The 260,000-nt window shown below is 46.5% G+C and overlaps 4 protein-coding genes, 1 long non-coding RNA gene and 2 pseudogenes across 12 annotated transcripts; 3 read left to right on the forward strand and 4 right to left on the reverse strand.

Annotated features, from left to right (window-relative positions):
- Window positions 1-127: 127 nt before the first annotated feature.
- On the forward strand, window positions 128-72,940 carry LOC144112546 (conserved oligomeric Golgi complex subunit 4-like; the record flags this gene model as incomplete). Its single annotated transcript, XM_077645349.1, is given in 18 exon segments — window positions 128-197; window positions 21,175-21,331; window positions 21,623-21,729; window positions 22,194-22,240; window positions 22,313-22,409; window positions 25,049-25,091; window positions 26,498-26,616; window positions 26,784-26,869; window positions 30,401-30,629; window positions 42,148-42,210; window positions 42,325-42,358; window positions 42,361-42,380; window positions 54,369-54,515; window positions 54,579-54,671; window positions 58,655-58,756; window positions 68,363-68,491; window positions 71,409-71,500; window positions 72,683-72,940. Coding segments are annotated over 18 exon segments (1,678 nt in total), but the record flags the coding sequence as incomplete, so codon positions are not given.
- A 10,562-nt stretch (window positions 72,941-83,502) lies between these two features.
- Window positions 83,503-102,421, reverse strand: LOC144112547 (aurora kinase A-like). Of its 4 annotated transcripts, none has more exons than XR_013310305.1 (5): window positions 92,395-92,564; window positions 87,239-87,459; window positions 84,731-84,798; window positions 83,899-84,046; window positions 83,503-83,601 (listed from the first exon to the last, which is right to left on the reverse strand). XR_013310305.1 is itself a non-coding variant. In XM_077645350.1 (4 exons), exons 1-4 carry the CDS (start codon window positions 102,319-102,321, stop codon window positions 87,370-87,372), a joined length of 768 nt encoding a protein of 255 aa, XP_077501476.1. In that variant the 5' UTR covers window positions 102,322-102,421; the 3' UTR covers window positions 87,241-87,369. The 4 variants fall into 4 exon arrangements, 1 of the variants encoding a protein (XP_077501476.1); XR_013310304.1 differs by lacking the exons at window positions 83,503-83,601; window positions 83,899-84,046; window positions 84,731-84,798 and adding exons at window positions 88,180-88,247; window positions 98,128-98,276; window positions 102,025-102,416 and having other exon boundaries at window positions 87,321-87,459; window positions 92,395-92,626; XM_077645350.1 differs by lacking the exons at window positions 83,503-83,601; window positions 83,899-84,046; window positions 84,731-84,798 and adding exons at window positions 98,128-98,276; window positions 102,025-102,421 and having other exon boundaries at window positions 87,241-87,459; window positions 92,395-92,626.
- Window positions 102,422-104,094: 1,673 nt separating this feature from the next.
- On the reverse strand, window positions 104,095-128,881 carry LOC144112548 (uncharacterized). Of its 3 annotated transcripts, XR_013310306.1 has the most exons (5): window positions 128,764-128,878; window positions 128,392-128,583; window positions 115,947-116,257; window positions 115,648-115,827; window positions 104,095-104,230 (listed from the first exon to the last, which is right to left on the reverse strand). XR_013310306.1 is itself a non-coding variant. In XM_077645352.1 (2 exons), the coding sequence occupies exons 1-2, from the start codon at window positions 114,092-114,094 to the stop codon at window positions 104,177-104,179; spliced, it is 960 nt and encodes a 319-aa protein (XP_077501478.1). In that variant the 5' UTR covers window positions 114,095-115,601; the 3' UTR covers window positions 104,097-104,176. The 3 variants fall into 3 exon arrangements, 1 of the variants encoding a protein (XP_077501478.1); XR_013310307.1 differs by lacking the exons at window positions 115,648-115,827; window positions 115,947-116,257 and having other exon boundaries at window positions 104,100-104,230; window positions 128,764-128,881; XM_077645352.1 differs by lacking the exons at window positions 115,648-115,827; window positions 115,947-116,257; window positions 128,392-128,583; window positions 128,764-128,878 and adding an exon at window positions 113,189-115,601 and having other exon boundaries at window positions 104,097-104,230.
- On the forward strand, window positions 123,491-126,315 carry LOC144112550 (uncharacterized). The gene is made up of 3 exons (XR_013310309.1): window positions 123,491-123,858; window positions 124,917-125,038; window positions 125,411-126,315. It is a non-coding gene; the product is annotated as an uncharacterized LOC144112550 (long non-coding RNA).
- Window positions 128,882-129,519: 638 nt separating the features above from the next.
- Window positions 129,520-192,790, forward strand: LOC144112543 (conserved oligomeric Golgi complex subunit 4-like; annotated as a pseudogene). Its single transcript, XR_013310302.1, has 18 exons — window positions 129,520-129,972; window positions 130,543-130,577; window positions 133,996-134,110; window positions 143,807-143,908; window positions 144,003-144,078; window positions 144,887-145,061; window positions 156,245-156,402; window positions 156,693-156,799; window positions 157,264-157,310; window positions 157,384-157,480; window positions 164,054-164,116; window positions 164,230-164,286; window positions 171,490-171,636; window positions 171,700-171,792; window positions 175,835-175,934; window positions 182,793-182,921; window positions 191,254-191,345; window positions 192,536-192,790. The product of XR_013310302.1 is annotated as a conserved oligomeric Golgi complex subunit 4-like (transcript).
- A 3,887-nt stretch (window positions 192,791-196,677) lies between these two features.
- On the reverse strand, window positions 196,678-215,329 carry LOC144112544 (uncharacterized). The gene is made up of 2 exons (XM_077645348.1): window positions 215,003-215,329; window positions 196,678-197,105 (listed from the first exon to the last, which is right to left on the reverse strand). Exons 1-2 carry the CDS (start codon window positions 215,327-215,329, stop codon window positions 196,911-196,913), a joined length of 522 nt encoding a protein of 173 aa, XP_077501474.1. The 3' UTR covers window positions 196,678-196,910.
- Window positions 215,330-220,273: 4,944 nt separating this feature from the next.
- LOC144112549 (uncharacterized) lies at window positions 220,274-254,973 on the reverse strand (annotated as a pseudogene). Its single transcript, XR_013310308.1, has 5 exons — window positions 254,927-254,973; window positions 235,099-235,178; window positions 224,128-224,195; window positions 222,424-222,916; window positions 220,274-221,463 (listed from the first exon to the last, which is right to left on the reverse strand). The product of XR_013310308.1 is annotated as an uncharacterized LOC144112549 (transcript).
- Between the last annotated feature and the right edge of the window lie 5,027 nt (window positions 254,974-260,000).

The raw sequence follows: 260,000 nt of genomic DNA on the forward strand, positions 1-260,000 counted from the left end.
TTTCTTTTTTTTCTTTTCCAGGTAGCAGCTTGGAAGAGGCATTTTCGTCACTCCGTGCAGCTGAAAAACAGGCTTCGTGTGATAGTGATGAAAACGTTTAAATAGGCGGTCAATGTAGGAGATATCATAAAATTTTTCCTCTTCTCAACGAGCATGATGAAGGGCTTCACAAGTTCTCCCTTTACCTGAGTTCACAGGTGAAAAAAAGCATCTTTCCTTCTTTCTTGTTTGGTGCCGAGTGGCTTTTTTCTTTGCTGAGCAAGCTGAATTTAAAGAGACCCTGAAACACCTCTTCGGCAACCACGAGAAATGCCTTGTGAATTTGTTGGGCACCTAGCAAGTGATGTCATCAAAGAAAATTTTCTTAAACATAGCTCACCATGCTTAATGCATAATTCAGGGCCCCTTTGAAGAACGAGTTTCTTGGTCATACCACTCAAGGCTAAATTTATGATGTCACATGTGACAGAGTGAGATCTTTGGTTCATGGTTGCAAGGCATAGCAGTGCAGTTGGCGTTTTGGCTGGGGTTTGTTAACTGGGAGCTCGCACTCGCTCACCGAGCGAATGTGAAAGGTGAAGTGTTAATTTTGAAAAACAAAAAAAAACTTGCATTTGGGAGTATGGTTTACACAACCCAAATAACAGCAGGAAAAGCAAGGTGGGTTCAGATGCACCTGAGCTATTCATATTTTAACTACTAGACGGGACCCCAACCTTCATGTGTGTATGTGACATCTTTTAATCACTTCGCTGGCAGGGGATTGGTTTGGTCCCTTTTTAGGCACAAGTTTCAGGAAGTATTTATTTATTTATTTATACAAATACCTCACAGGTTCCACACTTGGAACATTGTGTGAGGGGAGGGGTTACAATATTTAGCAGACAAAAGATGGTACAAAGTGGAAAGAACCAAAAATAAACAATATTAAATACATTGGACTGCAAACAATGATTACACCGTACATGAAAAAAAAAACCGTAATATACTGACACAGAGGAAAAACAGCAAACAAATAGTGGCACTGCATGGATTTGACAACACATACGAAAACAATTTATGTACAATATCATGGATGCATGAAGGTGGTCAATTCGTTTTTGAAGATTAATGGGTCACGTATGGTAGCAATGCAATCCGGAAGGCCATTCCAACACTTGATAGCACGTGGCAAAGCAGAAGAATTAAACGCGAGTGTTCGGCCGAATAGACGTTGGAAGCTAAGATTATTATGTAGGCGACGTGAAGTGCGCATTGGACGTGTAAGGGGCAGTGTGGACGCGTGACGACTGTATATTAGTTTCTGTAGTAAGCAAAGAAGTGCGATATCCCTACGTGTCTGTAAACTTATTAGCGATAAAGATAACTTGATGCTTGTTACGCTGGAATGACGGTTGTAGTCGTGAGAAATAAAACGCGCTGCACGGTTCTGAATTGCTTCGAGTGAATGAATTAAATAAGCCTGATGTGGTGACCAGATGGCTGATGCATATTCGAGTTGGGGACGGACAAATGTTAAGTATGCTAGCTTGCGGGTAGAAACAGGTGCGCTATGAAGATTTCTTATCAGGTAGCCAAGCGTGCGCGATGCTTTAGCAGTTATGCATTGAATATGTTCCGCCCAAGAAAGATTTGAAGTCAGATAAACGCCAAGGTATTTATAGGAAGACGTGCGGGATAGTGTGACACTGTTAAGGGAATAAGTGAATAGCGAGTTTGAATGCTTCCGGCTAACTGTCATGATTTTACATTTGTCAGTATTAAGTGTCATTTGCCATGATGTGCACCAGTTAGTTACACATTCAAGGTCCTGCTGAAGAATTGCATGGTCAGTGGTTGAGCGGATTTGGCGATAAATTATGCAGTCATCGGCGAACAGTCGGACCGATGATGTAAGATGCGATGGCAGGTCATTTATGAAAATTGAAAATAATAAGGGACCGAGAACACTTCCCTGAGGGACGCCAGAAGTGACGTCACTAAGGGGTGATGAAAAGTTGTTTGTTACCGTGAACTGCTTACGAAAAGATATGAAGTTCCGGATCCAGGAGACAGTTAGCGAGTCTAAATTAAGCGACGATATTTTAGCTATAAGGCGACAATGGGCAACACGGTCAAACGCTCTGGAAAAGTCAATGAATATGCAGTCAGTCTGGTAGTTTTCATCCATGTTCTTGAATAAATCACTGGTAAGTTCAATTAGTTGTGTATCACAGGAAAACCCTTTTCTGAATCCGTGCTGGCGTGGGAAAAAGAAATCATTGTTCTCAAGATGGCGCGCGACGTTAGATGCAACGATGTGTTCAAGTAACTTACATGGAATACTCGTTAGTGATATGGGGCGGTAGTTACTAACTGTGTTTTTGTCGCCAGATTTGTAAACAGGGATTATTTTGCCAATCTTCCAGTCATAAGGAATTTCGCCGGTTGCTAAAGATTGCCTGAAAATATGACACAGAATGATACTAGAGGAATGTATGGTGTGTTTGAGAATTTTTGTATTTATTCCGTCTACCCCTGAGGAAGTTGATACCTTAAGACTGTTAATTAGAGACGCTACGCCTTCTGCTGTTATATCTATTGTAGTCATGAATGGGTAATTGAGTTCTTGGGGTTGAGGTAGGTTGGAATAGTCTTCGGTAGTGAATACTGATGTGAAGTAGTCATTAAACGTGACTGGACAGTTCTCTTGGGGTATTGGACATTTGTTTTCATCAAGCAATGAAATGGTGTCCGACGTGCGTGACGGGGAAATTGTTTTCCAAAATTTTGCGGGGTTATTTTTTATGAGCGATTGAAGGTCCTGTGATAAAAATTTATGTTTGGCCTTCCGGATGGCATGGCAGTATGATGCTTCACACAGTCTGTGCTCAGCATGCGCAGAATCAGTGCGCATTCGTTTCGCGGCTCTGAAAAGACGTTTTTTCTTGTTTTTCAATGCTCGTAAGGAATTGTTATACCAAGGTTTAGATATGTTGACCCGTAATGTTATTCTCGGTATGTGTTTACGCACCAGTTTCGCTATTTTTTCTTTGAACAAAGTCCAGTTTTCGTTAACAGACCGGGATGAAAAATCACGCACAAGAATTTCGGAGAAATGCTCGAGACAACGATTAATAGCGTCAAAGTCAGCCTTCCTGTAATTTAGAATCTGTTTTGGTTGGGTGCGGCGTGAGTAATAAGGGGCATAGGCAGATCTTTTGTTGCAGTACCATTCAGCCATGTGTACTGCCCACGTGGTCAGTGCATAATAGAAAAATAACAATGGACTTCTCACTTTTGATATTGCTCAGGTAGAAGTTCATATGTGGTGAGGAAAGGTTTGAATACCAATGAAGTGTTCAAGAAAATAGCATTAAAACTAGTTCCTTCATTGATGATAACAAACACATGCTATACACACACACAAAAAAAAAGAGATTGGTGCCATCTTTCAAGCATTTCATGTCATGATGCCCTAGTCCAAGGACATCGCAAATGTGCCTACGTTGCTTGATTGAGAAAAGGATTCATTGTGGAATCTATTCAATTGCAAGGTAGAAAAGGAAAAAAAAAGTGTTGCTGCTTGAGAAGTGGAGTGGTTTGTGCATTCAGCCAGCCTTACAGGTACTTTTCATACCTCAGTTTTTTCCAATGGAGGCAGCGCTGTCACTCTTCATGTACATGAGCTGATCACGCATATGTCAAACAGAAAAAAAAAGGCTGAGAGAGATGGTGATGGAAGCTAGGAGGTGTGGCCACATTGAATCTCCTTTGGAATCAGCGTTTAGCTTATCAGTTTCAGCCTCTTGTTAACACGCCATGTTTACTCGTGTAATGTGTGTGCTTTTTTTTTATTAAATTAAGACTTCAAAAGGGGTGTGCGCAAATGACAGATTTCACTGACACATCCTAAAAGATAACTACAAAGGTCATAATGCGAAATATATGCTGTATATTTCCACCTGTATGTAGCATTATGCAGCATATATATATATATATCTTGCACCCCTCACTGGCCGAAAAAATGGTACAGTCGCAATGCCAGCAGTCGGGGGCTAATGGAGATAAACGGAGCTGAAATGACGCTCTTGAATATGGCCGGGCTGACTCGCAGCAGATCGAACAGCAAGCAGTTCGGAGTTTCAGACTTCGCCACGCACTGGTGGTTGCCGGCAGGTCATAACTCTTCGTCCGGGAAAGGGACTGCCGGCACGAGGAAGCCGGGTAAACAGCACGTAATACAAATTTTTTGAGGCGGCCATGGGGGCGTCCCCTTGCCGCTCACACTTTTCTTAGCCACACATGGCAAAACGGCCATGCCGATCTTCCCAGGCCTCCCTTGTGCACATTCACATGCATGCTGATGGTTTGGCACTGCAAGGAGCATAAAATTTGCAAGTAAAAGATAGATACAGAGAGGGGAGAAAGGCAGGGATGTTAACCAGAAAGGTTTCCGGTTGGCTACCCTGCACTGGGGAAGGAAATGAGGGGATTAAAGAGAGAAGAGAGAAGGAACGGGAAACACAGTCACAATGTGTCGATCAAGGCAGTCTCTCGCAAAAAACAAAACAGCACCTGATGGCAGTCGACTGTTGGGGCCACGGACCAAGGATCTTGGCCTCTGTGAAAGGGCGAGGATCAAGGCGGTCCAGAGCACAACACAGCTTACGTCTTTCGTTCACAAAGACAGGGCACTCACACAGGAGATGACCGATTGTCTCTTCACACAGTTTACACAAGACAGTTTAACAAGAAGGGCCATCGGCCATCGTGATCCGGAAAGCATATTCATTTGTGAAGGCAACGCCAAGCCATGGACAGCACAGTAATGTTGCTTTGCGACGCGCTATATCACATGGAAGATGGATGTGCAGTCCAGAGTTCAATGCCCTGATTGCAAGTAAAAGTTTTTTTATAAACCCAGGCAATAAATAAGTGGGGTGCAAATTAGACGAGGCCGCAAGTTACGCATGTAAATATGGTAAATCATGCTCCGTACGTAACACCTAGCTAAGGTGCCCTGATGCTTATAGTAGTTTTACAGACAGCATAACACAGTGGTTAGTTATTCTCGATGAGAAATAACAGGAAAAGACCAACGATTTGCTGTAACATGTCACTCCAGGTGCTGGTGATGACAAAGAACTGGAAGAAACATAACTGTTTGATAACCCGTGCATCACACCTATTGCACATTTTGATGACCTACCTGAGCCTTCATTGCAGCCTGAAGCAAAACATATCGTACATTAGGCACGATGCTCACAATTGCAATAGTTAGTCTGGGAGTAACAATGCAGAATGCAGTGAAGTTAAAAAATGTGAAACCTGATCATTTGCACCACATGTCTGTAGCGGCACTTTGTAAAGCTTATGTGGTCATTATTACTCTTGTGTCTCTTGAAAATATGTTATCCTTTTTCTTCAAGCAGCTTACAAACCATATTGAATTTATTTGCCTTGAGTTTTGTTACTTTCCTTTGTGCGCAAAACTACCTGGTGCATCAACACCTGCACTGGATGTTTGCATAGTTTCCATGCCTAACAAAGGTATTCTTGAAAGTGAAAGACAGTCAAGTCCGCTTACAACGAACCTGAAGGTGACACGAAGTGCATTCGTTGTATCCGAGGATCGTAGTAAGTGGACTTCTCATTTCACAGCCAAAAATGCCAAATCCAATCCAATGAAACTGGCATTTATTTGTAACAAAAATTATGTATGTTGGCTCCTTCAATTAAAGGAGACCATATGACTGCGCTTTCCTAGGCTTCAAGAGCAGTCATGGTTAATGTACCTCGCCAAGGCCCTAAGCTGCCAAAAATCAAGCTACTTTAAGAACAGGATATAACTCGCGGTTAAACTGTTCACGCAGGGGTGGAAGTCCTACGCCAATTGCACCATGCTGTGCCAATTTGATCTGCTGCGCCTAAACGGCAATTTACGCCCACTGCAAGTATACACGGCCAAATTTAGCCATGTGTTATTGTCGGCTGAGCAACTCTGGGTACATATATTGTGAAGAAGGGCATCATCCTATATTTACTGAGGAAAAGAAGAAGAAGAAGAGGTAGCCGCACTGCCATCGCTCAGACCGAGCACCTGCTGACCTGAACAGACGAGAGACTCGGTCGCCGCTGTGGTTTCGCTGCCGCCTCAGCATTAACCTAAGCCCCCGTTACATTTGGTGGAGGTTCGGTTTAGCATCCTCGTACCTCCCTGGACCTGCGCAACCACACGCTACCGACCCCCGCTATGCCTGAAGCCGCCCACCACCAAGCCGTGCAGGTTGGCTCACCAATCCTCTGTTCCGGCTCCCTCTGGCAGCGGGACCCGGCACTCTTCAGCGGTACTGACGATCATGACGCTGAAGACTGGCTCACATCATACGAGCGGGTGAGCACATATAACAAGTGGGACGATACCACCGAGCTGAACAATGTCATCTTTTATTTGACCAGCGTTGCCAACCTGTGGTTTCGAAACCACGAAGCAGACTTCTCCACGTGGACTGCTTTTAAGGCGAACCTCATTGAAGTGTTCGGCCGTCCTGCTGTGCGCAAGCTACGCGCCAAACACCGCTTGTGCGAGCGCGCTCAGCAGTCGGGTGAGACGTTCACCAGCTACATTGAAGATGTGGACAACCTATGCTCGCGCGTCAACGCCCAGATGTCCGAGGCGGACAAGATCGAGCATATTCTGAAAGGCATCGAGGATGACGCCTTTCAGATGCTGCTGTCGCGAGATCTCCGCACCGTTTCCGAAGTCGTCAGTCTCTGCCGGAGCTACGACGAGCTGCGCAAGCAGAGGCTCATCACTCGCCAGCACGCAGCAGCGCCTGTCGAGTCGCTTGCCGGCCTGTCGGCTGCACCCGACCACTCGCAACTGTTGGCGCACATCAAAGATTTTGTGCGTGAAGAAGTTGCACGTCAGCTGTCGCTTCTGCCATCCCCCTTCGTGCAATCTCCATTCCTGGCGCCCGACCTTCGCACTGCCATCAGCGAACAAGTGGCTGAGGCCCTTCCACCGGTCCCTTCGCCCTCACCAGCACAGCCGCCCGCACCTGTCGCTGCACCCCTGACCTATGCTGTCGCCGTCGCACGGCCGCGGCCGCCTAACTAACGCCCAACCTACGCTCCACCTCAAGCGTCTGTGCCTCAAGTTCCTCACGCTCCGACGCCTTTTTTGCGACCGCTTCGACAATTCGGCAATCCCTTGCGTACCAGTGACAATCGGCCTATTTGTTACTCTTGCGGACTGCCTGGTCAAGTGGCCCGGCTTTGCCATCGTCGTGCGCCAATCTCCCCAGTTGCCGGTTACTGGCCTCCTCCCAGTGACTACTCACCGCCAGCCGAGCCGCCACAGAGTCGCCCGCCTTCCCCTGATCGCACCACCTTCTCCACCTGGTGCTCACCTTCTCCTCATCGCCGCTCCCTTTCTCCCATGCGTCGGCACCCGAATCTTTCGCAAGAGAAAAACTAGACGCCGCAGTTCTTGAGGCAAGAACTGCGCCACCAGCGAAATGTCCCGCCAATCTGATCGCTGTTTCCGTAGAGGGTGTTTCTGTTCTGGCGCTTGTCGACACCGGTGCTGCTGTTTCTGCCATGGCCACCTCCTTTTGCCGCTCCTTGCGAAAAGTGATGACCCCACTTTCTGGATTCTCGCTGCGCACCGCAAGCGCGCAGGCTATTGCGCCGTTAGCGGCGTGTACGGCTCGCGTCATTATTCAGGAAATCCTCTACGTGATTGAATTCGTCATTTTACCAACCTGTTCTCATAAGATCATCTTGGGTTGGGACTTCCTGTCGCGCCATAATGCAGTCATCGATTGTGCTCGTGCTGAACTTGAGTTCTTTGCGCTCAGCGGTTCCTCGCCGCCCGATGCCCCTTCTGCTGCTCCTGCCAAAGCCATCGTTGCCGAAGACACTGAACTGCCTGCCTGTTCTTCTGTTCTTGTGCCCCTCACTTCTGACCTTGTTCGCGACGGCAAAATACTTTTTACCCCATCGCCCCTTGCCGCAGGTACCTGTCCATACCTTACGCCGTCCTCACTCTGTCAGCTGGCCTTAGCGCATTGTTTGTGACCAATCCGTTTACATATGCTTCCACTGTGCATCGCGGTGTGTGCCTTGGTACCGTGCAAATCATTGACATCATTCTCTACTGCGATGAAAATGACGATTCCCCGTCCCTTGACGTCGATGCCTTCAGCCTGCCGGTTCCTGCACCCAACACTTCGTCTCCAGACGTTTTCCTTCCCTCCATCGACGCCTCTCTTCCTGCACCTCAACGAACTCAACTTCTCGCTCTGCTTCATCAATTTCGTTCCTCCTTCGATTCACACCAACCCGCTTTGACCCGCACGTCGACTGTCGCCCACCATATCGACACTGGTGACCATGCCCCTCTGCGTCAGTGCCCATATCGTGTCTCAGCTAGTGAGCGCCAAGTTATTCAAGACCAAGTTGACACCATGCTTCAGAGCGGCGTGATCCAGGCCTCACACAGTCCCTGGGCTTTGCCCGTGGTCCTCGTGAAAAAGAAAGATGGTTCTATTCATTTCTGCGTTGATTATCATCGCCTGAATAAGGTCACACGAAAGGATGTTTACCCTCTTCCGCGCATTGATGATGCTCTGGACTGCTTTCAAGGAGCGGAACTCTTCTCTTCTCTCGACTTACGCTCTGGGTACTGGCAGGTCCCCATGGCAGCCGACGACCGCCCTAAAACCGCATTTGTGACCCCTGAAGGCCTGTATGAATTTACCGTCATGCCTTTTGGCCTCTGTAATGCTCCGGCTACTTTTGAGCACATGATGGACAGTATTCTGCGTGGCCTGAAATGGAAGTCGTGCCTGTGTTATCTCGACGATATCGTGATATATTTTCGCCCGGCTTTGCCACTCATCTATCCCGGCTGAAGCACATCTTAACATGCCTTACGGATGCCGGCCTTCATCTGAACTTAAGAAAGTGTCGATTTGCTGCTCGTGAGCTGACAATTTTAAGCCACGTTGTGTCAAAAGAGGGCATCCGCACCGACACCGCCAGACTTCGTGCTGTGACTGTGTTTCCAAAACCTACTTGCATTAAGGAACTGCGCAGCTTCCTAGGCCTCTGTTCCTATTTTCGACGTTTTATTCGCAACTTTGCGGCCATTGCTGCCCCTTTACCTCAGCTTCTCGGCAGCAATGTGGATTTTTCGAGTTGGTCGCCCGCCTGCGACGACGCCTACAACACCTTGCGCAGTCTCCTCACGGCACCACCCATCTTGTGTCACTTCGACCCTCAAGCCCCAACTGAAGTACACATGGACGCCAGTGGCATTGGCCTCAGGGCTGTGCTCGCCCAACGCAAGTCTGGATTCGAGGAATATGTGGTTGCTTACGCCAGGCGCACCCTCACGAAATCTGAATTGAACTACTCCGTGACGGAAAAAGAGTGCTTGGCCATTGTCTGGGCCCTTGGAAAGTTTCGACCTTATCTCTATGGCCGTCCGTTTGACGTGGTCACCGACCACCATGCACTATGTTGGCTTTCTTCGCTCAAAGATCCCTCCGGTCGTCTGGCTCGATGGGCTCTCCGTCTCCAAGAGTATAACATACGTGTCTTATATTGGTAGGGCCGCAAGCATCAGGACGCTGATGCCCTGTCCCGCTCCCCGATACCGGCCGAGCTTGCCAGCCTCTCTGCCCTCGAATCCTCTGCGCCTTCGCTCACCACATGCGACATGTCTTCTGAGCAGCGTAAAGATGAATGGATTGCCTCTCTTCTTTACTTTCTCTCCGACCCGTCTAAGCCTCCAGCATACCGCGCCCTTCGTCGCCAAGCTTCACATTTTACAATTCGCGATGATCTACTCTATCGGCGCGACTATAACTCTGGCGGGCGGAAATGGCTTCTCGTCATCCCCCGACATCTCTGGTCCCAAATCTGTACCTGATTCCACGCTGACCCGCAATGCGACCACGCTGGAGTCTTCAAGACGTACAATCGCATCCGTTTCCGGTACTACTAGCGAGGCATGTATAATTTCATCCTCAAGTACGTCCGCTCCTGCCCGTATTGCCAACGCCGTAAGCAACTGCCTCATCACTCTGCTGGACAGTTTCAGCCACTGCAGTGTCCTCCTCGTGCCTTCGACCGTGTTGGCATCGATATATACGGCCCTCTGCCATACACCGCTGCTGGCAACTGCTGGGTCATTGTTGCCATTGACCACCTGACCCGGTATGCAGAAACCGCCGCGCTCCCAGCTGCTACAGCTCGTGAAGTGGCGTCCTTCATATTGCAGCGCTTTATACTTTGCCACGGTGCTCCTCGTGAATTCCTCTGTGACAGAGGACACGTATTCTTGTCTGATGTTAAATCTCTACTCACCGAGTGGAATATCATTCATCGGACTTGTACAGCCTATCATCCGCAAACAAACGGTCTAACTGAACGATTTAATTGCACTCTGAGTGACATGCTGGCGATGTACGTTGCTGCCAACCACACGAACTGGGACCTCATTCTACCCTATATTACGTAAGCCTACAACACTGCTACTCAGTCCACCACCGGTTTCTCCCCATTTTTTCTGCTCTACGGCCGACATCCATCCGCTCCCATCAACACAGTTCTTCCGTACCGCCCTGCCTCATCTGAGTGTACAACTATTTCTGAAGCTGCCCAGCACGCCGAAGACTGCTGCCAGATTGCATGGTCGCTCACGGCAGACACTCAGGGGCACCAGAAACACCACCATGACTACGGTCAGCTTGATCTGGATTTCCCACCTGGTTCACTTGTCTGTCTGTGGATTCATTCTACTGCTCCTGGCCTCTCAAAGAAACTTCTTTCGCAATACCATGGCCCCTACCACGTCCTGGAGCGCACATCCTCCGTGAATTACCTTATTGAGCCCCTCACACCGTCTTCCGATCTTCGCCGACGTGTTCGCCGACGTGGTCGGCGAAGATTGTGGGGGTTAGAAGATTGGTGGGGGAAATCAATGGAGGGGTGAATTTGGAGAGGAAAAAGATAGTCCAACTAGATATTTTAAAAGCGAAATAGAAGGAACAGGAAAAAAAATTAACAATGGAGGAATTATAGGCTAGGTGGCGGAAGCTGCCGCCCAATACAAAGGGTAAAGCCATTATCATCCGTCCGTCCGTCCGTGCATCGATCGATCCATCAATCGGACGCAATCGTGTACAGGGGCCCTATTCTCGACACGCATGGCCGCCGTTCGCCGCCATATTGTCTCTCTGATTGGCTTATTGGGCGATCACGTGCAAGTCACGAGTTTTAAATTTGTGGCGCGAAACTATCAGGCTTCGAAATAGCTTTCTGCCGTGACGTCAAAATGACGTGTACTTGAAGACTGATTTTTAGCACAGTTATATTTTGTGCCGGGTCGGTAAATTTAAATGTCTGTGGAGGAAAAACGAAGCTACAGCTGGCATGGAAGAAAACACTTGGCTCGTTTTAGCAATTTTGAGAAAAAAAAGTTCGTACTGTGAGGGTTGCTTCCTAGAATGTGATTGGCTGGAGGAATGTCACGTGATACGCAAGCATAATTCAGTGAGGTCAAAATGACGTTTAGTGACGCAAAGGAAATGCTGCCATTGCTGAAAAATGCCCCATTTGGCCGCCATAATTTGAGACGGCCGCAAGATGGTCGAATTATGGTGGACATAGTCGAATTATGACCACACTGATTTATACGGCTGTTAGCTCACCGTAGTTTGGTAGGCGCTTATTTGAAGTAATAAACTGTTCAGAAACATGGTTGTTTTGAATGTAGAAGCATTGAAACGGCGTTATAATGGTACCTCTTAATTAAGCAGCCTTTTAGAGCCTTAATTACCAGAGCGTAATTTCACACCCGTATGAGGACTCTAGCTGCGCTCCCGTTTCAAACGCTTCTCTCATGCTAAGAAATTATCGGTCCGCGCGGTCGCGGTTGCTACAGCGAGGATATGGCGGCGTCCGTAGCTGCCGTTTGTTGTCACGGGCTGCGAAAAGCGAAGCATTCGTGAGTGCGCCTCAGTGTTTTCGAAGGACTGCCCGGTTCGTGAATGTGACTGCCTGGCCAGCGATATATGGTGTGGTGGCTGTGCAAGAAGATTTGCGGCAAGGGGCAGCGCGTGAGCACACTGGTCTGCCTTAAACATGGTATTGTAGGTGCTCCGGCCGTTACACTGATCCTGTGTTTCAAGGCGCGATCGGTAGCTGTGAACGTCTGGACACCAATTAGTTCAGTGTTTGCCTCTATTTACACGCTGTCGCTGACCTGATATTCAACTGCGTGAGTTTAGAGAGGGTGGCACAAAGGGTTGTCTGCCGGCTGAGCAATATGCTTCCAGAATGTGTTCGGCTTGTCGGCGGGACTGCTCATCAGTGCATCATCTGTGTGCATCAGTGTCTGTGTGCATAAGGGCAGTTTCTGAAAACAGCGGTGTCAGCAAGGCAGCGTACATGTGCCGGGTACATCGTCTCGAGCATCGATGAGGTAAGGGAAACAGCAACGAAAAATTGCTGTTGACTTTCTTCAGATGGCTGCTTGCAAGGTTATTCATATTGATGGCTGGTGGCTTTCTTCGGGTGTGTAATAACAAGTCCCTTATGTTCCTATTCTTTTTTGGTCGCATGCAAACAGCTATGAATCTCATGGCACATTTATTTGTAGCCTATTAAGCGAGGAAGCCTTGCGCAAATAAAAACAGCATTTCAAAATAGTCTTGTCTGTAAAGTAAAACGCACAACGAGTTTTCAGATTACTACAGTATGCGGATGTGGGTGACTCGTAGGGCGTCTGCATGTCTATGGTTTTCTTTCATTGCACACAAACACAATGGCTTGGCATCTGCATTTTGATAAATGCAGTTGCAAAAGCATTCGTGTAGTGAGATTTTAGTGCAGTTCAATATTCTGAGGTAAAGTTAACCTTGGACTTCCCCTACAATGTGCCTTGTAGCAGTTGCCTTCCCTTCAACACAATAAAAATAAATATGTAATAATTATGTATACCCATCAGTCTGGCTGTAGTCAAGCTGTTTTCACAGTTTTGTTTTGCTTCCTCCATCATTTTGATAGAGATGACCAATAAAATATAACTGTTACAAAAGCAGTTTATTTGAGTAGTAGTTACGGTCATACATGAAACTTTAGTTTAATAATTACAGCCCTGTGATGCCTCGCATTTGAAAGTCTTTTCTCTTGTGTGTATGAAACTTGCATTGCACTCAAGCTCACGCACTAAAGACAGTGTTGATTGCCTTCCAGGTGACATGTGTATAATGTGCCTCTTCGATGCATCACTGCTATCCTAAGAAGTCATGTGCTGAGGAATGCTGCTGCAAGGTTCAACATCGTTCACCTCTCAGCTAGAGTGCTTCTCAAGCAAAGAATCATTCTTTGGAAGGGTTGCATTGGATGTCTTCACAGGTGTCAAGTGCTGTACATATGGAACAGGATTCTTTTCAAAGGCGATCACAACTTGCACTGTGCAACCCATTGCATGCATCCGCACTTAGCTGCAGGACTCACTGCCATAGTTTTCACCTGTAGTCATGCTATGATCAGTCTATGTAAACATTTTTTGTGCTTCAAGTTTCATTGCACACAGCAAGAAAGCTGTTCAAGTCTGATTTTTGTGTTGCTCTTTAAACAGGACCAAATTTTGCTTTCAGTTTGTCACTAGAGTGTGTAATGACAGGTGTGTTTGATGTGTAGGCTAGGCTTTTCTCTAATGCTGCAGTTCTTCACGTGACAGGAAGCGCAGAAGAAACTTTAATCCTACCATCTGCAAATTGGCCGGATGTGTGCTTAAACACATGCTTTAACGCTACTGAACAGTTGCTAATTCTTAATGTACTGCAATGCTGTGTGCTCTCTTTATGCAGAATGTGCATGTTGGTGCTTTAGTGCAGTGAAACAGAGGAAGTCACCAAAATGTTTTTCTCCTGCCAGCAGAGCTTTTAACCAGTACTTCTCTTTGATTCCTGTTAAAGGTTTGTGCTCCAGGACGTGATTACTGCTTCACTGAAATTTCTTGACATGCACGAAACATAGGGATGTGTATGCAGTCATTTATCACATCTTGCTCAGGGCGCAGTCTGATTTTGTAGGCAACTGTTCGTCCGATAGAAGGTCCCTAATGTGTTATCTGTGTGCTCACAGAGCAAAGCAAGCTTTGTCTCCTTACATTTCTTTGCCTCTGTGCCTGTTTTCTACTGTTGCTTTTAAATGCTATGTGTAGTGATACAGCAATCCACTAGTTTTCCTCTGAGCAAAAAGTGAGGCAACTCTTTCATGTTTGCCATCTGCCAAGCTTGTATGAATGAAAGACAAGGCAGCTGTCTGCTAGTTCGACCAGTTTCGCTGTGTAACGCCCCGCTTTTACCAACCTTGTTGCTGGCACTTTGCTTCTTGGCTGCTGCTAATGCTGTTAGGCAAATTTGACAAAAATTCCAGACAATCTGTTCAACCTATGTTTCTTTGGTAAAACTGGGGCATCAATGGACGCATTGCTATTTTTTGATTCAACACAGGAATCTACTGGATTTGGCACTTCATGAAATGGGCATTATCAATGTGCACATATACCGCATCACACTTCTTTCACACATTGCAACTTGTCTTGTTACCGGAGAAATCTGCCTCTGTGACCCTGATGTGTGCGGGATTTTACCACTTGTGCTGTGTGGCAGCAGCAATCGGCTCATTACTGTCATTGCCATCACATGTCCTGCAGCAGTCATGAAATTTTCTTCTGTATCAATAACAAATGTGTTTGTTGTGATACTTTGCAGAAAGGAAGTTTGTTCCTTGCTCCGAAATTTTGCTTGAGCTTCAAAAGAAAATTGGAAGCAAAGCAATTGATTTTTTTAAAACAAGCTAATATATCAGGGGGCTCAAATTTTGTGCAATATATCTTCCAGTGCACTCAATTTCCACTAACATATTGCAGTTTTCTCTGCCTTTGTATCACAGCTGATTTGTTTAGTCAATAAAATGCACCAGTTTCGCTTACATCTATCCTGATCACCAGTTTATTGTCTACTTTACCCAGTACTCAGGCCTTCCCTTCCGATTAACTGTGTCAGTGCCACCAATGTCTAATCCCACCTCTATGTAAAATTATCTATGCATGCGTGGCTGTGCTGATGTTCGGCAAAAAAAAGGTGCAAATGACTAAATGCATGAGAAAATTGCATTCAACCCTTTAGGGCACTTTGTACACAACTGCGTACATTGCGAAATAATTTTTCTCGTGGTTTGCTTTAGTTGTCACTGATTTATTCATTTCAATCCCATTTAGCATCCATCATCCTCTAAATAGGGTGCTTTTTATGGTTGCAGCACATATTTTTCTGGCAGAATACAACAGCATAGCAACTGCTCCAGTATGTATGTTTGTAAACAATGCCTAGATCAAAAATTGGAATGCTTGTTCTGCTTTGTATTTGACATTTCTGTTTTGGTTTTTAATGGTGCGCCAGCTGTCTTCAATTGTAATGAATTGCAGGGTTGTAGTCAAGTCTTCAGGCCACATGGTCTGCTTTTGATCCCCGAAGTGCAAAACTCAGTGTTCTTGAAGCTTAAAGGGCCTTGAAAGGCTAAAACAAGGGTTTTCCTCACCTTGCAGAAGTTTATAGCATGATGGGTGCCTTGAATACTCCACTACACAGCTAAAAAGTGAACCCTGTGGCGTGAAGTCTTCACGTAGGGATCTACATGCACCGTATCGGTGCAATTCCTACTGCTGACTTCTCCTTTTAGCTGTGTATTGTATGGTGCTGTGAGGATAATTTATTTCGTGTTGAACAATCTCCTGTGGTTTATTAATTATTATGAATGCATCCTATGTGGTGCACACATTAAAAAACCTACCGAAAGCCAGTGGCTACCGTCGCTGGCTAGATTGCTTTTTGTGCATCCTGGAGACTTATCTTAATAGTACCCTAACCAGAACACTACCGCTGTCTGTATTGGTGCCTCCCATATGTTGTCCTGAGGGCGACATCAACATTGAATGTCTTGCCTATTTTCTGTCTAATCTTACGCTTTTGTTTTTCCTGCCATGTTCCTGCCTCTATTGCTGCAATATTTGGCTGTATTAAATTAAAAAAAGCGGTTACCAATTTTATGTGTTCCCCCACTCTTCTTTGTATACTTTCAGGCCTTCAGAGTATGGAAATAAAATAATTTCCTCCTTGTCTGTAGTGCTCCTAAGTTTACTGTCATGTTATTGTTCTCCTTCAGCTCTTCGGCTCATGGTGCCGCTTAGTTGTCTCTTTAAATACTGCGTGCAAGACCAACTGGAATGCTTGGCCCCAAAACACATGTTCGGGCTTTGTGTGACGTGTACTAGGCAATGAGTGTGCATACATGAACATTAAATTAAGTTTCTTGCATCACACAAATAAACCTGCCGCGGTGGCTCAGTGCTTATGGTGGTTGGCTGCTGACCCGAAAGACGCAGGTTCAATCCCGGCCACAGCGGTAGAGGCCCATGTACTGTGGTGGTAGTGGTTTATTTAAAATAACATAAAAGGAAGGTAAAAGATTTTTGCTAGCCCCGGCATCTGCCATCACATGCGGCGGCACCTGAGCTGGGGCAGCGGAATTAAAGGATAGCAGGCAGGTGGGAGAAATGAAATAAAAGTGGTGAGGGGACAGAAGAAAGACATGGGGGGAGGTAAATAGTACACTACATAAAATAGATATACCCTGCATAAAAACATTAAAAGTAAACACTATAAATGCAAAATAAATATACTATATACATTATTTGCACAAACAGTCAAAAAGGCCCATGTACTGTGCGATGCCAGTTCATGGCAAAGAACCAGAGGGGGTCGAAATTATCGAGAGCTCTCTACTACAGCATCTCTCATAGCTTGAGTCGCTTTGGGATCATAAACCCCATAAAACAAAGCAAATAAAGCAAGTATCTTGCACATTGCATGTGTCTTACTGTAATATGGTGTCGTCACCGATATTTACTCTCTACCTCTATGTTCCTCCCCTGCCCCTTTGTGGAATAACAGGTGAAGGAACTTTTCCTTATCCCTCTCCACCTTTTCTGGCATATATCTTTCTCTCTTACTTGGAAGCTTGCTGTACTGTACTTGATCAGGCATCTAAAGGAGCTGCTTGATTTTATGGTAGGTGCATAACTGTTATTCTACAACGAAGAAACTTCAAGACGCTGCCTGACTCGTGTTGCTTGTACGGACAGCAAGGGAGGTGAGGCGGCCTGTAAGTGCTCAAGAAAATAATTTTGCCCCACCTCACAGAATGTTGTGCTTACTTGCATCGCACATATAGTGTAGTTGCTTCTGTGTGGTGGTCGTGAGTGTTACGCATTCACTTGAACAAGTAGAAAAAATTTATGCCTTTCTAGGAAGGGAAAAACAAGCAGAATTGCTGACAGCATTTCTAATTTTTATGAAGTAATATATGTGCCACTTACATCACAAAAGTGCATGCGTGCAAGCTTGCGAAGCAAAATATGAGTACATCACTGAATTTTGTGAGGATACGCTCTATTCAAATTATGTTGTGTGTGTGTGGGGGGGGGGGGGGGGGGGAGTTTTCGCTTTGTTTTATGTTGTTTGTTATTAATGCCAGAAAAAAAATCTTTTTTCCCCGGCTTTGCACATTTAAGTTGACAATAAGGGATGCGCACTCGGTGTGTTCTCCTTGACGAGATTTACTCCGATATTCCGCGCTTTGCAGTTTCGTTTCGTGCGCGGGTGCATGCAAACATGACTAACAACAGAGTCTGGTGCAACGCGTTGCCTAAAACGTGCACATCGGCTTGCCTTGCCAAGCATGCATTTCAGCACTAAACACATCTTGGAGGCCTTCCAAGCGCACACAGATACAACTCCGCTGCACCCCGCTCTCTGTTAAAGCCGATACGTAGCGATTAAAGGCTTTAGCACCTTTGCTGACCTGACGGTAGCTGACGCGGCGCCTAGGAAACAGTGGGTTTCCGCAGAGTTTACAACGCTAAGTATGCGAGCGTTGTCCTCAGACAGGGACTGCTGGCCTGCGCGTATTTAGGCGCCGTTTTCAGCAGTGGCGGCACCACTCTAAAAATATAGCTCCCGTTGCTTCCTTTCCTGGCCCGGCCGAGATGACTTTTCCCCCAGAAAACTGCCTTAGTCTCAGTTCCTGCATTCAACTGTGGCTGGTAAGCAAATGTGCGAAGCTGTCGTCGATCGTTATAAGGAGCAATGCCACAAAGGCATCATGCCGGCCAAAGCTTTCACTTTCCGCTCCCATTCGGCACGTACGCCATTACGAATACCCTGGCCCCGTTCCTGATGTTCGCCAGCTTCTCTGGGCAACAGTACGCATGCGTGTGGCGCCGCTCGTGACTCGCGGGTACGCCATCAGTTCACCTCGACTGAAAAGTCGTCTAGGCTGCGCCCTGGCTCGCACCGCGGCATCGAACTCGATGAATCCTTTGACAACCGACGTGCGAGTCTTTCGCACTGAGTAGCCTAAGTCGGTCTGCCCTTAGCTGCTGCCGGACATCCGACATGATACTCAAGAGGCCGCAACATATTTCACTCCTTCGCACTGCCCCTCGACGCGTATGCACCGAAGATTGCAACGCAGAGGCTCAGCGCAAGCTCCCGAAGCGGCGTTCTGTTCCGTACTTGGCGCCAATAGTAGCAGACGACGGTATTTATTTTTAGATCAGTTTTTACTTTTTTCTCTCTCTTCACGTAATCAGATTCTGTGGATACGTAACCTGGCACCGCCTTGATGGTTACGTCACGCCAACGTCACAATTTGAACAAAATGGCGAAATGTCGAGAATAGGGCCCCAGGTCGACGCAATCCTCGTCCCCGCGGGATGGTATGATGCTGCGTGTGCAGCTCTAAGCGCAACGATACAATCGCAGAGCCAGCAGTCAGGAGCCAGTGGAGATAAACGAGAGTGCAGGTCCTTTTTTCTTCATAGTTTTCACTATAGTGATGCAATTAAGTGGATTTAGAGGGACAGATTTTGGTATCAAACGTAATATAACCAACAGCTATTGTATAATGTAAGCAACAGCTAATGTATTGTTACTACTGTTTGTACTAGTAGCTGCCACATGTCTAGTTTTTTTTTCATGAACTCAAGCAAAAATCTTGTGAGCAATTGCAGTCCTTTTAATTAATTATGGCCTGTGGGATCTGCAATCAATATTTATGCAGTTTTTGGACAAGTTGCGAACAAAATTGCTCTCAGTCGCATTTAATGTTGCCAGCCTGCTCCAAAAGTGCTCCGAAATGCCTATAAATGGCTCCAAGCCTGCTCCGAAATAGGACTTTTGCTGCTCAAAAACTGCTGCTCCAAAATAAGACTTTTGCTGCTCCAGTTCCTGCTCCAAAATGCTGGAGCTTGGTTCCACCCCTGTTCACGGTAACTAGTGGCAGGTTGGCCTCCTTGTCATCGTTACGTGATTCTCGGCAGTCGGGCCGTGCTCATGTTTCGCAGTTTCGTCAGTCTATGACTTTGCTATGCCCGGCGTCATAATCCACAACAACTAAGTCGCCTCAGGCGAAATCATATCTGGTCAACTGTGCATCAACAATGCGTTGCTACAAATCCACATGCATCTAATCACGTAGATGTTCAACAGTGTTCTCAGTCGTTCATTGGCCCATAACACATGCTTACGGAAGCAATTCCTGATGCGCTCCACAGTCAGTCCCATGCACACGGCCTTAATCATTTTCACAGTAGCATACAAAGATATTCGAACCAGATCATCGCCACGTGGTGTGTGAATTGCTATCAGCATCAGTTGACTGATGTACCATGATAGGGCATCTTAAGCGCAGGAATGATGCCCTTGTCCAGTGGCTGAATCTTGCACTCGAAATTTGATAGTGAGAAGAACGTTGTCACCACAGCCAAGGAGGGTATCACGTGGCGCATTACAAATTTATCAAGCACGAATAGGAGCTTGTATTTTTGAACTCAACAAGTCACTCAGTGAGCAAATTGTGCGCAATACCACGCCGTTGGAACTTATGCTGGTTGTACGCTCGTTGCTTGAGAACGGAATGTCACACTTATTTAGGCCTTTGTGTTCGTCCTGTGGCGTACGTAAACATAGCTCCTGAAAGATACCAGTGCGCGAGACTTGCCAATAGCAAAGGGTCTCCGCCAGTCGCTGCCATTCCTCCTCATGCACAGTACGATGTGAACTCAAAAGCTTGCCCTAGTATTTCACCAGTGTGGGTATTGCCTTTCAAGGCATGCGCGTTTTCAATGGCAGCATTTGGGGAAACTGTGCCGCTTTGTCAGCAGTGTCTTGCCCTTTTCTTTTGCGTTTTTGGGTCCCAAAGTTCTTTTCGGGAGAGAGTGTCATGGGCACCTAGAGGCCTGGAGACGAGCCTCTTCCATCTCCACCCATGCTGGAAGCGCTAGTTTATCGACTGAGGGGACGAGTTTACGGCGCATCCTCATTCATTCTAACTGAGTTATGCCACCACAGTTGTTCGTTGTACCTGAGATGCAGTCCCATTGCCGTACTCCATATTTTGACGGTAGCACCGCCCTCGTTCGTAATAAGCAAGTGTTCGTTATAACTGTGCCCATTATATGTGGGCTCGACTGTATATATGTTACCTAAAATGTTGTCATTGAATCTACGTATACTTAATTTTAATATCGCAGGCCTTTTTGGTTATGGCTGTGTTGTTGTCAAAAGAGCCTATTTTAACTCTGAAAACCTCTGCCGTGGTGGCTGAGTGGCTTTGGTATGCAGCTGCTGAGCCCATGAAGGTCACAAAATAGAATCCCAGCCGCCGCGGTCACATTTTCGATGGAGGTGATATGTACACAATAACACCCGTTTGCCGTGTGATGTCAGTGCATGTTAAAAAGCCTCAGGTAGTTGAAATTAACCCCAGCCCTTGTAGCCTGTGTGCAGCTTCAGAAAATTTAACACCACATATCACGTATAACTCTGAAAGTGCATTGTTTAAAGCTTAGCTCAAACTGTTGACTCCTAATTACCTGCTAACAAAATTTATTTTCCCATACAGTGCATTAGTATGGTATTTTTGTAGTTGCTTCGGCTGTCGATGCTTCGGCTGTCGATGCTTTGTGCACATTCACTATTTCCATTTGTTAGTGGTAAGTGTTCATGTGCCTGCAAATGATTATTTTTTCCACACTTCCTGCAGATCTCTGAAACGGCGCACAAAAACCTAAAGCAAGCTCAAGCAGCAAGTTCCACAGACAAGCGGGGAAATGTTATTTATGCCGATACAGTGACTCTTCTATTTGAGGGAATTGCCAGGACTGTTGAGATTCATCAGCCCCTGGTAGAAACTTACTATGGTAATATTTTTGTGAAAGTTAATTTGAATTATGAATGATTAATTATGATTGTGAAGTCTCTAATTACTTCTGCTACTGTTGAATGATGTGCTGCCTGTAATTTCTGGAGAGATGAAAAATCACAAATTAAAAGCTGGCTTTTGTAGTTGCAGTGCAACATTCTTAATGCTTTGCTTTTTAGATCCAGCTTTGTATCTGTTGTGAGATGGCCTTTTTTCTTAGTTTTGGCTCCTTAAGTCCATTAAACCACTCTTGTAATTCAAAAGTAACCTTATTTTTATTCTCCTGCAGGTCATGGGAGGCTCCACACTGTTGTAGAATTGTTACAAAAGGAATGTGACTGCCAAGTGAAGAAAATACTGGAAGACTTCAAGAAAAATAGGCAGTTCAAGAAAAAGGTAAGTTTTCTGAGGTTAATGTTTTACTCAAAAGTTATGACTTAATATTAAAGAACCATTTGTGATGGCATTGAGTTCAGTGATCATTCAGATGGGGATAGCACTAAGGGGGCTTTCTTGTGATGTGATTAGTTGGATTCAGAAATAAATGTGTGTGGATATGGGAATCATTTGCTACAAGACATTGTGATGGGTGCTGTAAAAAATCTTACCAATATCTCTTTTTCCCAGTTCATTCAGAAGACTTAAACTGAACTTTGTTTACTTACAGTGTACAACGTTCATTCGTTTTTTGCTCTAGCATGCATAAAAGATTCTGAATGCTTGAGACATATTTTCTGGAAGCACTGTTTACTTTTATTTTACCCCACCCGAAAGTGTGTTGTGTTCTTGCGGTGTGGTGTGCTTGTCTCAGAACATTCTTTTTTGTGTAAGTTTTGGAGTTAAGGTCACTGTTTATCCAGGCGCAGCAAGTGCAAATGCTCCTTCGAAGTTCTAAACAGATGGACAAGTAAGTGTCTTTTCTGTGTTAATTATGGCCACTTTTTATTCTCTCTTGCAAGCATTGAATTTTTTCTTCTAGGTTAGATCCGCGTGATTTGGATGTCCTGCTTGCTGAAGTGGCACTTTTGAACAGCCGTGCTGAACTCTACCTTCGGTTCATTCGGAGGAGAGTATCGGTGGGTTTAATGTTATTACTAGGCCTCTTAATTTTTGCACATGCTCTTTGTGTATCACAGTTCCTATATAACACCTGAAAAGAACCAGTTTTCATTTTTAAATGTAGTTTCTGTAATTAAGCTGCATAGTCACGCACTAGTCAGCAGAATGCATGTTAAATGTCTTATTGCAATATGTGTGCAGTTGTTCATACCAGAGACCTCACAGTCAGTGCACTGGCTACCAATGTCACCTGCACTAGAACTAAGTAATGCTGCAACAGTGGCGTCACAAGTTGTAAGCGGGGTCTCTAGTTAAAAATTGAGAAAGTTGAATTACTTGGGTAACTTACCCCAGTTACTCCATTACCCTAGTTACTAGCTTACTTGGGCTACTCGGGTAGGAGCGTCACAATTAGTTTTTACTGTAATTGTTAGAGAGACAATAAAAGCATTTTGCACAGTCAGGACACCAGTAGTGTTGACTGTCCGTAGTGGAAATGCTGGCAGCAGTGTATATGTAGACTTGCAGGGTGATCCACCCTTAGGGTGAACACACCAGTGTGTAGCCACACTCTCTAGAATGCCCGTTTGTTCTGCACGGCCACACATTGAATCAAAGTGGTGTAGGTGCAAAAGGACCTGGAGTTGATGCTTCGCACCATCTGCCAGTTCCTTTTGATGCATGGCTGGAATGGGTGCACTGGCACTTTAAAAGCGCGGCCACATACTCACGTGTTCACCTTAAGAGTGGCTCACGTCACCTTGTACAGCAGCTTTCGGGTCAGCAGCCGAGCGCCATAACCACTGAGCCACCGCGGCGGCAAGTTTACCTTAAGAGTGGCTCATCTTGTGCAGCAGCAAATTGGTGTTTGTAGAGTACGTAAGGCAGTATTGCTGCTAAGTACAGATTTGTACGTGGCATTAGGAGTTTTTGCAGTGGTTCATGGCAGGAAATTTTTTCTGTATGGAAACAGTGCTTTTATTTTTAAAAGAGTGCAACTGCTACAAGAATTCCATCTTTATTCTGTATAATTACTGCTCAGCAAACAAAGGGGCAGGAGACCATCTTATCTGTTAGTTTAGTAAAATTGGTTAACTTTTCAATCCCTAGCTCTGAGGCCCACTTTGCAACAGTAGTATGGAAGGCAGTTGATGTAGCAGGGTAAAAAAATTTGCACATTAAAGAAGTTGTTCCTATTTTTGAGATTTTTGATGAGTTTTTTTTCTTTCTCCACTGCAATTTTAAACTTAGTGCACAAACTGTGTTGGAAGTGCTTCTCGTGTGATGCTTGTAAAAAACATGTTTTCATGTTGCCAAAATTCTGACCGTCTAACCTGCCACCTTAGCCCTTCAGCTGTGTCACTGCAGCCCTGTGTAAGTGCTTATTTCCCTGCACAAGTGCCGATATGTCTAATCCATTATTGCATCTGGTGTTTTCAAGCGAATGTCTGTTTTGATGTGCAACAGAGAGACTGATCCATTGTGAAGATCTCTGCCAAGTTGCTAGTCCTACACAGCACATAGCATGTCATGATGTAACAATGCAGCAAGTGTTGGGTCAGTATCCGCCACGGCCTTAGTAAGGGGGTGATGCTTGTGGAGGCACAAGCTGAGGGAAGACAGAGGAGAAAACCTCTGGGGGAAGTGGCTAAAACTAAATGTGACATTTAGTTCTTCCTCTCCGGTTGCAGATTAAGGAAAAACTTTTTTGGATAATGTTGCTTTTATCGCATCTTGTAGTCTCCATGGTACTTCTCTTGATTGGCAAGGCAAGGTTTGGGGTCATTTTAATGTAGCACTGAGGACAACTCCGTCCAGTTTTTAAGCGCAGCTCTTATGTGCCTGTTCCTGGCTTCCATGTTGTAGTCGTCAGCGGTGTTGGTGTAGTCGTTGGCGTAACCAGTTGTCCAAGTAGAAGAGAGAAAGCCTGGAAGGTGGCTTTCATGGGACAATCCCGCAGGGTGACAAGCAGTGTGACACGCCACCTGACAACTGTGGCAGGTAGTAGCAAGGCAAAATGCCACCTGCCACAACGAAAGTGGAGAAATGGGCAGCTCACAGGTGGCTGCCACGGCAAGGTCCCGAAGGGCGGCAAAACTAAAATACGTGAAGAGCTGCGCTCAGACTTCACATTACTTGCTGTTGTAATCGTCTGTATTACAATTTTTTTTTTTTTATGGCGGTTTAGTATAGCGTCGGGTATCTGCATATATAAACTGTTTGGTGGTAGCCAGAAGTTGCTTGCAAAAACGGCTGATGTTAGGAGTACCAATATTTACTTTTTTATCGTTTCTATGTAATAGTCATTAATGCTCCATTTTGATTGAAAGTAGCCTCTTTAATCTTAAAATGCAGTCATCCTTCAGCACAAGCAAACTTCAGTTTGTCCTTTGTGTCCCATTAAGATAGGTGCAGGCATGAGGGAAGAATGTCCACCAGCGTAAAGAAGCTAAGAACTGCTTCTTACAGAATCACTTGAAAGCCCCAAGTGTAATGATGAACTAAATGCATTGCACTCTGGGCCATGCAGTTAGCTGGTTATTAATGACTGTGATAAAAAGTTGTGTTCGTATTTATATGTGGTTTAAGTTTTTATTGCATGATTTTATGAGGGCACACATTCCCATTAACCTCCTGCCTTTCTTCATATTTGTAGAGTGATTTTGATGTTGCATATCAAGACCCAGCAATAAGGTCAGGTATGTGGCCATTTATGCGATTTATAGAAACTGCACTTAGCTGTCTGCTTTTTGTTGTTGTTGTTGTTGTTGTTGTTGTTGTTGTTGTTTTGGCAATGCTGCAAGCAAGTCATTTCTGAGACTGACTCTCATAGCACTCCCTCACACCATGGTTGACTATGGCATTTTACAGGCCCAAGTATCTAGTACCATTGTACCAGGCATAGTTTTAAATGACGGTAAAATGTGATACCCTTTGTGCCGCAAAATTAAACTTTCTTGTAATCTGGCAGAGACAACACTGCACCTTTCCGTTACTAGCTATCAGGGACTCCGGAACATTTTTTTTTGGGGGGGGGGGGGCAAGACTTCTAGCTTATTTTGTTATTTATTTATTTATTTAATGCTCATTTACGTAATAAATTATATATATATATATATATTATTTTTTTCCAAAGTTCAAAACGTGATGACAACTGTCACATTGTGATGATGACATTCCAGCAGTCAGGAAGAGAACAAAAAGGCTTCCAAAATTCGGTATTTAAGGGGTTGACTCGCGCCCACTAAGAGCTGAATTACGCCGGCGGCGGCGATAGCCTCAAGCGTGCTCGGCATTCATCGAACTAAATGCCATGCAGTTCTTGGTTGTGCTCAGTTTAAAGCTGGCAAGGAACCTTCGAGATAAAGAACCAAAAGTAACTAAAAGAATCCGGAAAAATGTAGAATCATTTGCACGTGGCAACGATCAATGGATATAAGTCTGGTCACATCTCGCATTACAAAACAAAATGATAAATCCGCGTGCGTGCTAATCATGATCATGTACACGAGTCAGACAGTCGACTTCTGTTGGGACATGACAGGTTTAGGTTACTGATGTACGAAATGCTTTACAACTGGCTATGAGGCCAAGCAGCTCAGCCCCACTGTGCTTTGAATTAAGAGTCCTAGAACTAATGTGTTTCAATTGTCAGAAATCTGATCCAAGTACAAGCAGTTCGATATTGGGGGGGGTGCTGCCCCCTCTGTAAAAACGTTGGGGGGGCCGACCGCCCCCCTTGCCCCCCCCCCGTTCCGGGGTCCCTGCTAGCTATTAAAAACTTCTGTTGCCATGAACAAAAATGAAAAAGAAAAAAAAAAAAACTCCAAGTCGGCTTCTGTGCATAGCACAGACCGCTTCACCATAGTGGCACGGCCTACATTTGATCATAAGCTATGTTCAGTGCTTGGATATTGTATGGGGAACATGTACGTGTCAGCTGCAGATTTTTGTATCCAGGGCACGGTGTGCTGTGTCAGGTAACTAAAACTGGTGTGTAACTATGTAACATGGCCTGGAGCCTACTTGTGCAAAAAGGCTGCATTTTATTCAGCCTGTATTGCCACTTAAGCAGTTTGTTGAGTTCTTTTGTGCCTGCTTTCAGATAAAGTCCAGCAGTTTGACAGAAAAATAAAGGAAAGTGATCTGTGCAAGTCCATGCAAGAAATTGTGAGCACATACATCATAATGGAAGAGTATTTTCTCATTGAATCTGTTAGAAAGGTGAGAACATAGAAGAGTGCATTTTTTTAAATCTCTATAGCTAAATTTTTTCATGTGCAGATGTCTTCTTGTGAACGCTCATTTGTAATGCTTCAGTCATACCTTTTTCTTTTCATTCCTTCACAACAAGGCATGACCGCTTTTTTTTTTTTTGTTCTGTTCACAAGGCTATTGAGGTTGACACTATTGAGGAGAATTCCCAGTGCTCCAGCATGCTCGACGACATCTTCTTCATCCTGAAAAAATGTCTGAAGTAAGTCCTGCTTTTTCTCTTGATTCATTTTTTGCATGCTGAAGTTCTCTTGATGAACCTTTAGCAGGAGTTGTAAGTGACATCTATTTGGCCAAATATTCTTTCCCCTTGATTGAACAGTTGGGTTGTGTGTCTTAAAAAAGATTTTTCCCGTAAGTCTGAAATATTACACTCCTGCCGTCTGAGCAGTAGCTCGGAACCTAGGAGAGGAAGCCATAGAACCGATAAATTCTGAATTAAAAAATGTGATCAGGAAACACAGGAGGCCTCCTTTTGCGCCTTTCATTTTACTGTCGGGATTATTTGTAAACTCATAGTGTGAATAGCTACATGATGATAGTCGCCGCACTAATGTGCACAAAGTTGCGAGTAACCAAACAGTGGGTTGAAGTGGGCCTGCGGGTGCCGTTTTGCTTGCTAGTTTATATTTTGTAGTTGTTACATGTGCTCACGTATGAGTGGCTTTTTTCTGGGTTTTTTTCAATGGAAATAAAGTGCAGAGTTATTAGCAAGAAGACTTTTTTATTAATTTGTTTGTTCTGATAAGTGAACTTTCATACTTAAAACAGCAGGAACGACGGGACAAGGAGAAGCAGATACCATGAGAACTGTATTGTGTCCTGTCATTGTGTCCCATCTTTTGTGATGTTTGAAGTATGAATGTTTACCCACAAGGCCAGTTCACTACACTTGGATGAATGAACTGTTTATAACAAGGATATGCTTACCTCATTTCATATATTACAACCTTGAAGGCAAAAGGGGCTACATACTTTTATTGACATTGACAGGGAAACAGAGTTAATGCAGCATAGTTATCAGGAAAGGGCAATTTCATTTAGTAAGGTTGTACATAATATAGACGGAAAAGGAAATGGATGCGGCAGAAAAATATAGCAAGATGTGACCTGATGAAGTTTAAATGTCTTGTATTAGGTCAAAGAATAGTTTTGCTAGATTGGGTGAGCTGTTCTAAAACACAGAAAGTAAAGCTAGTTTATGGTGGGCTTCTTTACTTAATGTAATATGTGCTTGCTACTCACATTGGCTGTTGCACTTTTGCTATCACATCTAGCTGGCCATAGGTGCCTATAGTAGTGGTAAAAATAATGTTAACAGCTTTTAGACATGCAGCCTTGTGTAAGGGCTAGGCCTGTGTGAATATTCGATAATTTCGAATATTCAGTCGAATAGTAAAGTATTTGATATTCGATTCGAACCAAATGTTTGGCATTCGGAAATGTTCGGAAGTATTCATCCCGAGCGAATAACGTTTCTGGAATTCTTGAAGTGCTCCAGGATCGCAACGCGGCGTGCTCGCAAACAAACCCCGACTTAGTGCTGCGTGCTTGTGCTCCCGTGCATATACTGAAGCCGGTCTGTGCATGCTCGTGGCAGCAGACGCGAGCAGGCCGAACCGCAGTGCCCAGGTCAACATCTTCTAGGTGTCTGCAGCCGTGCTACCCGCGGTGCGCACGCGCCGCAACTGGCACGGCAGCATGCATCAGTAGAGAGATTTAGCATTGCATGATTCGATTTCGCGCACCGCTAGTGCACACGCACTGATTGGTCCCAACAGGGCAGGTGTGCAAACAGCTGGCTGGCGCCTGGCGCATTGTGGTGTCCTCAGAGCGATCTGCACATGCACAGTGGCTCCCAGTGCAATTGGTTCACTATAGCAGCTATGCTATGCTATGCTCGATTTCACTATGTTAGATTTCTCTAATCGGAGGACACGTGGTTCTCTTGATTTCCACGGAACAAAAATGAACAGACTGCAGGTGCAGCAGTCTCTCTTCTCCACATGAAATCGTGAATCAAGCGCGACGAAGTGGGCACGCGAGGAAGCTGGCAGGAGGCACGTCATGACAGGTGCCCCCTTCCAACGCTTGACGTGGGGTGGCGCTGGGATCGCGGTGCGTACTCCAAGCAGGTGCTTATGGAGTCGCAATCTCAATTGAGACCAGCACTCAGTGTCAGCTCTGCATGTAGGCGAACTCCCCAATTACCGATGACCACTTTTGCAGAACATCGACACAGCCTCAATAATTGCGGTAAAGTTCAATGCATTCTCTCTTGTTGTCATGTAATGGCCCTGTGTGCTTGAAAAATACATAATTTTTAAAATGCCCATTGTGCCATTAAACTTTTTTTTGTGTGCTAGAAGTATTCGAAATATTTGCTTCGAACCAAAAAACCACTATCACCCATGCCTAGTAAGGGTGGATAAAGATTTTTTTATTGTCCACTTTGGCATCCATTTATTGTTTGGAAAGTATATATGCGTAAGTGAATAACTTCTCAATGAAATTCTATCGCCGTAGACAGGAGGGCAGTAAAGGTGAAAAAACAAAAATTCACAAATTTGCATTACTTTTATTATTATATGATGGCACTGCCATTCTTTGAGGCCTGAAAAACCCACCAAATTGGAGCTCGTCCCTATTCTCTTGGCCTTGTTGCAGTCGATTTTTGGTTTATTCGTAAAGTTAAAGTGCCTTTTGGGGGAAAATTTCTTAAAACAGTAATGTCATAGCAATCTAGAAATAGCAGGGTACACTGAAAAAAAAAAAAGTTTTTACTTTTTCTGCAAACCTGCTATCTAAAGGGTTGTGCCGACATTGATAACAGTTGTGTTGAAAAGTGTTCAAAGGCTAAGCATTTAGATCGGAAAGAAATGAAACTTATGCATAAATTTATTCTGAGGAACATAACATTTTGGAGGTCCCTTCATATTTGCTGCTTGCATCTAGCCCTGGGCATTCGCAATCGAAAGCTCTTTGTGCAACTGCAGCTTTGGATACTCCCAAGCCAACTGCATTGTAATTAATACAGTGGCATCGATTCACTTGGTTGTGAATGTGTAGGAAGGCCACTTCACTATTGCATGAAGGAGGAGAGCTGTGCTTCCAGCTTCACACATCACTCTCTGCTCTGTTTTTCTTTTGAGGAGCATATGGACTGAAAAAAATATATAGAAGTGCGATGTTATTCTGATTTTTTGCACATCACATAGTAACTTTGTTCAGCTTAGGGAAATGGCAGTGGAACAGCCTGTTCAAAATGCTCATATTCTTTGTTGAAAGCTTGAGCAAGATGCTTTTTGTTGAAAGTACAGAAGCAGAGGCACTTGATGGATTGATGGAATAAACTTTAATGTCCAACGAATAAGGTGGCCTACCCACCCCCACGACACGCAGGTCAGGGGGCGGGTGCCACCGCCTCAGATACAGGCTGAAAATATTTTGTATCAGGGCTGATCTTTTAGCAGCAAGGCATGACTTTAACAAAAGAGTTACTCCCTGGGCAAGAAATACAGCATGGTGTGGGATACTCAACTCCTGGAGAAACCCCATCAATGTCATTGTCATGTTTGTGACTATTGTCATTTGGCTGTTTTGTGAGTGAAGTAGGAGCACTTTTCACACTTTCCTTTAGGCTTGTATATGCCCTATTACCTTATTAATAATGCTAGTAATCGTTTGATTTTCATTGCTTAGGAGTAATATGGTGTACACTTTTTTTTTTCAGGCGAGCCTTTTCAAGTGCTAGCGTGGATCGGGCATGTGCCATGCTGAATCATAGTTGTTCACTCTTGGAGACGGACTTCGCCGATGAGCTTTCGGAGCGCTTGAAGCTGGGGTTCCCACCATCAGGGATCTTGGATCTGAGTCAGGCCTACTCCATGATCCAGAGTAGCTTTCAGCAAGGAAGAATCCAGCCAGCAGAAACTGTGGAAAAAGCCAGAGCTGTTTTTGTGGTAAGCATAAGTAACACTTGTCAAAGTTGTGTTCCGTTAAAGCAGCCAAGTAAAGCTTTACAAAAATTCTCAAGTTTAGTTGGCTTTGCTTTCGTAGCGAGAGCTACACTACGCTAGCACTTCGAGCCTTCAGCGTGGCACCCCTTGAGTTTTGTGGTGGCACCGTGGCTGGTCGCTTGGTTGGTCACGTGGTGCGGAGCAACTGCTGCTGCCGGTAGCGCGGTGCGCCGGCGAAACCAAGTAGGGGGGGGGGGGGGTGAGTGAGTGGAGTGGAGAGGGGGAGAGAGTGAATCCATGTCTAGGGACGAAGATGAAGGAACGCCGAGCGAAACGGAGCTCCGAAAGACTGACTTAGCAATTCGACTGAGTGAGTTCCACTCGGCCAGATGTAGCTGCCTGCCACGTTGACTCAGTAGCTATGGCATTTGGCTGCTGAGCTGGAGTTCACGGGTTTGTGTGTTGTATGTTGTGTTGTGTTTCATGGCACATAGGCAGCTAAGGCCATCATGTGCCAAGCACAAGGTATATACGAAAAGTTTTTTTGCTGAAATTCATAAAACTGTGAAAAGTCATCAGTGGCGTAGAGGGCCTAAAATGTTAGTACTACCAAGTGGTCACATAGAAAAGAAATTTTAGACACGGCTATTAGTAGAAGCTTTAAAGAGGGTTGGGTAACCTGGACAGTTATTTTTGGCTGGGCAAGCTTCTCGAGGCTCCCAACGAACCAAATAAATACCTCAGCCTTCTTCTGAGGGATGAGAAAGAGGCTGAGTTCTACCAAAAAAATTAGCAAAGCAGTTGGCCAGAAAGTTCACGGGTTTGATCCTGACCACAGCAGCTATATTTTGATGGAAACAAAATGTAAAAATGATTTTGTACCGAGTTTTCACTGTGCATTGAAGAATTGCAGGAATTCAGAATCGATTGAGAGCTCTCTACTACCCTGTACCCACTGGTGGTACAGTGGGTGCAAGCTTTCCCCTGGCCTGGTGCTCGGCTTCATTGGGGTGAAATTCTTGGGAAATGGGTCTTTGAGCCTACCTTGAGTAGATGAAAGCACCTTATGCCATGGCACTCTGCTCACAGATGCCCTTGCACCATAAGAAAAAAAAATCATCCACTGCCCCGTAGCACACAGTGTTGCTTTCGCACAAAAATCTATCACTACTGTAGACTCCCTTTCAGATGAATACAGCTGGGCCTTGTAAATATGGTCAGCTTATTTGAGATTCAACTTAACACTCATGCCCAAAATAAAATGTGTGCAAGTACATGGGAACAGTTTGTAAGCCATGAAAGAGGCAAGCATTAATGATCCGGAGTTCGCTAGGAAACGTTCGTAAAATACTCGAAAGAAATGTCAGGTTAGCAATCTCAGAGAGCATTTGCATTCAACCATTCATTTTTTTTGCAACATTGGCTCTTTTGTCAAGTAGGAAGAAATGGACCATGTTTGCTAATAGTGCTCACATCCCTCCTGCTTCAAAAAAAATAGTGTGCCTGAAGAGCAGATTGTGCTTAATTATGTGCTGCATGAAAAGTCACCCACTGTTTTACCACCCACCACAGTGGCTCGGGGGTTGTGGCATTCAGTTGCTGAGCCCAAGATCATGGGATCAAATACCAGCCATAGCAGTCGCATTTCAATAGAGGCAAAATACAAACATGCCCGTGTACTGTAATGTCGGTAAACAGTTGTAGACCCAGGTTGACCATCAGTACAGAATGCCCAAAGTGAATTTTGTGTGGTGCGTCGATGTAAGTTTACACTCTATACATGTAGTGTTCACTGCATGCATGGCCGTGAAGGTAGAAGGATAGGTTTTTTCTGTTATCCAGTTGAGCTTGGAAGAGGAAAGGGTTGTGAATGAAGAGGGAGACAGCCTCCATAGGGACGGCATGGGCATCTGTTGTAGCCCCAGTGAGAATACCCATGACCCTCTGCTGAGCAGCTCAACACAGTAGTCACTGAGCACGTCTAGATGGAAGCAGGAGTAAGAGGACGTTATGAGCAGAAGACATGTGCATACAATCCTGTAGTTGCATTCAGCATGTGGCGATGTAGCTGCGAAATGTTTTTGGTGCCTGCTCACTTATGCTCATGGAGCACTGCAGGATATTGTGTTAATGAATGTGCACAAATTGAGTGGTTCACATTTTAATCAGGTTCATTTTTGTATATTGCCAATTAAGCAACAGTTCCTAATCTAGATGTAAGAATTCTGCTTTTCGAAGTTTGTTTTAATGTTTTTATTGGTATCTTCACCACTGCCCTTCACTGTGGATTGCTCTTCTCTTCAAACATTGACCAATATTATGTTGTTCAAAGCCTGTCCTGAGATGCCAAAATTGTGGCATATGCATTTGCTACTCTGTGCAGCTCTATCTTTTAATACCTTTTCGGTCATGGCTAAAGAGCTAATGAGCATCGTAGAGAAGTTTTGTGATGAATGAAGTAATCAGTTACTAGCATGTTTTGTTTAATTATTTTTAAAGGGAGTTGAAAACACCCTCATTTAGAGGCTACAGTGACTGTAATTAACGTCGGTGATTACTGTACTGTAAAAATGATTTCCGTGACGACTTGCCTTCTTGTAAACTGGTGGGTTTCTTGCAACACTAACTCCTGTATATTGTGAACAATTTATAGATGAATCTTGAACTAAATGTTGAATAGCTGCTGATATAGGTGGAGTTGTCTAAACATCAGCGTTTGAAAACTGCCACTGATTGCGCATGCTTAGTATTCTAGCATGACTGAGCAGACTTGGCTACTTGACACAAGCACTTAGCACACTGGCATTGTTCCAGCTAAAAGACATTTGGAATAAATTTCTTTAGATGGCATTTTAATGACCCTGTACAAAGGCAGATTCATAGAGTATCTAACTTGAGAGGGATAGAATACAAGTTTATTGTGGGCACTTTTATGTTGTCTGTGCCACATTGGCAACAATATTGAGTAAATGCATGCCAGAATGGAAGGCTTCAGATCAGTTTCAATCGTTTGAGGTTCTTTAATCTGCGCCAGTGTTTGAATGTGCCCACTTTTGCATTTTGCCTCTGTTAAATGTGGTAACTGCAGCCAGTGTTGTTATTATTTATTTATTTCCATACCTTCAAGGCCCCTGGAGGCATTACAGAAGGGAGTGGAATGCATGAAAAATGTATGTAATTATAACACAGGAACTGCGGCACTGCAGAGGGAAAATAAGAACAACAGTGTGAGGGGAAAAGGCCCCCAGCAGGTTCGAGCGTCCTCCGAGGTGGGGCCCCGGAGGATCCAGAAAAGTCGTCCCAGACCGTGCACGTCCGTAGATGTAACAAAAATGGTTTACTTAATATAGGAGAGCAGTCACTGATGAGTATGGAGCTGTGCGGCCGAGGGTCGAGGAGTGGCTCCGGTGTGAGGTTCCGCGGCCCGTCGCCGGAAAGGCGCCGGGGCCAGGTACCTCCGCAGGGTTGTTCTTCCTGCGGCCGGAAGCCGGGCGCGGAGCACCAGCACTGGTGGCGCTGACGACGCACCAGAAAGGTGACGGCCGCCCAGGTCTGAGCACCCGGGCACGGCCAGGAAGGCACCCTTTCACGGCAGGGGGTCCCAGCCACGGGACGGCAGGCACGATCCCACAGCAAGGCCGGCAGGATCTCCGGGCAGGCAGCACCTACCTGTTCCCGGCACGGCGCCCGCACTCCGAGGCAGCGAGCGACAGGCAGGAGACACGAGACAGCAGGCTCCTGGTTGAGCAGAACTGGGCGAGGACGGCTTCCCCAGGCCTGGTCACCCGGGTTCAGGAAGCCGTTCAGCCGTGACCTCGCCTGCTCCGTTGCTCGAGCTCGTCTCCTCGTGCCGTTCGCGCCGCGCCCCGCGTCTCACTTCCTTTTCTTCACCTTGCTTCTTCCGCCTGAGCGAGCGTCAGGCCGCCGCTAGAGCTGAGGGCGCTGGTGGCGCATCACAAATATGCCCCCCCTTTGAGAAGTTTTTTTTTTCCGGAAAAAAAAAAAAAACTTGCACCAAGCACTGGTCGGCGGACTGCACCACACCACACTGAACACTTTCCCACGCGCACCACCGTTCACTGGCTGTCATGTTGCACACACACAAAACACACAACAAAAATGTAACTACACAGGCACCACCAAAGGAAGTTCACACAAAAAGATTGGTTACCCGACCAGTCAATAGAATGTCACAGCGATAGAGTTCTCACAGGGTCGTGACCGGCTTAAATAATCTGCACCAACGTTATCAGAGCCTTTAATATGTTCAACCCGGAAAGTATATTCCTGTAGCACCAGACTCCATCGTAGCACACGGCTATTTAAATGCTTCGCCTGCGCCTCAACATGTCTGCTACCTCCTTCTCGACAACCTCACGCAAAGCAAATGGTAATGGATACTGCGGGGTGTTGACAGGCGCACTCGTCGTTAATTCCAAGTGGCACTCAATTAAATTAGTATGGCCCGGAACCTCTGAAAAAAATGTCGCGGTGAGCCTCCAGCAATCTATCTAGTGCGGCTAACTGCGTCTCATTCAAAGTTTGAGCTCGCTTGATAGCTCCAATCCCAGGACCAGGATTCGCACTGAAGGTTGGCACTGGAGTTTCTGCCTCCACTTCCTCAACGACCACGAACGATGACGCTTGGAGGGCATTCACTGGCTGGCGTTCTTCATAGCGTTTCAACATGTTTATGTGAAACAACTTTTTGCTGGGGCCCACGTTAAGCCAGTAATCGACTTCGTTCTTTTTGCCGGTGACCGCAAAAGGGCCTTTCCAATGCATGATGAGCTTGTTATGAGAAGCGGGTAGAAGGATTAGCGCTCGATCACCAACCTTCAGTTTCCTATTAGAGGCGCGCCTATCGTGGTACATCTTCTGTGACCTCTGCGCCCTCATTAAATTTTGGTGTGCGAGCTGCAGCGTGCCTTCTAGACGCTCCCTCAGATCTAGCACATAACCATACGTTGTCCTGACAGTGTCAGACAGGTTTCCGGCTGTCCAGAGCTCTTTTAGAATGGTAACTGGCCCTCGGACTTGGCGACCGTAGATGAGCTCAAATGGGGAAAACCCCAGGCTAGCTTGCGGTGCTTCTCTGTAGGCGAAGAGCAGTGGAGCAAGATAACGGTCCCATGCCTTGGGGTGTTCTTGGCACAACTTCTGTAGCATGCTCTTCAAGGTCCCATTAAACCGCTCCACAAGCCCGTTGCACATAGGATGGTATGGTGTCGAACTTAAATGTTTTATAGCTAGCAAATCGTTCACTTCTCGCATAAGTGCAGATGTGAAACACGAAGCCCGATCACAAAGGACCTCCAGTGGGAATCCAATACGGGAGAACATCTCGAGAAGGCCTTCCGCCACAGTGGCTGAATCGATGGCAGGAAGGGCTACCGCATCGGGATACCTGGTGGCAAAATCCACCAACGTGAGGATGTATCGGTTCCCTCTAGATGAGGTTGGAGTCAAAGGTCCAATGATGTCCACCGCCACCCGCTCAAAAGGTGTGGAAATAATAGGCATACGTCCTAATGGAGCGTTGCCCAGCTTTCCTTTCGGCACAGTCCGCTGACAGGCGTTGCATGACTTCACAAACCTTTTGATGTCGGCTTGTACCCCTGGCCAGTAGAAGTCACCCAGTACTCTCGCCGTAGTTTTCTTTACACCCTGATGACCGGCAAGAGCACTCTCATGCGCCTGCACAAGGACCTGATGGCGCAAGCTCTTCGGAACCACCGCCTGTTCAATCGTTTTGCCAGGGCACACTTGATACGTCCGGAACAATACGCCGTCAACCAGATGGAAGGTGTGGGAGGACTCGGCTTTGCCGGGAAAGGTTGTCCCCAGTTTCTTCCGACACAGGTCTAAGCTAGTGTCCTCTTCTTGTTTCTTGCGGAACGCCAGGCGAGACACGTGGACCGTGCTCTGAGAGAGATCCAAGATAGTCTCCGAAGCTTTCGCCGCCACAGCTGTGCAAGGAGCGTTGGCCTGCGTAGCCGGTGCAGAATTGGTCCCCTGGTCCGCCGAGACTGATGAACAATTATTTGAGTTCTCCAAGAAAGGAACACGTGCACCCGGGACATTGCCAATTAACACGTCGTACAAAGGCGTCGGTAAGCACCTTGCAATAGCCTTGCCCGTAAAGTACGGTGATGTGACGATCACCTCCGCCTCAGGAGCTTCTATGGTGGAACCATCCGCCAAAAGCAATGTCGCTCTTTTCCCAGTATAAGCTGCCTCGGGCACGAGGGCCTGGCGTACGACGATGCTGTTACTTCCAGTGTCCCGTAGCACTGACACTCTTTGTCCAAACACTTCCCCGTGCACCACCGGCATGCTGGCAATCGGTGGAGAGGGTCTGTGAACAGGAGCTGCCGCTTGGACATCTAAACGCTCTCTTCCCGGCTGTGAATCAGGGCAAGAACCTTGGGGTGACATGAAACATGCGGATGTCTCCCGGTCACTTGAACTGCAGCGCCGGCAGGATTGTAAGTCGTGTCCAGACTTGCGGCAGAATGTGCAATATGGGGCCTTCGGCTTCGAACGGCAATCGGAAGACCTGTGTCCGACCTTCTCGCAGATGAAACATCGAATTTGTGACTTGGGATTAGGAACCGTGATTGTAGGCCTCACTGAACTCTGCTCACTCCGGTCTTTGAAAGTTGCAAGGTTATTCTGTCTCTGAGCCTCCAGGAAATGGTCGGCGGCCTCAACAATCCTTTCAACCTTTTTACAATCCCTTTCTCGTAGAAACAATACTAAACGATTGTGGCAGTTGCTTATAAACTGCTCAGCAACAATCATATCGCGCACCACCTCAAAGGTGCGGCCTTCTCCCCGCATTTCTACCCAGCGGTCAAAGAAACTGAAAAGCCTCGTGGCGTACTGGGAGGCTGTCTCGTCATCGTGAGGCTTGCTCTGCCGAAATCTCTCCCTATAGCCTTCAGCGGTAAAACGAAATCTTCGTAGCAGGGCAAGTTTCGCTTTCTCATAATCCATGGAGTCCTCTGGAGATAGCCGACCAAAGACTCTAAGAGCTTCCCCGCCGAGACAGAGGCTCAAAGCCGTGGCCCACTTCTCCTTCGGCCACCCTTGCCCTGTGGCGACATGTTCAAAACGCTTCAAATACGCGTCCAAATCATCTCGTGCCTCATTAAACGTTGGTATCAGGCCATGTGGGCTAATGGGAAAAACGGTTGAAGCACTACGCTCCGCACTTTCAGCGTTTGGATTAGGAGGAGGATTTTCTCTTTCTGATAGTTTAACTCGAAGCTGTAAATTCTGCGCTTCTCGCTCTAAGTTCTGTGCTTCGAGCTCCAAACGCCGCTTTGTGGCTTCCCGATCCGCAGCTCTCTCCTCTCGTGCCTTGCTCAATTCCTCCTCTACCCACTCGCGCAACTCGCGTCCCTGCAAACCCAGGCGCTCTCCTACCGCGAGAAAATCTGCAGCACTCATTCTGTCTTATGAACTCTGTTAACTGGTAAACGCTGCTCGGCCTGGTCCTGTCGCGGACGCCAAATTTGTGAGGGGAAAAGGCCCCCAGCAGGTTCGAGCGTCCTCCGAGGTGGGGCCCCGGAGGATCCAGAAAAGTCGTCCCAGACCGTGCACGTCCGTAGATGTAACAAAAATGGTTTACTTAATATAGGAGAGCAGTCACTGATGAGTATGGAGCTGTGCGGCCGAGGGTCGAGGAGTGGCTCCGGTGTGAGGTTCCGCGGCCCGTCGCCGGAAAGGCGCCGGGGCCAGGTACCTCCGCAGGGTTGTTCTTCCTGCGGCCGGAAGCCGGGCGCGGAGCACCAGCACCGGTGGCGCTGACGACGCACCAGAAAGGTGACGGCCGCCCAGGTCTGAGCACCCGGGCACGGCCAGGAAGGCACCCTTTCACGGCAGGGGGTCCCAGCCACGGGACGGCAGGCACGATCCCACAGCAAGGCCGGCAGGATCTCCGGGCAGGCAGCACCTACCTGTTCCCGGCACGGCGCCCGCACTCCGAGGCAGCGAGCGACAGGCAGGAGACACGAGACAGCAGGCTCCTGGTTGAGCAGAACTGGGCGAGGACGGCTTCCCCAGGCCTGGTCACCCGGGTTCAGGAAGCCGTTCAGCCGTGACCTCGCCTGCTCCGTTGCTCGAGCTCGTCTCCTCGTGCCGTTCGCGCCGCGCCCCGCGTCTCACTTCCTTTTCTTCACCTTGCTTCTTCCGCCTGAGCGAGCGTCAGGCCGCCGCTAGAGCTGAGGGCGCTGGTGGCGCATCACAAACAGCAAATAATGCGGTAAAATGCAGATTAGTGGGAGTAAACATATTCTTCGAGAGCAGATTTGGACAGAACAGAGTCAGTAATTGTGGCAATTGAGGTGGGCAGGTGGTTCCATTCATTGCTTGTCTTTGGAATAAATGAGTGGAAATATGCGTTCGTGCGACAAAAGGGGATGCCAACTTTATGAGGGTGATCTCTACGGGATGAAATGTACATAGGTTCAGAGAGAAGTACTTCTTTAAGATGGCGATTGTGATGATAAATTTTATGAAAGAGAGATAAGCGAGGCACTTTTCTTCATAAGGAAAGAAGTGGAAGGTTCAGAGTAGCTTCCATGTTTGATACACTTGATAGACGAGAGTAGCTGTGAAGTATGAATCTTGCACAGTGATATTGCACAGACTCCAACATTTGAGTATGACATTCGAGACCAGGATCCCACACTGAGCATGCATATTCGAGTTTTGGTCAAACGAGTGATTTATAGAGTAGAGGTTTTAAAGAGGACGATGCCATAGTAAAATTTCGCCTTAAATATCCAAGCTTGAAATTGGCATTGCTGCAAATCAAGTTTATATGTGTTTGCCAGGACAGATTGTTAGTTAATTAAGTAAACACCCAGGTATGTATTTGTAAGACGTTACGGGTTCTAGGGAAAGGCCATCAGTCTGGTAGTCAAAAAGGTCAGTGTTACTGCACTACATATGTTATACTTCATCTTACAAATTGATTGCAGCAATGTGAAAGGTAGAGCTCTTTCATCTGATCAGGGCCAAGAAAGAGAAGAAATAGTCCCTCAAATATTTGAGCAGTGTTGTGACTATTTCTCTAACAATTATTGCAGTAATTGAAAAGGTACCGTAAGAACAGGACTATAGGTCGGACCGGAATATAGGTCGACCCCCTAACTAACAGATTCTAATAATGAAAAAAATATTTTGCAATGGAAAAACTACCGAAAGACACCCTTACCTTGAAAAAAATGTGACTCGACAGGTTGCACAATGGTGACAGTATTTATTTTCATTTAAATGCTGCTCGTATGTACACCCGGCCAATTTTTTAACAGTATCGCGCACCCATCGACCCGCGTGTTTGTTTCTGGCACACGCAAATACGGCGCCATAGAGAAAGCCCTTCCTCTTCATGAATCGCTGCACCCAAGATGGCGAGTTTTTGAATTGAGCCCTCATGAGTCTAGAGGCACGCGTGATCTCTACCGCTTTCACGCAGATGCATTCGGCAGTCACAGGTAGCGATATTGCATGCAGCGCAACCTTTTCTTGCAATTTTGAATACGCTGCGGTCCGCCCACGAAATTTTTTCTTCTGGTTGCTGCAAGTTGTAATACGCAGCTTCTGCCTCCGCCAGTACTGAATGCTCTTTTCGGATACTCCAAATTCGAGCTGTGCCGCCAGGTTGCCGTGAGCTTCGGCGTGCTCAGTAGTGTTTTTCTTGAAGGCGACGGTAAATTGCTGTTGGCGTCCGCTTTGCACCTACGGAAACACAAAATGGCGGCACTGCTGCTGATGGCGATGGAGGCTGTTTACTTCAGCCGCCGATTGTTGCAAGACTTCCGTAGCTTTTCTGCCAATGACCGGTATATAAGACGGGGGTCGACTTTTCACCATGGTGTTTTGAAAAAAGTTCGACCTATATTCCGGCTTTTACGGTAGTTCAGGATGCTGTTTTTAAAGTACAGCGACCATTTTGTTTGCTGGTTAAATTAGCAGAGGAAGTCCACACGAACACAGTACTGTGGAGTCCTGCTGCGAAGTGTAGTGACGCAATTCGTTAACATGGAGCTGCCGAGTCAGCCAAGTCTCCTGCGTGCAGCAGTTGGGCAGGGCTGTTCTTTCCTTCCCAGGGTTGGAGCCACCAGTCATAAGGCTAGGGGAATGGAGGAACACGTTTTGATAGCATACACTGTTCTGATTGGCTCAGTTCGCCGCAGCGTTCACAACGCTGCAAACGACTTGTGAGACAAAATTTAGCCAATAGTAGTCAACTTTAATAATTTAGTTCTAATGGTAACTTTGCAGTCATCTTTTGGCAGCATATAGTTTGGGATCCTTTATTAAGGAAAAGTGCCCACGTCTTTTTGCAGTCACGGGTTCTCAAACTGGGTTCTGTGGGTTGCTTTCGTGGGTGTCGTGAGCATTCACAGTGGCAAGTCCCCCCTTTCCAGTAAACTTCTGGTGGGCATGTGCAAAGCAGACGCAGTACCTGGTTTGTTAAAGCTGATTTCAGAACGTTAGCTCTTCTTAGCTCGTTTCTCAGTTTCATGCTGTCGGCGTCAGTGCCATCCTCAGCACAGACCTTGACAGCACACAAAGATGTTGTGCACCAATAACAGAGCCACATGTTTGTTTTGACAGGAGCGCCAGCAGCAGTGGCTCACCCAGTGAACTTGGAAGCGTGCCAAGATACTGCTGCGCCAATACACATATGTTTAGAATGCCAGTAACATGTTGTGGAAGGGGCATGGCGCACAAGGCGGCGCAGCGCATAGCGACTGAAAGTGTGGGCCATGTCGCCGAGCTAGCCAAGGCCAGCCAAGACAAAAAAAAAACTGTGCGCGTCTCATCGGGCGTTTTACTGGGTGATTCAATGGCGTCAGTGGCACTGGGGTGAGGTTTTGCTGCCGGCAAGCCCATTTTCCCCGAAAAGCCAGTATCTTTCAAAATTAGGGAGAAAAAAAAACAGAAGTCGCATTGATGCCGGAGTGAGGAGCAGCAGATAGGCAATGAAAGCTGGATGAGGCGACACGTGATTCTGTGCGCAGCGCAGCCAGTTGAGTGTGTGAATGTGGGGGAACGTTTGTCTTGTTACTGTTGTGTTATGAGTTCTTGCCTTGGGATTGGAGGGGTGAGCACATGGGCATTGAATAAAAAAAGTGATGGCTGAAAGTACGAAAACTATCAGATACTTACAAAAATGAACGAAATGAAAAAAAAAAGTTCTCCATTCATAAGCAACACCGCCAGATTGTGACACTTATGCCCGATTGTGACGAGAGGGGGTGGGGGTTCCTTGAAACGTTGAAAGCTGTTGGGGCCTCCTTGAGGCAAAAAAGTTTGAGAACCCCTGGCAGGCTGTTTTATAAAAAGCGACTGATAGCTTGAATCAGCTACTGTTAACTTTGATATTTGCTGATATGCATACTTTTACGCTGGAGGATCTTTTTTACCTACATTGTATGCCAAAGCATCTGTTGTGTGCTTGTGTATTTGACCTCAGTTTGAGTGAATTATTCTTTTTTGGCAGACGACATTGAACAATGTGGAAATGGCACGGGAATACACTAAAACACTTGCCAGCTCTCTTCAGGTGAGCAGGGTTTCTGAAATTAAGACATACGTTCTATAATTTCAATTTATGCTTTATTACATTGTTATTCATATGAATTGCCAGTTTGATCTAATTTTCTGTTTGTTTTCACAGGAAGACCTTTCCAAATCCTTTTCTTCAGCCACTGAGAAGAGACAGCTAAACTGGAGGCGAGTTTTGAGTTTGGTTTCTCGTGTCTGTTCCTATATTGGTTGGCTGGCTTTTTTATTTACCATAACAAATGATGAGGAAGCAAGTTTATTTATTTCATATTTACAAATTTGGTCTCAAGCTTGCCGTCAAGCATTCAAATTCTTTACAGAGTAGAAACGCACAATTTTGATTCTGTATTGTTTTGTTGTAGTGGTACGCAGGACATTAGTAAGCATAATTCTGCATGTGGAACTTGTCCATGTCTCATAAATAATTTATAATTGAATTTCTTCTCACACATTATTTCAGTTTCAGTTCAAACAGCTAAATGATGACTGTGTTGTCAAAGTTCAGTTCAGGTCACATGAGGCATATGAAAACACCGATATTATAGCTGCTTCTTCATTTGTTGCCATTCCGGCTTTTGGGGCAGGCTAGCATAAGAGTTTTAGTGGATTAAAATGACAAAGCAGTGTTTTCCTATTGTAACCTTAATTGAAATTCGATTTCATAGCCACCGTGTCGCTGTTGAAATCAAAATAATGTGAGAGATAAATTCAGTTATAAATTATTTACTTGTCACAGGCAATTTCCATGTGGTGACTCATGTTTGCTGTCTTGCGCATCATTACAGAGAATAAAATATGTAACCACAAAATCGGTGTTCATACTCTTTTAGGTTTTATTTAGTGACATTGAACACTGTGTCGTGCAAAAAGTTTTCAAATCTGTGATTCATTTTCACTGAGGTGTTGTGACAAGTTTCTTTCTGTTGCTCATATGGGTTGGTGTGAGTTATGCTGCTGTATTTTTCATTCTTCGTATACTATATATATCTGTAAGCCACTCCTGCTTGAGCACTTAGCCTGCAGTATCTTGTAAATAAAAAATAAATAAAAGCACTGATGAATTAGGTGATGCACTGCTTTTTTTTTTTTTTGAAGTATGAACTCGTAAGCGGCTAGAAGTGTATGCAGAAAGTGTGTTAGAAAACTGTATGCAAGACTAGCAGAAAATGAGAAACTAGCACTTCTTTGTTGAAGCTGGTCCAGAAGCATGCTCCATTCGCACATCATTTTATGACCTCTTCTTTATACCATCACACGTGCATGCTTGTTTGTGTATACGTAATGAAAGAAAACAAACAACTTTCTTCAAATTCTAGTGCTTGCTCCTCTCCCTTCCACACACTCTCTTGTTTTTGTCCATGGAACAATCTAGATTTGTTCCAACTGATTTTGGCTTGGTTTAGTTAAGTTTTGATGCATTTCCTAGAGAGTGCAGCCAGGAAGCCAAGTATAATAAACGGTTGGTAGATTTCTGCAGGTGCCATCGCTAGGAATATTTTTGGCCACAGTCCCGCTAGGGCACTTGAGTCTCAAGGTGATGGTGCCTGGCGCCACCACCGACCCTTAGCTTCCATACTGAAGCTGTAATCTGCACCGTGGCGATACAATGTAAGGCGAAGGGCAGAAACCATGAACGGTGACGGTCGGGGGCCATGGTCAAGCCCCGGCCAACGGGCTCCCCATCTCTATACCAGGTGGGGAGCTCCGGGACCTTCTTGTGTCTATAAGGGTGAAGCACAAGTGACAGAATAGGAACCCTTAATCCATACATGCTGCATGGATTCTCAATTCCCCCCCCCCTAAAAAAAAAAAAGATTGGAACCGGAAACAGTACCACTTCGAAGGAATGAAAGTGAACTTCTAAATCTCCTGAAAATTTCCCCAGTTCCTGATAGTGCATGCTGTTGAGCAAAATGCTCCAGTGGCCGCGCAATCAGTGTTCATAATACAAAAATGTCTAGAGACCAACATAGGCGAGGAATATGAAGCAAAAAAAGCTCTCCTCCAGAGATCTGCTTCTGCATGTGAAATCGAAGAAGCAGAGTGATATATTACTCACACAACAGAAACTGTGTGGCCTTGACATTAGTGTAACATCTCACAGAAGCCTCAGCAGCATTCAGGGAGTAATTTCTGAGTGGTTGCTAATGGCGGAGGATGACAACGAGGTCCTCGAGAATTTGGTAGACCAAGGTGGTAACATCCCTTCGCTGCAACACTGTAAGGCACAAAGGTGAAGAAATAACACCGCACATCGTTCTAACGTTCGGCAGCACTCACTTGCCCGCGTCTGTCCGGGTTGCATTCATCAGGTGCCCAGTGCGCCCATACATTCCTAACCCTAGGTGGTGTTTCAAATGCCAAAGGTATGGCCATAGCAGCAAGACATGAGGGGCCGAAACTGAAATGTGCCGATACTGATCATGATACAGACAACTGCCAAGCAACTGAAACAAAATGCGCAAATTGTCAAGGTCCACACGCAACCTACTCGCAAACCTGTGAAGTCTTTAAAAAAGAAAAGCAAATAATCAATCTGAAGTACGTGAAAATATATCCTACCCTGAGACACGAAAAAAGTTCAGTGAACAGACATATAGGTGATATGTTGACGCTATGCGCGTGGGGGGGGCCAACGGCGTGTGGTGACAGTGGGCACACAGTACACCAATGTTGATGTTTGCCTGCCCCGTCCCCCACCCGGACGGCACTCCGGTATCGGCACCATTGACATCCCAGAGGTGCACCTGACAGCGACCTCTGGGACAACCAATTTTAGTGGGAGTGATAATACACCACTCCAAATTTAGGCCCCTGCCCAGGCAGGGCCATCTATCCACATCTCTGACAGGGGCAGCCAAGGCTGCCCTGCCATTTCAAAAAAAAGGTTCGCTGGCCCCTGAACCGGCAGGCTGCATGGCTTCCCCCCATCGAGAAAAGCCGCAAATTTGAAATTTGTACCCCCACGGGTTCCCCACGGAAATCTATTGCGTCCTGCGAGGCGACAGATACAAACAGTAGCCCGCCTCCGCAGCAGCGACGGCGCAACTCCCTTGAACACAGAAAGGGAGGGAAAATTTCAATAAAGGGCCCCACAACACCGAGAGCATAAGCTTTTAAATACATCCCAAAAAGGCATCAGATGTGGTGTTCCTAATTCACAGGAACTGTTGAGGCATGTTAAAAAACTACTGTGATGTAAAAGATATTCTAACTTTATATTCCCCGGTTGTTTTACGTCTCCAGGAGACAAACCTAGAATCAAAACATAAAAATATTTTAAGTAACTATAAATTTTTTCGCCACGACTGAGAGCAAGCAAATAGGCTCTCTGGAGGTACCGCCATAGCCGTCCAAAGTAGTGTGGCCGCGCACGAAGTGAAGCTTCAGACTGCATTTGAAGCTGTTGCAGTAACTGTTGTACATTTTAAAACAATAATATGTTTCGTATGTCTCCAACCACACCTGACAGTAAGACTCCTTGACTTAAAGAACATTTAAAATAATTACCAGAGCCATATCTGTTAGTCGGGGATTTAAATGCTCTCTCCAATTTGTGGGAAAGCGAACAAACGGACACTAGAGGCCGTATTTTAGATTTCATTCTGTGCAGTAATATATGCCTATTCAACACAGGCAGACGCACATACTGCTCTCCGAGCTCTCGAAAATGGAGTTTTGTATATTTGTCTCTTACATCACCTTCTGTTTTTACTGATTTTAAATGGGATGTCTTGGACAACCCGTATGGCAGCGATCACCTACCCGTTCTTATCAACCTAACATCGTCTCCGGAAATAATTCTAGCAAAACCATGGCGTTGGAAGCTGCATTTTTGCCCTACTGGGCGCTGTTTCAAGAAAATGCCAGCCTAGAAAAAATAGACCCAGATAACTTAAGTGTAGCTTAATGAAATTTTCACAAACTGCATTATTTCCACTGCCCACCTGGCTATACCTCAATCTTCTGGAGTGGTGAAACAAAACCACAAAACCTAGTGTACAAAAGAATGTAGAGTAGCAGAAAAGAAACAAAACAAAGCTTGGGGAACCTTTCCCAGATACCCCACGCAGAAAAACCTTATAAACATTAAAAAGGCAAGAGCATAAGCCCGATCAATATATCCGCCGTAATGCCGAAAAAACTTCGTGTCTGAGTTACGTGACATCCAACCACATCAAAAGAAATGTGGGAGAAGGTACGAAAGCTGAATGGTAAATACTACTCCCCATTCACACTTCCGCGTCTAAAAGCCCCTGGTATACAGACAAACATCGAAGAACAGGCAGACATTTTAGGTGAATATTTTTCAGCAGTTTCCAGCTGATCACACTACACACAATCATTTCTAAAGTACAAAAACACAACTGAGAAACAGACTCCCTACAAGTGGATGTACAAATGAACCATATAATAATTTATTTACAGTTGAAGAAATCGGCACAGTCTTGTCTGCTGGTAAACAGACTACGCCTGGCCCTGACAGAATTACACTATCAAAGGCTATATCACCTCTCTGAACATGCTGTTGGTGCACTTTTAAGTTTTTTTAATAAGGTTTGGGTATTGGGTAAACTACCCAAAGCCTGGAAGAAGGCAATCATCGTTCCATTTTTAAAACCCGAAAAACCACCAACCTCTCCCAGTAGTTATAGGCCCATAGCCCTCACCAGCTGCCTTGCAAAATCATTTGAAAGTATCGTGAATATTAGATTAATCTTCGTGCTAGAAGCCCGTGAGCTTCTCGGATGTCCATCAGTGCGGTTTCAAAAAGGCATGCTCCACAACAGACCACCTAGTTTGCCTTGAAAATACTGTCCGTGAGGCCTTCATACACAAACAACAATGTCTTGCTGTTTTTTTCGATTTAGAGAAAGCATATGACACAACCCGGAGGTACGGAATTCATCACGACTTGGCTGAACTTGGCATTCGTGGCAGGATGTTGAACTGCCTGAAAGACTTCCTGTCAAACCGTACATTCCATGTACGCTTCGGTTCAACCCTCTCAAGAATTTTCACTCAGGAAAATGGAATGCTTCAAGGGTGTATTTTAAGCACAAGCCTTTTTTTTTGTTAAAATGAACTCTATTAGTTAAATAGTTCTAAGGTCCATTATGTATTCAGTCTATGTCGACAATCTTCAGATAGCTTGCACGTCCTCAAACATATCAACATGCGAAAGACAAGTGCAGTTTACAATAAATAAACTTACAGCATTTGCTGACTGAAATGGTTTCTGGTTCTCCCCAGAGAAAACAGTGGCCGTTCTTTTCTCACTCAAACGTGATCTACAGACAGATCCTAGCCTACACCTGAATGAAACCGAATTACCAGTAAAGAGTGACCACAAATTTCTGGGCATAACTTTTGACAAAAAACTGGCCTTCTTACCCCACATAAAGAACCTGAAGAAGAAAGCTTCTCAATAATTAAATATTTTAAAGGTGCTTTCACGCAAACGCCGGGGGTCTGATAGGGCCTGCCTTTTACAAATCTACCGCAGCATAGTTCGCTCTTGCCTAGATTATGGGTGCATAGTGTGCAGTTCAACTCGGCAGTCCTACTTGAAGCATTTAGATCCAGTACATAACTCAGGTCTGCGCCTTGCAAGTGGGTCATACAGGACATCGCCAATCAACAGTCTATAAGTAGAATGTAATGAACCACACCTTGCAGATAGAAGAGCCATGCTCACATGTGCATACGCCCTGAAAACTCGTTCACTACCAAAACATCTTCGCTACTCCAGTTGCAAAGTGCCCGTCAAAGCAGCTTTTTATTTACAAACCCAATGCTGCAAAACCTCTCATCCTCCGTTTTGAAGAAATTTCCCAGAAATTAGGTATTCTGGACACACTACCTGATGTTGCCCAGAGACCCGAACCACTGCCACCTTGGTACACCTTTCCCGCTGTAGGCAACTACGCACCGACACAATTTCACAAAAGGCAAACTCCATGTGTACACATATTATAATAATTTTTGGCACTAGGCGAAAAATACAAAGAATACAGAGCATTTTATACAGACTGTTATAAAACAGCATTTTACGTCGGAAGTGCTGTAGTACAAAATAAATGGGAAAAGGTAGTCAGGTTGCCTTGGTGTGCATCAATTTTCTCAGCCGAATGTTATGCCATTTCCGTGGCTGTTGCAAAAAAACTCAAAAAGAACATTCAAAACAGCATCACCTACACAGACTCGCTCAGTGCAATCACAGCACTGCATGCCAGGAATGTAAGAAAACCTTTAATAGGAGATATAATACATAACATAATAGCTGCTAAAATACAAGGATATGAAATTAAGTTCTGCTGGGTACCAAGCCATCTTGGAATTAGTGGCAACGAGAGAGCTGACGCGTGCACTGCTCAAGCTCACCATAAGGAAGTCAGGACTGTAAATACTATACCCTATCCAGATTGCGTAAAGTTAGTAAAAATAAACGAAGAAAAATGGCAGTCTATATCGAATAGTGAAGAAAATAACAAACTATGTTTAGTAAAACCCATCATGGGAGAAAGGAGATCATGCAAGCACCAGGAACGTTTTATAGAGATAATTTTATGCTGCATGCATAACGGACACACACGCCTGACACATAACTTTCTACTGACAAAACAAGACATACCTCTTTGTGAGAAATGTGGAGGTGAGCTCACAGTAAATCACATTTTATTTTTGTGTACAGGGCTCGAACGGCTAAGGAAAAAAATATTTTACTGTATTTTACAATGAACACATTCCTTTCCACCCCAGTTTACTTTTAGGAGATAATCCACTTGTAGATATTTCATCTGCTTTTTAGTTTCCTGAAAGAAGCGGTGATCTTAAACTATAATAACACAAAGACTATAAATTCTAAAAATTCTTACCCTGTGCTTTCACGCACTTCTTGATGCACCTTATCCATTTTCTCAGGCCTGAGAAGAAGGCTGAAATCTTTATTTGATTTGTTGGGCTCCTCGGAGTCCTTGTCCGGATAAGGACTTTCGCTGAGGACGCCCAATTTGTAAAAGCAATTATACCATGTGTTTGGCACATGAGTCGGTGTCGTTGGCATATTCTCTCGTGGATTACGTTTGCATCGAAATCCAACTTAATCGTCGACTTACGTCAATGGAAGCGATGGACGTAGCGGGTCTACCTTGATCTTCGGAAGCAGCAGCCACTCGCTGTCTGCATCGAGGCCCCGCCGAAGGATTATGCGAAGTGCTGCGTCGTCTTCCGACTGCAAATTGTCCGTGGATCCGCCCCTGCTACGAGGGGATTCCTGCAGGTGTCCATCTGCACATGCGCAGCCAGCCAGCTCTACCCATCAAAAAGCGGAGCACTCTCGGTCGCCGGTCACTTGGCAGCAGCGGCAGCAAGCTGTGAACATCGTTTGAGAAACTGCTCTTTTTGCAGGCTGCCCTACTCCTTGGCTCATCGCTACCTTGTTTGGCATCGGACGTGGTCTTCACCTGCCCAGTTGAGAACGCGAATCAACCCGCGGATTGGATGCAACAGCCTTGCCTACAGATCCATCTGGAAGGAAACCTGTTCTTCGGCTGGCAACCGCGGTCATTCATCACCAGCGATACCACTATCAGCGCCGGCCACACGGAATATAAGCTGCTGCCCGTGAACGCCCCTCTGGGGCACGACGCCGTATTGGCAATGGAGCGCTTACCTTGCACTCTGTTCCAGGCTGCCCTACTCCTTGGCTCATCGCTACCTTGTTTGGCATCGGACGTGGTCTTCACCTGCCCAGTTGAGAACGCGAATCAACCCGCGGATTGGACGCAACAGCCTTGCCTACAGATCCATCTGGAAGGAAACCTGTTCTTCGGCTGGCTACCGCGGTTGTTCATCACCAGCGATACCACTATCAGCGCCGGCCACACGGAATATAAGCTGCTGCCCGTGAACGCCCCTCTGGGGCACGACGCCGTATTGGCAATGGAGCGCTTACCTTGCACTCTGTTCCAGGTGAGTTACCTTGATCATTGCACTTGCCTAAAAAGCAAGAATCGCTGCTTGGTTTTGGTGTCGTGCCCCAGAGAGTGGTTATTTGCCCTAGAAGCATGCGAGGAAACTGTGCAACATTGCTTAAGTAGTTTATTCTTAATTCTTTCCGGGGATGTGGAAACAAACCCCGGACCTGATTCTAATGACATCCTGGCTACTGTGCTGGAGACTGTACAAAGGATCGAATCCGGCCAAGATGGAATTCGAAGTGATTTGAGAGAGTTGAAGCAGTGGCAAGCGTCAGTAGACATTGAACTGAAGCAGTTGTCTTCTAGACTTCGCAGTGTTGAAGTGGACGTTTCAGATCTAAAAAACAATCCCGCTGCGTCTTCGGCTGATTCTCCTGGTGCAGTTTCCAGCGTCATCTCTGACCAGCTCAGAATTATTGAATCGCGTTGTAATGACGCGGAAAACAGGCTGAGATGCTGCAACTTGCTTTTTTTCGGCCTTTCCGATGACATATCTGAGACATGGCCAAGTGCTGAAACAAAAGTGATTGACCTGTGCAAGAAGGAATTGGACATTACAGTAGATTCATCGCAAATAGAACGGGCACACCGCATTGGTAAATACGACCCGGAAAAGTGCAGGCCAGTGATGGTAAAATTCACATTGTTTAAGGACAAACAACAGATCATTGGGAACGGCATCAAGCTGAAAGGAACTAACTGTGCTGTGCGCGAAGATTTTTCCTTTCAGACACGACTGGCTAGAAAAAAGTTGATCGAATTTGCCAAACCACAAAAAGTTCCGTACAAGCTAAATGTCGATAAGCTGAGAATAAACGATAGTGTTTACGTGTACGACGCCGCTACTGACACCGTAAAACTATCTTCCGCATAGGTAAGGTGTTGCTCGGCTACACGTGTCATCAAGAAAGAACAAACATCTTACCGCAATAACACCGCGCAATCGCAGCTCTCCTTACTTTTCACTAACATACGCAGCATTCTTCCTAAGCGCATCGAACTTTGTTCATACCTTGACAATTGTGAATGCGACATTTTAATACTAACCGAAACGTGGCTCCATAAAGATATTAGGAACGATGAAGTCTTGCCTGATATGGACAGTTTCACTATCTACAGAAACGATAGGAGCGACAGAAGGGGAGGAGGGGTGTTGATTGCTGCTAAAAAGCATATAACTTCTTTTCCCGTTGATATTCCTAGTAAATTAGAAATTTTGTGGGTTTGCATCACATCGCTATCTTCCAAGCATCTTCTTGGAGTTTGTTACAGACCACCAGATAGTCCGCAATCATTCGTCTCTGATCTACATGATAACCTAACTGAAGCAAAAGCTAAATTTCCAAAAGCAAGTATTTGTCTACTTGGTGACTTCAACTTTCCCGAAATTGACTGGCCGAGCTTAAGTTCGAGAACACGTGATGGCACTAATTTTGTTCAACTAACTCTCGATTTCTCTTTGGTCCAATTAGTCGAAAAACCTACCCGAGGAAACAATAAGCTTGACCTCGTCTTCTCGTCAGTCCCAGACAATATAAGCCCTATCTCTTATTCTGATGGCTTCAGTGACCACGAACTGCTTAATTTCACGATTTCCATGCCTTCATGCGCACGTGCACAAACACATAAACGTATTTTTGATTATAACCGCGCTGACTACAATGCCATTAATATCGGGTTACAATCCTTTTGTGACACATATCTTCCGACTTTTTCTCAGCGTTCGGCCAACGATAACTGGGTTTTGTTCAAAAATAGTTTACTGGAATTAGTACACCGTCATATACCACTGCTCACCCTCCGCACGAACGCGTCTAAACCATGGTTCAACAGGATGTTACATGCATTAAAAAACAAGAAAAAGCGACTATTCAAAGCTGCCAAACGCCTTGGCACACCGGCTTCATGGCAGAAACACAAAACCGCCGAAAAAACATAGTGTAGTGCCATCCGCAAAGCAAAGCTTAAATATTATTCCCATGACCTTCAATCCCTTATGACACACAACCCTAAAAAATTTTGGAAAACGATATCACCTATTGACACTCCGGTTCTTGTTTCATTGTTGGATAACACTGGTGCTCCAGTTATAGAAGAAGAATGCCCACTTATATTTAATAATTATTTTTCTTCAGTGTTCACACAGGAAGACCATTCCACTACTCCACCATTAGTAGATGCCGATTACCAGTACATGAGTCCCATAGAAATAAGTGTCTCCGGTATTGCAGCATTAATAAACAATCTTAAGATTTCGACTTCTGCTGGCATTGACGATATTAATACAAAAATTCTCAAAAGCACAGTGATCCATTCAAGCAATATTCTCTTCCATATATTTCGTCAGTCGCTATCAACTGGTGAAATTCCAAGGGATTGGAAAATTGGTAAAATTATCCCCATCTTCAAATCAGGTGATAAAACGAACGCGCAAAATTATCACCCCATATCATTGACATCTGTCCCATGTAAGATCCTCGAACACATCATCGTATCAGCAGTGGCGCAGCATCTAGATAGTAATAATTTCTTTTTTTCTAACCAGCATGGGTTCAGGAAAAGCTTCTCTTGTGAGACTCAACTACTGGAATTTACTAACGAGCTACTACACAACATGGACGAGAACTTCCAAACAGACTGCATATTCTTAGATTTCTCAAAAGCATTCGACCGCGTTGCGCACTCACGCTTAATAGGTAAAATTACTTCCCTCAACCTAGACTCACTAACAACCTCATGGCTAAGGAATTTCTTGTCTTTTCGTAAACAGTTCACGGTTGTTAACGGCCACTCATCTCCGTTTAGCGATGTTCTATCTGGTGTTCCTCAAGGAAGCGTCCTGGGCCCGTTGCTGTTCCTGATTTACATTAATGATCTGCCATCTAACATTACATCAACCATTCGCTTGTTCGCAGATGACTGCATAATTTACCGCAAAATCCGATCACCTGCAGACCTTCTTGCACTTCAAAGGGACCTCGATCATGTAACCGCTTGGTGTTCATCATGGCAAATGTCACTTAACACTGAAAAATGCAAGTTAATGACATTCAGCCGCAAAAAATCATAACTCTTCGTTCAATTACATGCTCGATAACAGCTTAGTCTCTCAGGTGTCTTCTTACAAATACCTCGGTGTCCATTTTTCATGTAACTTGTCCTGGTCCACTCATATACAGAAAATAACAGCTAAAGCATCCTGGACCTTAGGATACCTAAAACGGAATCTTCATGGAACTCCTGCTACTACCCGTAAGCTCGCCTATCAAACATTTGTTCGTCCGCAACTCGAGTATGCATCATCCATTTGGTCACCTCACCAGGCTTATTTAATTAACTCCCTTGAATCAGTCCAAAATCGTGCTGCGCGTTTCATCTCCAGAAACTATGACCGTCACTCAAGCGTCACAAACATTAAATTATCGCTCTCTCTTTGTACCTTGCAATCACGAAGATTAATTGCCCTAATCTGCTTATTTCACAAGATAGTCTATAGCACTAATCTTTCGACTCTCCCTCTTGCCCAACCTCGCCGCACCTCGCGCCGTTTAAACAACCATCTCAGCTTCAAACGCCTTTCAGGTAAAACCGTTGCATTCAATTCATCCGCTTTGCCGCAGGCTATTGTTCACTGGAATGGTCTTCCGGAACACATCGTCAATATTCGTGATCCAGCTTCTTTTAGGACCGAAATAACAGCCATTTTTTCTAATTACTGACGCGTCAATAACTATTGTATAATGATGTTCTTACTGTTTAATGAGTACTAACAGTCAATCAGCATTATATAATCGTGTCATTCATGCTCCTGTTATTACCCCTATTTATGTAATCCCCCCCTCACACAATACTCCATGCTTGGAGCCTGTGAGGCAACGTGAATAAATAAATAATAAATAAATAAATAAAACCCAATACAGTACAATACAAACACAATTTTCGGCCACAGTGTCACAGTAGAAGCTTTTTCTCTTTTGACTTGGTCTTTATTGACAGTGTATGTGGTAGTAGCCGCAGGCCTTTAACGTGCTAGTTTTTATTAGGGCACCCACAGTGTTTACTGCTTGAAGGCATTTATCACATCATTACACATTGGTTTCTTCCATTGTGCTTGTAAGTTGTGATCAGTACTTTTTTAAAGTGACAGTAACTGTGCAGCTTTGCTGTCCTTTAGAGTTGCCTGACTGACCTGAACAACTCTTCACTGAAGTTTCAATCTCTTCTAAGCCATGGAGTGGCAGAGCTTTGCAATGCTGCAGTCAAGCCACACATCAAGTCATGGGCAGACACATTCCAGTCAACTGACCACACGTTGACAGAAGTGAGTACATGAAGCAAGGCAGTTTTTTTAAAGACGAATATAACTGTGTGCTCATTTTTGTAGGATGACTTCACTTCTTACGAAGCCAATGATGGAATCAGACCATTTTTACAAACATTCATTGTCACACTTGATGGAGCACTAAAAGCATTCAAGGTGAGTGCTATAAGTGCATCTTCTTTGCATTCATTATTGTAAGAAGTTGCATGCCAGTATTTTTTGTAATGACAGCATCGTTATACAATGGAACCCCACTGTACTAAACTCACATATAGTAAAAATACTAATGTAGTAAACTGAAACTGCAGCCTCATTTTGCTTTCCATCGATGACTGTACATTTTTTTTTTTTCACTTGTAGAAAATACTTAATATTTATTAAAAGCACAGTAAAGAGCGTTTGGTCAAGGCAACATACTTCCCACGGAGTGATGACATTATGACATCACTTAGTCTAAGAAATCTCAGAGCAATAGACGCGTAACAGCATAATCACAAGGCCAGCAGGTGGACACAAATAGATATCGGAAATGATAAAACGGCACTCTTTGAGACAGCTTAACCACCAGGCTCGTGAGCTGCGAGAAGCCAACTTTCCCAAGGTCTCGGCGCCGTGAGGCAAAGCGCACGTTGCACGTGAAACAAAGAAGAGAGAAAAGCTGGCGCTGAACATGGAAAGAACGCACATCAGGCTCATGAGTAAGGGAAGGGAAAAGGGGGATGAACAGTCATAGCACTGGCAGGGCAAATCAGTGGCAAGAAGCGCAGGCGTAACAGCACTGTGTGGGGGTTTTGCCGCACTTGATTGTCACACGCACTTCTCGGCTATTGCCTTTCAAATGACATTAAGACCACGGGAGACAGTGCCACGTTCACACAAAGTTAGCCTTTCAATGTGGACTCAAACTTCCCTCTCACATTATATTCATGGCCGCATTATATTCATGCAAATATGGTACTTCCACAAGACTTGGACGAAATCAAGAAAAGTGATAACATAAAATGTTATAACTAAAAAAAACAGTAGCATTAATGAGACTATTAGAGCAAGATGAAAGCTATTTCTAAACGTTTCTTTTCTAAACCAACTTTATTTTGTTTAGTAAATACCAAGTTATCAGACAGCTCCTCAGAGCGATGCCATCACCAACAACTGATATAGTAAAGACGCTCATATATCAATGATTTTTGCTGGTCCACGCGGCTTCACTATAGACGAGTTCTGTATATCAGTTTCCATCCCATGATTGCCTACTTCAGTGGCTACACTTCAGCTTGAGAGCTCCACTGATCTGTAGAAAGTAAATTATGCCAGCTTCAGTTACCATATTTACTCGCTTAATTTGCACACTTTCTTAAAATTAAGGCTTCATAAAAGGGGGTGCACAAATTGCGTGGAGATGTTGCGAACGCGATATAAAAAATTCCACTAAGGTCGTAGCACACAATGTATACGGTATATTGTTGTGTATTAGTCAACTCTGCAACTCTACCCCCCCGAGACCCACGTTATGTAGTTCTCCATGTGATGGCATGATAGCGCATACACAGCTCAAAGCAATAAACACGGAATTCTAGTCACAAAGCCAGCGGTCAGAGGAAAATGGAGATACAAGGCAATAAAATGGAACCCTCGCATATGGCCTGGCTGAGCAGCGACTAACAGAAGAGCCAACAGTTCGGTACTTCCTTCCAAATTCTGACACGACACATGCTCTGGAGGTTACCGGAAGTTTTCTGTTGAGCCGATCGTACAAAAGAGTGACCGCCGGTACAGTAAACAATGCGCAGTTGACTTTTCTTTACCGGAAGCAATTTACAAACGAATTACAGTTGAATCCCGCTTCAGTGAGCTACTGTGGAATCCTGCTTCAAGCGAAATTAACGGGACTCGCAAAAACTTCTGTTGAAGCAGAAGTTTCGTTGTGAAATTGAGCCAGAACATTGATAGATTGGACTGGATAGTTCATGAACATTTATTTTCCGAAAAATCTGCCAGCTTTAGTCTTTCACCATTTCGAAGTCAGCGCTGTGGTGTGATATTCTTGGTACTCCGGAAATCTCAGAATATGGACGTGTTCGGGTAACAAATGCACCCGCTACATTTGCTGTCAAAACTATCATTTTTTCCGCACGCATTTTAAAGCCGTCTCTATTTTCGTCTTATGAAATGCCCGGAGGCATTTCGGCATAGACTAGGCGCACATGCACCTGCATCACTGCGCGTTCAGTAGTGGTCCCGTGCGCCTTGAAATCGATTCTTTAGACAACATGCCAGAAATGGGGTTGCTGGGATTCTTCGAAGACGTTTTGCGACACACGGTATAAACAAGCCGGCGGAGTGTCGTTCTTTTGAGTCTCTGCATAGAACTGCTGTCACACGCAGTGCCTGTGTTAGGCTAGTGCCCAGGTACACCAGGAGGAAAAAAATATTGTGTTATCACAATGCTCGCCTGCGGCACAAAAGTGCAACTACAGTGCACCCTAGCCAGCGGTAGGCTTTTTGCAACATGCTGCCCATCAGCACACCAGGCAACAGCGGACCATTGCGCACCGCTTGCTCGTTGTCGCTAGGCCTAACGTGCTCCTCAATGAAGCTTCAGAAGAAGTGCTTTGGAGCTAGCCACCGCTTTTCACAAAACGTTTCACCGGTTTCCGTCAACACGGTAACTTCGCACTGAAATGAACGCTTCCGTTATGCCGTTGTCAATGGAGCAAGCAAAAAAAGCCAAAAGCCGCCTTGCACCAACGACCGCTGTTCGCAAGTGTGGAGTTCAAGCCGTCGGCAAAACTGTTGCAAGCAGTCATGTGTTGAATCGCTCTTTGTGCATACATGCCTGCACATTCGGTCGGAAACAGCATTCCAGTTGGAAACCGGTCTGAAATAGCATTCCAGGACCTCAAGGCGCCAGGATTCCTTATCGCCTGTGCACGTGTTTGTGGGGGCGGAGCGGTCACGGGGTTAGGGAAGAGACTATGAAGAGTGTGTCTGCCCATTGGACGCTTGATCAGCCACCGGTTTCCCTAGCTAGGTGCCTAGGGAATATCCACTGTATTTAAGCCGCGATTTGGCTGGTTTCAGCACTTCATCTCTGACTTTTGGTCTCCCTGCTTCTCTTGTAAATATGTAAAAAAACCTTCAAAAGTTTACCAACCCTCCTGAAGGCTTCCCTCCGTCATCTGCAGAGCTCATCGTCATGCGGTGAAGACCTCGGTCCCGATACCCAAGCATATCACCCCCCACCCCCCACCCCCCAAGAAAAAAAAATTGGCTGCTTACTCAGACAAATGTCGTTGAAGCTGAACCTTGCTCCAAAAACTGTTCATTGTGGGGTAATTAATTGCATTGCCTTGTATGGTTTGCTGGTGAGGAATGAGAAATGCTTTGTTGTGGCGGAAATTTCACTGTCGCGGCGCTGGCTGTAGCAGGGTTTGACTGTAGTACTGATTTTTTTTGACACCACCCACTCACCTTTCATAGTTGCATGCAGCGATGTGGCCACTCAGATCTTCCTAAGCCTTCCCTGCACACACCCACGTGCATGCTGGTGTGCTTGTGCAGTGCGGGTAATAAATTAGGGGGCGCACATTGTGCGAGTAAATACGGCACTTGCATGCAAGAGTTGTTACTTTGAGGCAGTGTCTTTGCTATGATGCGAGATAACTGCAGTGGTCTAAAAGTGCACGCATGTGCCACAAAAACATGTGTCCAAAGTTAAGTGTGTGCGTGCAACTTCCTCATGGCATGTCATCTCACCAGCAACAGTTTTTGCTACTTTTAGTGCTAATTCGCATGTGGACATGTGCGAAAAGCCGAGATTGGAAGGGGGGAAGAGGGCAGGAGAAGCAGTTGTTGGAGCTTAGCCATTTAAGTTACATAGCAGCTGTTAGGAAGCAAGTGTTTGCTTCTATATTTTTTCTAAGTAGCCCTGAATACTTTCATTGTTTGTCAATACATCTGGTCAGAAGTGTACTGATTGAGCATTCCAGTGCTTGTGCAAAACTGCTAGGCCAAAGTGTAGCACAATTTATTAGAGTTAATTTTAGATTTGCTATGTGTACAATTGATTCCCTTCCCTGTAGTTGGCTGCCATAAGTAAATGTAGTTCTTATTGTTATATTTTATTGTCTTTGTCCAAGGCTGACCTCATTCCTGCCAACTATGACAGCCTGGTGAATCTCACGGCTGCGGAGACCACGTTTCAACTTGAGAAAGCACTCTTCAAGTGTTCTTTCAATCGGGTGAGAGCAACTCCACATAACCTTAACATGTATGTAAGGCTCAATATTTTGGAAGGTACTTCAGCTATATTCCTGAGGGGTTGCAGTTATGTCATTGCAACCCTCATTTACAAGCACAAGCTTTTTCTGATAAACATGTCATTCACATATGTGCTGTGCATTTAGCTGGGAGGCCTGTGTTTTGTCCTTGCAACTTTGGGGGAAACGTGTAGCCTTCGGCATAGTGGGAATGACGAAAAAAGATGGAAGACCTTGAAGCACTGAGGACTAGGAAGTAATTTTTGATTACTTTTAACTCGGTGATGCAGATGAGATTTGAAAAATTTTTGCATTAGGTTACATCATGAGGGATGCACATATGCTGCACGCTACACATATTCTGAAACTTTGATATTGTCACGAAGTGGTGACTGATATCCGGAGAGCATAAATACACCGAAAATGGCGTCTAAACAAAATTTTTTATATTTGGGCTGACTTGCACCCACAATGGACTGAATCACTCGGCGGCGGCACAGCAGCATGCGGGCTCGGCAGTCGTCGAACAGAATGCCCCTTGCTTTTGGCCGTGCTCAATTTAAAGCTGATAGTGAACTTTGAGATAAAGCGTGCAAAGTTACTACAACATTCTACAACAACGTAGAATCGGCTCTCCTGGTCGTGCCTTGCATCGCAAACAAAGCGTTAAAGTGGCGTTCCGGCAGCTTTGAAGAATGAACAAACATACACTACAAAGATTCGTGGCATTACTCCCCTCTCAGATTCATTGACCCGTTGCTTTAAAACATAAGGTGACTAGAAACAGAATGGATTGTGCAGAATAAACACCGAGTGTGGAAACATAGCGTCCTTAACTTTTAGCACGCATAATAAGCTTTAGACAGACGACATGGACAACTTCTGGTCATACATGGCATCGCTGGGATGGAGTCATCTCGTCAGGGCGACTTAATGGTCCAGTCCACCTAACCGACGAAGAACCTTGTACAGGCCGAAATAGTGGCCCAAAAGCTTTTCCCTCAGTCCGCGGCGGCGGCGAATAGGCGTCCAAATTCAGACTCGGTCTCCTGGCTTGTATTTCAAGTTGCATCTTCATAGGTTGTAGCATCTAGCGTTGGTCCGCTGCTGGACTCTGATCCGTAATCGGGTGCATTGAAGTTAGGCGGCGACGTCGACGTTATCTTCTTCGGTAACGTTGGGCAGCATGGCGTCTAGCTTGTTCGTGGCCTCCTTGCCATGGACGAGCCTAAAAGGTGTCATCTGGGTGGGCTCCTGCACTGCAGTGTTTTAGGCGAAGACGACGTAATGAAAGATGGCATCCCGGGTCTTGTTGAATAAAGGAAAAGTAAAACCAATTGCTGGGCTAGTTGGTACATGCTGAATAAAAGAAAATTTGCACAGCGCTAAAAGAGACAAGCACACAGACGACAGGACAGGACAGGTCTTGTGTTCGGCATCGACATACATGGCAAGCATATCGGCGATGGTTTTGTTCAGGTGCTCGGTCAGTCCATTGATCTGCGGATGATATGTTGCCCTCCGGTGGTTTTGTTTGGCTGTAATACAGGATGGCTTGTGTCAGTTCTGCCATGAATGCTGTTCTTCTGTCCTTTATGAGCACATCGGGGGCGCCGTGTCGCAGAAGAATGCACTCCACGAAAAATTTCGCGGCTTCTGCTGCTGTTCCGTTCGGTAGGGCTTTTGCCTTGATGTAGTGATTCAGATAGTTGGTCGCTATGACGATCTGCTTATTTCCAGACGTTGACATCAGGAAAGGGCCAAGCAAGTCCATGCCGATCTGCTGAAAGGGCCTTGAGGGAGGTTCAATGGAGTTCAGAAATCCTGCCAGTCAGGTGGGAGGGGTCTTTCGTTGCTGACAGTCTCGGCACATTTTCACATAATGTGCGACATCAGCAGATAGTCAGGGCCAGTAATACTTGTCTTGAATGCGGCGGTGGGTGCGAGAAAACCCTAGATGTCCAGCTGTCAGCTCGTCGTGTGAAGCCTGAAGAATTTCTTGCGCAGTCTTGCAGGTACAAGAAGGTAGGCTGTTTTGTTCGCTGCGAAGTTCTTCATGAGGACATCATTCTGTGCTCAGAAAGATGGTGGGGGTGAAGAAACCTTGACTTCCAAGTACTTGATGAGGCGTTTTAGGTCGGGGTCCGAGCGTTGCTGCTGAGCAAGAGCTGGAGCTGATGGGTTCCAGGAAGGTGTCCTCATCGTCGTCCGGCAGCAGTGCATCTATAGGGGCTCCGGCAGGCATTTGGCATCAGAGTGCTTGCGTCCGGACTCGTAAATGCCGGTGATGTCAAACTGCTGGAAGCACAGGCTCCTCGTGCGAGGCGGCTGGAAGGGTCCTTCTAACTAGCTAACCAGCACATTGTGTGCTGATCACTGACCACCTAGAACAGTCATCCGTAAAGGTAGGTACGGAATTTCGACGTAGCCCAGATGATGGCAAGGCACTCCATCTCAGTTGTCGAATAGTTAGCCGCAGCCTTGGACACGGAACGGCTAGTGTATGCGATTACTTTCTCCAGTCCGTCAGTTTTTTGAATGGGGAAGGCGCCTAGGTCCACGCTGCTTGGGTCGGTATGAATTTCAGTCTTGCCGTTTTCATCAGAGTGTGCGAGGATCTGTGGGGACTGTAAACGACACTGAAGTTCCTTGAAGGCTTCCAGTTGTGGCATTTCCCATTGTGGCACATCTGCCTTTGTTAGGTGGGTCAGAGGCTCGGTGATGCGCGAAAAGTTCTTGGCAAATCGTCGGTAATACGCGCTCAGTCTGAGGAATCTGCGCACAGCTTTCTTATCAGCCGGTGGAGGAAACAGTGCGATAGCAGCTGTTTTCTGCTGGTCTGGGCGTAATCCCTCCTTCCTAACGATGTGGCCTAGAAACAGCAGCTCTTCATAGGCAAAGTAGCACTTCTCTGCTTTCAAGGTTAGTCCAATTGTGTCTAGTACTGTTCGAAGACTTTTTAGGTGCTCTTCAAAGTTCGAGACGACGATAACGACGTCGTCTGAATATACCAGAAAAATTTGCCACTTCAGGCCTGCCAGCACTGTATCGATTACGCATTGAAACGTCGTTGGTGCGGAATGGAGACCAAATGGCCTCACCTTGAACTTGGAAGTGGCCATCCGCAGTGATGAATGCGGTCTTCTTGCGATCTCTTTCATTGACCTCAATTTGCCAGTAGGCGCTCTTGAGGTCCATCGATGAGAAATAGTTGGCATTGCAGAGCCGGTCCAGTGTGTCGTAGATGCGAGAGAAGGGTAGACGTCCTTCTTTGTTATGTTGTTCAAGTGGTAGTAATCAATGCAGAATCGAAGTGCTCTGCCTTTCTTTCTCACTAGAACTACCGGTGCCGCCCAGGGGCACTTTGAATGCTGGATGACATCGTTGGGAAGCATTTCTTCCACTTGGTCCCAGATGGCTTGTCGTTATCGCGCCAACACATGGTAGGGGCTTTGGCGGAGAGGTCGGTCGTGCTGATTGGTTATAATGTCATGCTTGGCAGTCGGCGTTTGTCTGACCTTCAGGGATGTCGAAAAACACTCGCTGTAGCTTCAAAGCAGATTGCGGATCTGGTGTTGTCTGTTCCAGCACAGGGCTGGGTTGATGTAGAAAGTAGGCAAGTTCTCTTGGTCAGGCGACTCTTCTGCAGATTGGTTGGAGAGAGCAAAGGCGTCTCGTATGTCGGATGTTTCGTCTAAGAAAGCAGTCTTCATTCCTCTGTTAATGTGCCAGTATTCTTCACTGAAGTTAGTCAGCAGTACTTTGATTTTGCCATTGTGGAAATGTGCGGTGCCTCTTGTGATGCTGATTCCTCGGTTTAGAAGCAATTGCTTGTTCCCCTCGGTGATGGCTTCAGTGTTATTGGCTTTCGTGGTGCTTACGATGACGCTTGAGCGGGGTGGGATGCTAACTTGTTCCTCCAGGACACTCAGGGCAACGGGATTTTCCAAAGTTCTCATCGAAGGGATGGCCTCGTCCGTGGAAAGCGTGATCAGCTTGGATCACAGGTTGATGATCGCCTTATGCTCACTAAGGAAATCCATGTCCAAGATCACTTCACAGGAACATTGCGTAGCGCAGCGAAGGTCGCAGGATAGGTATGTCCCTTGACAGTCACTCGCGCTGTGCATCGTCCTGATGGCGTAATGACGAGGCCTCGAATTGGTGCGAATTTGTGGGCTGTCCCAAGCGGTCGTGACTTCCCTCAGCTGCGCAGCGAATGTTCCATTCATCACCGAGTAATCGGCTTCTGTGTCGGCTAGAGCGGTAACTTTCCGAGGTCAGAATGTCCTGGCTTTTGTGTTGCACATCGTCCGCGGCATCGGGTCTCGGCTTCGTCGGCTATGTGAATCATGGGTAGGGCGCGTCGTCGAAGCTTTTCTGTGTGGTGGCATCATTTTCAAGGCAGTACGGGTCGTGGTTGAGGTTGTCATTGTATGTGGCATCGGCCTGTCGGGGGCGGCGTCTGCATGTGGCATTGTCATTGGAGGATCTTTGGCATTTCGCTCGTGAGCAACCTCACCTCCAGAGGTTGCTGTCTTTAGTTTCTCCTACGGGGGCTGGGAGACCTTCTTCGTACCGTGGCTGCGTAGCTGTGGCGTGGCGACGCAAAACGCGAGGTTGACGGTGATGGTCAGCGCGAAAGGCAGTTTGGCGCATACTCTTCTCGACGCAGGCACTCGTCAATTTCTTGCGGACATTGGCCGAAGCGTGGACGTGGTGAGTCAGCGGCAAATCCGCGAAGATTGATACGTTGGTACAGGCAGTGACGAAAAATAGGGCCGGCCGCAGTGGAAGCACAACAGCTGATTGTCCGAAGTCCTCCAGGCGTTGCATTTCCTGGGACTTGAGCACTGCTCGTAGGCTGGGCAGGCGGGAGCTGGGAGGCTGCATTCTGAAACAAGTGGTTCATGTCAAAGAGGACGTAGGGGGTGTTGGTTTTGGGTTGAGGAGTGCATACTCCAGCGGCGTAGGTCATGGCCTGGGGTTCAGTGGCCGTCGGGGTGCCAAGTGCCTGTTGCACTTCTTCCCGTACCACATCCATGAGGGTCGCTGTTTGTGGCTGTGGGGATGGTGGCAGCAACCGTCGTAGCTCCTCGCGGACGATTTCGCAGATAGCTTCCTGCAAGCTGTCGCTGGGAGTGGTCATCGTGTCCGGACTCCGGACAAATTGCAAGAGACATAAGCAGGGCGGTTGTACTGCCGAGTCCAGACGTCAAGGGACTTCTTGATGGTGCAGGGTTCTTGCATGAACTTCTCAACGGTTTCTGGCGGCTGGCAGATGGGGCTGGCAAGCAGTTGTTCTTTGACGCTGCGCATTATAAACTGAACTTTCTTTTCCTCAGTCATATTGAGATCAGCGCGGTGAAAGAGGTGCTTCATTTCTTCGACGCAACCGCGTACGGGCTTGTTCGGAAGCTGGATCCTGGGCTCGAGGAGTCATTCGGCTCTTTTTTTCCTCACGGCACTGGTGAATGTCTTCAGAAGGTTTCTCTTGAATAGTCCCTATGTCGTTGGGGAAGACTCGTGGTTTTCATACCACGTGCGTGCTGAGCTCTCCGATGAGAAAAGGACGTGTCCTATTTTAGTCGCATCATCCCAACTGTTGAACGATGCAACGTGCTCAAATTGGTCTTGTCATTCTTCAGGGTCTTTGCCTGGAGAGCCATTGAATGTTGGCAGCATCTGCGGCTGTTGCAGGACGACTGGGGTCAACGTTTGTGACGAGGCCATGGTTGACATTGCAGCGTCTTTTCGTTGTCGGATGCAGTCCGGCAGGGTCCCGAACTCAGGCTGCTCTCCCTGGAGACGTCAGCTGGCTGAGAGAACTGGTGGCTCGTCGTCCGGTACAAAGCACAGAGGACTGGCATCACACCTTGAAGGGGGTGTCCAGTACATGGATGGACACCCAGCACCTCCACCAGATGTCACAGTGGTGACTGCAATCTGGAGAGCAGAAAGACAGTGAAAATGATATCACAAAACTTTATTTGGGCTGGCTTGTGCCCACAATGGGCTGAATCACTTTGCGACGGCATAGCAACAAGCATGCTCAGCGGTCATCAAACAGGATGCTCGCCACTCTCGGCCATGCTCAATTTAAAGGACTGTTGATACCAAATTTTTGCTTGTGTGTTTTCTTATTTCAAATGATGCGTTAGACATTCATATACATGGAGCACCCTGTGGTATTCAAGTATGACTGCTAAATAATTTATAATTGAATTTCTTCTTGACGCTGTTTTGGTTTCGGTTTTATCGACCGAACGACCGTGACGTCAAGTAGATGTTTCGGTCATGTGATTCACTAGAAAAACTGTAATATAATCTCTGACAGGTCATATTTTGTCATTCTAGGTCTTAGAAGAGGCTGGATTTAATGTCGTAATGAATTAAGACTACATATCAACGATTACATTAGTTTTTCTAGTGGATCACGTGACGAAAACAACTTGACGTCACAGTCATCGGTCAGTTGATAAAACCGAAACAGCACGAGAGAAAAAATTCAATTGTAAATTATTTAGCAGTTGTAGGCAAATACTACCCAGTAAGCCATGTGTTTTTAATGTCTGACGCATGTTGGACAGTAGAAAACGTGCAATAAAATTAGGTGTCTATAGTCCTTTAAATCTGATGGTGAACTTTCGAGATAAAGCGTGCAAAGTTACAACAGCATTCTCGAACAACATAGAATCGGCTCCGCCTGGATGCGATCAGTAGAGATCAATCTGGTCGCATCTTGCATTTTTAACAAAGTGATAAAGCGGCGTACCGGCAGCTTTGAAGAATGAACAAACACAACAAAGCATTGCGTGTAGCCTCCAGCATAGTGTGAATGATGAAAAAAGAGGGACGACCTTGAAGCACTCAGGACTAGGAAGTAATTTTTGATCACTGTTAACTCAGTGATGCAGGTGAGATTTGAAAAATTTTTGCATTAGGTTACACCATGAGGGATGCACATGTGCTGCATGCTACACATATTTTGAAACTTTGGTATAGTGTTGCAGCGCCCCTTTAAGATAAGCAGTCTTCATTGAATGTGCGCAATAATGCAAGTTAGTCTCCTTGGGCAGGTCCTGCACCATGGTATGGCATACCTGCTTCAGGAGACACTCCCTGCAGACATCTTGCAGCACCAAGTAAATCTGAGGCTACGCATCCCCTATGTTAACTGCTGTATGTGCAGTTGTATGCATCCAGTGCGTAGATATATTTAAAATGCGTGTTTGAGTGCAAAATTTTCAGTGTTGCTCTAAATATCTACTGCCAGCAGTGCTCAGTAAGTTTCCTTGCTGCTGTGACTATCAGCTGGCCTTTAATTGTTTCAAAAAAGTAATTTTAATGCAGGAGTGTGAAGGAGCTCGTTTCACTGAAAATCCGGTGTCGGCGTTGTTGACTGTGAGCGAAAATTCCTCCAAAATTTCCCAAAGAAGCTAGGAGGCAGGTGGGCCACCTAGGTCACATAAGAAGTAACCTTGTGGTGTCATCACAGCCTGCCCACTGGATTGTGAGCAAACTGAACACCGTGGCAGGTGGTAGTTAAATTAATTAATGGTTTGCTCTGGAAGAGGAGCCTAGGTTGTGCAAGCCCTACTAGTGATAGCACCTGCCATTGCAGGGTAGTAGCGCATTGCTTAACTGCTGCGCCACTGCGTCAGGAGTGGTATGAAGATTCCCATAGATCTCAAGGGAGAATGACGGATTCTAGGTATATCGGCATTAACCCATCAAAGTTTTCGTGTCATACCCTTAAAGGGGCTGTGAAGGGGGCTCTAATAAAGTTGCGGCATGCCAGGGATATTGAAGCACGCCGCTTCACGAATAGTGTCCAGCAAGGATTTTTTTAAATGTGCTTTGTAAAGCTGAGTTATCTGTAGTTAAAATTTGAATTTCGGCGTCTTCGCGCCTTTCCCTCTCCTCTCGTCACTTCTTGCACGCTGGAAGGTAGGCACTCCTTCGCCGACCCCCCTCTGGGAGCGGAGCTTCCCGATCCGCCGGAGATAAGCGGCTTATTGGCCGCGGTAGCTGCCTGACATCTGAAAGAATCTAACCGATGCCCACCTCTCACCTTGTCTACGCAGATGCGGGGGGCGGAGAAGGATGCGAGCATGAAAAAGTCACCGGGAAGGGCTCGCCAACTTTGACGCATGATTGTGGGTCGTCTGCTGCGTGTAGAAGAGTATTATTTGGCTCTGGTTTTCATGACAGCACAGTGCAGTGATTAAGGGAGTTAATGTGCTCTCCTCGGAAGGCGTTTCAGCGGCCCTTTAAGGCGGAGCTTAAGTGTCCCCTCCAATTTTCTTTTTCTTTTATATATTTGTGGCATTGTGCATTCTTTTAAGTTCTTCTGGTAGAAGTACCAATAGTCAGAGAAGCCAGAAATGCTAGAATATATTTGCAAGACTTTGTCATTTAGATTCTGGTGGCACAATTCTGGTGGCATATTGGACAAGTTGGTGTTGGAGCCCATATCTCATGATATTGCTCAGTGATGGTGTTGCATGTGAAAATATCTGTGATGGGTGAAATGCTTATGCTGCTAGCTACGCAGTTATAAAACTCGAACACAGTGCAACATCTACTCATTTACCGACGCTGCTAAGGCTGTGATGCAGACTGTTGCAATGCATGTTCATTTTTCCAGTCACTAGTGGAAATTACACTTGAAACAAAATAGAACAAGAAAGAGTTGCTTCAGTTGTAAAGCACAATTTATATGTCAATCAGTGGCAGGTCTTATGGCCCTAGGCTGGAAAGTAGGTAATATATGAACATATTCTGAAAAAGGGTAACATATTGCACAGTTGCTCACAAAGTCTCCAGCAGTTGCACACTGCAAATGTTAGCTTTGCAGATCCTCATTTTTCTTGCCATTACAGCCTTAAATGCACTGCACACTGCCATTAATTGGTATAGCTTTACAATACGCAATGACCTTTTCTTCATTCTAAAGAGACTTCCCCTATGCTCCTTGGTTTCAGTGACTGTTGGGTTCCATCATGCATGTCATAACAAGCACCTCTTTCCAGTCCCTTGTCTGCTGAATAATTCATTGGGGGCCTCTAATCTGGCAGTCTTGATGCTATAGGTAGCATAAGAGGGTTTCGCACAGCTTCCTCCCTCGCCATTCGACCACGTTCTTATGTGAGACTTGCGGCAATACAGGACGTACTACGTCCGTCACTATGGACGAGGGTCGCACTAGTGAACATTCTCAAGGTTCGCTTACAATACATATAAATACCCCCGAAAGCGCAAGATTGGACAGCTGCCGCAGTAGCTCAGTTGATAGAGCACTGGACGCAAAATTCGGAGGTTATGTGTTCAGGTGCCCCTGGCGGCATGTGGTTGTTTTTTCTTCTGCTTTTATTAATCTCCCATTAATAAAAACTACAAAGTTAATTTTTTAAAAAGACATCCCCTATGGTTCTTGGTTTTGGTGACAGTTGGCTTCCGTCATTTATGTCATAACGCGCACCTCTTTTCATTCCCCTGTCTGCTTTTGTTCATTCTGTATTTTTTTCTTGCATTATGTATTTTAGAAGAGCATTGTTGTGTCTTATTGTTGAAAATTACTTGCAGCTTGGGGGCCTCCAGTTTGACAAGGAACTACGGTACCTGATTAGCTACATGACATCTGTCACTACATGGTCAATTAGAGACAAATTTTCCAGGGTGTCACAGATTTCTACTCTCTTGAACATGGAAATGGTGAGTAGACTGCAAAAGTTTTTGTGTTGATTCACTCAGCTCACTTACCTTTGCAAATCTTTCATTTGGATTTTGTTTTGTCAGCTCTCTAACAATAGATTTTTACATGCCACATATACACTTGAGCTATGAGGCATGCCAGAGATGAGGGCTCTGGGTTAGCCTAAATCACATGGCGCTTTTTAACATGCACTGAAATATTAGTACAGGAGTGTTTTTATATTTCACCGCCATGAAAATACAGCTGCAACAGCTGGGATCGATTATGAAACCTCATGCGCAGGAGCAGAGTACCCACTGTAGCAGGCATTGATCAGCTTCCAACAGAACTTCTAGGCAGTACTTGCAGCATTATACTATAGCAGATTGTCACCTCACAGCAGCTATTATGCAATCACTCTGTTTTCTGTTTGCCACAATTTAGCTTTAAGTTTAGCTTTATTGTTCCTCCAAGCAAAAGTGTCTGTAAGGTCACTTCATTACAGCTTCTTTTTCGTCGCTCAAGCAAGAGGGTATAGCCGAAAGCCACTGCTAACATTGAATAATCTAAAAAAATTTTCCTGTTATTCTGTTTATCCAGTATCCGCGGTATGCCATCATTGAGCGATAGATAGAAATTGGCTGTTTAAATGTATCTGTGGCTGTTTAAATGTTTCTCTCTCAAGTTTTTATTAATTTTACATATTGATACAAAAGTTGCACAAGATTCTTTAGCAAGGAGGCTATCGTAAGCATGCAGAAAACATTCATGTCAGCCGCTGCGGTGGCTGAGTGGTTATGACGCTCGGGTGCTGGCCCAAAAAACGCGGGTTCGATCCCGGCCGCGGCAGTCGAATTTCGATGGAGGTGAAATTCTAGAGGCCCGTGTGCTGTGCGATGTCAGTGCACGTAAAAGAACCCCAGGTGGTCGAAATTTCCGGAGCCCTTCACTACGGCGTCCCTCATAGCCTGAGTCGCTTTGGGACGTTAAACCCCCATAAACCTAAACCTAAAACATTCATGTCGGAGTGTGAAGCCTACTGTCAGAAATGCAGCTCCCTATGCCACATTCAAAGGTTTCATTTGAAGACTGAATAACAAAGGAGATCTGCAGCCTCCTGTAAATGCTGCATAGGAGTGCTGCATTGCTTTATATGCTCAGTCGGTTACTGTTGCGCTGAGCAGAACATCTATTTTCGCTGGTTTTTTGTTAGTTTTTTTCAGAATCAAGCTAAGAGAGCTACTGTGGATCAGTGGCTGAGTATTTTCTTACTAAATACATAAGTGTGTTTAGTACCTGGCTGCTGCGACTGCGTTTTGATAGGAACAAAGCATAATAATGGGCATAGTGTGAGTCTCATTTTTGTTAGAGATCAGTGGATCAGTATATGAATTGAGCACTCTGTTATTGCACCACTCCTAGACTACTTGGTCATTTGAAAACTGAAAAAAGAAAAAGTGCACCTGTCATGTTACCCATTACAGTCACAGACTGTGTGTACATGGAATATTAGCAGAAATTGTAAAAACCTTGAATCAAAGCGATTGCATGAAGTATCAGCAGTCTGCATGGTGCAGTGCTAAGTGAAACACTTTTCCCATGTCTTTTTGCACCTTTCACTCGTTTCCTCATGTCTTACTACACTCCTGAAGAACATTTACAAAATTTTGAAGATTGTTGTTGGAAACTGGACTGTTTATTAAAAACTTCTCGACATAAGTGTTACACCATGAAGGCGTACTTTTTATGTATATACCGTATAAATGCGTGTAAGGGCCGCACTTTTTTTTTCTAGATTTGAGGGCCAATTTTCGGGGGTGCGGTCCATACACGCGATGTGCGAAAAAAAAAATTTAAAGAACACACCAATGAGGGATTAAGTAGCATTTATTCTACATTCAATCTTTACTTGCGGAGTATTCCGACTCTGAGCTGGTGCTGTGCTCTGGTGCACGCTCATCCCACAAGAAGTCACGCAGCATGTCCGCTGTCAACGTGTAGCCGTTGTTCCGCGCTTCCGTCACATAGCAGAGCAGCTCTTCTTCCAGTTCGGGAAACTTGCACGGCTTGCCTCGATAAGCCCGCTTTTTACAGCTTGTGTCCCTCAATGCATCCTTTTGGTTGCACCATCGTCGAACGCACTTCTCAACCACGTCAAATTTCCTGCCCGCCGCACGCTTGCCGTGTTTGACAGCAAACCCAACCGTGTAGCTATTAAGGTACTTGCCCACCATGCTAAAACTGCAGCGCTTGGTAGCAGCACGCGAAAACCACAACTCCCGTGCCTTTGACAACCACAAAAGGCTGGAGCTGGTGATACTGATGCCAATATGGATAGCGAGAGCTTGCGGCGGAGGAAGAAGCTGACGATGATGATGATGAGCCACGGCCTCGGGTGCCATTTGTGGGCGGCACCTGGAAGCTCCTGTGTGCATGCGTCGCCTCTGCGATCAAGCGCACCATTGCTCGCAGCCGGAGCTGGCACGTGCGTTTCGAAGGCTATTCCCGTCTGGGTCGTGGAAAGTTTAGGTGCGTCCCTTACATGGATATTATTTTTTTTGTAGCAAAAGCTACATTGGCCAGGAACTCGCAGTTTCTCCATGCTCGCATTCCCACTGTGGTCACACCGCACCACGTCACCAACCACGTGACTAGTCATGTGACCAACCGCATGGCAAATCACGTGACAACTAGCCAGACAACCTAGACTTGCAATCAAGATTAACCAAGGCTAACCAAGCTATGCCTTAGCTTTCGCTGCATGTATCATGGCATAGCTGAGCTAAGCCACTGCCAATTTTTTAAATATTTCCTTGGGGAAAACGGGCTGTGGCCCATACACACGTTTATAGGGTATGCATTCATCACATTCTGAAATCCTTACTTCAAACTTTCTACTAAAGGACACCCTCTTAAATATTCTGCTGTGAATTTCAGGTTTCTGAAATCCTGGATATTTGGGGAACCAATGCTGGACCAATGACTTGGAGGCTTACACCCACAGAAGTGAGACAGGTCTTGAGCCTGAGGTAAACTGGTACTACTCCTTATTGCATTATGAAACATCGTTTTATTCAGAACCAACTAGCCCAGCAGTCTATGCTTAGCACTCATTATTTCATTTTGATGAAACTGGTGCAGCATGTGAACAAAATTTTGATTCAGAAGAGCTGTCATGAGGATCCTAATTGAAAGTGTCACCATTACTACAGAAGTACCACATGTGCTCAGGCTGCTGCTGCTTGTTCCATACTGAAAACTTGCTCACTCATCCCTTAACTACACGAGTCTGTGGCATCCCATAACTACACGTCTGTGACGTTGAATAGGATGTCTTCTCAGAAAATGTCATGTGTGCCTCTGGCTGACTCAGACAAGAAACGACCGCCAACATATCGGCCTGCCGCTGCTTCGGGGCCGTCGAGTAAAGGCTGCAGACGATTTCGTTTGCTCAAACCACGCTTGAGAGCAGCACGATCATGGCGCGCAAGTGCGTTAGTCACCTGGTTTCTTTTGTATTTCGCGCTTTCTTTGGAGCTGGGAAAAAAAGACGCACGCGAGGATTTCCTTATCGTAAATGGTGGAATGGGTGTTTCGGAAGGTGCTCGACAACTCTTCAAATGCAATTTGTCATCTAAAGTCAATATTTATTAATTTAGATAATTAAACTTAATTAAATTATTATTTGCGGAACAGAAAATTGCCTGTGGTGCGCAAGATGGCTGCCACCAATATGCAACTGGTTTCTCTCGCCTGTCTCTAATAAGCGATTTTTTAACCCTTGGCTCAAATTAGTTGGGACACCCGGTATATTCTCCCTTAGTGGCAGCAGTACCATTGGAACAAGTTATAGAAAAATTCAGTTCATTGCTGTAACTGCTGTTATGCTGACACTGGCCTGGTGTTTGGCTTTTCCGGGATGAATTTCATGAAAAATTGGTCCAAAAACACATTTGCCATGATGCTCAATGCCGAAACTGCTTTTAGGCCATTCAATTCAAATTATCGTCGGCACACCTTATTAGCTCTCATCTTTCAGGTCACAACGCTCATATAATTGATGCAAAGCAAAAAGCCTGTTTTCCACTTTATTCCTCTATATTTTACTTACATAATTCATAGGTTTGGTTGCAATATGCCACTTGTACTTCATGTGCTTCTTTTACTGCCACTATGCAATAGTGAAGCACCTGTTTCATTTGCAATTACAGAAATGATTTCCGTCAAGAGGACATAAGAAGATTGAAGCTTTAGTTGTATCCAACACTGAGCCTATTGTTGTACTTCGTGTCATAAAAAGGAAAGGCTGGCATTGCTTTGGCCAGTGCAGGTGACATTTAATTTTTTGTGACAGATGGTGCATAGACCAAAGTCATGCAGTGTATGCACTTATTGTGCATGATATGGAAGGTGCTAAGTACTGCTTAACTTTATTTAAAAAGGAAATAAAAAGGCCACGTGGTATTCAACACGTCTCTTTTTATTTTGTCCTCTTACATTGCAGCAATTGTATGTAGTTGATTGAGGAGCAAAGAATGTGAATGAAAGCCCATGAGCAAACTTTTGAAAGGAGGTCAAATGCAATGAAATAATTACTCCATCCTCTTGGGGAGTCTGATGGCGAATTACGCTGGCAGAACAGGAGCAGAGGCAACGAGCAGTGAGGAGCAGAGCAGTAGCACAGCGAGAGTGCGACTTCTTGCTACTCAATTGGAATGTTCCATGCATTCCAAGAGCAGAGAAGAGGCGAAGGTGTATCACGGGGCATGCCTTCCCAGCATCCCTGCCACAGCTGGCTGAAACCACGCGAATTTGTGCAGAAAGTTTATTCCGCGTTTCTGTTTGGCATTGAACCGCTGCCATGGAAATCGAGGCCAAACAGATTCTGCTTTCACTAATTAGGTGCTTTAACAGATCATTCATGATCTTTCAGTCTTAGAATGTGGACTACTCACCTCTTCATCCGAATTGGCAGACACTGTTTTCTTGACATATGCCTCAACTTCGGGTCTTTTCTGCGGCAGTGAGAAGGGTTCTTCAAACATTTTAACCTACACTTCGATGTCTTCATCGCTGCTAGAGCTGCCCGAACTCGAGCCAAAGCAACTATCACTGCTGCCATCGTCCATTTCAACAAGTAAATCCACGATTTGACAACTCTTTGCTGCCGTCATTGCTGACGAAATGAAGAAAACACAACCAGAACAAAAGGATATGACGCATTTATATCTCGTGATTTCCTCCGCACTTCACTTCTCGTGCGGGAGCAGCTCGAACTGCTCTCTACTGCTCTCGGCGTAGCCAAACTGCTCCTGTTCCTGTTCGCCCATTGGAATGCAGCAACTTGAGAGAGCACTTTGAGCACAATTAGAAGTGTTCCTGTTCACCCAATGGAAACTGGTATAAGAAAGTGTGTTGTGCACCTGCTGCCTCTTGAAACACAAGGAAGCCTCACAGGAAACTGTAATGCTCTAATGCATTCAGTGAATAATACACGTATCTTTTCCAGTTCCAGCTTTCAGGAGCATCGAAATACATTTCATGAGTGTGGGTTGTCAGACCTGTTTAATGCAAAAATACGATTTTTCGCAATTTAAGTGTTTAAGTTGAGGACTCTTTAAAAGGAACGAATCCGCAAGAGACCAGGAAAATATGCGTCATTTATCAGGAAAGAGAACGAGCAGAATGGCGCACTATCACCATAAACTTCTTTGCAAAATTGTAGCAGTGGATGAAAATGTTTTTTACAGAGTACTGTAAATGAAAGAAAATAAAAGATTATCAATTTTACAATCATTCTTCCACCTGCAAATAAAATAGAAATGGCCACTTACAGTGAAGAATATTTTACGATTACTTTAGCTTTTTCAGCTATTTTTTTCTGAATGGTATCACCCAAACTTGAGAGACTGCACAAACAGTTGTGTGCCTTGCTTTTGCTGAAAGAATCTTTTTTGTAGGGGTGTGTGAATATTGAAATTCTCTAGTGAAAATAGAATATGAATATGAAGCAAAACTGCCTTCGAATGTCGAATATCTGTTCAGTATGAAAAAAATAATGTCAGATAAATTGACAAATGTTGGCCTCACTTCCTTCAAAGTAGTGTACACTCTTTGCAATAGAAATTAAATGAACTGGACTGACACAGTACCACGTATTAAAAAATTTAACTTCCGCAGAAATGTGTATTGCTTGATTAGACAGTATAGCAGTGTTCAACCTGTAATGTGATCATGTAAAATGATTGAAAAAATGAAATTTATCAATTAACACATGACTAGAAACTGAAAATAATGTGATTGGTAGTAACACTATATTAATTCTGACTTCAAGGGACTGGAAGAGATGCCTGAATTACTGGAAGATTGAAGTATCAAATGCACCCCCCCCCCCCCCCCCCCCCCCCCACTCCCCCGAAAAAAATATGTACTGCCGAAAATGTAGTGAAGTCTTGTCCGGAGGCTTCATCGCACAAGCAGTAACAACCGGTGACGAGGGCGCAGTTGCAGCATGTTAGAAAGGGGGAACGCACGTTGGCATCACAGCGAGATTGCCTGTAAAAAATTTAAAAAATCGCTGGCGATGCGCTCGTCTGCGTCCGAAAGTGGTGCGCAGCTCTGTTCGAACAGCTGGCTATTGTGTGGCCGATAGCCGCCATCGCCGCATACTGGCGACGAAACTATGCAGCCAGGCTATATTTTGGCCTGGAGACAGAGTCCCTTCTATCATCGTCACGCCTGCCGTTACAGGCATCTCAGATGTACATGGGCTACAATCCACCATGCAGTAGGCAGGATTTTTGACAGCCGAGACCCGATGAGCAGCGACAACCAGCAAACAACACGTCCGCTCTGCAGCTGTGCCTTCAACGTTCCACCTGGCGTGTGTCTGGCACCTCCTCCTCTTTTTCCAAAGTGCCAGTCCATGTGGTGGCACTACAACACAATCTTTGCTAGTCATACCTAGACTCAGTCTCTTTGGGAGCCCCTTGCGAAATTTTGCAAGTGGGCTTTCCCACATATCATTATGGTGGAGCTCACGCTTCCGAGTGGCAAAGATAACAGAGCAAGTGCCGTGGGTGTGGCCTTAAGTATACACAATACAGAATGATCCAACAAAAACTGCATGCTTTCGCGTTGTTTGTTCAAAGCGAGTGATCGACCATCTTGTTTTCAAGCGTGGTATGTAGGAAAGACCACTTTGCAAATTTCATGTGCGGGCGAAGCCAAGCAGCGCCTGAATGTGACTGATCCATGCGATAAACCAGGGAGAAGATAATGAAGAGAACACCTTTGTACTGCTTTTCCGGCACTGTAGACTGAAACTTCGGATAATTTTTCCACATATATTATGGTGTTACCACAGTCGGATTTATGAAAGTCGACAGTGTTTGGTTGGTGCTGGATATTTGGAAATTTTCGAATGCTCATTTTTGGAATTGAATATGACCTGAGTAAAAGATATATTCGATTCATATTCAAAATTCCAAATATTCATGCACCCCTACAGTCTTCACCATTGGGCTGCCTGTGCCTGCAGCAGAAATGGAAGCCAGAGAAGAACAAAACGGAACCAGAGAATAATGATATCTCTGACCGATAGCCCTGAGCTTGGCCAACTGGTTGCTGTTTCGGTTCTGTATCTGGTTCCTTTTACCCCCCTGGTGAGAAAATTTTTGTTCCAATTCGTTTTTTTTACAGTGCCCTACTAGAAATCCAGCTAACACAGGCTGGTGCTCCATTTAAGCAGTGGTTCTATTTAACAGATTTCCATTCGTTTATCGATATTCTGATCTATTTGTATTCAGTGTTAGAAAATTTTTGGCACACAGGGCTAGTATTTCATGGTCTCTGCTTGATATGTTTGTGTTAGCACGGTAGGGTCACGTGATTTCAGGAATGGAGGGCATGGAGATGCAATTAATGGCACTATAAGTTTAAAGAAACATTTTCTAGCACCTATGGTCCAAATGTTCTTTAAGTAGGACCATCCTTTAGTGGATGTGCAAGAGCTATTCATTGAAAGTACCGGGCTGAATGTTCCATGAATAGAGTTATAGCATAGCGCAATCCGCTTCTGCACGCTGCCAGTACATACACTCTGACTGTTTCAGACACAGCAGGTGTGCACGTAGCTGGCCAGCACCTGGCACCATCTGGCGCCCTCAGGACAATCTGCACATGTACAGTGGCGCCCCATGGAAGCTGATCACTGTAGTGAATCGGGCTATGCTATAACTCTCTAATATTGCAGTGAGGCCAAAACATATTGTGCTCTGGCTCCTATGAACACAAGTACAAGTAAACTATCAAACTTCTTTTATTATGTTAGCCATCAGGTGGACAATCTGGTTTTAGTATGTTAACGTAAAGGGGGGTGCCCCCCCCCCCCCCGCAGTTTTTTCTTTTAGCAGTGCTCTTGGGCTTGCATCGTACAGCACCCACTTCCATGCAAGAAATTACGTTGGGGGCCCTCCTGACAAAAAATTCTGGCTATGTGCCTGCTAACCATGCTGCAGTGTAGCTGCTACACTCAATTTATCGTAATTGGAATTCTGGTGTTCTCAAGGGACTCGTTGAGAGCCTTCTTGGCTTCTTCCTCCAGTTTCTGGCGCAATCTGTCAGCCTGGTCTTGCAGTATCAGGTTTATGATGGCAACTCCAAGCCAGTTGAATGGTGGCGTCACTCCTGTCAGCCGTGTAACTTGCACATTGCCAATGTTGCGGAACTGCGCCAGACAGAAAAAAGTATTGTTAACTGTAATGCTGTACCAAAAAAGTTTGGGAAACGATGGCATATCAACATTATAGGCTGTCAGGGTGCCTGATGCTGTAATGCATTTATGGTGTATCCTGAAGCAAGAAGGTATATAGATTGCAAACTTCGTTGTAAACTTAAAAATAAACATAGTTGCATTGCATATGTTGTAGAAAAGGATCAGACTTATCCCAGGCTGCACAAAGAAATTGAAAGCTGAGCCTGCAGTGAATACAGGGCATACTAGTGCTCCACCTGCTGTTGGTGTACTGGGGCAACAGAGTTCTAATACTGCTGTACATATTTCCAGCTTGTCTTGTTCAGATGAGAGTGGTAAGGGTGGTAATAGTTTTTGTTCTCAACTGATCATGTGTGGAAAGAATCACAAAGTGTATGTGCGAAGGAGTCAAGCCTTGCTTTCGGAATAAACTGTATGGTTGTGTTGCAAACTAGTATGTTTAATTTCATTTCATTTTATTTAGGCCATAAAGGTGGAAAGAACCAGAAAGTGTATGTGCAAAAGAGTCAAGCCTTGCTTTCGAAATAAACTGTATGGTTGTGTTGCAAACTAGTACGTTTAGTTTCGTTTCATTTTATTTAGACCATAAAGCTGTGGGTATGCCGCCCAAGCAAGAAAAGTTCTACATATTCATTCTTTATACGCTTTGTAGATGAATATAAATTAATTCTGTGAAAACTGTATTCAATCAACAAGAGGCAGGAAAGAAAAAAATGTATCAACTCTCCACTCCTATATTTAAAGAGTTATATAAGAAGCTCCATTTGATGTGACGCATTTTGCATTTTTACACTTGTACTATTGGGGACAAAAGTTTCCGGGACGCGAGATCGAGGAAAAACGTTTATTGCAGCTCCACCCAGCTCCCTGTCGCCTGATATTGTGAAGAGAGGAAGGAGCATTTAGGCCTTTAATGTCTTCATACAATATCAGGCGACTGGGTAGCGAGGTGGAGCTACAATAAACGTTTTCACTAGAACTCTCGCCCCGGAAACTTTTGACCCCAGTAGTACATTGCTGATAGATACGGTATTTAAAAGTCACGGCATAGTATTACACATCTAGCATGTGGGTTGAGTTCCACAGCTTGGAACGTGCCAAAATTGTTGATTTTGAAGTAGGTGACTGAAAAGCATTGACTTTTAAATTGCTAATGGCAAAAACAGATGGTAATTATCATAGTAACTTATCATACTTATTGTTCAGGGGCAGTGAGACTATTTTAAAAAAAACTTAAATTTTTAGATTTTACAACCTTCTGATAGAGCATTTCTTAGCTTCGAGAAAATGTAACACACTTAGGTAGTCAAGAATTCCAAATGCTTTTATGGTAGTTTTTCGTGATGACATCAAGTGCAAAAGTGAGTTTTTAGAGGCGCTATTTGAATTTTTCTCATCCCAGTTTGTTTTGCAAAAAAAAATTCTAGATTTGGCGACCTTCTGATAGAGCATTTCTTTAGCTTTCAGGTAATAAATTACACTTGGGCGTTTGCAATTTCAAAACTTTTTTTTGCGTTCATGGTCGTGTTGAGTGGAAAGGTTTGAGTTTTCAGAGGCCTTATCTGCATTTTTTGCAAAACAGCATTTCTGAAGGTTGATGGGTCTTTCTCAGGAACTGTCATTATCATCATCAGTCTGACTACACCCATTGCAGAACAAAGGCCTCTTGCATATCTCCCCAATTAACCCTGTCCTGTGCCAGCTGTGGCCACCCTGTTCCCATAAACTTCTTTATCTCATCCTCTCGCCTAACTTTCTGCCGCCTCCTGCTACGCTTCTCTCCCCTTGGAATCCAATCTTGTGATTATTAAGGACCATCGGTTACCTTGTTTTCGCATTACATGCCCTGCCCAAGCCCATTTCTTCCTCTTGATTACGTCTAGGATATCATTAACCCACCTTTGATCCCTGACCTACTATGCCCTCTTCCTATCTCTTAACGTTACACCTATAGTTTTTCTTTCCATAGTTCATTGCAGTATCCTTAAACGGAACCCTTTCCGTTAGCCTCCGCATTTGTGCCCCATAGTACCAGTAAGATACAGCTGTTATATACTTTTCTCTTGAGGGATATTGGTAAACTGCCATTCATGATCTGAGAGAACCTGCCAAATGCACTCCACCCCTTTCTTATTCTTATAGTTATTTTGCTCTCGTGATCTGGAGCTACGGTCACTACCTGCCTTAAGTAGATGTATTCTCTTACCACTTCCAGCAACTCACTACCAGTTGGAAACTGCTGTTCCCTTCTGTGACTGTTCAACATTACTTTGGTTTTCTTCATATTAAGTTTTAGGCCCATAGTACTGCTCTGCCTGTCTAACTCATTGATCATGTTTTGCGGTTCATCCCAGTGACTTAGCAGGGCAATGTCATCAGCGAATCGCAGATTACTAAGGTATTCTCTATTAAGTCTTGCCCCCAACTGTTCTCAATCTAGGCCTCTGAATACGATGTCAGTGCACCAAACCTAAATACCCCCTGTAAACATGCAGTGAATAGGATTGGCGAGATCGTGTCTCTCTGCCTTACACCCTTTCTTATCGTAATATTATATAGGGACTATAAGGCGTAAGAAAACAATTTTCCACAGATTCGAATCAATGCCTTTTGCATGACTTTAACTAGAATCAGTAGTGTTCAGAAGTTTGTGTTTTTATAAAAGAAACATTTGTGGGTGGTGATTTTACAGCAGTGAGAAAAGAAACTACATTTTGCTCAAAGCAAATAATTTGACCTGTTGTGCAACAAACATTTCTAATCCCATACAAAATTTCAGGATTCTGCATCCATTAGATTTTAGGAAAAAGGAATGCAAGCGGGAAAAAATTAATATAGGCAGAATTTTAATCTAGTTTCGCACTCTATGCAAGCTGCATTGCTAGCAAATTTCGTATCCATAGCTTTTATTACGGCTACTCTAGAGCCAGTCTTTGAAAACCATGTTCATAATCTCACCCCACCTTAAATCGACTTCTGTAATAAAGCACTTCACCGAGTAAACGAATTGTTCCACCCACGGATCTCCACTAGGTAGTTGGATGCCGCATTCCCGCTTTCCGAGGCGAGCGTGAGTGAAGCCACCGAAAGTTGGACAGCTTGTCCCAGAAGTGGGGTGTCTGCTGTGTATATCAGTGCAATAAGTTGCTTTGGTTGTCCTTCAATTCACTTTTTTTTGTTGTCGTGTATTATCTGCTGTTACATCAAAGAAATGCGCAAGCTGAACACGAGAAACGTGAAATTACAGGCTTCTCCAAACGATGCTCAGAGAAACCGAGGAAAATAGGCATGCAGGTTTCACCTTGGCGCGTTAAAGGGGTATGTACATAATACATTGCATTCTTATCTGGTTTTTGCCTTCCGAATAAAAAGAGCACGCTGGTGAAAAGATGAGGCTAGCGTCATCTTAAAAACTGAACTTTTGCATAGCAAAGAAGGAAACGATGGCTGAAATTTCGAGTTGCAAGCAGCCAATGTCTCGTCGCAGCGAAGGGGGGGAATGTGTTTATTGTTTTGGCATTATTTCCTACCGGGCATGCTTTTAACCCATCTACATAGCAAAGTCACGTTTGTACAGCGGCACCTAAGAAGCGTGCAAAATAATTTTCAGGCTATGGTCATTAGTATATATTTAGAGGCGCACAGCACGCGAGAGACGATCCACGAGAAAGACGAATGCTGCGGCGCGTGCTTTTTTAGATGCGCACAGCGCGACAGAAATAGCCAACGAGAAAGAACGGCGCTTATCCTTCCCCTAAGTCGACTGCAGCAAATATGACGAATAAAAGCCCATCAAAGGGGCTCTGAAACACCTTCCGAGGAGAGGACATCACCTTGCTCAATCACTGCATTGTGTTGTCATGAACACCTGAGCCAAATAATGCACTTCTACAGGCAGCAGAGGACCCACAATCACGAGCGAAAGTTGGCGAGCCCTTCCCGGCGACCTTTTCATGCAATATAGGAATCGAAAAAAACCGAGCTCTAACGCCTATAGAGGCGGAGGAGATTGCAATAGTCATTGCCATTGCATGACCAGGCGTGAAACACGTCGCGATAGCAAAGCGGCGGTTAGGAATTTTAGCAAGGGTAGAGTTAGCAATCATGCTGCCAAAATTCTGAAGGAGTCGAGTCTCGCCGGAAGCGTACCTACAATCTGAACCCCAGCACACGCCAGTCTCGCCGGCAACAAAGCTGCCCACATGCTCGCCCGCTCCTCACTACTTCGTGGTGCTGCGGACGCCTCCACAACAACATCTAAAAGCAAAGAAAGTATTGGCATGTTTATGGATCTAACCGACAATCTGAAGAAAGACAGGAGGATATATCCGCCACCGCATAGATCCCCGAGTAAAAAGGAATCCTACGACTGGAGAAGACTCCGAGCTGGACATTTCTCTCGCCCCTGTGGAGTTGGACGAGTGCGAGAGTGCGGAAGAGGGACGGTGCAGAAACCGGAATTTGTAAATTTTGCGGCCACGTGGCAACATTATTAGATCACATAATATGGAGATGCTTTCATGGCCCAGGGCGCAACGCGATTAAAACTAGCGATGAATGGGAGACTACGCTAAGAAGCTCCGACGAAAAACTCAGCGCTTCGCAGTCCGTCTGGCGGCCAAGGCTGAAGACCTCTTGTCCTAGACGGGATCGGATGTCCTCCGGCTGCAGTGTGACAGACTGCCTCCCCGGACGCCTGCGTGCGGACCCGGAGGTGGCTGCCGCGCCATATTCGGTGGAACTTATTCAAGTTATTTTCAAGTTATTGAAATATGCCTAATGAAGGTCTAATTTATTGAAACTAAATTCTGTGCTGTGCTAAACTTTTCCAGCTTTTGCCCTGGGGCACCTATCCAGGAATGACCGTAATGAACTTCACAGTGCCAAGGCTATTTTAAAATTCTCCAAGCCTGGAATAAGCGACCTTATGTGGACCACTTTGATATACTCCTGTAATTTGAGAACCAGTGCTCACAGCTACACGAAACTTGGTAGTTGTTCAAATGGTTGTGCTGTTAGCCTATCCTGAAAATTTCATTCAGATATCTCAAGGAACAAAAAAGTTGGTGTTCAAGGGTAGCCTCCCCCTATAACTACGTTAAAACCCTACCAGTTTTTTTCTTGGTTTGGAAAGGATAGTAACTTCAGCGTATGCACAAAACACAGCTGCTCCATAGCCGATTTCATGACCAATTGCACAGAAGAGGTTACCCAAATGAGTGGGACAACATTCTACATAAATAAAACTCGGACGACAGTTACAAGTGTGTACCGCAAATGTTTTAGCGTTAGCTGTGGCGTGAAAGCTAAGAATTTTTGTGATATTCTGGCCTAAACTACCAGGTTCTCCTCCGGTGCTCGAGTGCACGTACTCTGACACGCGCTACCTCACGCCCCATGTCTCTTCTTGACAAGTCTCGCCGGCTTTCTTGCACCACATACCCTGTCGGCAGCCGGCCACACCAGTGTCCTGGAACGCTGCCAAGACTGCCAAGTGAGCCATTGCCGCTGGCGCTCTCGTCAAAATATAAACACACCATGCTGTTACTGGCGCAGCATCCTGGCACATTGCCGTGGCCTGCACCACAGACGGCATCAACCCCGATGGTATTGGAGCTGAGGCACGAGCTAAGAAGAGCTATACTGTCGTTGGCACGTCTCCTTTTCCTCTGTATTATGTGAGCGCGTGCATGGCGGAACCTTTATATTTCCCATGCATTGGCAAAATAAAACCAATTTTGAGTGCACAGACTGTCCGTGTCGTGAGTGTTTTCCTTCCATTGTGTTAGTCTTTATTTCGCGCTGCAGTTATGTCGAACCTAATGCACTGAAAACATTGTATTTGAAGGGCCGATTTTCTGGTGGTGAAGAGACCACAATCACACGGTGCAGTTAAAGCAGGTCGGGCAGGAGCCACCAACGGGTGCAGACAGTTCAAGCAGGAAACTCCTGCCCGGCCAATCAATGGCAAAACAAAGGCAAAGCTTTGCAATTTTTCAAGTGCACCAAATAGTTTCGAACCTTCCAGCGACGCTCTCACGCAGTGATGGGCATGGAGGTTTTAGAAGGAAGCCAGCAGGAAACGGAGAATGTCACTACCTTCTTAATAAAGGAACGTTAGTCAGGGCCACCGAGAGCAAGAGTCAACCATGAGCCGAAAACATATTTCATCTCAAGCAACAAGCCACGCAATTTACATAACATATGATATATATAATAACATTTTTTTATTATTATTAGGAAAGGACCACCCACCTGACCCCGTAGTTGAACATTGTCATTTCTCAGGCGGTCCAGAGACTGCTCTCGTCGGGGTGCTCGACAGGGAGTATGGCTGGCTGCCATCTTGCCTCTCTGTAAATGTGCCAGCGCCGCAATACACAGCAGTCAAACAACCTTCAGAACTAGCCTTTCTTACGGAGGTCACGAGACACTTTTGAAATGGTCACAGGCATTCCACTGCTCTATTCTAGGTGTTACAACTCTGCATCAAAATGACACCAGGTCATCTTGTCACCAGCGTTCCAGTAGTTCACAGTAACATCACACCCCCTGCAGTCACCACTTGCCTTTTACATGACACACTGCACTTGCACCCCCTCTGGTGCATTCACAATCCACTGCTAGCGTGCACACAAAGGAAAGACTCACCCTTAGCAGACGTGATGGCGGCCGGCTTTCCGAGTGAGCGCGGCCACTGCCTTGCACTTCAGGCGAGGCGGAGGATTGCTCCGGAAATCGAGCAGTTGCCGAGAAGACAGCCCGTACTTCAGCCTGGCACCTCTTTTCTGGCTGGGTTCTGCACAAAAAGAGAGACAGTCTAGCTCGCAAGCGGCATGAGAAAGCTACAGCTAATGGCTAATGCTGCATGCCTTCCTCGTTTATCCGGCCATAAAAGACCAAAATTTATGCTCCGCTACACCTAAATAGGCCCGCATTAATTCTAACAAACCTCCAGCCCCCTTCAACTCAGATTTACATCCAGGACTGACTGTACTAAACCACGTGGCCGAAACCTAATGAGTGCGAGACATAACCCCTCCATAGCAGTGAGACAAAGTTTATAAGCAAAGGACAACAGAAATTTTACTTGGGGTTTACCCATTGGAATAGTCCTCTTGCACTAAGGAAAAAAAAAGTCTGCCTCCAAACAATGACGGCGAAAAACAACTTGTGCATCGACCCGAAGGAGTGGCCGCATTCATGCAGTAAACCTCACGCATTAGCAGCAGATGCGAGTGAATTTTATAACCAAGCAGATGAAAGTGAACATTTTGGCAATTGTTAGCATCACCACCATGTGTCAGGCCGAACGTCACTAAACAAGCAGCGAACATTAAATCAACATGCATACTGCCATTGCTGGATGGTAAGCTGTAATGCCATGAAGGAGTTCTTTAGTTCTACACCAAAGATATGTGGCACTGACGTCCCCAGTTCAGCGCTGTTTGCAAAGCACCAAAATTAAGAAAAGATGCCTTACCCAACCCAATCCTCCTGCTCTCTCCGAGGGCACAGTGCCTGTTGCCGATGTCAGCCTGCTAGATGCACCTAAACAAGTAAAGTAGGGAGAGGGCCAGGGCAGTGAGCATGGCATCAAATCTCAAACATGGTTTGCTACATTTCAATCATGCCAAGACAAAGCTAAAGCCCTTACGCGAACACTCTTGAGTGACTCATTGTTGCCCTCGATGCTGACCAAAGCATTAGCTTAGAAGAACTAGAAGCTCAAATTAGCAAAATTCGCATGTTAATTTTTGAAAGCCCATGTTTAGCGCATGTGGCACAGTGACCGCACACTGGCTGAAGCGGGACTGTCTTCACTACACTGGTGCCTGACCAACACTGCTCGGCATCCTCCAGCGCTTCACACTTAGCGGCATACAACGCTCGCAGTCTTTTCCACACACATTGTTTGGCTACACTGCCTGGCTGATATAATTTTCCTCGTGGCCCCATGAAAAACAGCGTAGCTCTACTGTATCATTTCACAACTTCCTAACTGAAAGAGCTCCTATGAGCCGGGCGAGTGGGCTGTTAAAGTAAAAAAAAAAAGTCCCTACAGGCCTTGTGCCTCTGCCAACACAGCCTTCATCCAATGCCCTCCAAAAGCATCTTGTTTCACGAATGTAGCAAAAACTGCAAGAAGCCATTAAACAGTTGCATGGCAAAGCAGCAGAACAAAAAGCAGGCAGATTTATGGACACAGTCACCAATATCCCGTGCTGCCACTGAGCTCCAAAAGTGCAAGCATTCATACAGAGTAGCCATAAGCATATGGAATAACCAGTTCTTGACAATTGAGAGCAAATACATCCTATTAGAGGGACAGTGAAAGAACTCTATCAATTTTTTTTTTGCTTAGCAAAATCATTGATAGTTCAGCATTTCATGGCTTGTTTGCCGCTCGTCTGGGAGCGAAAGATGCATTTATTTCAAAGAAGTTTTTCCCGTCCTCCGATTCAAACTGCACACTCATATGGCATCACAGGACGGAGCGACGTGAAACGTCACGTAAACGCAGACTCCGTCCAGGGAGCCAGTTATGCGCCCTTCCTTTCCTCAAAACCATCCGCATCTAGAACGTTGTCAACGCCAATGCCAATGAACACAATGAATCGTTGATATGTTCCCAGTTCATACGATCTCACTGTTAATACGCTCAAAATCGCGGACATTAAAAATGTCCCATAGCATTACGCCATATTTTTCCAGGTTAATACGTTTCCAGAAAACACAATTTCCCAACTACTACGTTTAAACTTTCGGAAAACTGTGCTCGTATAATAAATTTACTGACCAACCGCACATGTGCGAACATACAAGTGGGCAGAATGAGGGCATGCGACATGGGGGGGGGGGCAGAATAGTGGCACGCTGTCAAGGTTCGCACTGCCGATGGAGTGCAAAGTGGACCCCGCAACAAAAAGCTAAAGGCTGAAAAAAAAAGTATATTCTGGCCGATGAAAGTGGAGGGCGGGTTCATTATGACAGTGGGATCAATACGCGGGTATACACGGCACATGCTAGACTATATCCAATGACCGTCTAAGAAGCTGCCTAAGCAATTATATGCTTTTGGCTTCGGACTTTTCGGAACACAGCTTCTCCAAATTTTAATATGTAGCGCCCCAAAGGCACCAGTCGGCTACGACTGACACTTAGCGGATGGCTCGGGACTAGTTTCTACTAGTGGGAATTCTTCCAATGAGTGCCGACGTCACCCAGCCCAGGAACGTTTTTAATTTCAGTTATATTGAAATTTAGCCGACCTAGCCGCGATTCGGCCCCTCAATCACAGCAGCTATGCAAAGCATCAACATAGTGAGACAAAATTATGCCCCTTTGCTGCGAGGTACTTGTCCAGTAATTTCTTGCATACGAAAATTTATCCTACTCAGTGGCTACGAAATACTTTAGGAGTAGTTTTAGTGCACAAGCGCAGTGCCATATATGTAACCCGGCACACTCGCTAAAAGGACGAGACGCCGATATCAGCCGGCAACAGTGGCAGGCAAGATTAGGCAGGACAGGCACAGCATACATAAACTCATGAAACCAGTCAGCTTTGTTCACTTTTCCCATTTTGACACCAGCATTGCGTTGCAAATCATATTCTGATTGCAGCTGCATGTCAGCCTTGCTGCTGTGTGCACATTTTCTTTCAGCTCCTATGCTAGAAACAGTTGCAAGGCAAAGCTAATGACAAACAAAAAATTTGTTGCTTGTTCTATGTTACGCTTCCTTACATCCTCAATGATATATGCACGGAGTATCTACATTTGTGCATCAGCCCAGTGCACATTCATATATTCAGAGGAGTTGAGTAGAATTTTTTCTCATGTTTCATGGAGCTCACTCAAGCAGTAGTTCACAGTAACATCACACCACCTACAGTCACCACTTGCCTTTTACATGACACACTGCGCTTGCACCCCCCTCTGGTGCATTCACATTCCACGGCTAGCGTGCACACAAAGGAAAGACTCACCCTTAGCAGACGTGATGGCGGCCGGCTTCCCGAGTTGAATATAAGCAGGCGGCACTGCGTGTGGCTGCCTGGGAATCTGCAGTCCCTCCGCAGAGCCACCTGGCACCATGCCGCGGCCACTGCCTTGCACTTCAGGCAAGGCAGAGGATTGCTCCGGAAATTGAGCAGTTGCCGAGAAGACAGCCCATACTTCGGCCTGGCACCTCTTTTCTGGCTGGGTTCTGCACAAAAAGAGGGACAGTCTAGCTCGCAAGCGACATGAGAAAGCTACAGCCAATGGCTAATGCTGCATGCCTTCATCGTTTATCTGGCCATAAAAGACCAAAATTTAGCTCCACTACACTTAAATAGGCCCGCATTAATTCTAACTAACCTTCAGCCCCCTTCAACTCAGATTTACATCTAGGACTGACTGTACTAAACCACGTGGCCGAAACCTAATGAGTGCGAGACATAACCCCTCCATAGCAGTGAGGCAAAGTTTATAAGCAAAGGACAACAGAAATGTTCCTTGGGGTTTACCCATTGGAATAGTCCTCTTGCACTAAGGAAAAGAAAGTCTGCCTCCAAACAATGACAGCGAAAAACAACTTGTGCATCGACCTGAAGGAGTGGCAGCATTCATGCAGTAATCCTCACGCATTAGCAGCAGATGCGAGTGAATTTTAGAACCAAGCAGATGAAAGTGAACATTTTGGCAATTGTTAGCATAACCACCATGTGTCAGGCCTAACGTCACTAAACAAGCAGCGAACATTAAATCAACATGCATACTGCCACTGCTGGATGGTAAGCTGTAATGCCATGAAGGAGTTCTTTAGTTCTACACCAAAGATATGTGGCACTGACGTCCCCAGTTCAGCGCTGTTAAAATTTTAGATGAGAAAGTCTGTTTATTTTTGTTGTTTGCAAAGCACCAAAATTAAGAAAAGATGCCTCACCCAACCCAATCCTCCTGCTCTCTCCGAGGGCACAGTGCCTGTTGCCGATGTCAGCCTGCTAGATGCACCTAAACAAGTAAAGTAGGGAGAGGGCCAGGGCAGTGAGCATGGCATCAAATCTCAAACATGGTTTGCTACATTTCAATCATGCCAAGACAAAGCTAAAGCCCTTACGCGAACACTCTTGAGTGACTCATTGTTGCCCTCGATGCTGACCAAAGCATTAGCTTAGAAGAACTAGAAGCTCAAATTAGCAAAATCCGCATGTTAATTTTTGAAAGCCCATGTTTAGTGCACGTGGCACACTGACCGCACACTGGCTGAAGCGGGACTGTCTTCACTACACTGGTGCCTGACGAACACTGCTCGGCATCCTCCAGCGCTTCACACTTAGCGGCATACAACGCTCGCAGTCTTTTCCACACACATTGTTTGGCTACACTGCCTGGCTGATATAATTTTCCTCGTGGCCCCATGAAAAACAGAGTAGTTCTACTGTATCATTTCACAACTTCCTAACTGAAAGAGCTCCTATGAGCCAGGCGAGTGGGCTGTTAAAGTAAAAAAAAAAGTCCCTACAGGCCTTGTGCCTCTGCCAACACAGCCTTCATCCAATGCCCTCCAAAAGCATCTTGTTTCACGAATGTAGCAAAAACTGCAAGAAGCCATTAAACAGTTGCATGGCAAAGCAGCAGAACAATAAGCAGGCAGATCTATGGACCCAATCACCAATATCCCGTGCTGCCATTGAGCTCCAAAAGTGCAAGCATTCATACAGAGTAGCCATAAGCATATGAAATAACCAGTTCTTGACAACTGAGAGCAAATACATACTATTAGAGGGACAGCGAAAAAAGTCTATCAATGTTATTTTTGGTTAGCAAAATCATTGATAGTTCAGCATTTGATGGCTTGTTTGCCGCTCGTCTGGGAGCGAAAGATGCATTTCCTTTAAAGAAGTTTTTCCCGCCCTCCGATTCAAACTGCACACTCATATGGCATCACAGGACTGAGCGACGTGAAAGGTCATGTAAACGCAGACTCCGTCCAGGGAGCCAGTTATGCGCCCTTCCTTTCCTCAAAACCATCCGCATCTAGAACGTTGTCAACACCAATGCCAATGAACACAATGAATCGTTGATATGTTCCCAGTTCATACGATCTCACTGTTAATACGCTCAAAATCGCGGACATTAAAAATGTCCCATAGCATTACGCCATATTTTTCCAGGTTAATACGTTTCCAGAAAACACGATTTCCCAACTACTACGTTTAAACTTTCGGAAAACTGTGCTCGTATAATAAATTTATTGACCAACCGCACATGTGCAAACATACAAGTGGGCAGATTGAGGGCATGCGACATGGGGGAAGGGGCGGGGGGGGGGCACAGAATAGTGGCACGCTGCCAAGGTTCGCACTGCCGATGAGAGTGCAAAGTGGACCCGCAACAAAAAGCTAAAGGCTGAAAAAAAAAAGTAGATTCTGGCCGATGAAAGTGGAGGGAGGGTTCATTATGACAGTGGGATCATTACGCGGGTATACACGGCACATGCTAGACTATATCTAATGACCGTCTAAGAAGCTGCGTAAGCAATTATATGCTTTTGGCTTCGGACTTTTCGGAACCCAGCTTCTCCAAATTTTAATATGTAGCGCCCCAAAGGCACCAGCCGGCTACGACTGACACTAAGTGGATGGCTCGGGACTAGTTTCTACTACAGTCAAAACTCGATTTAACGAAACCCGATTTAACAAAAATCTCGATTTAACGAAGGTATCCTAATTCCCCCTCAGACGCCCATAGGATTCAATGCTTTGACTAACCCGAAATAACGAAACCGATTCCGTGATCTGTCCCGATTTAACGAACCTTTTTTCGAGAAATAAAGGTGAAAAAGTGTTAATTTTTGGTCTATTTTGTAGACAGCACCCCAAAATTTATTGATTGCGAGTCAGCGGTAACAGCACGGAGCATCTTCATCCCGTCGCTTTTTTCAAACTGCGCGGCGCAAAACGAGTTTTAATTTTGAGTCGAGCTCACGAGATGGCGCCAGCAGTAAAAAAGTTTCGTGCCACATTTCATGGATGGCGCTGTTGCAGTTCGCGTGTTTTTTTGTGTGCGTGTTTGTGTGTTGTGCTCTGTGTTCGCTCTTGTGCGGATTTCCCCGTGCCTTTGAACGCACGTCTTTGTCAAGCTCAGCTTGTTAGGCCTCCATCAGTCTAGCCTTGCTATCGTGAACGCGGACGTGGTGTGTGCGAGCAAGCGCGCCACTAACCCTCCTGACTAGCAGATGGAGCCCTGCAAGAAACGAAAAAGGCTTACCCTGGACGAGAAAGCGGACATAATTCGTGCTGTGACAAGTGGACAGAAGAAATGTGACAGAGTCCTCGTCGACAGAGTTCTCCTCAACCTGGAGCTGAAGCGCGAGACGAAAATAGATATTTTTATGGCGGTTGAGATGGTGGCGGCGGCTTGGAGAGCATTGAGGCCGTCGATAATTGTCAACTGCTTCAGGACTGCCGGTTTCGGTACACTAGGCCCTGAAACTGCCGAAGCTGGTCCGGACTGCGCGAGCGCCGTGCACGAGGATGAAGATGCCTGGGAACACCTTCGCTCAGTGGATGAAGTGCCCACAGGCATAAGTTTCTCAGACTACGTGAACGCCGACGCAAATGCAGTCACAACGGAAGTTTTGACTGATGCCGATATGTTGCGGCTTGTAGGAAGCGTGGAGGGAGTGACGGCTGAAGACGCTGCCGACGACCCTGCAGGTGCCGAAGCTCCCGTGCCGACACCAGGTCAGGTGATGGATGCTCTCGATCTGCTGCGACATTTTGCCGCGCACACGAGGGGACGGAAGACGCGCTGGACGCACTTCAGACCTACGAGAAATCGGTGCGGCCGTTGCTCACAAAGCGCACGCAGGCAAAGATCACCGACTTCTTTGGCGGAAAATAAATTTGTAGTCCCCTCGGGCCTTTCTTGTCGAGTAAGAATTTTTGTTGTTTCTTTTCATACGCGCTAGCGGCGCCGGTCGTGGTGTTGGCGCTACCCACTCGAAAGTAGCGCGGGGGGTCATGACGATGACCATACAGACCCCCAAAGATTGCGCTAATTGTATGATTACCAACTTTGGCGCCAATTTGTTATTGGCTGTGTGGCTTGCCGTCCCGTCGGCGGTATTTAGGGAAGATTGTTGCCCCTCTAGCCGAACCGTCCTTTGGGTCGGTGCTACCGGCGTGAATTCATCACGCGCGAGTGCGACGAAAAGTGAAAATGGTACGTGCTAACCGATATGACCGCGATAAGCTGGTACGTTTTATGCGGATGCAAAATGCATTATGTTCAATGGGTGCTCAGTCGGGGACTTGACTTTACTACTTTTAAAACGAAAGTACTGTTTAAGCGGGTACGTTTTAACGAGGTTTTACTGTAATCGAATGTACTGAATTATGTGCCCAAGAAATGCCTCATTCAATTTAACGAAGTTCTCGATTTAACGAAATAATTCACGGCTCCCCTCAACTTCGTTAAATCGAGTTTTAACTGTACTTTGTTTTTACTTTGTTTCTCTCTCTCTTTTTAACTATCTTTCCTACTGCAATAATCGATACTATATTGTATGCATGTGCACGTGCAAAACCTAAGTGTATTGTGTTCTCAGCGTATTTGAGTGTATAAGGACTTTGCATTCTTTATTTTTTGTTTTTCCTGTGAAGGATTCACAGGCCTGCATTAATTAGTTATAAAATATGGGTCAGCACATAAACTGACGAGACGTAATTCTTGGTTCTACCTGGAGTCTCACAAAATTGAGAGCAAAAATTGCTCTTTTTCTTTTTGTGTAAGGGTCACACCCCGTCAAAATCTAAAGAAAAGGAAGTGTGGCCCTTTCACAAGTGTATACAGAGTTCTTTTTTGCGTTCACATTTTTTGGCAACCGTGTTATTAGCTGTACACCTTCTCCCTAGGGACCCCCCATTTAATACCCAAATGGGCCCTTAAATAAATAAATGGTCTCAACAAGAAGGGGTGAAAGGTGTGGCAGGGTGCAAACCTGAAGGCAACAGAGTGGTTATTTGCAGAAGACACTCACACCATGGACAGCAAAGCCACACCAGACACCCTGAACGTCACATCTACCAGCGCAGCACGGCTGCAACCCTCAGCCACCGTCCTTACACAATTTAATGCCATCTCTGCCACCCACCTTTCCAATGAGGTCCCGTGCATCAGCACTGACATGGTCGGGGAACTGAACCTGGCCCTTCAGTATTTCCTCGCCGATTTTTTCCACAGTATCGGCGTTGAATGGCGGCTTCCCCACCAAGAATTCGTAGATGAGGATGCCTAGGCACCTGTGGTCGACCTTCTCATCATAAGCACACTGTTCGACCATCTCTGGCGGCAGGTAGACAGGTGTGCCACACAGTGTTACTCGTCTGCAAAGCGCATTGCAAGAAGCAACACAAGAATGTTTGCAACTCACACTTTGGACTACAATTAATGTGGCCAGCTATTGTTTGCCTCAGCTCTGCGGCCCCTTTTTGCAGCTGCAGACCCTTGAGTCCTATGATGATGGATAAAACTGAAGCTGGAATGTATTGGCTGACTATCGCATTCTAATGACAAAGAGGCCCACTTTCAGTGAAAATGGACTTTTTGCACGCTACACAAGAAAAAAAATGAGATACTGGTATCGCAGTTGGCAGTGATAGTGGTAATGGTGTTTCTGTGCAGGCAGGATTAGGACGCACAGTGTCTATCAGCCACTGGTACACTTGCTTTACTTACAAGAACAAAAAGGTTCAGTGTAGCACTCCCAACAGCTGTTTTCACATTCAAGCTGCAATGGCGTCCATACACACTTGGTAATGCAGATCTCTGAGGCAAGGCTATATTGCCACCCACTTCCAAACTGAAGGGAAATCACGGAGTCTTAGTTGGTCTCCACATCACGTGTTTAAATCGAGTGAACGGAAAAAATTCTCCATTTCTAAATCCAATTTTCTCAGCAATAAATGTGTCTTTTGCTGTGAAACAAACGATAGCCACAAAACAATTAACAATAGAATTTACTGAGAACAAAAATTGGATCACATTAGCCTCGCTGTTCCTTTAAATTTCATGCCTGACATATCTGATGTTTCCTAAATGAACAGCTGCGCACACTGAAAATATTCTGGAAGTTTGCCTCCCATAAGGCCAATAGCAACTGAGCCCAATCTGCTGACCAAAAATGGCTTACAGTCAAACCCAATTGTAACGAAACGAAACCGGGTAGGGCGAATTAAACTTTATGCCAAAAGCCCGAAGCAGTTCTATCATCATTCATGTGAAATAAACTTTCTACAACGAACTGCACATTGGACTTATCTAACTGAGTGCATACAATCAATCAACACACATGTGCACTAACGCACTGGCTGTGCTGGCTCACGGCTGCCATGCCTGGTAGCGCCGACCCGCAGGGCAGGTTGAGGGTGGTGGAGCAAGCAAAAGCAGCCATCTGAACTCCGCAACTTCGCCCCACTTTGTAATCCTATTCAGCAGCCACTCCCCGCATGATCAAATACTTGCAAGCATGCAGCTCGCCTGTCACACTTGAGGAATGACAGAAATGGACATTGGAATACAGAAGAGAAGAGAAGGAGCAGCAGCACACTGCCAGCTGCGCTATTATCCAGCATCCTGCAAGTAAAATGGCCACTGTGTCGTGTGGTTAAGATGACAAAGCAATGGTAAGCCCAGCTGCTTTCCAACAAAGTAGAGGTTATTTGCCACCCTCGATGCAGCAAAACGTTGTAGTGCACTTCAAGATTGCCAAAAGCATTCTCAGTTTTAAAAACAAGTGAGAATGCTCAAATACTGATGAGAGTTGCACCTGCAAGCCGGTGTTTTCAGCCAGCTGAAGTACCAATGTTCTATCTAAGCACTTTTTTTTTATTTTACAGCAAACTGCTTTTCGTTATGTACAAGCTGCAACCTACACGCTACAGCACTACAAGAATGGTATGAAGGAAGCAAAAATTCCATTTGAGCAACATGATCTCCATGCATGATGCAATACAAAGTGCGCAACTCAAAGCTCTGGTAATGCAAGTACGAAATAACCAGCTTTGAATCATCATGGCAGGCACATGCTACACTTGGAATAGGTTATTCAAAATATTATGTGGCACCATAATACTGTTGGTGCAATTAAAGCACAAAGGTGTTGTTTTCATCAAGATATATGCTTGCACTTTGAAAATCTTTCATCTGCAGATGAAGTCAGTTACCACAAGCTTTGCAGATTGACCAAAAAGTCGTGCCCACCTACCTTTACAGTACTGAAGCTAACTGAACTCAGCTAAGAGACTGGACATGAATGGATCCATTTTTACCGTGGCTTCAATATGCCATATGCACTGCTGAGTGGCAGAGAATCATGGTTTATGGTTTACGAGTGTTTAACGTCCCAAAGCGACTCAGGCTATGAGGGACGCCCAAGAGAATCATTGAAGTGAAGATACCTCTAATGCATGCTGTCCACTTGCCACTATGAAGAACACAACAAAAAATGCCCATGGCCCTGGTCAGTATTGTCTGTATTAGCTAAGCATGAGCACATGACAACACCGCCAAACAAAAATATTTCCATTTATCGAAATTCTTATTCTGCTGCTTATTATTCTGTTTCTGAATGAGTACAGAGTGAATCAGCAATTCTTCAAACACTATTTCATCATTCATTTGGATCAACAAAGTAATTCAGAAGGGCGTGCTGTTGGGCTAGTTGGTGTAGCATAATGTCAAGAAATTAGTGCAGAAATAGAGACGCATATCACGATTAACAAGTGGTTACTGCCCACCATTGTTGCACATGCTCCTTTTTTCCCTTGCATTCTCTGCTTTATACCTCAACAAAACAGTTCATAGTAGCACTTGTTAATCACGAGTGTCTCCTCCCTTCTCCTTTGTCTCCATCTCTGCACTGATTTCTTTACATTAAGCAAGTAATCATTCCTCAGAGCCCACCTAAGCACTGCCATGTGAACATAAGAAACGTTACACAGATGCCAGAATTCAGCGCAAAGCAACAAACATAAGTGAGCGGCTGGGACGTGTGCTAACAGACACTTCTTGGTGCAGAGCATTGGTTCTCAACCTGGGTTCTGCAAAATCCCTGGGTTCCTTGAAGTGCTTTTTTGGCTTTCTGAGTTCCCACTGTTGCGTGACTCAACCCCCCCCACCCCCCCTTCTTTACACATTTTATTTTGGGACTAACAATACTAATTGTTTGTGGCTGACAATTTCACTACAGAATTGCAGTTGGCTTTAAAAAACCCCGCAATATGCTATTGAACATAGTTGTGGTATATGCCTGCAATTTAAAGGACGCCGCTTCACGACTATCCTGCTGCAAATATACTTTGAAAGCTTTTTGTAAAAGTGGAGTTATCTGCGCTCAAAATTTGAATTTCGGTGTTTTCTTGCCTTTCCCTCTCTTGAAAATTTTTTCACGCTCAAAGGCAGGCGCTCGCAAGCCAGACCCTCCAACCCAGCCTCACCCCCATGCTTCCACTGCAAGCGGACCCCCTCCAGGAGGCAGAGCTTTCCGACCCATCGGCACGACGCAGCTGACTGGCTGAGGTCCTGGATGCTGCATGGCATCCAAGAGGATGTGACCACTGGCCATTCTTAACATATGCACATGCATATACAGACGAGGAAGAGGGTTGGAAAAATCGACAGGAGAGAGCTTGCCAACTTTGAAGCGGAATAGGGGTCACAGCCTGGGCCAGGGGGCGCTGCAGACGGCAGTGAACAGCGCCCTCTCCGAGCGGCTCCTCCTAGTTGATCGGCCAGGCCGACGAGCTTCGTCACTGACTTGTGTGCGCTTGCGGCACCCGCACGTGAAGGAAGCTAGTTTTGCGTGTGTGCGCTTGTTCTTTCTGGCTGACACTTCGGCGTCGTTGTGAGAGGGGCTTGCTTCGTGCACGCTATGTTCTCTTCGCTGTGAGAGAAGAGCGCGCCTGCTCGAGGGTAGTCCTCACGCTTTGACACTGCTGAGAGAATTTTTCGCGCGCTCTCGTGCTGAGCAGCTCGTGTGCGCGGCGTCAAGCAAATAGTCCAAAATGGCGCTGTTTTCGTCACGCCATAGTTTTGTACCCTGAGTGCATAACCACGTGGTGTACGAAGTGAAAACTGAAATTAGAGCCTACCTTCGAACGAAACTGCGGCACAAATGCGTTTCGCGTCTTTTTTTTCTTCGTCAGCTCGATCTGCTTGCTTCCGCTGTGCGTGCTGTTGACACATTTCTGCTACCTTTTCCTTTTCCCTTTCCACAGTGTTCCAATGGCTTTAGCGCGCTAAGCTGCTTATCCCAATGTCACAGGTCAAATCGTGCTGTGTTTAGATTTGTGCGAAATACGAGAGCGCATTTCACGATGTCGGTGCACATTACTGAATCCCATTCTGTTGAGGTTTGAGAGTTTTAGCATGGGTGTGCGGCTGATATGACCAATATGGTAACGCATTGCCATTCCTACCGGTGTCGGGTTTGCCTAACCATTTCTGCCGTATGGTCATATTTACAGCAGATGGCGTATTTACCATACAGATATCTAAAAATAATATCTGTTAATCAGGAGCCCTTCAAAAACGGCTTTGCGCACAATCTACGTACAGCCTTGGGACGTTAAACTCACAAACCACTGGCACGACTTAGTTCCGATGAGCATCGATGGGGCACGTAACACTATTGCGCGGCCGCCTGAGGTCTACAGTCCATGGTCTGTAATCTGCAGAGCCACACTGCTACTGCGTATGTACAACAGAGACACAAGGTTAGTTCACATGTGGAATCGTGTCTGCCTACTTCGCCTTCGCAGTTGCATGCGCTGCCAGTTTACATGGTGTTGGCCGAGTAAGTGCACATATATTAAGTGCCCGCCAGCGATCTCTCCTGTTGCCGCAGGTGATGGATCACTAGTACTATTTTTTAATCAATACTGCAGCGCCCGATACTGCACCGCTACTTCGCACTGAACGATTCCTGCCATCTGGGTAATTTCTGCTGGCATCACACACGGGAGTAAGCAAATGCGTCATTTCAGGGAAGCCCACAAGTCAAGCAAGACACTTCCCCGCCTTTAGGCAACCACGGTGCAGCGTGCCACTTCGATCACCACGTAAAAACTGCCCACCGATGGACATAATCGGCACACTGTGCAGTCATCAGGCTGTGCTCGCATCTGCCGCGCCCGCGAGGAGACGGCAGCGAGCAGCACACGAACATGGCCAGTCAGAGCACTGTTGCGCCATCATGCCCGATCGATGCTTCAGAATTCTGCCGCTACGGGAGGAGCACAACGCTGTCGTCGTGCGGCAAACTTTAGGTTGGGGCCCCTATTGTGGGTTCTCTGCTGCACATATTATTTCCAGTATCCATGACAACACAATTCAGTGATAGAGCAAGTTATTATAACACGCTCAAAAGTACTGCAGGGGCTCTTTAATGGAATTTGGGCAATTTTTGGGCGGCTGCTCATCTCCATGATCTTTTTTTTGCATCCAAGTTAAGCCCGAAGGGATAAAAGCCAAGACACGTGGGGTTCCTCAGCACCTTTCGTAAGGCAATGGGGCCGCTCGAGGCTTAAAACAGTTTGAGAACCTCTGGTGCAAAGAGTTGTCATGTTCCATCTACACATACATGGCATCTGTCTTGTGTTGCACTGAATTCCATAATGTGAAAATAAATTATGACCCAGTAAGCTTAGACCTAACTAATGCTAAGAAATCCATTCAGCTTTCTTACAATCTCCACAACCGATGAAAAATTCGTGCAAGAGCAGGGCTCAACCTCTGCGCATGCGGGCTACCATGAATGCCAAGTGAAAGCTCGCCAGTGCTGAGCTGTCTAAACAATAAAGATTTTTCAACTGAACTGTGCACCCACCTGGATGTGGGTGCATGCACCGACCAGCCAAAGTCAGCGAGCTTGATCTCTCCATTGAGGCCGAGCAGCAGGTTTTCCGGTTTTATATCTCGGTGGATCACCTTGAGGCTGTGGCAGCACTTGAGGGCCTGGCAGAGCTGGTAGACATACTGAACAAGGAGAGGGAAAACTACTGATTAAGCAGTTTTAACATGCAGGTGTGCTGCACCAAAAAGTAGCTGTTCTGCCTATCAGAAAGCTTTGGTTTTAATTTCATCTCATCTTTTTGTACTCAAAGACCCCTCAGGGGGTGGAGGGTTATACATAATGGTGAACCATGCCACATGTTTTTAAATATATAGGAGGTTATTTAAATTTTCAGCGAATGATGATGGGCAGGTGATGTCGACAATGTGCTGGAGAAGACCATTTCCAATCTTTAGCTGCACGTGGAAAAAAGGAGGCCAAAAAAGTAACGTCAGGGTGGAACCAGCGGAACACAGACGCAGGACAAGAAAAGGAGGTACACACACCACACCGCTGGACTTGCAACTGATTTATTTCGAAGAAAACCACCACATTTAAGGGATTCCCTGCGCAAGCGCACACTCTGGATGAAGGTAACAACTGTATTAAGATAAAAGAAAGTTATATTCTTTATCTGTGATAAAAACCGAGGGATCGCTGACACACTTTTCCTTGTTTTTCCTGATTAGAAACGCTTCAAGAATTTCACGCTCTCGTCTTGTTCTCCCCCGACCGATAATGCTCGTGCGGTGAAGCAGGGGTGGTATATTGCATCCCATTGTCCTGTGGGAAAACCTACATCGGGCAAACCGGAGGGTGCATCAATGAACGTCTGAGGCAGCACCGAACAACGTTCAATTCAGGCACTGGCAGCAATTTAGCCTTGCATGTTAAGGTATGCGAGTTATGTTCTCCTTTGCTTCACCGCACGAGCATTATCGGTTGGGGGAGAACAAGACGAGAGCGTGAAATTCTTGAAGCGTTTCTAATCAGGAAAAACAAGGAAAAGTGTGTCAGCGATCCCTCGGTTTTTATCACAGATAAAGAATATAACTTTCTTTTATCTTAATACAGTTGTTCCCTTCATCCATAGTGTGCGCTTGCGCAGGGAATCCCTTAAATGTGGTGGTTTTCTTCGAAATAAATCAGTTGCAAGTCCAGCGGTGTGGTGTGTGTACCTCCTTTTCTTGTCCTGCGTCTGTGTTCCGCTGGTTCCACCCTGACAACATTATGAACCAACTAGCCCAGCAATTTACGCTCCTGAAAAAAGTAACAGTTTGGGTACATGGATGGAAAACTTGAAGCAAGTGGCTGATGCAGTGAGATATGTACAACGCTGGCATAATGTAAGGTACATGATTAAGCAATAATTAATAGAACTCGTCATACAGTAATATGGTAGCTATGCGATGATGAACAGAAAAAGGTGATATGCAGATCTAGTTTTTAAGAGCTTAAATATCGACGTCATACAAATAAGAATGGATGAATCTTGCAACATGGTTTTGGACTGCTTCTATGTTGGTTATGAGCATAACATGGTGCAGCTTCGATATGGTGGATGCATATTCCAGCTCAGGTCGAACAAGTGACCTGTAAAAAGCAATTTCATGTGACATGGGGCGAGGCAAAGTTGATGTTTAAGATATCCCAGTGTTTTGCTAGCTGATGCTAATAAGCTGGAAACATTCACATGCCATGTTAGGTCATTAGATAAAGTGAAACCTAAGTATTTGAAAGATGATATGGATTCCATAGATTCATTACTGATTTTGTGCTGAATTTAAGACACGACTTTTGTGGCGACAAGCAATGAAAGAAACTTGCATTTGCTTGGGTTAAGGGTCGTAACCCAATTTTTCACACCACTTTTCTATGTGTTTAAGGTTTTGTTGAAGGGCCCCTTGGTCAGTAGTTCAATGCGAGTGACAAAATGAATGACAGCACCATCTGCCATTTAGTGCCATGAAGCACATAACTTCTATAAAACGTCCTCCAGCAACGTCTAACTCTAGATTGAAATGCTTAAGGGCACAGGGTAAGCCCTATAGTACTTCCCATGCATTTTAGGCCATGTTGAGGTACATGTTTCTCACTAACAGTAGCCTAATAATACATATATCATTGTTTGCCAAATTTTGTGGTCTTTTTACTGAACTAGAATATTTGAAATGTGTTGAAAATTCGATTTTTAATAAAATTTTTTCCGGTAGTACACAAATCTGGCCTTTCTTTGCGCATTTCAAAATTCATAACAGAATAACTGCTCAGTGAAATTGCTTAATTCTAGTTCAGTAGTTGGCAACACTTATGTAGATGATTGCAAAAAAAAATCAGCCGTCTGTCTTGAAAGGCATTGGAAATAATGGTACCTTTGTAAGAAAAAACACTGTTTTGAGATAATAGAGCGTAAAGAGAAAAAAGATGTGAAAAACCATTTTTTATTCGCAGAAACGCCTCCATAGTAATTGGTTTAATAGCCCCCTGCTTCGTAGTCACTGTCGCCGTCATTTTTTCGCTTTTCGGCTTGTCGTTTTGACTGTCGGGCCTCTTTTGTAAGCTGTCGTGTTGCTCGGTCCGCAAAGTACATGCGCTTATGGTCAGCTTCCCTCAGCCACTTGATGGTGTTGCTCCCTGGGTTCAATCCACACGCCTTCAAAACGTTGGCCCGTGCGATGCTACCATCATTAAATGAAAGAACAGCATCCAGTGTTGCCATCCGTAGGGTTCGAAGCCTAACAAACACATTCTTTGGCGCGCGTTCCCAAACAACATGGTTGAACGACTCATTTGCATTTTGAGTTCGCCCATGCAGGCACTTCTCTAGGAGCTCAGCCTTCGATAGCTCCCTATAAATGGGTTTGATAGCCTCCAAGACAGATGCAGGCAAACTCTCCTTGTGGAAAAATGGCTTGCCCTCTGACTGACTTCTGTTGAAGGCACACCACGTATCAGGTCCCTTTGGGCAAAGTCCATGGTATGGGTTATCGTCTGTGGCCGATAAGTGAAAGAAGGTTGCCCAAACGGCCTTTCGCATTTCATCCAGGTTTCCTACATTTCTTCTGATGGCCAAACCATAGTAGGTCTGGAGCTTGTCTATTACTGCATCAGTCAGTCGGCCTCGGCCCGAGAGGCTCTTTCCATCAGAGAGTTTTCCTGCTTTGTTTCCTTTTTTTAGCCTTCGTAACCTTGTGCCCATCCTTTTTTGCACGTGCCCTATGCACTCAACCTTGGATATTTCAACGGAATCACCATATGGCATTTGTGCCTTCACAGCCATAAAAGCCTTGCTGTCACCATCCCCAAGGTATTTGACGTATCGAAAGCCGTGAAGCTCCTCACTCCTGCCGAAAATTTTCAGTGCTCCTGCGACTTCCATTACACCGCTGGTGCCTTGGTAGTTGCTTTGGCACACCTCTCTATGAAGGGGGTCACTGTTTGTACCCTTGATGCTGCACTTTGGACAACGTTTAGACAAAACCTCCACATCCAGCACTTTCCCAGAGTCTACACTGGTCGTAGAGACTATGCCGTTATTGGAAGTATGGCCTCGCTTCTGCCAGCTTCCATCAAGAGCAACTGCAATGTCTTTATCCCCCTCATTCAGCTGCACAGCTTCGTCAGCTGCCATTTCATCGACTCCTGAGCAGCAGCTTCGATGTGACCTAGAAGCTCTTGATTGTATTTCGCAAACTTTGTCGGCGGCTTAGGAAGGTTTAGCATAGCACAGAGTATATTTCCTGCAGCCATTCCCTTACCAATGGACCTCAAGGCATACACTAACCTGAGGTTGGCTTCATAGAGGCCAGAAGTAGTTTTCTTCGACATCTCAAATCGTTGTGCGGCACTACACACTTCACAGTTCAAACTGTAAACGCTTGCAACACCTACCCGTTTTGTCACAATTTCGACGAGCTCAACACTTCCACCGCACTCTCTGCACACACAAATCTGTGTAATTGCGGCACAAATGCCGTCCATGTCCATTAAGGCATATTGGCTGCTGCTCTGTAGCACATCCTCTTCCTGGAAGCACAGAGAAAATCTTGAAAGCTTCGATGTCGAGGAGCTGGCGCGTTCGGCGTTCGGGATCTCATTCGGTCGTGGACATCCTTTTGCTTTTTCACGATGAGCGTAGCGGTTGCCGTGAAATTCACGCCTGACGAAGGCCTTCTTTGCCCTGGGCATCTCAACTTATCAGCAGCAACCAACACCGCCACAATTTACAATACTGATCGAAAGGGATAGCACTCGGACGCAGCTGCATGAAGGTTGCAGAAACGTGGAAAAAACGTGCAAAGCGTCTCAGGATTGTCTTGGCTAAAAAAGAGGAGCTGTACAATAGTTGCCAGACAATTTTTTATATGTCGCTGATTTTAGACAAGTTTTGAAATCAGGTGGTGGACTTTTTGGTTGAAAAAATTGACGTTAATCCTGAAAGGGGGCGTGGCCGCTCACTACTTGGTTTCGGAAAAAGCGTTTTTCAGCCGTAAATATGGCTTTCTGAGGAAAGTGCGATCATGGAACATGTGTAGAAAGAATTGAACTTCTAAAATTCCAAAAGAAAAAAAAACGATTTTTTTCTAATTTTACCTTACCCTGTGCCCTTAATACGTTTCCAGAAAACACGATTTCCCAACTACTACGTTTAAACTTTCGGAAAACTGTGCTCGTATAATAAATTTACTGACCAACCGCACATGTGCAAACATACAAGTGGGCAGAATGAGGGCATGCGACATGGGGGGGGGGGGGGGGGGGCACAGAATAGTGGCATGCTGCCAAGGTTCGCACTGCCGATGGAGTGCAAAGTGGACCCGCAACAAAAAGCTAAAGGCTGAAAAAAAAAAGTAGATTCTGGCCGATGAAAGTGGAAGGCGGGTTCATTATGACAGTGGGATCATTACGCGGGTATACACTGCACATGCTAGACTATATCCAATGACCGTCTAAGAAGCTGCCTAAGCAATTATATGCTTTTGGCTTCGGACTTTTCGGAACACAGCTTCTCCAAATTTTAATATGTAGCGCCCCAAAGGCACCAGTCGGCTACGACTGACACTTAGCGGATGGCTCGGGACTAGTTTCTACTAGTGGGAATTCTTCCAATGAGTGCCGACGTTACCCAGCCCAGGAACGTTTTTAATTTCAGTTATACTGAAATTTAGCCGACCTAGCCGCGATTCGGCCCCTCAATCACAGCAGCTATGCAAAGCATCAACATAGTGAGACAAAATTATGCCCCTTTGCTGCGAGGTACTTGTCCAGTAATTTCTTGCATACAAAAATTTATCCTACTCAATGGCTACGAAATACTTTAGGAGTAGTTTTAGTGCACAAGCGCAGTGCCATATATGTAACCCGGCCCACTCGCTAAAAGGACGAGACGCCGATATCAGCCGGCAACAGTGGCAGGCAAGATTAGGCAGGACAGGCACAGCATACATAAACTCATGAAACCAGTCAGCTTTGTTCACTTTTCCCATTTTGACGCCAGCATGGCGTTGCAAATCATATTCTGATTGCAGCTGCATGCCAGCCTTGCTGCTGTGTGCACATTTTCTTTCAGCTCCTATGCTAGAAACAGTTGCAAGGCAAAGCTAATGACAAACAAAAAATTTGTTGCTTGTTCTATGTTACGCTTGCTCGCATCCTCAATGATATATGCACGGTGTATCTACATTTGTGCATCAGCCCAGTGCACATTCATATATTCAGAGGAGTTGAGTAGAATTTTTTCTCATGTTTCATGGAGCTCACTCAAGCAGTAGTTCACAGTAACATCACACCACCTACAGTCACCACTTGCCTTTTACATGACACACTGCACTTGCACCCCCCTCTGGTGCATTCACATTCCACGGCTAGCGTGCACACAAAGAAAAGACTCACCCTTGGCAGACTTGCCGTCGCCCGGCTTCCCGAGTTGAATATAGGCAGGCGGCACTGCGTGTGGGTCCCACCGCGGAGCCACCTGGCACCATGCCGCGGCCACTGCCTTGCACTTCAGGCAAGGCAGAGGACTGCTCCGAAAATTGAGCAGTCAGCCGAGAAGACATCCCATAATTCGGCCTGGCACCTCTGTTCTGGCTGGGTTCTGCACAAAAAGTGGGACAGTCTATCTCGCATGCGGCATGAGAAAGCTACAGCTAATGGCTAATGCTGCATGCCTTCCTCGTTTATCCGGCCATAAAAGACCAAAATTTATGCTCCGCTACACTTAAATAGGCCCGCATTAATTCTAACAAACCTCCAGCCCCCTTCAACTCAGATTTGCATCCAGGACTGACTGTATTATTCCACGTGGCCGAAACCTAACGAGTGCGAGACATAACCTCTCCATAGCAGTGAGGCCAAGTTTATAAACACAGGACAAAAGAAATGTTGCTTGGGGTTTACCAATTGGAATAGTGCTCTTGCACTAGAGAAAAAAACTCCGCCTCCAAACAATGACAGCGAAAAACAACTTGTGCATCGACCTGAAGGAGTGGCAGCATTCATGCAGTAAACCTCGTCCATTAGCAGCAGATGAGAGGGAACATTTTGGCAATTGTTAGCATCACCACCATGTGTCAGGCCTAACATCACTACACAAGCAGCGAACATTAAATCAACATGCATACTGCCATTGCTGGATGGTAAGCTGTAATGCCATGAAGGAGTTCTTTAGTTCTACACCAAATATATGTGGCACTGACGTCCCCAGTTCAGCGCTGTTAAAATTTTAGATTAGAAAGTCGGTTTATTTTCGCAGTCTGCCAAGCACCAAAATTAAGAAAAGATGCCAAGCCAATCCTCCTGCTCTCTCCAAGGGTACAGTGCCTGTTGTCGATCTCGGCATGGTAGAAGCATCTAAACAAGTAAAGTTGGGAGAGGGCCAGCGCAGTGAACACAGCATCAAACCTCAAACATGGTCTCCTACATTTCAGTCATGTCAAGACAAAGCTAAAGCCCTTCTGTGAACACTCTTGAGCGACTCATTGTTGCCCTCGATGCTGACCAAACCATTAGCTTAGAAGAACTAGTAGCTCAAATTAGCTAAAGCCGCATGCCAATTGTTGAAAGCCCAAGTTTAGCGCATATGGCACAGTAACCGCACACAGGCCAAAGCGGGACTGTCTTCACTACACTGCTGCCTGACCAACACTGTTCGGCATCCTCCAGCGCTTCACGCTTAGCGGCATACAACACTCGCAATCTTTTCCACACACATTGTTTCGCTACATTGCCTGGCTGGTATAATTTTCCTCATGGCCCCATGAAAAGCAGCGTAGTTCTACTGTATCATTTCACAACTTCCTAACTGAAAGAGTTCCTATGAGCCGGGTGAGTGGGCTGTTCCAGTAAAAAAAAAAGTCCCTACAGGCCTTGTGCCTCTGTCAACACATCCTTCATCCAATGCCCTTGTTTCACGAATGTAGCAAAAGCTGCAAGAAGCCATTAAACAGTTGCATGGCAAAGCTGCAGAACAAAAAGCAGGCGGATTTTTGGACCCAATCATTAATATCCGGTGCTGCCAGTGAACTCCAAAAGTGCAACCACTGATACAGAGTTGCCATTATGAAAAACCTAACACTCGACAAGAAAAGGAAGAACAAGAGATTAAAAACAAATGCCGTTTTGGGGCCATTACGGGTCTCTTGTTCACATATGAAAACGAAAAATGGAACAGCTGTGTTCATACGATTTGCCATGAGCATATGGAATAACCAGTTCTTGACAACTGAGAGCAAATATATTCCATTAAAGGGACAGTGAGGAGAATTCTATCAAATTTTTTTTGTTAGCAAAATCCGATATTTCGGCATTTCATGGCTTTGTTGCCGCTTGCCCAGGAGCTAAAGATCCACTTATTTCAAAGAAATTTGGACTCGCAGTTGAGTTTTTCCCACCCTCCGATTCAAACTGAGCGCACTCTGATGACGTCACAGGACGGAGCGACGTGACACCTGACGTAAACGCAGACTCCGTCCAGGGAGCCAGTTATGCGACCTTCATTTCCTCAAAACCATCCGCATCTAGAACTTGTCAAAAATGAATGCAGACATCTTGCGCTTTGTATATCCTGGATTAACTGAGCTAATCCACATTCATTTTTTTCGCCATGTATAAAAGGATAGTTGCTCTGGGTGAATGTATGTTTTGCACGTACACGATGTGAGAGTTGTGGGGTTGAATTGGGGAGATAAATAGTTTCTCCCCGCTTAATCGCGGCAGACAGTTCAAAACCGCCAGACCCCACCCAGTGATAGCGTAGGCTACCGAGCGCACGCCAACTACGGCAGGCCTTGCTCTGAAGGAACAAATAAATGACACAATGGCTGACACAAGCAGGCATTTATTGCTACGTAGAGCAACATTGTATTGGGTTTTATGGCGCATAAGCAACTTAGGCTATCATGTGCCAAACACACGGTATAATTTATTTCAAAAATTGGGTGTCCTCGGCGAAAGTCCTTGTCTAGACAAGGACTCCGAGGAGCCCATCAAATGAAATGCAGACCTCAGCCTTCTTCTCAGGACTGAAAAAATGGATGAGGCGCGTCATAAAATGCGCGAAAGCATGAGATAAAAAATTTTTAGTATTAACAGTTCTGCGATATTTGATATCATATTTTGTTTAATATAGCCGCGTCTTTCAGAAAATTAAAAACAGATGAAGTTCTTACAAGTGGATTATCTCCTAAAAGTAAATTGGGGTGGAAGGGAATGCATTCATCGTAAAATACAGTAAAATAATTTTTTCTTAGCCGTTCAAGCTGTGTGCACGAGAATAAAATGTGATGAACTGTCAGCTCATCTCCACATTTCTCACATAAGGGTTTGTCTTGTTTTGTCAGTAGAAAGCTGTGTTTTAGGTGTGTGTGTCCGATGTGCAGGCGGCATAAAATTATTTCTATAAAACGCTCCTGATGCCTGCATGATCTCCATTCTCCCAGAATAGGTTTTACTAAATGTAGTTTGTTATTTTCTTCACTATTCCATGTACACTGCCATTTTTCTGTAAGTTTATTTTTTACTAACTTCATGCAATCTGCATAGGGTATATATACAGTCTGGAGTTCCTTACGGCGAGCTTGAGCAACGCACCTTGCAGCTCTCCCATTGCTACGAATTCCGAGATGGCTTGGTATCCAACAGAGCTTAATTTCATGTCCTTGTGTTTCAGCAGTTGTAATGTCATGTACTATATTTCCTATCAAAGGTTCCCTTACGTTTCTGGCTTTCAGTGCTGTGATTGCACTCAGCGAGTCCGTGTAGATAATGCTGTTTTGAATGTTCTTTTCGACTACTTTTGATACAGCCACCGAAATGGCATAGCATTTAGCTGAGCAAATTGACGCGCACTGAGGTGACTGAACTACCTTTTCCCATTTGTCTTGGACTACAGCACTTCCGACGTAATGTGATGTTTTAGAACAGTCTGTATAAAATACTGTGTATTCTTTGTACTTTTCCTCTAGTCCCAAAAATTCTTGTAGTATGTGTTTACGTGGAGTTCGCTTTTTCTGAAATTGTGTAGTCCCCTACTGCGGGAAAGGTGTACCAAGGTGGCAGTGGTTTGGATCTCTGGGCGACATCAGGTAGTGTGTCTAAAATAGCCAATTCCTGGCAAATTTCTTCAAAACGGAAGATAAGGGGTCTCGTTGCATTCGGTTTGTTACTCAAAAGCTGCTTAGACGGGCACTTCGTAACTATGGAGTAGCAGAGATGTTTTGGTAGTGAACGGGTTTTTAGGACGTATGCACATGTGAGCATGGCTCTTCTATCTGCAAGGTGTGGTTCGTTACATTCTACATATAGACTGTTTATTGGCGATGTCCTGTATGACCCACTTGCAAGGTGCAGACCTGAGTTAACTGCACTTGTCTTTCGCATGTTGATATGTTTGAGGACGTGCAAGGTATCTGCAGATCATCGACATAGATCGAATACATAAGACCTTGGAATTATTTTGCTAATAGAATTCATTTTAACAACAAAGAGAGTCGTGCTTAAGACACTTCCTTGAGGCACTCCATTTTTCTGAATGAAAATTCTCGAGAGGATTGAATCGAGGCATACATTGAATGAATGGTTTGACAGGAAATCTTTTAGGCAGTTCAACATCCTACCACGAATGCCAAGTTCAGCCAAGTCATGAAAAATTCCGTACATCCAGGTTGTGTCATATGCTTTCTCTAAATCGAGAAAAAACAGCAAGACATTGTTGTTTGTGTATGAAGGCTTCACGGACAGTATTTTCAAGGCAAACTAGGTGGTCTGTTGTGGAGCATGTCTTTTTGAAACCGCACTGATGAACACCGAGAATCTCACAGGCGTCTAGCACGAAGCTTAATCTAATATTCACAATACTTTCAAAGGATTTTGCAAGGCAGCTGGTGAGGGCTATGGGCCTTTAACTACTGGGAGAGGGTGGTTTTTCGGGTTTTAAAAATGGAACGATGATGGCCATGGCTTCTTCCAGGTTTCGGGTAGTTTACCCGACACCCAAACCTTATTAAAAAAAAATTAAAAGTGCCTTTACGGCAGGTTTGGAGAGGTGGGAACGCATTTGATAGTGTATTCCATCCGGGCCCAGTGCTGTCTGTTTATCAGCGGACAAAACTGTGCTGATTTCTTCAACTGTAAATAAATTATGATTCATTTGTATATCCACTTGTAGGGAGTCTGTTTCTCGGCTGTGTGTCCATCTATACTTAAGTTATTTTGATGTATTTTTTCTAAGCTGGCATTTTCTTGAAACAGTGCCCAGTTGGCCAAATGAAGTTTCCAACGTCGTGGTTTTGTAGGAATGATTTGCGGAGATGATGTTAGGCTTATAAGAACGGGTAGATGATCGCTACCATAGGGGTTGTCCAAGACATCCCATTTAAGAGCAGTAAAAACAGAAGGCGATGTAAGAGACAAATCTATGCAGCTCCATTTTCCGGAGCTTGGAGAACAGTGTGTGCTTGCCCCTGTTGAGCAGGATTATATTATGCACAGAATAATATCTTCTAAAATACGGCCTCTAGTGCCAGTTTGTTCGCTTCCCCACAAATTGGAGTGAGCATTAAAATCGCCGACTAACAGATATGGCTCTGGTAATTGTTTTAAAAGGTCTTCCAAGTCATGGAGTGTTACTGTCAGGTGTGGTTGGAGGTATACGGAACATACTGTGATTGTTTTAAAATGTACTACAGATACTGCAACGGCTTCAAATGTAGTTTGAAGCTTGACTTCACGAGTGGCCACGTTACTTTGAACGACTATGGCGGTACCTCCAGAGAGCCTATTTGGTTGCTCTCGGTCGCGACGAAAGACTCTATATTTACTTAAAACATTTTTGCTTTGATCCCAAGTTTGTCTCCTGGAGACACAAAACAACCGGGGAATATAAAGCAAGAATATGTTACGTCACTGTAGTTTCTTTAGTATGCCTCGACAGTTCCAGTGAATTAGGAACGCCATATCTAATAACTTTTATAGATATATTTAAAAACATATGCTCCCGGTTTTGTGGGGCCTGTTATTTGAGTTTTTGCTCCCTTTTAGTGTTCAGGGGAGTTCCGCCGCCGCTGCTGCGGAGGCGGGCTACTGCTTATACCCATCGCCTCATGCGAGGCGATCGATTTCCGCGGAGAACCCGCGGAGGTACGGATTTGTGGCTTCTCCCTACGGGGGGAAGCCGTGCGGCCTACCGGCTCAGGGGCCAGAACGACTGCGGCCATGTACCATCCTCCCCTGGGATGATGTGGGCCCGCAACGTCTACATAGAAAACGCTGTGTTTGGAGCCATAATGGCAGTGCAGGGCATTCGCCCGCACCTGACGCCGTCCATTATGGTTCTCTCTGTCCATTTTGGTAGGAAGGGGTCGAACACTAAGGGCGCCTCTCCATAGTTCTGGCACTCGTACCCTTTCCTTAATGTGATGGTCATGTTGCATATGTAGCCGGCCAATGAGGCGATGACCGGACACGGTCTGAGCAAGACGCATGTATTGATTAGTGAGGTGCGCCTGGCACAGCTCCCGATAGCCAGTGCAAGGAGCCTCGCATTGGAGGTAGAGATCGGGAGGTCGAGCGCCCTTTTGATCATCTTGTGGAGAGTAACCTCCAAGATGTTCTCGTCATGCTTGCGCAAGTGCACGTATGGAGTCAAATATAGGCTTACTCGTCACAAAAGCATGGGCGATTCGCATCGCATCCCTACTTCTGAGGCCCCCACACTAGTTGGAGACGCGGCGGACCATGCGGCACACTTGATCGCCAACCTCGCGAAGCTTGGCTATGGTTGTGTCAGCGCGACGGTTCTGGTGAATAAATAGTCCGAAGACTCTAATCTCAATGGCTTCGTGCATGGGTCCGCTAGCGAGAGAGAAGTATTGGGGTCTTGCATCTCTGTGAGTTGCAGAGATGTACGAATTCTGATTTTTGAGGAGAGCACTGGAGACCACAGTACATAGCATAGCGTTCCACTATGCCCGCCGCTGTTTGCAGGCGGTCCTCCAGTTGACCAATGTTGCCCTCTGTTGCCCAAATGGTGATGTCGTCGGCATACAGCGCATGCTGTACACCTTCAACCTCAGTCAGTTGGCAAGGGAGATGGAGCATTGCGAGAATAAAGGGTAGTGGGGACAGCACTGCGCCTTGTGATGTGCCCCGTGTACCCATACTGCAAGGTCCATGCTCCTTGTCCTGAATGCGGATAATGGCTTTGCGGACTGTTAGGACATGTTTAATGTAATTAAAAGTGTTGTGTCCACAGTGTGTCTCGCTGAGGTGAGAGAGAATGACGCTGTGTTTCACGTAGCCGAAGGCACCCTTCAAATCCAAGGCGAGAACCACCTCGTCATTGTGAGGGTGCTTAACAGGCGTGAGTACCTCGTGGCTGAGTTGAAGCAAAATGTCTTATGCAGACTTGTGAGGCCGGAATCCAAACATCATGTCTGCGAAAATGTTACGGGCCTCCAGATATTGAGAGAGGCTATCTCGAACCATGGCCTCCATAAGCTTGCCCACACAAGACATTAAAGAAATAGGTCAGAGATGATCGGTATTGATGGGCTTGTTTGCCTTTGGGATGAAGGTGACAAGAGCCGTTTTCCATTCTAGGGGGAGCGGTGTATCGTTTTTCCAGATTGCGTTGATGTATTCTAGCAGGGCCTCATACGCCGGCTCAGGAAGGTTGGCCAAAAGCTTGACCGTAAGCTTGTCCCTGCCCGACGCGGTACCCAGTCTCATTTTAGTAAGAGCCGCCCGCAGATCGTGGAGCTGGAACGGACGATCCAGATTATCTCTGCCTGCATAGAGATATTCCTGTCCAGAGGGGTCTTGGACTTGACAGATACTGATCCCGTAAAGTCTGTGCAAGTTGGTCCATATTACCTTTAAAATTGTGAATTGCACGTTGCAGATGTTTCTGCGCAGGTCTGAGTTGGATCTATGAGGCTGCGGAATAGCTTCAAAGTGTTGAGACTAGACATTTGTCTAGCAACAGAGTTACAATGATCCACCCAGTTGGAATCTGCGAGCTGGGCAGCATACTCAGACGCCTTCTAGGTGAGGTCGTGAATCCGAAAGCGAAGCTTCCTGTTATGTTTCTGACGACACCACCTCTTATTGAGGCTGCGCCGCGCTTCAGATGAAGGAGATGGTTGTCCACATCCGTCACCTTCTCTGTAAGTTGTATTTGCTTCTCGTGTTTGTGTAGCGTTTGGAGGGTGTGGGCCCAGGAAGAATAGTCGTTTTGGAGCAGACTGTACGGGGGCAAGGTTTGCCGGAAAGCCGTCCAGTCTGGCACGTGGGCCTGCACTATGGAGTGGTGTAAGGGGCGAGTGTAAATGACAGTGTTGATAATGCAGTGGTCATTGCCAAGGGCGTCCTCGGTGTTGACCCAGTCTGCGTGTCTTATGTTGCGGGTGAGGGTGAGATCGGGACAGGTGTCTCGAGTTACGGAGTTACTCACACGTGTTGGACAGACATGGTCAGTATGGAGAGTAATGCCAAGCGTGGAGATTAGTTCTGCAAGCTTTCTGCCACGCGAGAGCCCCACAACCGACTGGGAGCGTTGAAATCACCCACAATCAGAAGGGGGTTGCGACCTTCTATCTTTAGTGCTTTACAAAAGATGTCCAAGAACTTAATGTTCTTAAGTTTAGGGCAGTATATATTTAAGATGTGGACGGGTGGGTCAGTATGACGCAGGGGGAGGACTGTCACCATCACACACGAATAGGATAGATTTAGTCGGAGATTGACCTCCTGCGCGGTAAAGTCTTTGTGGACAAGAAGACAGGTGGACGGGCCCCGTTGGAAAGTGTTGTAACCCGTCAGCTTCTCCGCCGCCCCAGTTTCCTGGAGTGTGACTAATGCTGATGTATGCTCAAAAAAGTCGAGATATAATCACAAGTGGGCTCGTTTTTTATGGTTGTTGAAACTGCAGCAGTTCCATAGCACGACGGAGAAAGCCTGATGTTTTGGGGGGCGGGTGGGCCTAGTTCCCATTGCCATGTTGAATTTGGGGCTGAGCCGGGCTAGACTCCGCAGCTACGGCTCCCAGGCCCTAAACTGGGGGGACTGCACGGAATCTTCGGCAATTTCGCTCAGGTCAATACTCCTGGTAAATTTTGGTGGACGACTAACGTCCTTTAGTGGGCTAGGCCTGCGGCCAAGGCACGGGCCTGTCTCATTCATCCATGTTTTAATGTTACTGGTGACCGCAATGGTCACCTTTTGAGTGATGTCTTCCACTAGCTTACCAAAGTTAGAAAGCTGGCCTACCAATTTGGCTAGGGTGATTTTTACAGCCGTTAAAAGGCTGTTCATTGCCTTTTCCTGAGGGCTCTCGGACATAGGCTCAGATTCCTCAGGGAGCACCACTGGGACCGCCGGCGACGACGGCGGGGATGGTGACTCTGCCTGCGCACAGGGTAAAATTGTTCTCCGCAGCTAGCTGAGCTACCTGCGAGCGAAGGGCCGCCATTTCGCGGCGCATGTCAATGATTTCAAGGGGAAGGGAAGAAGGAGGGTTAGAGGCAGAAGGGGAGGCGACCCCAGCCCTGCTGCCTACCTTTTTCGATGACTTCTTGGAAGCCGCAGCCGTTGACGGGCCGCTGCCTCCGAGATCCGGGAACTCCCCGGCCTGGAAAGCCAGAGCAAGCACCCTGTTCATATGACGTCTTTGGTGTCGTCCTCGTTGACGGCTTCTTGGGGGAAAAATGTGGCATGTTCGGGTTGGCCGGCGTGCATTTGGTAACGCCGCGTTGTTGGTCGCCGTGCTGCCAGCCTTGCCGCCGGAAGCACCTCCTTGCACGATGCCCGGCGACTCTGAATGCCGTGTAGGTGGAAGCCCCTTGAGGCTCCGGGCAGCAGGGGTTCCCGGAGCTTGCTGGAGGCGGCGAAATTTTCCTTTGCAGGCCTGGGAGCCTGTGAGGTGGGCTTGCCCGCAGACCATGCAAGCCGGCTTGCACTCGTGAGGCGCCATGCCGAGGGCAGCCTTCCCCACATTTTGACCGCAATAGCTGCAGCGTTCCTCTACCGGGCAAGGGCAGACATCCACCCGGTGTCCGATCGTTCCGACACCGGTAACAAGCAGGGATGGTGCGCTTGTACTCTCGTACTGGCGTGACCGTTGAGTTATAGAGGACAAAGCGCGGCACCTTTCGGCCCTCGAAGGCGACCAGCGCAAGAGATGACTTTTCGAGCTTGCGGGCGAAGGCGATATCACCGTCACGCCAGATGATTTTGTCGCGGGTAGCAACCGAGGTCTACCGCTCGTGAACGGCGATGACTCTCCAGTACACCTCCCCGTTAAGTTTCGCATGACCAATGAGAGGAAGTTGACCCTCACCTGAGTTAAGGGTGAATTCCCAGGCCAGCTTGTTGGCCGTGGCGACGTCTTTGGTGGCGCAGAGAAATATGTTCTGATCCCAGAGAGGCCAGATAGTGAAGGTCTTGACTGCCTCAGCGCCAACATAGGAGGCAAGGGCTAAGCCTAGCTCACCGGGCCTGAAAGCTTGGCGGAAGTCGATGGTAGCTCGTGGCTTCACCACCACAACGATGTCTTCCTGCTCGAAGCGAGGCATCCTGCGTGGTCGCCACGATAGCTTCTGTGCCGGCGGATCTCGCGCGCCGACTTCTGTCGCAGGAGAAATTCGAGCTGCCCCATCAGTATCGGACGCGGCGGCGGCAGCCGTCTTAACGCATCGGCCACGCTTGAGCAGCGCGATTAACGTAAAGACGCTCTCGCCAGAAATAGCGTCCGACGATTCCGCAGTGTCTTGAGCGGCAGCAGGGACGGCTTCGGTCAACGACAGTGTAGACGGATCGTAGCCCCGAAGAGCTGAGGCCGCCATGTTGGCCGACGGCCGCGGGGAATCCCCGTCCAGGGCGGTATTGACGCTATCCTTCGTTAGGCTTAGCGGAGCTCCCACGAGGGGGAATCAGAGATTGGGCATAACATGCCCAAATATGGTCCCACCTTGGTGAATGGGGTGTCTTCTCCATCCAGACAACTTTAGAAGGATGATGCCAGCAAAGTTTTCGGGCTGCAGTAAAAATTTCCGGCCTTCCGGACGAAAATCACAGCAGCCGATGTGGAGCGCGTTCGCCGTCGTCGCGCGTCTCTGCGTCCCGCCGACGTGGTGCAGGCAGCTCCGAAAAGCCTCAGGCCTAACTACCGTGTCCGACGACCGTGAACACAACAAAGACCCGAAACGAGTTACGTGCGCGTAGCCGCGAGGAGACATCAGCTTTGTGGGGTGGTACTACTCCGCTCGCTGCACAAAGCAGCTTCTGAGCGGTCGGCGCTCACCGTATCGGACGGTGTCGCAGCACCCGGTGCCGAGCTGCTATACCAGCGAGCTCGTAGCGGCACCCGCGGCCCCAGGCCGCCTGGCTCCCGCAGCCGCGACCCCCACAGTCGAAAAAAAGACAGCAGAAAAAAATATACACAGAAAACTCGGACCACCCACGCGGCTTCCGTACTCAACTCGCTTCGATCGGGCTCGGCAACTCCGCGGGCGCTAGGCCTCGCGCTCCCTCGATGAGGACCAAGGACCAAGAAATTCCAGGAAAACTTGACGAAAAACGTGCGGAGAATGTCGAAAAGTTCAAACATATTGCAGCGCAATACACCTCGCCCTCAAGAAAGCATGCCGCAGAGCCTGGCGATCAAAATTCGCTCTAGGCTTAGCAGTTGTGAAGTGTGGACAAAGCATTCCTCGAACCGAACAGACAGTCGTCCAGTGTTCCAAGAGCGGGCCCCACGTTGGGCGCCAGATGTGGGGTTTAATTGGGGAGATAAACAGTTCCTCCCCGCTTAATCGCGGCTGACAGTTCAAAACCGCCAGACCCCACCCCGTGATCGCGTACGCTACCGAGCGCAAGCCAACCACGGCGGGCCTCGCTCTGAAGGAACAAAGGAACGACACAATGGCTGACACAAACAGGCATTTATTGCTACGTACAGCAACAATAACGCCATCTAGACGCAGAGATATGCTAATGAATCGAGGTCGTCCGACTCACCAGCAAGCTTCCGGTCGAATGTTTGCCCGCGCTAGGGCAAGGGATATACTCCGAGGCTGGACGGGACGAGATACGGCAGCCAGTCTTACCGCCGCTTCCACGCCCCGCTGGAAAAGAGCAGAGCCACGAGCAACACGTTCGCTCTCGCCGACGGCTTGGCCAACCACGGCGGGCCTCGCTCTGAAGGAACAAAGGAACGACACAATGGCTGACACAAACAGGCATTTATTGCTACGTACAGCAACAATAACGCCAGCTAGACGCAGGATATGCTAATGAATCGAGGTCGTCCGACTCACCAGCAAGCTTCCGGTCGAATGTTTGCCCGCGCTAGGGCAAGGGATATACTCCGAGGCTGGACGGGACGAGATACGGCAGCCAGTCTTACCGCCGCTTCCACGCCCCGCTGGCAAAGAGCAGAGCCACGAGCAACACGTTCGCTCTCGCCGACGGTCCAAGCCGAACCCCTTCTCGCTCTCCCGCGTGCGAGCAGTCTCTCGCGCTGCGACGCTGGCGCCCTCTCTCGTTAGTTAAGGTAACCAAGGGAATGGTGCTCTTCGAGGCGAGGCTGCTCCTGGACGGTGCATCGCGGGAAAGCCTACACAGGGAACTGCAGGGCAGATCCCCACAGAGTATATGCATTGCACTGCTGCCTGCATAGCTCTAATTTACAGCTATAGATATCCACATGAACTTTTCTTGAAAGGTATGTTTAAAATAGCCACTACTTTTCATTTACATATGATGACTGCAACCTTGCTGCTCGTCCACTTCAAAAAGTGCAAGATGGCAATTAATGTGTCATATAGGCAGTCGTCTGACCGCCTGCACATCTCTAAGATGTGGAACCACAAAAGAGAAAGCTGTACAACTGAAATATGGCAAAGATGAAGCATTGATTCAAATATTTATTATGATACAAAGAAAAGCTACAGAGACTTCTGCTTAACTTGAGCACGGGGCCTTAGATGCACAACTACAGCCAAAATCAATGTCCCAAATAAGTCCGAAATCAACGACTACATTTGATTACAAAACAAGAAAAAAAAACCTCAATACTGAGGCCTAAGCCACTGTCACACTTGACCACAAAAAAAAGAAGCACAGCTATAGTCACTATCATGAAGTCACAACTTCGGGAGTTCATTATAAACACAAAAAAATCCCTACGCACAAAAATACAGCCTAAGCCTCTCTTTAAAAAAAAAAGAAATGAAAGGCAACATGGTATAAACATACCTCGGCAAATTCACGAGTGCTCACTCAAGCTCACTCACAAAAGTTTGGTCAACCTACGGGCTCACTCAAACTCACACTCACAGAGGCCTGGGCTCACACAAACTCATGAACTCAAACTCACTAGCGTACCTCGGCAAAATCACGAGCGCTCTCAGGCTCACTCACAAAATTTGGTCAACCTACGGGCTCACTCAAACTCACACAGGCCTGGGCTCACTCGAGCTCACTCGAACTCACTCACATAGGCTCACAACTTGGGCTCACTCAAACTCACTAGTCCTCTGTGGTCAACCACTCATTACCACTCACTCAGACTCATCTGGGCTCACTCACTCATTTCAATTCGCGAATCATTTGGACTCACTCGCTCATTTCGACTCACGACTCTGCGGGGCTCTCATTTGTACTCACGACTCATCTCGGCTCACTTATTTTGACTCGCAACTCCGCTGAGTTCACTCATTTCGAATCACCTGGACTCATTTCGGCTCACGACTCATTTGGATTCACTCTATTTCGACTCGAGACTCATCTGGACTCATTCATTTCGACTCACGTAGACTTACTCACTCATTTCGACTCACTACTCATCTAGGCTCAATATTTTCATCTCACAAGCCACGACTCATCTTTGCTCATTCATTTGGGCTCCCTCGCCCATCTCATGACTCAGCCAGACTCTCCATGACTCACGACTGCTATAAGCTTACACATCAGACAGCTGAATATGTAGTACACCCAACGTCCCATGTCACACACTTAAAGGAGCATTTAAATGCAGGCTAAATTGAGAGGCCTCTACTTCTCGTACTTTTTTACAGTTTTGACTAATACTGTACAATTCACTAACGACTATGAGCAACCTTACAGATCACAGATAAACTCTTCTGTGGTTGTTTCAATACTTTTGCCCTATGGCCTTCTTTTGTTTCTATTCTGTCCTGCCCTTTGTCTAGAATAAGCGTTATCAAATTTTAGAATTGAGCTTTTTCAGCCTTTAAAACATCTGCTACACCCTTGATTTTGCACTATTCGGGTGGTTTGACCTCAGCAAAATCGTCTTTCGTGTGCGCAGCTGGCCTAGCTCAAGCACTCCGTTCCGCGGCACTATTAGTCTTCTACGTATCAAGAATTCATGTTTTCTGTATTTCTGTATTTTTGTTTAGCCACATTGTCAGGGTTGCATTTTATGCAGTTTTCTAATCTGGACTTCATGAACACGAGTAAAAATTGTAGCTTCCAATGTGTGATCAGCCACAAAAATGACTGGGGTCCAAGATTCAAGAAAGCTGAATGTTTTGGTTTATCACGGCCACACATACACACTTGTGCAGCGATACAGCCGCGTACAGCCTCCACAAGGAAAGAGAGGCTCACCTAAGAGAACAGGCGCTCTAGTTCACAACAGATATGTTTATTGCAGTATTCCTCTAGCGAAACAATCACCTTGCTTCATGGACGTTGAGCAAGCAAGGAGCCACGGCGCGCTCAAGATGACATGGACACACAACACTATAAAAGGCGGGTTCCCCTCAGCCGTGCTATCTCTTTTGCGGTGTCCACGGGGCCAGATTATACAGCGCGAGCAGGCAATCAAGGCACGGTACGCGTGCCAGACTCGAAGATCACTGGACCCGTACAGGCGAACCCGAGTATCCACTTGTCCTAATGGACCCCAGTTTCCGTTGTCAGAAGAGGAATGGACCTGGCACCCGAAAGCGCCCAGTCCCAGAATCACATGTAACCCATCAGCCCTCCATCACTCATAATACACCCGCGCCAACCCCCCCCCCCCCCCCTGGTTTAAGGGGGAACAGGGTACAGATTTTTGATACTGGGCGAAGGCGCTTTCCGGGCACGGGTGGCCGTCGTAAGGTTTGTCTGGCGAACAACAGGAAGCGTACGTATCTTCCGCTGTCAAGGAGGAATCTATCTGGGCATCCCTCTTGCACACGCCTCAAAAGCAGTGTCTGAAATTCCACCATAATGGTCCAGTAGAAATGGTTCACTGTGCTGTCGGGGCAGAGCTGCAGGCTGCAGCCCAGTGACGTGCTTAACCACTTGCGTGCTTAACCAAGTGCGTCGCGGTAGACTGGCGAGCGGTCGCAAAGGGCAGCGGTGGCATACTTGGAAAAATTACTCTTGGAAAGCAACTAAATTAAAAGGCTGGTTACTCTCCTAAAGTTTATACAAATGCAATAAAATTACATCACTAATTACAGCTCGCATAAAGTTATGCTACTGCAATATGGTATGATGTGGTATAGTATTGTATGTATTTCTAAAATATTGTATGGCACGGTATAGTATGATGTTGTATGATATGGTAATGGCGGTTCATTGTTCCTAAGCGACACACAGGCTGCAAGTAGGAATCGAAGAGTCTTCAGTCTAAATAAAAAAAACAAACACGATAAAAGTACGCCAACTGATGTTTTTTTTTATATCATTAACATTGATATGCATTACACGTCACAGCTAGCTGGCTATTGAGTACTAGAGACTTTGCCATTAGAGCAATAAAAAAAACTAAATGCACGAGCCAGCGGTTCGGTGAGATAGTAAGATCATAGGACTGAGTAGTGCAATTGTGCGTTTCGAGTGGTATTGAGTCCCTGCTCCGGGAACTCGAGCACAGCCCGCTTGGGCCGTTGCTTGGCTGTCTTCCCAACGTATTTAACGACACTGACGATATAATTAACTGTAACAAGTTGCCGTTAACGCTAAATGCGCAATCGTCACGAAAAATTGTCATTACCTGCGTTAGATTGCAAACAGCAGCCCTGCTATCCAGCCGTGAAATTTAAAAACAAAAGAAACTGAAAAGCGAAATGGACAGAAAACACGCCAGGTCTTTGGATGGTCGTCCTGAGACCGAAAAAGCGCATGGGGCACGCAGACAGAAATGGCGTTGATGATGGATTTCACATATTTGCTCCGCCGAAGTTTGAGGGCAGCACGTTATGTTTAGGCGTTCGCATTTTTGCTTTGCCTAAAAGGCGGTGGTGGCATTGTCGGAAAGTTTACTGACAACTGATGTTCGGGGTCTGTGAAACTGGTTATTTTTGTGCATGCCGACGAGTGAAGTGTGAGAGCAGTGCTCATGTTTGTAGCTTTTTGCCTTGCTTTGCCTTATTTCTGCTATCGCTAAGCTGTAAAAAAGGTGGGAAGGTCGACGATTGGCTCAAAAAGAATGGGAGAGGGGGCGGAGCGCCACCCAAATCTCCCCATTCAAGAGTGGCCCATACCACCCCTGTACAATCGTTTTCACTGTTGTGGAAAAATCTATGGGGTGCGTCAGTCCTCCCCAGGCCAACAAGCCGTGTAGTAAGAATTGTAATATCTGCAAACAAGAAAATCTCTGTACAGGGTAACAGCAGCACTATTCGCACCCCAGACAACCATAGTATATAACTTCCCAGTCGTCTTACGCTGAAAAGCAGACCATGCGCCCTGGTAACATTTTAAGAACTTTGTGCATAGTCTGAAAACAGTCTCAGTTCTGCTTCGGAACGCGTAGCCTGGTAAACGAGCTCTAGTGGAATAATCACCACTACACCCCTTGAAAGGCCTAACAACAACAGATTATATGTACAGTATAGCTCCCTGGCTCCTGTGAAAGTTTAGCGGCAGTTCTATCGAAGTCATCACATGATGTGCGGCCTTCTAGCTCCCTTTGAATGAGCAACTTGCAGAATTACAAGAAAGCTTATGGGAAGGTCTCTTCCAACTAAAAACCCTCGTTGATAGACCCGGTTTTCACTTCCTGCTCTGCTGACTGAAGCGCTTTGGCGCTGGAGTTGAGTCAGTCGCCCTCCACTGTATCCTTCATCGAAAAGGTTAGGGGGGCTGCCCCCAACGGTAACCACCAGCTTTCGAGAGAGATAGTAAAGGGATGTTGTTGAACGTTTACACAGATGCATTCCCTCGACAAGTACCTGTTTCGACCCGCTCCTCGTGTTAGCACCCCTGGTCAACAGTTTCCTTCCAACAGTTTCTCTCCCACACAGAAAAAGTGCCATCCCCCACTCCCTTTCTGAACAAGAATGAGGGATTGCTGTATAGTAGTAGTAGTAGTAGTAGTAGTAGTAGTAGTAGTAGTAGTAGTAGTAGTAGTAGTAGTAGTAGTAGTAGTAGTAGTGGTGGTGGTTTATTAAAAAAAAAAAACGAGGGATCTTGGTTGGAAAATTTTAGAGTGCGCTCGATATTCTGCAAGTTGTCCATTTTCTTTTCCTGTATTCCTAATCCTCCCTATGAAGCTTTTACTTTTTTCATAGTTGCTTCCTTGAATGGTGCATTGAGCAGTGGTTCTCCTGAAAAAAATTCACGTGGTTGCGATTTCCTGCGCGTGGCAGATGTGTATTAGTATAACTCGCCCCTAGTTTTCGGAAGCTTAGCATCCGTTTGATTCCACAAAGCGTTAAGGCTCCTATGCAGCGGAAAACTCTGCTTGTGCTGCACAATACCCACATAACGCGTGACGTCACATGCGTTTGTCTGGAATGCAAATTATTGAAGACTGGACTTGTATTGTGAATTAATGGTGGTCCCGCATGACTCCAACAGCTTGACTTTATGAAATAACTGATTTTATTTAACAAAAAAACTTTCTAAATTTTAGTCTTGATTTAGACACACAGCACTTGGGTCGCCAGTCAGGCACGCTACCGGGTAAGCCACGTGGGCACATTTTTTATTAAAGCAAGGTGTTGGAGCAATGTTGTTAAGCAGATAAATTTTTTTTAGAAGGTATAGTACGAGGTATCTCACTGCTGCGGGCAGAGGAACAAAGGCGCCCATTTCCTTCTATTTCCTTCCCACCCTCCACTGTAGTGCTAGAGAACATAGGCAGCAATCTTCCTTTCTATGCTGTACCACTGTACTCTTTCGACGGCTCTCTCGGAACCATCTTGAAGTAAACTGGCAACATTCCCGAGTTAACTCAGAAGAAGAAACTTTCCTCTTTTCATTTCCATAAGGAATGCGAGAGTGTCGTCTGGGAATGAGATTTTTTCGTTGGAAAGCATGCCTTGCGGAGAAGCTCACTTAAAGATTTCTGCAAATTGTGGATTCTGCTGAAATGTTTAGTTTTCTGACAAAAGTTCCCTCCACTACGCATTGTGGGCAAGGGTCGTTGTTAAAGGATTTGCCGTACAATAGGATCCCCTCGCTCGTGTGGGGGCGACGTGATGCGGTCAAAATAAAGTTGCGCGCCATGGTTGCCTGCATGGGCGTGACATACAAATGACGTGACTAGAACAAGTTTTACAGGAACGGCGGTGAAATGCTATAGTATTCGTAACTGGATAGCGCGTAATCGGAGGGGGGGGGGACTAAATTTTTGGGTTGATACCTTAAGTGCACTGGGCTTGTAAACATCAATGAGAGTTGGAGCCGATTGCAGGGAGTAAGATGTTCGAGTCACTTGTAAATTATTTGCAAATAAAATCGCCTTGATGGTATGACAGAATGATTTGCTTCTGATTTAGAAAGGTTAGACGTCCCAAAGCAACTCAGGCTATGAGGGACGCCGTAGTGAAGGGCTCCGTAAATGCCTTCAGCAGCACAAGTTGCCATTCAAGCACATTGAAGGCCGCCACACTGGAAATAACATAAGGGAAACTTTCGTCGAAGAGCTGACATCAAGGCGAATCCGCGAGTCACAGGTCGGCGCGGTCGTTTGTGACAACGCCTCTAGCATGAGGAAAGCTTTCGAAATGGCAGAAAACTTTCCAGATGATTGGGTTCACAGAGCGTCTGGCCAAGCCAACTGCGATGGGGAGAACTGGGCAGCTGGGGAGGAAACAGGCCCTGCAGAAAGTGCAGAAGCAGAAACGCTTCATTCCTTCAACAGGGTGAGGTGTGCAGTGCACACACTGCAACTTGCAGTGAATAAAGCACTGCGCGAAGAAGAGGCGGCAGACAGAACAGTCACACTGGTCAGCGCCATTGTGAACTTGTTCAGACGATCCTGTTTTTGGACTGAACGCCTGCGGAAGCAATGCCACAGAGACCTTGTTGCACTGACGGGCACACGCTGGAACTCGCTGGTGGCTGCGCTCAAGCGTCTATCCGAGGTAAGTAAACGCAATGGTGCCATGATTTCCAGCATGCTCTTGTAAATGACTTCCGGAAGCATACCGACAAGCTTGAAACACGATGGCCGCGATGATGGTACGCTTACAGTTGAAGGAACCTCTCAGTGAACATAGGCAACATGCATATAGGCTCCGAATTTTACTGAATATAGAACGTTCAGGAGCTATATTCAAGAAAACGCATAATACAATTTTTGTGCCTCGAGCAGTACTCATTTGCCTGGTTCCTTAATGTGTGCTAGATATTCGTTCAGTCATTCCGTCAGCTAATATCGATGGCTCTGAAGAATTGTAACTTTTCCCCATTAGGACTGCCTAAAAGAGAACTCACTAATTCCGGTGTTCAACATACGACATTACCACTTTACGGTAAGTTGGACAGAGTTGGAGATCTGGTTTTTTCTTTCAGTGAAAAAGTGATATTTCCAGACACCAGCTTGATACCTATCTTACAAAGAGGAGGTAAAAAGTACAAAAAGAGCTCCTGGAACCATACATCGGACATTAACTGACACCGGTAACGCTATTTTCAAATGGAAAAGCCAAGGTAGCTTAAGAGCTTCTCCTTGGTGCCATTTTTTTTATTTCTAGTTGAGAGCAGTTGACATGACGGACATGCATCGTTTTGTTTTCAGGATGAAGTCTTCAGTGCAGTTGTGCAGCTGATAAAGCAGCACAATGAGGATCATCCATCTCGTACCATAAACCTTGCGCCTCGAGAAATCTCTATCAGCTGAATTCAAAGCCTCCTGAAGCTGCTGAAACCATTGGCAGATGCCACGGACAGGCTTCAAGGCGATGGGCCCACGTCCGCTGAGCTGATTCTCACCATCTCCGGTTGCTACGCCCAGGTGGACAGCTACAGGGCTCCAGAGTAAGTAGAACAATTTTACTTTGTTCAGAATAAAATATAGCCATGCGCAACAGCCCATAAGCACGTAGTACGCTCTACCTTTCGGGCTACCACTTACACACATAAGAATATATCTGGTCATTTTTTTATATGTCTGTCCAGAAAATGGACACTTTCCCTTAACAGAAGCTATCTGCTACTACCATCGCTAGCGTGAAACATGTTTTGAGATTTCGGCCTTTCTGTCTTCAACTCAATTCATGCATAATTGCAGGGCTCCAAACATTCCTATTGTTATGCTGACCACTTTCGAAGTTTGCAGCAGGAAAGTAACTGGTTTAGTAACTGGACGTACGTTTATTTTGATCAACCCCTATTTGGTCCCCTGCATGCAGTGTTTGGAATTTAGCGCTTATTTTGGGACAAATTCGGCAGGTACTTTTGGCATCCTGCAAATTTCGAATTCGCAAATACTTCTCGTCTTGGGGATTCTTCAAACATTTACAGCAATTTTAAATTAGAAAAATATTTGGAAGCTTACTCGTCTGAAAAAGGCCTGAGCTCCCCTGTAAAATATTTCTGACGAACATGCCAAGAATTAGGAACATCAAGTGCGGCGAAATCTGCGGCAGAACGCAGCCTTGGTTCCTTGAACGTACCTTCAGACATCACTTGTCGACAAAAGGTCATAATTTACCCTTGTCAGGCTTTGTGAGCTGACAGTAAGAAAAAAATAAGAAATATTGTTCGTGCTGCCTGCCATTCTCCGTAAGCATAAACGGCGATTGGAGACTGCCAGTGAAATCAGCAAAAAAAAAAAAGAATACGCAACTGCTCTGCATTTCAATCAAGTGAGAATAAAACGACTTATGAAATGACCCACCTTAGGCCACCGGGCTCGCAAATTCCTAACGTGTCTGCCAGTAGTTTCAGCTACTCGTCAATAATCATGCACTGTTGTATGGTTGTAGTGCATCGGATTGTTTTATTTTTTAGGCTTATGGGCTTGAAGAGGAAGCTCCTGTAAGAAATCGATGAACGATTCAATGACATTCTTCGAAATAATTATTTTGTTGCAGCGAGCGTGCTCAACCCTCGCCAGAAACTGCGAGTTTTTCAGACGTCAGTGGCGGCAGGCCTAAGGAAACAGACACCAGAAGAGGCTACGGCCATCGTGGAGAGTCTGCTCGTTGAGGAACAGGTGCTACTCAAATTCCTTTCTACATACTGCTTGCAGGGCTTATCTTAATTTGGTCGGAGCACGGATAACGAGTGTTTACCGGTTCATCAGTTCGTCTAAATTGGCAGCCTGGTTGCTTGCACAGATTATGTAAGTGAAGCCCTTCATAAAATTTTGTTCGGCCTGCGAACACAGGACTATCGTTCAAGGATGACCGCTTTGCTAGCTGCTGTTACGACAGACGCTCAGGCCTTGCTATTTAACAACTTCTGAGAAAGGCAGGTGCTAAAGACCAATTCACTTCGAATAAAACGGACGTTCCACACCCCTCAACTTTCAGATGTAAAACGTCACTGAACGCTTCCACTTACGTGTCTCTTTTGTCTCTTTCAGAGCCAGCCCATTGTAACTATCGCCACGGCTCCTGGGAGTTCTCGCGACCAACCGGCTTGGGACGGACATGATCCGTACGCGTTTATAGATAGTATGAGCCCTTCGGGTGGCCCTGCAGAAAGCTCCAAGCTTGACACCTACTTGAGGTCTGCAAGCTCGCCTGAAGGATGCCTCTCATTTTGGGAAAAGAATGGGTTGGAACATCCCCGACTGTCCAGACTGGCCGCTATCTGTTTTGGTGTGCCAGCTTCATTGGGGTCAGTGGAGCGGCTCTTCTATTCTTCAGGAGCACTCCAAAGAGCCAGGAGAGCGTCCCTGCAGCCCAAAACTGTTGAACAGCTTGTCCTGGTTTCCGAACATACCGGTATACGGAAAAAAAGAGAAGCTGCGGAATCAGGAACAGGGAGTGTGAATGTATTGTCAGCTGACTGCATGTGCGAATTACAAGAATTATTTGTCACTCCTTGTCTCCTTGTCATCTTTCTTGCCTTCATTGTAGCTACCATCCTACACTTCCTGCGCTAATTTTCGTGTTTCCATTACTACGGTGTGGCGCGACATAATTAAGGAAAGGATAAATCCGCTCTTAGTATTTTTTGGACATTGCATGCATAAGAAAAGTAAAAAATACGGTGCTATGAATAACAAAAATTCCGAGTTCATATCAATGTGAAAATGTAAAACACTAATTGAGATGAGCTTGCTGGAAGGCCTAGAGGTCTGTAGCTGCCAGTTTAATCCCCCACCAATCTTCCGCGATACAGCAAGCCATGGCTAACTCCCAACGAGACCAAGTGCGGCAACTAATAAACATTTCTCGCAAATGCGACCGCCACAGAAATTAAATACTGAGATGAAATTGCTCTATGTCATTATCTCGACCAGAAGCGTATTCTGCACCCCAGATTCACTGCCTTACTCATCACGACTCAGATCGTGATACAAATAATAAATGTGAGCCCGGACTCACCACAACTCAGATCGCGATCTGAATGTGAGCCTGGACTCACCACGTCTAAGATTGCAACCTGAATGTGAGCCCGGACTCGCCACTACTCAGATCATGATCTGAATGTGAGCCCGGACTCACCACTACTCTGATCGTTATCGGAATGAGAGTCCGGACTTACTCACGACTCAGATCATGATCTGAAATGAGTGTGAGTGAGCCCGTGTGAGTCCACACATGAGTGAGTTCGCTAACCTATGGGTATAAGAGCTAGTAATGCTAAATGCTTCAAACACATGCGGCACATAGCTGCATCAAAGACAAAAACAGACTTGCACCGCTGGCAAAATCAAAAGGCATTTTTTCCAACCCCCGAAAAAAATAAAATGCCCAATTTTCTTGTCTCATTGCTTCATACACAAAACAAACAAAAATAGGACTTCACACCACAAAAAGTCTACAGCTTTCTCTTAACCAGTATGATAATATTCCAAAATTACACTGTTTCCAGGGCCATCATTCACTCCCCGCAGTACACTACTCCTACACATCCCAGAAGAAAAAAGTAACAAGCCCACAAGTGGTAAGAGTGAGCATGAAAGATGAAGCTACTTGGTATCACAACTCCTGCTCCAGAAAACTGAATTACAGTAAACCCTTGTTGATATATTCCCAGATCATACGATTTCCCGGTTGGTACGCTTAAAATCGCAGACATTAAAAATGTTCCATAGAGTTACGCCATATTTTTCCTGGTTAATACGTTCCCAGAAAACACGATTTCCCGGCTACTACGTTTAAAATTTCGACAAATTGTGCTCGTATAATACATTTACTGACCAACCGCACATGTGCAAACATACAAGTGGGCAGAATGATGGCATGCAACATGGGGGGGGGGGGCAGCATCTTGCTACGCTGCCAAGGTTTGCACTGCCTATTGAGCGAAAAGAGGACCCTGCTATGAAAAGCTAAAGGCTGAAAAAAAAAGTAGATTCTGGAAGATCAAAGTGGAGGGCGGGTTCATTATGAGAGTGGGTTCATTACGCGGGTATATACGGTACATGCTAGATTATATATCCAATGACCGTTAAGCAGCTGCATAAGCAATTATATGCTTTTGGCTTCGAACTTTTCGGAACACAGCTTCTCCAATTTTTAATTTGTAGCACCCCAAAGGCTCAAGTCAGCTACGAGGGACACTTAATGGACGGCTCGGGAATAGTTTCTACCAGTGGGAATTCTTCCAATGAGTGCCGATGTCACCCAGCTCAGGAATGTTTTTGCTTTCAGCTAAATTGAAATTTAGCCGACCTAGCTACGATTTGACCCCTCAATCACAGCAGCTATGCAAAGCATTAACATAGTGAGAAAAAATTATGCCCCTTTGCTGCGAGGTACTTGTCCAGTAATTTCTTGCATACGAAAATTTATCCTACTCAGTGGCTACGAAATACTTTAGGAGCAGTTTAGTAAACAAGCGCAATGCCATACATGTAGCTCGGCCCACTCGCTAAAAGGCCGAGACGCCGGTATCAGCCGGCAACAGTGGCAGGCAAGATTAGGCAGCACGGGCACAGCATATATTACCTTATGAAACCAGTCAGCTTTGGTCACTTTTGCCATTTTGATGCCAGCACTGCGTTGCAAATCATATTCTGATTGCAGCCGCATGTCAGCCTTGCTGCTGTGTACACATTTTCTTTCAGCTCCTATGCTAGAAACAGTTGCAAGGCAAAGCTAATGACAAACAAAAAATGTGTTGCTTGTTCTATGTTACACTTGCTTGCATCCTCAATGATATATGCACGGTGTATCTACATTTGTGCATCAGCTCAGTGCCCATTCATATATTGAGAGGAGTTGAGTGGCCTTTTTTTTTCATGTTTCATGGAGTTCACTCAAGCAGTAGTTCACAGAAACATCACACCACCTACAATCACCTCTTGCCTTTCACATGACGCACTGCGCTTGCACCCCCTCTGGTGCATTCACATTCCACGGCTAGCGTGCACACGAAGGAAAGACTCACCCTTGGCAGACTTGCCGTCGCCCGGCTTCCTGAGTCAGTGCGTGGCTGCCTAGGAATCTGCGGTCCCTCCGCGGAGCCACCTGGCACCAGGCCGCGGCCAATGCCTTGCACCAGAGGATTGCTCCGGAAATTGAGCAGTCAGCCGAGAGGACATCCCATACTTCGGCCTGGCACCTCTGTGCTGGCTGTATTCTGCACGAAAAGTGGGACAGTCTGGCTCGCAAGCGGCATGAGAAAGCTACAGGTAATGCTGCATGCCTTCCTCGTTTATCTGGCCATAAAACGCCAAAATTTAGCTCCGCTACACTTAAAAATACAGGCAAATATCGATGTTTGTTTAGATCTCAAACAACTTAGGCAATAATATTCTACCTTGTAAGCGGTGTTTGCTCTCAATTAGGCCAGTATTTTGCGAGCAGGAATTTTCTTTAAATCCGGCACATAAAATCGTAAGTCCCTGCGGAAGCGAAAGGAAATACAGGAAGAGAAAAATTTAATAAAGAAGAGAAAATTTAATGTCATTCTTCTCGAATGACATTAGCACCTAATGCCATTCGAAAATAATGTCATTTGAAAATGATGTCCTTCGAAAATGATGGCAGTGACGATCAGTGAAAAAGAATAGTACAATTGAAAGATATCAGCGCGCATAAAAGATGTTTGAAATTGTTATGTCGTATTTCAAAAGCGGGTGAGAACAATCCTGTACAATAATATACGCTTAAAATATTATCAAGCCTCAAGTGGGGATCACGACACTGAGAATTGTGTAGTCTGGCGACATTGGAATAGCAGACGACTGGTACGACTCACGAAATCCTACCGACACTGGTAGTGCTTTAACGAAAACTTTTTAAGGTAATTTCATTAAGTGTTTGAAAATATTAGAAATTATTGAAATTGGATGGAGGCGAAATGCTGGAAGCTGGTGTACTGTGCGACGGCAGTGCACGTAAAAGAACCTCGGGTGGCCGAAATTATCGGGTGCCATTCTACTACGACGTCCCTAATAGCCTGACTCGCTTTGAGATGTTAAACCCTAAAATACCCTCAAAACCCACAAGTATATATGCTCTTTGAGGCCAAAAGATGAATGTGCACATACCAGTGTCAGTGGTGGTGGTGGCGGACGTCAGGATGCAGGCGAGAAGTGAAAACGCTACGTTGCAACTCGCAACGGTGAAAAACAAAACGAGCGGCCGAAGAACGCACATCGCCAGTAGCGGACGCCTCCCACCTTCTTTTTTGCACCACTGACTGCTCCGCCGCTCGCTCCGTGCTCCAGCATGTTCCGCGTTGATTCGTGTGATGGGTGATTACGTGCTCATCGTTACAATATTTCATAAAAATTATAGTTGTCTAGTCTAAAGAGATGATGGTACACATTCTGAAAAGTCGTGCAAGCGATGTGCTACTTTTGACGCCATTTTACCTAAAGCTTTAGCAATATTGATTCAAACCTTGTCACGTGTCATTATGGCCCTTTCCGTGCACGGTTTAGGAATGAGTGGCGACCCAATTTACCATGTATCATCTGTGGAAGAAGCTGAAGCTATGTACAAACAGCTCTGCATAGAAGAGGTCAAGTATTGCATTTAATCTACAGGCACCTGCGGTTGCGAACGGAGACTGTTTCATATTGGTGCACGTATGCATGCACGGATGGGAAACGACGAAGTTTCGCATAATTTATTAATTTTTGTTTATAGTCTTTCTGCAACAGTGACAGCAGTTAATATACCCGTTTAGTTCTGAATTCGTTACGTAATCACAGCAGTTGTCATGCACTGCTTTTTGGACCGGGTGAATTTGTCTCCGTATGAGTGCACGCTCTGTGCTTCATTTTCTCCTTGGTGCTTTACTTTTCATGTTTGAGTTTTAACGGCGCAGAGGTTAAGCATCAGGAGAGGTCCCGCAAGGAGCATCATAAAAAAGAAAGGTCGAACTATATTGTAACGGACCCGTCAGCGTCAAATATGTCTCCACAAGTTTTAGGCAGCCCTGTATTCAAATATGAATTCGCCTACTTACCATTTAGTTGCTGGATATTTGATCTTGTGGTTGCTGTTGTGCTTGAAAAATCTTTTTTGCACGTTATTTTCTGTTTTAGGAATAGGCGACCAAGACTCTTGATGGCTTGGTCTCGCAGAGTTGGAGGCAAAGATCACCAACATTCACAAGATCTTGTAAGCTCAGTTGCTATGATCTTATGCCTACATTTACCTTACAAACATATGGTATACAATGCATGCAGCCTAGAGTCCAGTGCACCTTGTGAAATGTGGCGTTAGGGGAATGTATTGCTGGCTGTTATCTGACGTAACATTGTGTGCCCCGCCCCTCGGCAAGGCTTCCCTCTTACTTTTGTGAAACAAGCCTCTGATACATATTCTTATGTGTGCATGATGCATATGTACAAAGCCAGTCAGAGGTTAAAAAGAAGATGTAACAAATTAACTGAAAATTGTTTCATGCTGGAATGGGTTAGGAATGGTTGGACTGCGGCACTATACTGTGCCATTTCACATAGTATGCTATGTGTTGCTACAGGTTGAATATTCTTGGTGATATTGGGTGAGAGCTGTGCCTTAATACCTTTATAGAAATCCAACAACCAGAGAGTCGACCTGCGCCTAGTAACAAGCCTGCTGCAAAGGGCATGACTGGTGCGTAATTTGCTTTAAGTGATGAAGAGGGTGGCAAGGGTGATTGACAAAATCCAGTCCCACTTAGTTTTCATAAACTTTTTCACTTGCTCTTAGGAGAAGGCTGAGAAGGACTTTAATGGAACAGGATACTTACTCATTCAAATGGATACTTACTCACTTGCTCTTATTGTGCACAGTAACTGCGTGTGTGCATATTTTGCATTTTTTACTTGACAGCACAGCCACTGCTGCAGCCAATGTTGTCTTGTTCCCACACTCTGCAAATTCGTTGTCTACTGAGGGTGATAAGCCTTTTGGTTTTCATTGAAGAATCGAGGAGCAGTGTGAGGATGCATTTCCGTCATTTCAGCTGGTTTATAAATGGCATGAAGTTTAAAAGTGCAGCTTCAGCACGGACTGCTGCAACCTGCCTTGAATGCCCACACTCTTAACTATGCCTGGTGTTATTTGTCCTGTGGGTGCAATTGTCCATGAAAATTGGCAAAAAACTATCGACAAGGTGGTGCAGAGACTTTAAATTAGTCGTGGCTATGTGCATCAAATCATATGCAACAACTTACACTATCACAGTTTCCACTTGGTGGGCTCCAAAATACCGTACTTCTGAACTGAAGGAACACTGAATGGGCACCTCAGAGATGCTGTTGTGGTACTTCGAAGTTCAAGTGGGTGTTTTCCTATAGAGTAAATTTGAGCAGGTTAATGCTGGGCACATAACTTCTGGCCCGATAGTTGTGTGTCATGAAATCTGTTGTCCCTAAAACAGAAATTTCAAACAGCACTGTCGGCCAGCGCATTGACACTGTCATTACTCTGACTGTACAGGGACAATTGTGGAGTATTACATGCCCATGGGACTCACTATAGATAGGGATTCATACAGTGATCTGCTGAAGAATCACCTGAAACGTGAAACGTGCAGTGAAGTCAAAATGCCGCATCTTGCTGACTTGTGGTGCTATTACAGCATGATAATGTACTGCTACACACAGCTCGTGCAATTGAGGCGCCGCTGTGGCTCAGTAGTTATGATGGTCAGCTCCTGGCCCAAAAGACGCGGCTTCGATCCCGGCCATGGTGGTCTAATTTCAATGGAGGCAAAATGCTAGAGGCCTGTGTACTGCGCAATGGCAGTGCACGTTTTAGAACCCCAGGCGGTTGAAATTTGCCAGAGCCTCCACTATGGCATCATTGATAGCCTGAATAGCTTTGGCATCTTAAACCCAATAAACCAAACCATGAACCAAGCTGCTCGTGCAATTGTGGAGATCACAAATTGCCATCTGGGGTTCCTCCACAACCGGCATTTTCACCCGACCTGGCGCCTTGTGATTACCACAACTTTGGGACTCTTCAGCGAGTGCTCAGTGGCAAGTTCAGCGCGGATGATGTGAAAGAAATGCATTTGTAGCTGCACAGTGAACCTGAAGAACTTTTTTTCTTCCAGAATCAAGGCATTAATGGAGCGCTGGCTCAGGTGCATTGAACATGCTTGGGACTATTTTGGAAAATGATAAAATACTTTTCTGCCTAACTCATTCCTTTCAGATGGAAAAATATTAAGGTTACTCTTTGAGTGCTCCTTGTGTCTTTGGATTTTGGCATGTTTGCCACTGTTGTGCCACGTTCCCTTGTCAAGTGTGATACTAATGCTGGACACCCTTCACATTCTTTTGCACCACCCACATTTCACAGCTATTGTATAGCTCCTCTCTCTCCTCCCATCCTTTACCTGCTGTTGTCTCAAGGATTATTTGATGGACTTTTCGGCCTTTGAAACCACCTTGCATGCTTAGGTATGCCACACCTGAGGTGCTCGTCTCAGTCCGTGTAGCACCTCAAATCCCCCCTCCGTTGTATTCCTGGGCTTGTGGTCTATGAATAAATGTTTCTCATGTACAGACCTACCCACGTGCCAAGACAGTTCTGTGCCTTTGTCCCCTGTGGCCCTCTATCGTCATGGCCAGGCTCAGGTGGCTTGGACCCTGTCATGATCTTGTCAGTGCACTTTCTCTTCACTACTTCCTCTTCAGCCTTAATTTATGGTTACGCTATGGACATGAACATTACCACATGTAAAGAGTTTGCAACTAAGGTAGAATGGAAGTCCAGGAAGGTGCAGCTGATTCATTGAGGTATATGCAATGAGTTTAAATGCAGGTAATCAGTATTGACTGGAGAGACAGAATGGTTGCTAGTATCTCTCAGTGGTTGTGCAGAAGCGAAAGGAATGAATGTGGTGCTACTGCTTCATGCAGCCCATTTTTTTTTTGTCCATATTCTTACTTCCCGGGCAGTTTCTGCTGATGCCCTTAAGCTCTCCATTTCACATGTGTGCTTTGAAGTGTTCACTTCTCCTCAAGGCGCACCTTTATAATCTAGAGTATAAATTCCTATGCATTCTTTTATTTCTCTCCATCAGACTCCTGCTGCCAGATATAAAGAAGCTGCTCTAAATTTACTTTTCTACGCAGCCTGCTGCAAAGTGCTCGTTCCCAGCACTGGGTTTGTGAAGTTTTTATGCAAAACTGATTGTCCTGCATAAAAGTGGAGCACCCAGATTGTGCAGTTTATAAAACCATTGAGAAGTAGACCTTTTTTCGTTGTGTACACACAGTGAAAACATTTTAGATTTTTGTTTTTATGGCTTTGTAGTCGGGTAAACTCGACCAAACTTTCAATCTGTTCATCCCTATAGCAATCAGCAGCAGTAGATATGAGCTGCGGCTCTTGTTTAAACAGCTCCTACACACTGCAGTGGTGAAGTAATGCAACACTTACTGTTAGTGATTGTGTGTGCTGGAAGTAGCTTATCAGGCAGAATGTATGGTCCACTACGTCATTTGCCAGTGAGCATGTAAAGTGTGTGGGGGGGCATCAGTGTGCACACATATGCAAATAATGGCATGTCACTCAGTATATTTTTTATTTTCAGGCCAACGTTTCAGCTAGTCTATGGAGACGCGGAGCAACTTGCAAGCATGATATCGTTTACTTCTACACTTGCCGAGAACATTAGCAGCAAAGTTCGACAGTTGGACCTAGCAAAGGTGAAAAATTTGGCAGTATTTGTTGTAGTTCTGTAGTGCATTTTATCTTAGTGATTGTAGGATTTCTGTTGCTGCATCTGTGACACAAGAGTACTGGTGGAATAGTGTTAAACATTAGAAGAGATTTGTAAGATATCCATTAAGCACGAGGAATTTATTTTTTTATTGGAGTTGCAGATTGGCTCCAGCCATAATTTTTGTGATTCAGGTCACTTTTCCAAAGCCAGTCGTTTATCCGATATGCAGGTGCAAATGCTATTCTTTTCTCCACTAGCCATCTCTGCAAAGGTGTGTAGGATATCCTGTTCTGCTTGTCATGATGTTTATTTTAATGTATGGCTATTTGTAGCCTTTCCTTGCAGGTGCAGTGTACACTTGTAAATTTTCTTGCATTAGCAGGAACCTTCAGTTCATAGAACAGCACTTGTCTTGTCTCTACTTTTCTTTGCTGCTACAAAGTTGGCACTGATGACCAGCATGCTGTTGAGAGCAGAAGTGGTTTACACTATGCAAGCTTTGGTTTAACCAAGATTAGTACCGCCATATCATGGTGGCACCTGCTATGGACATAGCCGAAGGTGGACTGCGTTCATCTGCAGGCATGTCAGTTTCTTCATTCTTATCAGTCGTGCTCCTGCGTATTGAAAATGCTGATAACTTGGCGTTGCATTGCAATTAAATAACACCTTCCATTGTGCGCATCAGTTTTACTCCTGACTGTTCAACCCTGGACTCCATGTACGCGAAAACTCACGTGAAGGCGACGGCGGCAATCAACGAGTGACGCCGTCGCACGAAGCAAAATGCATGTGTCGCTTGCCGTGTCGCTCGGATCTGCACCCACAGAAAATTTCGCTCGTCGCCCGGAAGTCCACCATGCGACTGGCAAATCAGAGCCCCACAAAGCCGTTTCCGGTTTGTCCATGGTTTGTCACGAGTACATCTCACGAAACCTTACCAGCGCGCCGTCTTGGTCATTGCCACCGTCGAGAAAATATTTGGATTTGTAGCTGAGAGGCAGACTCGCATGATTTAAATAATTAAAACAATCCACTTGTTGGTTGCGGAGGGCTAACAGCATTTGGAGCGGGTGTACTGCAGGGAGAGATGCGTGTCGTGCCGCGGATACCGGCGCTCGATCCACCGTGCCGCTGCACTCCTACTGTATATGCGTGCAGAAACATTCGCGGCGCGCATTCTCACTGGTATATTATAGTTTACTCACTAACAATCAGATTGCGGTGACAGTTTATGGGAGTGTTTTTACTAAGCCGGAGTGCACAGGCACCGAACGAAAGCACACCTCCCCCGTGAATCCGCGATGTGACTTTGTCTCCACAAGCACGCCGTTGGTTATCTCCACTGCCGCTACACCGCTGCCATAGAGAAAATATTTTTTTTGGCCCTGACTGTGAGGCACACTCACAAAATTTTAAGAGGGAGAACAGGTTACGGGCGTGTTTCTAAGCTTGAGTGCGCAAAGCACGGAGTCCTCTGTGCACGTCGCGGGTGCGCGTCGCCTGCCGCCTTCGCTTGCATGGAGGTTGCCCACAAGCGACGGAGTGACCGTCGCCGTGCCACCTTGTCGCGTCGCTCGCTCTTTCGCACACATGGAGTCCAGGCTTCGTTCACTTTGGAATGAGCTTTGACACTGCCTATGAAGTGAATCACAGAAGCTAAAAGTATCGTCTTGATGGTCTTTTTTTTTTTTCGTCGTGTTATGAATAGCCTGGCCTAGGCAAGACTCTGCTGATGTTGTTTTACATTGTGGATCACCATTGCGATATTGATTGTTAATGCGATAGTGTTAAGGGTCACGTGTTGCAGAAAAGCCATCATCGGCGCCATTGGCCGCGAGCAAAATATCCACGAAAACTCTCCAGAGCAGCAATCTAGGTGGCAGGTGGGCCATTGGCCGCGCGCAAAAAATCCACGAAAACTCTCCAGAGAAGCAATCTAGGTGGCAGGCGGGCCATCTAGGTCACATGACCTTGTGACATCACAACCTTCCCATCGGATTGTGAGCTAACGGCCCGCCATGGCAGGTCGTATTTAAATTAATGATTGGGCACAAGACCTTGCTCGGGAAGAGCAACCTAGCTCTCATGAGCCCCACCGGTGGCAGCACTTACAATCGCAGAGCAGTGGCACATCACTTAACCACTGCACCGCTGCACCAGGAGTGGTATGAGGACTCCCAGGGATCCATGAATATAAAGTAGAGAATGACCAATTCCGCATATATGGGCATTGACCTATTAGTGCTATCAAGTCATACCCTTACGGCAGAGCTTAAGTGTCCCCTCCAGTTTTTTAACGCTTCCAGTGTACTTCAAAACAGCTGACTGCTTCTGCGGTGAATCTAAAGAGACAGAAACCTTGTATATATTTTCAGCGGATCAGCAATTCAGCCGTGTAAAAGCCCCTGAAATATATAGTTGCATAAGAGCTCAGAATGAAGAAGTGCAAAAAGAAAAATTTTAAAGATTCTTGTACACTCAGAAGAAAAAAGTTTATAGACAGATCTCTTAAAGCACTTGCTCAGAGCCATTCAGCTGTTGTAGATTTTAGTTTTTTTTATATTTGCCCCTCTTCTCATAACCCCTTCAGGCACCAATTAAAACTGCTGAAAGGAAAAATCTTTTTTGCATAAATCACAATCAGTCGACCAAGCAGAAGTAAGGTGTAAAAAATTACACAAGAATTTTCACATTTGAGCACATTTTATTCGCATCCACATATGTCGACATAGTGCCTCAAAGCTGCTACAAGAACCTAAACACTGTGTAATGTGAGGTTTATGCAGAGAAGCTTTTTAATGGGAGCAAGACCAACAGCAGTTGGTCAGCTAGTCCAGTCAGGAGTGTGCACCAGGCGATGGCCATGCGGCTCGCGCATATGCTCGTCGTCTTCCTTACAATGGCCCCCGGACAGAAGAGGAGCCATCCTGGCAACTTTAGGGGCGGACAAGATAACGGGGTAGTAGTATGTCTTGAGGCGCTGGATATGGACAGTCTCACGACCGCGGCGTCTGAGATCGGGTGACGACGTGAGGGGCTCAACAGTATAGTTGACGGGAGATGTTTGCTTCAAGATGCGATAGGGCCCTTGATATTTAACGAGCAGTTTCCGGGAGAGGCCCGGAGTACGGGGAGGTATCCACAGCAGGCAAGTGAGCTGGGCGAGAAATGCTGCGTAGGTTGATCTTCATCGTGGTGTTTTTTTGAAGGGACTGGGTAGCTGTCGTGAGCGACTGAACGATCTGGCGGCAATCTTCGGCGTGCCTGGCGGCTTCAGAAATGGTGGTGCACTCTGATGTGTCAGGGGGGTAGGGGACAACAGTATCAGTGGGAATGGAGGGATGTCGCCCATAAAGGAGGAAGAAAGGAGAAAATCCTGTTGTAGACTGCGTAGCAGTATTATACGCGAACATAATATACGCGAGAATAAGACCCCAGTGTGTGGGTTCGAACAGACGTACATAGCCAGCATGTCCTCCAGAATGCAGTTAAAGCGTTCAGTGAGGCCATTGGTCTGAGGGTGGTAAGCGGTGCAATTCTGGTGGATGACGTTGCACTCACAGAGCAGAGCTTTGATGACATCAGATAGGAGGATGCGGCCTTTGTCGCTGAGGAGTTCACGAGGGGCACCGTGTCGAAGGATGAACCGACGCAGAAGAAAGGATGCCACATCCTGTGCCGTGCCAGCAGAGAGCGCGGTGGTTTCAGCATACCTCGTGAGGGGATCAACGGCAACAATGACCCATCGTTTGGCAGAAGTAGTATACAGGAGGGGCCCATGTAATCAATGCCAACACGGTCGAAAGGGCGAGGCGGACAAGATAGCGGCTCCAACTCGCCAGCAGTACGGTTAGTGGGTGTCCTGCGGCGTTGGCAGTCAAGGCACGAGCGTACGTATTTCAAAACGAAATTGTACATGCCACGCCAGTAGTAGCGGAGGCAGAGGTGCGTGTAATTCTTGAAAAGGCCCGCATTGCCGCATTGTAAGTCAGCGTGAAAATATGATCAGATATTGGACCGGAGGTGGCGAGGAATGACAAGGAGCAATTTTCGTCCATCAGAATGATAATTACGGCGATAAAGCAGGTTATATCTGATCTCCAAATGTGAAGCTTGACTTCACGGCACGCGGTATGGTGTAACCACCGATGGGTTGGAAAGAAAGTCGTAAAGAGCACGAATCCAGGGATCCTTGCGCTGTTCAGAAGGCAGGTCAGTGATGGTGGGAGATGGCGCAGAGGCTGGCAAATTCGGCGGGGATCGAGACAAGGCGTCGGCGTCCTGATGCTTGCAGCCCGACTGGTAGATGACTCGGGTGTTATATTCTTGAAGACGCAGCGCCCATCGCGCCAGGCGGCCGGAAGGATCTTTTAGTGAAGAAAGCCAACAAAGGGCGTGATGATCTGTAACGACATTGAAAGGACGGCCGTACACGTAAGGGTGAAACTTGCCTAAGGCCCACACAATGGCAAGGCACTCTTTGTCAGTCACAGAGTAGTGAGACTCAGCCTTGGTAAGTGTGCGGCTGCCATAGGCAACGACATATTCGTCGAATCCATATTTGCGCTGGGCGAGCACTGCACCGAGACCAATACCATTGGCATCCGTGTGGACTTCAGTTGGGGCCGCCGGTTCGAAATGGCGCAAGATGGGTGGTGCCCTGAGGAGTCGACGCAAAGTGTTGTAGGCGTCGTTGCATGCGGATGACCAAGCCGAAAAATCGACATTAGTGCCGAACAGCTGAGCCAAAGGGGCAGCAATTGAGGCAAAGTTGCGAATGAAACGCCTAAAATAAGAGCAGGGCCCTAAGAAGCTGTGAAGTTCCTTGGGGGTGGAGGGTTTGGGAAACTCAGCCACGGCACGAAGTTTCGCAGTGTCAGGGCGTACACTGTCTTTCAACACAATGTGGCCTAAAATTGTCAGTTCACAGGCAGCAAAGGTGCATTTTTTTAAGTTCAGCTGCAGACCTGCGTTTGTGAGGCATGTCATGACGTGCTTCAGACGACATAGATGCGTTTGAAAGTCTGGTGAAAAGATAACTATATCATCTAGATAGCACAAGCATGTCTTCCACTTGAGGCCACGCGAAACGGTATCCATCATTCGCTTAAAAGTAGCAGGAGCGTTACAGGGGCCGAAAGGCGTGACGGTAAACCCGTAGAGGCCGTCAGGGGTCACAAACACGGTTTTGACATGATCTGCAGCTGCCATTGGGACCTGGCAATAACCAAAGCACAAATCAGGGGAAGAATAGACCTCAGAGCCTTGTAGACAGTCCAGAGCGTCATCAATACGAGGCAGAAGATACACATCTTTGCGTGTGATCTTATTAATGCGGTGTTAATCGACACAAAATCGAACGGAGCCATTCTTCTTGACAAGGACAACTGGGGAGGCCCAGGGGCTCCAGTGTCGACAAGCACCATTACAGATACGCCTTCTAGAAAAACTTCAAATAAATTAGCGGCAGACAAACGAGGCCTTTCAAATTTCGACGACTGCGCAATTCTCGCCTCAGGAGCTGCGGCACCTAGTTTTCCTTTTAAGTGGTCGAGGGATGCCGTCGCATCGGAGAGGTGAAGCGGCGACGCGGAGAAGGCAAACGGTGTCCAGAGAAGGCAGTGATGCGCTCAGGAGACAGAGAACGGCTTAAAGGCGGCTCAGCAGGAGGTGAGTATTGACGCTGGGACCAGTAACCGGAAACTTCAGGAGGTGGTCATGAGACGTGCATGCGTCATCGGCAAAGCCGCGCCACATGACCTGGCAAGCTGCAGAAGTAGCAGATTTGGTGGTTGTCAGGCGTGGGCCATAAGTTTCCCAGTTGAGCAGGCGGTCGAATATTATCAGGCGTGCCCCAGGAGGTTCGCAGATGAGCAGGCGGTGGAATAAAAGCAGCGGGCTCTCGAACGGGACCAGGAGGCGGCACATAGGTACGTGGGCAAGGTCGCGCAACAACGTCCGCATATGTCAGCGGGGCCGCGAGAGGTGTGGGCTGAGGGGCCTGCGGGAGAGCCACAGCGACCTGTTCTTATATGATATACCGCAGATTCGGAGTTATGTGTGATGATGGCTCTTGATGGCGTGAAAGCGAGAGCTGCCAAACAACTTCACGGATGAAGCTCTTGATGTGCGGCAAGAGCGATGACTGGTCTCTTGCATCGTTCAGGCCAGCAAGCGAGTCGACGTTCCTGGTGTGTTCACGTGTCAGAGCCCTCTGCTTGCGGAGTTCGTCGAAGCTCTGACATAGGGAGACGATTTTCGCGACGGTGCCCAGGTCTCGTGCCAACAACATCTGAAAGACGTCGTCATCAATGCCCCGTGAAAATATGCCTCATCTTGTCGGCTTCGGACATCTGTGCGTTCACCTGTGCATGCATAGATCGGCGACATCCTCGATGTAACTCGTGAAGTTCTTTCCTACATGCTGCGCTTGTCGCAGCAGGTAGGAGGAACAGCACAAGATCTGTTCGGCATGGAGTTTTCTGACATCTGGACGGCCGAATACCTCTGAGAAGTTTGCTTTGAAAAAGGACTATGATGTAATGTCCGCCTCGTGGTTCCGATACCACAGATTCGCCACGCCTGTCGGATAGAAAATCGCATTGTTCAGTTTGGTTTCCACGTCCCACTTGTTGCATGCGCTCACCCGCTCATATGATGTGAGCCAGTCCTCATCATCATGGTCGTCTGTGCTGCTGTAGATAGCGGGGTCTCGCTGGCGGAGAGAACCAGCACAGATGATGGCGGCCGGGCTCACTTGTACGGCTTGGTGGTTGGCTTCCGAAGGCATCACGGTAAGGGGTAGCATTCGGCTGCGGAGTTGCAGGGTGAGAGGATATTAGCCCGCACCTCCACCAAATGTAAGGTGGGGTTTATTCGGAGAAGCTTCTTAACTGGAGCAGGGCCAACAGCAGTTTGAGGTCAGCTAGTCCAGCCTGGAGCATGCACCAGGCGATGGCCACGTGGCTCGCTCACATGCCCGTCGTCTTCCTTACAACTGCAACATTTTCTTGCCTTTTCTAACTGATCGTTAGACATGTTTAGCTATGAGAGTATATGCTTCAGAGAGTTATTCTTTAGTTAATGACTATGAAAGAGATAAAAAACTCGGTTCTGTGACGACAGGCAAAGGAAAATTTCACATTTCCGGCACCGAATGCGGCGTTTGGAAGTATAGCCTTCATGTCTGCACTGTTGCGCATTTAAAGTGTTCAGAAGTTAAGGCCAATCGTTGCTTCCATCATAGCCTGTCAGGCTCTGTCGAAGGGGTCTCAGCGATTTGAGCACAGGTGGAGAGGGAGAGAGGAAGGGACTTCCGGCCTGTTTTACACATGGTTTTTACAAGGGGGAGAAATCATTTTTAAAGGTCATTCTTTGCTCAGTTTGTGTCAGAGACCTTAAAGGATCCCCACACTCTACCAGTGTGCTGATTGTTGTTGTGTAGCCTTGGAGCTGAGCGACGAGCTCTCGACTGACCCGTGGTGTGAGGGTACGGGTTTTCCTTTTTCATCCACCCCTTGTGTAGAGCCCCCCGCTTTGTATTTTTCTCTGTCTCGAGTTTTATAAAATATGTTAATGATTCTTGCTAAAGACCGCAGGGAAGTTATCAAAATGATAAGAATGATTTCAAAACAAGAAGAAATGTACCGACCACCACTGACAAGAAGCATAAAAAATGGTGGCTTCCTTTGGATTCATGCAGTATACATTCAGCCATGGGGGGTCTCAGATCCCTTTTCAATATTGGAGGGCATCTAATACACTCCGAGACCCCCCTGACTTTATGCACTGATCATAGCAGCTGTGTTTGTCGGCAATGGTTCAGTGTTGTGAGGGTTCCTTGTGACAAAATGTGGGCATTCATTGCTCGGCCGGCTGTCCGCGCTTCTTTGGAGGTACTTCTCCATCTGCTTTTTTCAGGAACAACGCTTCAGCACTGGAATCGTTCAATGTTCACCTTGTAGAAGAATGGCTTTTAACATCTGTGAGCAATAAGCCCACTTCGTACTAGACTTGGCCAAAAAAAGGAGCGCGTAGAGGCCAGGAAACGCCATTTTGATATTTTCAGCATCAAGATGCCATGTCCACGTTTGTGGACACGCCACTCTGAACATCTACCACACCACTTTTTCATCGTCTATGACAGTGAAAATTAGTGTGCCATTTCTACATCACGTTATTGACACATTCCGAATGGTAAATTGCATCATTCACGACCATTTGAAAAGAGAGCATGCAAAAATAAAAGCTATTTACTCATCCCGCCCAAAAAAAGTCCATCTTTACTTGTTGTTTATAGACACATTTCGCAGTAGCTGCAAGAGATGGCATCACCAACTTGATAGGGAGGACCTGAAATGTCAAGGGCACGGAATTCAAAGGTGGAAATTCACCTTGTATACGAAAATATGGGAATGCTTAGGTCGTGTCCACATATGTGGACACAGTGCCTGAAGGGGATATAGGATGGCAACTGATCAAGTAGTGCTAAACAGTGCTCTTTGCCCCCATGCTCTTGAAAAGTTATTGAGTTCATAGACCAGAATTTTAGGTTGGTGCTCTCCTCATTGGTTTTTTATGTTTTAATATGTCATGTGTCAGCTGCATAAATTGGTGCAATGAAATGCTAGTGAGCACAGCAGTGCAAAAGTTGTGTTCACCGATGGGTTTGAGTTGGCGTATGCTATCTTTTTTTTTTGTATTGCATCTATGGGGTACCATACACAGGTGCCCAAGTTGTCCAGCTTATGATGGGACTCATCTGAAGAATTCATCCTAAAATGCCCACTGTTCAAAAGGGGTTCAGTCCTTTACCGAACCGGTAGTCAGTAGACTCAAAGGCCACTTGAGCTCTGCTACATGAGCGGCTCTGATGGTCATCCAGTCAGTAGTCTATCGACTCAACGTAGCACTGTGGAACTCTATCAAAATCTCAAAGGCCTTCGAGAGGGGGTTGCGTGCACCCTTGGACATGGAGTGCACACAGCAACACTTTGGGGAATAAAATCACTGCTGTATCATCTTTGAAAAACATGGGACCTTAAATTATACAGCTTGTTTTGCTGAAAAAAAGGCAGGCCGAGCTACAAAACACTGCAGCAAGCTTAATACCAGTGTTGCCAGTGGTACAAAAACAGCCGACATCAGCTTCTTCAAAAGTTCAATAATGCTACTACAGCTTGTCAAAGACAACAAAGTTCATTTCAAAAGTGATTAATATTACCATAACGAATAAAAATTTTGTGATTAACCCTCTCAGGTTAAACTTGTAAGCTGATTGCTAGTCATTGCTAGCATGCCTGCAAAATTATTGGCGGCGACGGTGGCGCCACAACACCTTGGTGTGAGATGACGAAAACTCTCGACGGTGATAGTTTGCCGTGTAACAGCGGCAGAATTCCTTTGAGTTTCAATAATGATTGAGAATCTCGAAGGCTGTCGACACGATAGCCTTTGAAAGTGCCCGTGTGGCAGGGGTATTAGTCATGTTCTTAGTGCAGATGGTAATCCACGCTAGCAGTTCGTAACACCACATAAAATGCCGCATGTGGTTGCCAGCTGCATAAATTTGTTTTTTCGTGCTTAGCTATGACTGAATTTTGAATGAAAAATGTAAAAATGTTGCATACAGTTGGACATCTGTTTTGTCAGTTTAAACTAACCCCATTTTGCACAGAGCCGAGTGACTGAATGTGTCCAAAGGGTTGAAGATATCTTGGACCTGAAGTTCTGCACTGATGGTGTCCAGACTGCATTGCAGAATGAGGACTATGAACAGGTATTTTCTCTTTATCACTATTCACGATGAACAAAAGATTTTGGTGTGAAACTTCACGGTAATTTGTTTCATGTTTGATGTATGTGATGTGCAGGCAGCAGCACACATTCATAGATTTTTGAGCCTGGATGAGTCTGTCTTGAAAAGATCCACAGCTGATAATCAAGAAGGTCAGTGTACATTTTATTGAGCATAAGTGCTTAGTTCAGCACCTCGATATGAGGTGAGTGTGGTTATATAAAATACTATTGAAAGTTTTAAAGTGTCTAGTGCATCCTGAAACGTAACTTTCTAAGTGCAAGTAATATTTGGAACCTGTAAAAAAAAAGTAGCTTAGTGGCTATGATTTTCAGCTGCTGAGTCAATCCTCGGCCATGGCAGTGGTATTTCATTCAAGGCGATATCCAAAAGTGCCCATATGCTGTGTGATGTTAGTACACATTAGGGAACCCCATGTGGTTGAAATTAATCTGGAGCCCTTCACTATGCCATTTTCATAACCATATGTGGCTTTGGGACATTAAACTCTACATACTGTAGCAAAAAATGAGAACGTCAAGTAAGCACACTTCTTTAGCGCACTATCCTCGAAGAATATAATTTGTTAGAATTTATCACCATTTGTAGGTTTGGCAACGTTATATGTTCAAATAATCTCATTCTTAATTGCAAAGCATGGGCTATTATGTCAAACGTAATGTCTTTTCACATGCAGTGGGAAAGCATTACTAAATCATCACTAAATCAATTTGTTTTGCAAGAGATTTCTTTTTCTACCCGTCATGGCGGCTCAGTGACTTTGGCATTTGGTTGCTGATTCCAAGGTCACAAGTTCGGTAGCGGCCGCCTTGGCCGAATTTCAGTGGAGGTGAATTACAAAAACACCCATCTGCTGCGCGATGACAGCACATGCTTCAGGGCATTAAACCCCATAATTTACATTTTGCAATTGTCGGTTTCTTTTTTTTTCGTTTCCAGGTAGCAGCTTGGAAGAGGCATTTTCGTCACTCCGTGCAGCTGAAAAACAGGCTTCGTGTGATAGTGATGAAAACGTTTAAATAGGCAGTCAATGTAGGAGATATCATAAAATTCTTCCTCTTCTCAACGAGCATGATGAAGGGCTTCACAAGTTCTCTCTTTACCTGAGTTCACAGGTGAAAAAAAGCATCTTTCCTTCTTTCTTGTTTGGTGCCGAGTGGCTTTTTTCTTTGCTGAGCAAGCTGAATTTAAAGAGACCCTGAAACACCTCTTCGGCAACCACGAGAAATGCCTTGTGAATTTGTTGGGCACCTAGCAAGTGATGTCATCAAAGAAAATTTTCTTAAACATAGCTCACCATGCTTAATGCATAATTCAGGGCCCCTTTGAAGAACGAGTTTCTTGGTCATACCACTCAAGGCTAAATTTATGATGTCACATGTGACAGAGTGAGATCTTTGGTTCATGGTTGCAAGGCATAGCAGTGCAGTTGGCGTTTTGGCTGGGGTTTGTTAACTGGGAGCTCGCACTCGCTCACCGAGCGAATGTGAAAGGTGAAGTGTTAATTTTGAAAAACAAAAAAAAACTTGCATTTGGGAGTATGGTTTACACAACCCAAATAACAGCAGGAAAAGCAAGGTGGGTTCAGACGCACCTGAGCTATTCATAATTTACCTACTAGACGGGACCCCAACCTTCAATCACTTCGCTGGCAGGGGATTGGTTTGGTCCCTTTTTAGGCACAAGTTTCAGGAAGTAGTAGATAGGCTGATCTTTTGTTGCAGTACCATTCAGCCATGTGTACTGCCCACGTGGTCAGTGCATAATAGAAAAATAACAATGGACTTCTCACTTTTGATATTGCTCAGGTAGAAGTTCATATGTGGTGAGGAAAGGTTTGAATACCAATGAAGTGTTCAAGAAAATAGCATTAAAACTAGTTCCTTCATTGATGCTAACAAACACATGCTATACACACACACAAAAAAAAGAGATTGGTGCCATCTTTCAAGCATTTCATGTCATGATGCCCTAGTCCAAGGACATTGCAAACGTGCCTACGTTGCTTGATTGAGAAAAGGATTCATTGTGGAATCTATTCAATTGCAAGGTAAAAAAGGAAAAAAAAAGTGTTGCTGCTTGAGAAGTGGAGTGGTTTGTGCATTCAGCCAGCCTTACAGGTACTTTTCATACCTCAGATTTTTCCAATGGAGGCAGCGCTGTCATTCTTCATGTACATGAGCTGAACACGCATATGTCAAACAGAAAAAAAAAGGCTCAGAGAGATGGTGATGGAAGCTAGGAGGTGTAGCCACATTGAATCTCCTTTGGAATCAGCATTTAACTTATCAGTTTCAGCCTCTTGTTAACACGCCATGTTTACTCGTTTAATGTGTGTACTTTTTTTTATTAAATTAAGACTTCAAAAGGGGTTTGCGCAAATGACACAGATTTCACTGACACATCCTAAAAGATAACTACAAAGGTCATAATGCGAAATATATGCTGCATATTTCCACCTGTATGTGGCATTATGCAGCATATATATATATATCTTGCACCCCTCACTGGCCGAAAAAATGGTACAGTCGCAATGCCAGCAGTCGGGGGCTAATGGAGATAAAGGGAGCTGAAATAACGCTCTTGAATATGGCCGGGCTGACTCGCAGCAGATCGAACAGCAAGCAGTTCGGAGTTTCAGACTTCGCCACGCACTGGTGGTTTCCGGCAGGTCATAACTCTTCGTCCGGGAAAGGGACTGCAGGCACGAGGAAGCCGGGTAAACAGCACGTAATAGAAATTTTTTGAGGCGGCCATGGGGGCGTCCTCTTGCCGCTCACACTTTTCTTAGCTACACATGGCGACACGGCCATGCCGATCTTCCCAGGCCTCCCTTGTGCACATTCACATGCATGCTGATGGTTTGGCACTGCAAGGAGCATAAAATTTGCAAGTAAAAGATAGATACAGAGAGGGGAGAAAGGCAGGGATGTTAACCAGAAAGGTTTCCAGTTGGCTACCCTGCACTGGGGAAGGGAATGGGGGGATTAAAGAGGGAAGAGAGAAGGAACGGGAAACACAGTCACAATGTGTCGATCAAGGCAGTCTCTCGCAAAAAACAAAACAGCACCTGATGGCAGTCGACTGTTGGGGCCACGGACCAAGGATCTTGGCCTCTGTGAAAGGGCGAGGATCAAGGCGGTCCAGAGCACAACACAGCTTACGTCTTTCGTTCACAAAGACAGGGCACTCACACAGGAGATGACCGATTGTCTCTTCACACAGTTTACACAAGACAGTTTAACAAGAAGGGCCATCGGCCATCGTGATCCGGAAAGCATATTCATTTGTGAAGGCAACGCCAAGCCATGGACAGCACAGTAATGTTGCTTTGCGACGCGCTATATCACATGGAAGATGGAGGTGCAGTCCAGAGTTCAATGCCCTGATTGCAAGTAAAAGTTTTTTTATAAACCCAGGCAATAAATAAGTGGGGTGCAAATTAGACGAGGCCGCAAGTTACGCATGTAAATATGGTAAATCATGCTCCGTACGTAACACCTAGCTAAGGTGCCCTGATGCTTATAGTAGTTTTACAGACAGCATAACACAGTGGTTAGTTATTCTCGATGAGAAATGACAGGAAAATACCAACAATGTGCTGTAACATGTCACTCCAGGTGCTGGTGATGACAAAGAACTGGAAGAAACATAACTGTTTGATAACCCGTGCATCACACCTATTGCACATTTTGATGACCTACCTGAGCCTTCATTGCAGCCTGAAGCAAAACATATCGTACATTAGGCACGATGCTCACAATTGCAATAGTTTGTCTGGGAGTAACAATGCAGAATGCAGTGAAGTTAAAAAATGTGAAACCTGATCATTTGCACCACACGTCAGTAGCGGCACTTTGTAAAGCTTATGTGGTCATTATTACTCTTGTGTCTCTTGAAAATATGTTATCCTTTTTCTTCAAGCAGCTTACAAACCATATTGAATTTATTTGCCTTGAGTTTTGTTACTTTCCTTTGTGCGCAAAACTACCTGGTGCATCAACACCTGCACTGGATGCTTGCATAGTTTCCATGCCTAACAAAGGTATTCTTGAAAGTGAAAGACAGTCAAGTCCGCTTACAACGAACCTGAAGGTGACACGAAGTGCATTCGTTGTATCCGAGGATCGTAGTAAGTGGACTTCTCATTTCACAGCCAAAAATGCCAAATCCAATCCAACGAAACTGGCATTTATTTGTAACAAAAATTATGTATGTTGGCTCCTTCAATTAAAGGAGACCATATGACTGCGCTTTCCTAGGCTTCAAGAGCAGTCATGGTTAATGTACCTCGCCAAGGCCCTAAGCTGCCAAAAATCAAGCTACTTTAAGAACAGGATATAACTCGCGGTTAAACTGTTCACGCAGGGGTGGAAGTCCTACGCCAATTGCACCATGCTGTGCCAATTTGATCTGCTGCGCCTAAACGGCAATTTACGCCCATTGCAAGTATACACGGCCAAATTTAGCCATGTGTTATTGTCGGCTGAGCAACACTGGGTACATATATTGTGAAGAAGGGCATCATCCTATATTTACTGAGGAAAAGAAGAAGAAGAGGTAGCCGCACTGCCATCGCTCAGACCGAGCACCTGCTGACCTGAACAGACGAGAGACTCGGTCGCTGCTGTGGTTTCGCTGCCGCCTCAGCATTAACCTAAGCCCCCGTTACATTTGGTGGAGGTTTGGTTTAGCATCCTCGTACCTCCCTGGACCTGCGCAACCGCACGCTACCGACCCCCGCTATGCCTGAAGCCGCCCACCACCAAGCCGTGCAGGTTGGCTCACCAATCCTCTGTTCCGGCTCCCTCTGGCAGCGGGACCCGGCACTCTTCAGCGGTACTGACGATCATGACGCTGAAGACTGGCTCACATCATACGAGCGGGTGAGCACATATAACAAGTGGGACGATACCACCGAGCTGAACAATGTCATCTTTTATTTGACCAGCGTTGCCAACCTGTGGTTTCGAAACCACGAAGCAGACTTCTCCACGTGGACTGCTTTTAAGGCGAACCTCATTGAAGTGTTCGGCCGTCCTGCTGTGCGCAAGCTACGCGCCAAACACCGCTTGTGCGAGCGCGCTCAGCAGTCGGGTGAGACGTTCACCAGCTACATTGAAGATGTGGACAACCTATGCTCGCGCGTCAACGCCCAGATGTCCGAGGCGGACAAGATCGAGCATATTCTGAAAGGCATCGAGGATGACGCCTTTCAGATGCTGCTGTCGCGAGATCTCCGCACCGTTTCCGAAGTCGTCAGTCTCTGCCGGAGCTACGACGAGCTGCGCAAGCAGAGGCTCATCACTCGCCAGCACGCAGCAGCGCCTGTCGAGTCGCTTGCCGGCCTGTCGGCTGCACCCGACCACTCGCAACTGTTGGCGCACATCAAAGATTTTGTGCGTGAAGAAGTTGCACGTCAGCTGTCGCTTCTGCCATCCCCCTTCGTGCAATCTCCATTCCTGGCGCCCGACCTTCGCACTGCCATCAGCGAACAAGTGGCTGAGGCCCTTCCACCGGTCCCTCCGCCCTCACCAGCACAGCCGCCCCCACCTGTCGCTGCACCCCTGACCTATGCTGTCGCCGTCGCACGGCCGCGGCCGCCTAACTAACGTCCAACCTACACTCCACCTCAAGCGTCTGTGCCTCAAGTTCCTCACGCTCCGACGCCTTTTTTGCGACCACTTCGACAATTCGGCAATCCCTTGCGTACCAGTGACAATCGGCCTATTTGGTACTCTTGCGGACTGCCTGGTCAAGTGGCCCGGCTTTGCCATCGTCGTGCGCCAATCTCCCCAGTTGCCGGTTACTGGCCTCCTCCCAGTGACTACTCACCGCCAGCCGAGCCGCCACAGAGTCGCCCGCCTTCCCCTGATCGCACCACCTTCTTCACCTGGCGCTCACCTTCTCCTCATCGCCGCTCCCTTTCTCCCATGCGTCGGCACCCGAATCTTTCGCAAGAGAAAAACTAGACGCCGCAGTTCTTGAGGCGAGAACTGCGCCACCAGCGAAATGTCCAAGGCCTCAGTTATGTCCCGCCAATCTGATCGCTGTTTCTGTAGAGGGTGTTTCTGTTCTGGCGCTTGTCGACACCGGTGCTGCTGTTTCTGCCATGGCCACCTCCTTTTGCCGCTCCTTGCGAAAAGTGACGACCCCACTTTCTGGATTCTCGCTGCGCACCGCAAGCGCGCAGGCTATTGCGCCGTTAGCGGCGTGTACGGCTCGCGTCATTATTCAGGAAATCCTCTACGTGATTGAATTCGTCATTTTACCAACCTGTTCTCATAAGATCATCTTGGGTTGGGACTTCCTGTCGCGCCATAATGCAGTCATCGATTGTGCTCGTGCTGAACTTGAGTTCTTTGCGCTCAGCGGTTCCTCGCCGCCCGATGCCCCTTCTGCTGCTCCTGCCAAAGCCCCTGCCCCTCTGCGTCAGTGCCCATATCGTGTCTCAGCTAGTGAGCGCCAAGTTATTCAAGACCAAGTTGACACCATGCTTCAGAGCGGCATGATCCAGGCCTCACACAGTCCCTGGGCTTTGCCCGTGGTCCTCGTGAAAAAGAAAGATGGTTCTATTCATTTCTGCGTTGATTATCATCGCCTGAATAAGGTCACACGAAAGGATGTTTACCCTCTTCCGCACATTGATGATGCTCTGGACTGCTTTCAAGGAGCGGAACTCTTCTCTTCTCTCGACTTACGCTCTGGGTACTGGCAGGTCCCCATGGCAGCCGACGACCGCCCTAAAACCGCATTTGTGACCCCTGAAGGCCTGTATGAATTTACCGTCATGCCTTTTGGCCTCTGTAATGCTCCGGCTACTTTTGAGCACATGATGGACAGTATTCTGCGTGGCCTGAAATGGAAGTCGTGCCTGTGTTATCTCGACGATATCGTGATATATTTTCGCCCGGCTTTGCCACTCATCTATCCCGGCTGAAGCACATCTTAACATGCCTTACGGATGCCGGCCTTCGTCTGAACTTAAGAAAGTGTCGATTTGCTGCTCGTGAGCTGACAATTTTAAGCCACGTTGTGTCAAAAGAGGGCATCCGCACCGACACCGCCAGACTTCGTGCTGTGACTGTGTTTCCAAAACCTACTTGCATTAAGGAACTGCGCAGCTTCCTAGGCCTCTGTTCCTATTTTCGACGTTTTATTCGCAACTTTGCGGCCATTGCTGCCCCTTTACCTCAGCTTCTCGGCAGCAATGTGGATTTTTCGAGTTGGTCACCCACCTGTGACGACGCCTACAACACCTTGCGCAGTCTCCTCACGGCACCACCCATCTTGTGTCACTTCGACCCTCAAGCCCCAACTGAAGTACACACGGACGCCAGTGGCATTGGCCTCAGGGCTGTGCTCGCCCAACGCAAGTCTGGATTCGAGGAATATGTGGTTGTTTACGCCAGGCGCACCCTCACGAAATCTGAATTGAACTACTCCGTGACGGAAAAAGAGTGCTTGGCCATTGTCTGGGCCCTTGGAAAGTTTCGACCTTATCTCTATGGCGTCCATTTGACGTGGTCACCGACCACCATGCCCTATGTTGGCTTTCTTCGCTCAAATATCCCTCCGGTCGTCTGGCTCGATGGGCTCTCCGTCTCCAAGAGTATAACATACGTGTCTTATATTGGTAGGGCCGCAAGCATCAGGACGCTGATGCCCTGTCCCGCTCCCCGATACCGGCCGAGCTTGCCAGCCTCTCTGCCCTCGAATCCTCTGCGCCTTCGCTCACCACCTGCGACATGTCTTCTGAGCAGCGTAAAGATGAATGGATTGCCTCTCTTCTTTACTTTCTCTCCGACCCATCTAAGCCTCCAGCATACCGCGCCCTTCGTCGCCAAGCTTCACATTTTACAATTCGCGATGATCTACTCTATCGGTGCGACTATAACTCTGGCGGGCGGAAATGCCTTCTCGTCATCCCCCGACATCTCTGGTCCCAAATCTGTACCTGTTTCCACGCTGACCCGCAATGCGACCACGCTGGAGTCTTCAAGACGTACAATCGCATCCGTTTCCGGTACTACTAGCGAGGCATGTATAATTTCATCCTCAAGTACGTCCGCTCCTGCCCGTATTGCCAACGCCGTAAGCAACTGCCTCATCACTCTGCTGGACAGTTTCAGCCACTGCAGTGTCCTCCTCGTGCCTTCGACCGTGTTGGCATCGATATATACGGCCCTCTGCCATGCACCGCTGCTGCCAACCGCTGGGTCATTGTTGCCATTGACCACCTGACCCGGTATGCAGAAACCGCCGCGCTCCCAGCTGCTACAGCTCGTGAAGTGGCGTCCTTCATATTGCAACGCTTTATACTTCGCCACGGTGCTCCTCGTGAATTCCTCTGTGACAGAGGACGCGTATTCTTGTCTGATGTTGTTAAATCTCTCCTCGCCGAGTGCAATATCATTCATCGGACTTGTACAGCCTATCATCCGCAAACAAACGGTCTAACTGAACGATTTAATTGCACTCTGAGTGACATGCTGGCGATGTACGTTGCTGCCAACCACACGAACTGGGACCTCATTCTACCCTATATTACGTAAGCCTACAACACTGCTACTCAGTCCACCACCGGTTTCTCCCCATTTTTTCTGCTCTACGGCCGACATCCATCCGCTCCCATCAACACAGTTCTTCCGTACCGCCCTGCCTCATCTGAGTGTACAACTATTTCTGAAGCTGCCCAGCACGCCGAAGACTGCCGCCAGATTGCACGGTCGCTCACGGCAGACACACAGGGGCACCAGAAACACCACCATGACGACGGTCAGCTTGATCTGGATTTCCCACCTGGTTCACTTGTCTGTCTGTAGATTCCTTCTACTGCTCCTGGCCTCTCAAAGAAACTTCTTTCGCAATACCATGGCCCCTTCCACGTCCTGGAGCGCACATCCTCCGTGAATTACCTTATTGAGCCCCTCACACCGTCTTCCGATCTTCGCCGACGTGGTCGCGAGACTGTGCATGTCCAACGACTCAAGCCATACTATGACCCTCATTTCTCCCCAGGGCCATTGTGAAGAAGAAGAAGGGCATCATCCTATATTTACTGAGGAAAAGAAGAAGAGGTAGCCGCACTGCCATCGCTCAGACCGAGCACCTGCTGACCTGAACAGATGAGAGACTCGGTCGCCGCTGTGGTTTCGCCGCCATTTCAGCATTAACCTAAGCCCCGTTACAATATATATATATATATATATATATATATATATATATATATATATATATATATATATATATATATATATATATATATATATATATATATATATATGGCAACGCTGGGTATATATAGGACACAAAAACAGGACATCAAGAAAGAGCGGTTATTTGATAACTCGCGGGGCAGTTAATTGCTTTTCGAGGCTAGGACAGGGACTCTGAGAACAAAAACGCTTAGTTCTTAATTTGAAGCAGTGGATACTTTGTGCTCTGCCTGTAGAACTGAAACGGAGACCATAGAGCACTTAGGTGCGCTGAACTCCGCCCAGCCCTACCCGAAGGAACAGCAACAGACATAGAGAGAGCGCTGGGGTTTGCTGGGTAGGACTTGCGAGTGGATGAGAAAAGCGTGACATTGACAAAGGGGGGGGGGGGGTTAGAAGATTGGTGGGGGAAATCAATGGAGGGGTGAATTTGGAGAGGAAAAAGATAGTCCAACTAGATATTTTAAAAGCGAAATAGAAGGAACAGGAAAAAAAATTAACAATGGAGGAATTATAGGCTAGGTGGCGCAAGCTGCCGCCCGATACAAAGGGTAAAGCCATTATCATCCGTCCGTCTGTCCGTGCATCGATCGATCCATCAATCGGACGCAATCGTGTACAGGTCGACGCAATCCTCGTCCCCGCGGGATGGTATGATGCTGCGTGTGCAGCTCTAAGCAATAAACGCGCAACGATACAATCGCAGAGCCAGCAGTCAGGAGCCAGTGGAGATAAACGAGAGTCTGCTGTACACTTTTGGCGGTTTGGTTGTTGCTATTAAAAAGTTATGCAGAATTGAAAGGCTTTAAAGTGTTATGTGACAGAATCGGGAAAACAGTGCAGGTCCTTTTTTCTTCATAGTTTTCACTATAGTGATGCAATTAAGTGGATTTAGAGGGACAGATTTTGGTATCAAACGTAATATAAGCAACAGCTAATGTATAATGTATGCAACAGCTAATGTATTGTTACTACTGTTTGTAGTAGCTGCCACATGTCTATTTTTTTTTTCATGAACTCAAGCAAAAATCTTGTGAGCAATTGCAGTCCTTTTAATTAATTATGGCCTGTGGGATCTGCAATCAATATTTATGCAGTTTTTGGACAAGTTGCGAACAAAATTGCTCTCAGTCGCATTTAATGTTGCCAGCCTGCTCCAAAAGTGCTCCGAAATGCCTATAAATGGCTCCAAGCCTGCTCCGAAATAGGACTTTTGCTGCTCAAAAACTACTGCTCCAAAATAAGACTTTTGCTGCTCCAGTTCCTGCTCCAAAATGCTGGAGCTTGGTTCCACCCCTGTTCACGGTAACTAGTGGCAGGTTGGCCTCCTTGTCATCGTTACGTGATTCTCGGCAGTCGGGCCGTGCTCGTGTTTCGCAGTTTCGTCAGTCTATGACTTTGCTATGCCCGGCGTCATAATCCACAACAACTAAGTCGCCTCAGGCGAAATCATATCTGGTCAACTGTGCATCAACAATGCGTTGCTACAAATCCACATCCATCTAATCACGTAGATGTTCAACAGTGTTCTCAGTCGTTCATTGGCCCATAACACATGCTTACGGAAGCAATTCCTGATGCGCTCCACAGTCAGTCCCATGCACACGGCCTTAATCATTTTCACAGTAGCATACAAAGATATCCGAACCAGAACATCGCCACGTGGTGTGTGAATTGCTATCAGCATCAGTTGACTGATGTACCATGATAGGGCATCTTAAGCGCAGGAATGATGCCCTTGTCCAGTGGCTGAATCTTGCGCTCGAAATTTGATAGTGAGAAGAACGTTGTCACCACAGCCAAGGAGGGTATCACGTGGCGCATTACAAATTTATCAAGCAGGAATAGGAGCTTGTATTTTTGAACTCAACAAGTCACTCAGTGAGCAAATTGTGCGCAATACCACGCCGTTGGAACTTATGCTGGTTGTACGCTCGTTGCTTGAGAACGGAATGTCACACTTATTTAGGCCTTTGTGTTCATCCTGTGGCGTACGTAAACATAGCTCCTGAAAGATAGCAGTGCGCGAGACTTGCCAATAGCAAAGGGTCTCCGCCAGTCGCTGCCATTCCTCCTCATGCACAGTACGATGTTAACTCAAAAGCTTGCCCTAGTATTTCACCAGTGTGGGTATTGCCTTTCAAGGCATGCGCGTTTTCAATGGCAGCATTTGGGGAAACTGTGCCGCTTTGTCAGCAGTGTCTTGCCCTTTTCTTTTGCGTTTTTGGGTCCCAACGTTCTTTTCGGGAGAGAGTGTCATGGGCACCTAGAGGCCTGGAGACGAGCCTCTTCCATGTCCACCCATGCTGGAAGCGCTAGTTTATCGACTGAGGGGACGAGTTTACGGCGCATCCTCATTCATTCTAACTGAGTTATGCCACCACAGTTGTTCGTTGTACCTGAGATGCAGTCCCATTGCCGTACTCCATATTTTGAAGGTAGCACCGCCCTCGTTCGTAATAAGGAAGTGTTCGTTATAACTGTGCCCATTATATGTGGGCTCGACTGTATATATGTTACCTAAAATGTTGTCATTGAATCTACGTATACTTATTTTTAATATCGCAGGCCTTTTTGGTTATGGCTGTGTTGTTGTCGAAAGAGCCTATTTTAACTCTGAAAACCTCTGCCGTGGTGGCTGAGTGGCTTTGGTATGCAGCTGCTGAGCCCATGAAGGTCACAAAATAGAATCCCAGCCGCCGCGGTCACATTTTCGATGGAGGTGATATGTACACAATAACACCCGTTTGCCGTGTGATGTCAGTGCATGTTAAAAAGCCTCAGGTAGTTGAAATTAACCCCAGCCCTTGTAGCCTGTGTGCAGCTTCAGAACATTTAACACCACATATCACGTATAACTCTGAAAGTGCATTGTTTAAAGCTTAGCTCAAACTGTTGACTCCTAATTACCTGCTAACAAAATTTATTTTCCCATACAGTGCATTAGTATGGTATTTTTGTAGTTGCTTCGGCTGTCGATGCTTCGACTGTCGATGCTTTTTGCACATTCACTATTTCCATTTGTTAGTGGTAAGTGTTCATGTGACTGCAAATGATTATTTTTTCCACACTTCCTGCCGATCTCTGAAACGGCGCACAAAAACCTAAAGCAAGCTCAAGCAGCAAGTTCCACAGACAAGCGGGGAAATGTTATTTATGCCGATACAGTGACTCTTCTATTTGAGGGAATTGCCAGGACTGTTGAGATTCATCAGCCCCTGGTAGAAACTTACTATGGTAATATTTTTGTGAAAGTTAATTTGAATTATGAATGATTAATTATGATTGTGAAGTCTCTAATTGCTTCTGCTACTGTTGAATGATGTGCTGCCTGTAATTTCTGGAGAGATGAAAAATCACAAATTAAAGCTGGCTTTTGTAGTTGCAGTGCAACATTCTTAATGCTTTGCTTTTTAGATCCAGCTTTGTATCTGTTGTGAGATGGCCTTTTTTCTTAGTTTTGGCTCCTTAAGTCCATTAAACCACTCTTGTAATTCAAAAGTAACCTTATTTTTATTCTCCTGCAGGTCATGGGAGGCTCCACACTGTTGTAGAATTGTTACAAAAGGAATGTGACTGCCAAGTGAAGAAAATACTGGAAGACTTCAAGAAAAATAGGCAGTTCAAGAAAAAGGTAAGTTTTCTGAGGTTAATGTTTTACTCAAAAGTTATGACTTAATATTAAAGAACCATTTGTGATGGCATTGAGTTAAGTGATCATTCAGATGGGGATAGCACTAAGGGGGCTTTCTTGTGATGTGATTAGTTGGATTCAGAAATAAATGTGTGTGGATATGGGAATCATTTGCTACAAGACATTGTGATGGGTGCTGTAAAAAATCTTACCAATATCTCTTTTTCCCAGTTCATTCAGAAGACTTAAACTGAACTTTGTTTACTTACAGTGTACAACGTTCATTCGTTTTTTGCTCTAGCATGCATAAAAGATTCTGAATGCTTGAGACATATTTTCTGGAAGCACTGTTTACTTTTATTTTACCCCACCCGAAAGTGTGTTGTGTTCTTGCAGTGTGGTGTGCTTGTCTGAGAACATTCTTTTTTGTGTAAGTTTTGGAGTTAAGGTCACTGTTTATCCAGGCGCAGCAAGTGCAAATGGTCCTTCGAAGTTCTAAACAGATGGACAAGTAAGTGTCTTTTCTGCATTAATTATGGCCACTTTTTATTCTCTCTTGCAAGCATTGAATTTTTTTCTTCTAGGTTAGATCCGCGTGATTTGGATGTCCTGCTTGCTGAAGTGGCACTTTTGAACAGCCGTGCTGAACTCTACCTTCGGTTCATTCGGAGGAGAGTATCGGTGGGTTTAATGTTATTACTAGGCCTCTTAATTTTTGCACATGCTCTTTGTGTATCACAGTTCCTATATAACACCTGAAAAGAACCAGTTTTCATTTTTAAATGTAGTTTCTGTAATTCAGCTGCATAGTCACGCACTAGTCAGCAGAATGCATGTTAAATGTCTTATTGCAATATGTGTGCAGTTGTTCATACCAGACGCCTCACGGTCAGTGCACTGGCTACCAATGTCACCTGCACTAGAACTAAGTAATGCTGCAACAGTGGCGTCACAAGTTGTAAGCGGGGTCTGTAGTTAAAAATTGAGAAAGTTGAATTACTTGGGTAACTTACCCCAGTTACTCCATTACCCTAGTTACTAGCTTACTTGGGCTACTCGGGTAGGAGCGTCACAATTACAGTTTTTACTGTAATTGTTAGAGAGACAATAAAAGCATTTTGCACAGTCAGGACACCAGTAGTGTTGACTGTCCGTAGTGGAAATGCTGGCAGCAGTTTATATGTAGACTTGCAGGGTGATCCACCCTTAGGGTGAACACACCAGTGTGTAGCCACACTCTCTAGAATGCCCGTTTGTTCTGCACGGCCACACATTGAATCAAAGTGGTGTAGGTGCAAAAGGACCTGGAGTTGATGCTTCGCACCATCTGCCAGTTCCTTCTGATGCATGGCTGGAATGGGTGCACTGGCACTTTAAAAGCGCGGCCACATACTCACGTGTTCACCTTAAGAGTGGCTCACGTCACCTTGTACAGCAGCTTTCGGGTCAGCAGCCGAGCGCCATAACCACTGAGCCACTGCGGCGGCAAGTTTACCTTAAGAGTGGCTCATCTTGTGCAGCAGCAAATTGGTGTTTGTAGAGTACGTAATGCAGTATTGCTGCTAAGTACAGATTTGTACGTGGCATTAGGAGTTTTTGCAGTGGTTCATGGCAGGAAATTTTTTCTGTATGGAAACAGCACTTTTATTTTTAATAGAGTGCAACTGCTACAAGAATTCCATCTTTATTCTGTATAATTACTGCTCAGCAAACAAAGGGGCAGGAGACCATCTTATCTGTTAGTTTAGTAAAATTGGTTAACTTTTCAATCCCTAGCTCTGAGGCCCACTTTGCAACAGTAGTATGGAAGGCAGTTGATGTAGCAGGGTAAAAAAATTTGCACATTAAAGAAGTTGTTCCTATTTTTGAGATTTTTGATGAGTTTTTTTTCTTTCTCCACTGCAATTTTAAACTTGGTGCACAAACTGTGTTGGAAGTGCTTCTCGTGTGATGCTTGTAAAAAACATGTTTTCATGTTGCCAAAATCCTCACCGTCTAACCTGCCACCTTAGCCCTTCAGCTGTGTCACTGCAGCCCTGGGTAAGTGCTTATTTCCCTGCACAAGTGCCGATATGTCTAATCCATTATTGCATCTGGTGTTTTCAAGCGCAAGTCTGTTTTGATGTGCAACAGAGAGACTGATCCATTGTGAAGATCTCTGCCAAGTTGCTAGTCCTACACAGCACATAGCATGTCATGATGTAACAATGCAGCAAGTGTTGGGTCAGTATCCGCCACGGCCTTAGTAAGGGGGTGATGCTTGTGGAGGCACAAGCTGAGGGAAGACAGAGGAGAAAACCTCTGGGGGAAGTGGCTAAAACTAAATGTGACATTTAGTTTTTCCTCTCCGGTTGCAGATTAAGAAAAAACTTTTTTGGATAATGTTGCTTTTATCGCATCTTGTAGTCTCCATGGTACTTCTCTTGATTGGCAAGGCAAGGTTTGGGGTCATTTCAATGTAGCACTGAGGACAACTCCGTCCAGTTTTTAAGCGCAGCTCTTATGTGCCTGTTCCTGGCTTCCATGTTGTAGTCGTCAGCGTTGTTGGTGTAGTCGTTGGCGTAACCAGTTGTCCAAGTAGAAGAGAGAGAGCCTGGAAGGTGGCTTTCATGGGACAATCCCGCAGGGTGACAAGCAGTGTGACACGCCACCTGACAACTGTAGCAGGTAGTAGCAGGGCAAAACACCACCTGCCACAACGAAAGTGGAGAAATGGGCAGCTCAAAGGTGGCTGCCACGGCAAGGTCCCGAAGGGCGGCAAAACTAAAATACGTGAAGAGCTGCGCTCAGACTTCACATTACTTGGTCTTGTAGTCGTCTGTATTACAATTTTTTTTTTATGGCGGTTTAGTATAGCGTCGGGGATCTGCATATATAAACTGTTTGGTGTAGCCAGAGGTTGCTTGCAAAAAACTGCTTCTTACAGAATCACTTGAAAGCCCCAAGTGTAATGATGAACTAGATGCATTGCACTCTGGGCCATGCAGTGAGCTGGTTATTAATGACTGTGATAAAAAGTTGTGTTCATATTTTTTTGTTGTTTAAGTTTTTATTACATGGTTTTATGAGGGCACACATTCCCATTAACCTCCTGCCTTTCTTCATATTTGTAGAGTGATTTTGATGTTGCATATCAAGACCCAGCCATAAGGTCAGGTATGTGGCCATTTATGCGATTTATTGAAACCACTTAGCTGTCTGCTTTTCTGTTGTTGTTTTTGTTGTTTTGGCAATGCTGCAAGCAAGTCATTTCTGAGACTGACTCTCATAGCACTCGCTCACACCATGGTTGACTATGGCATTTTACAGGCCCAAGTATCTAGTACCATTGTACCAGGCATAGTTTTAAATGACGGTAAAATGTGATACCCTTTGTGCCGCAAAATTAAACTTTCTTGTAATCTGGCAGAGACAACACTGCACCTTTCCTTTACTAGCTATCAGGGACTCCGGAACATTTTTTTTTTGGGGGGGGGGGGCTTATTTTATTTATTTATTTAATGCTCATTTACGTAATAAATTATATATATATATATATCTTATTTTTTTCCAAAGTTCAAAACGTGATGAAAACTGTCACGTTGTGATGATGACATTCCAGTAGTCAGGAAGAGAACAAAAAGGCTTCCAAAATTCGGTATTTAAGGGGCTGACTCGCGCCCACTAAGAACTGAATTACGCCGGCAGCGGCGATAGCCTCAAGCGTGCTCAGCATTCATCGAACTGAATGCCATGCAATTCTTGGTTGTGCTCAATTTAAAGCTGGCAAGGAACCTTCGAGATAAAGAACCAAAAGTAACTCGAAGAATCTGGAAAAATGTATAAATCATTTGCACGTGGCAACGATCAATGGATATAAGTGTGGTCGCATCTTGCGTTACAAAACAAAATGATAAAACCGCGTGCCGGTGGTTGTGAGTGTGAACGAAGAAACGGTGCAGATTCATGGCAATATAAAATTAATTGAAATGGGGAGCTTTATAGGTTGGAAGCTTCATGCATGAGGAGTGATCAATTGCATTAAAAGAGTCTGTGCATAGTTTGTTCAAATTCTGCTAATCATGGTCATGTACACGAGTCAGACAGTCGACTTCTGTTGGGACGTGACAGGTTTAGGTTACTAATGTACGAAATGCTTTACAACTGGCTACGAGGGCAGCTCAGCCCCACTGTGCTTTGAATTAAGAGTCCTAGAACTAATTTGTTTCAATTGTCAGAAATCTGATCCAAGTACAAGCAATTCGATACTTGGGGCGGGGGGGGGGGGGAGGAGGTGCTGCCCCCTCTGTAAAAACGTTGGGGAGGTTCAAAGTAGGTTCCATGTTTGATACACTTGATAGACGAGAGTAGTTGTGAAGTATGAATCTTGCACAGCGATATTGCACAGACTCCAACATTTGAGTATGACATTCGAGACCAGGATCCCACACTGAGCATGCATATTCGAGTTTTGGTCGTACGAGTGATTTATAGAGTAGAGGTTTTAAAGAGGACGGTGCCATAGTAAAATTTCGCCTTAAATATCCAAGCATGCGATTGGCATTGCTGCAAATCAAGTTTATATGTGTTTGCCAGGACAGATTGTTAGTTAATTAAGTAAACACCAAGGTATGTATTTGTAAGACGTTACGGGTTCTAGGGAAAGGCCATCAGTCTGGTAGTCAAAAAGGTCAGTGTTACTGCACTACATATGTTATACTTCATCTTACAAATTGATTGCAGCAATGTGAAAGGTAGAGCTCTTTCATCTGATCAGGGCCAAGGAAGAGAAGAAATAGTCCCTCAAATATTTGAGCAGTGTTGTGACTATTTCTCTAACAATTATTGCAGTAATTGAAAAGGTACCGTAAAAACAGGACTATAGGTCGGACCGGAATATAGGTCGACCCCCTAACTAACAGATTCTAATAATGAAAAAAATATTTTGCAATGGAAAAACTACCGAAAGACACCCTTACCTTGAAACAAATGTGACTCGACAGGTTGCACAATGGTGACAGTATTTGTTTTCATTTAAATGCTGCTCGTATGCACACCCGGCCAATTTTTTAACAGTATCGCGCACCCATCGACCCGCTTGTTTGTTTCTGGCACACGCAAATACGGCGCCATAGAGAAAGCCCTTCCTCTTCATGAATCGCTGCACCCAAGATGGCGAGTTTTTGAATTGCGCCCTCATGAGTCTAGAGGCACGCGCGATCTCTACCGCTTTCACGCGGATGCATTCGGCAGTCACAGGCAGCGATATTGCATGCAGCGCAACCTTTTCTTGCAATTATGAATACGCTGCGGTCCGCCCACGAAATTATGTTTTCTTCTGGTTGCTGCAAGTTGTAATACGCAGCTTCTGCCTCCACCAGTACTGAATGCTCTTTTTGGATACTCCAAATTCGCGCTGTGCGGCCAGACTGCCGTGAGCTTCGGCGTGCTCAGTAGTGTTTTTCTTGAAGGCGACGGTAAATTGCTGTCAGCGTCCGCTTTGCACCTACGGAAACACAAAATGGTGGCACTGCTGCTTATGGCAATGGAGGCTGTTTACTTCAGCCACCCATTGTTGCAAGACTTCCGTAGTTTTTCTGCCAATGACCGGTATATAAGACGGGGGTCGGCTTTTCACCATGGTGTTTTGAAAAAAGTTCGACCTATATTCCGGTTTTTACGGTAGTTCAGGATGCTGTTTTTAAAGTACAGCGACCATTTTGTTTGCTGGTTATATTAGCAGAGGAAGTCCACACGAACACAGTACTGTGGAGTCCTGCTGCGAAGTGGTGTGACACAATTAGTTAACATTGAGCCGCCGAGTCTGCCAAGTCTCCTGCGTGCAGCAGTTGGGCAGTGCTGTTCTTTCCTTCCCAAGGGTTGGAGCCACCAGTCATAAGGCTAGGGGAATGGAGGAACACGTTTTGATAGCACACACTGTTCTGATTGGCTCAGTTCGCCGCAGCGTTCACAACGCTGCAACGACTTGCGAGACAAAATTTAGCCAATAGTAGTCAACTTTAATAATTTAGTTCTAATGGTAACTTTGCAGTCACCTTTTGGCAGCATATAGTTTGGGATCCTTTATTAAGGAAAAGTGCCCACGTCTTTTTGCAGTCACGGGTTCTCAAACTGGGTTCTGTGGGTTTGTTTCGTGGGTGTCATGAGCATTCACAGGGGCAAGTCCCCCCTTTCCAGTAAACTTCTGGTGGGCATGTGCAAAGCAGACGCAGTACCTGGTTTGTTAAAGCTGATTTCAGAACGTTAGCTCTTCTTAGCTCGTTTCTCAGTTTCATGCTGTCGGCCTCAGTGCCATCCTCAGCACAGACCTTGACAGCACACAAAGATGTTGTGCACCAATAACAGAGCCACATGTTTGTTTTGACTGGAGCGCCAGCAGCAGTGGCTCGCCCAGTGAACTTGGCAGCGTGCCAAGACACTGCTGCGCCAATACACATATGTTTAGAATGCCAGTAAGATGTTGTGGAAGGGGCATGGCGCACAAGGCGGCGCAGCGCGTAGCGACTGAAAGTGTGGGCCATGTCGCCGAGCTAGCCAAGGCCAGCCAAGACAAAAAAAAAACTGTGCGCGTCTCATCGGGCGTTTTACTGGGCGGTTCAATGGCGTCCGTGGCACTGGGGTGAAGTTTTGCTGCCGGCAAGCCCATTTTCCCCGAAAAGCCAGTATCTTTCAAAATTAGGGAGAAAAAAAAACACAGAAGTCGCATTGATGCCGGAGTGAGGAGCAGCAGATAGGCAATGAAAGCCGGATGAGGCGACACGTGATTCTGTGCGCAGCGCAGCCAGTTGAGTGTGAATGTGGGGGAACGTTTGTCTTGTTACTGTTGTTATAAGTTCTTGCCTTGGGCTTGGAGGGGTGAGCACATGGGCATTGAATAAAAAAAGTGATGGCTGAAAGTACGAAAACTATCAGATACTTACAAAAATGAACGAAATGAAAAAAAAAGTTCTCCATTCATAAGCAACACCGCCAGATTGTGACACTTATGCCCTATTGTGACGAGAGGGGGTTGGGGGTTCCTTGAAACGTTGAAAGCTGTTGGGGCCTCCTTGAGGCAAAAAAGTTTGAGAACCCCTGGCAGGCTGTTTTATAAAAAGCGACTGATAGCTTGAATCAGCTACTGTTAACTTCGATATTTGCTGATATGCATACTTTTACGCTGGAGGATCTTTTTTACCTGCATTGTATGCCAAAGCATCTGTTGTGTGCTTGTGTATTTGACCTCAATTTGAGTGAATTATTCTTTTTTGGCAGACGACATTGAACAATGTGGAAATGGCACGGGAATACACTAAAACACTTGCCAGCTCTCTTCAGGTGAGCAGGGTTTCTGAAATAAGACATACGTTCTATAATTTCAATTTATGCTTTATTACATTGTTATTGATATGAATTGCCAGTTTGATCTAATTTTCTCTTTGTTTTCACAGGAAGACCTTTCCAAATCCTTTTCTTCAGCCACTGAACAAGAGACAGCTAAACTGGAGGCGAGTTTTGAGTTTGGTTTCTCGTGTCTGTTCCTATATTGGTTGGCTGGCTTTTTTTATTTACCATAACAAATGATGAGGAAGCAAGTTTATTTATTTCATATTTACAAATTTGGTCTCAAGCTTGCCGTCAAGCATTCAAATTCTTTACAGAGTAGAGACGGAAAATTTTGATTCGGTATTGTTTTGTTGTAGTGGTACACAGGACATTAGTAAGCATAATTCTGCATGTGGAACTTGTCCATGTCTCGTAAATAATTTATATTTGAATTTCTTCTCACACATTATTTCAGTTTCAGTTCAAACAGCTAAATGATGACTGTGTTGTCAAATTTCAGTTCAGATCACATGAGGCATATGAAAACACCGATATTATAGCTGCTTCTTCATTTTTTGCCATTCCGGCTTTTGGGGCAGGCTAGCATAAGAGTTTTAGTGGATTAAAATGACAAAGCAGCGTTTTGCTCATGTAACCTTAATTGAAATTCGATTTCATAGCCACCGTATCGCTGTTGAAATTAAAATAATGTGAGAGATAAATTCAGCTATAAATTATTTACTTGTCACAGGCAATTTCCATGTGGTGACTCTTGTTTGCAGTCTTGCGCATCATTGCAGAGAATAAAATATGTAACCACAAAATCGGTGTTCATACTTTTTTAGGTTTTATTTAGTGACATTGAACACTGTGTCGTGCAAAAATTTTTCAAATCTGTGATACATTGTCACTGAGGTGTTATGACAAGTTTCTTTCTGTTGCTCATATGGGTTGGTGTGAGTTATGCTGCTGTATTTTTCAATCTTCGTATACTATATATATCTGTAAGCCACTCCTGCTTGAGCACTTAGCCTGCAGTATCCTGTAAATAAAAAATAAATAAAGGCACTGATGAATTAGGTGATGCACTGCTTTTTTTTTTTTGAAGTATGAACTCGTAAGCGGCTAGAAGTGTATGCAGAAAGTGTGTTATAAAACTGTATGCAAGACCAGCAGAAAATGAGAAACTAGCACTTCTTTGTTGAAGCTGGTCCAGAAAATAGAAAACATGCATCTAGGTGCATATGAAACATGCTCCATTTGCACATCATTTTATGACCTCTTCTTTATACCGTCACATGTGCATGCTTGATTGTGTATACTTAATGAAAGAAAACAAACAACTTTCTTCAAATTCTAGTGCTTGCTCCTCTCCCTTCCACACACTCTCTTGTTTTTGTCCATGGAACAATCTAGATTTCCATGGAACAATCTAGATTTGTACCAACTGATTTTGGCTTGGTTTAGTTAAGTTTTGATGCATTTCCTAGAGAGTGCATCCAGGAAGCTAAGTACTATAATAAACGGTTGGTAGATTTCTGCAGGTGCCATCGCTAGGAATATTTTTGGCCACAGTCCCGCTAGGGCACTTGAGTCTCAAGGTGATGGTGCCTGGCGCCACCATAGACACTTAGCTTCCATTCTGAAGCTGTAATCTTCACCGTGGCGATACGTTGTAATGTGAAGGGCAGAAGCCATGAACGGTGACGGTCGGGGGCCATGGTCAAGCCCCGGCCAACGGGCTCCCCATCTGTATACCAGGTGGGGAGCTCCGGGACCTTCTTGTGTCTATAAGGGTGAAGCACAAGTGACAGAATAGGAACCCTTAATCCATACATGCTGCATGGATTCTCAATTTCCCCCCCTAAAAAAAAAAAAGATTGGAACCGGAAACAGTACCACTTCGAAGGAATGAAAGTGTGAACTTCTAAATCTCCTGAAAATTTCCCCAGTTCCTGATAAAGCATGCTGTTGAGCAAAATGCTCCAGTGGCCGCGCAATCAGTGTTCATAATACAAAAATGTCTAGAGACCAACATAGGCGAGAATATGAAGCAAAAAAGCTCTCCTCCAGAGATCTGCTTCTGCAAGTGAAATCGAAGAAGCAGAGTGATATATTACTCACACAACAGAAACTGTGTGACCTTGACATTAGTGTAACATCTCACAGAAGCCTCAGCAGCATTCAGGGAGTAATTTCTGAGTGGTTGCTAATGGCGGAGGATGACAACGAGGTCCTCGAGGATTTGATAGACCGAGGTGGTAACATCCCTTCGCTGCAACACTGTAAGGCACAAAGGTGAAGAAATAACACCGCACATCGTTCTAACGTTCGGCAGCACTCACTTGCCCGCGTCTGTCCGGGTTGCATTCATCAGGTGCCCAGTGCGCCCATACATTCCTAACCCTAGGTGGTGTTTCAAATGCCAAAGGTATGGCCATAGCAGCAAGACATGAGGGGCCGAAACTGAAATGTGCCGATACTGAACATGATACAGACAACTGCCAAGCAACTGAAACAAAATGTGCAAATTGTCAAGGTCTACACGCAACCTACTCGCAAACCTGTGAGGTCTTCAAAAAAGAAAAGCAAATAATCAATCTGAAGCACGTGAAAATATATCCTACCCTGAGACACGAAAAAAGTTCGGTGAACAGACATATAGGTCATATGTTGACGCTATGCGCGTGGGGGGGGGGGGGGGGGGGGGGGCCAACGGCGTGTGGTGACAGTGGGCACACAGTACACCAATGTTGATGTTTGCCTGCCCCGTCCCCTACCCGGACGGCACTCTGGTGTCGGCACCATTGACATCCCAGAGGTGCACCTGACGGCGACCTCTGGGACAACCAATTTTAGTGGGAGTGGTAATACACCACTCCAAATTCACGCCCCTGCCCAGGCAGGGCCATCCACATCTCTGACAGGTGCAGCCAAGGCTGCCCTGCCATTTAAAACAAAAAGGTTCGCTGGCCCCTGAACCGGCAGGCTGCATGGCTTCCGCCCATCGAGAAAAGCCGCAAATTTGTACCCCCACGGGTTCCCCACGGAAATCCATTGCCTCCTGCGAGGCGACAGATACAAACAGTAGCCCGCCTACGCAGCAGCGACGGCGCAACTCCCTTGAACACAGAAAGGGAGGGAAAATTTCAATAAAGGGCCCCACAACACCGAGAGCATAAGCTTTTAAATACATCCCCAAAAGGCATCAGATGTGGTGTTCCTAATTCACTGAAACTGTTGAGGCATGTCATAGAACTACTATGATGTAAAAGATATTCTAACTTTATATTCCCCGGTTGTTTTACGCCTCCAGGAGACAAACCTAGAATCAAAACATAAAAATATTTTAAGTAACTATAAATTCTTTCGCCACGACAGAGCAAGCAAATTGGCTCTCTGGAGGTACCGCCATAGCCGTCCAAAGTAGTGTGGCCGTGCACGAAGTCAAGCTTCAGACTGCATTTGAAGCTGTTGCAGAAACTGTTGTACATTTTAAAACAATTACAATATGTTTCGTATGTCTCCAACCACACCTGACAGTAAGACTACTTGACTTAAAGAACATTTAAAATAATTACCAGAGCCATATCTGTTAGTCGGGGATTTAAATGCTCTCTCCAATTTGTGGGAAAGCGAACAAACGGACACTAGAGGCCGTATTGTAGATTTTATTCTGTGCAGTAATATATGCCTATTCAACACAGGCAGACGTATACTGCTCTCCGAGCTCTGGAAAATGGAGTTTTGTAGCTTTGTCTCATACATCACCTTCTGTTTTTACTGATTTTATATGGGATGTCTTGGACTACCCGTATGGCAGCGATCACCTACCCGTTCTTATCAACCTAACATCGTCTCCGGAAATTATTCTAGCAAAACCATGGCGTTGGAAGTTGCATTTGCCCTACTGGGCGCTGTTTCAAGAAAATGCCAGCCTAGAAAAAATAGACCCAGATAACTTAAGTGTAGCTAATGAAATTTTCACAAACTGCATTATTTCCGCTGCCCACCTGGCTATACCTCAATCTTCTGGAGTGGTGAAACAAAACCACAAAACCTAGTGTACAAAAGAATGTAGAGTAGCAGAAAAGAAACAAAACAAAGCTTGGGAAACCTTTCCCAGTTACCCCACGCAGAAAAACCGCAAACATTAAAAAGGCAAGAACATAAGCCCGATCAATATATCCGCCGTACTGCCGAAAAAACTTCGTGGCTAAGTTACGTGACATCCAACCACATCAAAAGAAATGTAGGAGAAGGTACGAAAGCTGAATGGTAAATACTCCCCATTCACACTTCCCTGTCTAACAGCCCCTGGTATACAGACAAACATCGAAGAACAGGCAGACATTTTAGGTTAATATTTTTCAGCAGTTTCCAGCTGATCACACTACACACAATCATTTCTAAAGTACAAAAACACAGCTGAGAAACAGACTCCCTACAAGTGGATGTACAAATGAACCATATGATAAGTTCAAGAAATCAGCACAGTCTTGTCTGCTGGTAAACAGACTACGCCCGGCCCTGACAGAATTACACTGTCAAATGCTATACCACCTCTCTGAGCATGCCGTTGGCGGACTTTTAAGTTTTTTTAATAAGGTTTGGGTATTGGGTAAGCTACCCAAAGCCTGGAAGAAGGCCATCATCGTTCGATTTTTAAAACCCGAAAAACTACCACCCTCTCCCACCAGTTATAGGCCCATAGCCCTCACCAGCTACCTTGCGAAATCCTTTGAAAGTATTGTGAATATTAGATTAACCTTCGTGCTAGACGCCTGTGCGATTCTCGGTGTTCATCAGTGCGGTTTCAAAAAGGCATGCTCCACAACAGACCACCTAGTTCGCCTTGAAAATACTGTCCGTGAAGCTTTTGTACACAAACAACAGTCTTGCTGCTTTTTTTTTCGATTTAGAGAAAGAATATGACATGACCTGGAGGTTTGGGATTCTTTAGGACTTGGCTGAACTTGGCATTCGTGGCAGGATGTTGAACTGCCTGAAAGACTTCCTGTCAAACCGTACATTCCATGTACGCTTCGGTTCAACCCTCTCAAGAATTTTCACTCAGGAAAATGGAATGCTTCAAGGGTGTATTTTAAGCACAAGCCTCTTTTTTGTTAAAATGAGCTCTATTAGTAAAATAGTTCTAAGGTCCATTATGTATTCAGTCTATGTCGACGATCTTCAGATAGCTTGCATGTCCTCAAACATATCAACGTGCGAAAGACAAGTGCAGTTTACAATAAATAAACCTTCAGCATGGGCTGACTGAAATGGTTTCTGGTTCTCCCCAGAGAAAACAGTGGCCGTTCTTTTCTCACTCAAACGTGACCTACAGGCAGATCCTAGCCTACACCTGAATGAAACCGAGTTACCAGTAAAGAGTGACCACAAATTTCTGGGCATAACTTTTGACAAAAAACTGGCCTTCTTACCCCACATAAGGAACCTGGAGAAGAAAGCTTCTCAATAATTAAATATCTTAAAGGTGCTTTCATGCAAACGCTGGGGGTCTGATAGGACCTGCCTTTTACACATCTACCGCAGCATAGTTCGCTCTTGCCTAGATTATGGGTGCATAGTGTGCAGTTCAGCTCGGCAGTCCTACTTGAAGCATTTAGATCCAGTACATAACTCAAGTCTGCGCCTTGCAAGTGGGTCATACAGGACATCGCCAATAAACAGTCTATATGTAGAATGTAACGAACCACACCTTGCAGATAGAAGAGCCATGCTCACATGTGCATACGTCCTAAAAACTCGTTCACTACCAAAACATCTTCGCTACTCCAGTTGCAAAGTGCCCGTCAAAGCAGCTTTTTATTAACAAACCCAATGCTGCGAAACCTCTCATCCTCCGTTTTGAAGAAATTTCCCAGAAATTAGGTATTCTGGACACACAACCTGATGTTGCCCAGAGACCCGAACCACTGCCACCTTGGTACACCTTTCCCGCAGTAGGGGACTACGCACCGACACAATTTCACAAAAGGCAAACACCATGTGAACACATATTATAATAATTTTTGGCACTAGGCGAAAAATACAAAGAATACAGAGCATTTTATACAGACTGTTATAAAACAGCATTTTACGTTGGAAGTGCTGTAGTACAAAATAAATGGGAAAAGGTAGTCAGGTTGCCTTGGTGTGCATCAATTTTCTCAGCCGAATGTTATGCCATTTCCGTGGCTGTAGCAAAAAAACTCAAAAAGAACATTCAAAACAGCATCACCTACACAGACTCGCTTAGTGCAATCACAGCATTGCACGCCAGGAATGTAAGAAAACCTTTAATAGGAGATATAATACATAACATAATAGCTGCTAAAATACAAGGATATGAAATTAAGTTCTGCTGGGTACCAAGCCATCTTGGAATTAGTGGCAACGAGAGAGCTGACGCGTGCACTGCTCAAGCTCACCATAAGGAAGTCAGGACTGTAAATACTATACCCTATCCAGATTGCATAAAGTTAGTAAAAATAAACTTGAAAAATGGCAGTCTATATAGAATAGTGAAGAAAATAACAAACTATGTTTAGTAAAACCTATCCTGGGAGAAAGGAGATTGTGCAAACACCAGGAACGTTTTATAGAGATAATTTTATGCTGTATGCATATCGGACACACACACCTGACACATAACTTTCTACTGACAAAACAAGACATACCTCATTGTGAGAAATGTGGAGGTGAGATCACAGTAAATCACATTTTATTTTTGTGTACAGGGCTCGAACGGCTAAGAAAAAAAAAATTTTACTGTATTTTACAATGAACACATTCCTTGCCACCCCAGTTTACTTTTACGAGATAATCCACTTGTAGATATTTCATCTGCTTTTTAGTTTCGTGAAAGAAGCAGTGATCTTAAACTATAATAACACAAAAACTATAATATCTAAAAATTCTTACCCTGTGCTTCCACGCACTTTGTGATGCACCTCATCTATTTTCTCAGGCCTGAGAAGAAGGCTGAGGTCTTTATTTGATTTGTTTGCCTCCTCGGAGTCCTTGTCCGGAAAAGGACTTTCGCTGAGGACGCCCAATTTGTGAAAGCAATTATACCATGTGTTTGGCACATGATGGCCTGAGTTGCTTATGTGCCATAAAACCCAATACAGTACAATAAAACACAATTTTCGGCCACAGTGTCAAAGTAGAAGCTTTTTCTCTTTTGACTTGTTCTTTATAACAGTGTATGTGGTAGCCGCATGCCTTTAACGTGTTAGTTTTTATTAGGGCACCCACAGTGTTTACTGCTTGAAGGCATTTATCACATCATTACACATTGGTTCCTACCATTGTGCTTGTAATTTGTGATCGGTAGTTTTTTGAAGTGACAGTAACTGTGCAGCTTTGCTGTCCTTTAGAGTTGCCTGACTGACCTGAACAACTCTTCACTGAAGTTTCAATCTCTTCTAAGCCATGGAGTGGCAGAGCTTTGCAATGCTGCAGTCAAGCCACACATCAAGTCATGGGCAGACACATTCCAGTCAACTGACCACACGTTGACAGAAGTGAGTACATGAAGCAAGGCAGTTTTTTTAAAGACGAATATAACTGTGTGCTCATTTTTGTAGGATGACTTCACTTCTTACGAAGCCAATGATGGAATCAGACCATTTTTACAAACATTCATTGTCACGCTTGATGGAGCACTAAAAGCATTCAAGGTGAGTGCTATAAGTGCATCTTCTTTGCATTCATTATTGTAAGAAGTTGCATGCCAGTATTTTTTGTAATGACAGCATCGTTATACAGTGGAACCCCACTGTACTAAACTCACATATAGTAAAAATACTAATGTAGTAAACTGATACTGCAGCCCATTTTGCTTTCCATCGATGACTGTACATTTTTTTTTCACTTGTAGAAAATATTTAATATTTATTAAAAGCACAGTAAAGAGCGGTTGGTCATGGCAACATACTTCCCACGGAGTGATGACATTATGACACGCACTTAGTCTAAGACATCTCAGAGCAATAGACGCGTAACAGCATAATCACAGGGCCAACAGTTGGACACAAACAGTTATCGAAAACTATAAAACGGCACTCTTTGAGACAGCTTAACCACCAGGCTAATCGGCTGCGAGAAGCCAACTTTCCTAAGGTCTCGGGGCCGTGAAGCAAAGCGCACGCTGCACGTGAAACAAAGAAGAGAGTAAAAGCTGGCGCTGAACATGGAAAGAACGCACATCAGGCTCATGAGTAAGGGAAGGGAAAAGGGGGATGAACAGTCATAGCACTGGCAGGGCAAATCAGGGGCAAGACGGGCAGGCGTAGCAGCACTGTGTGGGGGTTTTGCCGCACTTGATTGTCACACGCACTTCTCGGCTATTGCCTTTCAAATGACATTAAGACCACGGGAGACAGTTCCACGTTCACACAAAGTTAGCCTTTCAATGTGGACTCAAACTTCCCTCTCACATTATATTCATGGCCGCATTATATTCATGCAAATATGGTACTTCCACAAGACTTGGACGAACTCAAGAAAAGTGATAACATAAAATGAAAAAAAAACAATAGCATTAATGAGACTATTAGAGCAAGATGAAAGCTATTTCTAAACGTTTCTTTTCTAAACCAACTTTATTTTGTTTAGTAAATACCAAGTTACCAGACAGCTCCTCAGAGCGATGCCATCACCAACAACTGATATAGTAAAGACGCTCATATATCAAAGATTTTTGCTGGTCCACGCGGCTTCACTATAGACGAGTTCTGTATATCAGTTTCCATCCCATGATTGCCTACTTCAGTGGCTACACTTCAGCTTGAGAGCTCCACTGATCTGTAGAAAGTAAATTATGCCAGCTTCAGTTACCATATTTACTCGCTTAATTTGCACACTTTCTTAAAATTAAGGCTTCATAAAAGGGGGTGCACAAATTGCGTGGAGATGTTGCGAACGCGATATAAAAAATTCCACTAAGGTCGTAGCACACAATGTATACGGTATATTGTTGTGTATTAGTCAACTCTGCAACTCAACCCCCCCCCCCCCCCCCCCCCGAGACCCACGTTATGTAGTTCTCCATGTGATGGCATGATAGCGCATACACAGCTCAAAGCAATAAACACGGAATTCTAGTCACAAAGCCAGCGGTCAGAGGAAAATGGAGATGCAAGGCAACAAAATGGAACCCTCGCATATGGCCTGGCTGAGCAGCGACTAACAGAAGAGCCAACAGTTCAGTACTTCCTTCCAAATTCTGCCACGACACATGCTCTGGAGGTTACCGGAAGTTTTCTGTCGAGCCTATCGTGCAAAAGAGTGACCGCCGGTACAGTAAACAATGCGCAGTTGACTTTTCTTTACCGGACGCAATTTACAAACGAATTACAGTTGAATCCCACTTCAGTGAGCTACCGTAGAATCCTGCTTCAAGCGAAATTAACGGGACTCGCAAAAACTTTTGTTGAAGCAGAAGTTTCGTAGTGAAACCAGAACATTGATTGATTGGACTGGATAGTTCATGAACATTTATTTTCCGAAAAATCTGCCAGCTTCAGTCTTTCACCATTTCGAAGTCGGCGCTGTGGTGCGATATTGTCACCGGCGAAAATACAGAGAACAAAGCTGTTCACTCGGGCGAGGTTTGCCAACACCGCCGCGCTCGTTCTGGACAAAGAAGACGTTCGGCCACGCGCTCGGGAACACAGTTCGACCTCCAGGTGGCGCCGGCAGAAAGTCAGCAGCGTGGCAATATTCTTGGTACTCCGGAAATCTCAGAAGATGGACGTGTTCGGGTAATAAATGCACCCGCTACATTTGCTGTCAAAACTATCATTTTTTCCGCACGCATTTTAAAGCCGTCTCTACTTTCGTCTTGTCTGGACGAAATGCCCGGAGGCATTTGGCATAGTCTAGGCGCACGTGCACCTGCATCACTGCGTGTTGAGTAGAGGTCCTGTGCGCCTTGAAATCGATTCTTTAGACAACGTGCCAGAAATGCGGTTGCTGGGAGTCTTCGAAGACGTTTTGCGACACGCGGTACAAACAAGCCGGCGGAGTGTCGTTCTTTTGAGTCTCTGCCTAGAACCGCTGTCACACGCAGTGCCTGTATTAGGTTAGTGCTCAGGTACACCAGGAGGAAAAAAAAATTGTGTTATCACGATGCTCGCCTGCGGCACAAAAGTGCAACTACAGTGCACCCTAGCCGGCGGTAGGCTTTTTGCAAGGACATGCTGCCCACCAGCACACCAGGCAACAGCGGACCATTGCGCACCGCTTGCTCGTAGTCGCTAGGCCTAACGTGCTCCTCAATGAAGCTTCAGAAAAAGTGCTTTGGAACTAGCCACTGCTTCTCACAAAACGTTTCACCGGTTTCCGTCAACACGGTAACTTCGCACTGAAATGAACGCTTCCGTTATGCCGTTGTCAGTGGAGCAAGCAAAAAAGCCGAAAGCCGCCTTGCACCAACGACCGCTGTTCGCAAGTGTGGAGTTCAAGCCATCGGCAAAACTGTTGCAAGCAGTCATGTGCTGAATCGCTCTTTGCGCATACATGCCTGCACATTAATTCCGATTCCACAGGGAAGCTGCACTATTGAAAGTACAAGCTGTCTTCGGCAGCCATTTTTTGGTTTTTGGTAAAACAGAAGGAGATATATGGGCACATGTGGATGCAGCCGCCCCCCCCACCCCCAAGAAAAAAAAATTAGCTGCTTACTCAGACAAATGTCGTTGAAGCTGAACCTTGCTCCAAAAACTGTCCATTGTGGGGGAATTAATTGCATTGCCTTGTATGGTTTGCTGATGAGGAATGAGAAATACTTTGTTTCACTGTCGCGGCGCTGGCTGTAGCAGGGTTTGACTGTAGTACTGACTTTTTTGACACCACTCACTCACCTTTCATAGCTGCATGCAGCGATGTGGCCACTCAGATCTTCCTAAGCCTTCCCTGCACACACACACGTGCATGCTGGTGTGCTTGTGCAGTCCGGGTAATAAATTAGGGGGCGCATATTATGCGAGTAAATACGGCACTTGCATGCAAGAGTTGTTACTTTGAGGCAGTGTCTTTGCTATGATGCGAGATAACTGCAGTGGTCTAAAAGTGCACGCATGTGCCACAAAAACATGTGTCCAAAGTTAAGTGTGTGCGTGCAACTTCCTCATGGCATGTCATCTCACCAGCAACAGTTTTTACTACTTTTAGTGCTAATTCGCATGTGGACATGTGCGAAAAGCCGAGATTGGAAGGGGGGAAGAGGGCAGGAGAAGCAGTTGTTGGAGCTTAGCCATTTAAGTTACATAGCAGCTGTTAGGAAGCAAGTGTTTGCTTCTATATTTTTTCTAAGTACCCCTGAATACCTCTAATGTTGGGCAATACATCTGGTCAGAAGTGTACTTATTGAACATTCCAGTGCTTGTGCAAAACTGCTAGGCCAAAGTGTAGCACAATTTATTAGAGTTAATCTTAGATTTGCTATGTATACAATTGATTCCTTTCTTTTTCTTTCTTTCTTTCTTTCTGCATCCCTCCCTTCATTTTCTGCAACTCTCAGAAGTCTGGCTTGGGTGGCTGCTTTCTTTGATAACAAAGAATTTTTTTTATTAAGAACTAGGATATAGGTTACATTCCTTATCACTGCATCTGCCTTGCACTGGACCCGCCATGATGTCCACAGCTTAGTACATCCTGTAGTTGCCTGCCGTAAGTAAATGTAGTTCTTATTGTTATATTTTATTGTTTTTGTCCAAGGCTGACCTCATTCCTGCCAACTATGACAGCCTGGTGAATCTCACGGCTGCGGAGACCACGTTTCAGCTTGAGAAAGCACTCCAAGTGTTCTTTGAATCGGGTGAGAGCAACTTCACATAACCTTAACATGTACGTAAGGCTCAATATCTTGGAAGGTACTTCAGCTATATTCCTGAGGGGTTGCGGTTATGTCATTGCAACCCTCATTTACAAGCACAAGCTTTTTGTGATAAACATGTCATTCACATATGTGCTGTGCATTTAGTTGGGAGGCTTGTGTTTTGTCCTTGCAACTTTGGGGGAAACGTGTAGCCTCCAGCATAGTGGGAATGACGAAAAAAGATGGAAGACCTTGAAGCACTGAGGACTAGGAAGTAATTTTTGATCACTTTTAACTCGGTGATGCAGATGAGATTTGAAAAAATTTTGCATTAGGTTACATCATAAGGGATGCACATATGCTGCACGCTACACATATTTTGAAACTTTGATATTGTCACGAAGTGGTGAGTGATATCCGGAGAGCATAAATACAACGAAAATGGCGTCTAAACAGAATTTTTTATATTTCGGCTGGCTTGCGCCCACAATGGACTGAATCACTCGGCGGCGGCGCAGCTGCAAGCATGCTCGGCAGTCGTTGAACAGAATGCCCACCGCTCTTGGCCGTGCTCAATTTAAAGCTGGTAGTGAACTTTGAGATAAAGCATGCAAAGTTACTACAACATTCTACAACAACATAGAATCGGCTCCTGGTCGTGCCTTGCATCGCAAACAAAGCGTTAAAGTGGTGTTCTGGCAGCTTTGAAGAATGAACAAACATACACTACAAAGATTCGTGGCATTACTCCCCTCTCAGAGTCATTGACCCGATGCTTTAAAACATAAGGTGACCAGAAACAAAACGGATTGTGCAGAATAAACACCGAGTGTGGAACACAGCGTCCTTTACTTTTAGCACGCATAATAATCTTTAGACAGACGACATGGACAACTTTTGGTCATACGCGGCATCGCTGGGATGGAGTCATCTCGTCAGGCGCGACTTAATAGTCCAGTCCACCTAACCAACGAAGAACCTTGTACGGCCGAAATACCGGCCCAAAAGCTTTTCACTCACTTTCCGACGGCGGCGAATAGGCGTCCAAACTCGGACTCGGTCTCCTGGCTTGTATTTCACGTTGCATCTTCATAGGTTGTAGCATCTAGCGTTGGTCCGCTGCTGGACTCTGATCCGTAATCGGGCGCGTTGAAGGTACGCGGCGACGTCGGCGTTATCTTCTTCGGTAATGTTGGGCAGCATGGCATCTAGCGTGTTCGTGGCCTCCTTGCCATGGACGAACCTAAAAGGTATCATCTGGGTGCGCTCCTGCACTGCAGTGTTTTAGGCGAAGACGACGTAATGAAAGATGGCATCCCGGGTCTTGTTGAATAAAGGAAAAGTAAAACCATTTGCTGGGCTAGTTGGTACATGCTGTATAAAAGAAAAGTTCCACAGCGCTAAAAAAGACAAGCACACAGACGACGGGACAGAACAGGTCTTGTGTTCGGCATCGACATACATGGCGAGCATATCGGCGATGGTTTTGTTCAGGTGCTCGGTCAGTCCGTTGGTCTGCGGATGATATGCTGTTGTCCTCCGGTGATTTGGTTTGGCTGTAATACAGGATGGCTTGTGTCAGTTCTGCCATGGATGCTGTTCTTTTGTCCTTTATGAGCACATTGGGGGTGCCGTGTCGCAGAAGAATGCACTCCACGAAAAATTTGGCGACTTCTGCTGCTGTTCCGTTCGGTAGGGCTTTTGCCTTGATGTAGTGGTTCAGATAGTTGGTCGCTATGACGATCTGCTTATTTCCAGACGTTGACATCGGGAAAGGGCCAAACAAGTCCATGCTGATCTGCTGAAAGGGCCTTGAGGGAGGTTCAATGGAGTTCAGAAATCCTGCCAGTCAGGTGGAAGGGGTCTTTCGTTGCTGACAGTCTCGGCACATTTTCACATAATGTGCGACATCGGCAGATAGTCGGCCAGTAATACTTGTCTTGAATGCGACGGTGGGTGCGAGAAAACCCTAGATGTCCAGCTGTCAGCTCGTCGTGTGAAGCCTGAAGGATTTCTTGCACAGTCTTGCAGGTACAAGAAGGTAGGCTGTTTTGTTCGCTGCGAAGTTCTTCATGAGGACATCATTCTGTGCTCAGAAAGATGGTGGGGGTGAAGAAACCTTGACTTCCAAGTACTTGATGAGGCGTTTTAGGTCGGGGTCCGAGCGTTGCTGCTGAGCAAGAGCTGGAGCTGATGGGTTCCAGGAAGGTGTCCTCATCGTCGTCCGGCAGCAGTGCATCTATAGGGGCTCCGGCAGGCATTTGGCATCAGAGTGCTTGCGTCCGGACTCGTAAATGCCGGTGATGTCAAACTGCTGGAAGCACAGGCTCCTCGTGCGAGGCGGCTGGAAGGGTCCTTCGAACTAGCTAACCAGCACATTGTATGCTGATCACTGACCACCTTGAACAGTCATCCGTAAAGGTAGGTACGGAATTTCGACGTAGCCCAGATGATGGCAAGGCACTCCATCTCAGTTGTCGAATAGCTAGCCGCAGCCTTGGACAGGGAACGGCTAGTGTATGCGATTACTTTCTCCAGTCCGTCAGTTTTTTGAACGGGGAAGGCGCCTAGGTCCACGCTGCTTGGGTCGGTATGAATTTCAGTCTCGCCGTTTTCATCAGAGTGTGCGAGGATCTGTGGGGACTGTAAACGACACTGAAGTTCCTTGAAGGCTTCCAGTTGTGGCACTTCCCATTGTGGCACATCTGCCTTTGTTAGGTGGGTCAGAGGCTCGGTGATGCGCGAAAAGTTCTTGGCAAATCGTCGGTAATACGCGCTCAGTCTGAGGAATCTGCGCACAGCTTTCTTATCAGCCGGTGGAGGAAACGGTGCGATAGCAGCTGTTTTCTGCGGGTCTGGGCGTACTCCCTCCTTGCTAACGATGTGGCCTAGAAACAGCAGCTCTTCATAGGCAAAGTGGCACTTCTCTGCTTTCAAGGGTAGTCCAATTATGTCTAGTACTGTTCGAAGACTTTTTAGGTGCTCTTCAAAGTTCGAGACGACGATAACGACGTCGTCTGAATATACCAGAAAAATTTGCCACTTCAGGCCTGCCAGCACTGTATCGATTACGCATTGAAACGCCGCTGGTGCGGAATGGTGACCAAATGGCGTCACCTTGAACTTGGAAGTGGCCATCCGCAGTGATGAATGCGGTCTTCATGCGATCTCTTTCATCGACCTCAATTTGCCAGTAGCCACTCTTGAGGTCCATCGATGAGAAATACTTGGCGTTGCAGAGCCGGTCCAGTGTGTCGTCGATGCGAGAGAAGGGAAGACGTCCTTCTTTGTTATGTTGTTCAAGTGGCAGTAATCAATGCAGAATCGAAGTGCTCTGTCTTTCTTTCTCACTAGAACAACCGGTGCCGCCCAGGGGTACTTTGAATGCTGGATGACATTGTTGGGAAGCATTTCTTCCACTTGGTCCCAGATGGCTTGTCGTTATCACGCCAACACATGGTAGGGGCTTTGGCGGAGAGGTCGGGCATGCTGATTGGTTATAATGTGATGCTTGGCAGTCAGCGTTTGTCTGACCTTCAGGGATGACGAAAAACACTCGCTGTAGCTTCAAATCAGATTGCGGATCTGGTGTTGTCTGTTCCAGCACAGGGCTGGGTTGATGTAGAAAGTAGGCAAGTTCTCTTGGTCAGGCGACTCTTCTGCAGATTGGTTGGAGAGAGCAAAGGCGTCTCGTATGTCGGATGTTTCGTCTAAGAAAGCAGTCTTCATTCCTCTGTTAATGTGTCAGTATTCTTCACTGAAGTTAGTCAGCGGTGCTTTGATTTTGCCATTGCGGAAGTGTGCGGTGCCTCTTGTGATGCTGATTCCTCGGTTCAGAAGCAATTGCTTGTTCCCCTCGGTGATGGCTTCAGTGTTATTGGCTTTCGTGGTGCTTACGATGACGCTTGAGCGGGGTGGGATGCTAACTTGTTCCTCCAGGACACTCAGGGCAACGGGATTTTCCAAAGTTCTCATCGATGGGATGGCCTCGTCCATGGAAAGCGTGATCAGCTTGGATTGCAGGTTGATGATCGCCTTATGCTCACTAAGGAAATCCATGTCCAAGATCACTTCACAGGAACATTGCGTAGCACAGCAAAGGTAGCAGGATAGGTATGTCCCTTGACAGTCACTCGCGCTGTGCATCGTCCTGATGGCGTAATGACTAGGCCTCGCTTGGTGCGAATTTGTGGGCTGTCCCAAGCGGTCATGACTTCCCTCAGCTGCGCAGCGAATGTTCCATTCATCACCGAGTAATCGGCTTCTGTGGTATAGTGTTGCAGCGCCCCTTTAAGATAAGCAGTCTTCATTGAATGTGCGCAGTAATGCAAGTTAGTTTCCTTGGGCAGGTCCTGCACCATGGTATGGCATACCTGCTTCGGGAGACACTCCCTGCAGACATCTTGCAGCACCAAGTAAACCTGAGGCTCCGCATCCCCTATGTTAACTGCTGTAGGTGCGGTTGTATGCATCCAGTGCGTAGATATATTAAAAATGCGTGTTTGAGTGCAAAATTTTCAGTGTTGCTCTAAATATCTACTGCCAGCAGTGCTCAGTAAGTTTCCTTGCTGCTGTGACTATCAGCTGGCCTTTGCTGTTTCAAATAAGTAATTTTAATGCAGGAGTGTGAAGGAGCTCGTTTCACTGAAAATCCGGTGTCGGCGTTGTTGACTGTGAGCGAAAATTCCTCCAAAATTTCCCAAAGAAGCTAGGAGGCAGGTGGGCCACCTAGGTCACATAAGAAGTAACCTTGTGGTGTCATCACAGCCTGCCCACTGGATTGTGAGCAAACTGAACACCGTGGCAGGTGGTAGTTAAATTAATTATTGGTTTGCTCTGGAAGAGCAGCCTAGGTTGTGCAAGCCCTACTAGTGATAGCACCTGCCATTGCAGGGTAGTAGCGCATTGCTTAACTGCTGCGCCACTGCGTCAGGAGTGGTATGAAGATTCCCATAGATCTCAAAGGAGAATGACGAATTCTAGATATATCAGCATTAACCCATCAAAGTTTTCGTGTCATACCCTTAAAGGGGCTGTGAAGGGGGCTCTAATAAAGTTGCGGCATGCCAGGGATATTGAAGCACGCCACTTAACGAATAGTGTCAAGCAAGGATTTTTTTAAATGCGCTTTGTAAAGCTGAGTTATCTGTAGTTAAAATTTGAATTTCAGCGTCTTCGCCCCTTTCCCTCTCCTCTTGTCACTTCTTGCACGCTGGAAGGTAGGCACTCCTTCGCCGACCCCCCTCTGGGAGCGGAGCTTCCCGACCCGCCGGAAATAAGCGGCTTATTGGCCGCGGTAGCTGCCTGACATCTGAAAGAATCTAACCAATGGCCACCTCTCACCTTGTCTACGCAGATGCGGGGGTCGGAGAAGGGTGCGAGTATGAAAAAGTCACCGGGAAGGGCTCGCCAACTTTGACGCGTGATTGTGGGTCGTCTGCTGCGTGTAGAAGAGTATTATTTGGCTCTGGTTTTCATGACAACACAGTGCAGTGATTAAGTGAGTTAATGTGCTCTCCTCGGAAGGCGTTTCAGAGCCCCTTTAAGGCGGAGCTTAAGTGTCCCCTCCAATTTTCTTTTTCTTTTATATATTTGTGGCATTGTGCATTCTTTTAAGTTCTTCTGGTAGAAGTACCAATAGTCAGAGAAGCCATAAATGCTAGAATATATTTGCCAGACTTTGTCATTTAGATTCTGGTGGCACAATTCTGGTGGCATATTGGACAAGTTGGTGTTGGAGCCCATATCTCATGGTATTGCTCAGTGATGGTGTTGCATGTGAAAATACCTGTGATGGGTGAAATGCTTATGCTGCTAGCTACGCAGTTATAAAACTCGAACACAGTGCAACATCTACTCATTTACCGACGCTGCTAAGGCTGTGATGCAGACTGTTGCAATGCATGTTCATTTTTCCAGTCACTAGTGGAAATTACACTTGAAACAAAATAGAACAAGAAAGAATTGCTTCAGTTGTAAAGCACAATTTATATGTCAATCAATGGCAGGTCTTATGGCCCTAGGCTGGAAAGTAGGTAATATATGAACATATTGTGAAAAAGGGTAACATATTGCACAGTTGCTCACAAAGTCTCCAGCAGTTGCACACTGCAAATGTTAGCTTTGCACATCCTCATTTTTCTTGGCATTACAACCGTAAATGCACTGCACACTGCCATTAATTGGTATAGCTTTACAATACGCAATGACCTTTTCTTCATTCTAAAGAGACTTCCCCTATGCTCCTTGGTTACAGTGACTGTTGGGTTCCGTCATGCATGTCATAACAAGCACCTCTTTCCAGTCCCTTGTCTGCTGAATAATTCATCAAGGGCCTCTAATCTGGCAGTCTTGGTGCTATAGGTAGCATAAGAGGGTTTCGCACAGCTTCCTCCCTCACCATTCGACCACGTTCTTATGTGACACTTGCGGCAATACAGGACGTACTACGTCCGTCACGATGTACGAGGGTCGCACTAGTGAACATTCTCAAGGTTCGCTTACAATACATATAAATACCCCCCGAAAGCGGAAGATTGGACAGCTGCCGCAGTAGCTCAGTTGATAAAGCACTGGACGCAAAATTCGGAGGTTATGTGTTCAGATGCCCCTGGCGGCATGTGGTTGTTTTTTCTTCTGCTTTTATTAATCTCCCATTAATAAAAACTACAAAATTAATTTTTTTAAAAAGACATCTTCTATGGTTCTTGGTTTTGGTGACAGTTGGCTTCCGTCATTTATGTCATAACGCGCACCTCTTTTCATTCCCCTGTCTGCTTTTGTTCATTCTGTATTTTGTGTTTGCATTATGTATTTAGAAGACCATTGTTATGTCTTATTGTTGAAAATTATTTGCAGCTTGGTGGCCTCCAGTTTGACAAGGAACTACGGTACCTGATTAGCTACATGACATCTGTCACTACATGGTCAATTAGAGACAAATTTTCTAGGCTGTCACAGATTTCTACTCTCTTGAACAAGGAAATGGTGAGTAGACTGCAAAAGTTTTTGTGTTGATTCACTCAGCTCACTTACCTTTGCAAATCTTTCATTTAGATTTTGTTTTGTCAGCTTGCTGACAATAGATTTTTACATGCCACGTATACACTTGAGCTATGAAACATGCCAGAGATGAGGGCTCTGGGTTAGCCTAAATCACATGGCACTTTTTAACATGCACTGAAATATTAGTACAGGAGTGTTTTTATATCTCACCGCCATGAAAATACAGCTGCAACAGCTGGGATCGATTGTGAAACCTCATGCGCAGGAGCAGAGTACCCACTGTAGCAGGCGTTGATCAGCTTCCAACAGAACTTCTAGGCAGTACTTGCAGCATTATACTATGGCAGTTTGTCACCACACAACAGCTATTATGTAATCACTCTGTTTCCTGTTTGCCACAATTTAGCTTTAAGTTTAGCTTTATTGTTCCTCCAAGCAAAAGTGTCTGTAAGGTCACTTCATTACAGCTTCTTATGCCATCATTGAGCGATAGATAGAAATTGGCTGTTTAAATGTATCTGTGGCTGTTTAAATGTTTCTCAAGTTTTTATTAATTTTACATATTGATACAAAAGTTGCACAAGATTCTTTAGCAAGGAGGCTATCGTAAGCATGCAGAAAACATTCATGTCAGCCGCCGCGGTGGCTGAGTGATTATGACGCTCGGCTGTCGGCCCAAAAGACGCGGGTTCGATCCCGGCCGCGGCAGTCGAATTTCGATGGAGGCGAAATTCTAGAGGCCCGTGTGCTGTGCGATGTCAGTGCACGTAAAAGAACCCCAGGTGGTCGAAATTTCCGGAGCTCTTCACTACGGCGTCCATCATAGCCTGCTCTCATAGCCTGAGTCGCTTTGGGACGTTAAACCCCCATAAACCTAAACCTAAAACATTCATGTCGGAGTGTGAAGCCTACTGTCAGAAATGCAGCTCCCTATGCCACATTCAAAGGTTTCATTTGAAGACTGAATAACAAAGGAGATCTGCAGCCTCCTGTAAATGCTGCATAGGAGTGCTGCATTGCTTTATATGCTCAGTCGGTTCCTGTTGCGCTGAGCAGAACATCTATTTTCGCGGGGTTTTTTGTTTTTTGTTTTTTCAGAATCACGCTAAGAGATAGCTACTGTGGATCAGTGGCTGAGTATTTTCTTACTAAATATATAAGTGTGTTTAGTACCTGGCTGCTGTGACTGCGTTTTGATAGGAACAAAGCATAATAATGTGCATAGTGTGAGAGTCTCATTTTTGTTAGATATCAGTGGATCAGTATGATATTGCCACACTGCTCACATTCTGCGAGCGCCGCCATGCGGCCGAGCGGCATTACTGGGCTCGTGTGGGAGCGAAGAAGAGGACGTTCCCGTTCGAACGCGCGCTGCTGGGTTTCTGGCCTTCGGATTAAAAAAAGCCCCTTTTCGTGCCGCCCTACGTTTGTCGGCGACATTTTGGTGGAGCCGCTGGGTATCGTTCCATGAACGCTCACCCCGAGGGCAACTCTGACGCTGATCAGCGACGCTTGGACACAACACCCGTCCACAAAGCGAGCCGCCGCCTGCGAGGCCTGCAACCTCAGTGTCAGCCACTGACGAGGCCGGTGCGTACCATGACGTCTACTACAGGCAGTCAGACAGGCCAGCCTTCCGGCACTGTCCCGCCCGTTGTAGTTCTCACCCCTCGCTCACCACCATCCTTCCACGGCGATCGGTTTGAGGACGTCGAGGACTGGTTGTCCAGCTTTGACCGTGTGGCCACTTTTAACCAGTGGGACGACGACCGAAAACTACGAAACGTCTATTTTTCGTTCCAAGACTCTGCGAAGACATGGTTCGAGAACCATGAGGCATCCTTTACGAACTGGGAAGCGTTCCGCCGTCAGTTGCTGGCTACCTTCAGCACAAACGCACGCAAGGAAAATGCCGAACTCGCCCTTCGCACCAGGTCACAGCAGGCGAACGAAAGCGTCGCTATGTTTATTGAAGACATGGCACGTCTTTTCAATCGGGCTGACCCTGCCATGCCAGAGGCTACCAAGGTGCGCCACCTCATGCGTGGTGTGAAGGAGCAGCTCTTCGCTGGCCTCATACGCGACCCACCAAGAACCGTCGCTGACTTCGCAAAAGAAGCCACAGGCATAGAACGTTCCTTACAGGAACGCAGTGCACAGTACGGTCGTCCGGGAAGTGTTGCGGCCAGCAACTATTGTGCGTCCCTGCCAGTCGCCGGGGACGAGGCTCTTCGGGAGCTTGTGCGGAGTGTAGTTCGCGAAGAACTGCGCAACCTCCGCTTAGATGCTCCACCTGCCAGTGTTGCAGCTGTAGCCGATGCCGTCCGCGAGGAAATTCGGCGAGCAGTCCAGCCACCACCGGCACCACAGCCGGAGCCTTACGCCAGCAGCTACAACGAAGCCCTACGGACACCGCAGCCGGAGCCGTACATCATGAGCTACAGTGAAGCTCTGCGGAGACCTGCGCCAGTTCCACATGCGTTCCGCCCTGCTGCCGAACAAACGCAGGGGTACTTTCCCTCCGCCGAGCTGCGTGACCCGCACCCTGTTCGAAAAGCTGATGTGTGGCGCACACCCAACAACCGGCCACTATGCTACCACTGCGGGGAGCCCGGTCATATCCTCCGCAACTGCCCCTACCGGCGGATGGGATTAAGAGGATTTCCACCAAGCGCACCTCGACCGCGCTATGGTGAGAGACCGCGAGACATTGAGCAGTACCTGGCCGATAATGTGCTGCCCTCAACGCCTCCACGACGCTAGTCTAGGTCGCCGTCTCCAAGACGAGTTCCTCCACCCAGTCATGCACCATCATCTGGCCAATTCAGAGGCACGTCTCCCCGCCGGGAAAACTGAAGACGGCGTCCTCTGGGGGTGGGGCCGCCGCTGCCGCAGACAGTGAACAGCCTCCATCCGACGATTTTATGTGACGACCCCACCCGCCGACCTTAAAAACGATCCCGCCGCCGACCTCTCCGACGACCTCAGCGACGACCCCATCGACGACGGCACCAAAAATCTCGCCGACAAATTGTCAAACAATTGTTTCCGCCGCCGAAATTCTTGTTGCCGCCGATGGCTATGACGTATCTGCACTTGTCGATACCGGAGCCGACTTTTCTGTCATGAGTAGTAACCTAGCCGCAACCCTCAAAAAGGTTCTAACACCTTGGCATGGGCCGCAGATACGCACAGCTGGTTGCCATGTGGTAACGCCGGTTGGCGTCTGCACCAGCCGTATAAAGATCCGCGCTGCAACTTTCACTGGCTCCTTCGCCGTGCTACGAGAGTGCTCTAAAGAACTGATTCTCGGCATGGACTTTCTTAAAGAGTATGGGGCGGTAATCAACCTGCACAAGCAATTGGTATCGTTTTCGACACAGCGAGCCGTTGATACCGACCCCGAGCCGCACAGAGCACCATTACGCATCTCTGATGACCACACAACGATACCGCCGAGAGCAAGCAAGTTTGTCACAGTCCAGTGTGATACCAGCTCCGGTACTCGGGGCATTGCCGAAGCGAATATGTCGCTGCTACTGTCTCGGCAAGTTTGCGTTGCTCGCGCCCTTGTCGACCTTGTTCACGCGCGTACCACGCTCTTAGTGACCAACTTTAGTTGTGAACCCCAACATTTGACGAAAAACACGGTGATTGCCCATTTTGAAGAACTTGGCGAGCATGCCGGCCAATGTGCCTTATCGACAACGGCCCCCGAAATAGCTGAACAGGACACTGCAACAGCCATTAGGACTGACGTGAACCCTGACCTTCTGACCAATCAAAAACGCCGCGTGAAAGCCTTATTGACTCTTTCCGCGACTGTTTTGCATCAACATCCAAAGTTCGCCAGACGCCAATAACTAAGCACCTTATTATCGTCGACAGTGACCAGAGACCGCTATGTCAGCGTCCATATCGTGTTTTGTCGAAGGAGCGCGATGCTATCCGCCGCCAAGTTGCCGAAATGCTCTACGACGACGTCATACAACCATCGACGAGCCCCTGGGCGTCGCCTGTTGTTCTCGTCGCAAAGAAGGATGGCAGCCTACGGTTCTGTGTAGATTATAGACGTCTCAATAACGTTACCAAAAAAGATGTCTATCCACTGTTGCGCATTGATGACTCATTAGACTGCCTCCGCCATGCTACCTACTTTTCGTCACTCGACCTTCGTAGCGGTTATTGGAAAATCGAGGTCGACGAACGTGACCGAGAAAAGACCGCCTTCGTTACTCCTGACGGACTGTACGAATTTAAGGTGCTTCCTTTCGACTTGTGTTCAGCCCCTGCGACGTTCCAACGTATGATGGACACCGTACTAACTGACCTGAAGTGGCAGTCCTGCCTTGTCTATCTCGACGACGTCGTGATTTTCTCCGAGAGGTTCGAGGAGCACCTGAAACGTTTGCGTGCCGTCTTCGAAGCAATTCGTTCTGCGGGTCTGTCTCTCAAGCCTGAAAAGTGCCACTTCGCATTTCGGGAGCTCAAGTTTCTTGGCCACATTGTGAGTGCTCAGGGCGTTAACCCCGACCCAGAAAAGACCGCCGCCGTTGCTGCATTTCCCCAGCCAACAGATAAGCGAAGCTTGCGGCGTTTCCTGGGGCTTTGCGCCTATTATCGGAGGTTCGTTCAAAACTTCTCCAAGCTCGCAGAGCCGCTGACTCGCCTGACAAAAGACTCTGAACCCTTTTTCTGGGGCCAAGATCAGGAAAAAGCTTTCATAGAGCTTAAGGCCCGCCTCCAATCTACACCTATCCTTGCCCACTTCGATGAGCAGGCCGACACGGAACTGCACACAGATGCCAGCAATGTGGGCCTCGGTGCGGTGATTGTGCAGTGGCAAGACGGTGTGGAACGCGTGATCGCATACGCAAGTCGCACTTTGTCCCGTTCCAAAGTGAATTATTCCACAACGGAAAAGGAGTGTCTCGCTGTTGTGTGGGCAATCACAAAATTTCGTCCATACCTGTACGGCCGCCCGTTTTGAGTCGTCAGCGATCATCACTCCTTGTGCTGGCTTGCGAACCTCAAAGATTCATCGGGGCGACTTGCATGGTGGAGCCTTCGGTTGCAAGAGTTCGACGTCACCATCGTGTATAAGTCGGGTCGGCAACATAGCGATGCAGACTGTCTCTCCCGAGCTCCTCTTCCGTGCCCACCAGATGAGTCCGACGACGATTCTGCTTTCCTCGGCGCTGTCACCACATCCGACCTTGCCCACCACCAGAGGGCCGACTGCGAACTGCTGCCTCTAATCGAGTACCTTGAAGGAACCGCTCCGTCTCCGCCCAGACTCTTCTCGCGCGGACTTTCGTCGTTTTGCTTAATAGATGGAGTCCTCTACAAGAAAAACTACGGTCCGACCAACACTGCGTATCTCCTCGTTGTCCCAACCGTGCTTCGTAAGGAAGTTCTCGCTGCATGCCACGACGACCTTTCTTCTGGCCACCTCGGTTTTTCCAGAACATTGGGACGCCTCCGCCACAGGTACTACTGGCCACGGCTTGCTGCGGTCGTCCAACGCTACGTTTGAACCTGCCGTGAGTGTCAACGACGGAAGGTACCACCGACAAAACCGGCCGGCCTTCTGAAGCCAATTGATCCACCGCAAATCCCATTCCAACAAGTCGGCATGGACTTACTGGGCCCATTCCCGGTGTCCTCCATGGGAAACTGGTATATTGTTGTTGCCACGGACTACCTAAGCCGCTATTGTGAAACCAAGGCTCTTCCCCGTGGCACCGCGGCTGAAATTGCACAATTCTTTGTTCACCACATCGTGCTTCGCCACGGCGCCCCCGTGGTTGTATTAACTGACCGGGGAACTGCGTTTACGTCGGCTCTTACACACGAGGTCCTCCATCTTAGTGGCACCAGTCATAGAAAATCGACTGCTTACCATCCTCAAACGAATGGACTTACTGAGAGGCTGAACAAGACCATCACAGATATGATGTCTATGTATGTCGACGCTGACCATCGCAACTGGGACGAAATACTTCTCTACATCACGTTTGCGTACAACACCGCCCTCCAAGAAACGACGCGCTTCACCCCCTTCCGTTTGGTGTATGGCCGAGATGCCCTGACCATGCTTGACGCCATGTTGCTCCCGGATTGTACCCCCTCGTCTGTCCCAGGCGCTGACCAATTCGTTCGCGATGCAGAAGCCGCTCGCCACCTTGCTCGACAACGCATTCGCCACCAGCAGACAACTGACGCCCGGAGTTACAACCTCTGCCACAGGGAGGTGATTTACCAACCCGGCGAGCACGTCTGGGTATGGAGCCCTATACGTGTGAGCGGTCGCTCTGAAAAGCTTCTGCGGCGCTACTTCGGCCCCTACGAGGTGCTACGTCAACTCAGCGATGTGAACTATGAAGTGTACCCGCAAGGAGTTGTCCGGTCTTCTCGCCCGCCCAAGTGTGAAGTCGTCCACGTGTCCCGCATGAAACCGTATTACGCCCGTTAGCCCCTCCCGGAGTTCACATTCAGTGCTGCCACCACACGCCATCGCACTTTCGGTGTCTCCACGCTCTTTATCCCCCTTGCCGGAGGCATCGAGGCGATGCCTCTTGAAAGGAGGGGGGCAATGCCACACTGCTCACATTCTGCGAGCGCCGCCATGCGGCCGAGCGGCATTACTGGGCTCGTGTGGGAGCGAAGAAGAGGACGTTCCCGTTCGAACGCGTGCTGCTGGGTTTCTGGCCTTCGGATTAAAAAAATCCCTTTTTCGTGCCGCCCTACGTTTGTCGGCGACAATATGAATTGAGCACTCTGTTATTGCACCACTCCTAGACTGCTTGGTCATTTGAAAACTGAAAAAAGAAAAAGTGCACCTGTCATGTTGCCCATTACAGTCACAGAATGTGTGTGCATGGAATATTAGCAGAAATTGTAAAAACCTTGAATCAGAGCGATTGCATGAAGTATCAGCAGTCTGCATGGTGCAGTGCTAAGTGAAACACTTTTCCCATGTCTTTTTGCACCTTTCACTCGTTTCCTCATGTCTTACTACACTCCTGAAGAACATTTACAAAATTTTGAAGATTGTTGTTGGAAACTGGACTGTTATTAAAAACTTCTCGACATAAGTGTTACACCATGAAGGCTTACTTTTTATGTATATATACCATATAAACGCGTGTAAGGGCCGCACTTTTTTTTTCTAGATTTGAGGGCCAATTTTCGGGGGTGCGGTCCATACACTCGATGTGCGAAAAAAAAAATTTAAAGAGCACACCAATGAGGGATTAAGTAGCATTTATTCTACATTCAATCTTTACTCGTGGAGTATTCCGACTCTGAGCTGGTGCTGTGCTCTGGTGCACGCTCATCCCACAAGAAGTCACGCAGCATGTCCGCTGTCAGCGTGTAGCCGTTGTTCCGCGCTTCCGTCACATAGCAGAGCAGCTCTTCTTCCAGTTCGGGAAAATTGCACGGCTTGCCTCGATAAGCCCGCTTTTTACAGCTTGTGTCCCTCAATGCATCCTTTTGGTTGCACCATCGTCGCACTTCTCAACCACGTCAAATTTCCTGCCCGCCGCACGCTTGCCGTGTTCGACAGCAAACCCAGCCGTGTAGCTATTAAGGTACTTGCCCACCATGCTAAAACTGCAGCGCTTGGTAGCAGCACGCGAAAACCACAACTCCCGTGCCTTTGACAGCCACAAAAGGCTGGAGCTGGTGATACTGATGCTAATATGGATAGCGAGAGCTTGCGGCGGAGGAAGAAGCTGACGATGATGATGATGAGCCACGGCCTCGGGTGCCATTTGTGGGCGGCACCTGGAAGCTCCTGTGTGCATGCGTCGCCTCTGCGATCAAGCGCACCATTGCTCGCAGCCGGAGCTGGCACGTGCGTTTCGAAGGCTATTCCCGTCTGGGTCGTGGAAAGTTTAGGTGCGTCCCTTACATGGATATTATTTTTTTTGTAGCAAAAGCTACATTGGCCAGGAACTCGCAGTTTCTCCATGCTCGCATTCCCACTGTGGTCACACCGCACCACGTCACCAACCACGTGACTAGTCATGTGACCAACCGCACAACTAGCCAGACAACCTAGACTTGCAATCAAGATTAACCAAGGCTAACCAAGCTATGCCTTAGCTTTCGCTGCATGTATCATGGCATAGCTGAGCTAAGCCACTGCCAATTTTTAAATATTTCCTTGGGGAAAACGGGCTGTGGCCCATACACGGGTGCGGCCCTTACACACGTTTATAGGGTATGCATTCATCACATTCTGAAATCCTTACTTCAAACTTTCTACTAAAGGACACCCTCTTAAATATTCTGCTGTGAATTTCAGGTTTTTGAAATCCTGGATATTTGGGGAACCAATGCTGGACCAATGACTTGGAGGCTTACCCCCACAGAAGTGAGACAGGTCTTGAGCCTGAGGTAAACTGGTACTACTCCTTATTGCATTATGAAACATCGTTTTATTCAGAACCAACTAGCCCAGCAGTCTATGCTTAGCACTCATTATTTCATTTTGATGAAACTGGTGCAGCATGTGAACAAAATTTTGATTCAGAAGAGCTGTCATGAGGATCCTAATTGAAAGTGTCACCACTACTACAGAAGTACCACATGTGCTCAGGCTGCTGCTTCTTGTTCCATACTGAAAACTTGCTCACTCATCCCTTAACTACACGAGTCTGTGGCATCCCATAACTACACAAGTCTGTGACGTTGAATACGATGTCTTCTCAGGAAATGTCATGTGTGCCTCTGGCTGACTCAGACAAGAAACGACCGCCAACATATCGGCCTGCTGCTGCTTCGGGGCCGTCGAGTAAAGGCTGCAGACGATTTCGTTTGCTCAAACCACGCTTGAGAGCAGCACGATCATGGCGCGCAAGTGCGTTAGTCACCTGGTTTCTTTTGTATTTCGCGGGCTTTCTTCGGAGCTGGGAAAAAAAGACGCACGCGAGGATTTCCTTATCGTAAATGGTGGAATGGGTGTTTCGGAAGGTGCTCGACAACTATTCAAATGCAATTTGTCATCTAAAGTCAATATTTATTAATTTAGATAATTAAACTTAATTAAATTATTAATTATTTGCGGAACAGAAAATTGCCTGTGGTGCGCAAGATGGCTGCCACCAATATGCAACTGGTTTCTCTCGCCTGTCTCTAATAAGCGATTTTTTAACCCTTGGCTCAAATTAGCTGGGACACCCGGTATATTGTCCCTTAGTGGCAGCAGTACCATTGGAACAAGTTATAGAAAAATTCAGTTCATTGCTGTAACTGCTGTTATGCTGACACTGGCCTGGTGTTTGGCTTTTCCGGGATGAATTTCATGAAAAATTGGTCCAAAAACACATTTGCCCTGATGCTCAATGCCGAAACTGCTTTTAGGCCATTCAATTCAAATTATCGTCGGCACACCTTATTAGCTCTCATTTTTCAGGTCACAACGCTCATATAATTGATGCAAAGCAAAAAGCCTGTTTTCCACTTTATTCGTCTATATTTTACTTACATAATTCATAGGTTTGGTTGCAATATGCCACTTGTACTTCATGTGCTTCTTTTACTGCCACTATGCAATAGTGAAGCACCTGTTTCATTTGCAATTACAGAAATGATTTCCGTCAAGAGGACATAAGATTGAAGCTTTAGTTGTATCCAACACTGAGCCTATTGTTGTACTTTGTGTCATAAAAAGGAAAGGCTGGCATTGCTTTGGCCAGTGCAGGTGACATTTAATTTTTTGTGACAGATGGTGCATAGACCAAAGTCATGCAGTGTATGAACTTATTGTGCATGATATGGAAGGTGCTAAGTACTGCTTAACTTTATTTAAAAAGGAAATAAAAAGGCCACGTGGTATTCAACACATGTCTCTTTTTATTTTATCCTCTTACATTGCAGCAATTGTATGTAGTTGATTGAGGAGCAAAGAATGTGAATGAAAGCCCATGAGCAAACTTTTGAAAGGAGGTCAAATGCAATGAAATAATTACTCCATCCTCTCGGGGAGTCTGATGGCGAATTACGCTGGCAGAACAGGAGCAGAGGCAACGAGCAGTGAGGAGCAGAGCAGTAGCACAGCGAGAGTGCGACTTCTTGCTACTCAATTGGAATGTTCCATGCATTCCAAGAGCAGCGAAAAGGCGAAGGCGTATCACGGGGCATGCCTTCCCAGCATCCCTGCCACAGCTGGCTGAAACCACGCGAATTTGTGCAGAAAGTTTATTCCGCGTTTCTGTTTGGCATTGAACCGCTGCCATGGAAATCGAGGCCAAACAGATTCTGCTTTCACTAATTAGGTGCTTTAACAGATCATTCATGATCTTTCAGTCTTAGAATGTGGACTACTCACCTCTTCATCCGAATTGGCAGACACAGTTTTCTTGACATATGCCTCAACTTCGGGTCTTTTCTGCGGCAGTGAGAAGGGTTCTTCAAACATTTTAACCTACACTTCGATGTCTTCATCACTGCTAGAGCTGCCCGAACTCGAGCCAAAGCAACTATCACTGCTGCCATCGTCCATTTCAACAAGTAAATCCACGATTTGACAACTCTTTGCTGCCGTCATTGCTGACGAAATGAAGAAAACACAACCAGAACAAAAGGATATGACGCATTTGCATCTCGTGATTTCCTCCGCACTTCACTTCTCGTGCGGGAGCAGCTCGAACTGCTCTCTACTGCTCTCGGCGTAGCCAAACTGCTCCTGTTCTGCCATTGGATCACAGGTCTCCTGTTCCTGTTCGCCCATTGGAATGCAGCAACTTGAGAGAGCACTTTGAGCACAATTAGAAGTGTTCCTGTTCACCCAATGGAAATTGGTATAAGAAAGTGTGTTGTGCACCTGCTGCCTCTTGAAACACAAGGAAGCCTCACAGGAAACTGTAATGCTCTAAAGCATTCAGTGAATAATACACGTATCTTTTCCAGTTCCAGCTTTCAGGAGCATCGAAATACATTTCATGAGTGTGGGTTGTCAGACCTGTTTAATGCAAAAATACGATTTTTCGCAATTTAAGTGTTTAAGTTGAGGACTCTCTTTAAAAGGAACGAATCCGCAAGAGACCAGGAAAATATGCGTCATTTATCAGGAAAGAGAACGAGCAGAATGGCCCACTATCACCGTAAACTTCTTTGCAAAATAGTAGCAGTGGATGAAAATGTTTTTACAGAGTACTGTAAATGAAAGAAAATAAAAGATTATCAATTTTACAATCATTCTTCCACCTGCAAATAAAATAGAAATGGCCACTTACAGTGAAGAATATTTTACGATTACTTTAGCTTTTTCAGCTATTTTTTTCTGAATGGTATCACCCAAACTTGAGAGATTGCACAAACAGTTGTATGCCTTGCTTTTGCTGAAAGAATCTTTTTTTTGTAGGGGTGTGTGAATACTGAAATTCTCTAGTGAAAATAGAATATGAATATGAAGCAAAACTGCCTTCGAATGTCGAATATCTGTTCAGTATGAAAAAAAATAATGTCAGATAAATTGACAAACGTTGGCCTTACTTCCTTCAAAATAGTGTACACTCTTTGCCATAGAAATGAAATGAACTGGACTGACACAGTACCACGTATTAAAAAATTTAACTTCCGCAGAAATGTGTATTGCTTGATTAGACAGTATAGCAGTGTTCAACCTGTAATGTGATCATGTAAAATGATTGAAAAAATGAAATTTATCAATTAACACATGACTAGAAACTGAAAATAATGTGATCGGTAGTAACACTTTATTAATTCTGACTTCAAGGGACTGGAGGAGATGCCCGAATTACTGGAAGATTGAGGTATCAAATGCACCCCACCCCCTCCCCCGAAAAAAATATGTACTGCCGAAAATGTAGTGAAGTCTTGTCCAGAGGCTTCATCGCACAAGCAGTAACAACCGATGACGAGGGCGCAGTTGCAGCATGTTAGAAAGGGGGAACGCACGTTGGCATCACAGCGAGATTGCCTGTAAAAAATTTCAAAAATCGCTGGCGATGCGCTCGTCTGCGTCCGAAAGTGGTGCGCAGCTCTGTTCGAACAGCTGGCTATTGCGTGGCTGATTGCCGCCATCGCCGCATACTGGCGACGAAACTATGCAGCCAGGCTATATTTTGGCCTGGAGACAGAGTCCCTTCTTTCATCGTCATGCCTGCCGTTACAGGCATGTCAGATGTACATGGGCTACAATCCACCATGCAGTAGGCAGGATTTTTACACTGTGGGCGCTAGACGCGGCACCACATTTATTTTGGGCAGCTGAGACCCGATGAGCAGCGACAACCAGCAAACAGCACGTCCGCTCTGCAGCTGTGCCTTCAACGTTCCACCTGGCATGTGTCTGGCACCTCCTCTTCTTTTTCCAAAGTGCCAGTCCATGTGGTGGCACTACAACACAATCTTTGCTAGTCATACCTAGACTCAGTCTCTTTGGGAGCCCCTTGCAAAATTTTGCAAGTGGGCTTTCCCACATATCATTATGGTGGAGCTCACGCTTTCGAGTGGCAAAGATGACAGAGCAAGTGCCATGGGTGTGGCCTTAAGTATACACAATACAGAACGATCCAACAAAAACTGCATGCTTTCGCGTTGTTTGTTCGACGCGAGTGATCGACCATCTTGTTTTCAAGCGTGGTATGTAGGAAAGACCACTTTGCAAATTTCATGTGCGGGCGAAGCCAAGCAGCGCCTGAATGTGACTGATCCATGCGATAAACCAGGGAGAAGATAGTGAAGAGAACACCTTTGTACTACTTTTCCGGCACTGTAGACTGAAACTTCGGATAATTTTTCCATATATTATGGTGTTACCACAGTCGGATTTATGAAAGTCGACAGTGTTTGGTTGGTGCTGGATATTTGGAAATTTTCGAATGCTCATTTTTGGAATTGAATATGACCTGAGTAAAAGATATATTCGATTCATATTCAGAATTCCAAATATTCATGCACCCCTACAGTCTTCACCATTGGGCTGCCTGTGCCTGCAGCAGAAATGGAAGCCAGAGAAAAACAAAACGGAACCAGAGAATAATGATATCTCTGACCGATAGCCCTGAGCTTGGCCAACTGGTTGCTGTTTCGGTTCTGTATCTGGTTCCTTTTACCCCCCTGGTGGGAAAATTTTTGTTCCAATTCGTTTTTTTTACAGTGCCCTACTAGAAAACCAGCTAACACTGAGGCTGGTGCTCCATTTAAGCAGTGGTTCTATTTAACAGATTTCCATCCGTTTATCGATATTCTGATCAATTTGCATTCAGTGTTAGAAAATTTTAGGCACACAGGGCTAGTATTTCATGGTGCCTGCTTGATATGTTTGTGTTAGCACGGTAGGGTCACGTGATTTCAGGAATGGAGGGCATGGAGATGCAATTAATGGCACTATAAGTTTAAAGAAACATTTTCTAGCACCTATGGTACAAATGTTCTTTAAGTAGGACCATCCTTTAGTGGATGTGCAAGAGCTATTCATTGAAAGTACCGGGCTGCATGTTCCATGAATAGAGTTACAGCATAGCACAATCCGCTTCTGCACGCTGCCAGTACATACACTCTGACTGTTTCAGACACAGCAGGTGTGCACGTAGCTGGCCAGCACCTGGCACCATCTGGCGCCCTCAGGACAATCTGCACATGTACAGTGGCGCCCCACGGAAGCTGATCACTGTAGTGAATCGGGCTATGCTATAACTCTCTAATATTGCAGTGAGGCCAAAACATATTGTGCTCTGGCTCCTATGAACACAAGTACAAGTAAACTATCAAACTTCTTTTATTATGTTAGCCATCAGGTGGACAATCTGGTTTTAGTATGTTAACGTAAAGGGCCCCCCCCCCCCCCCCCCCCCGCAGTTTTTTCTTTTAGCAGTGCTCTTGGGCTTGCATCGTACAGCACCCACTTCCATGCAAGAAATTACGTTGGGGGCCCTCCTGACAAAAAATTCTGGCTATGTGCCTGCTAACCATGCGGCAGTGTAGCTGCTACATTCAATTTATCGTAATTAGAATTCTGGTGTTCTCAAGGGACTCGTTGAGAGCCTTCTTGGCTTCTTCCTCCAGTTTCTGGCGCAATCTGTCAGCCTGGTCTTGCAGTATCAGGTTTATGATGGCAACTCCAAGCCAGTTGAATGGTGGCGTCACTCCTGTCAGCCGTGTAACTTGCACATTGCCAATGTTGCGGAACTGCGCCAGACAGAAAAAAGTATTGTTAACTGTAATGCTGTACCAAAAAAGTTTGGGAAACGATGGCATATCAACATTATAGGCTGTCAGGGTGCCTGATGCTGTAATGCATTTATGGTGTATCCTGAAGCAAGAAGGTATATAGATTGCAAACTTCGTTGTAAACTTAAAAATAAACATAGTTGCATTGCATATGTTGTAGAAAAGGATCAGACTTATCCCAGGCTGCACAAAGAAATTGAAAGCTGAGCCTGCAGTGAATACAGGGCATACTAGTGCTCCACCTGCTGTTGGTGTACTGGGGCAACAGAGTTCTAATACTGCTGTACATATTTCCAGCTTGTCTTGTTCAGATGAGAGTGGTAAGGGTGGTAATAGTTTTTGTTCTCAACTGATCATGTGTGGAAAGAATCACAAAGTGTATGTGCGAAGGAGTCAAGCCTTGCTTTCGGAATAAACTGTATGGTTGTGTTGCAAACTAGTATGTTTAATTTCATTTCATTTTATTTAGGCCATAAAGGTGGAAAGAACCAGAAAGTGTATGTGCAAAAGAGTCAAGCCTTGCTTTCGAAATAAACTGTATGGTTGTGTTGCAAACTAGTACGTTTAATTTCGTTTCATTTTATTTAGACCATAAAGCTGTGGGTATGCCGCCCAAGCATGAAAAGTTCTACATATTCATTCTTTATACGCTTTGTAGATGAATATAAATTAATTCTGTGAAAACTGTATTCAATCAACAAGAGGCAGGAAAGAAAAAAATGTATCAACTCTCCACTCCTATATTTAAAGAGTTATATAAGAAGCAGCATTTGATGGGATGCATTTTGCATTTTTACACTTGTACTATTGGGGACAAAAGTTTCCGGGACGCGAGATCGAGGAAAAACGTTTATTGCAGCTCCACCCAGCTCCCTGTCGCCTGATATTGTGAAGAGAGGAAGGAGCATTTAGGCCTTTAATGTCTTCATACAATATCAGGCGACTGGGTAGCGAGGTGGAGCTACAATAAACGTTTTCACTAGAACTCTCGCCCCGGAAACTTCTGACCCCAATAGTACATTGCTGATAGATAGGGTATTTAAAAGTCACGGCATAGTATTACACATCTAGCATGTGGGTTGAGTTCCGCAGCTTGGAACGTGCCAAAATTGTTGATTTTGAACTAGGTGACTGAAAAGCATTGACTTTCAAATTGCTAATGGAAAAAACAGATGGTAATTATCATACTCAATTATCATAGTAACTTATACTTATCGTTCAGGGGCAGTGAAACTGTATTTTTAAAAAAACTTAGATCTTTAGATTTTACAACCTTCTGATAGAGCATTTCTTAGCTTTGAGAAAATGTAACACACTTAGGTAGTCGAGAATTCAAAATGCTTTTATAGTAGTTTTTCGTGATGACATCAAGCGCAAAAGTGAGTTTTTAGAGGCGCTATTTGAATTTTTCTCATCCCAGTTTGTTTTGCAAAAAAAAATTCTAGATTTGGCGACCTTCTGCTAGAGCATTTCTTTAGCTTTCAGGTAATAAATTACACTTGGGTGTTTGCGATTTCAAAACTTTTTTTTGCGTTCATGGTCGTGTTGAGTGGAAAGGTTGAAGTTTTAAGAGGCTTTATCTGCATTTTTCGCAAAACAGCATTTCTGAAGGTTGATGGATCTTTTTCTCAGGAACTGTCATTAACATCATCAGCCTGACTACACCCATTGCAGAACAAAGGCCTCTCGCATATCTCCCCAATTAACCCTGTCCTGTGTCAGCTGCGGCCACCCTGTCCCCATAAGCTTCTTAATCTCATCCTCTCACCTAACTTTCTGCCGCCTCCTGCTATGCTTCTCTTCCCTTGGAATCCAGTCTTGTTACCATTAAGGACCATCGGTTACCTTGTTTTCGCATTACGTGCCCTGCCCAAGCCCATTTCTTCCTCTTGATTTCGTCTAGGATATCATTAAAGGGACTGCAATAAATTAATTGAGATTATGTAAAACAGAAGAGAGATAGGCATTCGATCACTCGTCACCCCAGTACAAGAATTTTTGAGCTAGCATCAACAACAGCGAAGATATAGACGATTAAAAATTACGCTCCTCCTCTCCCCCCTCAACTCCTACACGAGGAGCACCAGAAAAAATAAAGAAAACAGCTCTGGGACTGGGTCCCGCCCATGAATACGTCATAATAATAATAATAATTGGTTTTTGGGGAAAGGAAATGGTGCAGTATCTGTCTCATATATATCGTTGGACACCTGAACCGCGCCGTAAGGGAAGGGATAAAGGAGGGAGTGAAAGAAGAAAGGAAGAAAGGGGCGCCGTAGTGGAGGGCTCCGGAATAATTTCGACCACCTGGGGATCTTTAACGTGCACTGACATCGCACAACACACGGGCGCCTTAGCGTTTTTCCTCCATAAAAACGCAGCCGCAGCGGTCGGGTTCGAACCCGGGAACTCCGGATCAGTAGTCGAGCGCCCTAACCACTGAGCCGCCGCGGCCAATACCACGCCGCGGCGGGGTGAATACGTCATCCGCTGACGTTTATTTTCCAACTTCCTGTTGTCGCTCCTAGCCCGCCAGCAGCAGCGTCGGCGGCGTGGCGGTATCTCTTCGGTCTCTTCGCCTTCCTGGATTGCGTCGCGCGTCGGGTTTCTTTGCTTGTCATCTGTGGTAATTAGCAGTAATAAACCCGGACCTCGAGGTGCGACTGCTCGCTTTTACGGCCGTGATGGGCATCGAGCCCTATGCGGGCCCGCGAACAGCCGTGCGAGTGGCTCCGGAACTCCCGACAGAAGGAGGCGGCAGAGGAAAATTAACACTCTTGTCTGGGCGAGTTGGTTCATTTCTAACAAATAATGCACTTGCGCAGAGAAAACAGGACAGAACAAAGTAACACATACGACAAGTTTCGTGCCCTTAACCATATGCGCGAAGGCAATGCCCTTGCTCGCGAGCTTGCGCGAGAGGGTCGCGCGGCGGCACGAGCAGACGATTTTCACGGCTACCGGAAGTGTGCCCGTGACGTCGAGGCTGCCGTGGCTCCAGCGAATGAGAGCGTGTGGTGGCCTGGCGACGTCATGGTACAGTGACGTCTTTGTTCCACGATTTTAGTTCCAAAATCGGTCACTACGAGTACACCAATCGGCCCGCGAATTTTGAAAAACACGGTTTTTAAAAGTTCATAATAATCTTCCTTCCTTTTACTATTATTTTTAATAAAACCACTACCACCACCAATAATCTTGCCGGCTCAGTTCTGGAGACTCATACTTGGTATGAATGCTTCTTAGCATCATTTCTAAGCATTGAAAACATTTACAAGTGACTTTTTATTCGTTGCATAGTCCCTTTAACCCTCGTTTGATCCCTGACCTACTATGCCCTCTTCCTATCTCTTAACGTTACACCTATCGTTTTTCTTTACATAATTCATTGCAGTATCCTTAAGTTGAACCCTTTCCGTTAGCCTCCGCGTTTGTGCCCCATAGTACCACTAAGATACAGCTGTTATATACTTTTCTCTTGAGGGATATTGGTAAACTGCCATTCATGATCTGAGAGAACCTGCCAAATGTACTCCACCTCTTTCTTATTGTTATAGTTATTTCGCTCTTGTGATCCGGAGCTACGGTCACTACCTGCCTTAAGTAGAAGTATTCTCTTACCAGTTCCAGCAACTCACTACCAGTTGGAAACTGCTGTTCCCTTCCGTGTCTGTTCAACATTACTTTGGCTTTCTTCATATTAAGTTTTAGGCCCATAGTACTGCTCTGCCTGACTAACTCATTGATATGTTTTGCAGTTCATCTCCTCAGTGACTTAGCAGATCATGTTTTGCAGTTCATCTCCTCAGTGACTTAGCAGGGCAATGTCATCAGCGAATCGCAGATTACTAAGGTATTCTCTATTAATTCTTACCCCCAACTGTTCTCAATCTAGGCCTCTGAATACGATGTCGGTGCACGTTAAACTCCAGGTGGTCGAAATTTCCAGAGCCCTTCACTATGGCGTCCCTCATAGCCTGAGTTGATTTGGGACGTTAAACTCCCTTAAAATCAAGCCCTTAAAACCAAACCTAAATACCCCCTGTAAACAGGCAGTGAATAGGATTGGCGCGATCGTGTCTCCCTGCCTTACACCCTCTCTTATCGTAATTTTATATAGGGACTATAAGGCGTAAGAAAACAATTTTCCACAGATTCGAATCAATGCCTTTTGCATGACTTTAACTAGAATCACTAGTGTTAAGAAGTTTGTGTTTTTATAAAAGAAACATTTGTGGGTGGTGATTTTACAGCAGTGAGAAAATAAACTACATTTTGCTCAAAGCTAATAATTTGACCTGTTGTGCAACAAACATTTCTAATCCCATACAAAATTTCAGGATTCTGCATCCATTAGATTTTAGAAAAAAGGAATGCAAAGGGGAAAAAATTAATATAGGCAGAATTTTAATCTAGTTTCATGCTCTATGCAAGCTGCATTGCTAGCAAATTTCATATCCATAGCTTTTATTACGGCTACTCTACAGCCAGTCTTTGAAAACTATGTTCATAATCTCACCCCACCTTCAGTCGACTTCTGTAATAAAGCACTTCACCGAGTAAACGAATTGTTCCACCCACTGATCTCCACTAGGTAGTTGGATGCCGCATTCCCGCTTTCCGAGGCGAGCGTGAGTGAAGCCACCGAAAGTTGGACAGCTTGTCCCAGAAGTGGGGTGTCTGCTGTGTATATCAGTGCAATACGTTGTGTCGTTTGTCATTCAATTCACTTTTTTTTTCGTTCTCGTGTATTATCTGCTGTTACATCAAAGAAATGCGCAAACTGAACACGAGAAACGTGAAATTACAGGCTTCTCCAAACGATGCTCAGAGAAACCGAGGAAAATGAGGATGCAGGTTTCACCTTGGCGCGTTAAAGGGGTATGTACATTATACATTCCATTCTTATCTGGTTTTTGCCTTCCGAATAAAAAGAGCACGCTGGTGAAAAGATGAGGCTAGCGTCATCTTAAAAACTGAACTTTTGCATAGCAAAGGAGGAAACGATGGCTGAAATTTCGAGTTGCAAGCAGCCAATGTCTCGTCGCAGCGAAGGGGGGGAATGTGTTTATTGTTTTGGCATTATTTCCTACCGGGCATGCTTTTAACCCATCTACATAGCAAAGTCACGTTTGTACAGCGGCACCTAAGAAGCGTGCAAAATAATTTTCAGGCTATGGTCATTAGTATATATTTAGAGGCGCACAGCACGCGAGAGACGATCCACGAGAAAGACGAATGCTGCGGCGCGTGCCTTTTTAGATGCGCACAGCGCGACAGAAATAGCCAACGAGAAAGAACGGCGCTTATCCTTCCCCTAAGTCGACTGCAGCAAATATGACGAATGAAAGCCCATCAAAGGGGCTCTGAAACGCCTTCCGAGGAGAGGACATCACCTTGCTCAATCAGTGCATTGTGTTGTCATGAACACCTGAGCCAAATAATACACTTCTACACGCAGCAGAGGAGCCACAATCACGAGCGAAAGTTGGCGAGCCCTTCCCGGCGACTTTTTCATGCAATATAGGAATCGAAAGAAACCGAGCTCTAACGCCGGTAGAGGCGGAGGAGATTGCAATAGTCATTGCCATTGCACAACCAGGCGTGAAACACGTCAGCGATAGCTAAGCGTCGTTTCGGAATTTTAGCAAGGGTAGAGTGAGCAATCGTGCTGCCAAAATTCTGAACGAGTCGAGTCTCGCCGGAAGCGTAACTATAATCTGGACCCCAGCACACGGCAGTCTCGCCGGCAACAAGGCTGCCCACATGCTCGCCCGCTCCTCATTACTTCGTGGTGCTGCGGACGCCTCCACAACAACATCTAAAAGCAAAGAAAGTATTGGCACGTTTAGGGATCTAACCGACAATTTGAAGAAAGACAGGAGAATATATCCGCCACCGGGTAGATCCCCAAGTAAAAAGGAATCCTACGACTGGAGAAGACTCCAAGCTGGAAATTTCTTCTCGCCCCTGTGGAGGAGTTGGACGAGTGCCAGATTGCGGAAGAGGGACGGTGCAGAAGCCGGAATTTGTGAATTTTGCGGCTACGTGGCAACGTTATTAGATCACATAATATGGAGATGCTTTCGTGGCCCAGGGCGCAACATGATTAAAACGCGATGAATGGGAGACCACGCTAAGAAGCTCCGACGAAAAAATTCAGCGCTTCGCCGTCCGTCTGGCGGCCAAGGCTGAAGACCTCTTGACCTAGATGGGGTCGGATGTCCTCCGGCTGCGGTGCGACAGACTGCCTCCCCGGACGCCTGCGTGCGGACCCGGAGGTGACTGCCGCGCCATATTCGGTGGAAGTAAATGTTGTTCCTCTTCCTCCTCGCACCCTCCTCCATTTCTCGCATCTACCTATACATGTTGAGACATATGGCTATTGGTTACATTCTTTCAGACGTCAGGCAGCTACAATGGCCGCGGCCAATAAGCCGCGTAGCTCCGAAGGGTGAGGAAGCCCTCCCCCGGAGGTGGGGTTGGCGGAGGAGCGCTGGCCTTCCAGCGTGCAAAAAGTAACGAGAGGAGAGGGAAAGGCGAGAAGACGCTGAAATTCAAATTGTACCTACAGATAACTCTGTTTCTACAAAGCGCATTAAAAAATTCTTCCTGGACAACATTCGTGAAGCGGCGTGCTTTAACATCCCAGGCATACAGCAAATTTGTTAGAGCCCCTTTCAGAGTCCCTTTAAGGCATAGTCCAGCCCGGTTATACCGAACTCGATGAGGTCACGAAAAAGTTCGATATATCGATAATTCTATATATGGGAAAGGCCAGTAGATAAGCTTAATTCGTTACCTAGAAGCAAGAATGCATATCAGTTACGCTAGTGCCGCGGTTCTTGCAATGACGTGCTGCCCTTCGACGTCCTGGCAGCGCACCGATCGCTAGGCTATGATGGCTATAGAAGAAAAAACGAATCATCAACGCTTGCGGATGCAATCAGCGTCCTACCGGTGAAGCACCAACAAGAAATCATCATCTTTTGCTGCTTCAAAAAGCTCGGGAATCGCATGAGAATCGCGAGATTCCTCTCTAATGACTGCTTTGCTATAGTCGTGAAAGAAGTTAGGACGGCGCTAAACAAGCGCCGTCCTAACTTCTTTCAAGATATGAACCAACTAGCCCAAATCAAAGTACTTGTTGCTATAGTCGATCACCCTCGCAAGCTGAAACTGTAAACTTTTAATACCCAGAAGTTCTCACTTCCGCTTATAACTAATCGGCGCTGAAATACGCACCGTGAACTGAAATAAATGCAAGTAGCAGGCGCGGCGAAGCAGGAGTCTGGCCGCGCAGCCAGCCTGGCCCAGCGCGTTGAGCCAGTTGAGCGCTCCGCGCATCGAGACTTAGCGCTCTGCGGAGAACAGCGCCACCTAACTACATGAAGCATGAAACGGAGGAGTGGCGCCCGTTGGCGTCACACACTTCTTCCAGCCACCATAGCTATGCGTTGCAATCCTAACCTGCTTCGCACTGAAGCCGCAGTGGGCGGTTCTTTGGAACTAGCCACTGCCTACATATAAAATGCCTAATCCTGTTAGAATTACACTATAACATCGCTTATTAAAATTAAGGTAGAGCTGGTTTCCGCAACGCGCCTTCGGCAGCGAAACGAGCGAAGAACACCAGGCGAGTGCCTCCTCAAGGCTTTAGTAATGATTATAGGTTGCCTTTACAGCATGACAATGATGTGACGTGGAAAATGAGTACAAGGGATCGAAGACCACCTCATAAATAGTGTCAAACCAACTCTTTCCTGAGTATATATATGCTCACATATAGCCCGGGGTTTACTCGCCCTCCTGTAAGCTATGTCGTCAATATGCACCTGTACTCCATATTCTATGGGCATGCCCTCAAAAGCCCCCTTCGCCGGACTTGCTGTTATCTAATCCCGAACAGTGTGTGTGTGTGGGGGGGGGGGGGCATTGCTCACCTACCCGAATACCCGACTCCGGGCCGTGACACGAGCCTTAGAAGTGGCTGAGCGCTAAAATATGTCACTTCTCTTGATGGTGCTACACCCCCATGCCAGTAGACCACTGAAGTTGTGGGGACCTGCCCTGCAGCCCCCTGTGTTTCCTTGGGGCTTTTCCCGCGAGGCACCGTGCAGCAGCACCCTCACCTCGAGGAGGAACGCATTCCCTTGTCAGTTACATTAACTGGCAGGGGAGGGCGCCAGCGTCGCTGCACGTTAGACTGCTTGAAGCCGGCGCGTGGGAGAGGGGGCATGAGGCTCTTCGGCTGGGATCGTCGGCGCGAGCGAACGTGTCGCTCACGGCTCCGCTGTTCCCCGGCGGGGCGAGGAAGCGGCGGGGAGACTGGCTCCCGTACTCGTCCCGTCCAGGGGTGCGGAGTATCCCTTGCCCTAGCGCGGGCGAACATTCGCTCGGAACCTTGCTGGTGAGTCGGACGACCTCGATTCATTAGCGTACCTTGTTGCTAGCTGGCGTTATTGTTGCTGTAGCAATAAATGCCTGTTTGTGTCAGCCAATGTGTCCTTTGTTCCCTCAGAGCAAGGCCCGCCGTGGTTGGCGTGCGCTCGGTAGCGTACGCGATCGCCGGGTGGTGTCCGGGTGGCTTTGAACCGTGTCAGCCGCGATTGAGTGGGGAGAACGTACTTATCTCCCCAAATCAACCCCACAAAGTCGACGACAATAAAGTTATTCCTCTTCAAGTATTTTTTCAATATTATTATAATTATTACAATTATCATTATCATTGAACCACTCGGCTATAAATCTCTGTCGATCTCCTGTGGCCAGCGTTATGCATTTCCCGTTTAATTTCGCTGTGTCATTTTGTTTACTTCTTCGTTCATCAGCATTAATTTTATTTTCATCCATCAAAAGATTTATTTGAAGAACTCTCTGTGCCCCCCAATTCTTGGCCAATTCCCCTGCGTTGGCATGTGCCATTGTGTGAGGGTAACAACAACTAGTGCTGCCAGTAGGGGCCCATGGCCGCACAGCGCGAAAAATGATCGAAGAGCGCCGTTAGGTGAAGCGCCATTTGAAGGGGTGCGGCGCGCAGTTCGTTAAACCGAACGACCGACAAAATTCGATATACTGCGCGGCTTTGCTATACTTTTGCCCAGGATTTTCAAATGGCTAATCTGTGTGTTCGGCATGCAGCCAATAATTCGAAATATCCAGATTTGATATATCCGTTTACTTGGTACAAAACGAAATAGTACTTCGTACCCTCTGTTGGAAAAGCAGTGCCATATATACTTTTTGTAGGCGCTCATTGAACCAGAGCACCGTCGGCACCCCATCACGCGTCCTCGCTCCGGTTCGATCACAGCACAAATCGGTAAAGTGGTCACTGCAAAGTCGCCTGTCTGGAGAAGGTTTCCACTTATCCCCTTGTTTTTAATTTATCACCAATTGGTGGTATAACTTGGGTCTAGAGCGCGGAAATATGCATCGCAATAAAGCTCAGCGTTGGCGACGCTATAGGGCAACGGGACGACACACAGCAGAGCAGACAAGGCTTCATACGTATTGTGTGAAGGCACGTCCTGTACTCTGTTCCTATTGCGCTGCAAAGGACCCTTCTTTCTGAAATGTCTTTCCGGAAGACTTCGCTGGTCTCCTCATGCAGTTTATTGTTTATGGGGGTTTAACGTCCCAAATCGACTCCGGCTATGAGGGACGCCGCAGTGAAGGGCTCCGGAAATTTCGACCACCTGGGGTTCTTTAACGTGCACTGACGTCGCACAGTACACGGGCCTCTAGAATTTCGCCTACATTGAAATTCGACCGTCGCGGCCGGGATCGAACCTGCGTCTTTCGGGTCAGCACGAGCCCATAACCACTTAGCCACCGCGGCGGCCCCCTCGTGCAGTTGACTGTATGCGCAACACGTACGAATTGTCGTGGAAGAAGACTAGAACGACGAAAAGAACAAATGCGAAGTGGAAAAACGGAAACTGAAACACCGTGCTGATGGTGCTGTTGTCCCATTTCGTACACTGCCATAGGCTGACATCCGGGGCATGCCCACTTCCGGTGGCTTCACGATCGGGTGCCCAATGCACCCTACCAGCGCCTCCTCTTTAAAATATAGAGGAGGCGCTGACCCGACCGATACGCCATCCAGCCTCAAAGTGGAGACAGTGGCGGCAACCTATGCACTGAAAGACGCCTGGGTAGGATGTCTAGCCTGTGGAGTGCCGGTTGTTGAGCCGTTTTAGCAGCTAGTAAAACCACTGATCACTTTGGGGTTGGAGGCCGACGGATGAGGCGCCGTTGGGCTGGTCCTTTGGACTCGGAGCATTCTTTAAGTGCGTATAGACCATGCAGAGGTGTGTTTCAGCCGGCTCTTCCAGCGTTGCCTGCTACGTACCGAAGCGCCAGCTCCGTACACGTAATCTTGCTTCCTGAAGCGCTTGCTGAACACGCGAGCGTATACACCCATGCACTTTGCTTATTTTTAGCTTGACTAACCGTGTTTCTCGAAGGTTCCTGTCTTTCGTATAGAAATCGAAGGTTACATCTGGTTCCGTCGCGTACGTCTGGCATTAGAGGCTTTTAGCATACCGGAGGCGAATTAGCATGGAGGTAACCGGCTTACCGGATGCCTTCGGCGCCCGCGCAGTGGCATGTGTGGGGCTATGCGCTGTCACTGCGCATGCGCTATAGATGACCGCTAAGCTGGTACAAGTCCAGGCTAATACGTCTCCTATATATATATGCTAAAAACCTCTATTGAGGCAATAAGCAGTAAACCCCCGCGCCAAAAGCATAACCTGCCGCTGTTACCGCGACGATTAAAGATGAAAATATGTAATGCAGGTACTCGATAACAGGAAAAAAGAGAGAGAACAACGTAGCCTGCATATATTAAAACGCAGCAGTTCTGTCGAGCTCCCATTTCTGACGCAGTGAAGAGCCTCGATCGTGATCGTACCAATCGTACCTTCTGCGCAAGATCTATTCCAGAGCCGTCGTTCACTCCAGTGGTGGCGCTCGCGCCCAGTATAGCTACTAGTAGCATACTGGCCGCAGTTGGTGTTTGCGGCTGGAATGAGGTTGTCACAGACCCCTCTTGGCAGCTTACTGTGATGCATAAATACATATTTCCTGGGGCTGTGGTTGTACCGCTGTATTCTTGCTATTGACAGAACGAAACATCGAGAGCTCGTTTTGAACGTTGTAGAAATGAAAATTGCCTTTGGGGGAAAGGAAATGGCGCAGTATCTGTCTCGCATATCGGCGGACGCCTGAACCGCGCCGCAAGGGAAGGGATAAAGGAGAGAGTGAAGGAAGAAAGAGGTGCCGTATTGGAGGGCTCCGGAATAATTTCGACCACCTGGGGATATTTAATATGCACTGACATCGCACAGCACAGGGGCGCCTTAGCCTTTCGTCTCCATCGAAACGCGGCCGCCGTGATCGTCGTTTTGAACGTTTAAAATTGGAAATTTGGTTTTGAGGAAAGAAAATGGCGCAGTAACTGTCTCACATATCTCGGTGGACACCCGAACCGCGCCGGAAGGAAGGGATAAGGAGGAAGAGAAGGAAGAAAGAGGTGCTGTAGTGGAGGGCTCCGGTGTCAGTTCGACCACCTGGGATCTCTAATGTGCACTGACATCGCGCAGCACATTGGCGCCTTTGCATTGCGTTTCGCCTCCATCGAAACGCGGCCGCCACGGTCGGGCTAGTCCCCGGGTACACCGGCTCATAGACGAGCGCCCTAACCACTGAGCCACACTGCATACACCATGGGTGACCAAACTTAGGCTCGCGAGCCGCATGCTGCTCCTCGCGGATCCAAGTGCGGCTCGCGACTCTCTGGCATCTGTACCCCCTCCTATTTCTGCCTTTAAAGAGAGCTTCCCTTATGTTCTAGAAGAGAAGCACGCAGGCTTGGACGGACAGACGGCTGCTGAACCCTTTAAATCGGGCGGTGGTTCAAGCCACCTAGCCATGACATGTGAAATTTTACTCTTAATTGTCTTGATTTTAGCCACTAATCAGATAACCTTCGCTTGGTTACTTCTACCCGCTTAAAATCTACTTTTCCTTCACTGCCCTTAAACCCCAATGCTTTGGATAAATCAGCCCCGCTACTTTCCACAGTAGGGTGAAGCCCTTTACAGGAAAGTATCAAGTGTTCAGCCGTTTCCTCCTCCTCTCCGCACGCAGCGCACAACGTGTCTATCCCGTGGTACCTGACTCTATATGTCTTAGTCCGCAAAACTCCCGTCCTGGCCTCAAACAACAAAGAGCTTCCCCTACCATTATCGTAGATATTTTCTTTGGAAATTTCCTGCTTAAAGATCCTGTATGTTCCCAGTGCCGATTTCGTCAGCATCCCTGTTTTCCACAGAGCTATCTCTGTTTCTTCAACCTTTTTCTTGACCGATAACTGCTGATTTGCCCCCTACTGCTGTCCAGATATTTTCTTGTCAATTTTCTTGTTCGCTTTCTCAATTTCGTGTCAACATTTCTTATGTACAGGTATCTGAAAACATTCCTAGCCCACTGCTTTTCCTCCATTTTTCTCAATCGCTCCTCAAATCCCATATCGCCCTGTACCCCCTGATTTGGTGTATTGCCATGTGCTCCCAAAGCTAGACTCCCTACGCCGCGTTGTTTGATTTTTAACTTTGCTTGAACATCTGGTCTCATGCACAGGACTGCATTGCCGAAAGTCAGGCTGGGAACCATCACGTCTTTATATATCCCTCTTACCACTTCAAACCTATTGTAATTCCACAGTGCCCTATTTTCCATGACAGCTGCATTCCTACTAGCTTTATTCATTACATATTTTTCATACTCAGCACCATTATTTATCCACACCCCACGATACTTGTACTCATCCACTACTTCTTGCGTGAACTCCTGTATTCTATGCTCGTCGCCCTCATCATGAAATATCATGACTGCAGTTTTTTCCTTACTAAACTTGAAATCTAATCTATCTCCCTCTGTACCACAAATGTCTATCAACTTCTGCTCATCTTCCATATTCTCGGCCATTAGCACTATATGATGGGCGTACATTAGTCCCGGTAATGACTGTTTAATCCATTCTCCTTGCTTGAAAAAAGAAAGGTTGAGACCTAGTCCGCTCCTCTCTAGTTTGGTCTCTAACCCTTGCAGGTACAACATTAACAACAACGGAGACAGAAGACATCCTTGCCTAAGCCCCTGCTGTATCTCTATAGGCTCTGATACATTTTTTTTTTCATTTTATAAGCACTCTTTTACCCTTATATCTTTTAAAAGATTAATTACTCCATCTTCCACATCCAATATGCCCAGAATGGCCCACAAATCCTCTTGAATAACATTGTCGTAGGCTCCCTTAATATCCAGAAATGCTAGCCATAGGGGCCTGTGTTTCTTTTCAGCAATCTCTATACACTGCGTCAAATAAAACGGATTGTCCTCCAACCTCCTTTGTTTCCGGAACCCATATTGTAGCTCCCCTAGAACCCCTCGTTCTCCACGCAAGCCTGCAGTCTGTCCTTTATAATCTACATCACCACCCTGTAAACCACAGATGTCACTGTTATGGGACGGTAGTTACTTATGTCAGCTTTGTCCCCCTTTCCCTTATATATCATGTTCATTCTACTTAATCGTAATTCATCGGGGGCTTTGCCATCCACTATCATTTTGTTCACTACCTGTATTAATGTTTGCTTGGATTTTGGTCCTAGCTGCTTTATAAACATAATCGAATACCATCTGGTCCTGTCGACGTGCCACTAGGAACCTTCTTCTCTGCCCTTTCTCACTCTCTTTGCTCAAGTGAAGCAATTGCAGTAACCGGTCTATCCTCCTTCGATAAATTATGTGCAACATTTCTTTCTTTAGATTTTTCTGTCATCATGTGTTTAAATGCTTTATCCCCTTCTAGTCGAGTACCCTGATCTGTAACAATAAACATTTGCCCTAGCCTAGTCTTATTACTCATTGTATTTAGTTGTTTCCAGAATTTTTGAGCTGCTTTTCTATCCTTTTTATTTACTTTTGACATCCATTGGACACCCTTTCTTCTAATTTTCTCATTAATCAAATAGGATGCTTCCCTTCTACACTTTATGAAGGTATCCCATTTTCTGTCTACTTCAGCTTCTGGTTCACCCCTCTTCTTGGAATATCTGTGTTCCCTGGACGCTTCCTAACGTTTTCTATCGCCTTCTTGACCTCCTCATCCCACCAACTCTTGGGTTAGTGTCTTTTCCCTTTTGGCTTGGCTCGCACCTTAGCTATAGCTCTAGCTCTAGCTGTTGCGAGTTGGCGCCATCCTGCGGAGAAGCCGCAAAATTATGTGTGCAGCTCATACTTTCTAGATATTACCTCTATGGTCCAGCCGGTCCAGCCAAACTTCAAGCTGCTTGCTTCACGAAAGGGGCATCGCAATGCAGAGGCACAGGGAGCAATTGCTACATGAGTGGGATTCACTGTTGCCACCAGTTTTCTTGCAACTGGTGGTGGTAGTGGTTTTATTAAGAATAATAGTAAAAAGGAAGGAAAAGATTTTTGCTAGCCCCGGCATCTGCCATCGATACTGAAGCACCTGAGCTGGGGAAGCGGAAATAAAGGACAGCAGGCAGAATGGAGAAATGAAATGAAAGAGGTGAGGGGACAGCAATAGAGGATAGGGGGAGAAGTAGTATGTACAAACTATTTACACAATAAGAAATGTGTCCAGGTTGTGCGCGTGATTACTCGGAAACAAAAAAATTGCCACGCCCCCTTTATATTGCGGCTCTTCACTAAAAAGATGTCTGTGTGTGCGGCTCTTCGCACGTGCCTGTCTGACCACACCGGGCATACATGAACGCACCTATATTAGCGTCCAGTGTGAAAAGGCGAACCAATTCCGTGCACGCGGGTCCTCAGAAACTGGGGGTGGGGGTTCTATAGTTGCGTCGCTTATACTATAGGCTCTGGGGTTACAGAGCCGCATGCCCGCCGCTCATCTGTCGTCCACCGCAACGTAAACACTTCCGACTTTTACGTCACGTGTTCATTCGCGGCCGCGTTTCAATGGAGACGAAACGCAAAATGCGCCATTGCGCTGTGCGATGTCAGCGCACGTTAAAGAACCCCAGGTGGTCGAGATTATTCCGGAGCACTCCGCTACGGCGTCCCTCATGGGCCATGTGTCGCTTCGGGACGTTAAACCCCACAAATTTGTTTTGTTTACGCCAGATACGTTACGTCAGCGTCAGAACGTAAACACGTGTGATGCCTCACTAGCTGCCTTCAGTTAGTCAGGGGCTCCTATAATATTCAGAGATAAGCCGGTAGTTATTTTAACTCCTGCATTTTGCTGCCGATCGATTTTGTTTGCTGTCACAAACAAGCTCATACAGGTACCTAGGTTTTGAGGTAACGACCAAATTAGCTTAGATGTGTCACACCACCAAACTGTATGGTAGCACTTCCAGAACATGTACCCTCCATCCATAGGACAACTAGCATATGAAACATGCATTCGCGCTAAACTGGAACACGCATCAGCAATATGGTACACTAACCAGGACTACTTGATTCACTCGCTCGGAGCCATACAGAACCGGACAGCACGCTTCATCAATTCTCAGCATACATCTCGGCGCAGCGTTACTGACATGAAATAATCTCTCGACCTTAAAGCTGTGCATTCCGCTGAAAAATTTGTTGGGACGTTAGCGCGGGTCGAGAACCAGACTGAGAGCTGTGACTCCCGAACAAAGACTGAGTCTATTCGTCTCTGGCTCTCCGCGCTCGGGGCCTCCTTTCTCTCTCTCGCGGCGAGAGAGAAACACACGCACACCGCCCGCGCAGCCGGCCTTCGCGGCTCCGGTAGTTACGAGTAGTTACGAGCGGTGGGAAAGACAGCCGACAGCGATCAGGGCACGGACGGAGGGCGCTACAAATTCAGTGCTTTGCCTTTCGCGCCAGTTGTAATTTAACTTTCCTGCACTTCGCGCAAACTTGTTACATTACTCCTATCATGCGCGGCGCAGCATCCCGCATTTATTTCCGTATTATTTATTTTATCCTTTCTTACTATCGCTCCCCCCTCTTTCCGTCTCCCTGTCCACTCCCTGTCCTTTCATTCCCGCTAGTCGCAGCCCATGTGCTTCAGGTTCCGATGGCAGATGCCGCGGCTAGCAACACCTTTTCCTTCCATTGTTATTTTAATAATAAAGAGCCACTAACAACAACAACGGCAACTCCTTTGCGCTCATCTCGTCGCTTATTTAATTCCTTCAGCATGCATCCTTTGCACAGGTCAGCCAACGCCTTAAACAAATATTTCCTGTGTAGGCTTGGGCAAGTTGGTGTGACATTGTTTTTCAGCAGCGCAGGGCGGCGCCATGTCTGTGCACTTGTCTCGTCCTTTGTCCCCTGCGCTGCTGAAAAGCAAATATTTCCTTCTCATCGTCATAGAAGAATAGAATAACCTTCCCGAAAACGTTTATAATCATTCCAGATTTAGGTAACTATACTAACTGAGTTCAACCTCCAGAAGCTGTATACTTTCCCTCGCGCTCCTCTCCCGCCAATCCGATCTGCTTGTGTTACTGCATTATATCACCTATTTGTTTCGCCACATTTTTTTTTTTTTACTGAAGTCCAATTTGTCTGTATGACTGGATTACTTTAGATTTTTATGTATTGCTACGCGGCTTGCGATTTTTTGTTTTGGCTTGATTATTTGACGTTTCTACCAGGAACTCCAGAACATTTTTTTTTAAATGTGTGTGTGGCTGGGAGAAGGGCAAGAGTCTGAGTTTGTTTTGTTATTGTAGCATAGTCGCGGCCGAGAGGCCACGGCAGGAACGGAACGAGCGTACACGCCTGTGAACGAGACAGGTAACAACCGACGTTTATTGTAAACCGAGGGTGGTTATATAGCAACAGGAGGGAGAGGGAATGGAAAGGGGACATGGCGAGATCGGAAGAAGACCTCGCGCTTGCGCAATGTGCAGCCCGCACTATGACAGAGCGGCCGACACAACAGTTATTTATGCATTTATTTCATGTTTCATCCAAAGATTTAATAAATTTACTTTTTCTATACATTTTTTTCTTATTTCGCATTGTTAAAAGGTTATTTATTTATGCATATAATACTTAAATTGAAATGGGCACCTTTATAAAGTCATTGAGTCCATTTATAAACTCATTGAGTCATTTATAAAGTCATTGAGTCCATTAAAAAGTTTGCCCGTAGTCTGTTTCGATCCTGCCAGCCATGCTCATGAACAGGGGTCAGTCAATCAACGACTTCTGTTGGGAAATGGTCGTTTTAGGTTACCCAAACGAAATGCTTTATGACTGGCTACGGAGCCCCACTGTGCTGTGCGGTATTAACGACGTTTACAGAAATTTTACCTGAGTTCAAGCAGCTGGAGATTTGGGTGGCACTGCCCCCTCTGAAGAAATGATGGGAGGGCGGGGGGGGGGGGCGGAGACCACTTCACCCCACGTTCCGGAGTCCCTGGTTGCTGCCCTTTTTGATAATATTTTTGTTCTGCTAATTATTTCTCATTTTGTAAGCCTACGTATGACCGCTTGATACTCCTGACCCCCCCCCCTGCCTCCCTCCCTTATGTAATGTCTCTAAAGGAACCTTCAAGGAGAAATAAATTATGATGATGATGAACGCTGCCTCGACGCCATGCATAGTACTGGCAGTGATTGCGATGTTTATCTCCTATTTGAAACTCTCGCAATCAGCCTTTATTGTGCTGCAACCTGAGTGACATTTCGTCCCTGCAGTTAAAGGCTATCAAATGCATCGTGTTATGGAACCGCATTCACCGGCATCCAGAAACAAACGCCTGGGCCTGTGGATGTCTCCGGCGGCGTGTGCGGAAAGCGCGCACCTTGAACACGTCCAGGGAGGCTGTGGCCCTTGCCACGTTGACGCCGAGCGTCATGCGGGCGGTGAGGTTGGTGACGCGGCCGTCCACCTCCCCGGCCAGCTGGAGGGGCCGTCGCGGCCCGGCGGTGTACTGGCACTGCACGAGCAGCTCGTCGAGGCCCAGGCCACCCGACAGGCCGAGCACGCCGCCCTTGAGCGACGCGGCCACGTCGCCGTGGCGCTGCAGCGCGGGCAGCCCCAGCACGCGCACGTCGTGCACGCGGCCGCCCGGGAAGCGCAGCTCGCCCGGAACGCGCAGCGGCGCGTTCAGCCGGAACACGCGCAGCATCTCGTCCACGATGGCGTTCGCGATGCGCGTCGTGTCCAGCCCCCCGTGGCGCGGCGGCGTGACCCGAGCTGCTGCTGCTGCGTGCGCGCGCGGTGCGGAGAGAGGAGCTTCGCGCGGCGGCGGCCGTGGGCGGTCGTGCCCCCAAGGAGCCGCTGCGAAAACCCAGTCTGCAAATCGCAACTATTTACGCGTCCGCCTTCCGTCAATGGAGAAGAGTTTTAAGCATGTGTGGTGGTCAGTTGGCTAAACTAGCGGCGGTCTATAGGTGTCCACTCATTTCCCTGCCGCCGGCAGGCTGTTGCGGATTCTCGTGGGTAGATTGCGAGGACCTTCCGTTACGCGTGTAATGGAATTTCGTTCACGCCGTGCAATGTAGGGGGACGTTGAGATGTACTGGAAACTAGTGTTCCTGTATATGCTCCCGCAGGGAGCAGAGTTGCGCGAAGGTCCGCCATCATGTTCCAAGCTGTGCGTGAAAGCCACTGCTCGTGCTTACAGGGGCAGCGTTCATGGGCTCGCTGCGTATAGCGCTTGGACTTGTTTTTTTTTTCGTACAAATTGCCCTCCATCGCAGTTTTTAGCGCCAAAAACTAATCTGCGATTTGGCGAGGGGGTGCATACAGCATGAAAAAAAATGCCAGAGGCTAACAGCAAATCGTAGTCATCACAATCTGACGAAAAACTAACAGTAACGGCCTGCGAGCTTTTTTTTCTTTCTGGAACACGTAATTTCAGATGAACAAGCAGTCCCGCTTCTGATGGGATAGCGTCTGTCCTGTCTCCCTCGGTGAACGTATTAAGAAAAAAAAAGAGAGTATAGCGATAAATTACTTTTTTTCATTTTCACAACTAGCACCGTCACGTGTTCACTGCAAGTTATGCGCGGAAAATACGAAAACGCATCTCCTTAGGACCACATTAAAATGACTGCAGCTTTCTGCAGGCAAGCAGACTGCATTGAACAGCCGAATCTGACCTAAAGAACAAATTTCAAAATCAATTGTTTACGTCAAAGGATTTCACAAAATGTACCCAGTTTCTAAATGCAGTGAAATGACGAATCTTTAAATGACCCTGAAAGTATTTTTTCACGTTGATACTATTAGCTTTCCCAATTTTTATTAAAAAGCATTATCTTTTCATCTGAGTTACTAAATTATAATAACTGGGCGCGCTTATCGCGGCCTATTCTCCAAAGCCACTTTAATCGCCGACTCACTTCAGCCGCCGAACTTCCAAATGGCAGTTCGTAAAACGCTTTGCCGTTTCCAGTGCGGTTGCTGCAGTTTGGCGAACTGCACGCAGTCATAGCTGACATCTGCGTGGCTCAGTGCCACAGCAGAACCACAAACCTGACGCCACAGGTGTGCACAGGAAATGTGTGAAATATAGCCGACAGCGTGGGCTCACGTGAGGCGTCGAGCTGCCGAGGGGTCGCTCGGCACTGCGCCTGTGAAGTCAGCTTCCCCGCGGATATTTGAACACCTAACGTCAGGAAAATCATGTGACCGCCTCTCGGCGAATGGCGTTCGGAGCGGCGAGGGAAAACAGACGCGCAACTCTGCTCCCTGTGGGAGCATATACAGGAACACTACTGGAAACTACGGTCGTGTCATTATTTTAAACCATTGTTCATTAAGGCAGCTTCATGCGTCGCTGCGCGGCATAACTTGGCTGGAAGGGTTGCAAGGGAGGTGCATATTTATGCTGCGAATAAGACAAATAACTTGAAAAACGTCCGTACGTACGTTTTCTGCGTAAAAGTTGCATTGTTTTAATTTTTTTTTCGGCTTTTTCGCGGAGAAATTGTCGGATGTCGATCACTTAATCGGCGCTCGTGTGAATGCCGCCGTGGTGCATAGAAATTGGCCACTCCGCCGGTCAAAATCCTGTCGTCGTGTCAGGTGCGCAGGTTTTCGATGTAGAGTCTGTTTATGCCATATTTTAGCTTTTGTTTGGTCCGGCCTGTCCTGCTGCTGGCCAAGACGTTCAGATGTGTGAGAAAGAAATTTGTGGCGGTTTTATTTAATTTTAATTTTTTGCACTTAGGGGAAGCTTCCTTGTCAAAGCAACGGAAAATGCCCTATGCTACGGAAAATGGCCTAGACTGCTGGGAGGTTCCAGGAAATACAGATCAGGCCACTTGAGAAATCGACTTCACGAAAAATTTTGTATTTCGGTAACTTGACCACCAGTTCTGCCGAATACGCTTTGTGTTGACTTGTAATTTTCGAACGCCGCATTTCATAAGCAGTATAGTTTATGGAAAATTGGTTTTTGAGGAAAGGAAATGGCGCAGTAATTCTCTCACATCTCGGTGGACGCCCGAACTGCGCCGTAAGGGAAGGGAGGAATGTGGGAAAGAAAGAAGAAACGAAGAGAGAGGTACCGTAGTGGAAGGCTCCGGAATAATTTCGACCACCTGGGGATCTTTAACGTGCACTGACATCGCACACCACACGGGCGCCTTTTTCGCTTCGCCTCCCTCGAAACGCGGCCGCCGCGGCCGGGTTCGAACCCGGGAATTTCGGCTCAGTAGCGGAGCGCTCTAACCACTGAGATTTTTTTTTGTTGCCCTTGTCAGCAGTAAAAACTTAGCAGACCTTTATCTTACACCGTCGGAGACGCCGTTGAAACCTGCAAGGAACGTTTAAGTGCAGCATATTGGGAACAGTACTAATTAAGCTTTTGCCCGCCGCAGTGGCTATGTCGTTCTCCTGTATGGGGGTTGTATCGAATGATGCAATCTTTATAAACTTCACCTGACTTGGTAACGGTAACGTCGGCTCCCCCCCTTTTTTTTTCACTTTTCTTTCGAGAAGGATGAAAGCGAGGTCCTCCACGCCGCGTGTATGCGTCTCTCTGGTCGAGTACGTCTCTTTTGTTTTTGTTTCTTTTCCGCTGTTCGTGTAGTATCTTGACTTGGAGCGGCACGGGAACTTCCCACGGCAAGCACCCCGATGACCGGTATCTCTACAGAGCTATTATTTTGGACACAGGATGTACATACTAGGCAGACAAACGGGGTCGCTGTTAGCTCGTTAGGACTGATGCTTGGGCGAGTCTTTGTGTATCATCCTGTGGTCCTTGTCTTTTCGCGCTGTTCTTCTTGAACGTCGCTGTTAGGTCTATGTTGTTATCAGGGGTCGGAACTCGAATCTTGCGCAAGCGTAAGCGCCGTCATCGTCATTCTTCTCCCCTTCCCCGTGCGCGCACGAGATCTGGCCCTAACCTGACGCTACAGATCGATGTGACACGCCGACCTGTCTGCTTTTTTTTTTCTTTTTAATCGTTTCCTCTCTTTTGTTTCGGAGTTGTTTTCAATCAGGGGCCACTTAGCGTGCGCGTTGCGAAAGCGCCTGCCTTGGCTGGGGTGCGGCCGGCGCGTGGGTGAACGTGGCGACGGACGCTAAAATATGCAAGCCTCCCTCCTCTCATTTCCTTCGCTGCGAGTTGACTGCCTCCCCGAAATCTATTCTTCTGGACAAAACCGCGCCCTTCTACGTGCAAGTGCCGGGACCAAGGCCGGCAGCTCCAGCGTTCTCCACGCCCTGCTTGAAGTAATTAGGGCTGCCTAATTAGAGAGCCCTCTCTGAACGGAGAAGCAGCAGCTAGTGGAAAGGACGCTTGACCACCAGAGTGGCGTCAAAAATGCACAGCCGGCGGCGACAAGGATGCTTGCGTCTTCCGCCCCGCTGCGGCGGCTCAGTGCTTAGAGCGCTGGGCTGCTGAGCCCGAGGACGCGGGTTCGATCCCGGCCGCGGCGGCAGCGCTTCGTTGAAGACAAAATGTAAGAGACGCCCGTGTACAGAGTCGATCACATATGTCTTGAAGCGAAATTCTGAAGTACGCATTGACTTTCAGCGATCATACTTGCGCTGCAGGTCAGCCTAATATAGACGTGTGAACCGCACAGGCACCAGCGTCTTACCCCCAGCAAAGCAGCTGCGATGATTTACTTAATTTGCTCCGCAGCACACCGCTCGAGCGCTCTAGACAAGTGTGATCGACTCTGTGCTGCGCGACGTCAGTGCACGTTAAATAACCCCAGGGGGTCCAAATTAATCCGCGGCCTTCCATTAAGGCTGCTTTGCTTTCCGAGTTTGCAGTTTCGATCAAATGTCACAGAATAAAACGCAAAACGTTGCGATCTGGAAACGCCGATAGCATTCCTCCCCAGAACGAATGGTCACTGAAGAGATCTGTCAGAATCGGACGTATTCGGTGGAAATTTGCAGTTGCCAAATGACTCGCCCTTTGGCAATTGCTTGTCGATTCCTCCAGTTCGTTCTCTGTTCTTTCGCTTGTGCGCTTTTTTCTCCCCTCTCATCGTCGCGCTAACGGTATTCGTTTTGGCAACTCACCTGAAATGATTGTGCACGCTGTAAGAATCAGCAGGCCGTGCATCGCGGGACGACAGCGTGGCATTCTCGCTGCAGCATTCGCTTTCTAAAGCCAGCGTGCCCCAGAAGCGAGCCCGCATCGCCTAGAAAGGCTGTCAGGTTTGATGGACAGTGCGCGACCAGAACCCAGAATCGCTTCTAGCCTTACTGAGAGGGCCGCTCTCGCGAGTTTGAATAGCGCAACCTTTCTTCCCAGGCACTCCGGATTGGTTGCCGTAGTCTCTCCCTTGCATAACAGGGCTGCTCCGTGATACATTTACCAGAAAGGAAGGAGCGAACTTCGTTGCTGCGTTTCTTTAAAATTATAATTGTGCTATATAAGCAAGGTTGTAATCCTGCCGTCAGCGCATGAAATGCGGCGCGAAGCTTTGGGCCGAAGACTATCATGTCGCGCCTCGGGCAGTGAGCGGCCGAAGCGACCACCTTCTCCCTGCCATCATGTCAGTAGCGGATGCATTTAAAAGCATGCATATATCTTTCGGCAACGGTATAGACGGTTGCTAATACTCCGTTCATGTTGCAAAGAGAAAGAAATGCAAGGTGAGAATGAATGCGACATTTTATTAAGTACTATACAACATCACCGGGTGACATCAGGCGCAAGTGTAATTAGGCTGCTACTGATGTTTCCGTGTAGTGGAAACCATGATTGACCAGCTTCAAAATGCAGCTTCGTTTGCGCGAATTCAGATGGACCATGTGGTGGGCATATATTTTGGTTCGAGCTTAAAGCTGCATTAAATATGTCGTACTATAGTCAATTATATAGAGTATAATTACATTAGATACAGCTAACCGAGACTCTGTGTGCCTTTATCACAGGTATCGCGTTCTCAAGTAGAGAAAGCAACGCTAGTGCAGTATTGTCACGCTTTGCGTGTGTGCGCGTGCTGCAGTTGCCATCAAGCGTCGCCACCGAATTTGTAGCACACAATGACAAATACCGTCTAGGGAAGCTCTTCAGGCTGTGTGCGGTTAAAAAGCTGTATTTGTTGACCTATATTGGGCACGCAGCGAGTCGCCGTTTCTTTATGAACTGAGCAGACTGTGCGCCGTTGTGCTTAGAGATCTAGTACTGGCTACCAGTTTGGCGAAGAGTTAGTCTCAGACTGATCAGAAGGCTTGTTCGTAAAGGCCCTTTGGGCAGATTATATTGCAAGCACTCTGTGGATCTAAAAGCTGTGGTGCAACTCTCTGGCTAAAGGTGACGAACGTTTCAAGGTACTGTGGTTTCTGTACATGCTTGCTTCATGTCCTCAGTTCATGTCGGCCACTTTAGCCACGCGTGCAGGTATTGCTGACGAAGTGTTGAGTTGGTGCGCGCACCAACATCAGTACAATGCCCAGCTAAAAACCTAACCGCACGAAACTCTGAACTTATTTGCAGCTTGGCTTGGCGATTAAGTGAACCAGCACGAAAAGCGCAGTGCCTCGTCGCTCCGTTCTGCTGCCGACTGCGCGCTCCACCGTGACCCCTCTCTCCTGCTTCCTTCGGCAGCCGGCCGCGCAGGGCACGGCCTAGCGCTTGCGGAACTCATTGAGTGAGGCGAGCTTGCTGCAGAGGTCCTTCATGGCCTCGTTGATGGCCATTGCCCCGTCGGTCTCCACCAGCTGGATGATGCGACCCTTGTTGGCGTTGACTGCCCAGTTGAGGATGCTGCGTAGCGCCCAGTTGAACAGAACGGATGCGCCCGTCGCTCTGGTGATTCGTATGTCGCTCAGCCGAACCACCTGCGAAGTGACGCGCGTTCCTCGTCAGCCGCTTGGTTACATGCCGGGCTAGGCGCACAACGCGGAGCTTGCGGCGACAACATGTGCCAGTGAAAGGGTTCGCACACTGGCCATTTTCAGTGGCCCTTATTTTACAAATGACACGAGAATCTCAGAAATATTGTTAAACGAAAGAAATCATAAGGGACCAATTTTTTTTAATTTGTGGTGTTAATCTACGGGAAGATAATAGCGTCCTTCTACTTTCTAATAAATTATTTCTCAGCCGTAAAAAAAAATACGCTATCATTTCAGCTACTCAGAAGCGCGACCAAGCGCACGAAGCCATGCTCTTTTTAATTATGGGGACCCACGTAAAAGCACCTGGTTTCTCTGGTCGTTTCAGGGCAAGGTATGACCATTTCCAGTCTTGTTTTGGGCGTTGATTGTCCCGAACAAGCAATGCAAGTACAAGCTTCTGCAACCCGTAATAATGCGGACTGGTGCTACGAAAAACGTGTTCAGGAGGTCCAACCCATTCGTTCCTGTCAAGCTGTCGTGCTTCAAGCACAAATGGTTCGCTTCACGACCTCAACTACAGCCCAGGAAAGCTAAAAAAAAAACTTTTCTACGCCAGTTGAAGTCGTGCAACGAATTTCTCGAGCTTGGACCGGGCATTTGTCTCGTCTTTTTCTGGTGCCACCGCTTGTTTGCACAGGGCAGCCGTTCTGGTCGCCTGGACTGTCTGGCCGCGCCTTACATCACCAGCACTGGCTGAGCGGCACCACTATGTCCTCTTCCATATTGAACAGTGCTTAAATTTGGATAAATGCAGTGTTCGACACGTGGTGTCATCGTGCTATGAGTGCACAGTTTTACTTCCGACGTAAAGCGCGATTAATCCCTGGCGTAAGAGCTTACTATTCACTGGTATTGTCGTTTCGGAGTTTTCTTTTTTTTCGCTTGTTTTGCAGCGCTCACCTTGAGTTTGTGAAGTGAGGGTGCGCCGCTGTTGTCGACGTTCATGTCCATGGAGATGCGCACGTCTTCCACTTTGGCGGCCAGCTTGCCCCTGAACAGGATGAGGAGCCAGGTCCTCCTCCAGTCGGACTCCAGCGCCAGGTCGCGCGCGCCAGGTGCACGAGCACATCGAACGAGGAGTCGCCGAAGCGGAAGGTGCAGTTGTCGCTGCGGTACACTGAGTTGACTCCGTACAGCAGCGCGTTGGAGAGCACAAAACCATTGTACTGCAGCGTGCCCAAGGACGCCGGCGATATCTTTGCCTGGATGGTCTCGCTTGTCTGCACTTCCTCGAGGATCTGGTCAACGAAGTCATTGGCGTCGTTGATGTCTTCTTCGCTGTCATCTTGGGCCGGCTTGGTGCTCTGCGCGGGCGTCGTCACATCGCCGGCCGCTGATGTGGACAGCGGTGGTGCCGACTGGTCTCCGGCGAAGTTCGGTGTTGTCGGCTCTTCTGGGTGCAGAGAGAGGGCAAGGAAACTTTGTCACACCAAAGTCGGGCGCTCCGAGCAGCAGCCTGTGCCAGAAGCACAGTGCTGAGTACGATTTAGCGGTCTGTGAATAACATTGCGAAAGGCGTATATCGAGAAGGTGTAAGCATTCAAGAATGTTCTTTACGGACAGTGTCAGGAGGGAGGGAATTTTTTTTTTAGTAAGGACGACCAGTGGATAACCTATAGGAAGAGTTAGCAGTACAATTCAGAGATGGCGATCTAAAGGTGAAGAAGCTTAGTAGAAAATGACTTAATGACAGTGAGTCATCAGAAACAGTGACCTCGTTTTAAAAATGGGGCAAAGCTGCAAAGAAGACCATGGCGACCTCTCCGACGCTCCAGAAAGCGATCACGATCAGTCATTGATGCAAAAGCAGTGCTTGATGCACTTAAAGTTACTCCGGTACCAGAATAAAGTGCAGTTCAGGGACAGTGTGCCATTACAAACGACATACATTATGCAGTCGCGGGGCCCTTGCTCTACCAAAATGGGGCTGACCGTGCATGTACCCATTCGCAATGGCCTTCGTTGGTCACAGCTGCTCGCCGCAACTAGTGGTTTGAGCATCCGCTTCGCATGCGGGAGGTGAAGGTTTAGATCCCTATTGCTACCGGGCACCCACCAGTGATAGTAAGTTCAAGCTTTCCCCTGGCCTGGTGCACGGCTTATCTGGGGTGAAATGCTTGGCAAATGTGTCTTTGATCTAACCTTGTGTAAAGAAAAAAGCCTTGCGCCATGGCGCTGTTTGGCCAAACCTGCCCTTGCGCCATAAAGTCTTATCACAGCTTCCGTTCAAAGCAGCGTTTCACTTCCTTTGATCCATACCGGGCAGCGTCGAATCTTCGACGACCTCGCAGCCGCAACAGGTAGTGGCAGCAGTACGGTGGCTGAGCTTTCAGAAGCACGAAATTTTGTCATAGATGCAGAAACTGCACACCCAGTGCGTGGTCAGGAGTGACGCGGCAAGGCCTTTCAGAGGAGTAAGCAAAAGAAAGCAGCGCTGTGCGGAGAGGTGAGGGTGTGTTTGCTTTTTCGTTACCAAAAATCCTCCAGTACTTTATGAACATAATAAAGCTCCACGTTGGCACGCTGCTGACTCATTTGTAAGAACATGGAAGAAATTAGGCAGCACAGAAATTGTCCTCGTGTACGACAAGAGCATTGAATTACCTTGGCAGAGAACACTGGCTACTAGCCAGCTCAGGAGAATCGCTCGCAGAATCAAGGCTCTCTGGAAACTGGAAAAAAGAAAAGAGGAAGGGGTATGAGGAAGGCATCATTTTTAGCTTGAGACTTGCGGAATCATTTTGAAGTGGGAACACAGCGTGAAGTTGGGTTAGTTGCTTCATTACGTACAAAATTAGCGCTAAAAAACTGGACAAAAAGAGGGAGACAGTACGAGCACTGCGAACAACTGAACGTCTATTGCGAGCGACGCCATAAATAGGGGACGTTCAAAACAAAAAAACAGAACGGCGAAGATACTGGACACAAAACACCGAAAACAATTTAAAGTGCGTCATAATGTTTGCCTATGGCTATTAAAGTATGCAATCTCCCTTTCTAGCAGGGTGGGAGAGGGGAATTGCATACCTTGACAAATAGGCAGCCACTATGACGTACTTTCAGTTGTTTCGGTGTTTTGTGCTTGCCCTTCGCCGTTGTGAGTTTCTTTTTTTTGTGTGTGGGTGTGTGTGTGTGTGTGGGGGGGGGGGGGGGGGATTTGAACGCTCTCTTTTTGTTGCATCGGGGGAATAAACCTTCAGTCGATAGTAGCACTCGTTCCGTCTGCGTCTTTTCATCCCGTTTTTCCGCGCTAATTTTTATACATTTGAAGCAGGTTTATCCAGAATTCGCTGGCGTGGGAGTGTGTTTTGTCAACATTCGAAATCTAACCGCTTCGCAGTACTGTCACGTGGCGGTGACGACAGGCAGCGGCGCCGGCGTGAACGACAAACGACGGGAAGGCTAACTTACGACTCGAAGAAATAACTCTTTATGGCGCGAATCTGTCGCCACAAACAGGAAACTCGGCAGCAGCGACAACAAGCACACTGGGTGGTCATCCGGGGCAGACTTCCCGTTGCTGTCGTGCGAGTAAGTTTAAAGATAGCTTTAAAGGTAGCAAATTTAAAGATAACTTTCGAGGTAAGGCGCCCGAAACATCGACGTCAGTCCCGAACAGTGTAGAGGTTCTCTTACTCGTGATCATGATCGCTCGACAGGAACTGGCCACGTCTCGTGTAGCAAACAAAGCGATAAAGGCTCTTGCCGGTGACAATGAACTATATGAGCATGAAAAGCGAACATAGAGCTTTGCGGAATTATGTGTAGATGTGTTGTGCGCTTGCTGTGCCATATGGCATTTGTTGGCGTTGTGCAGCGTTGAAGAAAAGTTTGCGGGATGCGGTTATGCGAAAAAAAAAATATTTCTTCGCGGTCAGGCAAACCAGGTCAGCGAAAATTGTATAAGCTTGAAGGGACATGCGTGCTCCATCTGCTGGATTAAATGCTGACTGACTGGCGAGCCAGGGAACACAGGAATTTTTTTTTTTCCCGCGAATCGGCATCAACTACCCCGAGTCTTGCGCAGAAAGCTCAGTACCCGGATGTTTTCGCATTTCGCATCCATTGGAATGGGAGCCGCTGCTGCCACTACATGGAACCCGCGAAGTCGTGCTCAGCAGCCAAACACCACAGCCGCTGAGCGGACATGGAGAGCCGTACATCACGTATACAAAAATCAGGCGAATATAACGGCGCTCCATGAATTATGCGTTTCGCAATGCTTCGTAAATTTAAGGGTTTCTTAGCGCATGCGCATTAACATTTTTTTTTCTGTTGTGATCACGTGTACGGGGAGTATTTTTTTCCGAATACAGCTATATATTGTAGCGGATATTAGCGTTCTCAAGATGACGTTTAACATTTATAGACGTTACAATAGTGGCGCATTGAAAAGATATTAAAAGGCAGTGGCCTTGTCGGACACTACAGTTTTGGCAGGTATACATTAAATGCGACATACTTTGGTTGACTTCCTACGGTAATAGCATGTGGCCGGGCTGCCGAGCGCGAGAGCAGTTAAAACCTGAGCTCCCGCTTCGGTACGGAGGCACATCGTAAGCAGTGCACCATTCACCTGCATGATCGCCAATATATCTTGATTCTGCGCGTGTCTAACTAAACTTCATTTAACGGTATGCATTTCACGCAATAAGGTTTCAAATTAAAGCTTTGCAGTACAGAAAATATTGACGGCACTGGGTCAGAGAAATGGAAGAGTAAGTGAATGTGAAGCTGCATTAAAGGTACTTTTTTTTTCGAACAAGGTAAATCTATTCACTCTAATATGTGAGCTACGTCTGTGTCTGCCGATGACGATTCAGGGACTCGCGTTCCCGACATGGTTGAAACTATGAATACACATCCGTTTTTTTGTTTTGTTTATTGTGAAGAGTGCAATGTAAATGCGTTTTGTAACGTTCGAAAGTCCCAAAATGACATTCCTGAATTATCATCATCATTATCATCAGTCGTACTGAGTCCACTGCAGGATAACGGCCTCTTAAAATGACCTCCAATTAACTTGTCTTGCGCCAGCCGCAACCACGCTATAGGGAACTAGCGCTGCCCAGGTGGCACTGCAATTGTTCCATTCGGCGACTAAAAACTGCTGCCGTCAGCCGCTTGGGCCGCTACAAACGAGAGGGCCCATTCTGAACGATTAGAGGCCCCATTTGGCTGATAGCATTCATTTCCTAGCTTCTCTCGGCGTAACCCAGATAGCCGACGAACGGCACGTGTGACTGCAACGGAGCGCTGAAGCTCATGCCAATAAGCGCACGAAGGTGGCATATAGAAAAGCGCTAGGAATGCACCAAAAACTGCTTGCTACTGTCGCTATAGGCTGTATGTTACGGCGCTGCAATCGACACTGCAAGCTTCAGCGCAACAACTAGGCCAGATGTGCCCAATAGAGTTCTAGCGTTAAACGTTTGCCCGGTTTAAGTTGCCACTGAAAGCCTGTTCAGCTCGAGAGGCTCAGCACTCTGTGCTGCGACGGGTGCTTGCATGGCTTCTTGCCTAGGGAGCGTGCACCTTGACTATAGCATAGCCTGGCAGTGCCTCGGAGTTGTTCGCAGCACCCTAGGCCTGTTTTTGTCAAGCAGCCACACTCGATCGCAGAGGCCTGAGCATCTTGCCAACATAGAAGAGCAACTCATAAACGTGTATTTTGTAATTAAGGTGCTAATATGCGTCAGCAAAAATCTCGTGCAATCGTTCTGTGACCACTTCTGGATAGAGAGTATATGCAACTATTTCTCGTTAATTATTACAGGTTACTGGACGCATTTAAAAGGGTGAAATCGGTTATATTTATTCCGAACAGAAAATAAACATTACATGAGAATAATAAACAGTTAGAGACAGTACAGAGAAAGCGGCTGCGGATTTTTGCAATAGGAAACGCTCGGGAATGGACTAGTTTGAACTTAAAAAAAATGAAGTTGTCTCACGGCAACGTCGCCAAAACGTTGTGTGCTGCGTGGCGTCAGCGTGCAAGCGACGCGGACAACAACAAAGCGAGTTCTGCGTCGTAACAATAGATACATCGCGTTCCGCTGTTCGGAGGAAGAAATGGTGGTCAGGCGACTGATTGGGCGGCCTCGCACCGCGGTAAAGCGGAGCGCGAAAAGCGAGCAGATGAGGGTCAAGTTTACATGAGTAATTCATGAACACAAGCTGCGAAAACGAGAAGCAGAAGGCGCATGCGCATTTGGTACACAGAAAGCGTAAGCGACTTGGCAGCGGCGCGCTTCGCGCCTTGTTACGCGTTAACCTAACAGCCCGTTCTAATGACGTCATATTCAGCTCGAGACACGAGACGTTTGCTCACATTCGCTTATTTTTTTAATAGCTTAGTTAGAGCACTAAGGGCATGTGATCGTCTTCATATACTACTTGAAGGCAGCTTTCACTGAACTCGCATTTAGGGAAAGCGACAAGATACGCTACCGTTCTACTTGATAGTGCAAGTGCAGTCCACGACGCCACAAGCGCCGCAGCGTATCATCGTACACCGGCGAGCCGATCTGCCTAACCGGACTAATGAGCAACGTTCGTTGCCACAAGGTCGGGCAGCCGCGGAGCAGCGCGCACGCCTGTTCTTGAAGCCCGTTTCCGCGCCAGTGCCCTCGCCTTGCACATATCCTGCCGGCTTTTGTGCGGCAAATGCGACACGCTGCTTACGAATGCACGGGACGCGTCGGTCAGGCGTTTAGCTCCGGAAGCTCCTCATAAAGCCATGCCGGGTGCGGTCTCCAAGCGGTTGGCTGCTTTTTTTATGTCGACCACACCGCATAGCGACGTGCCGATCGAGTCGTTACGTACCGCCTCACTGCCCGAGAGCGGTACTTCGAAGCGCGGAAAGCCACCTAAACCCGACATGCTTAGGGTTCCGGAGAAGTCTGCTCAATTTCGATTTTGTACGTCGTCAGTCTGCTTCCAGAAGGCAGGGTTCAGAGCCTCCCGGCCACCTTCATTGCGTTTCATGCTCATTTAGACACTTTTTTTTATATAGGCGTTCTTTCTTTTCTCGCCAAATAAGCGCTTTTAATGAGGGTGATTGCACTCCCCGTGCTATCACCGCGACTCAATGTCATCCGCGGCGTCATTGTTTCACTGCTGAGCACGTTTCGGGTAGCATTCATTGTGACCGAGTCCGTCTGATAGGCTGGACTTGGTCATGTTTGCGTAGCTAACGGTGTGTCCCATTGGCTATGCCAGTGTATTCAAATATATGTGGCACTGACGTCCCCAGTTCAGCGCTTTTAAAATTTTAGATGAGAAAGTCAGTTTATTTTTGTAGTCTGCCAAGCACCAAAATTAAGAAAAGATGCCTTACCCAAGCCAATCCTCCTGCTCTCTCCAAGGCCAAGTGCCTGCTGTCGATCTCGGCATGGTAGAAGCACCTAAACAAGCAAAGTTGGGAGAGGGCCAGGGCAATGAGCACAGCATCAAACCTCAAACATGGTCAGCTACATTTCAGTCAAGACAAAGCTAAAGCCCTTCTGTGAACACTCTTGAGTGACTCATTGTTGCCCTCGATGCTGACCAAAGCATTAGCTTAGAAGAACTAGTAGCTCAAATTAGCTAAAGCCGCATGCCAATTGCTGAAAGCCCAAGTTTAGCGCATATGGCACAGTCACCGCACACAGGCCAAAGCGGGACTGTCTTCACTACACTGCTGCCTGACCAACACTGTTCGGCATCCTCCAGCGCTTAAGGGGGAACGCGGCCCTTTAAAAGCAAAAAATCACGAAAAATCAAGCTTTGGAAAAGTGCATATTCCGGCAGTATGTGTTATTAACTAACTTTTCTGCAAATATGAACGAATAATTAGCCGTGAAAGTACTTCAAATCAATTATCTAACGAGCCGTGGTGGCCGCTGAGCTGCGAGAGAGCGCTGAAAATACCCCAACTTCGTGCGGACGCTGTTCCTCAGCCAGCGAACCAACCGCCGCCATCTTGGTCTTCTTTTGTTCATGAATTCTTGGTCTTTTTTTTGCCACTTTCGAAGGCGGCGGCATGGTGGGAGCGTGGCTCGCATATGATTGGGGCCCTCAAAGCGCCTTTCGAGTTTCCTGCCTTTGAAATGCGAGGCTGCGATTGGCTCACGGGGGATCGCGCGGCCGCTATTGGCTGCTGCGCGCTGACGTGGCGGCCCCCTCCGGCGGCGGCCGGAGCAACTTGGCTCTGTACTTTTGTCGTTGTGGTCGCCGTCTATACCATCTCTCGCCGTGCCGTCCGAACAGCTTCCTGCAGACTGCAGACTATTGCGCAGTCAGTCATGATGCGTCCAACTAAACTAAACAGCGCGTTCGGTGCACGGAAGCATGCAATGAAGTGTGTTCGTTCGGCAAAGCGTGTCGCCAACAAGGACTGTCGATGCTTCATGCCGCGTAACTTCTGCTACATCGCAACTAGACAGCGATTGCGTTACCGGTTCCAGCGACGTACCAGCACCTTCATCGGTGCAAGAATGCGTTGCTTCGGGCATGCCTCGTGTACCAAACGCATCAACCTGGGCGACTGCGACCTCCAGCTCCTGTCTCGCACCTACCCCGAGGCGTGAGAACGCGTCGCCCGCCGATCACTTGGAAACGCATTTCCTGACGTGCGAGGAGATCGAGATTCTGGCTGCATCTCGGGAGCCACTTATCGGATTTCCATGGGGATTTTTTTATTCCATACCTGAATAAATTTCCGAGGGAAAGTCAAGCTCGTTTATTCAGATTATTGTCTCTGGAATTTGTCATAAGCAATTAATATTGGCTAATGAGGTCTAATCAATGACACTAAATTCAGTGCTATGACACATGGTGGTGATGCTAACAATTGCCAAATGTTCACTTTCATCTGCTTGGTTCTAAAATTCACTCGCATCTGCTGCTAATGCGTGAGGTTTACTGCATGAATGCTGCCACTCCTTCAGGTTGATGCACAAGTTGTTTTTCGCTGTCATTGTTTGGAGGCACACTTTCTTTAGTGCACTAAATTTTGGTCTTTTGTGGCCAGATAAACGACGATAAACATCTGACAGATAAACACCTGCTGCGCATGCGCAAGCGCGCTGAGACGACGGCCAAGTATAGGAGGGAAGCAGGGGGCAGCCAGCTTCAAACAAAGTCACGTAACTGCCTCTCCTGAGTTCTTTCCTTTCTTCATGTACCATATAAGCGCGTGTAAGGGCTGCACTTTTTTTTCCACATTCAAGGGGCAATTTTCGGGGTGCAAAAAAATTTTTTTTTCAAAGCAAAAACACGCCAATCGGAGAATGAGCGGCATTTATTCTATGTTGAATCATCACTCGCGGAGTCTTCTAACTGCTGGTGCTGTGCTCTGCAGGCTCATCCCACAAGAAGTCGCATAGCATGTCCATTGTCAATGCGTAGTCGTTGTTCCTCACTTCCATCACAAAGCAGAGCACCTCTTCTTCCAATTCGGGGAATTTGCATGGCTTGCCTCGGAAAGCGCGCTTTCCAGCTTGTGTTCCTCAATACACCCTTTTTGGTTGTGCCATTGTCGGACAGACTTCTCGGCCCCGTTGAATTTTCTTCCTGCTGCACACTTGCCGCGTTCGAGAGCAAACTCCCAGCCGTGTAGCTACTAAGGTGTTTGCCCATTGCGCTAAGATTGCAACGCTCGGCAGCAACATACAAAAGCCATAATCATGACTCCCGTGCCTTTGACGGGCACAAAAAATTCGGCTGTGGTTCAACTCTGCTGAACCTGGTTAGTTGGAGTGAAAGGTTGGTTATGCTTCGTTAGACATGGTTTCTGTCGTGTAATTTACATGCTCACTAATAAACTATTCATGAACATCTCAGAGCATAACTAGAAGATACGTTTCTAAGACATCTGTGCATTCACTAGAGGCGCGCCATCTGCTGGACCATCGCCGTACACAGCGTGTTGGGGTTTCAGTGGCTGCCACATGATGGCACTATGACTGCATGCCATACCGGAAATGTACTTCGCTACTCGCTTATTTGGGATATCTGTAATTTACGTGCTCATAATTAAATTATTCATGCATGCCTCAGTACATATCTCGAAAATACATTTCCTAGACATCTCTGCATTCACTATATGGGACTTCACTCATTTTCAAGAGTCGAACAGGCATTCCATTTCCTCGCTGTTTTGTTTTCCTTAGAATTCCTGTACAGTCTATCTAGAAGACAGATTACAAAAGTTCTGACTGAGACATTGTTTCTTGCACCGATGTATCAGCCTTACCTCTCTATTCTAGACAATCCTGTGTTAAAGCAGGTGCAACGGATGTGTGTTCAAGCGGCCGCAGACTTTCTTTATTTAATTATTAAACTTCACACGTCTACCTTACCTGTCAAAATGCGGCACTGTGAGAAATGGACTTTGTGCCACGGTCCGTGAACTGTCACTTGTGTCAGCAGCCAGAAACTATTGATCATTGCTTTGTGTTCTGTTGTGATGCTGTGTTTTTTGGGACATTCTTCAACAGACTGTCAAAAAGAACATTGAGATTGCGCCCTATACTATAAGATTTTTGCCTACAATGGAAGGTTCTAAGGTTCGAAGTGATCTTTTAGCACTCATAGGACTGTTCAGCCAGTGGAAGAGCCACTTGACAGAACACCATGCAGAGGCAACAAGATCATCAAAGTCTCTGTTTAGAGAGCAGTGGGCTATGGTGCGGGGGGTAAATACTGCACAGGATCGACCTCCTGCCTTGCTCCCTTTCCTCAATGCATGCGTGCGTCTCCCGGAATTTCGATGTGCGGGCAAAGTGAGAGCAGGATTCTGGTGTGATGGTGTATGACGGGCTGCGGGACGCAACCTGCTTAAGTCGGACTTGAAGCCCGTCAGGGTGGGTGTATTTCCATGCAATAAAGAAAACAAGAAAAAGCAGTCGTGGCGGAGTGGAAGCATCCCCGTCTTGCATGCCGGAGGCTCAAGTTCGATTCCCACCTACACCACTCTTTTCTTCTTTTCTTTATTAACTGAGGCCGCTTCAAGGTCGTATCTAGGCCGTAACATGGCCTTCAAGGTTTGTATGCGAGAAGTGGAGCTTTCTTAAGGAAGGAAGGAATGACCGACCGACCGACCGACGGACCGACCTACCTACCTACCTTCTATTTTGCTTTCAAAATCTCTAATTTGACAATCTTTTCCTCTCTAAATTCACCCCTCCCTTGACTACCTCCACCAATCTTCTAACCTTCCCTTCCTCCAAGTCGGGCCTTTCTCATCCAGTCTCCTGTCCTCCCCAGAAAATCCCAGCGCTCTATGTCTGTAGCTGTTCCCTGGGAGAGTGGGGCAAAGTTCTGTGCATCTCAATACCAAGTGCTCCATGGTCTCCGTTTCCATGGGGCAAAATGGTGTGGTTTCCGTGAGAACCCCAGAAGTGGTAACACTGAAAAGTATGTCACCACCCTAAGCAAGGCGGTACGTGTAGGCTCCCTAGACTGCAAGTACAGCATTGTGCAAGGTCAACATTTTTGTTTACAGTGATTCAGAAGGCCAGGATCGCGCTGTTATTTTGCAACCGGGCAGTAAGGAACCCTTGCACGCCGTATTCTTGCACAGGTGCGGTGTGGCGCGTATTTAAAATCCTGAAAGGGTTTTTCGGAGGAGTGAAAACTACACTTCTGTTTGCCTTTATGATATTTGGACTGCTGATGATGATTAACAAGGCACACAATACTCTAAACTTGTGACAAAATGGTACATAGGAGAGGCAAATGGCCGTCCCACCATTTATTTTTCACTTTGTGAGCCACCTGCAAAGCATTACCATTTGAGGACGATGTCCAGCTTGTTTTTGTTTTTTGTTCTGCAAGCACTAGCGATGTGCTGACTACCGGTCTTATGTTCTATCTGTTGGTGTTTTCACATTTTCTTGAATTTAGGAACGCTATTATCTTAGCATCGAGCCTTTCTGTACGATGCTGATCTTGGCTTGTGTCTAGCCTTTACGCGCTCATTCTTTATCTTGCCCTGGACAAAAGTTTCCTCGGCACTCAGTCTCTTCATTAAATATTGCAAGCCGAAGGACCACTTGCTCCAAACAGAAGACAAAATCGCCAGATGGAAAGAGCTACTGTTGATTTAAGATTGCATACCTGCCTGTATTATAGGTACACTTCACTGTACGACTTACATTGAAATAGTTTCGGTACGACAAAATTAAACGAGACATTGTCCACCTCTGGCCACAGCCAAAAGTAGGTAATGCACAAGCAATTCTAAATTTGCACCAGTGAAACAGAAGCAAGAAGTCTGTGCCAGTTACTTTCACCACCAGATCGATGTGCTAAAATCTACTGGGCAGCGCGTAAGCAACCTGAATTTCGCTCCAGTGAAACCAAAGCAAGAAGTGTGAGCCAGCTGCGTCACCAAACACTAGGCGCCTTACAGTTGATTTGAGCATCATGTGAGCAATCCGAAATTCGCGCCAGTAACATCGAGACAGGAAATGTGGGGCCAGTTGCTCTCGCAAACCGCTAGGTGTGCTAGAATCGAATGGACCACTGGGGTCTATGGGAGCGTCCTCTCTCATTCATTCTTTCGCTATGTATCTGCAGTAGCATATGGAAATGAGAAGCGAGGACAGACTCCAGCGGCTGGCCCGACAAGTGAGTCTGCCGTTGCTGCTATCCCAGCAGGAATGCCTCCTGTAGAAGCAAGCAAAGGCGGACGGACCAGCTGAGCTCCTGGAAGCTCCATCAGCCGCTGACAATTCCACCAAATTCCTTATAAAGGAAGGCAGATTTATCAACTTTCTGGCTTGTGCTGGCGGTAGCATATATAAGTAGTTGTCACAATAAAGCTCTCCTTCCTGTTCATGCCAAGCTGAGTTCTGTGCACATTACTGCAGCTGATATGGTGGTGATGTCAACAACTGGAGAGATCAGAGTTACGCTGCTTCTGCCTGCATCCTGCTGTGCGTTCTTGAACGCTGCCAAGCACCACAGCATGGGTTCTACCTTGACTGCCGCTTGTTTTCTTCTTTCTAGCTGTTTTACACTCATTTCTGCCATTCAAAGTGGACTCAAATTTCCATTAGAAGTGTGCACAACTGATCCTCCCTGAGCGACTGTCCTAAAGAGCAATGTTGGTCCCTCTTTCTTCCAGAAATCAATGAGAAAAAATGGTCATTCCAGGTCCAGCCATGTGAGACAACCTTTCTATGAGTTTCCCACAAATCAGCCACTGCTTACAAAACCATTCAGTAATGTAACATGTCCAATTAAACAATGTCGTCTTACTTCCAACAAGACTTCGCAGTCTTACTGCAGTTTTCAGAGCTGTACAAACAACATTCCTTCAGGTTGGATCAGAGTAGAACTGGAAGGCACTGATTGGGTTCCAACTGTGCCAACAAGTAATTAACAACATGCACACAAACTAGGTGAACACTGTCAAAAAGTGAGCAATGCACTGCAACACACAGAAACGTAAAAGAAAGAACTGGGAAGGAGATTGCATGCTAAACCCAAGCAGCATAAAAGATCTTCAAACAAGAGTGGAGTGCTAAAGATATACGGGCAGTCCACTCATGCCAACATAGGCAAGAAACCAAGGAAGCTTACCTTAGATGGGACTGAATTTCTATTTCCCTCCGGAGCTGGTTCTCCATTGAGTACTTGGCCAGTTGTGATTTGAACATTACCTGCGCACACAATTTTTACCAACAATCATCCTAAACACTGCTTGCTCAACTTTTGCAGGTCACATATTTCCGACAACCAAAGCAAGACAATTATGGTTGTGTTCAGAAAATTTCACAACTTGATACTGTTAATTGAGCACTATTTGTTGACTATTGTACAAACAGCGTTGCAGCACTTCAGACCTACGAGAAATCGGTGCGGCCGTTGCTCACAAAGCGCACGCAGGCAAAGATCACCGACTTCTTTGGCGGAAAATAAATTTGTAGTCCCCTCGGGCCTTTCTTGTCGAGTAAGAATTTTTGTTGTTTCATTTCATACGCGCAAGCGGCGCCGGTCGTGGTGTTGGCGCTACCCACTCGAAAGTAGCGCGGGGGGTCATGACGATGACCATACGGACCCCCAAAGATTGCGCTAGTTGTATGATTACCAACTTTGGCGCCAATTTGTCATTAGCTGTGTGGCTTGCCGTCTCGTCGGCGGTATTTAGGGAAGGTTGTTGCGCCGCTAGCCGAACCGTCCTTTGGGTCAGTGCTACCGGCGTGAATTCAACACGCGCGAGTGCGACGAAAAGTGAAAATGGTACGTGCTAACCGATACGACCGCGATAAGCTGGTACGGTTTATGCGGATGCAAAATGCATTATGTTCAATGGGTGCTCAGTCGGGGACTTGACTTTACTACTTTTAAAATGAAAGTACCGTTTAAGTGGGTACGTTTTAACGAGGTTTTACTGTAATCGAATGTACTGAATTATGTGCCCAAGAAATGCCTCATTCAATTTAAATGAGCGCGGCTGTTCAGCAAGCCTCGCCCCAGTAAACGGCTGTACTTCCCACATTCCGGTACATTTGTTGGGGAAAACATATAATTCAAAATATTGTAAGCAAAGATGCGGTTTCTTTTTTCAGTTTCCTACTTGCGATATTAAATTGAATTCATTTTTATTTTGCGGCAAGATGTTGTGAGGAAAGCAAGGAAAAAATTATTAACAGCTTGAGAGATCCTGAATTCCTCTTCATATAACAGCACTGATGGTAGCATGGATATTTCCCTGCTGCCATGAAGAGCATGCTTGATTAGAGGAAGAGCCTACAGCAGCAGATGCATGCACGGACTCGATACGTAGGTCAAGCTGCGTGTGCAGGTGTGTAAAGCTGGACAAGTGGCTTTGTCGCGGAGCAAGCTGTCGCAGCTTGCCACAGTGATAATAATTTCAGACTGCCTGACGAACTATCTAACTTGAAACAATCCTTCCTTCAAAATAAGATAGCTGCATTTCCTACTTTTTGAACACACTTTTTCATAGCCACGGATATCGACTGCAGCAACCTTGAAAAAATAAAACATTCACAACTCAGTTTTTATACATAATGTGTATTACACAACAGAGACACATAAACGCATATAACATAACAGCGCGATTGCACAGCATTAGAGGAAAACGGCGCATGGGACCTTGCAACGCCTCCACGGTGGAAAGAGCTTTCTAACCCTTCTAGAAGTAACTGACACAAACACGTAGAACACAAATGAACACACAGAAAACTAACCAGTAATCTGCATACACTTCTCCGAGTGCACTTAGTTTGCCACTGCACGAGCGATCGAGGTTTGTAGATGTGGCCATGGCCACAATTTGCTGGTAAATGAATGAACGCGCTTCTTCGCGACTCGACCACATGACTAAGCAACACAGATGCAGGCCAGATGAATCCAAACACACAATCGTGAACGAAGTTCCATTGTGCAGTTGAACCGCGGCGCCGTCGCTGTCAGCAAGAAGCTCCTTCTTCCGATCTGTTGCTGCCGTTGCTGAAAGGTTCTCGACCAAGTTCGCTGCTATATTTTTGCGTTCTTCTGCTTCAGAAGGCTGTAAAAATATTGTGTCGTGGCGTACGCGGCCGCTGTTGGTACCGCTTTTGGCTGTCGGGTCCGTTAGGCCTAGCGCGGCAGTGCCGGCGGCCCCGTCGCTGGGCGCATGAAGCTCATCTCCTTGGGCACACTGCCGTGAGGCGGTGCGTGGTTTGAAGTTATCGCTCAATGAACGATTCATCTTCTTCCCGAACTGGTGCCTGGCACGAAATTTTACCGACCTGCGATTCATTGCGTACTGCACCGGAGTCAACGCACAACAAAATGGCACTTGGTCTGCCGCGTCAACAACGGCCAGCGCGTCTTGCAGACGACAGAGACAGATTCAGCCAATCCGCTAGCGCACATGTGTCACGTGCCCTGAGTAACGAATGAGGTTGCGCGTAGGACCTTTATTTTGGCGCTTTTTTTTTCCGCAACCAATGGGCGGACAGAGACATCGGTGGCGGGAAATTGAAGAGGAAAGGTCGCTCTCTCAAACGAGACCAAGATGGCTCCGATAGCATGCATAGAATAGGAGCTGCGCGCCGTTTTGATCTCAATTTCGGATCAGATTCAGTCGATATCGGCGGTAATATTGGTACTGCGCGAAAACTACTGATCCTAGATGCATGAAACTTCGCAGACTGGAGAAGAACAGGCAACAGATTTCAGAAATAGCATTTTCAAAAAATCGATATTTTGGCGATTTTTTTACCTCTAAGACCCGTGTCCCCCCTTAAGTTCACATTAGAAGTGCCAGTAAACGACGAGCTCCAGTTTCTCGACCTCAGGCTCAGGTTCAAGGAGGGACATGTGTGTTGGGTGAAAAAACCTCGGTCCAAGAAGCCGATACTGAACTTTTCGTCAGGGCATTCCAAGTTGGTTAAGATTAGCATCGCTCTCTCGTGTTTACGTTCCACACTTGACAAGTCTTGTGTGCATAGCGTTCCTGAAGGTGTGTTCTTTCAAGTACACAGGCTTACAGCCACAGAGTTTCCAGACTCGGTCATTTCAAGAGCGTGTGAGAAGCTCCTCTCCACGGTAAAGGCTGGTCGTTCCGGGAACACTAAGAACCGTGAGGAGGAAGAACAAAGAGAAAAGAAGGAAACCGTGGCAATTCCGTATGTCCATCGCATGTCGCACAACCTTAGAAATGTTGGGAGGAAGTTGGGAGTTGACGTCGTGTGCACAGCACCGTTTAAAGCACAACACCTTTGTGCCACGACTAGAAGTAGAGTACAGTAGAACCCCGCTGTTACGTACCTCACTGCTGCGTTTTCCCGGCTGTTACGTCGTTTTCGTCCGGTCCCGGCATAGCTCCCATAGGATCCAATGTATTGGGTACCCCGCTGTTACATTGTAGCTGTGAAAACGTTCCCGCATGATACGTCGCAACCTGGCACCCCGAACCCGGCCGGGCAACGCGCGCCAACCGCCATTTTGACGAGTCTTGGCCAGGCTTGGCTACGGAATTGGCTACAAGACCATGGCCTCCGAGATCACCCCCTTGCACGCGCGTGGGTAATCTCGGAGGCCATAAAAAGCCGCACGCGAGTTGGAGAGATTGCCACTAAATGGCCACTGCCTCGTCAGCCGAAGCGAGTAAAACCCGCGGGCCCACAGCAATCCAGTCTCTTGTTTGTGCGGTTCAACCCATCCGAGTCGTCCGTGTCTTTCCGTCAACAGCTACGCTGCCTACGCCTCGTCAGGCCTCGCTAATCCAGTCTTTCTTGTTTGTGCGGTTCAACCCATCCGAGTCGTCCGTGTCCTCCCGTCAACACCTACGCTGCCTACGCCTCGTCGGGCCTCGCTAACACCGCGAGCGATTTGTCGTCCTTTGATGGCGTCGCGCAAGCGCAAGGCGCTTTCCCTCGAGGAAAAGCTGGATGTTCTCAATGCAGTCGACAGGCAGCCAGCGCGGAAAAGAGCCGACATCGCCAAGGATCTTGGTCTGCCACCCTCGACGCTTAACAGCATCGTCTCGAAGCGTGCCGAGATACAAGGGAATGCCGCGCTCTTCGGCCCGAAAGCTAAGCAGGCTCGTGGCGCCAAGTATGGAAACCTCGACGAGTCGCTTCTTACTTGATTTAAACAAGCTCGCGCTGCCGGTGTTAACTTCGACGGCAGCATTTTGCCCGAGAAGGCGATGGAAATAGCCAACCGACTGGGCATGAGTGACTTTGCAGCGTCATATGGCTGGATCGACCGTTTCCGGAAGAGGCACGGCATCGCATAAAAGACGGTATCCGGGGAAGCAGCAAGTGTAAACTTGGAAACAGTCGACGATTGGAAGGCCACACTATCTGCCATAATTGAGGGGTGTTGTCAGCCTCGTGACATTTACACGACGAAACGGGTATTTTCTTTCGGGTGCAGCCATCCAAGTCGTTAAGCCTGAAGGGCGAAGCATGCCACGGAGGCAAATGCAGCAAAGAACAATTGACGGCGCTCCTTTGCTGCAACATGGATGGCTCGGACAAGCTGAAGCCATGCGTAATCGGAAAATACCGAAACCCACGGTGCTTAAAGAACATTCGCCTGCTGCCATGTCACTATAGGAGCAACAGTCGTGCATGGATGACGGGTTCTTTGTTCGAAGAATTTCTTCGTTACTTCGACAACAAGATGGGCTCCCAGTGCAGGAGTGTTGTCCTTTTTCTGGACAATTGTGCTGCCCACCCGAGAGACCCGTCATTTCTTCGGAACGTTAAGCTTGTTTTTTTTTCCTGCAAACACTACAAGCCACTTGCAGCCGTTGGATGCCGGCGTCATAAAGAACTTAAAGCACTCGTACAGGAAGTCCATCGTAAAGCGCTGTCTGGCGCGTATTGATCGCGGACAGAAGCCTATGATCGTTTGAATACTGGACGCTATGCACTACGTCGCTTCAGCGTGGACTGCAGTGAGCGCATCAACTGCACAGCACTGCTTCACGCGGTGTGGCTTTCGCATGGACGGCGGAGAGGAAACTGCCACGGAAGCTGAAGAGACGGAAGCAGCCTCTCATGATCAAGAGCTGAGTGAAGGTTTGAATGCGCTGGGTGCCACGGGAGTCACGTATGACAACTATGTCGCCGTGGATGCTGCTGTCGTGACGTCCGAGTGTGAGAGTATCGCCGAGATCGTTGCAGACTCGGTCGCGAGTGAAGCCTCATCTGTGATGACGACGAGGAGCACGAGCCGCATGATTCCGGGGAGTTGGCGGACCCGAGCTTTGGAGAAGCCGTCGCGGCTCTGGACATCCTCCGCAGGTACGTCGCACCTCAAAGTGATGCTGAGAGCAATGCGGCTTTCCAGGCCATCGAGAAACGCGTGCTTTCCAGCGAGCGGAAAAAACGGCAATCGACCATACTCGATTTTTTTAAGACCTAAGCTCACTTGATGTCGAAATAAATTGTTTCAAGGCAAAGCTGCACTGTTTTCATTAATTTTCGGACCTTTCCTCACTGTTGCGTATTCCCGGCTGTTACGTTTTTTTTTCGCGGTCCGGAGAAAAACGTATGAACGGGGTTCCACTGTACCAAGTTTCATGGAGCTGTGGACAACGGTTCTCAAGTTACAGGAGTATATCAATGTGGTTCACATAGGTCGCTTATTCCAGGCATGGAGAATTTGAAAATAGTGTTGGCACTGTGAAATTCATTGTGGTCATTCCTGGATAGGGCCCCTGGGCAAGACAGAGCCCTTTTTCTAAATTTCCTTGCTGGAAAAGCTTAGCACAGCACTGAATCTAGTGTTGCCAATTAGACCTTCACTAGGCAAATTTTAATTGCTTATGGCAAATTTCAGGCACAATAACTTGAAAAAGCGGGCCTGTCTTGCCCTCAGAAATTCAGGTACGGAATAAAAAAACACCCATGGAAATCCGATAAGCAGTTCCCGAGCAGCAGCCAGAATGAGCAGCCACGCCAGGCAAAAAATACATTCTGAGAAAACAGCCCCCAAAGGTTGCGAGAACACCAGCTTTCTTGTTTCTTGAGATATCTGAAACATTTGAAGAAATACCAAGTTTCATGAAGCTGTGCACACTGGTTCTAAAGTTACGGGAGTATATCAAAATGGTTCTAAAGTTACGGGAGTATATCAAAATGGTTCACATAGGTCCCTTATTCCAGACCTGGAGAATTTGAAAACAGTGCTGTCACTGCAAAATTCATTATGGTTATTGCTAGATAGGTACTGCAGGGCAAGACAAGGCCCTTTTACTGAATTTGCTTGCTGAAAAATTTTAGCACAGTGTCACTAATTAGACCTTCATTAGGTAAATTTTATTTGCTTATGACAAATTTCAGATACAATAACATGAAAAAGAAGGCTTGTCTTGCCCTCAGAAATTTATTCAGGTACGAAATAAATAAAAAACCATCGAAATCCAATAAGTGGTTCCCGAAATGCAGTCAGAATGAGCAGCCACACCAGGAAAAAAGTCATTTCTAAACATGGCCCTCGTGAAAGTTTCAAACCTATTCCTAGGTCTAAAATGACCCTGCAGAATAGCTGGTGGTGTCCTTGCGGACTTTTTTCCTTTGCCGCCTCTCATTCTTCACCAGATTCCTTTTCTCGGCCTTGTCCATGCGCAGGGCATCTTTTTCTGCAGCTCGCTGGTGGCCAGGTGTGAGCCCCACTGACACAGAGATTTCTTTGGTGGCCCTTTGACAACCAGCATTATATCTCAGCACTGCTTCATGCAGTGCTGTCTGTACAGCAATCAAAGACGCGCTGCTCCTTTGGCATCAGGGACCATAGGACAGAGTGGAAAAACTCGGACGCATTTTGCGTCTTTGCACCCAGGCAGCGTTGCAGAAGAGAAGCCTGCGAGAGGCGCTGGTAAACAGGCAGCATAGCCTCAGCGACGTAACCTGGAAGGCTGTACTTGTGCTTTGGCTGTGGTGAATCACTTGCCTTGGCAACCTTATGACGGCATCACGAGTTGGCACCCTCTGGGCAGAAGTCATGGCGAGGCTCCTCTTCAGTTGATGTGACATGGTAGTACGATGCCATCGCTGCACGCGTCATTGCAGCCACATCGTTGGAGTTGTTTCTCAGGGCCCAGCCATAATAGTCTGTCAGTTTATCAAAGAGAGCCTTTGTCAGCCTGCCCTTCCCTCCCAGTGACTTTTCACTTTTTTGCACAAGGTTCCGCAGTGCCGTGCCCATCCTCTTTTGGACGGGGTTGAGGCACTCTTCTTTAACAATGGGGACTAGTCCGTAGACGTTCTCTTCCACAAGGGCTGAGAAGGTGGCATTGTCTCCATCAGAAACAAGCGTTGTGTAACGCAGGTTGTGCTTTGAGACTGAACGGTTGAAAAGAATCAAAGCTGCTTCTACTTCCATCCTCCCGGATTTAGCATCAATGTTTTTCTGGAAAACATGACGCTCATGCCAGCTTGAGTAATCTGCATCTCCAGGTTTTGGTCCTACTTGACAACCAAGGCACTGGTTAGACAGAACCACAGCATCCATAATGAGGCCTGTATGGTACTCAATCACCGCCCCAACTCCAATGTGGGATGTGTGGCCACGCTTATGCCAAGTTCCATCATATGCTACAGTGATGTCTCTGCAAAAGCTTGGGTCCATCTCCTTGTAGACCTCCTTCACTGCAGCAGCTGATTCAGCGTAGAACTTGTCCGTGCACTGGATCTCTCTGTCCCTGAATGTCTTCTTCAGATGCTATGATGAAGCCCTCTGTGAGATACATTCATCGTTGCCCAGAAGGCGTTGAGAGCTGTCTGGCCCTTGCCAATCTGCTTCATTTCCATAACAACTCGTATGTTCACTACAAAGGCCATTGCTTCATTCTGGCGTTGGGAGTTCCACGAGCTTGCAACCATCCCACAATGTGGGCACATCAGTTCAAGCTTTGTTGCCAGTCCAAGCTGGGTGCCTTCTTGAACGGTCAACCCGGGCGCAAGGCAATGCTTGCACAATGTGCTAGAGAGCAGGTCGCTTAGGGTATCCATTTGCACAAGGCAAAATTTCGCACCTCCACTTGTAGCGGTGGCAGATCTGGGATTGGGCGTCATCGATTCAAACTTCTGTTGTGTCGCTGGCATGGCGCCAAGTCTTTCTTGAACAACAGTACGTTGTGCATCCGCCGCCTCGATCTCCTCGCGCGTCAGGAAATGCGTTTCCAAGTGAATGGCACGCGACGCGTTGTCACGCTTTGGGGTAGATTCCAGAACGGAGCTGGAGGCCGCAATCGCAGAGGTTGAAGACTTCGGTACACAAGGCGTGCCCGAAGCAACGCTTTCTTGCACTGAAGAAGCTGCTAGTACATCGCTGAAAGCGGCAACGCAATCGCTGTCTGGTAGCGATGTAGCAGAAGCTACGCGGCTGGAAGCATCGACACAGTGGCTGTTGATGGCACGCTTCGCCGCACGAACCAACTTCATAGCACGCTTCCGCGCACCGAACGCGTGTAGCGTCTTTCGCTTTGTTGGACGCATCGTGACTGACCGCGCAACAGTCTGCAATAAACTGTTCGGACGGCACGGCAAGATATCGTAAAGACGGTGACAACAGCGAACACAAACCTGGCAAAACGTGGAGAGCGCACAAACCACAAAGACCGCCAACAACAAGAAAATGAAATGGCCATGGCGGCCAGTGCAGACGATGCGCTGGCCGCCGCCGAAAGGTTACTGCCTCGTCAGCGCGTGCAGCAGAAAAAAATAGCGGCCGCGCGATCCCCCGCGTTCTCGAGGGGCGCGCCCTTCGCCCAATCGCAGCCTCGCATTTCAAACGCGGGAAGCTCGAAAGGCGCTTTGAGGGCCCCAATCACAAGCGAGCCACGCTTCCACCATGCTGCCGCCACGGTCGTCGGAGGAGGCAAAAAAAAGAGCAAGAATTCACGAACAAAACAAGACCAAGATGGCGGCGCTCGGTTCGCTGGCTGAGAAACGGCAAGTGCTCGAAGTTGGCTTATTTTCGGCGCTTTCTCGCAGCTCAGCGGCTGCCGCGCCTTGTTCGATATTTATTTTGAAGTACTTTCATGACGAATTAGGCGCTGATATTTGCAGAACCGGTAGTTTATGACACAAACTGTCAGAATATTCACTTTTCCAAAAATCGACTTTTTCGCGATTTTTCGGTTTTCAAGGGCCGCGTCCCCCCTTAAGTATGCGCTGATATGTTCATGTCTGAATGACTATGCGCTGTCTGAGAGTTAGTAAATACTCGAAATTGGCTCCAAATTGGATTAGAGAGGACAAAAACTTTGATCCCGATGCTAATTTAAACGCAAATCACCTATAAAGCTTTGAAAAATCAGCACAGAGCAAAACAGCTGCGCACTGTTCAGTGTGACAACACATGACATCGCATGGGATTTGGTGTTATTAAAGTGTTCGCACAGAGTTTTAAAAAATTAAAAATTGAGAAGCTGAAACTTATCTGGTTCCGCACACATCGTAATGTATTCGCAGAGTGCACAACGTACCACAACAGTGCATCGGCACTTCACATTTCAAACGAAGCACAGCAGTTTTAAGCCAATGCTCGGCAGCGGTTTCGTTTTCTCTACTGATCCAACATGGTGGGCCTAGTTCTTGGAGCGCCAAGAGACGGCACTGCGAATTTTGCATATTGTTCATTATCACAGTCTGAAAAACCGGGCAGCTACTGTAACTACATGACTGAGTCCTACTTTGACTCCATATTGATTTGCAAACACTGCAGTTCCTCAGCCTTCCCTCCAAATTTGCTCAGTAAAAATAAAACAGCAACATGAAGACTAACTCGGTATCTCCACAGCCACAAGGCACAGAAACAGCTAAGGCGTGTTTCACAAACCATGCATTAGGCCTGGCACATGAAGATGGCATGCAGGCCACGAATTACCGAGAGGTGCAGTCACCAAGTCAAACGCAAGAGCAATAACTCACCACTTGGTGTTGATGAATGAATGAGATTGGCAGGAGCGGCATCTGCATCTGCAATGACACAAAGCAGTTGTAGAGGAGACTGGAAATTTATGCGACGTCAATTCCAGAATGGGAACTAAGCAGCAATCACAACGGGTCTGAAATGGGAGTTCAAAAGCGACTAAGGCTATGAGGGACACCGTAGTGAAGGGCTCCGAAATTTCGACCATCCAGGGTTCTTTAATGTGCACTGACATCGCACAGCACATGGGCCTCTAGAATTTCGCCTCCACAGAAATTCGACCGCTGTGGCCGGGATCGAACCTGCGTCTTTCGGTTCAGCAGCCGAGTGCCATAACCTCTGATCCACAGCAGTGGCATCTGGTGTGATGTCACAAAAGCGAAAGACGCAGAGACTGCTGCGTGTGTGTACCTTATAGAGGTCAAAACGGCGCTGGAGCATGGCGCCCCGTGTCAACTGTGGTCGCTCATTGTGACCGTAGCCGTTCCTTTTATGCAAGTCAGTGTTTGATCGATATGAAACTCACATGCTTCTGCCAAATTTCAAACACTCCAAACTCTCCTGTGTCATAGACGATCCAAATGCGCCACCGTGACTGCATCCTCTAGCATTAAGTTCTGCTCGCACATAACCACCTCTGCAATCTCTAGTCACACAAAGAATAGATTGGGCTAACAAGAACTAAAAATTGCATTGCCCGGCCGGCATCGCCTGAGGTGCAAGGGGTACACAGAGGAAGCAGCGAGCATGGGCACACAGCCTGAATGTCGCTGACATCTCGACTGCTAGAAATGCTGCAAGAACAGCGAGTAGTAAGATGTGGCCGCGGGGTCATAAATCCCATCAGCCATAAACAGATCTGTGTAAATGGATTTCCCAAGGTTCTGCATATGAATTTTGTCCACTTTGGATCTTACAAAATGTCACCAGCCGGCTACGACTGACACTAAGTGGATGGCTCGGGACTAGTTTCTACTAGTGGGAATGCTTCCAATGAGTGCAGACATCACCGAGCCCAGGAACGTTTTTAATTTCATTTATATTGAAATTTAGCCGACCTAGCCGCGATTCGGCCCCTCAATCACAGCAGCTATGCAAAGCATCAACATAGTGAGACAAAATTATTCCCCTTTGCTGGGAGGTCGCATATATGTAACCCGGCCCACTCGCTAAAAGGACGAGACGCCGATATCAGCCGGCAACAGTGGCATGCAAGATTAGGCAGGACAGGCACAGCATACACTAACTCATGAAACCAGTCAGCTTTGTTCACTTTTCCCATTTTGACGCCAGCATTGCGTTGCAAATCATATTCTGATTGCAGCTGCATGTCAGCCTTACTGCTGTGAGAACATTTTCTTTCAGCTCCTATGCTAGAAACAGTTGCAAGGCAAAGCTAATGACAAACAAAAAATTTGTTGCTTGTTCTATGTTACGCTTGCTTGCATCCTCAATGATATATGCACGGTGTATCCACATTTGCGCATCAGCTCAATGCACATTCATATATTCAGAGGAGTTGAGTAGAATTTTTTCTCATGTTTCATGGAGCTCAATCAAGCAGTAGTTCACAGTAACATCACACCACATACAGTCACCACTTGCCTTTTACATGACACACTGCGCTTGCACCCCCCTCAGGTGCATTCACATTCCATGACTAGCGTGCACACAAAGGAAAGACTCACCGTTGGCAGACGTGAAGGCGGCCGGCTTCCCGAGTTGAATGTAGGCAGGTGGCACTGCGTGTGGGTCCCACCGCGGAGCCACCTGGCACCATGCCGCGGCCACTGCCTTGCACTTCAGGCAAGGCAGAGGACTGCTCCGGAAATTGAGCAGTCAGCCGAGAAGACATCCCATAATTCGGCCTGGCACCTCTGTTCTGGCTGGGTTCTGCACAAAAAGTGGGACAGTCTAGCTTGCATGCGGCATGAGAAAGCTACAGCTAATGGCTAATGCTGCGTGCCTTCCTCGTTTATCCAGCCATAAAACACCAAAATTTAGCTCTGCTACACTTAAATAGGACCGCATTAATTAACTAACCTCCAGCCCCCTTCAACTAAGATTTACATCCAGGACTGACTGTACTAATCCACGTGGCCGAAACCTAACGAGTGCGAGACATAATCTCTTCACAGCAGTGAGGCAAAGTTTGTAAACACAGGGCAAAAGAAATGTTGCTTGGGGTTTACCCATTGGAATAGTGATCTTGCACTAGAGAAAAAAAGTCTGCCTCCAAACAATGACAGCGAAAAACAACTTGTGCATCGACCTGAAGGAGTGGCAGCATTCATGCAGTAAACCTCGAGCATTAGCAGCAGATGAGAGTGAACATTTTGGCAATTCTTAGCATCACCACCATGTGTCAGGCCTAACATCACTACACAAGCAGCGAACATTAAATCGACATGCGTACTGCCATTGATAGATGGTAAGCTGTAATGCCATGAAGGAGTTCTTTAGTTCTACACCAAATATATGTGGCACTGAGGTCCCCAGTTCAGCGCTTTTAAAATTTTAGATGAGAAAGTCAGTTTATTTTTGTAGTCTGCCAAGCACCAAAATTAAGAAAAGATGCCAAGCCAATCCTCCTGCTCTCTCCAAGGGCACAGTGCCTGTTGTAGATCTCGGCATGGTAGAAACATCTAAACAAGTAAAGTTGGGAGAGGGCCAGCGTAATGAGCACAGCATCAAACCTCAAACATGGTCTGCTACATTTCAGTCAAGTCAAGACAAAGCTAAAGCCCTTCTGTGAACACTCTTGAGTGACTCATTGTTGCCCTCGATGCTGACAAAAGCATTAGCTTAGAAGAACTAGTAGCTCAAATTAGCTAAAGCCGCATGCCAATTGTTGAAAGCCCAAGTTTAGCGCATATGGCACAGTCACCGCACACAGGCCAAAGCGGGACTGTCTTCACTACACTGCTGCCTGACCAACACTGTTCGGCATCCTCCAGCGATTAAGGGGGAACGCGGCCCTTTAAAAGCAAAAAATCACGAAAAATCAAGCTTTGGAAAAGTGCATATTCCGGCAGTATGTGTTATTAACTAACTTTTCTGCAAATATGAACGACTAATTAGCCGTGAAAGTACTTCAAATCAATTATCTAACGAGCCGTGGTGGCCGCTGAGCTGCGAGAGAGCGCTGAAAATATCCCAACTTCGTGCGGACGCTGTTCCTCAGCCAGCGAACCAACCGCCGCCATCTTGGTCTTCTTTTGTTCATGAATTCTTGGTCTTTTTTTTTGCCACTTTCGAAGGCGGCGGCATGGTGGGAGCGTGGCTCGCATATGATTGGGGCCCTCAAAGCGCCTTTCGAGTTTCCTGCCTTTGAAATGTGAGGCTGCGATTGGCTGAAATGGTGGTGATGTCAACAACTGGAGAGATCAGAGTTACGTTGCTTCTGCCTGCATCCTGCTGTGCGTTCTTGAACGCTGCCAAGCACCACAGCATGGGTTCTACCTTGACTGCCGCTTGTTTTCTTCTTTCTAGCTGTTTTACACTCATTTCAGCCATTCAAAGTGGACTCAAATTTCCATTAGAAGTGTGCACAACTGATCCTCCCTGAGCGACTGTCCTAAAGAGCAATGTTGGTCCCTCTTTCTTCCAGAAATCAATGAGAAAAAATGGTCATTCCAGGTCTAGCCATGTGAGTCAACCTTTCTATGAGTTTCCCACAAATCAGCCACTGCTTACAAAACCATTCAGTAATGTAACATGTCCAATTAAACAATGTCGTCTTACTTCCAACAAGACTTCGCAGTCTTACTGCAGTTTTCAGAGCTGTACAAACAACATTCCTTCAGGTTGGATCAGAGTAGAACTGGAAGGCACTGATTGGGTTCCAACTGTGCCAACAAGTATTTAACAACATGCACACAAACTAGGTGAACACTGTCAAAAAGTGAGCAATGCACTGCAACACACAGAAACGTAAAAGAAAGAACTGGGAAGGAGATTGCATGCTAAACCCAAGCAGCATAAAAGATCTTCAAACAAGAGTGGAGTGCTAAAGATATACGGGCAGTCCACTCATGCCAACATAGGCAAGAAACCAAGGAAGCTTACCTTAGATGGGACTGAATTTCTATTTCCCTCCGGAGCTGGTTCTCCATTGAGTACTTGGCCAGTTGTGATTTGAACATTACCTGCGCACACAATTTTTACCAACAATCATCCTAAACACTGCTTGCTCAACTTTTGCAGGTCACATATTTCCGACAACCCAAGCAAGACAATTATGGTTGTGTTCAGAAAATTTCACAACTTGATACTGTTAATTGAGCACTATTTGTTGACTATTGTACAAACAGCGTTGCAGCACTTCAGACCTATGAGAAATCGGTGCGGCCATTGCTCACAAAGCGCACGCAGGCAAAGATCCCAGACTTCTTTGGCGGAAAATAAATTTGTAGTCCCCTCGGGCCTTTCTTGTCGAGTAAGAATTTTTGTTGTTTCTTTTCATACGCGCTAGCGGCTCCGGTCGTGGTGTTGGCTCTTACCCACTCGAAAGTAGCGCGGGGGGTCATGACGATGACCATACGGACCCCCAAAGATTGCGCTAGTTGTATGATTACCAACATTGGCGCCAATTTGTCATTAGCTGTGTGGCTTGCCGTCCCGTCGGCGGTATTTAGAGAAGATTGTTGCGCCGCTAGCCGAACCGTCCTTTGGGTCGGTGCTACCGGCGTGAATTCGTCATGCGCGAGTGCGACGAAAAGTGAAAATGGTACGTGCTAACCGATACGACCGCGATATGCTGGTACGGTTTATGCGGATGCAAATTGCATTATGTTCAATGGGTGCTCAGTCGGGGATTTGACTTTACTACTTTTAAAACGAAAGTACTGTTTAAGCGGGTACGTTTTAACGAGGTTTTACTGTAATCGAATGTACTGAATTATGTGCCCAAGAAATGCATCATTCAATTTAACGAAGTTCTCGATTTACCGAAATAATTCACGGCTCCCCTCAACTTCGTTAAATCGAGTTTTAACTGTAGTGGGAATTCTTCCAATATGCTTTTGGCTTCGGACTTTTCGGAACACAGCTTCTCCAAATTTTAATATGTAGCGCCCCAAAGGCGCCAACCGGCTACGACTGACACTTAGTGGATGGCTCGATCTAGTTTCTACTAGTGGGAACTCTTCCAATGAGCGCAGACGTCACCGAGCCCAGGAACGTTTTTAATTTCATTTATATTGAAATTTAGCCGACCTAGCCGCGATTCGGCCCCTCAATCACAGCAGCTATGCAAAGCATCAACATAGTGAGACAAAATTATTCCCCTTTGCTGGGAGGTCGCATATATGTAACCCGGCCCACTCGCTAAAAGGACGAGACGCCGATATCAGCCGGCAACAGTGGCATGCAAGATTAGGCAGGACAGGCACAGCATACACTAACTCATGAAACCAGTCAGCTTTGTTCACTTTTCCCATTTTGACGCCAGCATTGCGTTGCAAATCATATTCTGATTGCAGCTGCATGTCAGCCTTACTGCTGTGAGAACATTTTCTTTCAGCTCCTATGCTAGAAACAGTTGCAAGGCAAAGCTAATGACAAACAAAAAATTTGTTGCTTGTTCTATGTTACGCTTGCTTGCATCCTCAATGATATATGCACGGTGTATCCACATTTGCGCATCAGCTCAATGCACATTCATATATTCAGAGGAGTTGAGTAGAATTTTTTCTCATGTTTCATGGAGCTCAATCAAGCAGTAGTTCACAGTAACATCACACCACATACAGTCACCACTTGCCTTTTACATGACACACTGCGCTTGCACCCCCCTCAGGTGCATTCACATTCCATGACTAGCGTGCACACAAAGGAAAGACTCACCGTTGGCAGACGTGAAGGCGGCCGGCTTCCCGAGTTGAATGTAGGCAGGTGGCACTGCGTGTGGGTCCCACCGCGGAGCCACCTGGCACCATGCCGCGGCCACTGCCTTGCACTTCAGGCAAGGCAGAGGACTGCTCCGGAAATTGAGCAGTCAGCCGAGAAGACATCCCATAATTCGGCCTGGCACCTCTGTTCTGGCTGGGTTCTGCACAAAAAGTGGGACAGTCTAGCTTGCATGCGGCATGAGAAAGCTACAGCTAATGGCTAATGCTGCGTGCCTTCCTCGTTTATCCAGCCATAAAACACCAAAATTTAGCTCTGCTACACTTAAATAGGACCGCATTAATTAACTAACCTCCAGCCCCCTTCAACTAAGATTTACATCCAGGACTGACTGTACTAATCCACGTGGCCGAAACCTAACGAGTGCGAGACATAATCTCTTCACAGCAGTGAGGCAAAGTTTGTAAACACAGGGCAAAAGAAATGTTGCTTGGGGTTTACCCATTGGAATAGTGATCTTGCACTAGAGAAAAAAAGTCTGCCTCCAAACAATGACAGCGAAAAACAACTTGTGCATCGACCTGAAGGAGTGGCAGCATTCATGCAGTAAACCTCGAGCATTAGCAGCAGATGAGAGTGAACATTTTGGCAATTCTTAGCATCACCACCATGTGTCAGGCCTAACATCACTACACAAGCAGCGAACATTAAATCGACATGCGTACTGCCATTGATAGATGGTAAGCTGTAATGCCATGAAGGAGTTCTTTAGTTCTACACCAAATATATGTGGCACTGAGGTCCCCAGTTCAGCGCTTTTAAAATTTTAGATGAGAAAGTCAGTTTATTTTTGTAGTCTGCCAAGCACCAAAATTAAGAAAAGATGCCAAGCCAATCCTCCTGCTCTCTCCAAGGGCACAGTGCCTGTTGTAGATCTCGGCATGGTAGAAACATCTAAACAAGTAAAGTTGGGAGAGGGCCAGCGTAATGAGCACAGCATCAAACCTCAAACATGGTCTGCTACATTTCAGTCAAGTCAAGACAAAGCTAAAGCCCTTCTGTGAACACTCTTGAGTGACTCATTGTTGCCCTCGATGCTGACAAAAGCATTAGCTTAGAAGAACTAGTAGCTCAAATTAGCTAAAGCCGCATGCCAATTGTTGAAAGCCCAAGTTTAGCGCATATGGCACAGTCACCGCACACAGGCCAAAGCGGGACTGTCTTCACTACACTGCTGCCTGACCAACACTGTTCGGCATCCTCCAGCGATTAAGGGGGAACGCGGCCCTTTAAAAGCAAAAAATCACGAAAAATCAAGCTTTGGAAAAGTGCATATTCCGGCAGTATGTGTTATTAACTAACTTTTCTGCAAATATGAACGACTAATTAGCCGTGAAAGTACTTCAAATCAATTATCTAACGAGCCGTGGTGGCCGCTGAGCTGCGAGAGAGCGCTGAAAATATCCCAACTTCGTGCGGACGCTGTTCCTCAGCCAGCGAACCAACCGCCGCCATCTTGGTCTTCTTTTGTTCATGAATTCTTGGTCTTTTTTTTTGCCACTTTCGAAGGCGGCGGCATGGTGGGAGCGTGGCTCGCATATGATTGGGGCCCTCAAAGCGCCTTTCGAGTTTCCTGCCTTTGAAATGTGAGGCTGCGATTGGCTGAAATGGTGGTGATGTCAACAACTGGAGAGATCAGAGTTACGCTGCTTCTGCCTGCATCCTGCTGTGCGTTCTTGAACGCTGCCAAGCACCACAGCATGGGTTCTACCTTGACTGCCGCTTGTTTTCTTCTTTCTAGCTGTTTTACACTCATTTCAGCCATTCAAAGTGGACTCAAATTTCCATTAGAAGTGTGCACAACTGATCCTCCCTGAGCGACTGTCCTAAAGAGCAATGTTGGTCCCTCTTTCTTCCAGAAATCAATGAGAAAAAATGGTCATTCCAGGTCTAGCCATGTGAGTCAACCTTTCTATGAGTTTCCCACAAATCAGCCACTGCTTACAAAACCATTCAGTAATGTAACATGTCCAATTAAACAATGTCGTCTTACTTCCAACAAGACTTCGCAGTCTTACTGCAGTTTTCAGAGCTGTACAAACAACATTCCTTCAGGTTGGATCAGAGTAGAACTGGAAGGCACTGATTGGGTTCCAACTGTGCCAACAAGTATTTAACAACATGCACACAAACTAGGTGAACACTGTCAAAAAGTGAGCAATGCACTGCAACACACAGAAACGTAAAAGAAAGAACTGGGAAGGAGATTGCATGCTAAACCCAAGCAGCATAAAAGATCTTCAAACAAGAGTGGAGTGCTAAAGATATACGGGCAGTCCACTCATGCCAACATAGGCAAGAAACCAAGGAAGCTTACCTTAGATGGGACTGAATTTCTATTTCCCTCCGGAGCTGGTTCTCCATTGAGTACTTGGCCAGTTGTGATTTGAACATTACCTGCGCACACAATTTTTACCAACAATCATCCTAAACACTGCTTGCTCAACTTTTGCAGGTCACATATTTCCGACAACCCAAGCAAGACAATTATGGTTGTGTTCAGAAAATTTCACAACTTGATACTGTTAATTGAGCACTATTTGTTGACTATTGTACAAACAGCGTTGCAGCACTTCAGACCTATGAGAAATCGGTGCGGCCATTGCTCACAAAGCGCACGCAGGCAAAGATCCCAGACTTCTTTGGCGGAAAATAAATTTGTAGTCCCCTCGGGCCTTTCTTGTCGAGTAAGAATTTTTGTTGTTTCTTTTCATACGCGCTAGCGGCTCCGGTCGTGGTGTTGGCTCTTACCCACTCGAAAGTAGCGCGGGGGGTCATGACGATGACCATACGGACCCCCAAAGATTGCGCTAGTTGTATGATTACCAACATTGGCGCCAATTTGTCATTAGCTGTGTGGCTTGCCGTCCCGTCGGCGGTATTTAGAGAAGATTGTTGCGCCGCTAGCCGAACCGTCCTTTGGGTCGGTGCTACCGGCGTGAATTCGTCATGCGCGAGTGCGACGAAAAGTGAAAATGGTACGTGCTAACCGATACGACCGCGATATGCTGGTACGGTTTATGCGGATGCAAATTGCATTATGTTCAATGGGTGCTCAGTCGGGGATTTGACTTTACTACTTTTAAAACGAAAGTACTGTTTAAGCGGGTACGTTTTAACGAGGTTTTACTGTAATCGAATGTACTGAATTATGTGCCCAAGAAATGCATCATTCAATTTAACGAAGTTCTCGATTTACCGAAATAATTCACGGCTCCCCTCAACTTCGTTAAATCGAGTTTTAACTGTAGTGGGAATTCTTCCAATATGCTTTTGGCTTCGGACTTTTCGGAACACAGCTTCTCCAAATTTTAATATGTAGCGCCCCAAAGGCGCCAACCGGCTACGACTGACACTTAGTGGATGGCTCGATCTAGTTTCTACTAGTGGGAACTCTTCCAATGAGCGCAGACGTCACCGAGCCCAGGAACGTTTTTTAATTTCAGTTATATTGAAATTTAGCCGACCTAGCCGCGATTCGGCCCCTCAATATCAGCAGCTATGCAAAGCATCAACATAGTGAGACAAAATTATTCCCCTTTGCTGCGAGGTGGCATATATGTAACCCGGCCCACTCGCTAAAAGGACGAGACGCCGATATCAGCCGGCAACAGTGGCAGGCAAGATTAGGCAGGACAGGCACAGCATACATTAACTCATGAAACCAGTCAGCTTTGTTCACTTTTCCCATTTTGACGCCAGCATTGCGTTGCAAATCATATTCTGATTGCAGCTGCATGTCAGCCTTACTGCTGTGAGAACATTTTCTTTCAGCTCCTATGCTAGAAACAGTTGCAAGGCAAGCTAATGACAAACAGAAAATTTGTTGCTTGTTCTATGTTACGCTTGCTTGCATCCTCAATGATATATGCACGGTGTATCCACATTTGTGCATCAGCTCAATGCACATTCATATATTCAGAGGAGTTGAGTAGAATTTTTTCCCATGTTTCATGGAGCTCAATCAAGCAGTAGTTCACAGTAACATCACACCACCTACAGTCACCACTTGCCTTTTACATGACGCACTGCGCTTGCACCCCCCTCTGGTGCATTCACATTCCACGACTAGCGTGCACACAAAGGAAAGACTCACCCTTGGCAGACGTGAAGGCGGCCGGCTTCCCGAGTTGAATGTAAGCAGGCGGCACTGCGTGTGGGTCCCACCGCGGAGCCACCTGGCACCATGCCGCGGCCACTGCCTTGCACTTCAGGCAAGGCAGAGGACTGCTCCGGAAATTGAGCAGTCAGCCGAGAAGACATCCCATAATTCGGCCTGGCACCTCTGTTCTGGCTGGGTTCTGCACAAAAAGTGGGACAGTCTAGCTTGCATGCGGCATGAGAAAGCTACAGCTAATGGCTAATGCTGCGTGCCTTCCTCGTTTATCCAGCCATAAAACAGCAAAATTTAGCTCTGCTACACTTAAATAGGACCGCATTAATTCTAACTAACCTCCAGCCTCCTTCAACTAAGCTTTACATCCAGGACTGACTGTACTAATCCACGTGGCCGAAACCTAACGAGTGCGAGACATAATCTCTCCACAGCAGTGAGGCAAAGTTTGTAAACACAGGGCAAAAGAAATGTTGCTTGGGGTTTACCCATTGGAATAGTGATCTTGCACTAAAGAAAAAAAGTCTGCCTCCAAACAATGACAGCGAAAAACAACTTGTGCATCGACCTGAAGGAGTGGCAGCATTCATGCAGTAAACCTCGAGCATTAACAGCAGATGAGAGTGAACATTTTGGCAATTCTTAGCATCACCACCATGTGTCAGGCCTAACATCACTACACAAGCAGTGATAGATGGTAAGCTGTAATGCCATGAAGGAGTTCTTTAGTTCTACACCAAATATATGTGGCACTGAGGTCCCCAGTTCAGCGCTTTTAAAATTTTAGATGAGAAAGTCAGTTTATTTTTGTAGTCTGCCAAGCACCAAAATTAAGAAAAGATGCCAAGCCAATCCTCCTGCTCTCTCCAAGGGCACAGTGCCTGTTGTAGATCTCGGCATGGTAGAAGCATCTAAACAAGTAAAGTTGGGAGAGGGCCAGGGCAATGAGCACAGCATCAAACCTCAAACATGGTCTGCTACATTTCAGTCAAGACAAAGCTAAAGCCCTTCTGTGAACACTCTTGAGTGACTCATTGTTGCCCTCGATGCTGACCAAAGCATTAGCTTAGAAGAACTAGTAGCTCAAATTAGCTAAAGCCGCATGGCAATTGTTGAAAGCCCAAGTTTAGCGCATATGGCACAGTCACCGCACACAGGCCAAAGCGGGACTGTCTTCACTACACTGCTGCCTGACCAACACTGTTCGGCATCCTCCAGCGCTTAAGGGGGGACGCCATCTTGGTCTTCTTTTGTTCGTGAATTCTTGGTCTTTTTCTTTGCCACTTTCGAAGGCGGCGGCATGGTGGGAGCGTGGCTCGCATGTGATTGGGGCACTCAAAGCGCCTTTCGAGTTTCCTGCCTTTGAAATGCGAGGCTGCGATTGGCCGGAGGGCGCGCTCCTTGAAAACACGGGGGATCGCGCGGCCGCTATTGGCTGCTGCGCGCTGACGTGGCGGCCCCCTCCGGCGGCGGCCGGAGCGACTTGGCTCTGTACTTTTGTCGTTGTGGTCGCCGTCTTTACAATCTCTCGCCGTGCCATCCGAACAGCTTCCTGCAGACTGCCGACTATTGCGCAGTCAGTCACGATGCGTCCAACTAAGCTAAACAGCGCGTTCGGTGCACGGAACCATGCAATTAAGTGTGTTCGTTCAGCAAAGCGTGTCGCCAACAAGAACTGTCGATGCTTCATGCCGCGCAACTTCTGCTACATCGCAACTAGACAGCGATTGTGTCGCCGGTTCCAGCGACGTACCAGCACCTTCATCGGTGCAAGAGTGCGTTGCTTCGGGCATGCCTTGTGTACCAAACGCATCATCCTGGGCGATTGTGGCCTCCAGCTCCTGTCTCGCACCTACCCCGAGGCGTGAGAACGCGTCGCCCGCCGTTTACTTGGAAACGCATTTCCTGACGTGCGAGGAGATCGAGATTCTGGCTGCATCTCGGGAGCCACTTATCGGATTTCCATGGGGATTTTTTTATTCCATACCTGAATAAATTTCCGAGGGAAAGTCAAGCTCGTTTATTAAGATTATTGTCTCTGGAATTTGTCATAAGCAATTAATATTGGCTAATGAGGTCTAATCAATGACACTAAATTCAGTGCTATGTTAAAATTTTTCAGCAAGGAAATTCATCAAAAGGGCCTTGTCTTGACCTGCGGTACTCGACTAGGAATAACCATAATGAATTTCACAGTTACGGCGCTGTTTTACAATTATCCAGGCCTGGAGTAAAGGACCTATGTGAACCATTTTGATATGCTCCTGTAAATTTAGAACCAGTGTACACAGCTTCATGAAACTTAATATTTCTTCAAATGCCTGTGTTTAGAGCCTACCCTGAAAGTTTCATTCAGATATATCTCAAGACACAAGGAAGCTGGTGTTCTCGCAACCTTTGAAGGCCGTTTTCTCAGAATGTATTTCTTGCCTGGCACGGCTGCTCATTCTGGCTGCTGTTCGGGAACCGCTTATCGGATTTCCATGGCGTTTTTTTTTATTCCGTACCTGAATAAATTTTTGAGCGCAAGACAAGCCCGCCTTTTCAAGTTATTGAAATATGCCTAATGAAGGTCTAATTTATTGAAACTAAATTCTGTACTGTGCTAAACTTTTCCAGCTTTAGCCCTGGGGCACCTATCCAGGAATGACCGTAATGAATTTCACAGTGCCAAGGCTATTTTAAAATTCTCCAAGCCTGGAATAAGCGACCTTATGTGGACCACTTTGATATACTGCTGTAACTTGAGAACCAGTGCCCACAGCTCCATGAAACTTAGTAGTTCTTCAAATGGTTGTGCTGTTAGCCTACCCTGAAAATTTCATTCAGATATCTCAAGAAACAAGAAAGTTGGTGTTCAAGGGTAGCCTCCCCCCATAACTACGTTAAAACCCTACCAGTTTTTTTCTTGGTTTGGAAAGGATCGTAACTCCAGCGTACGCACGAATCACAGCTGCACCATAGCCAATTTCATGACCAATTGCACAGAAGAGGTTACCCAAATGGGTGGGACAACATTCTACATAAATAAAACTCAGAGGACAGTTACAAGTGTGTACCGCGAATGTTTTAGTGTTAACTGTGGTGTGAAAGCGAAGAATTTTTGTGATATTCTGGCCTAAACTACCAGGTTCTCCTCCGGTGCTCGAGTGCACGTACTCTGACACGCGCTACCTCACGCCCCATGTCTCTTCTTGACAAGTCTCGCCGGCTTTCTTACACCACATACCCTGTCGGCAGCCGGCCACACCAGTGTCCTGGAACGCTGCCAAGATTGCCAAGTGAGCCATTGCCGCTGGCGCTCTCGTCAAAACATAAACACACCATGCTGTTACTGGCGCAGCATCCTGGCACATTGCCGTGGCCTGCACCACAGACGGCATCAACCCCGATGGTATTGGAGCTGAGGCACGAGCTAAGAAGAGCTATACTGTCGTTGGCACGTCTCCTTTTCTTCTGTATTATGTGAGCGCGTGCACGGCGGAACCTTTATATTTCCCATGCATTGGCAAAATAAAACAATTGTGAGTGCACCGATTCTCCGTGTCGTGAGTGTTTTCCTTCCATTGTGTTAGTCTTTCTTTCGCGCTGCAGTTATGTCGAACCTAATGCACTGAAAACATTGTATTTGAAGAGCCGATTTTCTGGTGGTGAAGAGACCACAATCACACGGTGCAGTTAAAGCAGGTCGGGCAGGAGCCACCAACGGGTGCAGACAGTTCAAGCAGGTAACTCCTGCCCGGCCAATCAATGGCAAAACAAAGGCAAAGCTTTGCAATTTTGCAAGTGCACCAAATAGTTTTGAACCTTCCAGCGACGCTCTCACGCAGTGATGGGCATGGAGGTTTTAGAAGGAAGCCAGCAGGAAACGGAGAATGTCACTACCTTCTTAATAAAGGAACGTTAGTCAGGGCCACCGAGAGCAAGAGTCAACCATGAGCCGAAAACATATTTCATCTCAAGCAACAGGCCAAGCAATTTACATAACATATGATATATATAATAACATTTTTTTATTATTAGGAAAGGACCACCCACCTGACCCTGTAGATGAACATTGTCATTTCTCAGGCGGTCCAGAGACTGCTCTCGTCGGGGTGCTCGGCAGGAAGTATGGCTGGCTGCCATCTTGCCTCTCTGTAAATGTGCCAGCGCCGCAATACACAGCAGTCAAACAATCTTCAGAACTAGCCTTTCTTACGGAGGTCACGAGACACTTTTGAAATGGCCACAGGCATTCCACTGCTCTATTCTAGGTGTTACAACTCTGCATCAAAATGACACCAGGTCGTCTTGTCACCAGCGTTCCAGTAGTTCACAGTAACATCACACCCCCTGCAGTCACCACTTACCCTTTTACATGACACACTGCACTTGCACCCCCTCTGGTGCATTCACAATCCACTGCTAGCGTGCACACAAAGGAAAGACTCACCCTTAGCAGACGCGATGGCGGCCGGCTTCCCGATTGAGCGCGGCCACTGCCTTGCACTTCAGGCGAGGCGGAGGATTGCTCCCGAAATCGAGCAGTTGCCGAGAAGACAGCCCGTACTTCGGCCTGGCACCTCTTTTCTGGCTGGGTTCTGCACAAAAAGAGGGACAGTCTAGCTCGCAAGCGGCATGAGAAAGCTACAGCTAATGGCTAATGCTGCATGCCTTCCTCGTTTATCCGGCCATAAAAGACCAAAATTTATGCTCCGCTACACTTAAATAGGCCCGCATTAATTCTAACAAACCTCCAGCCCCCTTCAACTCAGATTTACATCCAGGACTGACTGTACTAAACCACGTGGCCGAAACCTAACGAGTGCGAGACATAACCTCGCCATAGCAGTGAGGCCAAGTTTATAAACACAGGACAAAAGAAATGTTGCTTGGGGTTTACCCATTGAAATAGTGCTCTTGCACTAGAGAAAAAAACCCTGCCTCCAAACAATGACAGCGAAAAACAACTTGTGCATCGACCTGAAGGAGTGGCAGCATTCATGCAGTAAACCTCGTCCATTAGCAGCAGATGAGAGTGAACATTTTGGCAATTGTTAGCATTGTATCGGTG

The sequence above is a fragment of the Amblyomma americanum genome, unplaced genomic scaffold (assembly GCF_052857255.1).
Source record: "Amblyomma americanum isolate KBUSLIRL-KWMA unplaced genomic scaffold, ASM5285725v1 scaffold_408, whole genome shotgun sequence".
Taxonomy (NCBI): Eukaryota; Metazoa; Arthropoda; class Arachnida; order Ixodida; family Ixodidae; genus Amblyomma; species Amblyomma americanum.

What these genes read in the sequence shown, in the direction of transcription:
- LOC144112548 (XM_077645352.1), bottom strand. Translation starts at nt 114,094, where the DNA reads ATGTTGGCGCTGAGGCAGTCAAGACCTTCACTATCTGGCCTCTCTGGG. An exon ending in CCAAGAAGTCATCGAAAAAG is followed by an intron (nt 104,231 to 113,188) that starts GTAGGCAGCAGG and finishes CTTTTTGTGCAG; the next exon opens with AACCCAGCCAGAACAGAGGT.
- LOC144112547 (XM_077645350.1), bottom strand. Translation starts at nt 102,321, where the DNA reads ATGCCCAGGGCAAAGAAGGCCTTCGTCAGGCGTGAATTTCACGGCAAC. An exon ending in TCGAAATTGTGACAAAACGG is followed by an intron (nt 98,277 to 102,024) that starts GTAGGTGTTGCA and finishes CTCCTTGTTCAG; the next exon opens with TATGTCTACCAGCTCTGCCA. An exon ending in GTGCATGCACCCACATCCAG is followed by an intron (nt 92,627 to 98,127) that starts GTGGGTGCACAG and finishes TGCGCTTTGCAG; the next exon opens with ACGAGTAACACTGTGTGGCA.
- LOC144112544 (XM_077645348.1), bottom strand. Translation starts at nt 215,329, where the DNA reads ATGCTGCGCGTGTTCCGGCTGAACGCGCCGCTGCGCGTTCCGGGCGAG. An exon ending in CCTCCCTGGACGTGTTCAAG is followed by an intron (nt 197,106 to 215,002) that starts GTGCGCGCTTTC and finishes TGTCTGGCGCAG; the next exon opens with TTCCGCAACATTGGCAATGT.